The sequence below is a fragment of the Lagenorhynchus albirostris genome, chromosome 16 (assembly GCF_949774975.1).
Source record: "Lagenorhynchus albirostris chromosome 16, mLagAlb1.1, whole genome shotgun sequence".
In the NCBI taxonomy this organism is placed as follows: Eukaryota; Metazoa; Chordata; class Mammalia; order Artiodactyla; family Delphinidae; genus Lagenorhynchus; species Lagenorhynchus albirostris.
Window position 1 is genome coordinate 82249876 of NC_083110.1, and position 288358 is coordinate 82538233.

Sequence of the window (288358 nt, forward strand, 5' to 3'; positions counted from 1 at the left end):
ATTTCAAGTGAGGGCTGCAGGGTGTATGACTTTCTTCTGGTTTTTTAGTGGTGGTGCTCCAGCGATCTTGTGCTCAGCCTGAAGTTACCATCCTCAGCCCGGGTGCAGGCCTCAGTTCCTGCAGAAGAACTCAAAGATATTGTTATGTATATCCCTTGAGGAGGAGCCAGGACCCTGCTTTAATTGTTGGACAACCATTTCTTGACTATTCCTCCCTTGTTTCTGCATTCCCTCCCTTCTCTGATTAACAACTGTTTGAATCTGTACCTTGGAACTCAGGGAAGCTCTAGGAGGCTGAATGATACCTATTTCCTCCAAACAGGAAGTGGGGGACATGGAAAGGATTTGTCCCCGGGAGGGTCCCACAGTCCTGCTCGGTTTCACACTCTGCCATCGTGATCTGTACGCTGCTTGTCCTTCTCTTCCATCTCCTGCTTCTTTTTTAAACTTCAAAGGATGTATGTATCTTTGAAATTGTGGAAAGTTTTCATTCCAAGAGTAAGTCTGACTCTAATAATAATCTTAGTATTCAGTACACAGACAGGATGCCTCCTGTGTCTGGCAACCCATCTGGCTGTGCTGCTTTTGGTGTAGGAATAAGTGCCATGAACCATCCTGTCTCTTCGCATCCAATATCAGATTACACTCCAACACCATCAATTACCTGGAAAATGTCTATGACCATGGATTTATCAAATTCATAAGAGACAGTCTTGAATTACTGTCTTTCAAGAGATTTTTTTGTCAAGAAATGGAAGTAGGATGTAAGATTTTTCTCTGCAGAAATCCTTTTGCTTTTCAATCTGTTCTTAGGTGCCCACTTGAAACTCATACATACACTTCGATTTGCGGGAGAAGAGGAGGTGGCTCTGGGGACAGTTTGACAGGAGAGATGTAATTCACAGCTCGGCTCGCTTGGTGAATTCTGCTGACATATGGGCAAGGTAAGCAATGTGATTAAAAGTCCCACCATCACCACGTTGAGGGCGACTGCAAAGTTTACACGGAAGAGAGCCTTGTGCTGCTTCAGAAATTCAGGGCTGCCTCTCCCATATTTCTGCAGACAAAAGTCCAGAAGAAAATACCTTTCCATTTCTCTTTAAAAAGGAATCTGGGGCTTCTTCCAGCAAGGTGGAGTAGATGAACTTTTCCCTGTGCACCCCACTGAGTCCACCCCCCCACCCCCCACAGATGCTGTGTATGCTATAGACACGGGAAGACTGTGCCCTTGCAGGGAGCGTGGACTGGTGAGCCACCTCGGAGGTCAAGGATGACAGGCTGCCATGTCCAAGTGCCGGCTCCACTTTCAACTCACTTAAGTCCGTCTGTGGAAATCTTCCCGTTGACTTTTTCTGTTATGCATTATTTAAGTGCACTTTTTTGTCTTACTGGTCTAACTAACATTTGTGTACGGTATCTTACATGAACTGGAAATCAATTTTTGCATGAGAAAAAACGAAGGCTAAAAGACATTTCCTACAAAATGTGGACATTTGTTTTTATTAAAGATAGTTGTCGGGGCTTCCCTGGTGGCGCAGTGGTTGAGAGTCCGCCTGCCGATGCAGGGGACACGGGTTCGTGCCCTGGTCCGGGAAGATCCCACATGCCGCGGAGCGGCTGGGCCCGTGAGCCATGGCCGCTGAGCCTGCGCATCCGGAGCCTGTGCTCCGCAACGGGAGAGGCCACAACAGTGAGAGGCCCACGTACTGCAAAAAAAAAAAAAAAAAAAAAAAAAAATAAGATAGTTGTCTCTGGTGCGATATACCACAACTGTATGCAAATTTCTATAAGCATGTGTCAGTAGAATATAGCTTTGCTCAGAATCACAGAGATCCATGATCATATATACATATATATCTATATATATATATATAGTGAAGAACCACTGAACTTCTAGACTTTAATAACTTGTAGAATTTCCCAGTAGGAATTACTTGCAGAGTGTAGTTTAGACCAAGGGCTCCCAACCCCTGGGCCTCGGCCTGTTAGGAACCGGGCCGCACAGCAGGAGGTGAGTAGTGGGAGAGCGAAGTTTCACCTGCCGCTGCCCATCGCTCCCCATCGCTCGTATCACAGCCTGAACCAACCCCCCCACCCCGAGTCCATGGAAAAATTGTCTTCCGCGAAACTGGTCCCTGGTGCCAAAAAGGTTGGGGACCGCTGGGTTAGAGCATCTACATATTATTTACTGAGAAAGGAAGATGAGAAAGAAGCTGCTGTCGTCAGAAAACAGAGGCGCGATGCATTGGGTTAAGAGCATACGCACGAGGCCCAGGTGGCCTTGATTAAAAGTGTCGCTCAGCCCTCGCTGCTCTGCGCCCCTGTTGCCTTTCGGAGAGACGGTGCTCAGGTCTCCGAGACAATGACGTCAGTCCCGGTCTAAAAATGACCTGCTATGGAATATCAAAACCGGAAATCTTTCACTCTGGGTGATAATCTCCCTCCCTTGAGTTTCAAGCAAGGGCCTTGGTTTCCTCAACTGTGACACGAGGGGCAGATATGAGTTACTACTAAGATCTCCCCGTGCTGATGCTTGGAGACCGCGTGTTCCTGCATATGTTTGAAGTATCCTCTCGCTGGTTAAGCAGTATCACTTCTTGGCCCTCTGGGCCTCTACTGTGGCTGTCTTTGGATTGAGTGCTTGTCATTACTATTATTTTTAGGAAGTGATACATGCTTATAAGGAAGTATAAAGAAGAGACATATTTTAAAGAAGAAATGTATTCTAAAGACCTATAATGCCACAACCCAGGGGTAAGCACTGTTGAATTCATCGGCATTTTCTGCTGGGCTTATGCACAGAGATTTACATAATTGGAATTATACTGCATGTGCAGTTTTGTATCCTGATTTTTTTTCAGTTAATATTGTGTAGTAAAATTTTGTACGTGTCGTTGACAATTTTCGAGAAGTATTTTCCTGGCGGTGTAATTATCCGTTGAGTGATCTGGCATGATTTAATTATTCCCTGTGGTTGGACGTAAGACTTGTGCATTTTTTCACTGTTATGGATAATATCAAGATGAGTACCTTTGCCAAGAAGTCTTTGGTGGTCAATTTGACTGTTTCCTGATACTAAGAAAAGTAAAACAGATACTAAGAAAAGGAATCACTGGGTCAAATTTTGTGAGTCAAGAAAGAATGTGGCAGTTACCCCTTAAGTAGCAGAAGCAAAGCTCACCGCACTCTTCCCGGACAGGTAATAACTATTGTCGTTATTTTTAAACTTTTCTAATTTAGTAAGTAACAAATATCTCACTGTTGTGATAAATTGTCTCTCACTAATCACTAGCAAATTTGAATAATTTTTAAGTTGGCTTATCAGGAATCTCCTTGTAAATAATCTACTCATTTCCTTCAACCACTTTTCAATTAAGGAAAACAAAAGACTTTATTGATTTCTCTTCAGTTTTCGTCACTTAGGAAATTAACTGTTTGTTTGTAGAAATTCTCTTCCCTAACTCCTGCTCCCCAGGTTATAAATCATCTCACGTGCTTTTCAAATAATGTTTTAAACATTTATTTCATCCTATCCAGAACATCACCTTCTTGTGATTTCTTTTATTGTTTATCTACTTCAAACAAAAAAAGAAACAGCAAACAAGAAATTTCCACTCATCCAGATATCAGGTGATAATCTCCTAAATTTCCTTCTTTTCTCCTGTCCTCAGCGCTGTGCTTCTGCCTTTAGCTCCACGTGGCTTTTGTTTTGTTATAATCGTGTAGTGTAAGAACCCTACGGCCCCCTTATTTTTTCCAAGGTAAGAAATGTCTTGGTAGATTACACTGACTAATGCATCTCTCCCTGATTAAGCAGCAGCAATTCTCTGATTAAATATTAAGCCCTCAGACTCAGTTGGGTCCATCTGTGAAAAGTCTTTTCTGTTTCTCTGATTTCTCCATTCTTCCAAAGGCATCGCACTGTTGCAGTGCCTTCAGGATTACAGCATCTGAAGACTTTTTCCAAAATGGCCCCAGCTCTTCTCACCTGCCGATTATTCAAACACGTTTCTCTGAATGACCGAGTGTAAGCAACTGTCCGATGGGCGTCTAAGAAAGGAGCGCTGCCCCTGCCCTTCATGGGAATTGCACTTTTACAATCCACCTGCAAGCACAAGGGGGTGGAGCGCTGGAGGCCAGCAGGCTCAAGGGCCACCTAGTCCACCTCCTAAATCCTGCCCCACTCGAGGCCTGTGGCATTGCCGCCTGCCCCCGCCCTGGCCCCTGAGGGCCCCATCCTTGGTGGCTCTGACGGTGACTCAGGGCTGCTGACCCCTCTGGGGCTTCCTCCACCCACAAGGACCTGAGCCCTCCAGAGCCACAGGGAGCGAGTCACTACTGCCCCCGTGAAGATGGTCCAGAGTCTGTGGAACCAAGTTTGAGACAGAGTTTACGGGGCGGGGCCTATCAGGACGCAGGCTCTCGGCGGTGGGGAGATTCTGCTGCTCCTTGGACCACTTAGGAGATGATCCTGAAGTGATGCCTTCCAAGGACCAGACTTACGGTTTCTTCCTTTAGACAGTGCATTGCGTGAGTCTGGATAAGGAAGCTGGGCTGGGAAAATGTCATTTCTGATACAGAAGGTAACAGGAGTGGCTATAAGCCGATGAGGAAATTTGAGGAAATAACCTCGAAGGAGGCTGGAAGTGTGGATTTTCATCAGGAAACCTGGGGACACTTTTTGAAAAAGTCAGCCTTAAAATGTGCATTTCATCTGAGTGCCGTCTTCCAGCAGGAATGCTAACATGATAAAATCCATGACTATTAGAAAGATAGGAAAAACTGTTTGTTAAAAAAATAGGAAAAACTGTTTGTTAAAAAAATAGGAGAAGAGACTATATCCTGCATACATCTTTAACTTAGCTCACAAAAGGAAAATTCAAGGTTGACCAGTGATCATTCAATGAATAAATATTCTTGAAAGTTTAAATGCCAACATTCTGAGAGAAACACAGAAGTAAGTAAGAGTGGTTCTCTGCCCTCACGTGTAAACAACTGAAAATAAAACAAGATTCGATTTTAAACTCTGTGGGGCAAGGACCGGGACTTTCCTTCAGCCCGTGGTGCCCAATTCCTGGCACAGGCTACGTACTTGATAAGCGTCGTTGAAAGAGTGGGAAGCAGCCGTCCCGGCAACCTTCAGAGCTTGCTGTTGACGTGACTCTCCCACCTGTCATCTTGTTGGCGTCTCCAACAGTGTGTGGGGGAGCATTCGCTCTTCCACAGCAGTTACTGAGGCAGGAGCCGACCACAGCTCGGCTCTGCGTTGACCTCTCAGCCCCACCAGTGCCCCTGCCCTCACCGCACACGCGCCAGGAACACTTGTGGTTGCGGGGCCCGCTCTCCTGGCATCCTCACCACGGATGAGGCGCCCCGGATTGTGGGAAGATCTGTTTGCTGATGACACACAGGAAGTGGGTGTCTGGGTTGACACTTGGCTTTGTGGGGCCAGTAAGGACCAGGTGGTCCCCAGGGTCTGGAATTATGGCCACTGTGGATCTTGCCCCATTCGCAGCCGGATCCCAAACACTCGGGGCTGTGTTACAGCAGCAGGGCCAGCACCTGCTCTGAGGAAGAGCTTCCCTCTCAGAATTTTGTAGGATGGGAACAGTGGTCAGACACAGAGTGGTTCTTCCTGAAAGCTCCCCAGCAGCTCGGCCCCCAGAGCAGCCGTCACAGGATGAGTGCTATGGGGGTCAGCTCTCAGTCACCTCCCCCTCACACACAAGCACTTCTTCACGAACACTGGGGTCCAGAGCGGGGGAGCTTGCCATGAGATTAAAGACCAGCCTAGGGCTTCCCTGGTGGTGCAGTGGTTGGGAGTCCGCCTGACGATGCTGGGGACGCAGGTTCGTGCCCCGGTCCGGGAAGGTCCCACATGCCACGGAGCGGCTGGGCCCGTGAGCCATGGTCGCTGAGCCTGTGCGTCCGGAGCAACGGGAGAGGCCACAACAGTGAGAGGCCCGCATACCGCAAAAACAAAACAAAACAAAACAAAAACCAGCCTAGAGCACCAAACCGAGGAATTAACACAGCTTTTCTTTTCATTGAATTTACATTCTTTTTCTTTAATTGAGGTATGGTTGATCTACGATATTATATAAGTTTCATGTGTACAACATAGTGATTCACAATTTTTAGAGGTTATGTTCCATTTACAGTTATTATAAAATGTTAGCTATATTCCCTGCGTTATACAATAGATCCTTGTTGCTTATTTATTTATTTTATTTTTTCTGTATTTTTTTAAATTGAAGTATAGTTGATTTACAATGCTGTGTTAGTTTCAGGTGTACAGCAAAAAGATTCAGTTATACATATACACTTTTTCAAATTCTTTTCTCATATAGGTTATTACAAAATATTGAGTATAGTTCCATGTGCTATACAGTAAATCCTTGTTGTTTATCCGTTTTATTTATAGCTTTTTAAAGAACTTAACCCCGACCCATCAGTGCATTCAGCTGGTGCTCAAACTCAATGGGCACAATAGGTGTTCATCGAATGCCTGGTTTGCTTAATGTTGAGGGAGGATGCTGGCCGGGCTCAGTGCACACGGCCCTTTCCTCTCACAGGAAGTTCTCTCAGGAGCTGGGCCTCTCCCACCTGAGCATGTCTGGCTGCCATGGACAAGGGCCACCCTGCATGTGGGACACAGAAGCTGCGGCCTCTGCTCCTACAGTCCTTTATTCCTTTCTGCCGGTCGACCCAAGTCCTGAATGCACAGCTCCTGATCCATGGTAGGTCTACATCTCAGAGGTTGCACAGCCGGTGAAGCAGACACAGTGAACCCCTCTTGTTTTCACCCTGTAGTTTCCAAGGACACAGTGCCTGGAGACAGCCCTGTGTGAAACTTCTGCTTGATTTGTGGCTTCTACAAATCCCAAGGTCAGTTCCTGATTAAAACAGCAACAACAAAGATGCTCAATTAGGTAGGAATTGATGGTAACAACCTTGACGTGATAACATATCCCTCAGTCCCAAAGCCAAACTGCTTCCTAATAAGAAAACACGATGAGACGCCACATGCACCATCTCCATGCCTGCTGGATGTTGCACAGGAGGTGTCAGCCAGTGCAATCAGACAGGAGGAAAGAATAGAGGGGCAGGAAGAAAACCTCCTGTTTGCAGCTGTGTAAGCATATCCCTAGAAAACCCAGGAGGATCGAGGATAAAGCTAAATTTACTAAAGTAAAACTGAAACCTAGATGTACAAAAGCAAAGCTAATTCAGTGAAGTATCAGGATATAAAATTAACACAATAATAAATAGCTTCTGTGTGTAGAAACAATGATCACATAGAGGGGATGGTGGATTAGAGAACACCATTTAAATAGAATAAAAAGAAAAAAAATACAAAAAATAAACTTAACAAAACTGTGAACTTATATGAGGACATCTTTTAAGTACTTAAAAAAAATAAAACTAGACTTGCCTGAATAGAAAGGCGTCTTCTCTTTTGGGGTGAGACTATTCAAAGTTATGAAGATGCCAGGTCCCTCAGGTTAATGTACAAATTTCCTGCGATACCAATAAAAATACTAATGAGTTTATGTTTTTCTGAAAACAAACAAGTAGATTCTAAATTTCATATGGAAGCTAAAGCAAAAGATCTTTTAAAAAATTAAAAGAAGGACTTCCCTAGTGGCACATTGGTTAAGAATCCACCTGCCGATGCAAGGTACATGGGTTCGAGCCCTGGTCTGGGAAGATCCCACATGCCGCGGAGCAACTAAGCCCATGTGCCACAACTACTGAGCCTGCGCTCTAGAGCTCGCGAGCCACAACTACTGAGCCCATGCGCCATAGCTACTGAAGCCCACATGCCTGGAGCCCATGCTCCGCAACAAGAGAAGCCACTGCAATGAGAAGCCCGCACAGCACGATGAAGAGTAGCCCGCACTGGCCACAGCTAGAGGAAGCCTGCGCGCAACAACGAAGACCCAACGCAGCCATAAATAAATTTGTAAAAAAATTAAAAGAAGGGCTTCCCTGGTGGCGCAGTGGTTGAGAGTCTGCCTGCCAATGCAGGGGACACGGGTTCGTGCCCCGGTCCGGGAGGATCCCACATGCCGCGGAGCGGCTGGGCCCGTGAGCCATGGCCACTGAGCCTGCGCGTCCAGAGCCTGTGCTCCGCAACGAGAGAGGCCACAGTGGTGAGAGGCCCGCGTACCGCAAAAAAAAAAAAAAAAAAATATATATATATATATATGAATAAAATTCCATGTATCTCTGCTGTAATCGTGTGTATATATGTGTGATGTGTGTGCCTATACGTGTATGTATAGATAATCTCCTGTATCTGCCCAGTAAACGGAATCAGCATTCCTTGGAGCCTGGTAGAGGGACAGTGGCACATGAACCCAGGACACCTCATTCTCCCAGAAATTAGGCAGAGCCCGAAGCGAAAGGACTCCATGGCAAAAGGACACAGATGCCGATTTCAAGGGGCTCTGACTGGCCACATCTGAGACCATTTGAGCATCAAAAGAATACTGGTGATAAAGGGTGATAACGCATTGAGAAACCTATCTGTACAGAAGACCACGAGAGAGGAAGAGGCAGAAAGGGATATTTCTCTTCACCAGTGTAACACACGTGTCCCACTCTTTTGCCGCCTGTCGTTCCCTAAGTGAAGGGGCGTGACCCTGGGAGGGAGGTGGCTGGAACCAGGCGTCCATGCAGGCTCAGCATCGCCCACTGAGCGCCCAGCACTGCAGAGTGCGTTTCCAAGGACACTTCCCACCTTGGGGACCGATGACGGAGCAAGCGCCATCATGCGCCTCCTGACAGGAGGCAGGGGGAGGATGACATAGTCGCGTTCTGGGCGAAAATGCTGATTCCGTGGTTAACCACGTGGGATGACCCGACAATCCCAAGTGCCGCTGCTGATCTTCCAAAGAACCAAGGTCCTGAAAAATAAACAAAATACTGGGAAGCAAAGGGAGTTCCGGATTTTTAAATGTCCAAAGACAACTGACCAAATCCAGTGAGTGAAACTGATTGTATCCTGAGGGAGGAAAAAGTCTGACTTTTTTTTTTTTTTTTTTTTTTTTGCGGTACACGGGCCTCTCACTGTTGTGGGCAAGAGTCCTTATTCTTTGGAGACTCATGATGAAGCATTTAGGGGTAAAATGTCACGATGTCTTAAATGCACTTTCAAATAATTTAGAAAAAAGGTAAGTGTGTTCATAGATGTGTATGTGTACGTATGTGTATACATATATAAAGAGAGAGCACAGATATGACAAACTGCTGAAAACTTATGAATTTGAAAAGTACAGGACTGTTTGTTTTACAATTTTTAAACTTTTTGTAGGTTTCAAAATTTAAAACTAAAAGCCAGGTAACAAAGAATAATTCTATGTACACAAAGCTAGGTCATTTCTTTAATCACTAATATGAAAGGTGAGTCAGAGCTGATTCTAGCTGGAAAAGAAGGAATCCCTCAGAAAAGCAAGTATCTCAGGCCACCACCCGACAGGGATTGGAGCTGCCTCTGGCCCTTTGGGACACGGGGGAAGAGTGGGCTCTGGGCACAATGTGGACAACGGCCGCATCCTCCTCCAGTCCTGGGCAGAGTGTCCTGGTCTCTGCCTTCCCATCCCTGGCTGGGTGGTTTGTTTTCAATGCTCAGAGATTCCTCAAAAATACCCCCTTCCCTAAGCTGTATCCCTCTAAATACACGCTTGTAAAATTGTTCGGCAGGAATCTACTCGCCCATGATTCCATTCATGCAACAGCTACATGATGTCCGACGTTTATGTGCTCACTACGAAATATTTTTATAGCAAAATAAAATTCATATTTCAAAAGGAAATAATGCCTTTAATCATTTCTGTACCCAAATTATCTCACACTTGCATTTCCCAGCGTGTGAGGATGTGTGGACACAGGGTGCGCTGGGTCTTGTGTCGAATGAACACACATCCAGGGCTTTGTTCTCCCCGTTGTCAGGAAACCATAGGCCCCGTCTTGCTGCTGCCTGCCATCCAATCCTGCAGTCCAGGTGTGGACAGATCACCCACCACGTGGCACTCTTCTCCTTTCCTTTCCATGCACACACACGTGTGCGTGCACACACACACACACACACACACACACACGCATCCTTGCTCCCCAGGTGCTTTCAACTCTACGTTCCATGTTTAACCCTCATAGCTCAGACCGTACAGTGGGTCCCTACAGCATCCATGCTTCCAGAATGTGAGAGCTCAAAGCATCCCAGCCCAATGGGTCAGTGGTCCCTGCATCCTGGTGGCCCACACAGCTCGCGCTACCTCTACCCTGAGCACCCCTCCACCCAGCCTGGCCTGGCCTCCACTGCTGCCTGTCTGTCCAGGCTGAGCTCAGTAAATGTCGTCCAGGTAATTGAGAAAAACAGAGTGAAATTGTTGGGTTGGGACTCAAGGCAACAGGCATGAGTGGCTGAGAGCCACAGGTCAGCAAGGACAGAAATGACCCTGACCCAGATGGAGAGACCCCATGTGTGATGTTCCAGGGGAGGGCCCACCTTAGAGCCCCGCTGGGCACGTGCTCTGGCCATGGTCTCAGCCCCCAGGGACTCTGTTGGAGGGAAGGGTGTGGCATGTGTCCCTGCAACGCAAAAGGGGCTGCTGTGGCCCCTTGAGGACCGGCACCAGGCTGTCTAGAACACGGGAGGAAAGAGCAGGAACACAGAAGTTTCCACCCAGAACCAGGCGGCTCTGTGGGGTCTGTGGGACAGCCTCGGGGCTGTGCTCCTTCCTGCACGTGACCCCATCTTCAGATCGCTCCCTTCTCAAGCAGATCCCCGGCCCCTCCTCCAGATCTCTGCAGCCCATTCCTTTCCTGACGGCCAAGCGCCCCGAGCACTCCCTTACAGAAGACCCTAGTCACAGGGAGAGTCCTTGCGTCACCTCCACGAAGGCTGCTGAAGCCAGAGGAGCACACGCATCACTGTCACCGGCACTGTCCCTCCAGCCTCACAATGGCACACACGACCCTCCCTGCAGGGTTGCACCTGGGCAGGGCGTGTGGCCTCAGTGAAGGGCCTGGTTATGATGGGGGGAGCTCATCCGGCCCTGGCTGCAGAGTAACTACCCTCCAGTCCACTCAAAACACAAGCTTTTCGGTCCAGGGGTTTCGGGAGACATTCTTTTCCTGCGTTTCTGTATTGAGTCTGACCAAGAGAGTTCTCAATGCCTCTCTCGTAGAAAGAAAAGTCTTTTAGTTAATCAATAGTTTGTCTAACGACTCTGCTGAGACTATCAATAAACTTCTAAAGATGTAGATTTTGTCCTAAGCTCATTATTGGCCCTTCATCCCAAATTTCTATTTCGAGCAGCTGATTCTAAACTCAAGGAACAGCAGGAAGGTCGGCTGACCTTGAGCAGTGCGGGGTCAGGCCCTTGATGACCGAGGACCCAGCAGGACCTGAGAGGCTGGGCCCATGAGGACGAGCGGTTTCTGCACCTGCTGAAGCTCGTCTTCCCAGGAGAACTGGGCCGGCCACACCCAGATGTCACCTCCATGGAAACTCGTCTACACGGCACAACGCCGCCCAAACAAGTGCACGCAAAACCGAAAACGAAAAGAAACATCAAACCAGCCGGTGCACAGAGGACCCGGCGGGCCGAGAGGCTGGATTTCCGCGGGCCTAGGGAGGAGGTGGGCTTTGTTGGGAGGTAGACGTGGGCTGGTCATCCCTCGGCAGCACGAGGCGGGAGCAGGGGCCTGGGGGCCGGACTGTTTCTCTCGTCATGTCACAACCACAGGGTCAGGGCCGTCTCCACTCCGGGCAGGGCTGAGAGGGGTGCTGATGCGGGCCTTGTGCCCAGGAGCCCTCCTCCATCACCTCCTGACCCTAGGTGCTAGCTCTGTGGAGTCTGAAGTCTGGATCTGGAGGAGGAGGGGGCACCCAAAGGCTCAGCTGTGGGGACTGGGATTTGGGGTCCTGGGGGTCACTGCTTTCTCTCCACTCTTCTACATGTTTGAAAAATTCCATCTTAACATTTTTTTTTTTTTTTTTTGCGGTATGCGGGCCTCTCACTGTTGTGGCCCCTCCTGTTGCGGAGCACAGGCTCCGGACGCGCAGGCTCAGCGGCCATGGCTCACGGGCCCAGCCGCTCCGCGGCATGTGGGATCTTCCCGGACCGGGGCACGAACCCGCGTCCCCTGCATCAGCAGGCGGACTCTCAACCACTGCGCCACCAGGGAAGCCCAGCATCTTAACATTTTTTAAAGGCCTTAATTCATCCAGGTCAGCATCTCATCTAGGTCCGTCTGAGTGTTGCTCAGAAACAGGGAAGGGTGAAAGTTGGGACGTGTAAGGACTTCGCCTTTCATTCTTCTGGTGCCGAGTCAGCCCTCGTTCCCTCCTGGGACCTCGCTTTCCCCGTCCTGGTCTCCAGCCGTGCCTCCATCCGCTTCGGGCCATCACTGCTTGCCGAGAGGAGACGTGTTACTCACCATGCGGTCCCAGCCTCGCTGCCTCCTGGGTCCATTTGCTCCCGGGCTGAGCAACCCAGACGCGGCCAGAGCCTGCTGTGAAGGCGGCCCAGCCCTGGCCTGGGCTGCTCGGTCACCAGCGTGATCTTATCCGGCAGCGTCCCTCGCCTCCCTGCCTTTGCTCCCAGACAGCCTCTCTCGGTTTGGTGCCAGGACTGCTGAGAAGGTGACTAATTCATGCAATATGCATAAAGGTAATGAGAGGCTCCACTAAGCTCGGAGCATTCAGCAAGGCCTCTGCGGCGACCTCCTTCACAGCCCGGGGACGCTGCCAGAGGCTGGGAGCAGCACAGAACCACAGAAGGAGGCTTGGAGATGATGGAACCCAAACCCTCCCCTACGGGTGGAGAATTACAGCCCCACAGAGGAGGAGGGATTGGCCGGCTGGTGCTGCTGGATGCCGCCCCCCAGGCCAAGCCCGGACCAGGAGGAGGCGGTGCTTCCGGGGGGGCGGGCGGAGCACAGGCGAGGACACTGCTTCCCCCCAGCCGCGACCCCCCACCTGATCAGAGGCTCTTTAAAAAGCCACCCTGCGCCTGGCCTGCTTTCTCAGCCTGTGGACGAAAGGAACAGTTAAATCCTAAATATTTTCACATAAATTTGTCTTTAGACTTAATACTAAAACCACAAATGATCGTGGAAGTGAACATCATAGCTGAAAGGCTGATTTTTTTTCTGGACATATTTTCATTATTTGATAAGGATATAAATGGATTTTAACTACCTCCCCAGATAGTTCTTTTTAAATGTTTTAATTTTAAGAGCTTCCTGGCTTCATATATTATATGGTACATAGTCAGGTTACATATTCTCTATCCTAACTCTGCCTGAATAATAAGAAAATGGGATTATAATAGTATCTCTCAGGGGCGATTAAATGCAGCAAGACTGACCTCCTCCCCATCTGAGCTGAGCGGGGGGAACATTTGTCCCCATACCTGCCACCTCCCCGACCTCCTCCGCCCCGCTTCCACCGTCCGCCTCCGCAGGCCCAGGGTCCTGGCCACGCCCAGTGCAGTCCAGACCCCAGGGTTCCGTCCCTGAGGTAAGGACGTCTTGGAGGCCTAAGATGTTTTGTGCCTGTGGCATCGGCTGGGCCTCTCTTGTACCAGCCGCCTGCACGTGTGACCCCCTCGCCCTGCAGCCCTCACGAGGTGGGAACCACTATCTGGCGGCAGAACCGAATGGCCTCTTCCGAGAGCTTACAGGGCCAGCCCTAGCTTGCTGGCTGCCCGCCAGCCCTCGCTGACCCTCTGGCTCTATTCCAAACAACACTGGACCTGAGTCAGCCCTGGAGGGACCACGAGGTCGGGTGTGGGCTAGGTCTGTGGCCCTAGGTATGTGCCTTCTGTCTGATCCTCAGAAGGCCTAAGAAAGGACTCCTGAGACCTGGGTGAGTGCGGGAGGGGAGGGGTTAAAAGGATTGATGGGGCTCTGGGCCCAGAGTGGTCATCACAGGAAGGTCTCTCTCCCTGGAGGTCACCTCCCGTACTGACTGTGAGGGGGCCGTGTGGAACGGTGGCTGGACACCCAGGTCCTCGAGACAGCCAGCTGTGCTCCAGCCACCGCCCCAGTGCACACGGCCTCTCTTTGACTCAGTCTGTCCATCTATAAAATGGGGCGATAATCTTGACCAGCTCCTGGGTGCACGTGAGGATCACAGGAGTCTGCAGTGTGAAGCAGAGAAATGCCTGGCAGGGGGTCTGCACCGAGGGCATTGAGGGCCATTGTTGCCTTCGGCCCATAACACCCTGGACCTGGTTGCGCTAGGTCAGCAGGGCCCCGTCTCACCTCTCCCTTGTCTCCACTGTGAGCCCTGGATGCAGAGGCTGGGTCTGCCCCTTGCATCTCCAGACCGTAACAGGCCCTGACACTTGGTAGGGATGCAGCATCTGTTTTGCCAAGTTGCCACGTGGGACCTAGTTGTCCCACCGTCCACAGCTAGAGATAAGGGTGGTGGCAGGATTCAGACAGACGACAACCCCCTGGGCAAGGGGCTCCTCAAGTCGAGAACCCAGGGTTTGCTGAGCTGACCTCACGGAAACTGTCCCGGCTGCCGGAGTTCACAGTCCCCTGAATTGGCGCCAGGAACACTTTACGCTTTACTGCGAGCAGCCTGGAGAGAAGCAGCCCTTCCCTTTGCCTCCCGGGCTATGCTGATGCGTTCACGGCGGACTCACCGGCTTCTTTATGGGCTGTTTCCATTTCTAAAATATGATGTCAGTTGCCAAGTGATAACGCATGTGACAAGAAATATTTATTATGCGCAGGACCGTAACAAACATTTCTTTTATATCCTAAATAAAACCTAAAACTCCTGAGCATTTTGTGGGCCTATTTTATGTCTTCCCATTATGGACCTTGTCCTGTGATTTAGCCAAAATGTAGTGGCCTTGAACGTGAGCTACCGTGGGGCTCCCCCGACCCCAGGCAGCTGTCAGCACTTGGTGCCCAGAGTAGGTTCCATCACCTTTGTCCCGAAGGGAGACCCCTAGGGGGGCGGAAAGCAGGGGGGCATGGCTGAGAGGGATAGCTTTCAAAACACGGGAAGTGGGGCTTCCCTGGTGGCGCAGTGGTTGAGAGTCCGCCTGCCGATGCAGGGGACGCGGGTTCGTGCCCCGGTCTGGGAGGATCCCACACACCGCGGAGCGGCTGGGCCCGTGAGCCATGGCCACTGAGCCTGCGCGTCCGGAGCCTGTGCTCTGCAACGGGAGAGGCCACAGCGGTGAGAGGCCCGCGTACCGCAAAACAAACAAACAAACAAAAAAACCCACGGGAAGTGGCCTCTGATATGCTGATTCCTGCCTTCAGGAGCCATGGTTAGATCAGGATTTCTGTTTTCAGATCTCGGAGGGCAGTGTGTTGTGTAAGAGGTAAGAAAGGTGAAGACAGTATGTTTGCAAATACAGCTGGATTCAGAGAGCATCTCAGCGCTGTCGGTCAGACCTACAAAATGGGGGGTGCTGGTGTGGGCCTCAGACTTGCATATGGAGTGTGGGTATTGGCGGCAAAGTGGTAGAAGTTGGAAGGGGTGGAAGTGTGTGTCATTCCTCGACACACCCGGCCAGAAGGTGATTTATCGTAAGAGGCATATGGGACGCCCACATTCTAAGGTTTCGCTGGCAGAATAGGAGGACGGAAACGGAGAGGTTCACCTCGGACGACGTGGAGATGAATTCCGATGAATCCAGCAGCGCTACCCACCAACGCCACCACCCAGTCCACCCGTGACTGTAGGGAGCGTCTGTCCTCCCCGGGGAACCGTCGTCCTGTCTGTGGTCATAGGGTCCTGGCTGTTATCCCCACGAGGTGGCAATCATCTCCCTAAGACTGGTCCACACAGGACCAAGACAGGGCCCCTGGAGGACGGCTCACGGAAGAGAGTTCAGAGAACAGACACATCCAGGTGGGGCACAGGGGAACCGGAAACACTCATGGTCCCCAGCATCCTGCTGAGACGCTCACTCTAAAACAGCCTCTGAGGGGACGGACTGCCTCAGGACAGGGGATCGCGCGACAGGAGGTGCAGAGAGACGGCGCTGTTTTGGTGCACACCTGTGCTCCAGGCGCTGTCACGGGGCTGTTCACACACACTGCACACGCGTGTACACACGGAGACACGTGCACACACCTCACACACGGGGACACACACTCGCTGAGGCGGGAGCAGCACGGGCTGCTGGGACCTCCGCCGCCGGCCACCGGGCACACGGAGGCCTTGACCCCGGCTCTGCTCTCCAGGGCAGCAAAGCCACAGGGCTATTTCTCCTGATACTGCAATCAGTCCTCTTGAAATGAAAATGTTTCTACGCCTTCTCGCCGCCGCTGGTGCCTCGACCCCCTCTGCCTTCTCTTAGACAATCCCCTCCTGCGAGGGGTGGTGGAGGCAGTGAGGATGGTTCCGGGACCGAGGGACGACACGGAAGCAGGTGGAGAGTGTCCTCTTGCTCTGACCGGTGTCCAGTGAGCCCGCTTCCTGTAGCTCAAAAGGTCATAGCCCAGCAAAAGCAGAGAAACAAGAATCCAGACCAAAGGATAGGAGCCCCCCGTCCACAGAGACGTTGTTTTGGACCATCTGAGCCAGGCCTGCGTGAGCAGTGGATGGCGAGTAGGTGCCCGTCTCACTGATGTGAACCTACCGGTGGAGATACTGCTTTAAAATCCCGCCTCTGGTTCTCGCAGAAAACACACGTTCTCGCGTGGACAAGCCCTGCAAGGGAAGAAGCTGAGCCGCGCGGTGAGCAGAGCACAGAGGCTGTGGGTCCCCGTCTCCTCCCGGCGGGTGGAGGCTGAGACGGTCCTGGAGGGGCTGGTGTTTGGCCCTGGAGGAAAGAGGTTCGGGCGCGGTGGAGGATGTGACACGGGCAGGTGTCCCCCAGGCTGGCAGGCCCGCCGGGCACTGGCACTCCCAGGCCGGGGCACCTGGAGCCCAGGGTCCCCGCGAGAGCAGGTGAAGGGGCACATGTGCTGCTGGCCACCAGGCAGCAGGAGGGTCACCTGGGCTCTTCCCATCAGCTCCGTGGCATTTCTGAAAACAAGGGACCTGCTGATATGTTACTCGATCCTTATTTCCCTTTCCTCCCGACCCCCGATCCACCACAAATTGAAAAGTGACAAAGTTCAGTGTGTCCTCAGAGAACCCGCTGGGTGGCCTGCTGGAGCCCGCGTCTGGGGCATTCCCACCAGGTGCGCGGGGGTCTGCTGACCTGAGTGTCCGGAACTCCCGGAGGATTGACGATATCCGCAAACAGAGTCCACCAAAGGGGTGGGTGGAGGGCTGGCCTGGACAGAAGGTTGGCAGACAGCTGGCTGAGGACTGACCGTGAGGGCACAGCACCGCTGGCATGAGGCTTTACCTGCTGGGGACAGTGTTCCTGGAGAACGTGGAGGAGGGCATTCGGAATAAAGGGGGAATGGGGACGGCAGCCCCCAAGGACATTCTCCATGAGCAGCGGCTGGAACCCGGCCAGGGGGCGCTAGGGTCGCCGGGAGAGTGGTACCTCCTGGGTACTGCATGGGACACCCTCTGCTGTTCTTGGGGCGACAAGGATATCCCAGATCATGCCAGCCTGGGAATAAAGCCAGGATCTTGGGGACGGGGGCAAAATGGAAAAACAGGGACCCCCTGGTTTAGGCCCAACCTGCTAAGCACCCTTGTCGCCCCCCCTCCACTGGGCGACATGGGCCATTTCTAAAGGTGTCGCTCTGGCTTCACAGCGGCTCCTGGGAGGGTCCGTCACCCATGTGTTCGGGTGCGTCCTGATGCCCTGGGCGGGAGGGAGATGGAGTTGGGTTTCGGCTGAGGGCTCGGCTTCTGCACACTCCGTTCTCAGGTTATTCTCTCAGTGTTCACAGCAAAACGCGTGTGCCGGGCTTTGAAGAGAATGAGTCGATAAAGTCATCTGATTACAAGTTTTCTGTGTCGGGGCGAGGTGTTATGGAGCAGGGAAGCAGCTGTTTTCATCTGTGGTTTGCAGGAGGTCACCAGGTTGAAGGCCTCGGGGTGAGGTGACCGGGCTGGGAGTAATTGGTCATTTCAGGACGGTCTCGGCCAGCGCAGCAAATTCACAGCCGCCTGACACAAACTGCATCTGCAAACCCGGAGCCTGTGTGCTGGGTGAGCGGGGAGACTGCACAGCTCATTGGCTTTGCCGTTTCTCTCACACGATAGCAGGGAGATGGGTGGAGCTGAGGAGCTGCCAGCTGGCGTCACCCAGGCCAGGCACACAGTGGATTTAAAGTCACCCCTTCCCTTTCCTGGGGTGAGAGGGCACTGACGTCCCAGCCCCCGGGGCCTGAGCCTATGAGACCGAGGGCAGGGCGGGGACCGGATGAGAATGGTCCCGTGACTGGACCCAAATCAGACGTGAACTGGAATCAGGGTAAGGGCAGAGATGAGACGGGATCTCGGCCAGTGACCGGCGAGGTCTGGCTCCGCCGGGACGGAGGGCTCCATGCTTCTGAAGAACAAGGGGGCGTGAGGCTTGGAAGACCTGGGAGAAAATGGGGCAAATACCAATGGTGCTGATTCAAGTACCGTCCAGGGTAGAGGCTGGGTGAAATGGCCTTGAGGACCACGGGCGCCTGGGGAAGGCCGTCCCCTCACAGGGGTGAACGTGCAGCCCTCGCACCCCTGTGGCTGACGCACCCCCTACAGAAGGTGCTCTCTGCTCCCACCACAACCGCCGCATCCTCCCAAGAACCACGGCGCAGCACGTTCACCGGCCCTGGGGTTTTGGTCCCACTGAGCCCTTGACCCGGGACCTGCCCCCTCCCGTGCCCGCCCAGCCCCATCTCTGCTCCCTGGGAGGCTCCCCCGACTATCTACACTGGGCACATGCCCCTGGACCTCTGTCCCGGCCACGACCCCTTTGTGACCCCACATTCGGGCCAGGTCATTCCCAGAGGGCGGGGTCACATCTCTTCGTTTCCTCATTTCCTGCCTGACACCTCCTAGAAGCTCACCAATATCTGTGGGTCAAATGAATGAATGAGACCAACCAACAATATGACCTTGCTCTCCATGGACACACATGTTGCAGACTTTGAAGAAGCTCCCAGGCCATGTCACTGACTCAGCCTTTGGTGTGTTTGTGCTGCATGCTTCCCAGGAGGGGCCGGGAACTGGGTCTTCCCTGGGCCTCAGGTGCGTGAGACATGCCCTCGCGGGGTCACTGATGCTGGGGCAGGATGTGGCGGGAAGTTCCCGGGGCTGGTCTCGCCCCCCTCCTCTGAGCCTTTGCTGAGCTCTTCCCTCCCCCTCCAGCCTTGCCCCTCCTCACGCTGCCCTGCGGCCTCTCCTGCAGCACCTGCCTAGCTCTGCATTAACCGCTCCATCACGGGCTGAGCCTCCTGCTGGCCTGGGAGCCGCTGCTGGGGTTTCCTTCCCGCAGGGCCTGGTGCGAAGACACACAGTAAAATGTGAACGTCCCTGAGTAAAGCAAGGAATGACCACTTCCGACCACAGGAGCCTGAGTCCTACGTGCCCTGTGGGGGTCGGGGGTCAGGGAGGGTGGTGGTTTAGAGCACAGATTCGAGTCAGACCGACTTCTGTGCAAGCCCTGCCCGCATGGCAGTCTAGGTGCCTTTGGGCAAAGTGCTTACCCTTCCAGACCTGAGAGTCTCCTGTGAACGGAGGATGGTAACAGAACCCACCCCAGAGGCTGCCAAGAGGACCCGTGAGGCCCTTGGCCAGTGCCTGGCACGGAGCAGCGTTCGTGACATCAGCCACCATGATTGGCGTCTCTGTTATCTGCACATCAAGTGTGCCGGTCACTTGGAGCCAGGAGCTTGTCCCGGTTACCGAGTCGCTCTGAACCGCGGCGGCTCCCAGCAAGGGCATGTCCCGATTTGCTCCCAGGCCTGCAGTTTGGGTGAGGCTGGTGTCTGCTCCCCCCAGGGTCAGCTGCTGCCTCTCTGAGGCTGGGAACCACGTGCATGGCCCCCAGCTGGGGCCGTGAGAGGGACACCCGCACCGGGCCTTTCCCAGGGGCCAGGGCTTCCGCACAGCACGGCGGCTCCCCGGAGGAGCTAGGAGAGGCGGCATCCTCTCCCCTCCTGGCCCGGGGAGGCTCGGCACAGAGGCTGTCACTCTCTGCTGGTGCAGGCGGGTGCAGACTCCCACCAGCTCCCACCTTGTTGGGAGCGTCAGGCAAGACGAGCAGGCGGGGTGCGAAGGGGGGCACTCATTTTGGGGAAACACGATTGGCCACAAAACTGCACCAGAGGGAAGTGTGTGGACTAAAAATGTCACGGCCATACCAGCAAACAAAGGATGTTGCTGGTGAGCCCGGAGGGAACTTGGGATAGAGGCAGGATTTGTCACCCACTCCTCCACCTAGCTGTCAGCCCCTGCAGCCAGCGGTGCCCCGAGGGGACTCAGGATGGAAAGCACAGGACGCTGGCCCCAGAGAGCTGAGGTGCACATCAAAGGAAGGATTTCAGTGAGCCCGGACTCCCACACCTTCTCACACACAGAGAAGCGCTCCATTCCTTAACCTGAGATGTGTCTGGTTTTCTTTATTTGACAGTAATCTTTTGAAGTTCTGACTGCCTGGTCTTTGTTGCAAAAACTCCTCTGTATCCTGGCTTCACCCTTACCTCTTCAGAGCAGTCCCTCAGGGCGATCTGAGATGCTGTGTCCCGGGATTAAGTCCTCAGTTTTGTCCACCGAATAAAACATAACTCGCATCTTCTAGGCTGTGCGTTTTGTTCAGTCGACAAGAGGATGCTGCTGGGCCCTGTGCCTGGGAAAAGCACACCCAGGTCCTAGGAGAGGTCAGAGCTCCCTGTTCTCCCACTTCTGCAAAGAGCATGGATCCTCTTCATGGTCATAAAAACAGTTTTAAATGTAATGCAATTTTTAAAGATTGTTTCTTGGGAAATAGAAAGTGGAGGAGGAGAATGATCACACGGCAAAAATCTCTAACGTTCCATTTAAACAACCCTGTTTGCCCCGCATTCCATTCTCCTGAGAGGCTGTCTGAGCCCCTCCCTCCTCTTGCTCATGCCCACCTGCCCTCTTCTCTCCCCACATCATCCCTCTGCCCCCCACCCCCCGGCTCTGCCTTTGGACCTTATAATTGTCTGCAGAGGCGAGCACGGTGGTTTTTCAAAGGCTTTCCCCTAAGCATTCTTTCATAGCAGTGACCCCCTGCAAAATCATCGCTTCGTTATCTCAACAGCTGTTTCATGAATCACCAGGAGGCTTTAACCTAGTTGACACTTCAAATATTTTATGGGGAAAATATAAACAAAGCAAAGTTTACGTATTTGGGGGGAAAAAGACACAGGAACAACTTTCCCTCATTATTGTTGATGAATTGTTTGAAGCATGTCATTCCAATGAAGCAACCAGAAAATGAACAGTAAAGACAGTAAACATTTAGTAAGAAAATAAACACTCAGCAGATCAAGGACAAGAAATCTGTCACAGCTGCCAATAAGGACACAAGTGGGAAGGAATCCACTCGTGTTTGTCATTCTTGCTCGTGTCAGCAGACAGTTCAAAGGTCCATCCTAATATCACTGCTCCAGGCCGGTAGGACCCAGGTCCAGGCCCGCTGCCCGCCTTCCAAGGACCCTCCCTGCGGGGCTGGGGACCCGAGGAGGGAGATCAAAGGGGCTGAGCTCTCCCAGGACGTCTGCCCTGAGCGAGGGGTCCTAAGTTGATGAGGAAGTGAGGGACGTGGCATCACCAAGAAGGACTTGAAAACTGTCAGCTGGAGAGAGGAAGCGGGTCACTGCCGACCCAAGGACCACAGACAGGACCCCACCTGTGGGTGGTGTGTGGCGGGATAGCGGGGGAAGCACGGTCTGGATGACAGGTTCTTGTCTGGGTGACACACGGGAAGAGAAGCAAAGGGAGGGGGTCAGGTTGAAGTGGAGCAGGACCCTAGGGTCCTTCCCCTTCTAATCATCCTCCGCCTACCTTTGGTCTGTGGAAAAACTTTAGCCAAAGAATAAGTTTAATCAGAGAAGTGAGAAAATGCAGAAACAGAGGAAAACAGCCCAACAAGACTAAATAATAACAGGTTAGTCATTAAGCAAAGTCAAGGACCTTTAGTTCCTTTTCATGGGCTATAGATCATATTCTGAGCCGTATCCCATGAGCTGTCTTGTAGATACTGAAACCCTCCACCCACCAACTCCATGATGACCAGGCTGGAGCCATGACATAAGCTGCCACAGTTCTGAGAACTGGCCTCAAGGAAGTGGGAACAAACGACCCTGGAACTGAAGAGTCCCTGTACCTGAAACAATCAAGAGGACGCTGGTCAGACCACCGACGACCTGTTTCAAGATGACTGTCAGAGCTGCCCGGGCTGTTTCTGCATGGAGCCCCCTCCCTCCGCCTGTAAAATTTCTTGCCCCCCCGATGGGAGGGGGCGGGGGAGGGATGGCCGGGGCGGGGGCGGCCTTTGGACGGGAGTCCGCTCTGCAACCCCACCCCCGCCCCGGTTACCGGCACACAAAATAAAGCAAACTTTCCTTTCCACCAACTTGCCTCTTTATTGGCTTTTGAGCGTCGAGCAGCCGGACCCCACTTCCGGGTACAAGGTGACGGGGGACCAGGATCGGAGCCACGTGTCCTGAAGCTCTGGCCTCTGGGGCGTGAAAGGAGGTTTAATGCAATGATCAATGACAGAGAGACCCACCTCTTCTTCCAAAACTCACCTTTGTCCTTTGATTGGCTTCGGTATTAACTGAGTGAGGTGCTCACAGTTTCCTGCTAAATTTTTTTTTAAGAGAAGACACAAATGAGGTTTATGTTTTTTCTCTACTTTTCACCCATTTCTCCCACCTCTACCCCTTGCCCCTGGCAACCACCAATCAGTGGTTAGTTTCCTACTAATTTTTAACAGCTGAGAAGTCAGTACTGAGTTAACCTAATCTATGCTAGTGGCCTTTAAAACGAAAGTGAAATGTGCAAAAATTTAAAGGAACTCACCATTTAAAAGAAATCTTTGTCTACTGTATTTTTACAATGACTTAAATATATACAGAAGTCTAAAACATGTTGACTACTTCTGCAGCCCTGAAAAGGAGCAAGTATTTCAAATACAGTCCATGTACAAAGATAAACCAGCTTTTTTGAAACTTGTGTTTCTCCTTGAGGGCTTGTCTGATTAGACCCTAGCTGCCCTTTCCCCTCCTGCAACATACTGATTGATAAGTGATAGGCGTGAATCTAGATGTAGATATAAAGACAATCATAGAGATGATCTGTCTATCCATCTACAACTTTAAACCATTTAATTTTCTTAGATTCAAAATCACGATTATTATGTGAACTAAAGTGTAAGCTTCCAAATACTTGGGTGAAAAGCAAAAACGTCTAGAAATTTTCCTACAGGCCATCAGGCACTAAGATATGTATAATTTAAGCTTATAGGCAACATTCCTTTAGTGATTAACTTGTAGCAAAAGCAGCAGAATACAAAGGTTAAAGTAAAAGAAACAGATCCAATGTGGAGTCAGCTTTGTTCTTCCCGGTTACAGTTTCAGTTCCAAGAGGAGTCAACATGGCCAGAATCCAAGCGCCTAACTGAGCAGAACCAAGGCGCTGGGTTCTGCCCTTGGGCACCAGGCCCTCCAAACTTACCAAGCTGTGGGCAGTGGGAGTAAGAATTCCCTGCGTGGGTAACTGAGAGGGGGCCCTTCCCCCTCCCCTCCCACTGCAGTTGGCACGGGGAGACAGCCCCACACCCTAGCCGTGGGTTCACCACCTCCTGTGAGAATCACCCAGCCTCACGGGGTCTGTCCCTCCAGTGGCATCGTGTCCACACCATCAGCGGGCTGTCCAGCAATTCATCAAGCCAGCTGCTTCCGGGGGATGAGACCCACGGTCGCACCAGTGAATTTGGTGGGCAGAAGCCCAGTGTTGCATTGTTTCCCTTAAAAATAGTTCCGTGGTCAACAGGACGTTCCGTGGGAAGCCAGGACGATAGACAAGTCCTCCTGCGAGAGCGTGGACTGTAATGATGGCAGAAGCGCTTTGGGCAGGACAGGAATCTACATCTTAGGGATTCATTTCTGCACGAGGAGAAACTGCTACCCCGTTAACAGCCGGAGGATCCACGTGATCTGCCTGGAAGGGGGCTGCAGTGGGGACTCAGAGCCACCTCTTGTGGCAACAGCTACGCCACGGTGACGGCGATGTTGCTAAACTCTCACACACACCCAGCATCGCAGTCTCTCTGCAGGTTGGACCACGGAGCAAGGATCCAGGGGAGGACGCGGCTGACATCCTGCAGGACTGCCCACCTGGCCCACCTGGCGTTGAAAGCTCTTTGTGACGCTCGTGGGGCATCAGTACCCCCAGCTCTGTGGTGACCTCATCATCACCCATCACCCCAGCCGCTGGTGCCGCATGAACCCCAGCCCAGAGCAGCGTGGATTCCTGCCTCGGGCCACCTCCCCCTAGTGCAGCGGATGACGCAGTTTCCAGAACGGTTGCTTGGAACAGCCTCAAGCTCCCCACAGAGAGACTCTACCTCCACTAGTGTTTTTGGGGTCTCTCCTGACCAGGGCTGCGAGGGGCAAACAGCAGCTCATGGCTGGGGCCAGCGGCACGTGAGTTAGATCACTAACCCAGGCTGCACCTTCTAGGTGATGTGCAGGAGGCAGGAGGCAAAGCCGTAGACGGGGAGAGGCAACCGGAGGGGGCCGTGGGTTCTCTTATGCCTCCAGAACGGCTGAGGCCCGGTCTCGGCTGTAGTCGTTCATTTTATTTATTTATTTTTCTTTTGCGGTACGCGGGCCTCTCACTGTTGTGGCCTCTCCCGTTGCGGAGCACAGGCTCTGGACGCGCAGGCTCAGCGGCCATGGCTCACGGGCCCAGCCACTCCGCGGCATGTGGGATCTTCCCGGACCAGGGCACGAACCCGTGTCCCCTGCATCGGCAGGCGGACTCTCAACCACTGCGCCACCAGGGAAGCCCTGTAGTCGTTCATTTTAAACGACGCTGTCATGCACATCTGGCGTTATGCTGCGGGATCAGACGGCAGTTCATGGAGGGTGACCAGGGCTGCAGACGTCTGGTGTTCCGTGGTCAGGTGGCCAACACCTCCCCACACCCCGGGCCAGAAGCAAGCAGCTGGCTTGGCAGATGGTGCAGATGGCAGGAGAGAGCACAGGTTTCGTGCAAAGCCCCAGGGCTCCCCGGAAGCCCTTTACTGCAGCTCCCAAGGGCTGGGGAGCCAGAGCCTCCCCTCCCAGACACCTTTCCTGGTGGTTCTGGGCAGAGTGCAGCTAATGAGACATGGCCACAGGGCGACCTTCCCCCAGAGGGTGGCTGACCAGCAGCTCCCGTCGGCTTCCCGGCAGTCCGCTCAGCTGAGCTGTGCCCTCCCTGGCTGTGTCTGGACCTCTGCGCTGGTGGGGAAGCTTGTCTGAGCCGGGGCAGTGGGTGGGGATGGCCGCTCCTACCTCTGCTCTTCCCATGTCCTTCAGACCTGTCTCTACTCACAGCCCTCGTCACCCCAGTTCCCTTTCTGTTCAGCTCCTCCCTTCACATTACAAGGGGATTTCTATCTCCTGAGGGACCCTGTCTGATCTGTCAGTGGCACATGCAGCTCAGAGTCCATCCCTGCAGCGCTGACGGCCACAGACGCCCAGCCCCACCGGGTGATGGTCTGAATCTCAGAGCCCATCCCTGCAGCGCTGACGGCCGCAGACGCCCAGCCCCACTGGGTGATGGCCTGAATCCGAGCCACAGCTCCGGAACCCACAGAGGTCACTGGCATAGACGGCAACCAGTTAACAATACGGGCATTAAGACCAGGGCGCACCCCAATAAAGAGAGGATCCCTCCTTGCCCACTTCCCTCCTAATATGTGTGGCAAAAAGTGTTCTTTTTTTGGGAACTGACTGATGAGAAAAAGGGTAGGCGTGGAGGAGGGGCCACTGTGAGCTGGGGACAAAGACAGCGCATCCGACAGTGACTCCATAAACCTGAACTCTATGGACAGATGCTCAATAACTTACAGAATGCAATTAATTAGCTGGAGTTCTACCAAGTATGGTTCCACCCGGAACTCGTAATTGAAAAGCAAGATTTCTATTTGAGTAGTGCTTTCACAGCCCTTACGTGCAATCGTAAATATTTGTATGAATCTTTCCAAATAGAGTATCTTTAGCTGAAACACAGTTTTTTTTTTTTTTTTTTTTTTTTACGGTACGCGGGCCTCTCACTGTTGTGGCCTCTCCCGTTGCGGAGCACAGGCTCCGGACGCGCAGGCTCAGCGGCCACGGCTCGCGGGCCCAGCCGCTCCGCGGCATGTGGGATCTTCCCGGACCAGGGCATGAACCCAAGTCCCCTGCATCGGCAGGCGGACTCTCAACAACTGCGCCACCAGGGAAGCCCTGAAACACAGTTTTGTTGCTTAAGATTGTGTTGGAAGTCTAAGCCACAAAAATACACTGGTTTAAAATATTTATTAATTCAAAAAAATTTTTAATTTTTTATACAAAGATGGTGAGAAAAATCTCATGCAAACTCTGGGCATACAAGAAAATAACTTAAATATTAATAGGATGATTTTGTACAAAATAATTCTTTTTTAAGTAGGACCTCCCACAGAAAGCACAGCCCCCTTCTCCAGGCCCGATGTCCCCGGAGGGGGCTGGGGCGATCGCCCTTTGACCTGGAGGTGGTCCACGGTCCATGTGTCCAACGGTCACAGGTGTCACTATGATGATGAACAGCCTATACACTACTACTCAGAAGACTAGACCCGGGGACCCGAGCCGGGACGTCCCAACACCACAGAACTCCTGAAGGATGGAAGGAACTCATGAAGATTTTCAGAAAAGTTTCAGATAATCAGCTCGACTCATGAAAACACCTTGAGATGGTTAGAGATGGTGTCTGTTTCTGTTGAGGTACAAACCTGCAGCAGATTTAGAATCTGTCTATATTACAAGTCATTTGCATAATTAAAGCAATGAAGGGAGCAACATATCATGGCAATTAGAAATGCATCAAACTCGGAAAGTTGTACCAAAGAGAGCTTCAATATGAAACAATAACCCTCTGAGAACGAAGCCCACGGCCCCTGGGGCTCCCGACCTGGCTGCGTGGGCGCCCGTCCGCCCAGCCCCTGCCACGCCCAGCCTGATGGCATCTGCACACACTCATCTCATTTTCCGCAGCCTGAGTCTGTTTTCCTTGTCCCGTTTCTTGAGAATAAGGATGAACTGGTTGAAAAAATGCTCCTGGTCCTTCCGTTTTTGGACAAGTCGAAACCTCTGATCCCGGCCGTACTTCTCAGCAAACTCCTTAAATGTGGTCCTGAAAGACCAAAAGCATCCTGTGACCCCTTCCTGGAGAAGAGCGGGTCCTGGGGCTCTGAGTACCTCCTGCCTGAGCTCAGGGTGGCGAGCTCCCTCTTCCAGACCCGGGAGCAGGACCCTTGGCAGGAGGACGGGCAGAAGAAACAGCGCTGGGCCTCCGACACCACCTGCCTGCTCCCTTCACGGGCTGTTATTCCCCACTTGGCCCGGCAGGGGCCTGAGCCACGTAACTCACACACTTGCCCATCTCTGCATCCAACCGGTCCGTGGGCATGAGCCTGGCCTCACCTGCCTCCTGGGCCTGGTGTCACTCCGAGCTTCTCGCTCCCCGCTCCCGTCCCCGCTCCGGCCGCACAGGTCTTCTGTCCGCTACTCTCACTGTGCTGCAACTTGCCGTGGTCTTTGCCTATGCTGTTCCCTCTGCCTGGCACACCCTTCCCTCGTTTCTTCACTCACCATGTGAAGCCCTCTCCTCATTAGATGTCAGGACCAGCCTGTCTTCCTCAGGGAAACGCGTCCTATCTACGGGTCGGAGAACTGGGTATCATCTCGATGAGCCTCAACTGCAATGTTACTTGCCTCTCCCTGCTCCAGTAGAAGTGTGTCACCTGCTTTGTTTTCTGTGGAGCATCTCGAATGTCTAAGCCCAGTGCCGGCGTCTGCTCAGCACCCAGATACTGACTGAGTCCATGACTGCCAGGCCAGGGAGTCCCCCGTAAGAAACTCAGTGGCGCCAGCCAGGCCAGGCCAGAGCGGGTGGGGCAGCTCAAAGGGCAGAAGGAGTGGACGTGGCTTTGCAGACAAATGGAACCTTTGCCAGCAGCAGCTCCCCATGGCTTCCTCTTCTCCCAGGCCGGAGCTTGAAGCCGGTGGTTGGGGCGGCTCCAGGCGGTGGGGCGGGGGCGGGAGGGGAGAGCGCAGGAGCCGGTTCCTGCAGACGCTTCCGCCTGCCTTCTGCTTGCAGAGAGCTGGGCTGGAGCTGCAGGAGGGGCCCTGGGTGAGCAGAAGCGTGCTCGCCCTGTGCCCGGGGAGGCCCCTTGCTCCTCCTATTTCTCTTTGTGGAGAAATGTATATTTCATTGCGGACATTTAATGGTTGCATTAAATTATTATAACTTAATGGTTCTTTCTTTATACGTGAATAACAAGATTATACTGACATGGCTGTTAGGAGACAAGATGAATAATTAGTAGACCCATCCTCACTGCTGTCACCAAACGATGAGTCTCACTCCTTCCTCACCAAGCACTGCTCTCCTCCCTGCACACCCCGGGATTCCGCATGCCAGACGCTTCCCGAGGAGAGAAAACTCTTCTCTCCGGTTTTCAACTTTCTCCGTTCATTCTTTCCTTCTTTCCTCCCTCCCTCCCTCCCTTCCTTCCATGATTTCACAATTGCCATGAGGTGTGACTAACACACACTTATTTGAGCTTCCATCGCTGACCTTCTTGGGGAAAGTAAGATGCTGAGAGACACAGGGGCTTGTTATTTTGGTCGTGTGTCTAGGGGGAGCCCGAGCGTCTTCAATCAGGGGCTGGGCGGAGCCCCTTCTAGAGAGGCCCTATTCTGGGCACCTCTAAACAGAAGTATCCCTGAAAAGAAAAAAGAAAACTCCGACCCTTTAGCCGGGCCCACGGGGACAGCCTGGCTTACTGCTGACCCTGGTGGACCGTCCAGTGAGCCTGGGGAAGTCCTCTGAGTCACCTGCACTGCGTCTCCCTTTCCCCTGGGGACGTGGCCACCCGCAGTTGAAGGAGGTGGCCGCTGTGGCCAGAGCACCAGTCCGCCAGCCCACGGGGAGGTCCCCGGAGGCTCCTCTCCCCTCTCCAAGACCCCGAGAGCTGGGCAGGGCTGGGATCTGGCCCTGGACTATCCCCACGGCTAGGATCAGAGCCAGGATGACTGGAGGTGGGGCTGAGGGTACTCAGGACGCCTACGCTGAGCCCGCTGGCGACCAGTGGACGCCTGCGAAATGGCGGGAAGAGAATGTAAAGAAGACCTGAAGAGGGTTTTGAAATGTCGCAGAATTAGCTACGTTTGCAATAAAAACTAGTTTTATAATTATAAAAGCAATATATGCCCAGTGTACATTTCTAACAAACGGCAGGCAATCACATCTAACTTCAAAGAAGAGTAGCTTCACTTCTACCGCTGACTTTCCTTCTCTGTGTGCGTAATCGTCTTCGCAATTGCTGAATACATTCTGAACATTTCTCCTTTGCCTTCATAACATATTCATGGGAGGGGGACTAGGTTGGCTCTTGTTAACATTTTACCAATGGATGGACACAGACAGCACCAGTGGTAATGATGGGAGCTCTCCAGGACCTGCCAGGAAGCCCCACACACCATCCTCCCAGTGGCCTGGGTGGTAGGGCGGCTACACCCCCTCAGATCAAGACACCTGAGCTGTGAAGGTCCAGTGCCTGACCCTGCAGCGGGGGCCAAGGATGGGCAGGGCTGCTGTGCACTGAGGCAGGGGCTCTGGATCCAACTCCCCCCTCCCACCCAGGGTCACCAGCTGGGGGGACAGGGCAAAGCCATGGCTAGACCCAGAGTTCTCATAGAAAATCACAATTTACAAGTCGTTAGGCCCACATTTGCTTTCCGAGGTTAGCATTTGGTGATGGGGATGATTCATGTGAATTTTTTTCCCATTCAGAAAGTATCTATCCTTTAAATAGTCGAAGAAGTTTTCTGAGGCCTATGTAACCAACACTAAATTATATTATCCAATTATTGGCCAACGAATTAACCAATTGTTGATCAAAATGTAGATGCCTACATCTGCATGGAAGGCAAACATCAATTAATGTTCATTTAAATACGATTTATGCATTATTATTAAAAATGCATGATGTCAGCCTTATTATTAAAAATCATAATGTGTAAATGTCCATTTAAAAATAATGTCCCAATTTAAAATAAAAATACATCAAAATCAACAATTTTTCGCTCTTAAAAGTTATACTTGTATAATTAAGTAGTTCTTGTGCATTAATTTTTAAATGTCAATTAAAGTTAATTTTAAAGTCGAGTTCAGCTTATGTATTCTTCTAGTTTCTAACATCGTTTTCATATTAGTTTGCTGTATTTCATGGGAATAATGCCTGAGTATCTCAGGTGAGGTTGACAGCCAAGTTCACTCAGGCCCTTTGCTGGTGTGGAACGTCTTCATTTCACACTCTGGACAGCTGCCCAGGCGTGTGGAACCCAGGGGCTGGTGGGGTTCATTTTGCTGTTTCTGTGTATCGTTTGTTTTGCATTTGTACTCCTCCATCATTAGATCAGGGGAATCAGGCCCCATCTCACGAGGGCTGACCTATTGATGAGTTATTTTGGCCTTAGAGTCAGGGCTGCTGACCTGTGGAAAACCACCACGTAAGCTGGACAGAGCTGCTGGGGTGCCTTTGGTTAGCAAGCAGGGCTGGGAGGTTTGCTCACGGCCGGCACAGGGGAGAAGGGCTTACCTCTCCAAAATCACATGTTTGATGTCTATGGAACATAGCTCACATGATTTAACCCAAACTGACTTTAAAAGACCCCTTACAAAATTTGGTAAATTCCCAGCCCCAGAAATCGCCTGGCCTTAACTCACTTTCCATACCTGGGTGAGACTTTAGATTCCTCTAGAAGTTTTTTGAATTCTTCTTTGGCCAGCAGCAATTTGCTTTTCTTTTCCTTGTATTCTTCTTTTATTCTTGTCTTGACAAACTGTTCAAATATCTTAAGACACACACAAAACAGAACTATTACAAGAATGCGTATCGGAAATGAACTCCTGCGCTTCAAACACCACACAAAACACAGCAAGAATCTGAGATAAGCCTGTCTTTTTCACAGTTGCTGGAGCTACAACCCAGAGCCTTTAATCTGGCCTCTCCATGAAAGCAAGTGTCTGGACAATTACACCTGCTCTCCCACGAGGCCAGTGCGCTTCTCCACGTCCAGACACCATCTGGGGGCCAAACGCTGAATCAGCCTGCTTGGAGATCCTGGGTATGAGTGGGCGGCCCTCTCTAGAGGTGTGGCGGGAGCAGTGGACAGTTTGGAAATCCCAGCTCCAGTGCTCCGATATTTCTTGTTTGGGAACCTCTTGAGCACCACTTACCTGCACGCACTGTCTCACCGACTTTCACATCCTGGCCAGCGGTACCATGACACGTGAGAGTCTGTTCTAGTAATCCCTGTGGCAATGTAACTGGCATTTGAGTCTCCAAAATGACTTTGAACTTGTGAAAAGAAAGTCAACCCAGCATCTCTGGTTTCCCACACTCTAGTCTTCAAGAAGACCCACTTGTGAACAAGGGTCTGGTTCCCCAGGGGCTCCTGTGGGCAAGGTGAGCCTCTCCTTGGTGTCATGGAAACACCCAATGAGGAGACCCGACCACCGGGTACTGCACTCCCTCTCCCCAGCTCGACGAGAATGGGCTTTGAAGGCCACCTCCACAGGAAAACCAGACCCTTAGCCCACAGGATATCGATATTGTCTGGTAGGCAAATCCATCCAAGACCCTGGGAAGGTTTCTCAGGGTCTTAGCCCACAGGATATCGATATTGTCTGGTAGGCAAATCCATCCAAGACCCTGGGAAGGTTTCTCTTGGGTACTGGCAGCCGACATGACAAAATGCCAGCAGGGAATCATCCTTTGCAGTAGACCACAGAGTGAGCCTCCCTTGCTTGGATTAAGACCGCTCATTGTTCTAATATCAGAAAATTGTCATTTGTAGACTAAAGCCAAAGGGAGGTGGAGACAGCTGTTTCATTCCCAAAGCTCTCCAAGCCTCGAAAACGTTGAAAGGAGAATAAACTGGAGAAAATTTAGATGTGTGTACGAACGCAGATAAGAAGATCAGCAAAGAGCCCACATCTGATCCTATGAGGCCAATGAATAGCAATTCTGTACCAACCCAATCGGTAGCCACTGCAGATACTGGAATCTGATGAAGAGCTCAGGGAATCTCCCGCCCTCCTGCCCAGGACATGGAACCAGGCGGTGGCGACTTGGCCGAAACCCCATCACTCCCCTGCAGAACGGGTGTCCCGGCTCTGCCTGATGGTTTCAGATTCCATTTCAGTCACGGCCAGCCTTTACAGGAGTATAAATACAAAATGCTACTCGCCTCCTGAAGAATCATCAGCGAAATGAAATATTCAGGAACAGGCCTTAGATGGAGAGCGTGCGTATATATTCAAGTAAGAATATGGTTGGCTTATTTCACCTTCAAGGCAAGCGGTCATGTAAACTCTCCAGTTCTTCTATAATTTAAGCTCATAAAGAAGGTAAATGCAGGGTTATTATGCAAATAAAAGCGTGTGGGTCCATCATTAGTCAGAGTTTTGCTCTATTAATTCTAAATCTGGATAGAAACCCTGGCTGGTGGTGGGGTCAGAGCTGGTGAGAAAGGCCTCCTTCTCTCTCTGCCTGGAATCATTTATCCCTCTAATCAGATTTGCTCTCTCCTCTGCCTTTGCTCTGCTGCTTTATTTATGCCGCTATAATTTAATGTAACAGTTTTTTTCCCCCTCCTCTTTAACAAATTATACCAGTTTTATTCAAAATGGGGCATGACTTTTTAAAAGAGAGACCATTGGCCATTATCTCGTCATGGCGTGTCCCAGTGAAATAAGATGGAACACTCTGTGTTACCATAGAAACAGGTCTGATGAGCGCTCCCAGGACCCCTACTCTCTACTTCGGCTCAGTCACATCTCTGCAGACCCCGTGGAAGGATGGATGCAGTGCACACACCATGAGCCTCGGCTTTTCCCACGAACACTATGTGACAGTAGGTCCCACACAGAGTCCATGTCTGGTGTTGCCGGCCCAATTCATTCATAAATAGGACTGTGTTTTCTGAATGGGGCCCAAATATTGTTTCCTTCATCAGTTCAGCTTCAGCCCCGTGCCTCTTAGAAACCACAACACTGTCGATTTGCTGGGGTGGGGTTTCCCTTACGATGCCGGCATGTAATCTGAGGCCTTTAGCTACGGGGAGCCCTGCTTCCTCCTCCTGGTGGGGCTCTGGGACCACGCTGTGGTATGAACACAGGCCTGCTGTTTCCTCTGCACGATTTCCCAGGGACGTCTGAGGGCCCCCCACCAAACGGCGGGCTCTGGCTGTGAGCTGACCTTCTAGTCTGATCTGTCTGCCCCGAGAGCACCCTGGCAGTCACAGCCCCTCTCGGTCAGCGCCTGTCTTTCTCACCAGGGCTGTGGGAGTCCAGCCGCCCTGCTCCCGTGGGTGAGTCTTGTGCCATGACCACCCCCCAGACACCCGGAGGGCAGGAGACCCTGCCCTGCCCAAGAGCCTGGTCCATTCCAGGCAAACAGCGCCCTGAGCTCCCTGACGTCTGAGAGACGGGGCTTAATAACTGAATCATCAGCTCGGCTTTTCTCGAGGGTGTGGTGGGAAGGGTCTTACTTCTTCACTTCTTCAGTTTCCTTTAAAGAGGCTGATGGCCTCTAAAACCATCCATGGACTAGAGATGGAAGAGCGTTGACCACGACAGTCAGCGACAGAGTCTGCAGCTGTGCTGACCTTTATCTGTTACGGTTTAAAGTGATCTTGCCACCAAAATAAACGGGCTTCTCTCTGGTCACAGCTGGAGAGCTGAACTTTGTGATTTGTAACAGGGCAACAAAAGGGTGAGATATTACCAATGGTTAAAATCACCGAGTTTCCTCGGCTGTGGGGAAAACAGATATAAAAAACCCAAATACAAAGCGAGGCCCCGCCCGCCTGGCCTGCGTGCAGCCCCTTGGTCTACACCTCAGGGAATTTCACGAGTTGAGGACAGAATCGAAAATAAAATTGCACTTTCCAGCCTCCTGGCCCGGGCTTTCCCAGACCCTGCTGTCTGAAATCAGACGGATGCCGCCAGGGCCGCGACATCAGAGGCGAGATGACCCTCGTGGGCTTGTGTCTCCAGTGATGGCGCCTGGTCACCCACTTTCCACATGTATCTGCTCTGCACGCAGAGGGCAGAGGGAGGGAGACGCGTGATTGGGGCGGGAACACAGATGCAGACGCAGAACCTGGATCCTTCTGGAATTTATCTCGGGGCCCTTGTTGGATGTGCTCCAGGAGCCACCAGATCCTGGCAGGGTGTGAAAGCTCAGGCGTCCCCACCGGTCAGCACAGCCCGTCCCTCTGTCTGTCTGCTTAATCCGGGAGACAGTTCTGGCTCCGTGACTTGACTTCTCAACAAGCCAGGGCGGACCCCTGTCACGTGTCCATTTAAAGTGACCTCCGGGCCAGCTATCTCTAATCCATTCTTGCTTTTCTGGGGACCCACTTTCTAGAAAAGTCCATCCTTTACTTTTGCTACTGTTGTTCCCTGGACCCTCTCCTATTTCACTTTTATTATATCAGATCTTAAGTCTTTTTAATACAGTCACCCAGGATGTGGGCAATGTTCCCCAAAGCTGAGTTTTCACCTCTGTGTTTGTCTCATGGGGTCGTGACCAGGCGGCTCGCCAAGAGCAGGCGCCAGGGTAGCCTCCCGCCGCACCCGTAGCTCTTCCCGTTCACAAGCTCACAGGCCAGCAGTGGATTCTCATGGCTTCCCCACTGACACGGCAAAGGTGACAGGCACCTGCTCGTCCGCAGAATCACTTTAACTCTGCGTCCTCGAGTCCGTCACCACCTTACCTGTTTCCGCTCCTCGGAATTTAGCAGGAGATAGCGCGGATCAAACACGATTTTATGTAATTCTTTCTCCCAGGTAGAAAACGCTGACACCTGAAGAAAGATAGTCAATAGAGCTGCTTTTAGCATCTCATGCTGAGCCTGGAGTCACACTGAAATGATCAATGGTGAGACACAGCACTAAGGAACCGGGGTTGAGGGATGTGGCATCGTTTAGAAGTGTTCAACTTGTCAAACTTCTAAGAAAATCAGTATTTAGAGCATTTGAAAATCGAATTTCTAGACTCATGACACTATTTCCTCCCTGGATATCTTCCAGAGCCATGCGTCCTGATCTAAAACCCCAACTACGCCTGTGAAGCTGGGACATTCTGAAATGCCACATTGTGAAAGGACGTATTTGTAAAACTTTTCAGGACACCGCAGGTCGTAACAGAGGACAGTGTTTTAGAAATAATCAGAGTTTGGCACAATTTCAATTGATTTTTAATCAACATTTAAACCTTCTTTAGGTAGGTCACCTTTTTAAACAAACTACCCTATTTTCTAATAGTTTTAGATTTATAGAAAATTTTCGAAACTACTAGAAGCTACCGTCTACCCCATACCCAGTTTCCTATATTGCTGACATCTTAATGTTAGTATGCTACGTGTCTACACTATTATTAACAGGAGTCCACACCTTACTCAGGTTTCTTTAGTTTTTCCCTAATTTTTTTTTCTGTCCCAGGATTCCACGCAGGACACCACATCACTCATGTCTCCTCGGGCTCCTCTGGGCTGTACAGTTTCTCACTCTCCTTGGTTTCGATGACCTTGATCGTTCTGAGGAGTACTGGTCAGGTATTTTGTGACATGTACCTCTGCTGGGATTTGTCTCAGTTTTTCTCTTGGTTCGACCAGGGCTGTGGGTTTGGGGAGGAAGACCCCAGAAAACGTGCCCTTCTTGTCACATCCTATCAGGTCCATACTGTCAATGTAACTTATCGGAGCTGACGTTGACCTTGACTGACCAGCTGAGGTCTTTCCTCTATGAATTTATTCTTTTTCCCCTATCTCATGCTGTCCTCCTTGGAGGGAAGTCACAATGTATAGCCCACACTTAAGGGGTCCGGCTCCACCTCCTGAGATGGGAATATCTGTATAAGCTCCTTGGCATTCTTCTGGATGGGATATTTGTCCATTCTCTCCCATTTACTTATTTTTTCAATCATTTGTTTATATCAATATGACTCATGGATATTTATTTCATACTTTGGGTTATAATCTAACATGATTATCGATCTGCTCCTGGTTTGGCTGTTGTGGTTGGCTCCTGTGTCCCTGGGACGTACCCCATCATTTTTGTTTTCTGGGCCCTTCAAGATGCTCCAGGGTCATCTCATATCGCTCCTACCTTGGCCCTAGAATCAGCATTCTCCAAGAAGCCCTGGTCCCTCTTATTGGAGACCTGGGTGCCGGGTGAGCTCACTGCTGCTGGGATGTTGTTGATCCAGACTCCCTCAGCTGATGGAGCAGTGAAACATTTAAGTCATTCAAAAATAATTTATTCATTTAAAAGCATTAACCAACTATTGACTGTGCCTTAGGCCCCATGCTGGGTGCTGAGGGTTCAGAGAAAATAAATCAAGGCCACTGACATAAGGAGGCCCACGGTCCAGGGTGAGGCAGAAAAGCTATAACTCAGGATCTCCTGGGGGGCATTAGCGTCCTTCCAGAGACATGCCCAGGAGCCAAGGGGACACAGAGAAGGGCCTGGGGAGAAGTTGTCTCGCATAATGACTGTGCTGGAACTGCGCCCATGAAGGGCCTGGGAGGTGTTCAGGAGGAAGTGTCTGTGGAGCGAAGGCCAGGCTCCAGGAACTGTGGGGAATGTGGGGATTACAAGGGTGGAACATGGTTGGGATGAAGGAGGCTGTGAGGGGCTGGGAAGAGGCAGAAGAGACGGGCAGAGCAGATGTGCAGGACACTCCCAGACCTACTTAGGAACTAGGGCCTTGTCTGGAGAGCAACGGGGGAAGAAGAGCCAGAAGTGATGTGTATCTAGGAGCCGGGGCAGGGGAGGGACTCCCAGGACGTGGGGAGGTGAAGCCAATGGGCAGTTTACAAAACCAAGATCCCTTCACGTTCTTACTTTGAGCAGGTTAGAATATTTCTGGTAGAGATATTATTTCAATAGGAATTGTGCTTTGCTTTGTACATCGTAACATAATGATTTTTCAAACTTGACAACTCCTATCTTCAGTAATAAAAAGGAAAGCCCTTTTTAATACTCATGAGCTCTTCTATCAGGCAGGGTGACCCAAACTCCACCCAGGGACTTTTTTCAGTTGACTAAAAACATGGTGAAATTTTGACACGTTACAGGGATTGGGGGTAGGGGCTCTGGAAAAGCATCAGGGCAGAATGATTTCTCTGTTTTTCGAGAGCTGACACTTGACCACGTGAGCATTAGGGTGGATTTGGAGAGAAGGAATGGCCAACTTCAATACAGCCCAATCAGATGGGCATCTATCCACCATGTAGACCTGTAAACCCCTCCAAGGTCCTAGTTTTGTAAGGAAGGCCAACAATTACTAAGAATGGGTGTCACATAACCGATTCCACCAGTCTGTTGAGAAGTTTTGGAGTTCTAGATGTATAATAAACTATATTTTTAAAAAATAATATATTGTCCTTGCCTCCAGAGGAATTTGCAATCTGTATACAAGGCAAGATGAGCCGTCTCCCCAGTGACTGTAATTTGTGATAAAACAGACGTCGTCACATAACCTGACAGCCACACTAACAGATGCTCTTGAAGTTCAGGGGAGGGTGGCAGTTCTGGACAGAGGGGCAGCTGGGCTTGGGACCTGTGACAGAGGCTGGAGCAGAAGGGAAGTCTGGACAGTCGAGTGTGAAACGGGGCCCGTCACTGCCTGCGGGTGGACACAGCCTTGTCTGTGAGACAGACTCTTCCCAAAGAAGGACCCTGATGACTGTCATTCCCTCGACGGTGAGACTCACTCTTGATGGAAGCCCAGCCTCCCTGGACCTGTGTCCCCACGGTCACGTTGTCTGGCAGGTTCATTCCATGGGGCAGGGGCTGAGGCCTCCCCTTTCTTGCTGGAGGCCTGTGGGGAGCCTTTCTCCACTCCCAGGGGTCCCCAAGTTCTCCACGGTGGGCCCTCCACAATAGGTTGGCTTCCTTAAAGCCAGTGGGAGAATCTCTATATATGAGACCCAATCTTACATAACATGGTGTCACACCGACATGGGGGTGGCCCCCCATCCTATTTGGAGTCCTGCCCACTCTCAAGAGAGGGGGTTATTCAAGATGTGTGCCCCGGGGTGGGAGTCTTGGGGCCACCCTAGAACTCTGCCCACACAGCAGGTCCCCAAGACAAATGCATGTTCTTGCCTCTAACTTGGCCTTCGTTTCTCAACAGTGATCTCCATCCCTCGTCTGCCCAACAGTCCTTTGAATCTTTGACATTTTACATGTGATTTGGTCCAGGATCGTGGAATTCTTCAGCCAGTTTTAGACCCTTTCCTGCAGAAGTCCCGTCCTTCCCTGCAGCCTGACCGTGTTGTGTAGTGCTTCCGTCTCCCTTCCTGGGCCGTGTTCTGTGATGTATACATCGTCTCCTGACACTTGGCAACCTATTCCATCTCAGGGTGCTGACACCAGGTGACCCTGTGCTGTGGGCGAAGGTCAGCAGTAACTGTCTTGGTGAGAGTGTGTTTGGACACTGTCCCGGCCCACGCCGCTGGCCTCTGGTTAACACTCATGCACAGCTTTATTTAACTCCCCTCTGGAACATCACCCCCATGGGCTGGGAATCGGGACACATGGGCAGCGCGTCCCTTGAGCTGTACTGGAGGCCAGCCTCATGCAGTCTTGTGCTTCTCCTGCCGGCAGACTCCCCTCTGAGTCATCCTCGGTTGTCTGAATTGTGTTCCCTGCCATTTCTACAACAGAAGACACCAGCGCTGGTGGTCTGAAACACAGGCACAGAGAAGGAGCCGCAGAGTGGACCGGCCAGGGCGCAGTTCCCAAACCTGGACAGATGCCACCATAAAGTGGAAACTGTCAGCAGGCGTCCGCCCCCGGCATTGGCCCGAGGCTGCCGCCTGGCTGGCTGACACGTGGGCATCCCGTGTGGCACTGTCTGCACCTACAGGTGTCACTGCTGGAGGGATGACAGTTCCAGCGAGGCTGGAGATCAAAGGGGAGACACGGGTACCCTCTCTGCGGCCACACACAGCAGGTCCTTCCTGTCACAGCTGTTGTCAAGGTTCTCCCAGGAAAATAACCTTGTTTAAAACCCCAAAGAATCATGCCAGCACAAGTAGCAGAATGACAGCGTCGCCCTTGTCGCCTCGGGGGCCGTCTCCTGCCTGGATGACCACAGTGGCCTCCCGACGGCTCCCCCCCAGCATCATTTTCCCTTGACCCGCAGCCCCCATCTTTCCAAGAGCCCTCAGAGGCCTCTCGGGTCTGGCCCCAGCTGTCCACCCAGCGTCCTGTCCAGCTGAGCGGCCCTGAGCGACCCCCACCAGCGAGGGTCCCACGCCGGGTGGCTGACCCCTCCACCCCCTCCACCTGCGGGGCACGGCAGGGTGACGCCCCCTCGGAAGCCACCATGAGATGACCCTTCCCCGGATGACACCGCCTCCAACCTCAGCCCCACCTTCACGGAAACCTCTCCGAAGGCCAAGGAGCGGGTCCTGCATTGCTCCTGGGGAAAGGGACTCCGTTAAGTAACGTGGTCTGAGAGCGTTGGGTTAAGGCTAAAAAGCGAGATAACGCAAGTCCCGTGGGTGCCACGGGGCCATGGCCGTCCCCTCGGGGTCCTGCCCCCAGGCTGGGCACCCAAAGGAGGCAGGCATGCTTCGTCTCCGAAACCAAAGGCAGTTTTGAGTGCTTGTCAACCCTTGGGTCACAGAAAAGGCCAGGAGCCGAAGGAAGAGAGGAAGGCACCCGTCTGCCTGTCTGTCTGCCTGCACGTGCTGGTTGGACCCTTGGCTGGCATCCTCTCTCCCCTTCCTATTACCTCTGGTCTCTCCTGGTCTCAGGGAAACGGACCAAGGCCTCAGCCGGGAGGTATGAAGGCCTCTCTCACCTGGGAAGGGGAGAAGCAGGTGCGGCAGTTCTGAGGGGGCACGAGGCCACTGGGTGGGACCTGACATGCTGAGCCATGCAGGAGGCCCAGTGGCCCCTGAAGACGGTCCCTGAATCTCCCTCCAGCCTGAGCCCACTGCCCTCTGCTTCCAGGGGCCGGAGACCGTGGCCACAGCCCCTCCGTGCATTTGCCCAAGTTCGCCCTCCTGGCTTCTCTACCTCCAGCCCCCACCTGTGCCCCAACACCACCTCCCTCCGTCGGTGCTCACCTCACCCCTCCCGAGCCCAGACCCCCTCCCTGCCCACTAGCTCTCCCTGCGGGGCCACCCTCCTGAGCGCCCAGACCCTGCCGCCCTGACACTGCGGGTCACGTGTGAGGATGTGCGCAGCATCCTCTGATCCTCTGTTCTGTCCTCCACGCCGCCCGTAGGCTCCGCTGATGACAGATGGCGTGTTGCTTGTAATTAGCACTCACGCCATTACCCTCTTTATCCAATTTCCTGGAAGGCACAGCTGTGTCTTCTATTTCTGGTTCTGGAGCTCCTGACAATTAAAGGTGGCCTGAGGTGGACACAGCACAGGATGAAGTGAGAAGACTGTGCTCCTGGCTCATCCTGGACAGGAGGCGGTGTCATCTCCACAGTCATCTAGAAGCAGCCGCAAGAAGGGAGCCTGGGTGACGGCGGCGCATTGGGGAGGTGATGCCAGGCGTGCAGGACACTGACACGTGGAGGGAGAAGAACCAAGGATGGTGCATAAATGGGCAGGTGGCCCCTGGGGGGCTGCAGGGCGCCGTGTCCCCAGGGAACCATGGAGACTCATGTAGAACACGCTGGAATCTGCCTGCAATTCATCCCACCGAAGGCAGGGGCGTGGGGGTTTACCTCCCACTCCCACCCTCCCTGGTGGAGCGCTGCATGTGGAAGGTTCCCCTGAGCCCAGGTGAGCCAGGTGACCCACAGGTGATCCAGAAGTGAGAAAGGGGCTGCGTACTTCCCCCAGACTCTGGGATGTGTCGATCCCCACCCTCAACTCCTAGTACTCATGGTATTTTGCCGATTTTGGCACTTTTTTTGGTATTTTGATTTGATAAATAAAATTTTGTACTGCTATTCCACCGTATCTCAGCTAATTTTGCTTACTTTTCTTTCACGTTAGGGACAGTTATAACCCCTTTCCAGGCATTAGAGTGGGTGGTCCACAACTCCCCCAAGGTCATCTTCATGATTAGACCGCCATCTACTCACTAATAGAGAGGTGACCACAGTAATATCTGCAGAGCTGAATCGCCAAAGGCCATGAGAGTTAATTCAGGAAAGAAGAACCACAGCATAGAAACCAAGAGAAAACCCAAATCAAAGGTAAAGAAGAATGAGATTCAAAAAATAACAAACAGTAAATATTTATACTTCTTACTATTCAGTGCTGGTGGAGCACGCTGGTCAAACACCGCTGGGAGAATACATTGTAAGAAAACGACTTTTTCCAAAACAATTTGGTAATATAGGTCAAATGTTGACAGCGTGTAGGAAACAATCCTACACACAAAAAAACCAACATCAAGGCATCGATATGGTCACCAGAATATTATTTAAACTAGCAAAACTGGGCAATAAACTAAATAAATGAAAAAAGGGATTTTTGAACTGACAATGAATTGACTACTATACCCTCATCAAAAATGTTTCCAAAGGTTTATAGTAATAGTTTAAAAATGGGTAAAAGGAGAAAACAGTATACAAATGTATAAGTCAGGTTGAACCTTATGAAATTGACTATATTAAAAAACTTTGGTTCAGCCATGTTCAACTACGGTTCAACCTTGGTTATACTGTATAATACAAATGTTTATTTTTGCTATTTCTTTGGTTTTTTTTCTCTTTTGCGGTACGCGGGCCTCTCACTGCTGTGGCCTCTCCCGTTGCGGAGCACAGGCTCTGGACGCGCAGGCTCAGCAGCCATGGCTCACGGGCCCAGCCGCTCCGCAGCATGTGGGATCCTCCCGGACTGGGGCACGAAACCGTGCCCCCCGCATCGGCAGGCGGACTCTCAACCACTGCGCCACCAGGGAAGCCCTATTTTTGCTATTCCTTTAAAATCTGTTTTTGGAAAGAAAGACTGGAAGGAATGTACCCATTGATGATAATAACTGGGGTAGGGCTGTTTATTCTTGCTATTCCTTTAAAATCTGCTTTTAGAAAGAAAGACTGGAAGGAATGTACCCATTGATGATAATAACTGGGGTGGGGCTGTTTATTCTTGCTATTCCTTTAAAATCTGTTTTTGGAAAGAAAGACTGGAAGGAATGTACCCATTGATGATAATAACTGGGGCGGGGCTTCAGGTGATGGTTTTCGTATTTCTATTCTTTGGGTGTTGCCACTCTCCTATGATGAGCATGTGTTCTTCTGAGAGCACGATTCTGTCTTATTAGCTGTATGTGCCTGGTGAGGCTCTGAAGAGCTGCCATCGGAACACGAAGCGCATACACTTCCCAAGGAGCAAAGATTCACCTCGTGGAAGACACCCTGCGGGTGTCCACAACTCCAGAGCTACAGCTCAGGCACCTCACCTCCAGAGCCGTCTCGCCTGTGATGTGTACCTGCACTGCGGGTGACCGAAACCCTCCCTCACATGTCTCGGCCCAAGTGCTGCTACAGCTCCAGGCAACACCACTTCTGCATCTGAGTGAAGGAGCGCCGGCCATCCCCCACCAGGGAGGGGGTCTTCCTGCCACATGGGAGAAGATGCAGCTTCCCTGACGGTGGGAGGACACCTGGTAAAGAACCTCTCCTTCATTTGGACCAACTTTGCACCAGAAACCTCATGGTGGATGCCTCTCAGCGCAGAGAGAGACCACCGTGGCTGGGCTGGCGAGGGCCTGCGGCCTGTGGGTTCCATGTTTCAACACAGACTTGGACGCAAGTCCAGGGGTCTCAGCTGCAGAGCTGGCCGCTGTGCCAGTCAGTCTCCCCAAGGCTGCCCGCTGGCTGGGGGTCACCCGCAGACGGACCCTGGCGGGCCTAAATCAAAGTCCAGGGTTATGGAAGAGTCTTTCTTTCTCGGCGCCTGGGAAAGCCACTTCCAAGGGATACTTTGCAGAAGGAAGACACCTTCAATAAAATGTCTCTAATGCATTTATCTAAATAGACAGGGTTAAATTAATCCTCTGCTACTCAACGAATCCTGCCTCTTTCTAGACCAAAGTTTAAAGAAAGCCCTACTGTGGTTTATACTAGTGAAACAATATAAAAACGAAACCTTCCACTTACATATTTCAAAACCACAAAACCGAAGGCCCCTTCCCCAAGCCATAATCCCCATGGAATGCCCCAAACCATGCCCTTTTTAAACTACTAGAAATCCACACACCTAGTGCCATCATTCTACAAGCACATGAGTTTCTGAGCTGAAGCGCTGAACAAATGCAATTAAAAAATCCTATTCATCACCCAACCTACGAAAAAAGGGACCTTTCTCGGCCTCATTTTTAAGCAACTGGGAATCTGATGGGCTTAGCTGTCAAGTCCTCTTGAGCGTGAGTAACTCATGAAATCTGCCGGCACACTTCATAAAGTCCAGAAGTCATAAATGGGGCTTTCCTGGTGGCGCAGTGGTTGAGAGTCTGCCTGCCGATGCAGGGGACACGGGTTCGTGCCCCGGTGCGGAAAGATCCCACATGCCGCGGAGCGGCTGGGCCCGTGAGCCATGGCCGCTGAGCCTGCGCGTCCGGAGCCTGTGCTCCGCGACGGGAGAGGCCACAACAGTGAGAGGCCCACGTACCGCAAAAAAAAAAACAAAAACAAAAACAACAAAAGTCGTAAATGCTGGCTTTGCTTTACGACATCAGTGTGCATTCGGGTTGGCCTTTTCTCTTCGTGAACAGCATATGGGCTTCTTCTGAAACCCTGGTGAGATAGGGGTCTAGGCTCACCCCAGTCTCTCTCCAGAGAAGACCCAGAGCACTGCAGCTGGTGCCTCCCGTTCCCAGGTGTCTTTGCTGAGGATCACGCATGAGTACCTATGGAATGGGTGGGCGAATGGAAGCAGCCACCTCAACGAGACAAGAACACACTGAAAATCTCCTTAGTGAAACTGCTCAGCTGAGGCCACTGGGACACAGTCAGAGACGCACACCCTTGGGAAGGAGAGGGAGGCGTCTCCGGCGGCCCTAATCTCCCACGTGGCTTAGTCTGATGTTGTGCCGGGAAGATGGGCCTGGTTGGTTCCAAAACAAAGGGGTGGAAAACTTAGACATTGATGAGGGGGACGCTGCATGTATTTCTCAAATGCTCACAAGGCCATCACGTCTCACGGAGGACGGGCCATGCCTCCCAGTTAATTGCACTGGGACAGACTGGCTGGGTCCATTCAGATACTCGGAATTATGAATATTTCTGCGCTGTCCTTGCAATCAGAAGAGGTGTGGCAGCAAAACTCGGGAGTGTCCCTCCCAATGGGTTTGCAGAAGAGAATCGTATTCTCAGTGGCTCTGAGGGCAGAGGAATCTGCTTCATCACATTCACACGAGTGATGCCATAAGCCCTGTCGTGCAGATGCTTTGGGGCCACACGAGTGGGGGAGAAGGAAACAGAAATGGCAGCTGCTCCAGGAGATAAACCCCCTTATCCAGGCTCACGGGCCCACTCCGGGATCAGTGCTGGGCCAGCCCGGGGCACGTGCAGCAAGACCAGAGCTCGGACACGAAGGGAGTCCTGGGAAATCATTGAGCGCCTCCTGGGAGCCAGGCCCTGGGAACCCAACGGCGCATTGGAGAGTCCCCCGTCTCCAGGAGCTGCGAGCCAGCACGGTGACCTGGCGACGTGGGAGGCACACAGAGCAGCCGTGTGGCATCGTGTGTCAGCTGGGCAGCCAGGGGGCGAGGGAGGGAGGGCCTCCCAGGGAAGGGACCCCGTGCCAAGAGTGGAAGGTGGGTGAGGGGGGCTGTGAGACAGCTGAGGGCGGCCACCAGGGATGGTGACCGGTGGTGACACTGGGTACAAGCCTCCAGGACCAGGAGGACACTGACAGCCACAGAATAAGCAACCCCGTCGAGGGGCAGTGACGACATCTAAATGGAGTCAAAGCCCTGTTGGCAGAATCCTCCCGGGGTGGCTGGAGAAGGGAACGCGGGCACTGGACCCATTTCTCCGCTGTAGGAACAGAGGGGCTGGATGGCCAGAGCTCGGAGCCCCGTCCTGTGTTCCTGGCCTCCTCTCCTTAGCCAGGTAGTGACACTGGCTTTGTCTGCACGTCTCTGTTGTTGAAGTGGGAAGGCTGAGAATGGGGCGAGGGCCGAGCAATGGGCGAAGGGAGAGGTTGGCCGGAGCCCTGTTCCAACTGCCACGTGGAGTCTTCGCTGCGTCGGGCAGGGAGCCCACACCACACACACAAACACAAGCATGTGCACTCACAGGCGCACACACACACATACACACCTCTCACGAGAGTCAGTTGTTTCAAGGCTATTTCATCCTGCAGGATTTGTTTAATCAAATCATCTCTATGTCTTGGTAAAAAAAAAAAGGGAAGTTGCATGGGGAGGGAGTCTTTTTTTAAAAATAAAATTTTAGCCAAGTAAATATAGTTTTTAAAATTATGTCTTTTTACAAAAACACGTCCTCCATCTACACCAGGGACCACTCCAGTGTGCGTGTGTGTTCGCGGCCTTCCCATTTTGCACTTCTGGGGTACTCGGCATATAGGTGAATATAGGCTTAATCCACTGCATTGCAGTTTTAAGCTCGCAAGCCTACTTTTCCTTCCAGGTCCTCGTGCCAAGGGCTGTATTTTAGTTTTGAGTGAGTCTCTAGACAGATAGAGCAATGCATGCATTAAAATTCATGGTGCAGAGGAAAAGAGGTCTCCCACGGAAGGCGCCTGGGAGAGTCTCCTTCTTACCCCTAATTCTTAAGCACTGGCACTGCTGAGCTTCCCTGTAGCCCCAGGGCCTCACCCTGCCCAGATGCCAGCGCTACTCGGACCCGCTGCTCTGGGGGAGAGGAGGTCTCCCCAGGCCGCCCCGCCTCAGTTCCCAGCTGCACCTGCTCTGGGAGAGGCCGCGCAGGAAGCAGCCTTGGGTGGGTGCTGACTGCAGAGGGAATTTGCTTTTGAATTCCCAAGGCCCTTTACAGGGTTCATTATAATTATCATTACACGCCGGTTCCTATTACTGCCTTCTGCGTTCGGTCTCATTTTATGAAGAAATCCAACTGGGCTAAACTATTGTATCGGGCTCATTTTATGCCCAAAAGCCAAAACAGGAACTACAGTCACTGGGAGGAGATTCAATTATAAACTGCTTTTTCCTCCTCAATTCAGAATGAGATTCAGACGTCAACTACAATTGAGACAGCCCAGGTGTACGAAACCCGCTGGTTGATGCAGGGGTGTATGAGTCCCTCCCCAGTGAAGGGGAGGGCTCGTCCCTCTGGGGGTGTGGACCCCGGAAGCCAGCAGGGCCCCAGCAGGAAGGCCAGCAACACAGACCAGTCATTTCTCCACATGGCCCCGGGGACCGTCCCTTCCAGGTGACCCACACCTGTTCACCTCTCAGCCACCTCCTTGGACAGGTGGCGACAGCTGCCCCTTCAAAGCCTCCTTCCCCTTTCAGGACAAGAGGCGGGATCCATTTTCCTCTGCTTTGGCCTCACATCACGCGGCCCCTGAACGTCAGGCAGCGTGACTGCGGGCTCGGTGAGGAAGGGGAGGGGTCTTGGGCTGGGGGACAGTAGCTCAGCCACTCCCACTGAGGGGCGCTATCGTGTGACATCCTTACCCCTCTCTCCAGGAGCATGTCTCGGAAGTGGGTCACCCGCTCCTCCAGGGGCAGAAGGATCTGGGGCGGCGGCGTCTTGGCACCCGTGTCTTTTCTCTCCACCTCCTCGGGCCCGGGACTCACGTGGCCTTCCGTCCTTCAGGGCACAAGACACAGAGAGTCAAGCGTGACCTTGGAGACCCAACTGCTTCTCACTGCAAGCTTTCAGAACCCTCTGGTAACCCCATAAGGGGCAAAGGTTCTTTGGACACATTGCAAAGCCTGGAACAGTCAGCCCAGCAAAGCAGAGATTTTGCTCTTGGGATGCAAACAGCTCTGCTGCCTTTGGGGCGGAAAGTTGAGACTGAAGCCCTAACAGGATGGACGCTCTCGGGAGGGAGGCAGCGCTGGGAGCCCGAGGGCCGAGGGCGCCCCGCTGGGCCACCAGGAAGGAGGCTGTGAGTCCCTCACCGTTTCACCGCCAGAGACTGGTCGTCACCCGAGGGAACGGAGCGAGCGGTGGAGCTTCAACCTGGTTCCGCTTTTGTTTTTAGATACTGTTTCATTTCGGATAAATGCATGGAAGACATTTACGGGGAGACTATTCTAGCCACACTCAGGGGACAGAAAACATTGTCCCGACGTCTAACCTGCGAGGGACATTTCAGTGACAGGGGAGACGGGATGCCGCCTGGGCGATCTGCACAGGGACGGGGACAGCTGGGCAACGTGAGCCCACAGCCGGTCAGTCCCCCCCCACAGGGGTGGCCGCAGCCACGGCGCGGACACAAGGGGCAGGGAGGAGGGGGCCCGCCGCGGGCCCAGGGCAGGGGCCAGGCAGGGCGGCGGGGAGGAAGGAGAGAGCCTGCTTTTACGAGGCACCGGCTCGGCCACTTGCATACTTCTATTTAACTGGCCATTTGATGGATCTCTTTATGGTTCTACACCTTCTTCTGAAAGCATCTGGAAACCTCCTTCTAAAGCACCTTGACGTTTGCTGCTGGAAGAAGTCATCTGGCCAAATGCAGACGTGTTACCCCCACTCCTGTCCGTCTCGCTCCCCAACCTGGGAGCGGGGTCTGCCCAGTCCCACCCCCGGTCTCCTCCCAGGCAGCCTGTTCTCAGCCAGGATGCACAGACTGGACCTCCACCGCCTAGACAGCAGCCCTGCTTAGACACCCAGACCCCTCTGAGGGGCCTCCTCCTGGCCTAGCTCTGCACCCCCCCCCCCAGGACCTGGGCCCTTGGGCAGAGACTTCAATAGGCTGGTGCAAACCTGATCCTGAGGCCACCTTTCTGATATGCGCTCAGGTCAAGCGAGGCTGTCAAGCCTGAAGAGCAGCCCGCTGGGAAGCACCGGGACCTCGTGTCTCCTGCATCCGCGACAGCGTCCTAAGTGCTTGGAGGTCCCAAACAGCAGGGCACACACACATCAAAAGCCTGGCGCTTCCCCCCCTCTTGGCAAAACCAGCCTCAACCCGGGAATTGCAGGGTTGAAGGTGCTCACGCCACGCACATCCGGGTTTTCTGATGTAGGTCAAGATCAGGGCTCAGGCCGGGGGGTTTGTTCCCGGGGGACTTGGGCAGAGTGTCTGGAGACATCTGGGGTTGTCACCACTGGGAAGGCGCTCCGGCACATAGGGACAGAGGGCAGTGGTGCACAGGATCTGGGCACATTTGCACTCCCGCATTTCGGGAGAAGGAGACGGCCCGTTCAGCTCACACAGTCACTTAACGACTCAACCAGGGCAGCCCCACCTCCTGACGCCCACCAAATCTGCAGCTTTCCCACCTCTGTCCAGGGTGCTGTGAAAATATGCAGGTCACCAATTTGGGGACATGATGAGAACGTGGTATCCCATGTGCTACGTCTAGCAAGGGTTTTCACGCATCAGGGTTATAACGTGGGTTAATCAAACCTCATACAAAATGTGCAAAGAAGAAAACCTGCTTGCTCAGCCCATTAGGGAATCTTATTTAAAGACCAACTATTGCAGGAGAACTTACATTCTTAGCTTCTTATGCAATTATGCGGAATTTTGAAAAAAGAAAATTACCAGTGGATTTGCCATTGAATCACACTCCAAAGGGTATAATTAGGATTTCTTTGTAATAAATTTTCATTAGTTAAAAATAGAAGTGTGGAAACAAGTCTCGCATTGTTGTAACTTGAAATAAGATTAACAGAAACGTTGTGAGTGTGGCAATGATCACGGATTATAGCTTATTCCACAAAATATTGTGTTCGGAACCACTGGGCACCTTCCAGACTGCAAAGCTATCAGTTCAATTAGAATTAATCAAAAGCAAATGAAAACTTGCTAAATATATTTTCAATATTCTTATGGCTGAAATATTTTGGTACAAAAAGTAAATTCTGGGAGGAGCTTCAAGATGGCGGAAGAATAAGACGCGGAGATCAGCTTCCTCCCAACAGATACACCAGAAATACATCTACACGTGGAACAACTCCTACAGAACACCTACTGAACGCTGGCAGAAGACCTCAGACCTCCCAAAAGGCAAGAAACTCCCCACGTACCTGGGTAGGGCAAAAGAAAAAAGAATAAACAGAGACAAAAGAATAGGGACGGGACCTGCACCAGTGGGAGGGAGCTGTGAAGGAGGAAAGGTTTCCACACACTAGGAAGCCCCTTCGCGGGCGGAGACTGCGGGAGGCGGAGGGGGGAGCTTCGGAGCCGCGGAGGAGAGCACAGCAACAGGGCTGCGGAGGGCAAAGCGGGGAGATTCCCGCACAGAGGATCAGGGCCGACCGGCACTCACCAGCCCGAGAGCTTCTCTGCTCCCCCGCTGGGGTTGGTGGGGGGCTGGGAGCTGAGGCTCGGGCTTCGGTTGGAGCGCAGGGAGAGGACTGGGGTTGGCGGCGTGAACACAACCTGCAGGGGTTAGTGCGCCACGGCTAGCCGGGAGGGAGTGCGGGGAAAAGTTTTCTTGCCTCTTTGTTTCCTGGTGCACGAGGAGAGGGGATTAAGAGCGCTGCTTAAAGGAGCTCCAGAGACGGGCACGAGCCACGGCTAACAGCGCGGACCCCAGAGACGGGCATGAGACGCTAAGGCTGCTGCTGCCACCGAGAAGCCTGTGTGCGAGCACAGGTCACTCTCCACACCCCCCTTCCGGGGAGCCTGTGCAGCCCGCCACTGCCAGTGTCCCGGGATCCAGGGACAACATCCCAGGGAGAACGCACGGCGCGCCTCAGGCTGGTGCAACGTCACACCGGCCTCTGCCGCCGCAGGCTCGCCCCGCATCCGCACCCCTCCCTCCCCCCGGCCTGAGTGAGCCAGAGCCCCCGAAGCAGCGGCTCCTTTAACCCTGTCCTGTCTGAGCGAAGAACAGACGCCCTCCGGCGACCTACACGCAGAGGCGGGGCCAAATCCAAAGCTGAACTCCAGGAGCTGTGAGAACAAAGAAGAGAAAGGGAAATCTCTCCCAGCAGCCTCAGAAGCAGCGGATTAAAGCTCCACAATCAACTTGACGTGCCCTGCACCTGTGGAATACCTGAATAGACAACGAATCATCCCAAATTGAGGAGGTGGACTTTGAGAGCAAGATTTATGATTTTTTCCCCTTTTCCTCTTTTTGTGACTGTGTATGTGTATGCTTCTGTGTGTGATTTTGTCTGTATAGCTTTGCTTTTACCATTTGTCCTAGGGTTCTGTCTGTCCATTTTTTTTCCTTTTTTTTTTAGTATAGTTTTTAGCGCTTGTTTACATTGGTGGATTTGTTTTTTGGTATAGTCGCTCTCTTCTTTCTTTCTTTTTGTATTACTTTTCAATTTTTTTTTAATAATTACGTTTTATTTTTTATTTTAATAACTTTATTTCATTTCATTTTATTTTATCTTTTCCTTTCTTTTTTTCTCCCTTTTATTCTGAGCTGTGTGGATGACAGGCTCTTGGTGCTCCAGCCAGACATCAGGGCTGTGCTTCTGAGGTGGGAGAACCAGGTTCAGGACATTGGTCCACCAGAGACCTCCCAGCTTGTAATAACAAATGGCGAAAATCTCCCAGAGATCTCCATCTCAACGTCAAGACCCAGCTCCACTCAACGACCAGCAAGCTACAGTGCTGGACAACCTATGCCAAACAAAAAGCAAGACAGGAACACAACCCCACCCATGAGCAGAGAGGCTGCCTAAAATCATAATAAGGTCACAGACACCCCTAAACACACCACCAGACATGGACCTGCCCACCAGAAAGACAAGATCTAGCCTCATCCACCAGAACACAGGCACTAGTCCCCTCCACAAGGAAGCCTACACAACCCACTGAACCAACCTAAGCCACTGGGGGCAGACACCAAAGACAATGGGAACTACGAACCTGCAGTCTGCAAAAAGGAGACCCCAAACACAATAAGTCAAGCAAAATGAGAAGACAGAGAAACACACAGCAGATAAAGGAACAAGATAAAAACCCACCAGACCTAACAAATGAAGAGGAAATAGGCAGTCTACCTGAAAAAGAATTCAGAATAATGATAGTAAAGATGATCCAAAATCTTGGAAATAGAATGGAGAAAATACAAGAAACGTTTAACAAGGATCTAGAAGAACTAAAAGGCAAACAAACAACGATGAACAACACAATAAATGAAATTAAAAATTCTCTAGAAGGGATCAATAGCAGAAAAACTGAGGCAGAAGAACGGATAAGTGACCTGGAAGATAAAATAGCGGAAATATAACTACTGCAGAGCACAATAAGGGAAAAAGAATGAAAAGAATCGAGGACAGTCTCAGAGACCTCTGGGACAACATTAAATGTACCAACATTCAAATTATAGGGGTCCCAGAAGAAGAAGAGAAAAAGAAAGGGACTGAGAAAATATTTGAAGAGATTATCGTTGAAAACTTCCCTAATATGGGAAAGGAAATAGTTAATCAATTCCAGGAAGCACAGAGAGTCCCATACAGGATAAATCCAAGGAGAAACATGCCAAGACACATATTAATCAAACTATCAAAAATTAAATACAAAGAAAAAATATTAAAAGCAGTAAGGGAAAAACAGCAAATAACATACAAGGGAATCCCCATAAGGTTAACAGCTTATCTTTCAGCAGAAACTCTGCAAGCCAGAAGGGAGTGGCAGGACATATTTAAAGTGATGAAAAGGAAAAACCTACAACCAAGATTACTCTACCCAGCAAGGATCTCATTCAGATTTGATGGAGAAATTAAAACCTTTACAGACAAGCAAAAGCTAAGAGAATTCAGCACCACCAAACCAACTTTACAACAAATGCTAAAGGAACTTCTCTAGGCAGGAAACACAAGAGAAGGAAAAGACCTACAATAACAAACCCAAAACAATTAAGAAAATGGTAATAGGAACATACATATCGATAATTACCTTAAATGTGAATGGACTAAATGCTCCCACCAAAAGACACAGATTGGCTGAATGGATACAAAAACAAGACCTGTATATATGCTGTCTACAAGAGACCTACTTCAGACCTAGGGACACCCACAGACTGAAAGTGAGGGGATGGAAAAAGATATTCCATGCAAATGGAAATCAAAAGAAAGCTGGAGTAGCAATTCTCATATCAGACAAAACAAAGACTATTACAAGACACCAAGAAGGACACTACATAATGAGCAAGGGATCAATCCAAGAAGAAGATGTAACAATTGTAAATATTTATGCACCCAACATAGGAGCACCTCAATACATAAGGCAAATACTAACAGCCATAAAGGGGAAATCGACAGTAACACAATCATAGTGGGGGATTTTAACACCCAACTTTCACCAATGGACAGATCATTCAAAATGAAAATAAATAAGGAAACACAGCGTTAAATGACGCATTAAACAAGATGGACTTAATTGATATTTAGAGGACATACCATCCAAAAACAACAGAATACACTTTATTCTCAAGTGCTCATGGAACATTCTCCAGGATAGATCATATCCTGGGTCACAAATCAAGCCTTGGTAAATTTAAGAAAATTGAAATCATATCAAGTATCTTTTCTGACCACAACGCTATGAGACTACATATCAATTACAAGAAAAAATCTGTAAACACTACAAACACATGGAGGCTAAACAATACACTACTTAATAACCAAGAGATCACTGAAGAAATCAAAAAATACCTAGAAACAAATGACAATGAAAACACGACTACCCAAAACCTATGGGATGCAGCAAAAGCAGTTCTAAGAGGGAAGTTTATAGCAATACAATCCTACCTTAAGAAACAAGAAACATCTCAAATAAACAACCTAACCTTACACCTAAAGCCATTAGCGAAAGAACAAAAAAAACCCCTAAGTTAGCAGAAGGAAAGAAATCATAAAGATTGAAATAAATGAAAAAGAAATGAAGGAAACAATAGCAAAGATCAATAAAACTAAAAGCTGGTTCTTTGAGAAGATAAACAAAATTGATAAACCACTAGCCAGACTCATCAAGAAAAAAGGGAGAAGACACAGAGCAATAGAATTAGAAATGAAAAAGGAGAAGTAACAACCGACACTGCAGAAATACAAAGGATCACAAGAGATTACTACAAGCAACTATATGCCAATAAAATGGACAACCTGGAAGAAATAGACAAATTCTTAGAAATGCACAACTTCCCAGACTGAACCAGGAAGAAATAGAAAATATGAACAGATCAATCACAAGCACTGAAATTGAAACTGTGATTAAAAATCTTCCAACAAACAAAAGCCCAGGACCAAATGGCTTCACAGGCAAATTCTATCAAACATTTAGAGAAGAGCTAACACCTATTCTTCTCAAACTCTTCCAAAATATAGCAGAGGGAGGAACACTCCCAAACTCATTCTACGAGGCCACCATCACCCTGATACCACAACCACACAAAGATGTCACAAAGAAAGAAAACTACAGGCCAATATCACTGATGAACATAGATGAAAAAATCCTCAACACAATACTAGCAAACAGAATCCAACGGCACATTAAAAGGATCATACACCATGATCAAGTGGGGTTTATCCCAGGAATACAAGGATTCTTCAATATACACAAATCAATCAATGTGATACACCATATTAACAAACTGAAGTAGAAAAACCATATGATCATCTCAATAGATGCAGAGAAATCTTTCGACAAAATTCAGTGCCCATTTATGATTAAAACCCTCCAGAAAGTAGGCATAGAGGGAACTTACCTCAACATAATAAAGGCCATATATGACAAACCCACAGCCAACATCATCCTCAATGGTGAAAAACTGAAACCATTTCCACTAAGGTCAGGAACAAGACAAGGCTGCCCACTCTCACCACTATTATTCAACACAGTTTTGGAAGTTTTAGCCACAGCAATCGGAGAAGAAAAAGAAATAAAAGGAATCCAAACTGGAAAAGAAGAAGTAAAGCTGTCACTGTTTGCAGATGACATGATACTATACACAGAGAATCCTAAAGAAGCTACCAGAAAACTTCTAGAGCTAATCAAAGAATTTGGTAAAGTAGCAGGATACAAAATTAATGCACAGAAGTCTCTAGCATTCCTATACACTAATGATGAAAAATCTGAAAGTGAAAATAAGAAAACACTCCCATTTACCGCTGCAACAAAAAGAATAAAATACCTAGGAATAAACCTACCTAAGGAGACAAAAGACCTGTATGCAGAAAATTATAAGACACTGATGAAAGAAATTAAAGATGATACAAATAGATGGAGAGATATACCATGTTCTTGGATGGGAAGAATCAACATTGTGAAAATGACTATACTACACAAAGCAATCTACAGATTAATTGCAATCCCTATCAAACTACCACTGGCATTTTTCACAGAACTACAACAAACAATTTCACAATTTGTATGGAAACACAAAAGACCCCAAACAGCCAAAGCAATCTTGAGAAAGAAAAACAGAACTGGATGAATCAGGCTCCCTGACCTCAGACTATACTACAAAGCTACAGTAATCAAGACAGTATGACACTGGCACAAAAACAGAAATGTAGATCAATGGAACAGGATAGAAAGCCCAGAGATAAACCCATGCACATATGGTCACCTTATCTTTGATAAAGGAGGCAAGAATATACAATGGAGAAAAGACAGCCTCTTCAAGAAGTGGTGCTGGGAAAACTGGACAGCTACATGTAAAAAAATGAAATTAGAATATTCCCTAACACAATACACAAAAATAATCTCAAAATGGATTAAAGACCTAAATGTAAGGTCAGACACTATCAAACTCTTAGAGGAAAACGTAGGCAGAACACTCTATGACATAAATCCAGCAAGATCCTTTTTGACCCACCTCCTAGAGAAATGGAAATAAAAACAAAAATAAATGGGACCTAATGAAACGTAAAAGCTTTCGCACAGCAAAGGAAACCATAAACAAGAAGAAAAGACAACCCTCAGAATGGGAGAAAATATTTGCAAATGAAGCAACTGACAAAGGATTAATCTCCAAAATTTACAAGCAGCTCATACAGCTCAATATCAAAAAAACAAAGATTCTAGTCCAAAAATGGGCAGAAGACCTAAATAGACCTTTCTCCAAAGAAGATATACAGATTGCCAACAAACATATGAAAGAATGGTCAACATCACTAATCATCAGAGAAATGCAAATCAAAACTACAATGAGCGATCACCTCACACCAGTCAGAATGGCCATCATCTAAAAATCTACAAACAATAAATGCTGGAGAGGGTGTGGAGAAAAGGGAATCCTCTTGCACTGTTGGTGGGAATGTAAATTGATACAGCTACTATGGAGAACAGTATGGAGGTTCCTTAAAAAACTAAAAATAGAACTACCATACGATCCAGCAATCCCACTACTAGGCATATACCCTGAGAAAACCATAATTCAAAAAGAGTCATGTACCACAATGTTCATTGCAGCTCTATTTACAATAGCCATGGAAACAACCTAAGTGTCCATCAGCAGATGAATGGATAATGAAGATGTGGCACATATATATATACAATGGAATATTACTCAGCCATAAAAAGAAATGAAATTGAGTTTTTTGTAGTGAGGTGGATGGACATAGAGTCTGTCATACAGAGCGAAGTAAGTCATAAAGAGAAAAACAAATACCGTATGCTAACACATACGTATGGAATCTAAAAAAAAAATAGGTCATGAAGAACCTAGGGGCAAGATGGGAATAAAAACTCAGACCTACTAGAGAATGGACTTGAGGACACGGGGAGGGGGAAAGGTAAGCTGGGACGAAGTGAGAGAGTGGCATGGACATATATACACTACCAAATGTAAAATGGATAGCTAGTGGGAAGCAGCCACATAGCACAGGGAGATGAAGCTCGGTGCTTTGTGACCACCTAGAGAGGTGGGATAGGGAGGGTGGGAGGGAGGGAGGCGCAACAGGGAGGAGATATGGGGATATATGTGTATGTATAACTGGTTCACTTTGTATACAGCAGAAACTACCACACCATTGTAAAGCAATTATAGTCCAATAAAGATGTTTAAAAAAAAGAGTAAATTCTAATACTTAAAATAAAAGCTAGCTCAATCCAAAACTGTATGGACGGTGAGAGGCAGCATCCCCTGGGGCACAGTTGGGTACCCAAGCCTTGCTGGCTGTGGGGGGCTGGGAACAGCTGCAGTGCTGGGGTCTCTTCACTCTGAGGGGCCTCATGTCCCGTGCACCTTGTCCCCTTCTTGGAGACATCATGGTGGCCACACCCTCCTGGAGCTCTGCCCCCAAACACACCCTGCACTGCCCCTCCCCCAGTCCTCTAACTGCCACTGACCTTATCCAGCTGAACCCCTAGCGACGGGTGTGCATGTGCACACGCGTGTCTGTCCCATGTGGGTGATCTGTGGGGCCAGGGTTTTCGGATTCTGCCCGTGTGCACAGTGCAGCACATTATTCTGTCCAACGCACTAGACCACATGCAGTGCAACTGGATTCTAGACACAGCGAGTACTTTTACGAACAACAAACTTGCATTAGTTTATCTGGGGCTGAGGGGACTCAGGCCTCTGGACCTGGCACATCTGCTACCTGTCCAGAGGCCACCTCTCCGACACACAGACACACCTCCTTCCGCCTCCTGAATCTTTCCACGGAGCCATCCTGGGGTCGGAATGGTCACCCTGGCAAAGAAATTATAGCCACTGACGAGCTGCCTGTTACAGTTCAAAGGAAAGTGTTTTTTTTTTATTGTCCAGTCTATGAGGGGAGGTGGTGAGAGAGAGAGAAGGAAGGAAGGAAGGAAGGGAGGGAGGGAGGGAGGGAGGGAGGGAGGGGAGGGCGAGAGAGGGAAGGGAGAGATTGATACAGAAGACTGCACTGTTGTTTCAGCAGGTGCACACTGGGGAGGTATATTTCTCAGCAAGTTTGAGGCCCCCCAGTTGACTCAAGTATCAATACAGTTGTGGCCCCTTATCCACGAGGGGTATGTTCCTAGACCCCCGGCAGACGCCTGAAACATTGGCTAGTATTGAATCCTAAAGATATAGATATATGTTATGCTTTTTTCCTATCTAGACATACCTATGACAAACTTTAATTTATAAATTAGGCACAGTAAGAGATTAACAACAATAATAAAATAGAACAATGATGACAATATACTGTAATAAAATTATGTGAATGTGGTCTCTCCTTCTCAAAATGTCTTATACAAACTCAATGCCTTTTCCATCTTAACTTGAGCTCATCGTGCACTGTGGCCAGAAGTATTGCAGTGTGAGGTGTAATAGGAAAACTAGCATGAATTCCCTTTTTCCTTCTTCACAATTTCATGGATGGAAGATTCATTCTGACCAGAGATCTTAGCAACTTTATCACACAATTTTTTTTCTTTCCTTATTAAGTCAAGAACTTTCACCTTTTCACTTACAGGAAGCACTTTCTGGCTTCTCTTTGGTAGATCTGAATTGCTATCCGAATTGCCAGCATCACTACTCTTATGCTTTGGGGCAGTTATTAAGAAAAATCAAGGTCACTTGAACACAAGCACTGTGACACTGTGACTGTGGGTCGGACAATCGAGATGGCTACCAAGTGACGACCAGATGGGACAGGCTGGACAGAAGGATGATTCATGTCCCGGGCAGGATGGAGCTGACGGTATGAGATTTCACGTTACTCAGAATGGCATGTGATTTAAAACACATGAGATGTTTATTTCAGGAATCTTCCACTTAATATTTTTGGACCTTGTTTGACCACAGATTAGCAGAAACTGCAGAAAGCAAACACTCAGGTAGGGGGGGACAACTGTATACACACGTGTCATCATCATCCCACCACCCAGATGGGCAGGAGCTCAGAGTACAGAGCGGAATGCATACAGAGACAACTGGGGCAAACTGCACACCTTCATGTCCTCACGTGGGGCATCAACAGTGCCCACCTGGTAGGGTCGTTGTGAGAATTCAATGAAGTAATCCAGGCCACTCCCTCAGGGCAGCCCCTCACTCAGCGGGTGCCTCCCTCCCTCCCTCCCTCCCTCTTTCCCTCTCTTCTTCCCTTTCTTCCTTCCTTCCCTCTCTCCTTCTTCCTTCTGTCCTTCCCTCCTAATACTATGAGAGACTTTGAAGAAATAGAAGGTTTTTGATTTGACCATTGCCTGAACGCAGAACTTGAGATGGGAAGAGAAATAAATGCCGACTCAGGCTGAGATGGGTGACTGCAGCCCTGGTGATTCCATCTTCTGTAAAGACACCGCTGACATCTGAGCATCACCTGGTTCTGGAGGAAAAACCAAATGTGGCTGGTGGGGTTGAAGACGCTTCCCAGGTGGGGACGTCTTGCTGCAAAACCTCGGGCAAATGATGGGAGCGCTCTGGACCTTTTTTTTTTTTTTTTTTTTGGTAAAACAGATAGTTCGGACAGGATGCTCTTTACACGTCTCCAGGCACTGCAGTTCTGTGACGCAAATGCGATCCTGTTCTTCAGTTCTGTTGAAATATTTAAACATCTTGATTCTGCCATCAATTTATTAGCTCTGTCTCCCAATTTTGCAGTTCTTATAAATGTAATAAGCGAGCCTCCTGTCTCTTGGTCCAATCCATGCTTTCCTGCTGGTGATGAGCGGGGACAGGGCGGCCACTGCGCCCAGAGGTCAGGGGGGCCCTGGTCTGCCTCCTGCACAGTCTGTGTCTGCTCCTGCCATGGCCACCGTCTGGGGTCCCTGCTGGTGGCCGGCCCATGGTGACCTCCGAGGCTGTGCAGCCCCGGGTAAGGAGGGCCACTAGTGACTTGGGTTTTGTGCCAACCCACACTTCCTCCCTCCCTGCCCCTAGGCTGCTCCCTCCCTGCTAGGGATGCCTTCCTGCTTAACCCACCAGCTGTCCATAAACAGTGACCGCTGGGGGCCACAAGCCGCCAGCCCCCAGGGCGGGTGAGCTGAGCGGTGTCCTTGCAAGGATGGTCCTATGAGACAACGAAGAATGTACCTGGTCTTTATCCCCGTTCCTGGCGCAGAGCTTCAAAAAGGTGTGAAAACTGCTGAATGAAAGGAGCCCTTTTGGCCACACCTGAGTTGATGCCAGCAAGGCAATGCAGAGTGGGCCTGAGATGCTTTCAAAGGAGGGGTGGCCCACCCTGTGACTAGCGGGTTGGAACTTTCAGCCTCACGCCCCCCACCTGAGGAAGGGCAGGGGGCTGGCGACTGAGTTCATTCACACAGCCAGTGATTGAAGCGCTCATGCCTGCATCGTGACACCGGATGTAAACTCTGCAGAATGGGGCTGGGGATCGTCCAGGCGGGATCGCATATCCGTGTAAAGGGAGGGGCTGGCAGGCGCACACTGCGACTCCACGGGGACGGCAGCTCCTGTGCTCGGGCCCCTCCTGGACCTCACCCCCTGCTCCTATTCCCTTTGGCTGTTCCTGAGCTGTACCCTTTATAACAAAACCGTCACCCTAAGCATAGCGCTCTCCTGAGTTCTGTGAGTCATTCTAGAGAATCATCAAACCTGCAGAGCGGTCACGGGAACCCCTGAATTTACAGCCAAGTGAGCCAGAGGTGGGCACGGCCAGGGGACTCCACTTTCCACTGACATCTAAAGTGGGGGGGGTCTTGTTGGGACTGAGCCCTTGACCTGGGGGTCTGCACTCACTCCAGGGGTTCGGGCCAGAGCAGTGCTGTCAGGAGGAGCGGCAGCTCCGTTTGTATCAACCCTGTGCAGCGGTGTGGCCCTCGTCAGCCAGGGCAGCCGGCACGGCTCCCGGGCGCCACCGTTCCCTCATCGGTGACCCCAGTGACGCCGGCTTGGCTGTAGGGCTCAGCTAATCTCCCTGCCCTGGAAGAGCTCCCGAGGGGCACACTTGTAGGATGGACACAGGCCCCCCACAGCCCCAGGCTCACCTATGTGAGAGAGGGGCAGAGAGTAATAACTAATCAACCTACTAAGTGTGCAGCTAGGTGGGGTATTCAGAGATGTTACCTGACTAGGAAGTTTAACACAAAAAAACCCAGATGCGGGTGGGATAGGGGCCATCATGGGGGCAGGCGGGACCCTGGGGGTCAGGGCTGCCTCCAGAAAAGGGTGCCTGGGAGCACATCCCAGAGAGTGAAGGAGGCCCGTGCACATGTGGAGAAGGGGACCAGGGCTCTGCTGTGCAAAGGCCCTACAGAGCATCTGGAATGTTCCAGAGGCAGCCAAAAGGAGGCCACGTGGCTGGAGCACCTGAGTGCTCACAGGGGCAGTGCTCACAGGTCCCTGGGGTCTCCTGGGCCACGGTGGTGGTGGGGGGACACGGCTTGTTACCCGAGTGAAGTGGGGAGACCCGGAAGGTTAGGCGTGGTGTGTCCTACGGTCCCCGCTGCCCCAACCCCTGACTCGGCCCTCTGCTCCTTGGACTGCTCGGCCAGCGACGCCCCCAGGTGTGAGGTCCAGGGTCGGCTCGGACAGCTGACGTGGGGTCCCTACCGTGGCCTGCGTCTGGAGCACGTGGTTATTCATCCTCAAGACTCCGGGGGGCTGAGGTTCGCCAGCCCACATCTTCCCAAACGTTTCCTGGACATGAAACGATTCCTGAATGCCTGTTTCCTTGGTGTGCTTTTCCAGCTCTTTCATTATTCTAGGCGGCGCACAAGATGCTGCTGCTGCCTGCGGGGAAGGATGGAGTTGACAGGTGCAGCGCGTGCACAGAGACCCCGCGTCCCCTGCAGAGGCTCTCGGGGCTGTTAGTACCGTGCATTCCCCTTGCTGCTTTACAGACGCTCTGACCTGCTGACATCACGAGCTTCACGCAGGTTTGCACGTGAGGCTGCGCCCTTTGGTCCATGCTTGTCACCCAGTTCGTGCATTTGACCTTGGACGTGTCCCCAAGGCTGTATTTTAGGGGCTCTGTTACCAGACTCTGAGCGATGAAAAGTCCAGCTGAGAGGTATTCGTGTCATATTCCCTCAGGCATATTCCCGCAGGCAAAAGAGCCAGGAAGACAGCCCGAGACTCTGACGAAATCTTAACTGACTCTGAAAATGAGCTGAAGTTTTCAAAGCAAACGGTGGATGCCAAAAAGTAGCAGCATATATCAGACAAATTCAGGGAAAGAAAGGCTATTGGACCAAAGAGAGGTCTGAAAAGACGTCTCAGAGATCCAAGAAATTAGAAATAAAAAAGGAAAAAAAACACTTCAGAAATGAAGAATAAACCAGAAGTCGCACAAACTTGAGTAGAATAAATGCCACACAGGTAATGCCTTAAGACTAACAGAAGCTGAGGAGAGGAAAATCAAAAAACAACAAGAAAATACATAAGAAGGATGCAAAACAAAGTGACACAGCAGAAGAAAAGAGAAGAACCAAACAGCATACTTGGAGCTGCCGACGTGGAAACTCAAAGCAATGAAATAGAACGAATACTAAAATGTAATTCAAAAAAATACCTTTATATAGAAAAGATGCACACCTACACTTTGAAAAGGTGCACATCATACCTGGGACAATTACCCAAGAATCACCAAGATAGAGACATACTGTGTCATTTAAAGGCTAAAATTAAAACCTAAGATGGATTGAAACACATCAACTATGTGTCAGTCTAGGGATTCATAATAAATTTGTCATCATTGGAGGATGCTCTTGCTAGAGAGCTGACACGGTATTTTGAAAACCAGTATTAAAGGAAGGAACCGAGCATCTACCCTGCTTTTTCTGTTTGAACTATACCTCAGTGGAACCAAGTGGTTTATGAGGGTATGTTTTTCTTTATAAAAGTAGTTAAGGTAATAAATGCAAACGAAATAATATAATTAAAATATTAGCACGAAAAAGTCCTTCTAGAAATAGAGGATCTGGACAAGTCACCTGCTCACATCACAAAAGACAGACTACCAGACATCACATGCCTCTCGACAGAAGGAACTGAACACTACCATGAAGAATCCTTCCCCAGACAGTAATCAAACTTGAACTGATACAGCCTCCTGGTCTGACTACAGAGTTACAGAACTTACTAGGGCCAGGAGAAGCAGTCAAAGCACACCACGGAGATTCAGTGCTACCAGTGGGTCAAGGTCCAGACTATGGGAAACTCCACAGTTGAGAAGAAATTCTGGTTTCTTTAAACACAAATGAAAAAAAAAAAAAAAAGCTGGGGCAGAAGGAAGGAAACTTACAGATTAAAATAGATTTAGGAGAGAGCCACAGAGGGCTATGTACAAACTTAATTTAGATCTTGATTTGAAAAATAAAATTGTAAAATAAAATAAAACAGTCAAGGAAATCTGAACAATGTCTTGCAGGCTCTTTGATAATAGAAAGGAATTATTATTTGTTGTTTATTTTTTAGGTGTGACGATGGTTGCATTAAAAAAATCCTTATTGTTTAGTTATGTGCTCTGATATATTTACAAATGAAATTTATATGACAGCTGGAGTTTGTTTCAAAATCATCTGAGTTGAGGGGGCAGGAGAACTAAAGATGAACATTGGCCTTGAGATAGTTGCTGAAGCTGGGAAATGTGTACCTGGGGGTTAAATATCCTGTTCCATTTTTTATATTGAAACTTTTCATATTAAAAAGTTAAAAGGGACTTCTCTGGTGGTCTGTTGCCGAGGGCCCGGGCTTGATCCCTGGTCGGGGAACTAAGCACCCACGAGCCATGCAGTGTGGCCAAAAAAAAAAAGTTAAAAATGGGCAAATCAACTCTGATCTCTTCATTGGGCACATTGAGCCATTTCCACTGTGTTGGGCCTTTTCCAGCACCATGTCTGACTGTGGAATAAACTCATAGCCGCTCTCTGTCTCCCCTCCCATCATATGAAGATCTCTTTGCCTTACTAGAAGTCATGTCAGCTGGGCCTTTTGAATTTGCCTGAGCTGCCTCTTCCCCCGGCGCTCATTTCTCCGTGGCCTCTCCCTGCGCTGACAGCAAATCTCTCACCGTCCTCCATCCTCTTCAGGACCAGCCTCCGTCCCCATCACTGGGGCAGCAAACATCCAGCTGAGCACGCTTTCCGGCAGAAGTCGTCGCAAGATTGAACAGAGCTAAACCATTAATTACCACAAATAGAGGCCAAATACGTGGAGATACGACGGAAGACTCTCAGCTGACTGCACAGTCATACCTCCAAGGGGCTGTACAGAATGGGCCAAGATTCTTGATAACCAGTCTTGGGAAGAGGATGGTGGGTCGACGTGAGATGTACTCCCCGCCTGGCGATGTCTCTCTGTGTCCCTGCGATGAGGTGCAACAAACCTCCGGCAGACCATAATCACAAAATAAATAGGGATTAACTCGATCACACAGAAGGATTGCTGAAGACAGACCTGCCATCTGCAAGGAGGCACATCTCCTCCAGTGCCCACTTCCTAGAGTCCTCTGCTCCCTTGAGAAATCTGTCAAAAACCTACTTAATATTTAAGACTCAACTGACACGTCACCTCCCTGATTGCCTGATGTCCCCATGGCCTTGTCGAAGTCCCCGAACTGCTTTATCACGGATACAGCATTGGCTGGGATGCAATAGCTCCGGTGTTGACAGGAATCTCAGAGACCTGACCCCTGGGCCGTCCCTGCCCACGGCAGGAACTCAAATCAGACAGCAGCTACGGCTCCAAACATGCAGAGACCCAGGCTTGTCCACCCGGAGACCCTAAGGAGAAGCCAGGGGTTCATGTTTTATAATCCTTCTGTGGAGACAAAATAAATGCCAGGTAATATTTGTGCTTCAGTCTGAAAGGACAAATTAAAATACCATGACAAATGACTGTGCACACAGTCTTCTCATGGACAGGTATCAATGAGGCGTCCATCCCAGGTAGGATGTGCTAATGACACAGGGCACAGACTCCGTACGGTTTACAAAACCGCAGGTTTCTATAGAAACTAAAATCATGAACTATGTACAGAGACTCATTTACAAGGCAAGTGGATGTTAATAATTCATTTTCCATGCATGTCCAAGGCCACAAAGAGACGCACACTGCCCCATCTTATGAAGAAATCCAGACTCCGGCACCGGCACTGGACTGTAGATCATTCTCTTGTTATCTTGGGACACATCAAAGATGTAATTTCTTTTTTTTTTCCGGTACGCGGGCCTCTCACTGTTGTGGCCTCTCCCGTTGCGGAGCACAGGCTTCAGACGCGCAGGCTCAGTGGCCATGGCTCACGGGCCCAGCCGCTCCGCGGCATGTGGGATCTTCCCGGACCGGGGCACGAACCCGCGTCCCCCGCAACGGCAGGCAGACTCTCAGCCGCTGCGCCACCAGGGAAGCCCCCAAAGATGTAATTTTATAGCAATCTTAATCGGGATGCACACACTTCCTAGCATCACCTTATAGCATTTCAGAGGAGCCATGCTCTTACTTTCTCAATAGCTAATTTGTCTGGGATTCTGGAAATCATGTACACGGAAATGAAAGAGCTGGTCTCACAGGTCATGTGCTGCCCACACTCACGACCATCCTTTGCCTTTGCACCTTGGGTTGCAGCAGCGGCAGCTGTCTATGAACAGAGGGTTCCCTCTCCTCTGTCACAGCTGACTCTCCCTAGGTGTGTGGGCTTGATCTGGGGACAGGCTCAGGGGTGGCGGCTACAAAACCTCCAGACACTAGATTGTTTGGTCTTGTCCTGTCTTTTGGATGGCGGTATCCGTCTTTTGTCCTAGACAGATGCCCCCTGCCCCAGGGGGCCCCCAGGTGGGATGCAGAATTGCAGGTGGATGAATCATAGCCTCACAGCTCTGTGAGGGCACCTCGGTGTCACAGATGGGCGTGGGGGCTGGGGACTACCTCCTCAGGCTGCCCCCAAATCCTTAAAGATGCAGCCTGGTCCAGGGGACACGCTTTCAGTGTGACTTGGTCACCTTGGTTTGTCAAGAGGGGAGTAATGGAGGGCGTATTTGGGGAAAGCAGAAAAGGGCCACAAGGTCACTTCTTGCTAATTCCGCGCTCTCATGTCTCCAGCCGTGGCTGTATGTGACTCCATGGAAGCACCTACTGTAGAAGGTCAGCTTTACCCCTTACATCCAAGGCCATCAGCCGGGCTTCCCCAAAGTTTACGCACTACCACAATAAACAATGTTCCAAACCAAGAGATTTCTTTTAGTCACTTACCGTAAAAGGCTCCTGTACCAAATGGCCTAGAAACATAAACACACTTCCAAAGCCGTGGGGCCGATGATATTGAAAAAGTCAAAAAAGTAACTGCACCCTGTCACACTACAGAAAACCACTAGTTTAGCAGGAATCCCCTGGCTCGGCAGCTGGCAGAAACCGGCACCCCGTGAAGGGGCTGGAAGCCATACGTACCACTGACAGTTTCTTTACTAACGGGTTTTGTAAAGAGTGATCATTTCACTCTGGCTTTTAAACCAAATGACATACTTTTGCTGAATCCTTCAAATAATTCAACTCAATGATTTGAAATAAATTCTAAATTCTTTAAGTAGACAGCACATTTGAAAAGCAGGTCTGAACCAAAAACAACCTACACGTCAGAAACGAGACGAACCCCTGGGCACTGTACAGAACGGGGAGACGCAAACCATCCATTTTCCGGTCCCAGGGGAGACACACCATCGTGCGTCACAAACACATTCCATTAAACAGTAAATAACACGCTATCTGGAACAGCGCTTACCAGGCAGTTGAAGATACTTGGGGAATTTGAAAGCTTGTCATTGTGACATATTTCCCTTCCCAGGGAACTTTAGGAAAAGTTATCATCTGGACCTGAATCATATGCACAACTGATTTAACCCCACCTGTGTAAGAATATTCAAAATGTACATGAACCGGGCCAGGGTGTGGAAAAGACGCAGGGAGCACAGAGCTGCGTCCAGAATGTGCCCTGTGGTTGAGGCCAGGATATGGCCGCTGAAGACTCATAATTTGCAGAAGCATTTAAGTGCTTTCTGATGTGAAAAATTACACTATGTATACGAAAGGGAAGGTCAAAAGGGACTGATTTTGGCAGGTCCTCTGGAGCCTGGCCTCTTACTAGTTAGGCAGCGTCTACTAAATACAAGTGCCCAGAAGCAGCTGGAAGCTTGAGGAGTCCTTGGGCTTACTGACAGCAACCTTCCCCAAAAGGACAAAAGTGCCAAGACGATGCCGGTGTCCATGCACCCGAGTGAAGAGCTCTGAGCGAGGGGCACGCAGGCCCAGGCTGGGAGGCAGCTTTGGAAGAAGCCACGAGGGCAAGGCTTCCCCTAGAGTGGGCGCAGTTTGCAAAGCGGCTCAGAAGTGAATGACCAGGACTCACGGAACATTCCAGACCCTGAGTGCAGATCCCCAACTTCCGCTGAAACCTTTTCCCCCTGGATCTCAGTGGCAGAACAGAGTGACCCAGGGACCGAGGCCTGAACCATGGCGGGAGCCAGGTGCCTGGGCACCTGAGGGCTGAGGGGGCTTGGAATCATATGATGGCCAAAAGCTTCATGCAAACACCCGTGTTGGTTTCAGAGTCAGTGCTGAGTCACGGAAGAAGTCTTTCAGGTGATGAAAACCGAGACTAATGCTTTGACATCATTTCAATGCCAAGTGTTCAGAGTTTGGGGCCAGTCGCACAGGAAAATGAATAAAACTGGGTGATTCAAGCAGACATCCCCACTCCTTTGGAGCTAGCTGAGACCTCCCTCCTGCACGAGTTCAAAACGCATCCAGTAATGGCCAGAGTGCTGCTTCTCTTGTTCCTCAGGAAGCTCATCTTGTTTTTAAAATTATATACATATATCCAAAGATCACAGAGACTGGCTTAGCTGACAACCAGGGTGTGAACATAACAATAAAGAGATGACGCTTGATTTCCTTTCCTGGAGCCCTTGGTCCCCAATGAAGACACTTGGTGTCCATCCCCTGCGGCCCACGCAAGTGTCCTTTGACCCCAAAAGTGACTGTCTAAGCAGAGGATATGGGGGAGCAGAAAAACAGAGGCCTGGGCGATTGGGTGGGAGGTACCTTGCTCCAGCACCGCAGGGAGCCCCCGGTCCCGCCAAACTGCTGCCCCTGGTCTCCTTCACCCGCGGAAGGAGACCCCACCCTCCACCCAGACTGCCTTCCTGTCTTGGGAAGGACACTGCTTGCCCTTCCCTGCATTGTTTCCAGAAAATTCTGTGGTGTCTGCTTGGTACCAGTTAAAATGACAATATACCTGGGCCCTGGTCAGCGAAACAGTTTTGTGAGGGGTGCACAGTGGAAAAAGGCCAAAGGTGTTGAAATAAAAGGAATAATGTACCCACTTAGGACTAATTCTGTAGGCTTGTGTCTCCACAGGCACCCTGACCCCTGGCTGCCAGCCCTGCCTCCACTTCCTCTCTCCCTTCCTCTCCCACCGTCTTTCACCAGGAAGCCACAGGGCAAGGGTGGAAGAGGTGAGAACGTGCACAGGTTCTGAGTCAAGACTGCATCTTCCTCCATCACCGTGAACACTTGTTACTGCAAAAGGACTTCTTCTAAGGCGCATTTTTTTAAAGAGAAAATACGCACAGTGCAAACGTCCTGACAGCTGCTCGGGGATTCCTGCCGCAGGCCTGGGGTGTCCCATGATGGGGGCTGATAAATGGGCACCCGGTACAGGACCGAAGGCACTGCTAGGCTGGGATGAGGGCCATTCCCGCCGGGACACGGGAACCACGTTGGCTCAGGAAGTGGCCTCGTGGGTCCTGTTTTAGATTCGCTTTCCTCCTTCCCTGCCTCGTGCCTCCCACCTCCCCCTTCTGGGAACTTGGACACACAGACCCCGAATTCTACCCCTTTACGTAGAACTCAGTAGGAAAGGGACCACAGACCGGGCCTTCCAGGAGGGGAAAGCGGGAACCACCATTCCCCGCCCCCGGCTTGAAAGGAAGGGGCGAAGTTCCCTCCCTCCTGTGCCGTGGCCACAGGTAAACCGTAACAAGCGAACTTGGATGGAGAACGTATTCTCCTGGGGCCACAGGAAGTCACACGGGCAACATCTCACCAGGGCATCACCCGCTTTGCAGATGAGAAGCCTGATGTGGGAGTGAACTTACTTTGCCCAAAGTCACTAAGCAAGGCAGACACGGAGCTGGACCTCCAGCCCGGGGCTGCCAGACGCACAATGCACCGCCCACCCAGCGCCACCTTCACCTCCGTGCTCTGTCCACTCCTCAGGGCCCCCAGAGCAAGGCTAGGGGTGAACGTGGCCCCGGGGAGGCCAGGGGAGGGGAGAGGACATCCAGTGTAGACCCGGGGCCCCCAGAGCACGTTCTGCTAAGACAGACCTGGGACCTCCCGCCCTCTGTTTAGGGGTTGGACCCATTCTTGGATCAGTCAATAGAGTCACAGTGATCCCTTCTCTTTCTCCACCACCTAATCATCCCTCGAGAAAGATGCGCAGGAAAGCATGGGGCCACCTACCGATTCCTCTTGGTTCTCACGTGTGGGTCTTCCCTGCCGTCTTCGGAACTGGATCCATCGCCGGGCTTGGCTGAAAGAAAGCCAAGGTCGCCTGTTAACACGAAGCCTGTGGCTTTGACAAACCGTTGGGAAGCATCACTTTCGAGCAGACTCATCTTGGAATTAAGAAAACAGACTTCCCTTAAAGATGGACCTCAAATCCTGTAACTACGCTCTCAGGGTGCACCCCTTTCATATTTCAGCAGAAGAGAAATCTGATGTGCTTTGGTGCAGAGAAGTCATCTCTAGCTGCTGGCTGTGTAGAGGCTGCTGGACCTTCCAGAAGGGCTGGCGGAGGAAGGGGCGTCCACCTGGCCCCACCCCTCACAGGACTTAGGCCCTGGACCAGCTCTGCTAGCCACGCTGCCTTCACGTCCTTGTGCTTGGACCACAGACCCGGACTCCCCACTTTGTCTCCTGCAATGAACAACCCGATTTCTCCTGCATGCGGCGTGCCCACCACTGCTGTCTACAAGTCTGCTTTCTTAAAAGCTAAATTGATTTTGAAGTCAGGTCCCCTACTTACACCCTGAAGAGGTTGGCCCTATAAATGTTAGATGAGCTTTCGGAATGAAAAAGTAAAAAGGTGCTTTGGTGTTTCATATCTGTCTCCAAAAGGAAAGAGGAAAAATGAGTATAAAGATGGTTCTAGAGCATCATTGTTTCGGTGCTGACAGGCTGAATGATGTCCAAACACTCCCTGGCATCACAACTGCCTCCTCGCCTGCTTTGTATTCTGTGTCTGTCATCCCCAAGAAACCACCTTCTCGTAACCACGTCCTGTGTGGGCACAGGGGCAAGGTTCTGGGCTCTGCAGTGCGTGACCCATGTCCTCACCCGCTGCCCCCGTCCCCCAGGACTGCTTGAACCCACGTCCTTCCTGAGGACGCTCTGTAATGAGCTCATAATGAATGTGAAGCTTATGGGAAAAAATATGAATTTCCACGACTGCAAAGCCCTCCACACCTTTTCTTTCTATAGAACCTGACGATTCTCCATTCGCGCGGTTTGAAATCCCAGCAATGCCCCCCTGCTCCGGCTCCAACCCCCACCTACTCTCCGGTTTGCTTTCGGTGCATAGCGTGGGGCTGCAGCGAGCTGAGAGGGTTGGGTTCTGGTGGCCTCTTCCCACCGACGGCCCGTCCACAGCGGGTCCTGCCCAGTACAGCATTGTGGGACCAGTGAGCGCTCCCTCGGCGAGAGCCCAAGCCCAGGTGGGCCTTTCAGGGCTCTCCAGTGGGGCTCTCCCCACCTTGGCTCCAGCGACACGTGGGGCTGGATGATGGGGCGTCCTGTGCACCGTAGGGTATTGGCAGCATCCCTGGTCTCTGACCCCCAGACGCCCGGCACCCCTCCCAGTACTGACAACCACAGATGTCTCCAGTAGTTGCCAAGTGTCCCCCAAGGGACAGAGCCTCACCCCACCCCCTGCCCCGATGAGAACCAGTGGTCTAGAGAGAGACTTTTGCAGTGACCGAGCTGACAGCAGGGGACGGGCGTTCTTCTTCACTCCCATGCTCTCTCCCCACGCGCCCATACGTGGCGCCGACAGTCAATCCCCTCTCTGCTGTGCCCCCAGAAGGCACACTTACCTCCCCGGCTCCTGCCCGGCTCTCCACCTCCGTGTCCCACGGGCCCCTCATCTCAGCACATTCCACCTGGATCCACCCTCGCTCCCACTCTCCCGTCTCAGCCTCCAGTCCACCGACACCCCTCCACGTAGGATCTGCGACTCTCCCTTATGATGCCCCTCCTGGCCCCCACTGGCTCTGGCTGGCTTTTGAAGAAGGAGTGGGTTGTGTTTGCTTGTCCTTCAGGCAGATACGCAGAGACATCATCATCAAGACATTTACTAAGGTGTAGACGAGGCAGCCCTTCCCCACACCCCGCACAGGACACACTCGGGAAGACCAAAGGCAAGCCAGGAAAACTGAAGAAATACTGTTTTTACATGAGGTCACACAATTATAAAGATGTTGGTTATTTTCTAGGGTGTTTTTGTTCATTTTGAAGAATTCTATCACGAGTGAAGTTTCCTGATCAAGATTCAAAATTCAGAAGTCATACAGGAAAACACAAATTTACTGCCTTTAAAAATACAAGACCAAAGGAATGTCAGGAAAAATGGTGGAATAGGGGACTCTCGGGTCCGTCCCTCCACCAAAAGAGCTGCTGAACTGGAAAAGTGACTGGAGTCAAGTATTTGAGAACTCTGGAAGCTTCAACATCAACGGGCAGTGCTGGCTGCGGGGAGAGGCTGCTGTCCTTCAGCTGACCTCAGAGACAAGGGAACAGAAACTTCAGTTTGGGGACTGAAAGTGACAAGGAATACACACATAAAAACTAGTTTGGAGGGACTTCCCTGGTGGTCCAGTGGCTGAGACTCTGTACTCCCAATGCAGGGGGTCCGGATTTGATCCCTTATCAGGGAACTAGAGCCCACATGCCGCAACAAAGACCCAGTGCAGCCGAGTAAATAAATAAATATTTTCACAAACTAGTTTGGAAAAGTCACAAATGGGTGGCTCCAACCCTCAACAAGCAGGAATCAGAAACCCTTGAGGAGTAGGAGAACCACGTTGCCAGTGTTGCCACATCGCCACACTCAGAAAGTCCAGATCTCAACCCAAACTACAAAGCATACAAAGAAATAAGAAAGAAAGTATGGTCCATTCACATGAAAAAAAAAGAATTTGACAGCAACCATCTCTGAAAAAGCCCAAGTACCAAAATTCACTCAAAATGGCTGAAAGAGCTAAACTTAAGAGCTAAAACTATGCAAATCTCAGACAAAAACGTAGGGGCTAAAAGCCATGATGCTGGATTCGAAAATGGTCTCTTAGATATGACACCAAAACACTGGCAATAAAAGAAAAAAAATAGATAAACTGGACTTAATAAAAAATTTTAAATTTCTTGCATAAAAGAACACTATCAACAGAGTGAAAAAGCAAACCACAGAATGGGAACCACATTTGCAAATTAAATATCTGATAAGGGATTCATGATATATATAAAACCCCTACAACTCAGCCACAACAACTAAAACAACAACAGCCCAGTTACAAACGGGCAAAGACTTAAATGGACCTTTCTCCAAAGAAGACGCGCAGAAAGCCCACGAAAAGGTGCTCAGCACGGACTCATTAGGGAAATGGAAACCAAAACTGCAATGAGGTACCACTTCACACACTCTGATGGTAATAAAATAATAATAATAAGAATTTTAAAAAGGAAGACAAGTGTTGGCAAATAATATGGAGAAGGACGTGGAACCCGTGGGCACTAATGGTGGGAATGAAAGATGGGGCAGCTGCTGTGGTAAAAGGTTTGACCGCTACTCTAAGAGTTCAACATAGAATTACCACGTGAGCCAGAAATTCTACTCCTAGGTATGCACCAAAAAGAACTGAAAACAAGGATTCAAACAGGTATTTGTACGCCAACGTTCATGGCAGCATTATTCACAACAGCAAAAAAGTGGAAACAACCCGACAGTCCATCAGCAGGTGAACCAATAAACAATGTGTGGTTTACCCTACAATGGAATACTACTCAGCTGTGAAAAGGAATGAAGCATTGACAGGTGCTATAACATGGATGGGCCTTGAAAACGTTATGCTAAGTGAAATGAACCAGACACAAGTGGACAAATACTGCATGATTCCACTGACACGAGGCATATAGAACAGGCTAATCTATAGACATGGGAAGTAGAAGAGAGGTTACCAGGGGAATTATCAATAAACGGTTACAGGGTTTCTGTTTCAGGGGAGGAAAAAGATGGGAAATAATGGTGATGGTTACATAATACTGTGAAGGTATTACTGATAAATGCCTCTGAACTGTGCACTTAAAAATGGTTAAAAAGGCAAACTTCATGATATGCGTGTTTTACCACAGTAAGAAAAAAATTCAAGATCAATTCGTTTTATGGAAAAAGAAATCAAAAGAAAAATATTGGAATCACACTATAGACAAAATATTGATCTCCTTGATTTACAGGACTCTGTATAATTCAATACAGAAGACAAACACACACTTCACAGGAATACAGAACAACACAAATGGCCAATCAACCAGTTGAAAGGTTCAATTTCACTCACAATTAAAGAAATGCCAACTGACACAATGAATGGGTCTAAAAACTTAAGATTGGATGATGTACAGTGCTTATGAGAACAGGCAGAGTCTACTAGTGGGCATGTGAACTGGGTGATCTTTTAGGAGGACGATTTAGCAAAATATCTGTCAAAGTGAAATGCATGTACCTTTTGACCTGGCAATTCCAGTAATATGAATTTATACAAGAAAAGTACTCGTAAAAATGCTCCTAAGATAAATATATGTGTACAAAGGTGTTCATATCAGCATTCTGTGTGTGCATGAACAAACAGATGACCTACAAGTCCACCAACTGGAAAGAGTCATGGGTATCCAGCCGAGAGAGGGGGAGAGAGAGAAAGAGAGAGAAGAGAGATGGGCTGTGGGGGGAGCGGGGCTCAGAACACGGGGAGCCGGAAAGATACCCACAATGGTGAAAAGCAGAAAGTGCAACATGTCAATTCCTCAGCTGTCCTACTAAAAATATATTCAATACATACTCACAGACATCTACCTATTTTCAAAATTTATTGTCTTATGCCTTTAACTGGCAAGGAAAGGCATGTACATTTTTTTAAAAAAGGCACTGAGCGGGCTTTCCTGGTGGCGCAGTGGTTGGGAGTCTGCCTGCCGATGCAGGGGACGCGGGCTCGTGCCCCGGTCCAGGAAGATCCCACATGCCGCGGAGCGGCTGGGCCTGTGAGCCATGGCCGCTGAGCCTGTGCGTCCGGAGCCTGTGCTCCGCAACAGGAGAGGCCACAGCAGTGAGAGGCCCGCGTACGGCAAAAAAAAAAAAAAAAAAAAAAGGCACTGAGCATACAGTGAGGCTGGAGCAGGTGGTCAAAGCTCTTCTGAGTCTGTGAGTCAAATGTCTTCCTTTGGGCAAGTGGAGGTGATGACCCCTATTATGTTCGGTCCCCTCTCTCAGAAGGGAAGGCACAATGTCTGGTTAAACTTGCTGGAGAACTGCAGGAGCGGATTTGTTGGGGGAGGGCATGTTTGCATTCAGAGGAGAACCCTGGTATGCGGCATACACCTGTGCCCCAGGCAGATGCAACTTGGAAGAGTCCAGGGCTGTAGTTGCCCCCGGGGACCTAGGAACAGTGGCGCTCCGGCCTGTGAACTGCGCGAGTCCAAAGTCACTCCTTAATGGCAGGTGCTGGTCACCAAGGCTGGGGTCGCGTCCATCACCTGAGCGGGCTCCGCTCCTCCGCTTCCGGACTCACTAGCTTTTTCCAGGGGAGCCGTACGCCCTTAACACAGATGAGCTTCCACCTTAACACACGTGAGCAAAGCACGTGACCTGAGATCTTCGGGAAGTTCTAGGGGCGTCTGCAAACATCTGGCTGAAAAGACTGACAGCGGGTCAAATAGCCTTGATATTCAAGAAATGCACAGTCTGCTCAGCGGAAGAAGACCTCAAAGTTTCTCCACCCCTGGAAATGCTCACAGCCCACAAGGAGTGCTGGCCCGAGATGGGGCTGTCATAGCAGTGGGATGGCCCCTCCGGCCGAAGTTCGGTCCTTTCACCGGGGTGTCTGCAAACAAGGCAGTCTGGGAACCTAGCAGACAAAATGATGCAGTGCTTCCGTCCTGGTCTCTGCGAGTCATCGACCCCTAGTGGGTCGCCTGCCCAATGAGGCAGCGCTGAGCTGAAACCTTCGTCAGTTCCTGAGACTGTGACCTGGGAACCCTGCCGAGAGAACGTGTGCTCTGCCCACCTGGCACGTTTGGGGAAAATGGCCCCGGGTGGAAGCCTGAGGGGCCAGCACAACGGCTGCCCTCATTCCCGGGCCAGGGGGGCGGGGCAGCTTGAAGCACTAAGTTCTGGGGAAACTGCTTTGAAAGATGCTGTCCCTGTCTCACCTGTTTAGCAGTCCTGGGTCTTGAAGGCACAGACAGGACATAACCCCTTTACCAGCACTAATTCAGGGTGGGATCCAGAAACCTGCATGAGCCCTGGCCCTGCCCGTCCAGCAAGCTGAAGGCGAGTGTTACAGAGCATTGTAAAGACCCCGCGGTGCCCGCACGTCCGGCTCCTCCCTTTGCCCATCACAGGCTGCCTGGTAAGTTCTGTCAATAAGCGATTCTCTGGAGGGATGGCCTGTCTCCACTCACCTCCCTTACTTGTGGCCCTGTTACAGGGGCTGACCAGTGTGGGCACGGATGCTGGTAACGGCGTTAACAAGCCACCTGGGTCATTCATTGTGCAGAGAGGAGGCGTAGGCCAGGCTGCCAGGTGGCATCGGGCTGTGGACGGAACACAGGTCCCAGGTGATGGTCAGAGTTCCTCCCAAACAGCCAGGGCAGATGACTTCTGCAGGGGGAGAGCCCCTCTCACCCACCTGAGTCCTCGCGGATGAACAACAAGGCACCTGTTTGCCACTTTGGAGAACACCCAGCATCTGCGTTTTCAGCAGTCCTGGGTCTTCTGGAGTACCGGGCACCTGGTCCCACTGTGTGGTGGAGATCAGTGCACCGTCCCTGGGCAAACAGTGCTCGGGAACGTGACCCGTTCACAAGTCCTAGCTGGGATTACTCACAGGGACGGTTTCATGTCCTCCTTGGTGAAATGCATGTCATTGTCCATGTACATTTGTCTTGAATATAAACGACTGAAATGTTTACAGAGCAACTGAAGCCAAGTGACTTCCTGCCACGTGGAAGCGCCAGGCTCCCCGCACCTGACTGTCCTGTGTCAGGCGCAGGGAGCAAAACGATTTCCAGAAGCTCCTTTTTATCGTATGCTCGTAAGATGCCCGGCGAGGCCGCCCCTCCTTAGTTAGATCTGGAGTCAGACCCTCCGGGGTGCAAACCCTGGTCCCCCACTGGATAGAAGTGTGACCTTGAGCACGTCAGTTGGTCTCCTTTCTTTAATTCCCTCTTCTGTAAAACAGGTATAAAGATGATGGATTGCAGAATAATGGTCTCCAAAGATGTCCACAACCTGATCCCTGGACCTGTGAATACATTAGGTTGCTTGGCGAGGGGGATGAAGGTTCCTAACCGGTCGACCTTGAGACGGGTGGTGAGCCTAAGCCATCCAGAGGGGCCCAGTGTCATCACAAGGACCCTGAAAAGTGGAAGAGGGAGGCGGACGACTCAGCCAGAGAAAAGGGCTGAAGATGCATTGCTGCTGCTTTGGAGCGGGTGGGCAGGGCCATGGAGCCCAGGAAACCAGGTGGCCTCTTGAAGCCGGAAGAGGCAGGGGAACGAGTTCTCTCCTAGTGCCTCCGGAAAGAATGCAGGTCCAACAACAGCAGTGAGACGTAAGCTGGGCTTCTGAGCTCCAGGACTGGAAGGTAATACATTGGTGTTGGTTTACGCCACTGAGTTTGTGATGATGTGTTACAGCAGCAAAAGGAAGCTGATATAGATGGTGCCCACCTCCTGCGGCTGCGGTGAGCATGAGGAAACAAGCGCCCCTTTTCCCTGCAGGTTCCCTCCCTGCTCCCCCCTCAGCACTTCTCGCCCCCCCCAATGCTCCCCGCCCCCCGCCCCAGCCCCGCTTCCTGTCCTCCTCATCCACTGGGAGGCACCCAAGGGAGACGAAAGGCAGGAGAGAGGGGCTGGGAGACACTCCTCCTAATCTCTGTCCCCGCCTCCTGTCTCCCCCACCCCAGAGGATGGGCCCACAGGCGTTTCATCTGATCACCCTCTGGTACACCCCACCAGACTGCGCCAAACCCTCCCAGCAGAAGGGACGGAACCCGCTGTGGACGGTGCAGGGGACCAGGCAGCAGGTGCCTCAGCCAGACTGCAGGGAGATTTCTACCTCGGACAAGAAAAGAGGTCGCCTGCCATTGCAGTCAACGAAGAATGTTTGTTTGACCGCTGACAAGCCATGAGCCACAGCAGCTGTCCTGATGGTGGGCCCTGAGGGGACTTCAGGATGGAGAAAAGCAGGATACCGGCCCTAGATAGTTGAGATGCATATCTAAGGAATGATTTCAATGAGCCCAGACTCTGGGATCTTCCCACAGAAAAGCACTGGAATCATTCACTTGAGATGTCTGGTTTTTATGATTAGCTGTAATCTTTGATGTTCCATTAAATGTGTGTGTCGTTTTTGTTTTTCCTCAACAAAACCTCCTACATACCCTGGCTCCTTCCCTGGCCTCTTTGGAGCAGATCCTCAGAGCCATCTGAGAGGCTGTCCCCCTGGCTTTCAGTCCTCAGTAGGTCCCCGAATAAAACGTTAACTCACAACTTTCAGTTTTCCTTCAGTCTACACTCCCCATCGCTCAGAAGAGAGGTCTTTGGTGCTGCAGGTAAATACAGTGGAAGAACTGAGCCGCTAAGAGATCTGAGAAACGCTGAAGCTGGCGGAAAAACACACATGGGTGTGGTACCCTCCACGCTGCAGAGCCTGTAGCAGCCCCGAGAGCATCAGGACAGAGAACGGATGCGGGGTGAAGGCGGTACTTCTCGTTTCACGTTAGCTCAACAGGCCCTTATTCCCAACTAGCAGTGTGTCTGCTAGAGACCTAAAAAATCTGGATGTGCTGCAAGATAATTAGGAAATAATTCGGGCCTTCATCTGAACCTCTCAGCAATGAAAACAGAATGGAGAAAAAGGCGACTTTTCCCTTAGTTGCCGAATGATGAACCGCTTAGCACTTTTGGCATTTCTGTATCCTTTTCCCCGTAGTTGTCTGACACTCTTAGCTCTCCCTTCCACAGCTGACATTCCTAGTACACACACACACACACACACACACACACACACACACACACACGCCCCTTCAAACCTACTAGAAGTTAAACGTGGCAGTGATTTTGTCAAATTCATTTATTTCATTTGTCTATTGAAAAATAATCAATATCAACTGGAATGTTTAATGCTTCCATTTCAGGAGAGAAACAGGCTTTAATACTCAAATCTATAATGACTCAGAGTTGAACGAAATGTGAAAAACAAAATTCTACACTGAGAACAATCTCTTCTAGAGCTGGTTCTTATAATAATTAGGGTCAAATCATTGGGTGAATCACGATGGATGACCAGCCAGGGAGAAACGCCCCTTGCTGGTGGCCTGAGGTCACCCACTCTGCCTGCTCTTTGCTAATTAGTCCTCCAGAAATACCTCCTGTCCTCTTTCGCAGCAAAAAGAACAATTGAGGTGAGTGGCTCTCAGGAAATTAGAAGTAATGCATTTAAATGCCAATTCTACTCCTCAAAGGCAAGTTGAGAATTGAGGTCATTTGCGTATCTTTAAGATTCAGGTTAAAATACACTGGTTTAAGGCAGTGTCTTCCTCTTTTTATAAGAGTAAGTAAGGTTACAGCTCATTTTGTAACTGCTTGTAAGTTTATAATCGCACATCGATCTAGATAGAGTAGTTAAGGGGCCGCCATTATCAAGGCGGCACACAAAATGACTTGATATGTTAAATCTATGAGAATCAGGTATTTCCGGTTGTGTCTGTTAGATTTAAGGTTCCATTCTCCACCTTTTTAAGTGTAAAATGAGATTCAGGTCAGCAGAGTGAAGTGGAGCCATGATCTATGATCCAGATAATTCAATTAATTATACAAGGCGGCCATTGGGCCAACACCTAAGCCACTAGAAGCCTCAAGGTTACAAATCGATGGAAACGCCAAGGAGGACCAGGCTCGGCAGCTGGCCGGGCTTTACCTGCCGCCCGTCAGGTGATTTCCTTTCTCTGCTTCTGCACCTTCACCAGGTCAGCCTTCCCAGGCTCTAACCACGTCCAGCCTGGTGCTGTGGGATTGGAATCGATTTTTGCTCAAATGAACTCCTCGCGTTTCTGACATGCCTGTTACTCTTTTAACGCTGTCTTCCACGTACAGTCCCCACAAGCCTCGAAAGGGCAGAAGACTCAGTGGGGGACTCTGCAGACCCCTCTCTGCTCTCGCAGCCCTGACTCGACTGGGTCCAGAGGAGAGAAACAGGCCAACAACTGTATACTGACTGCTAATGAGTGCCTTCCTTTCTCATTCCTTCCAGGCCTTGGGAAAGAAAAAGAAACAGCACCCAATTATCTCCAAGAATGACAGCTGAAGAAAGGAGCAAGGAATCTGCCTGCCTTGTTTGCGTCTACCAAGAAAATAAACATCATGGCTACGACAAACTGCACCCAGGGCTTCCCTGGTGGCGCAGTGGTTGAGAGTCCACCTGCCGATGCAGGGGACGCGGGTTCGTGCCCCGGTCCGGGAAGATCCCACATGCCGCGGAGCGGCTGGTCCCATGAGCCATGGCCGCTGAGCCTGCGTGTCCGGAGCCTGTGCTCCGCAACGGGAGAGGCCACAACAGTGAGAGGCCCACGTACCGCAAAAAACAAAACAAAACAAACTGCACCCGACTGTCCTTGAGGTCTGTAGGTCTCAGGACACCCCCTCCCAGGGTGTGCTGTTCTCTCTTGCCCCAGAGTGAGGGCCTTGGGATATGGGTGTCTGCGAGGGGTTTGGGGTTCAAGCCTCCATTCAGCATGCAAAGCACCCCTTTTAAAAATGGATGCCACTGAATCAAAGGAGGAAACAAAATCACAAACCCAATTCTTACTGTCCCTGAGCACGGCTCAGTGTTACAGACTCAGTTGGATGTGCACCTAGAACGTTCCTTCTTGTCCACAGCAGTTGACCTGAGTTGACTCTTGGCAGCAGGTAGGGTGGCGGGTACGGGGGTTTACTCTTTATCTTAAGTGGGGGGGCCTATTAACTGTGTCAATCTCTCCATCCTAGCAAACTGCTACCAGCTTTGCAAGAGCAACCTTTCCCATGTCTTTCAGCACTGATAAAAATGTTAAAACTTTTATGATACCTTTTCCTAAATTTCCATTCAAATACCTCTGGCTCTCACTAAAAATGGGGGCTGGTCTCTGTCATCTGTGTTAGCCCCACCTGAGGCGGAATCAAAAATATCACTGCAAACCCAATAAAACACCCACAAAAATAAAACAAACGCTTCTTCAAGGGGTCAAGCTCCTATGTCCGGGCCTTTCAGCCAAGCTCTGCGGGTCAATCAGGGAGAACCGCTGATCTCAAGTTTCCCCAGTGAAGCCAGTACCGTTTCAACCCCTGCGCTCAGGGAGTGGGCCTTTCCCAACACAGCAGCTGATTAAAAATGTACGAGATCGAATCGGAAAGGATCCTTTCTGAAAATGTTAAGTGTTCGCCTCTGACTCTTGGGGAAACGAGATTTGCTGGGGCATCATCGGGAACAGTTAGCCTCTGCGAGCATCCGATTCCTCTACAGCTGAGAAGAATCTTCCTCCTCTCCACGTGCACTTCCACTGAAACCAAGCATCCCTTCAAATAAGGAACGGATGGATTTCATACAAAGCTCTGAAGTGGGTGTGTGAGGAGGAAGGGTTACATGCTCCCATTCGTGACATGCGGTCTCAAGGGGCGTCCCTATGACATTTGGAACAAAAATTAAATGCTGGAGAAAAAAAACCAAACAGGAATTAGTACATCAAAATGACCACCATGCGTGAGCTTGAAAGGTGAGACTTTTCTGCATTTTCTAAAATGTTTAACCAGTACACGCTAATTTGATAGTAGAAAACAGATTTTAAAAGCAAAAAAAAAAAAAAAGTTAAATGCAGGCTAATGTCTGTACTGGAAAGGAAGTTTTGAGTGGCTGACAGATGAGAGGGCTTCCCCAGGTTAGTAACTTCATGCGAAAAGAAAGTCATTAGAGAAATGCAAATCAAAACTACAGTGAGGTATGACCTCACACCAGTCAGAATGGGCATCATCAGAAAATCTACAAGCAACAAATGCTGGAGAGGGTGTGGAGAAATGAGAACCCTCTTGCACTGTTGGTGGGAATGTAAATTGATACAGCCACTATGGAGAACAGTATGGAGGTTCCTTAAAAAACTAAAAATAGAACTACCATACGATCCAGCAATCCCACTACTAGGCATATACCCTGAGAAAAACATAATTCAAAAAGACACATGCACCCCAATGTTCATTGCAGCACTATTTACAATAGCCAGGTCATGGAAGCAACCTAAATGTCCATTGACAGACGAATGCATAAAGAAGATGTGGCACATATATACAATGGAATATTACTCAGCCATAAAAAGGAATGAAATTGGGTCATTTGTAGAGATGTAGATGGGCCTAGAGACTGTCATACAGAGTGAAGTAAGTCAGAAAGAGAAAAAAAATATTGTATATTAATGCATTTATGTGAAATCTAGAAAAATGGTACAGATGAACCAGTTTGCAAGGCAGAACTAGAGATGTAGAGAACAAACGTATGGACACCAAGGGGGGGAAAGCGGGGGCAGGGGGTGGGATGAACTGGGAGATTGGGATTGACATATATACACTAACATGTATAAAATAGATAACTAATAAGAACCTGCTGTATACAAAATAAATAAATTAAATTAAATTAAAAAAAAAAAAAGAAAGCCAGAGCCTCCCCCTTGGAAGGATCAGTGTTTCTGCAGAAAGCACCACAGAAACTTAATGACTAAATTCTGAAACAGGGAACACGATTCCTTCAAAATCAACAGCCAGCATAACCGGGAGAACCATGCTTCCCTTTCACGCGCACTGGGAATGTACAGTTCAGACTCTCATAAAACTGGGTTCACAGGGCCCGTCTCTTAGTTACTTGTTGCTGCCTCCAGCTTGCGCTTGTGGGGAGGGTCTTCGATGATCCTGTTGAGGTCCCCGCGGTTTCTCAAGTCCATCGGCTTCTCCCAGACGGACAGCTGCATCGTCGGGTTGAAGAAGAAAACCCGGTCATCGCCCGTCCAGACCACACACCTGTGTGAATCGAGAAACTCCTCTAAGTTTCCCTCGAAGACCCTCGGCATGAGCCCTGCCTCAAAAAGCCCTTCAGGGCTGAAATCCACACATTTGCAAAGGTTATTTACGCAAAGTATGAGTGATAGTAGCAATGTCTGGCTTTCAGGGTGATTTGCAGCTATTTCTCATATGTGATCTCATTTGATTCACAGGTAGACATCGTCCTCACCTTCATTTTACCGGTAAGGACACCAAAGTTCAGAGAAGTGAGCGGCTTAACCGGACCCCAGGAGGTCTGAGCTCTTCCTGTAGGCCAGCTCTCTCCTTTTAGCGGAATTCCCGCTCTGGCCCTGGATCCAGGGACCGAGTAACACGGAGCGTGGTGCCCGGTAAACCTCCCCGACTGGGCGCTGCCCGTGTGGCAGGGTTCACAGGCCCTGGAGGCCCACACAGGCGGGCAGCTCACCCCTGTCCAGCAGAGAACTAGCACATGGGCTGCTTGAATCAGCAGCTCAGCCTCAGCTCAGGCCTGGTGTGTTTTCAGAAGAGCAGGGAATTAAGCTTTGCGTTTTCACGTGTAGGATTCTAAAATCTCCGAAAGGAATAGTATGCAATTTTAAGACCTTTTATCTGTGAAAGGTTATCAGGGAGGAGAAAAGGATTACAAAGGAAAAATAGTGAAGAAAAGAAAAACAGAAGAAAGGAAACGCTTCCTTCCTAAGGAATACGTCTGTAACGTGGGAACGCACACAGGAATCCGGATTTGGCCTCAATGTGTCCCAACAAACAAGGCCAGTTAAGGCCACCAGACCGGCCTCTGGCTGTGTCCTGTGACCAGTCTTGTGATGGTGCAGAGAAATGAGCTCTGTACCTGTTTCTGGTCTGGGCCTTCCAGAAGATTCCTCTTGGGCAAGGCCTCTCCCCCTCCTGGACCTCAGCTTCCCCCAGTGGCCTCTGAGGGCCCTGAAAGCTCCAGGACTCTCCTCAGGCACCTCAGAAGCTGCGGGAAGGGGCAGGACAAGTCCACGTGACCTGAAACCCTCTGATCTTTGATTACTCTGATCTTTGATTACTTTGATAGGGGGAGACCGATCAGGGACACTTCTGGGCGGTGCCAGGGCTCCCAGCAACCAGCTCCGGCCTTACCAGACAGACACACGTGGGTGTCTGCCCTCTCTCTGCATCTGAGCCAGCATAGCCACTCTGCTTCCCAAAGAGAAAATCACTTCTACCCTTGAAACTCCATGCTCAGCCCGGCCGGCCACTTCCCGTAGGCCGGACAGAGGGTTCAGGGGATGAGCCTCATGTTAGGGAAACTCTGTACAGACCAGGTTCCTTCGTAGAAATGACCTTGAGATGGTCTGTCTGATTTACTACCCGGCCAGGCCAGGTTCATGGGAGTGGTGGACCGAATAACGGCCCTGAGGAGGTCCACATCTGACTCCCTAGAACCTCTGAATGCTACCTTACATGGCAAAAGAGACCTCGCAGATGTGATTAAGTTAGTTTCTTGAGATGGGGTGAGTAGCCTGGACTGTGCAGGTGGGTTCAGTGTCATCACACGGTCCTCATAAGAGAAAAGGGGGGGGGTCCGAGTCAGAGAAGGTGTGAGGACAGAAGCAGAAGACAGACAGACAGACAGGCAAACACACACACACACCTGGGGTGGGTGGGTAGAGGGAGAGAGAGATTGGAAGATGCTCCACTGCTGGCCTTGAAGTTAGAGGAAAGGGCTAAGGAATGCCGATGCTTCTAGAAGCTGGGAAGGCCTGGAACAGATCCTTGCCTGGAGCTTCCTGAGGGAGCCAGCCCTGCCCACACCTGGATTCAGCTCCGTGGGGTCCGTGTTGGATTCTGACCTCCAGAGCAATGAGATGACAGATTTGTGGAGATGGAACCTCTGAGTCTATAGTAGACTACCCAGCGCGCTTCACCTCTGGCCCCTCTCCGTCCTGGGTGCCAGCAACCGGGCCTGCCTCCCTCCAGCAGAGACCCAGACCCCAGCACTGTGCCCACAGCATTGGCCCCTGCTGGCCTGGTCAGCCAGGTGGAAGGCCATGCCCCGCCTCTTCGGTGGACACACCCTCCAGCTCTAGACCTGCCCTTGACCTTCAGGTGATCTTGAGAGCCACCCTCACCCTCTGTGGCCTTCGTTCCATCATCTGCATAGGCGGGGGTTGGAATGGAGATTTGTGTTGTTCTGACATGCTCACCGCTGCGGGAAAATTCAGGCAAGACACGAGGGCCCCGCCTTTATTAGACGTTGGGCGGCTCCTGGGCCCACAGGGGCTGGAAGTCGAGGGGCAACGCTGGCAAACTGGACTAGATCCCTGCCTATGGATTGGATCGCCCCCAGCCCCAGCGAGCCCAGGCAGGGGACAGGTAACCTCTCGGGGCCTGGAGGAAGCTGCGTGCCTTTTGCTGCAGAACTCAGCTGGCATAAGACGTTTTTATCGAGTGTAAAGCTGCAGGTAATTATGCTGTGCTGTAGGCTATGTATAGCTCCGCCCTGAGTGAATGTCAAGTAAGAGGCGAGCAGACCAGCAGCAGCACAGGGGTGATGGCAGGTCCCACCCGGGCACCTCCCTCCCTGTTGAGCGCATCAAATCAGGTTTTTCTGGGGCACAAAGGCAGCTGCCCACTCGCCCAATTCAGGCTTCTGAAGCCTTCTTTGGCTGGGCTGTGGCTGGAAAGATTTGCCCCAAGACCAAAGCTCCTGGCAGCCACCAGGCTCCGTTTGTAACAGTCTGGCTTGAATTTTTTTTTTTTTCATGATGTTTGACTTTACTTGGCCCGAGTGAAAACTTCTAGAAGCATCTTTGGCTCCCTTCATCCCTGTCTATACACTTAAAAAATTTAAGAGCTGCTGTGTGGACCCCAGGACCCCTGACCTCATTTGTAGGACAATGAAGTTCTGCAGCTGATACACCTGACAGGTACTGGCTGTCCTGGCAGGAAGTCATCCTGTCCCCACCACCCATACACACACAAACACGCACACACCAGAGATCTGGGCTTCACAGCCCAGCCCCCAGCAGCCTCATGCCCACAGCCGACTGGTCTTTTCCCTCCTCTAAGAGTCGTAGAGGGGAGCTGGGGGCGGGGGCGTGCACGCAGGAGCCCAAGCGCGTGGAGACCTGCTTCCAGGACGGCTCTGTCTCTCTGTGTCTCAACAGCTCAGACAGCGAATTCAGTCTCCTGGGCCTCAGTGGGCGAGGCTCTAGCCCCAGGTGATTTCTTAAATCCCTTCTGACTTGTATTATAGCTTCTGTTCTTGTCTCCTAATTTTCCAGTTCGGTCCAGGGCCCCAGTCATGGTCAAGTCGGTGCCCTCCCCCGGATCAACCTCATGGGCAGGCGCACCCGCCCCCAGCCCCCTGAGCTGGTCTGCCCTGGGCTACGGAGAGTCGTGCTCAGTGGGTCACTGCCTCACCTGGAGACCACGCCCACCCCAGGGCCGCCTCCCCTAACAGCCAGGGGGTGAAAGCATGGGACAAATCCAGGTGTTCATGGCCCAAGGCACCCAAGGTTTGGCCTCCAGCTGAGACCACATCCTCGCTTAGCCCAGCCCCCTCCTGCCCTGCGTCCCCACTGCCCCCTCCCTGGAAATCACTCCTCAGGTAACTGGTAACTCACAGGCACCAGAGCGCTGTCCCAGGTGCTGCTTCTGGGGACCCCGAGTCAGGACAGACCCCAAAGGTGAGGAAGGACTAAGTATTCAGGAAGACCTTCTGAAAGCAAGGCAGCAGGTGGTGTCTGGGACGGGCCACCCTCCCCCACCACCTCCCTCTTCCCTGAAGACCTGCACTCTGGGTTTTCAAAGATGAGACCCGGTCCCACCAAACCCAGCACCGCCATCGCTACAGCAGCTGAAGGACCCAGGGAGTGATGCGCCTGCTGAGAAAGTGCAGTCAACTAGGATCTGCCCACGTGGGAAATGTGACTCCATCCCACAGGGGACAGGGTATTTCAGCGAGAATTACTGAGGAGCCGGCAGCCTCGGACGCAGAGGCAGGGAGGTGGTCATGCGTCCATGGGCGCAGAGAGAGCAGCCCCAGGGCAACCCCCCAAAGGCTGTGAGAGACCAGCCTCAGCACACCCCAGTCCTCCCACTGGCTCTGCAGGGCGTCCTGAGGTCCTGGAGCTGGGGGTCTGCCAGACATGAGAAGGTTCCGGTCGGCAGGGGCAGGGCCTGGGTAATAAGAAGCAGCTGGAAGTAGGTGAGTGAAGGTGTCCCGGCCCCTGGCTGCGGGGAACGGGCCCCGTCCTGTGCTGCTGCGGGGTGAAGAGCAACGGAGTTTCAACTTTCAGCCCCGGCAGATGCTGACAGATGTCACCTCCACCTGATGCTGGGCTGAGGGCAGACGGCTCAGCTGGGCAGGTGTCCTTCCCCGAAGAATCGGATACACTCAGACACAGGGAAACATGGGCTCCAAAAAGTCCCCCTGACGCGAGGCCCCACATGTTCTTTATCAGGTGGACACAGTTCAGCATCTCAGTTTCCTGGGTACCTGCCCCTCTGGCTCCAAGCCTGGCTATTAAGAAAGAAGCTTTCCACTGGGGGATTGACTTGGGCCAATTCTTCCCCGATGCTGGATGGGTCTGTGTTGTACCTTCGCTGCCTCGGGGATGCACTGGCTCTGTAAGTGCCCGGGGCTGCGTCCATGGACGCCCACACCACACCTTCATCGCAGGGAAGAGCCAGTGCCCAGGACCACGGTGTAGGAAACATTCACAACCTCCTACTTTCACCACCCACTGAGCCTCTCCAGCGAGGGAAGAGAGGAGCTAATTAGGGACTTAATAGGGGATTATTACCTGGGAGATAGAGGAGTGGCAACAATTAGCACAGCACATGTTCCTAGCTAGGCTACAAAAAACCCAGTTCCTGTGCCGTAGGGACACGTGTGGGACTGAAGCAAGGAGCTGGTGGCCAGGTAAATAAACGTGATTCCCCAAGAGAAATCTGCTTATCCACTTGCTATGGTTGGTCTCGGCTAGACCAAGCCAGCTGTGACATGCAAAATTAATTTTATGTATCGTTTTATGCACATTTTAAGTAATATGTATACGTTCCTCTGCTCTAATCACCGCTGTAAAATTTCTGGATGGTTGCCACATTCCCTCTTCTCTTTATCTGTCCGCAGATCCCAGAGGACATAATTAGTGCACCAGAGTTAGTTAGGTCCAGTACAAAGCATCCATGCTTAGCAGCCCTATTACAGGAAGATCTGGATTTTAGCGCATGGGATCGGGGACTGCTGGTTTGTCAAACAAAAGGATCCCTGCACTCACTTTCACATTGCAAATCCAGATGTTTACGGGTTCTGCAAGATGGAAGTCATCTTTGCTTCTCTCTCTAAGCGTCCATCTCAGCCCAGTGGGGAGAGGGGTACATGCCTTGCCACCCCCGACAGAGACACACCTAGGTCCCTCTCTGCACCTGTTGCTTGCCTCCAAGCGCCCTGTCCCAGGAGGAGTGTCCCATCTGCAGGACATTCACTGGGTCACATCCCCAGGGTTGAGGTCTCTGAGCTGAAAAGGCAGCACCTCCGTGTCCTTTGCTCTCTGTTCCTTTCCTCCTTCTGCCCACCTTTGTCCCTGGGAAAGGGCTGACCTGGAAGGACTGAGCAGCCCCGGCTTCACGGGGCAGGTTGGGTGAGGCACACTGGGGCCCGCAGACATGAAGATTTGAGGGAGAGTAGAAACCTCGCTCCCACTTTCCCTCCTGGGATACCGTGATTTATGCCCAGACATGTGTATCTGGTCCCCGTCCCTGTTTCTGCGCAGAGCTCCTAAACTCTTCCCAAGGGAGGAGGGAGGAGGGGTCGAGGTGGGAGGAGCGTCTTCTTACTCACATCCCAGGCTCCTTCCTCCATGCCCGAGTTCATGTCAGTGAGGGACTCTGGGAAGGTCCTTAAGGAAGGGGGCTGGTGACCAGGGGACCAAGCCTGTGATTAGAAGGTGGGAAATTTCTGTCCCCTCCCCAACCTCTGGGGAGGGGAGAGGGGCTGGAGGTTGAGTCAGTCACCACCGACCAATGATTTAATCAACCGTGCCTATGGGATGAAGCCCCCATAAAACCCCACAAGGACTGGAGAGCTTCCAGGTTGGGGAACATGTGAGATCTGGGGAGTGTGATGCCTGGAGGGGCCATGGAAGCTCTGAGCCCCTTCCTCATACCTCACCCTGTGCAGCTCATCCATCTGGCTGCTCCCCAGTTGTACCCTTTTATACAACCAACGACCTAGTAAGTAGACGGTCTTCCTGAGCTCTGTGAGTCGCTCTAGCAAATTAACTGAACACAGAAGGAGGTGCTTCGAACCTTGATTTAGAGCCGGTCGGTCAGAAGCACAGGTGACAACCTGGACTTTCACTCGGCATCTGAAGAGGGGGTACAGTCTTGTGGGTCTGAGCCCTGAACGTGGGGTCTGACAGTGTCAGATGGGTTGACCTGTGGGACACCCAGCTGGTGTGCTGCAGAACCGCTCCATGCGGGTGGACCACACAACCTGTGTCCGAAGTGAGGTCAAGGTTCAGGGGGGCCTTGAGAGCACAGGACACACCGGCGTGTTGTTTTTCACCCTCTAAGCCTGGTCTCCAGCTTGGGCACCTCCGGCTGCCGCGCCCACTGACACCAATGTGCGTTTAGTGACCTGATAACCTGCCGGCTGGAGATGAGGGCAGTGACCAGCCACAGGAACGCCTCGCGTGTGCAGGGGAAGCACCCGCGGGTCCTCAGCTCCCAGCTTGGGACACAGGCGTCTGGAAGGGCCCCAAGACCCTGGCAGTGTGGGAGTTGCCTGGAGGAGGGGATCCACCTGTGCCCCTGAAGACCCCACTTGCTTTAACTTCTTTGTGTAGCTCCTGAAAGATGCTGCCTGCCAGCCCTCAGTCATTGACCATGAACTTATGGTCCCATTTTCAAGTGGTGGAGACAGGGGACAGCACAGAAGCGTCAGGCAGCCCTGTGGAGAGAGTGGGCCCCGCAGGAGGCTTGTTCTCACATCAGAACGTCGTCCAGGACCCCAGACCATCTTCACGGAACAAACGCCTTCCGGGCGGCTCCATCTCGACCAAGGCCCAGGGCGTCCAGGAGAATCCGCCTTCAGGAACAGTCAGTGTTTCCTCCTCTGCTGTTACATCAACCAGCCGTTGCCCTCAACCAGGCAGAGAATGTGCCGGGGACCCGCTGCAGAGTCCAGCTTCCTCATCCTGGGGGTCTTTCACTGCAGGGAAGTTTGAGTGCTGGCTTCCCTACCAGCCTAAGAGGGCAAGATGGGGGTCGGCTCGGCGGGAGCGGGCCCGGAGTTTGACCGGCTGGGGACCTCCATGGAGAGGACGCACCGTCAAGGGAAGAACACAGTGACTTCGGACACAGAGGCACTCCGGGCGCTCGGCCGTGAGAGGTGGAGACCCACTCGGGGAGACAGCCGAGCCCTCCCGCGGCCCTGCCCCCTCCTCTGGTCACCACAGCCTCTGACAGCGCCTGGAGACCCGCCGGGATCCCTGGACTCACTGACTCTTACAGACCCAGTCACCTCCCCCAGTCTCCCCAGTGCACTGTCACGTGGACGCCCCACTGTGAATCCCTGCTTACCAGAGAGTTAAAGGCAGCGGGTCCCTGGCACGTTCTCGGTCTGGGCGAGGGCTTCCTCAAGCTTCCTGGCCTGCGATGGCCGGCGGGGACGACAGGTGGAGGAGGCAGTGCTTTGGCCTCCCGCACCTCCAGGAGGTCTCTCTGTCCTTCGTCTCCTGAGGACCTGGCTGACCCCAGGCCCAGGCTGACGACTAGCCCGCTCCCTGGAGGGGGTCGTGGTGGGTGACCCGAGCTCACTGGGTGCAACAGGTGCAGCCCCCAGGGCAGAAGAGCTCTTCCCAGAGGCACATGGCGGTCACGCAGGGCGTGTCCTCACCAAGGCTTGCGTGGGTGCAACACCAAGGTTAAGGGCGCGTCAGACCACGCTGCACACAGCCTCCCCCAGTCGGGAGGGAGGGAGGCTGCAGTAGAAGCCGGTCTGGTGCTGCCCCTACGCCCCCCTGCTCCCTGCGAGGTCCAGGTCCCTCTTCCACTTTCCAGGGGATGCACAGACCCAGCCTCCCAGGTGTGGGGTTTTTACACGCTGGCATCCTTTACCCCGGGCTGCTCAGTGAGGCCGGGCAGCCTCGCTCAGGTGGGACTGAGTCAGGAAGGCAGGGAAATAGGGGAGCAGAGGTGGGAAGGATGCCCAGGTCCGGCCGGCGGGCCTAACTCCCACTCAGAAAGCGCAGCACGGCCTCATCTGAAAGTCCGGACCGCGGCCTGGACACGCCTGCCCTGCGGCACGACTTGCTCGTGCCGTGTGACAGCCTGTAAGTCAGGAGAGGGTGGCTCCCTCCATGGCCGCCACGGGGCTGGAAGCCTGATTAATAATTCAAGGCCAAGGACCCACACAGAGGGGCAGCGGCAGACGAGGACGGTGTGACTCCAGGACCTCAGGAAGCACTTTGGGCTGTAACACAGTACTGTTGCGGAACTGACACCACCGCTTCCACAATCAGAAGCTTCTCGGGCCCAAGGTCATGTCTTCTCCCCAATTATAATCCCCAAGGGCAGCATCACGTACACAGTAACAGGGCCACGTGCCCGCATTGAATTTATTCTCACCCCCAGTACGATTTGTGGCAAAGTGAGCTGGCCTTAGAAACACATGTGAGGAGTCTGGTTACAGAAGACCCCAAACAGCATTCGTGGCGTCATAAAAAATAAATCGTTTAATTTTGTTTTGTCCCCCATTCGGTTCCTGGCACCAGGCTCCTAAAGCCCTTGGCATTAGCTAAGTGACTGAGCGTCTGTTTTTACTCACAAGGAGCCCCTCTGAGCACACTCGAGTCTGCTCCCATGCCCCATGTGGTGACTCTTGGAGGACGGGGCTGGGCCCGGAAGAACCCGCTACGGGTCGAGAGGGTTGGTTTGTGGCCTCACCTCACGCCCTCCAGGAGGGGAGAGGGCGTGCCTAGTAATTAGACGTCCATAAAACCTCCTTCAGGTCAGAGAGGCTGAACGTGGTGACCACGTTGGTGTCCTGGGAGGGTGATGCCCCCAAGAGGGAATGGGGGCCCCGAGACCCCTCCCACACCTTGCCCTGTGCCTCTCTTCCACCTGGCTGTTCCTGTGTTGTGTCCTTATAATAAAACTGCTATCATAAGTAAATCACTCTTCTAAGTTCTGTGAGTCGTTCTAGCAAATTCTCAAACCGAGGGGAGGTCGTGGGAAGCCCTGAGTTCGCAATCAGCTGGACAGAGATGCCGGCAAGCCGGCTGGGTCTGAAGGAGGGGAAGAGGGGTGGGACTGAGCCCTCACTCAGCCTGCGGGGTTTTGGCTAACCCAGGAGTTGGTGTCAGAAACCAACTGAATTAATTGCAGGACACTCTGTAGGCGTGTTAGCACAGGGAGCCCGGACCCGTGAGGCATCCTCACGGTGCCGAGCATTTCAGCTAAAGGCAGAGGGCGGGGGGCCCCCAGGTGCCCGCAACACCGACCATTGACCGACCAGAGGAGCGGGTGCCCCGCCTGTCCAGTTAAGAGCACAGGTTCTCGCAGTGAGCAGGTGACCGGGGCAGGGCTGCAGGGCAGGACAGATGCCAGATGTCACTCAGGACACCATGCAGGGCGAATGCCACAGCCTGGGACCACGGACAGCTGCTGCTTCCGCCCTGATGGTGCATTAAACGATGCCAATGGTTCTACTTCTGTTCTCTAAATTAGCTGTTCCTCCCAACTGTATCCTGCAATCTAATCTTCAGGTTTTAAAGCTAATTTTACTATAATAACCTTTTTTTTCTGCTTCCAAATTACTCCATTATAAAAGGACATTTAAAAAAGCAAAGCCAGCGGCTCCCTCGTGGAGGGCGCCTTGAGTGTGGCGTACTCAAAGACCAGGAATCCTCACAGGGCAGCTGCAGAGAGCCAGACACATCTTTAATTAACAGCTATTCAGTTACGCTCTTCTTGGAGTAGAGGGAAAGGCCTTTGGAGCTCAAGGCATGCTGCCGTCTCTTCAGACACTGCCTTTCACGGATACATATGCAACCACATTACTATTTGAATACATATTTGCAAATATATTCGAGCAGGATAACTTATCACTTAAATGCTATTTTTCGGCAGAAGGTGGCCACTGTGTGGAGAGCTGCCTGCCAGGAGCTGCAAGTTAATTTTTTAAAACAGCATTACCGACGGAGTACGCATTTCTCTCTGGTGACAACAAGCAAATGCTGGATCAGACAGGGCTCCCGGCCTCCGGGCGTCTTACCAGGGGGATCCGGGCACCGGGGTGGAGGCCACGGGTCTTGTGCCTTTGGCCGCTCTGTCTTCGCCCGTCACTAGGATCGATGGAACCTCCTTTCAGCAGAGAGAGAAGGAGAGAACTTTAAAAAAATTAAACAGTCCTCTTCAGCTACAGGCAACCGAGTAAAGAATAACAAGTCTTCTGCAGACAGGCCTGCCCACAGCAGCTATTAGGTAATGACCTGCTCAGCAGAGCCAGCTAATGGCACCCGGCAGCCACATGAGAATTTAGAATTAATGGTACCACTGACCGCGTTGAGTGATTCAGACTAAGGCTTCCCTCTAATTATCCCAAATGGGCTCAGCTGCCTGCTTTTGTAGAAACAGACACGGGCGGTGGTGGCTGGGAGTTTGCTTCCAGATGCCTTAGTGTCTTGGGGGCAGAAACTCCCACTGGATTCGTCTCTGGAGATGGGCTGACCCAGGGGCTGGAGTCACTCTACGGCCAAACACTGCCTTCGGCGGCAGAGAACCTTGGAGCAGTGAGGGTCCCAGGTGTGGCTGGGCTGGGCCGTCCCGTCCCTTGAAGGCAGGGGAAGTGACAAGCCTGTGTCCTTGCAGTGACTCCCCCCACCCCCTCCTTCTAGAGAATCCATGTGAGGGCAGAGTTCAGGGCGTGTTCTACATTGTGCAGGTGACTGTGGTGCATAGCTGGGTTTGAAAATCACTCTGTCTCTGTCTTCAGGTAGAAAATAAAGAATGTTTGAATATGACATCACCCAGAAGAAAATGAAGATCATTCCCTAAAGTTAAAAAAAAAAAAAAAAACAAACTATGGCTGGGACACTTGATCATTGTTCATTATGGTCAGAATCTGGAGAGAAACGGAAGTTGTTTGAGATTAGAAAACATGGGCAATTATGACGCCAACAGAAACACGGATCCAAGATTCAGATGAACTTATTTAGCTGCACTGATGTACGACAGGTATCAGATTTTCTTAAACAAAGGGAAACAGAACCAAACTCCTACAGGTGGAACTGAAGAATTACCATGAAGAATTTTTGTTTTTTTAAAGTCAGTGCCATCTCAATTTTGGAACAGCTATAAGAAAGAAATGAAACCATAATAGCACAATAAATTCTAGTGGGGAGGAAACAGTTTTTTCTTCTACCAGCTGTTTCCATGGTTTTAATCTCAAATTTAGAATAGTATAATAAGGACTGTGTTCTCTTTCACAAAATCAGGTGAGATTAAAAGATACTAGTGCATAATTATTCAACGCAGCAGCCAGGTTCTGAGCTGAGAAAGTCAGGAGCGATTAAAGCTCTAGATTCATTTTAAAAAAATTAAATGTCACCCTAAACTCTGAGGATCTGTTTCTACCATCATCAGCGTCAGTGCTTTTGAGGCGGTGTGGGTGAGGAGACGGTTAGCCATTTGTGGGAATGATTCAAAGTCAAGGATGCCAATGCTGCCACGCCCCATGTGGGCACCGCTGCCAGGCCGGCTGCACAAGGACAGGAGTCCACAGGCTCGTTCCAGGGCCCCCGAGGGCCACACCGGGACCAGCGCTCATGCCCACCGTCCCGACCTCCCTTGAAACAGAATCGTTAGCGAGCAAAGTGCTACGTTATGAGAGCACTGAAACATAAAATTCAAATATAAAGTTAAAAGATCACCAAGGGTCTATAAGGGTAGGAAAACCCCCAAACAAGTCACGTGAACGCCGGCAAAACCACAGGCAACGGGGTGAACCTGCCTCCTGTTCACTCGGGAGTCGAGCCCGCGACATCAGGAGAGAACGGCCAGTGCCGGCAGAGCCAGGCAGAGGATGGATGGGAAGGGCCGGGATGAAGAGCTCATCCGGACCAGGTCTAGCGCGGCCTCTGCGCAAGGACCATGGGGAACCGCGTCAATTAAAGGTTAGACAGGTAAGATCCATGACATGAGGGGTGATCTCTTTCACGCCTGTCCATCCTGGTCTCTTCCTGGGGGCTTCCTGGGGCCCTTCATTCATTGTGACGTACAATTACACTGACTAAATGATTTGTAATTTACGTAATTATCCCTAAGTTCATCAGTTGAGGAACGATCTTTTTGTAGAATTTTGGGGTGGTAGAAAGTCTTTGTTTCCTGTGAGAAAATAGCATAACTGGGAGTATTCAGAAACAGTTGTGTTAGAAATATATGATTATATCAAGACCAGAGTTTACGTTAGTAATCCAAGCAGAAAAACAAGGAGGGATGTTCATTATGAAGCTAACTGAAGACTGAAACCTAACGAGGGGCCTCTGAGTACTAGATTTCCCCCACTAATTATTCAAGTAAATACGGTGGGACGTGATTTCTGATGGGGACTAACATTTCAATTTGGCAAAGCTGGGGTTCTCTTGGTAATTCTCACTAATTACCAAGGTCGTCTTCTTGAGATGCACGCTGGTTATGATTTCCTGTGGGTGATAAAAATGGCTAATCATGGGCTTCCCTGGTGGCGCAGTGGTTGAGAGTCTGCCTGCCGATGCAGGGGACGTGGGTTCGTGCCCCGGTCCGGAGGGATTCCACATGCCGCGGAGTGGCTGTGCCCGTGAGCCATGGCCGCTGAGCCTGCGCGTCCGGAGCCTGTGCTCCGCAACGGGAGAGGCCACAACAGTGAGAGGCCCGCGTACCGCCAAAAAAAAAAAAAAAAAAAAGGCTAATCATGGCATAAAACTCCCCTTCCACACTGAAGTAATAAAAGTGAATTAGAGGCACAGAGCCCAGAGATGAAGAAAGCAGCTAAAACAGAAGAAAGACGATCTGTCTAATAAACATGTAATTCTGACACGGATGTTAATCTCTTATAGAGAAATCCTACATCAGGGAGCAACAGTTTAATTTGCACTAACGTTCGTGATCCATTTATACCATTTAGCATCGGCACTAACGATGGGGAGGAAGGCGTGGCCCACAGGTGAGTGTGTGCCCAGGGACGTCACTAACAGGGAACCGGTAGGACAACCAGCGGGAACGGGGACGTAACAGGCTGAGGCAGAGACACACCTGGTAACAGCAAAGGAAGAGAGAATGTTCACACGACACTGGGGCAGGCCAGAGGCCAGCAGCGTAGCTGACAGATCAGGCCAGAGGCCAAAGTGCCGTTTGTGACTTTCAAAAGCAGCGATAAACGCTGATTTCTTGGGTTAGTCGTGGGAAGAGAAATGCATCCAACGCGTTCAAAGTCTATAAAATGCCGTCTGGTAGACGAGCAAAGGGAAGGACCTGAGACTCTAATGCGTTCAGGAAACACAAACATGTGCTGGTTTTCCTATAACAGTGAAACCAAACGCAGACCGCAGCCTCGCCTGAGGGGCGTCCAACTGCACGGCCTGGCTGCCCGCGTGCCCGTGCCCGTGCCTGCTGAGATGTGAGGGCGGCGGACCCAGAAGGCCAGGGTCACTACTCCTCTGAGCAGTGCTGGCCAGCGAGCTCTGGACCCAGACCAGGAAGGGAAGGCCAGGCTGCTTCTGCCCGGCTCCCGGATGCCCCTTCCCTTCCTCAGGGCTCTGGAGCTGTCCTGCTGGATCCGGCCCTGTTCCACCCAGGGGACCGCAAAACACCACTGCCGAGAGCCAGGTGGGAAAACAGGGACGAAGGCCGTGCGGGCCCCGCAGCCCCCAGCCCGGGGTTTCACATCTTCGCAGCCCACTGACCTTGGCTGGTCTGTCTCCTGCCGGGCTCTTCGTCTCCCCGTGCAGCATCAGGGCCGGCGGGCAGGGCGCCCGGCTGTGCTCTCTGCTTTTATCTGCGGGGCCAAAACAACCGTCGTTAGCATCTGTTTGTCTTGTCAGTTTGTAAAACTGAACAAGGACAGACAGTGGCTTGGAGAATTCAGAGTGGTGGTGCGCACGGTGCATCCCACGGGAAGCTGTGCCGACTGGTGCTGGCCACGCCTCCACTGCGACTCCATGGTGAGGTCGTGGCAACAGCATCTGAGCCTGCACAGCACTGTCCACGGAGCACTTGGCCACGCACGCATCCTGGACCAGGCCACGTGGGTCACAATGGACAGGACTCAGGTCTCCCTGACAAGGGGGCCAATGTGGGCAGCAGAGGCAGGCTTCCGTAGGCTTCAACAGCCAGTGGCCGTGATGGGCCACCCTGAGCCCTGTCCCAACAGGGGCTGGGGGTCCATGCTGGCCAGACTTCCCGTTACCGTTGTTTGCCCATCACTAAAGTGGACTCTGGCCCCCATGGGTGGCCTGCACAGTGCTTTGACTGTGCAGACAGTGACTGTCTGGGAGGAGGGAGGGGAAAGTGGAAACAACCTGACTCCAGATATGAAAACAGACTTAGGCTTCATCTTATTCAAAGACGTTGCGTAGCCTCAGACGTCTGCGGGCAGTGACGGACAGCAAGATTAACCAGGGTGTTAGGAGCAAGGATTAGTAGAAACACCAAGCCACCTAAACACACCAGCCTCACAAATAGATAAATTCACCGAGGAGACCCTGGAAGGGTCTGGAAGGGATTGCTTGACCTGGGGCTCCTGTCTGTGCAACACAGTTGAGCAGGTCCCAGGGTCTCTCCTTCCCAGTGGAAGGGAGGAGAGAACGATAAGCACCGCTCTGTGTGTGTGCGCGTCTGTGTGTTCTCACGAATGTACGTGTGTGTACGTGTCTGTGCCTGTGCGCGTCTGTGTGTTCTCACGAATGTACGTGTGTGTACGTGTGTGCGCGTCTGTGTGTTCTCACGAATGTACGTGTGTGTACATGTGTGCGCGTCTGTGTGTTCTCACGAATGTACGTGTGTGTACGTGTCTGTGTCTGTGCGCGTCTGTGTGTTCTCATGAATGTACGTGTGTGTACGTGTGTGTGTGCATGCTTGGGCTTGGCTCCCACCTGGGGCCCGGCCATGGTGCCACGGTGGGCATCGGTACCTGGCACCCTAGTGGCTGCAGAGCCAGGTCCAGGCTGCAGGGCAGTCGCCCCAGAGCCTGGGTGAGGGAGCAGGCACCCCACTAACAACTGTACCTCAGAGATGCAGCAGTGCCCCGGGGCCAGCTCTGGACCTGGACCAAAAGTCCAGTCCCCACAGAGGTGCTGCGTCTGGACGAGGCGGAAGCACGCGGGAGCCAGCCCTGAGGCCCCGCCTCCACCTGTCACGGACATGGGTGGACGGACAGAGGTTGTTAGGACCGCAGCCAGGCTTGCTGTCACTCTGAAGCGTGGCCTGGCCTGCAGGCTCTCCCCAGGGGCCAGCTGGCTGGTCCTGGCTCTTAAAGGGACCTTAGCTCAGGCTGGTGGCAAACAGACCAAGCGTGGATCCCAGACGTTGCGGCTTCCGGCTGCCCTCACATCTCCAAACCGCGTGCGTCTGGAGCCTGGAACGCACATCCCCTTCACACGGGGGCGGTAAGTGCCGACCACTGGGGTCCCGGGCAGCCGTGACCACCACCCAGAGGCTCGCCTCGGGCCTGGCAACACCACTTACAGGGCCATTTCACCACCAGCCTTGGGGAAGGGACTGTAAAGCAAACCTCAGTCAACAAACCACACCCCAGCCTCGAGGAATGCGGGTGGTTCCACTGAGTCAACAGCAGATTCTCTGATACCCTGTCCCCACTCGTCCTGCAGAGCCCGGCCTGTCACGAGGTCTAGAGCCGGGGACCCCCGTCTGGGCTTCAGCTCAGGCCCTGATCCCACCAGCCACCAACTCCGTGCCAGACGGGAATGGGGGTTTGCCAGGGGGCATCCGCGGGGCAGTCCTGGAACCCAGCCCTTCCCGCCGCTGCAGCTGAGGAACAGGGTGGGAGGCTGGTGCCCAAGGTGGGCAGAGGGGCTTTGCAAGGATGCCTGGGTGTGGGCAGCCTTAGCAAGAGGTCTACACCGGCCAGAAAAGCGCAAGGGCCTGCGCCGGGGTGGGGGCACTGAGGAGAGAGCCACGGAGGGTGGCGTCTGAAGAGGCCACCAGAGCAGCTCTTGTGCGAAAGAGAGGCCGGGGACACAGGGACACTGCCTTGCCCAGGAGACCAAGCCTGCAGAACCTCCCCAGAGCCGCCCGCAGGACCTGGGACGCTCGACCCCTGCTCTGTGAAGGAGGCCAGAGAACAAAAAGGAAGCTGAACTCTCCCTGCTCCCACCTTGCCTCCCGGCAAGGCCCAAAGAAAGGGGAGAAAAGCTTGAATTTGCAACGAAGTGGAGGGTCTGGGTTATGACCCTGGGCTCTACTTTCGAGTTGCTGGACCGAGGCCTGAGCTGTGAGTAGAAATGAGCAGCTTTCCACCGCCTGAGCACACGGTCTGGGCTCCTTCCCAGTCCGCACGGGCCGTGCCCGGAGGGAGGGGCCGTGTGCCGATGCGGGGGCTCCGCACAGAAAACAAAGCCATCGGGCGTCGCTGGAAATGGGAGGATCTTCTCACCTCATGCGAATACTACACGTTGTAAAAACAGTGCGAGGAAACTGACCGCAAGGCCCTGTGTGCTCCTCAGAACGCAGTTCTCAATGAGAGCAGTCTTGCTTACGTGTATGCCCTCATTATTCTGAGAAAGTATATTAATTTTTTTTCCTTTATTGAAAACACTTGATCTTTGTAAAACTTAGCTCTTCAAATCTGGCATTTGGGCTACATGCACGGCGCTGCTCACTGTGACGGCTTCTTTGCAAAGACGGCCCTGATCATCACGCTGAAGCCCCTCGCGGCACACGCGCCCCCCAGAGCGCCTGTGACAGACGTTGGGCCTCGCCCTGCGCGGCTTCCTTAAGAGCCCACCCCCCTCACAGCCGTGGCTCGTGCAGCCTCGCACCTTGGCTCAGCTGGGCCACCCAGATCCCTCTCGTGATAGCCTGGGTCTCCACGTTCGTCCTGGAAGAGCTGATGCTACGTCTCCCCGAGGGCCACTCCGGGGCCCACTCTGACCTGCTGAACCACCCTGTGCTTTGGGCCTCTCCACAAACCCCGATGATGCTGCCATCAGATGCTCCCTTGGGTGTCAAAGAGAACTAGTTTGTGAGGAGAATCAACAAGTCTGAAGACCTGGTGCTGAAATGCTTAGGGGCATGTGTGATGCCCTTCCACCCTGTGAGGGGGGCAGGATGGTCAGATCTTTGGGGGCGGTTGGTCTATTGATCAAGCCCAGCCCTGGGAGGGGAAGGGCTCGCAGATAGTTTGCTTTTCCTCCTGGCAGGGCTGAGCGACAAGGAGGCCCAGGAAGGTCGCATGGAAGCCGGGAAGAAGAAAGGGGGCCTGTGTGAAAACTGCCTGTACAGAATCCAGCACAACCCTGGCTGTTCGCGGGGAGAAGTGGGGGGAAGTGGAGTGAGCGATCAGACAGCACCTTCCCTCAAAATGCTGCAGGAGTTGGCAAGGGTGACGGGAGGGGATACACAACAGCCCTCGGAAGGTGAACAGTCGGCAAAACTTGTCCCGTGGAACAAAGGGGACAGAAAAGTCATGCTCCTCATAGGCGAGACTTAGCCATGGAAACGTCTAGCTCGGCAATCAATCAACCTCGTTTCCCTAAAAGAAGAGCGAGGTGGGCTTGCTGTGTCCTAATCTGAGGTCAGGGGTCCATGTCAGCTTCCCAGCATGTCACCTCTTGGTCATTAGCCCCCATCTAAGCCACCTGTTCCCTTAGAGTCCCGGGGACGTGAAGACTCAAAGTTATCTGGTATCAGGCCTCAGAGCAAAGATGGCTCTTATACAATGGTAATGGGACAATTACTATACACCCAGAACTATACTGAATAAAGCACTAGGATTGTCTTAAACATTTAAAAGTTGCTTTCTTAATTATTAACATAAAGAACCACTGCAGACGAGTCAAAATTGTCTAACTTGTCAAAAAGATATAAAAACATGTCCGCATCTTTTAAGTCAAAAGGTGACTCTGAAATTCAATCTCATTTTAATCCAATAAAGTTTGCCCTCCCTTGGTCTCAGTTTCCTCATCTATAAAATGGACCGATCTCCTAAGTTTCTTCCAATCCTGGGATTCTGAAAGTCAAGAGGACATCTGCAACTGCTTGGGGTATATTCCCCCAAAATAGAAGATATAAGCAGTGAACTTGGAGGGCCAGAATAATCTTCTGGTTTCCTGCTGGGAAGAAGGAAATGGATTAACCCCAAGGAAGAGGGCAGAAGAGACAGTTAACCTTTTCTATCCTGAAAACCAACAGTGGCTTCTGACGAATTTGGAATTAGTAGGGCATCTCCTCTTAGACCAAGGGGACCCCTGATCCACAGATGGTCTGCACCACACGACCCTGATTGTGACCTCCTGGGGGAGCCCGTGAGGCTGGGGGGACAGCAGGATGACTTGAGTTCCCTGGTCATTGCAGACCACTGGCCACGATGGGAAGGTTGACAAAGCCAGTCCACACCACTAAACCCCACGTGCGCACAGGCCTCCGCCTGCAAAGACTGGAAGTGAACAGACGGGTCCCTGCCGGGGAACGTGCTCAGAAACAGAGGTTTCTCCCCAGTGACCCCCCTCCCCCCAGTCCTGGAGAAGCCTGTGTAGGACATGGGGTGCTAGGGGCAATCCTGGAGTGCTGGGGTCCCATTTTCTGTGTCTGCCACGATCTAGTGACCCCACTTCCATACATGAATGTTCTCACCTCCAAGAACCAATAGCGTATCACCCACTTAAAGAAATGCCTTAAGGAGAGTAATGAATGGTATTTTCATCTCGAATACTGTCTCCTGTAAGTGCTGCCTTAAAATAATTTCTGCGATGCTTAAGCAAAGCAGAAACAGTCATCTCATTTCACACCTAAGAAAACTAGACAAGGCCTTCTAGCCTCCACTGTAACTGAATATCATTTTCAGGCAAATGGCATATCATTTGTGAGCCCCCCTACATTTTTCATACATTCCTGTAGACTGCAAACCATCATTTAAAACACTTCTCTTTGGTTCAGGTAGAGCATGTTGCAAAAGTGCGGCATTCAATCTTTTCCAAAAAGCATAAATCCATTTCACAGTCCCAGGCTGAGTTATGTCAGCAACGCCCACCTTTCAAGGCAGCACAGGAATTACAGCTGCTGAAAGGGGGAAAACACCCGCCCATCACTCGACCTCGCCCCGGGGATGCCAGAGAGCACACACCTGGCAGTGCTGCCACCAAAGTGGGTGTCACAAGGGCCACGGCTGGGCTTGTCACGGCGGTTACCCTGAGGACCCGAGCCGGCACGAGGGGCTCAGGAGCCCATCCGCCTGAGAGGCAAGGGTGCACCCCCAACACACACGGGCACATGCTTACGCGCAGACAGTCAGACAGACAGACACACACACATACCCACACACACAGAAAAGACTACTATTTTGATGACTTTCCAGCCATCGCAGCAGTTAAATGCATTACACAGAAATCCACTACTTAGTTAGGTTACTCTCTGGTCCACCCATGTCAGAAAAGAATGGAGAAAAAGCTGACATATGAGTGCAGAAGGTGTGATGACGTTTTCTACAGCTGACATCAAAATAAGTTGTCTGTTATAAGAACTATATAGACTATGCATTGCTTTCAAAACACGGACAGCGTCTTTGAAAATTGTCCTACGGTCTATCATTTCCCCTCTTCTGCCTCCGAGGGTGCTCTGTCACCTCCTCTTGCTTGGGCGCTCACGCCTGCATGCATGTGACGGGTGGAGTGTGCGCTGTGCGCCCGCCTCCAGCAAGCCTCCCGCGGCCACAGCTAACAGCCACCTCCGGGGCTGGCACTGAGCAGCAGGCATGGGACAAACGTCGGCTGGTGGGCAGGTGAAAGGCTGGGGGGCGGGCTCCCAGGACAGGACTCCCCACGATACCCCCTGTATGCTCCCCCCATATCTCCCGTCTCCACTGACGTCTGACCGTTCTAGATCCAGACTACAGTTTCTTTTCGTCTTTAATGACACTTGTGCTCCCAGACTGTAGCCGTCCAGCCCCCAAGCCCCTCTGCCGTAGTCCTTTTCTCTCCAGTAACAGGGCCGGCATGTTGCCATTTTTTACCTAAGTCGCCTCTACCTTCCTGGACAGTTATTAAGTCTCTTCCTTCTCTTTGTCCTGAGGCTTTTTCAAGCTCCCTCACGTCCCTCTCAGAGCTTTAAGAAATCGCGGCTTCCACAGGGGACTGAAGTGACAGGGGAGGGAGGTTCTGACCTAGTGTGGTCAAAATGGCAAAGCCGGACGCCTCCCCGCCAGGCAGGTGCAGACCTCGGCCCATCCCTGGGCCCCTGAGAACTCTGCCTCGCAGCCGAAGTCTCCTCGGGAGGGCCGCCTGAGGAAGCTTCGTCCAGCCTCTGCACCCTGAGGTTACCTGCTTTAATAGGACATTGCATTTAAAACCAGACAATGGCCAGAGCGATGCTCGTAGGAGCTTAGTGGTGAGATTCTCGTGGGCTGGTGCAAGAAACGAGAACGCCCGCTGGCTGAGGTCCTTGCAGTCGTTCTGGACAAGGATGCCATGCTTTGCAGTTTGAACGTCTCTCGTTCCATCAGCTGCGCTTCGACGAATGTAACGATGAGCATCTCACGACTGCTGAGAGCTCCTCAAAAGGCCTGAAGGAAGCCCCTCGGGGCTGAGCGTGATTCCAGGCTCTCACTCGACAGGCAGGGCTCCTCCTGCCTCGGGGACAGGACCCCCAGCTCTTGCGGGCACTGGCTTTAATGTAGAACCTGGTCGTGGACACTCTCCCCCATCCCCCAGACGTGAGGTCTCCCCAGCGCTGGGGCTCCGGGGGAAGCACACGATACGGGGCGGCCTCCCCCCGCCCCACCTACCAGGTGTCCCCAGATCCCTCAGGACCCAGCATCTGCCTCAGTGTAAACGCTGCCAGGTTGACCATCCGGTTTCCACACCTGCTGGCTGTCTCTTTCATCAAGTTAAAGAACAGAACCAACAGACAGGACCCTACTGTACCCCCCAAAGAGCCCCAGATTAGTTGTTTAATGAGGAGACACAGCAACTCCAAGAGAGAAGTGCCAACTCCTTCATTGGACTCCAGCATTTAATAACTCGACATGATCCTTGACGCTGGTTTTGGTCCCTTGGGGACACGCTCCTGTACGGTCCCCACCGAGGAGGGCCTATGATTCTCTCTCGTGGGGACACCAGGCAAACATCTCTCCCTGGGGGACCTGTGTGGGCACCTGGCAACACCTCCCCCTGCCCTCCCTGCGGTGGGAAGGGTGAGCGGGGCCCCGTCACAGAGTGGACAGGTGGGGTCCCCAGGCCACCTGGGTGGGAGCTACACGCGTGAGCAGCCCCAGGGGAGAACCTCTCTGTTTCCTTTCCTGGGTCCTGGTGACAGCCCACGCTGTGCCCTAAGGGCAGGACTGGCTCCAGTTAAAAACACAGAAACATCAAATTGGTATCATTTAAGTTAATATTTAAACTTTCTTCTTCTCTATTCGAGAATGCACTAAGCAGAGGTGTCAAGACTCCTCTGTTTAAAGCGCTGGGATGTGAAGAGCTCAGCCTGTCCCGCCGCACAGGCCACTGGGTCCCCCGGGTTTCCCTGGGTGTCAACCTCACAGCAGCCAGGAGGCCGAGCCAGCCTAGGCCCAGGAACCTGGGAAGTTCAGGCACAGCCCAACCACCAGTAAGACCACCGTGGAGGGCTGGGAGACGGGGGCTTCCAGCAATTTCTTCAAATCCGAGGTCATTAAAGCAAAAGGATCCCAGATTTTTATTTGATTTGGGTTTTGAGGTTAATGGAAAGGTTACTAATTTCTGATCTACAGCAGACGAATAGAACCTGCATTGGCACGTCACAGTGACGGAAAGAGTGCACACACAGCGACGGTTTTGTCACACCGCTGATCAGGGCAGGTCCTTCCACGAGAGGGGGCCCATGTACCCTGATTCCCCAGAAGCCACTTCTGATCTGACCGCAGAGGGGTTTCTGCACCTGGTGACAGCAGTGCTCCAAAAGGCTCACGACAGTTTCTTCATTTTTTGGTCAAAACATGTGGCAGGTGTGGCCCTGCTCTAAGGTGGCATGAGGTACAAGGTGGGTAGAGGGAAAAGAAAGGCACGTGAGGACTTGAGGACACAGGGAGGGGGAAGGGTAAGCTGGGACGAAGTGAGAGAGTGGCATGGACATATACACACTACCAAACGTAAAATAGATAGCTAGCGGGAAGCAGCCGCATAGCACAGGGAGATCAGCTCAGTGCTTTGTGACCACATAGAGGGGTGGGATAGGGAGGGTGGGAGGGAGACGCAAGAGGGAGGGGATATGGGGATATACATATGCATATAGCTGATTCACCTTGTTATACAGCAGAAGCTAACACAACAATGTAAAGCACTTATACTCCAATAAAGACGTTTAAAAAAAAAAAAAGAAAAGAAAGAAAGGCACGTGAAGCCAGGTGAGCTGCAGGCCTCAGGACCAACCACCCCTGCGGCCAGGGGCACCTGGGAGAGGACAGGACAGGTTCCTCTGGAGCTGGCAGGTGAATCTACAGGTGGAGGGAGGGTCCAAAGATGGACAGGGGTTGGGACAAGGGGGCGGGAACAACTTATGGAAACAAGGAATAGGAGGTCCCAGAGCTGAGACCCACATCCGGGACAGGACTCGGACCACAGATGCCAGGGCAAGTGACAGAAGACAGGGCCCAGTGGGGAGATAAGGCCACGCAGGCCAGCGAGAGAGCAGCCATCCCCCTCCCCTCCACCATGTGGATATGACAAGGAGCTGTGAAAGCTAAAAATACGCGGACAATGGCATATGAAATTGTCAATATAAATAATGTTATACATACTGCATTATACATAGTATATTATAGAGTGCTTTATACATGTAACAAAATAATTACATCTTATTTTCACACTGAAGATTTTTTCAAGGCTACTAGCTACTGTTACTATTATTTCATAGAAAAGGAATCTCAAGTGAGGCCTGTAGCAGTCCTAGGAGCCTTTTGACAATGCTAAAATTAAGCGTTAGAGTCTTAGAGTTCAGATATCGTATTTAACACATTAGTTACCTTGGCATAAGTATTCATGGCCTCAGATTTTAAAACATCCTCAAAGTACATTTTTTATATAACCTTTAGTTATATATGGAAGAGAAATGCATGATTAAATATATTCATATTCTAAATTACATCATTAAATTTTATCAAATAGGAACATTTATGTAAAAAAAATCAATATCAAAGCAATTGTTATATAAAAGGGAGATTTGTGAAACCCTTGTTGCTGGAATGGGAATTATGATCACTGAGCATGTTCTATTGTTAGCAATGTCCAGCCCCATGAAGAGGAGGTGTGTGGCTGGGCCCTTGGGTTTGATGTAGCCATTGGAGGGGATTCTCATCCTGGGGAACTTTAGGGCTCAGGACAGGGGGGCACAGACTCCCCTCAACACACTGCCCACCATGGAACTGAAGCAGCTGTCCTGAGTCTGAGGAATCTCCTGGGTCTGTGTGGTTGGGACATACCCTCTGGTTCTCCTGCCGGGGCTGGGCCCTCCCCCAGCAATGGGTCCCTGGCCTGGGAGGAGGGAGCTACAGTGGGGTTCAGTTAGGGACAACACTCTCCCTTCACCTGGTTTGGGAAGCTCAGGGACCAGGGAGTTTGGCACAGCAGCCACTGCCTCCTGGGGTACCAGACTGGTGTTGGGCCCCGCACAGAGACTGGGGTTCGGAATTAGGCAGGCCTGGGAGTCTAAACCCAGCTTAGCTACTTATTTTAGGCCTGAAATATGGGGACAATCTCTCACCTCCTTTGAGTTTCAACTTTTCCAACAGAATAGGAAAAATAATACCTTAGTCAGCTCAGGCTGCTATAACAAAATACCATAGATGAGGCGGCTTAAACAACAGACATTTACTTCTCCAGACTCTTCTGGAGGCTGGAATTCCAAGATCAGGGTGCTGGCACTGTGGGGTTTTGGTGAGAGATCTCTTCCTCTACAGATGCCACATTCTCCAAGAGTTTTCATACAACAGAGAGACAGACTGCTCTGTGTCTCTCTTATAAGGGCACCAATCCCATCATAAGGGCCTCACCCACATGACCTCATCTAAACCTAATGACTTCCCAAAGGTTCCACATCCAAATCCTATCACATTGAGGGTTACAGCTTCAACATATGAATTTGAGGGGGGCGGCAGGAACATTCAGTCCATAGCAGTACCACATGAAGGTTCTGGCTGTGGACAGAGATACTGAGTATACTATAGTGCTGAGCACAACGTCTGCCAAGGCAGGTGCTCATGCAATGGGATCCCAGCAATAATTGGGGCAACATCATCCTAAACTAGCCTCGTCTACTGCACAGGGTCTGCCTGCCATTGAGCAGGCAGAGAGGACCCCAGCCTGGACGGAGACCCAGGAGGGGCCCTGTGAGTCAGGAGCAGAGGGGCTCCCTGCGTCCCTGCTCCCCACATGTGTAAACTCAGCCCCAGGTCCAGTTATCTTCCATGCAAAATACAGCTTGTTCTTCTGGCCAGATCTTCAAAAAAAATTGTAGTAGCAACTATTCTATCATGAAAATTTTAAGGGAAACTTGTCAGCCCTTTGCAAATACTATAGGAAAGACCATTTATTGCACCAAAGCATCATCGCTCATGTTAAGATGTAGCTGCAAATCAGAACACAGAAGTCAAAACCATTCTGGCGGACCCACCACCAGTCCCTACCATCAGGAAGCTGCCACAATCCTCTTAGATAGCCTCAACCACCAGAGGGCAGACAGCAGAAGCAAGAAGAACTACAATCCTGCAGCCTGTGGAAGGAAAACCACATTCACAGAAACATAGACAAAATGAGAAGGCAGAATACTTTGTACCAGATGAAGGAACAAGATAAAATCCCAGAAAAACAACTAAATGAAGTGGAGATAGGCAAGCTTCCAGAAGAAGAATTCAGAATAATGATAGTGAAGATGCTCCAGGACCTCATAAAAAGAATGGAGGCAAAGATCGAGAAGATGCAAGAAATGTTTAACAAAGACCTAGAAGAATTAAAGAACAAACAAACAGAGATGAACAATACAATAACTGAAATGAAAAATACACTAGAAGGAATCAAGCAGAATAACTGAGGCAGAAGAACGGATGAGTGACCTGGAAGACAGAATGGCGGAATTCACTGCCATGGAACAGAATAAAGAAAAAAGAATGAAAGAATGAAAAGAAATGAAGACAGCCTAAGAGACCTCTGGGACAACATTAAACACAACAACATTCACATGATAGGGGTCCCAGAAGGAGAAGAGAAAGGACCCGAGAAAATACTTGAGGAGACTAGAGATGAAAACTTCCTTAACATGGGAAAGGAAACAGCCACCCAAGTCCAGGAAGTACAGAGAGACCCAGGCAGGATAAATCCATGGAGAAACACGCCAAGACACATAGTAATCAAATTCACAAAAATTAAAGACAAAGAAAAATCATTGAAAGCAACAAGGGAAAAAATGACAAATAACATACAAGGGAACTCCCATAAGGTTAACAGCTTATTTCTCAGCAGAAACTCTACAAGCCAGAAGGGAGTGACATGACATATTTAAAGTCATGAAAGGGAAGAACCTACGATCAAGATTACTCTACCCAGCAAGGATCTCATTCAGATTTGATGGAGAAATCAAAAGCTTTACAGACAAGCAAAAGCTAAGAGAATTCAGCACCACCAAACCAGCTCTACAACAAATGCTAAGGGAACTTCTCTAAGTGGGAAACACAAGAGAAGAAAAGGACCTACAAAAACAAGCCCATAACAATTAAGAAAATGGTAATAGGAACATGCATATCGATAATTACCTTAAACATGAATGGATTAAAGGCTCCAATCAAAAGACACAGGCTTGGTGAATGGATACTAAAACAAGACCCATATACATGCTGTCTACAAGAGACCCACTTCAAGCCTAGGGACACATACAGACTGAAAGTGAGGGGATGGAAAAAGATATTCCATGCAAATGGAAATCAAGAGAAAGCTGGAGTAGCAATACTCATATCAGATAAAATAGACTTTAAAATAAAGAATGTTACAAGAGACAAGGAAGGACACTACATAATGACCAAGGGATCAATCCAAGAAGATATAACAATTATAAATATATATGCATCCAACATAGGAGCACCTCAATACATAAGGCAACTGCTAACAGCTATAAAAGAGGAAATCAACAGTAACACAATAATAGTGGGGGACTTTAACACCTCACTTACACCAATGGACAGACCATCCAGACAGAAAATTAATAAGGAAACACAAGCTTTAAATGACACAATAGACTAGATAGATTTAATTGATATTTATAGGACATTCCATCCAAAAACAGCAGCTTACACTTTCTTCTCAAGTGCGCAGGGAACATTCTCCAGATAGATCACATCCTGGGTCACAAATTAAGCCTCAGTAAATTTAAGAAAATTGAAATAATATCAAGCATCTTTTCTGATCACAACACTATGAGATTAGAAATCAATTACAGGGCAAAAAATGTAAAAAACACAAACACATGGAGGCTAAACAATATGTTACTAAATGACCAAGAGATTACTGAAGAAATCAAAGAGGAAATCAGAAAATACCTAGAGACAAATGACATTGAAAACACGATAATCCAAAACCTATGAGATGCAGCAAAAGCAGTTCTAAGAGGGATGTTTATAGCAATACAATCCTACCTCAAGAAACAACAAAAATCTCAAATAAACAATCTAACCTTACACCTAAAGGAACTAGAGAAAGAAGAACAAACAAAATTCAAATTTAGTAGAAGGAAAGAAATCATAAACATCAGCGCAGAAATAAATGAAATAGAAACAAAGAAAACAATAGCAAAGATCAATAAAACTAAAAGCTGGTTCTTTGAGAAGATAAAGAAAATTGATAAACCTTTAGCCAGACTCATCAAGAAAAAGAGGGAGAGGACTCAAATTAATAAAATTAGAAATGAAAAAGGAGAAGTCACAACGGACACTGCAGAAATACAAAGCATCCTAAGAGACTACTCCAAGCAACTCTGTGCCAATAAAATGGACAACCTGGAAGAAATGGACAAATTCTTAGAAAGGTATAACCTTCCAAGACTGAACCAGGAAGAAATAGAAAATATGAACAGACCAATCACAAGTAATGAAATTGAAACTGTGATTAAAAATCTTCCAACAAACAAAAGTCCAGGACCAGATGGCTTCACAGGTGAATTCTATCAAACATTTAGGGAAGAGCTAACACCCATCCTTCTCAAACTCTTCCAAAAACTTGCAGAAGAAGGAACACTCCCAACCTCATTCTATGAGGCCACCATCACCCTGATACCAAAACCAGACAAAGATACTACAAACAAAGGAAACTACAGACCAATATCACTGATGAATATAGATGCAAAAATCCTCAACAAAATACTAGCAAACAGAATCCAACAACACATTAAAAGGATCATGAATTTGTATGGAGACAAAAAAGACCCTGTTTAAAAATTTTTTCTTAGATATAAATCATGATGTGTGATAAATTCATCCTAACCTAACCCACTGGTGTGATTTAAATGAACAGATACTTACAAGGGTGTATGCCCAATGCACAAACGTGTCCTTATGTTTCTTAAAACTCTGCATGGCTAAAGCAAAAGGTGATTTGGAAAGAGCTATGCAGATTCCCTGCATAGTTGATGTGGTGGCCATGGATTTATATAGCCCCCGCTTTAGCATTTGTAGGCTGGTTATTCTCCAAAGAGCTCATACTGAGGCAGCTCTGACTTTCTGCAGACTAATCTATAGGAACCTTCAGCCCTGGCCAAGCTGATTTATTTTCACATTTAGATGTAATAAAATTAATAATGCAGTTCTATGTCAGTTGATGAAATTAACTCAGACTTTTTTGGGGGGGCAGCCAACATCTTTCAGTTATTTTCTTTATTTTCAAAAGGGAAGTCGTTTCAGTCATTTGATACAAATGGCTTTAATTAGTTTAAGGCAAACATAACCTTTAACAAAAATACAGGCTGGGGACTGAAGGTCTGTGCGCTACGGGAGAAGAAACAGTGCAGTGCCCACAAGTTGGTTTGTCACGGCTGCTGTATAATCTGATTTGGTTCGACGTCAGAGTAAACAGCCCGTCACCTGGGAGAATGATTCCTCTGTCGAGGCCATCAGGAAGCCAGCCCACTCCCGCACACAGATGTATTTCTATGACAAGTGCAGGTGCCTGGAATGATGGGGTCGAGGAGATCTACTGCATCCATGTCCTGTCTATTCTGCTCGGTGCCGCCCAAGACAGGGCTTGCACTGGCTGAGAGCACAGGAGAAGTTTTCTAAGGGACTTGCATTTTTAATGACTAGCTTTTCTAAAGGTATTAAAAATTAAAAACAGTCAATCCTACACTTACCATGAAGCACCTGGTAAAAAGAGACCCTTTGTTTTGGAAGTACTCAAATGAAGGTTCTTATCCTAGGTTTACCCTTCCCCAGTTCTGTGGGGCTGGTTACCACCTGGATCAGCTCTTTGTTAACTAGAATCAGAATTATTGGTCCAGAAATCAGCCCTTCTGTTGTAAATCTGACCTTGGACCTCCCATGCCCTTCAGTGGCACCCCTTTCTCCACAGGACAGAATCCAATCCGTTCTTTCCTTGTCCTAGGACTTGTCAATCTTGTTCTCTAGGACTCCTGCTGCTCTGAGCCCCTCCCCAGAATAAGCACAGGGTGCAGTTTCATGTCCCCGCTGTGTCTGCAACGATTTCCTGCAAAAGGGGCTCAGGGCTCATCCTCTCCGACGCTGTCCATGACTTTCCACGTTGAGCAGAGCATCCTTGCTCTGCCCTGTGCTCTGGCCTTTTCTTATCTCTTTACTGAAATTATTGGTCGATGCATCTCTCCTGGAAGATAAACTCCATAAGGTAAGAGCCATGTACCTACTCTGGCTCTGGTGTTCAGCAGGGATCATCTGACCCCTTTGGCCAAAGTCACCTCCCCACTTTGACTATTCCTTCTCTCTGCGTCTGGTTGGGCTGGGATGTTGGCTTTTCCACACTCCCTGTGTCTGTGCCTCTGCACTAGAGTTTTCTGTTTGCTGGAATTTGCTTCCCTCTCTGCCTGACAAAGTTCTTCCCTCCTCCACAATTGTCAGCACCACTGTTCCTTTTTCTGCACTCAGTGCCACTTGGAGTATAGACCTCATGTCCTTCTGTGTTTGAAAATCCGTGATAGATATTTCTATTCCCGCATATCACTTTTAAATGACTGATTTCATAGCTGTGAGCTCCTTGAAAACAGAAGGAGCTCTTTTTTTTAAACATCTTTTTTGGAGTATAATTACTTTACAATCGTGTGTTAGTTTCTGCTTTATAACAAAGTGAATCAGATATACATATACATATATCCCCATATCCCTCCCTCTTTCGTCTCCCTCCCACCCTCCTTATACCTCTCTAGGTGGTCACAAAGCACCAAGCTGATCTCCCTGTGCTATGCGGCTGCTTCCCACTAGCTATCTATTTTACATTTGGTAGTGCATATATGTCCATGCCACTCTCTCACTTCCTCCCAGCTTACCCCTCCCCCTCCCCGTGTCCTCAAGTCCTCTCTCTATGTCTGTGTCTTTATTCCTGTCCTCCCTCTAGGTTCTTCAGAACCTTTTTTTTTTTTATAGATTCCATATATATGTGTCAGCATACGGTATTTGTTTTTCTCTTTCTGACTTACTTCACTCTGTATGACAGACTCTAGGTCCATCCACCTCACTGTAAATAACTCAATTTCCTTTCTTTTTATGGCTGAGTAATAGTCTATTGTACATATATGCCACATTTTCTTTATCCATTCATCTGTCAATGGGCATTTAGGTTGCTTCCATGTCCTGGCTATTGTAAATAGTGCTGCAATGAACATTGTGGTACATGGCTCTTATGGTTTTCTCAGGGTATATGCCCAGTAGTGGTGTTGCTGGGTCATATGGTAGTTCTATTTTTAATTTTTTAAGGAACCTCCATACTGTTCTCCATAGTGGCTGTATCAATTTACATTCCCACCAACAGTGCAGGAGGGTTCCCTTTTCTCCACACCCTCTCCATGCCTTTTCATCTTTAAATCTACTTTAAATCAACTGTGAATGACACAAAGTAGGTGCTTAAGAAGTGTTGAATGGTTGAGTAAATGTGCACACAGATGGATGAATCTACCCTGGAAGAGGTAAGTGTGCTTGTCAACTGCCCTCTCCCCTGCAGAGAGCAACCAAACGAAGAGGAACAAATCAGCAGACAAGCCAGAGACTGGATACGACGCCTGGCAAGAGCCGAGGCAGCGGGTGTGGGGTTTCTGCTCCAGAGCAAAGCCCTCCGCACCAGTCAGCTGAGGAGCCCACTACCAAGGGGTGAGCTCCAGCACACCCACACCAGCCTCAGGTGAGATCTGTCTACAGAGGCTCTGCGGGAACGCAAGAGACCACAGCGGGAGCTCACTTTTCTACTGGCTGATTCTAAAGTGTGGATGGGCAGCCCAGGACTGCCGGACACCTGAGCAAGTCTGCTGTGTGAAAGAATAAGGTCAACTGTAAACACAGGGCAAAGAGTGGCAGTGGATCTCAGATTACAGAGGAGAAGGCAAGACATCCCACCTAGGGTCTATTCACGTTTACATAGTGTCCTTAGAGGGACCAGAGAAGGTACTTTATCCATGAAACAAGAACAAAGTGCTATCAAAAAATAACAATCAGAAAACGTAAATAAGCTCTAGGAAGCTATATATATATATATATATATATATATATATATATATATATATTTATATTTATATATTTATATATACTTATGTTTATATTTCCCAAAGAGAACTTTCTTACTCTATAATGTATATAAATATAATATATGTATATATTTATATTAACATATGTATATTAATATAGATATGGATATATATCATCCAAACAGAAAAATAATAACTAGAGGTTTGAAAGGCACTATCAAGTAAATATCCCCAACTAGAGAGGAATGTGATAAAGATTTTAAAAAGAGAGACATGAACTTGGACTTGGCAATGGGTTCTTAGATATGACACCAAAAGCATGAACAACAAAAGAAAAGAAGTAGATAAATTGCGCTTCACCAAAATTGAAAACTTTTGTGTATCACAGGAGAATATCAAGAAAGTGAAGAGACAACTTGCAGAATGGCAGAAAATATTTCCAAATCAGGTATCTGATAAAGGTGTAGGATCCAAAATATATAAAGAACTCTTGCAACTTAACAAGAAAAAGACAACCCAATTTAAAAATAAGCAACAACTTAACTAGCTATTTCTCCAAAGAAGATACATAAAAGGCCAACAAGCACATGGAGAGATACTCTACATTACTAGTTGCTAGGGAGATGCAAATCCAAACCACAGCTAGAGACCACATCACACCCACTAGAGACCACATCACAGACACTAGAGACCACATCACAGACACTAGAATGATAACAATAAAAAAAGGAAAGTTAAGTGTTGGTCAGGATATGGAGAAATTGGAATCTCTGTACATTACTGGTGGGAATGTAAAATGGTGTAGCTGCTGTGGAAAACAGTTTGGTGGTTCCTCAAAAAGTTAAACATAAATCAACATAAGACCTGGAAATTCCACTCCTAGGTGTGAAATTTTCTCAAAAAATTGAAAACAGGTACTCAACAGATACTTACAGACAAATGTTCATAGCAGCTCTATTCATAATAGCCAAAAGGTGGAAATAACACAGAAGTCTATCAATGGGTGGCTGGATAAACCAAAAGTGGTCTATCCATACAATGGAATATTATTCAGGCATAAACAATAATGAAGTACTGACACCTGCTGCAACATGGTTGAACTTTAAATAGTATGCTACGTGAAAGACGCCAGACACAAAAGGTCACCTTATGTGATTTCATTTACATGGAATATCCAGGTTCGGCAAATCCATAGGACAGGCCATAGCTTGGTAGCTGTGTGGGGCTGAGGGAGGGAGGAGTGGGGAGCACTGACTAACTAATGGATGAGGGGTCTTCTTCTGGGTGATGAAATGGTTTTGGAAGTAGACAGAAGTCGTGGTTGCACATTTTGTGAATGCACCAAACACCACTAAATTGTTCACTTTTAAACTGTTAATTTTAAGTTATGTGAATTTTACTTCATTCAAAAGAAAAAAGAGAAAACGTAAGAAACAAGGAGACATAGAAAATTAATCCAGGAAGTTGAACATCCAATTAATAGAAGGCCCAGAAAGAGAGCAGAGAGTGACGGAGAGGGTTTCTGAAAGCTTCAGATTTAATGGCTACAGAGTTACATCTGTATAGATCAAAGAGACATTTTGGAGCAGCAGTGATAAGGATCAATCTAGAAAGTTCCAGAAAGAAAAATAAAACCTATTTTCCTACAAAAGGATGAGGACAGGTTGCAGGTAGCCGAGCATTAAACGTGGTCGATAGGAAGACCCCTGTCCTTGTGCATCAGGTTTGAGGACAGGCAGAACGGCCTCAGCACAGAAACTTCTAGACCTGGGTCTGCCCCTCTATACTGGGCATTGCACACACCACTGAGATGCCCTCAACATCCTTGTTGCTCATTGGCTGGTTTTTGCCTTTTCTCACCAGTCTCACTGGGATGAAGATAATACTTTTGTTTACCCCACAGGACGGCTGTTAGCCTAATGCAAGGTGATATTTATGCAAGAGTTTTGAAGACCTGGAAGCTGGGGATGAGAGAGGCATCTGGGGAGCCGCCACTGGCTATCTAATCCCCAACCCACACTGCCAGCTGTAGGCCAGTGGCCCTTCACCCCATGAGGGTCCTTTCCCACCCAGCCCACTCCCTCACTCCCTCCAGCACACAGCTCTGGCCCTGTGACCAGAGGCAAGTCCACCAGAGCTGACACGCACAGTGGCTCCAATGGTAACAGAGAAGCATAGGCTGAAAGCTGGACGAAGGACAGAGTCTGGAGATACCAAAGACAGTGACCTCGGTGACGGCAGGGCACCTGGGTCAAGTTCACTGTCACCGCCACCCTGACCCCAGCTCTGGGGCAGGAGGGTCTTTTGGAAGAGGGGGTGATTCACGGAGGATCAGGTATTTACTAGGGCTGCGTGACCTCGGAGTCAGGGTCCACCCTAACCCACAGCTGTCCTGGACCCTCCCGTCATCCAGGACACGACAATGGACGTCCCAGAGGCCCAGCAGGTAGCATCCCACCTGGCGCTCCGCTCTGCTGATGGTCAACCTGGTGGCCTCACTCAGGACTGCCTGGTCCCTCCCTGTGCTCCTTGTAAGGAGGGCAGGTTTGCAGGAGGCAGCCAATCTCTCCAGCACTGTGTCCTTAACACCGAGACGGAAAGCCAGAGGCTGAGGGATGTGCCTCTGTGGCCGGGGTCTCCTTGGTCTTCCTCAGGTCCTCAGTTTCCCAACTTCCCGCCAGCCGCCTCCCTATCCCTCACCCACAAAACGGCCCTAAATGGTGGTGTTTGGGTCACTTGGGGACTCTCACGCAGGCCCATGCTGTGCTCCCCTGTGACATGCTCTGTCCCCTGCTTTGGGGGACTCAAGATGAACAGGTCAAAAGAAGGAAAGGACCACACGGTCTCCCACAGAGGGGGTGTCCCACCAGCCTACATGGTCAGCACGAGCCCCACACCTTCCCAGCCTGCCTCCTGCCTAATGGATGGAAGGGGGTCCATTTGGAGGTGAGTTAAGTGCACGCTCTGCATCCCAGGGTGTTCCTACTCTCCTGAAAGGCAGCCTGTCCTTTGTCCCCAGCACACTCTGTGCTGGGAGACTGCAGACACCTCCATCGCCCGCCTCGGTGCAATTAGAGCCAGGAGCACACAGCTTTCGACAAGAAGATGGAGGGCTTGGCTGTCGTGGCGGCTAATTGGGGGCGTTATTTATGTGTTTTGAATGGTTGTGATGTTCCCTGGCTGTTTCTGATGCAATTCGTTTCATTGACGGCCAGGTTTACAAGTTGAAATAGTGGGAAATCAAAGTACCGCCGGATACAATACAATAAAAATGGGCAGGCTCTGCTGATTTCCATGCAGAACACCTAGAAAATGGGTTTCTAAGTTTTTACAGGGAGATAAAATCTCCCTCTTGCCTACACAATTACTTTATCTACTTTGGAAATATATGGGCAGCAGTCAGGGAGAAATGAGCTTCTGAAATAAGAGGTGAACATAAACGAAAATAACTTTACTGGTAAGGCAGCCGCAACATCTAATTAGTGTGGCAAAAACAGCTAAATTTCTACATTTCACTTACTTCTACATTCAGTAATGGGCACATAATTAACATGAATTCAGGACAATTATTACAGAAAAATTCAAACGATGTCTCACGCAAATGTTTCAGTGGTTTGACTTTGTATTTTTTGCATGTGTAAGTAGGACGGGACTCTTCTTTTTAAATCAATTAAAATTTTTATAGATATACTACTGTGTCTTTGGGATCCAGGTGAATAAAGCACACACTGACCTTTCGAGCAGCTCAAGATACCCATTTCACGGATGCACAACGTTTGTTTTCTCTAGTCTTTTGTTGTAACATGCAGCGCTGTACACACCCACCCGGCACCAGGGAGTTTACTGAAGCCCAGTCCCCTCAGGGGAGTAGCTGGGTCAGAAGCTACACGAACTTGTGATTCTGATAACGTGGCCAAACTGACCGTCTCATCTTTAATTGTAATGAATGACTGAGCCTCCCACCTGGAGGCGAGTCCCTGGCTTCCTGCGTCCTGGCCTCACAATGGGACATTCATGACCTGTGCCAACCTGAGAAATGAAAATGCAGGTCTTAAAAGAGATTCACCTAACTTTCACTCCTCCATTCAACAGATACTTTTTGAGAACTTACTGTGTCCCCGGCACTGTCCTTGGCCTGGAAGAGCACAGAACAGATGAAATTCCCTGCCCCGTGGAACTTACATCCTGATGGCGGCAGACAGTGTATCATTGCGATCGAGGCTGAGCACCTCCCCAAGGCTGACAACGCCGCTGTGCTGTGCCTCCTCTTCTGCGACCTACACACTCGTGCTTCTGCTCTTCTCCCTTTTGGGTTGTGGCTCTATCGTCTTATAGATTGAAGGGCCCTTCTGTCTAGGATAAGAATGGCAAAATACTGCTTTCCTTCTGACTTTCCTTGTGATTAGGGTTTCTACGCCCCCAGTTTTTTAAGGGGTTTAATTTACCATTCTTTTCTTTTAGCGCTTCCGGGTTTTTGTTGGCTGGGGAAAGACCTGCTTCACTCCAAAGTTGGTAATAATTCTCGCGTGATTTTTCTCTGGGAGTTTCACGGTTTCATTCTGCATATGCCATTGTTAGGTCCATCTGGACTTTATTCAGGTGAAGGTGTGAGGTGTGGCTATACCTCTGTAATTCAGCAGGTGGCTTCCCTGTTTCCTCAACACCATCACTGTGACAATCCATTTCACCCCTTGCTTTGAAATGCCTCATCATACACTAATTGCCCGCAGGGACCTGAGTCTATCCCTGGACCTATACGCACATATTTAGATACAGGCAGACCTCGCTTTATTGCACTTTGCTTCACTGTGCTTCGAAGGTGTGGTGTTTTTTTTAACAAATTGAAGGTTTGTGGCAACCTTGCACTGTCAGACGATAATTAGCATTTTTATAACAGAAGTATTTTTAAATTAGGGTATTTCCATTTTTTTTTTTTACATCTTTATTGGAGTATAATTGCTTTACAATGGTGTGTTAGTTTCTGCTTTATAACAAAGTGAATCAGTTATACATATGTTCCCATATCTCTTCCCTCTTGCGTCTCCCTCCCTCCCACCCTCCCTATCCTACCCCTCTAGGTAGTCACAAAGTACGGAGCTGATCTACATTGTTTTTTTAGACATAATACTATTGTACACTTAATAAACTGAAGTATAGTGTAAACATAACTTTTATGTGCACTGGGAAACCAAAACATCTGTGTAACTGACTTTATTGCTGTATTTGCTTTATTGCAATGGCCTGGAACCAAACTTGCAAAATCTCTGAGGTGTGCGTGTACTGTCCATATATTTTTACACACACACACATGCATGCACACATGCTACTTTAAGATGGTAAAATGTGGCTGATGATACACGTTACTAAATCCAGCCCACCAAGGTTTTTACCATTCCGTTTCTCGAGGTCCCTGACAGAGGCAGACAGCCCTGGAAAGCCAGCCCTTCTGGTGTCTGTAGAATTCACCTTCGAGACAATGGCCCAGGCTGTGTTTCAAGGTCAAGTGCTTGAGGCTCGTGCTGACAAGTGCGGGGAACAGAGGTGAAATGGGGATTAGCAAACCCACGTGGGAGCCTGATGCTATGAACACCATGCCCGAATCACAGCCTGTTCGTCCTCACCTGGCAGGTGGGCGTGCCGTCTTCCTTCCATGTGGGTGCACATTTCAGTTCAGAAACAAGTGCTGACTGACAGAAGGGCACCTCACCAAATCCCTCGTGTCAAAGGTTTAGAACATCGTGAGTATAACCAGACCGGCCAACGAAATCAAACTGACATTGAAACAAGGAATGCCCCTAATTTCAAGGTTGATTGGCATTGGGAATCCCTTCCTGAAATGGACCACAAGAAGGCTGACTTATTTCTAGAGGCCCTCCTGGATGGTCTTCCTAGCTCCCCTCCCTGAGGGCTGCCCGGGAGGGGCCCACAGGACCAAGACAAGCCCCGCCTGCCCCTGGGTGCCTGGAGCACCCATCAGCGGTAGGATGTGGTCCCCACACACCAGCCCTCTTTGTGGGCTTGATTCTTCCCCTGGCCTGGGATGCTTCACTGTGGTTCCCCAAGCCTATCCTTTCCTCCTGCTCTATGCACCCTATGAGGGATGCCTGGCTCAAGCATCGCCCCTCTGCAGAGCCCCCCTGCACAGCCAGGGCCGTCAGCTCTGCTTACGCCTCTCTCATCCCTCTGGCAGTGCAGAGGGGGTGAGCACAGCCGCTTGCATCCCAGTCTCAACTGGACTGGGGGTCCTCGAAGAACCATGTCACATGGGTACAGGAAGCCCGTCCCCAGAGCCTGGCCCGGGGCTGGTAGGCAGTGGACACACTAAACCAGGATGAAGGTCAGCCACCCTGACCACTGGCCGTGCCCACATTTTCGTTAGCCCTACGGGGCTGCCAGTTGGTAAAGAGTCCAATGTTCATGAAACTCACATTGTAGGGGACACAATGACAAGGGGAAATTAATAGAGAAATGAAAGTGATAAGATGTTCTGAATACAGTATAAACTAATAACAGACAAAGCCAGCTCACGACCCGTCCCTGGGTGGATGCCAGGGTGTCAGGGCTACAGCCTCTTGACAGCCTGCCCCCCGGACAGCTTCAGTTTGGGGGTAGCCTCTGTCTCCAGCAGCTGTGGGTACGGGGTGCTTTATGTCAGGGAAGAGAGTAACTTCCATGCACTGTAAAGTGCGTCTCCGTCTGTCCCAGCAGATGGAGATCTGACCTCTGCCCTGGAGACGGGGCTTTCATAGGCTCAGCGCCATCTGCACACCTGGTGACAACACCCTCCGGTCGCTGCTCGTCCAAGCCTGGGTGATCACCGTCTTCCTTGAACCCGAGACAGAGGCGCAGGCATGTGGCCTCTGTACAGTCACCTCCCACGTCTGCAGGCGTGCGGGCCCCTCCCAAGAGGAAGACGAGGCAGGACGCTGGAGGCCTGGGTCACGGGGGGCGTTAGTGAGATTGGTGCACCCACGCCTGAGGCTGGAGTAGTCCCTGCAGACGGCCCAGATGTGCCGGGGGCGTCTCCGCTCTCTGGGCTCGGAAGGGCCAGGCTCCACGGTCCTGAAAGTCTGTGAACAGGGCCTGAGCTCCAGCGCAGACTTAGAGACAGGGCAGGAGGGGCCGCGGGGGCAGGAGCCCACCTTCCCACCCCTCGGGGTCACTGCCCAGAGTCTCAGCTTTTCTGCGGCCTGAACGGATTCACTTTGCCTGGCCAGACTGGCTGGGATGCCACCACCAAGCAATTTTTAGAGTAAACATTCTAAAGACAAGCACCGATCACTTCTACTAACGTCACGTAGCTTATTCACCTCTCAGTATAAGTGGGTCAGTTTGTGTTGTTGATACCAGCGATACTGAGAGAAGAGAAAGAACTTTTTAGAGTAGGAGGTACTTAGGAAGGGCCCTAATAGGGAGGCAGAATGAGGGAACTGGGCAACAGGACAGTAAAAGAGTCGGGGCTTCTCCAGGGAAGCAGAAGGGCAATAGGAAGCTGCCGATGGGAGCACAGCCCGGTTGGGAGACCCAGCCACACACGCCTCCCTTTGTGCACACGGCACTTCCCTCCCGCTCCTTCAGCATCGGACACAGCTTTCAGTGGGGACCCAACTCGGTTCCCTCTTCCTAGGCATCACCCAGGGGTTCCCTTCTCCCTCTGTTTTTCTCTGACACTAACCGCAGAACGTTTGTCAAGGATCAAAATGCAAAATGAAGCAGAAAAAGAAAACTACCCATAATCCAGTATCAAGAGACAATAACTAAACCCTAGCGAATATTGTGTTTACATTCTAACCTTTACCGATAAACACACCAACCCAGTTGAGATGATTCAGGGTAGAAGGCTCATGTAGATGCTGGGCCCTCACTAAGAAAAATAACATAAAAGTATATGTATACGTATATATATCACCAAATATTGTATATATGTATCACCAAGTCCAGAAAAATAACATACTATTTACATCAATTCCCTTTTATTTTTCTAAAATTATTTTTGCTCCTACATCTTCAGGCTGAATCCTTGTCAAATGCTGCTTCATATGATCATTTTGTAACATCGTCGCATCGCTCTATAGGAGAACAGAAATGTAATTCCATTGTCCTGTAGTCTCGCCGGTAACAGTCGCCGCACCTAAAGCTGTTTCCACACGTGCAGACATGCTGGGCGGGTGCAGCGTCCCCGCCCAAAGGCGCAAGCATTCAGGTGAATTGTTTTGTGGCATCCCCGTCACTGGGCACACGTTGTGTTATAAAATATAACTGGACCAGAGAGGACTCGCATTTGAGTGGGTGTGGTTGAGAAATGAAGCCTCCTCTCAGCTTCTACGTCATACAGTTTCTATGTCACTGTATTTTGGTCTTCGAGGTACACTGCTAAGTAAAAAGTCAGAAATACATGCACTATACAGCCCCACGCTAGTTTAAAAAAATCCTTCATATTTTTAAGAATACGTGTGAATGCCATAAGGAGTAGGAAATATTTGATTATCGCCCCAAATTGCTAACAGAAGTCTCCTTTATGAGAAGAATAAGGTGGAGAGGAGCAGAAGCTACATCTAAATTGTTTCCATGTCTGAAATAGAATATATTCACAATTTATTGTTTAATTAGAAAAAATGTAAACATTTAAATCATTAAGTTTCTAGTCTACAGAGACACACATCTCAGCTTAAGATTGCCTGGTGACTTATGTTAATCAGTCTCCATCCTAAGTGGTCGTTTGGGGTGAAGAGGCTTCTGATTCCTGATGATGAGAGGTGGGGGGCGGGGGCAAAGGCCACGCGGACGCGCGTCCGTCTGCTTGGTTTGTCGCAACACCGCTGGGAGTGCTACTTCTAAACTCAAGGATCCCTGAGAACAGCCCTTGCAGAGTGTGAATGACTGTGGCAGCTTCTCAAGGAGCAGCGACTGCACCTATGAGCGACGCCTGAGCCCCACCGCCAGCCTCAGAGCTTCGCGCACTCCAGTCCCTGAGAGCGGCCGCGTGGGAGGAGGGTCTGCCTCATGACTTTCAGCATGCTCCACGGTGACGCCCCCGGGGGCCCAGCTCTTCAGACCAGCTCATCTTGGTGAAGGACGGCGTGTTTAGTGAGGTTGATGACTAAGCAGTCCCCAAGACTGCTCTTCTGTCATAAGACACACCATTTCTGGTGGAATACCCAAGTTGGCGCCAGGCACGCATAGATGTTTTCACCTTAAGAAAATGCAGTCTAGGCCTTGTTAGCTCTGCCACGAAAATGTCGCTCTGTGTCAACCCACTCAGGTTGGAGATTAGTCATCCCGTGTAAGAACCAATGACTCAGGGACATGGTCCCTTCCTTTGGGGATCCTGCCATCCCCAGAGTCTCAGAGGAGTTAGAATGAAAGTTAGGTGGGGGACAAGAGTGGAAAAGGCAAGTCCTGTTCTTGGCCACCGTGCCGGGGAACTGGCCTCACCACTCTGCTCAGTCTGCCGGTGTGTGGTCCACGGTGGATGACCTCAACTCAGGGAAGCAGGGAAATGCAGTCCTGAGCCAGCAGCCACGTTCCAGCTACAAGCCTGCACCGGGCAGGGGGAGCAACCTTGAGTGGATGGCTAGTGCCTCAGCACAGCACAGCTGGCATGGAGCGGGGACATTAAGTCACAGACCAAGAAGTGGGCTGATGTCACGGGCTCCACCTCTCAGGTGTCCACAGATCACCAGGCCTCCTGGGTCTCGGCATCGCTGGTAACCCTCATGTAGGTCCCCTTGAGCATCCAAGATGGGGGTCCGGGGCATCAACATCATGCCCGCAACTCACTTGGTGGCTCTAAGTGCTACGGAGGGTCACTGCTGTAGACACTGGCTCACCCAAGGACAAAGTGGATATTTTTGTAGGAGACAATGAATTATAATGTTTGCTTTTTTTTTTTTTTTGCAGTACGCGGGCCTCTCACTGTTGTGGCCTCTCCCGTTGCGGAGCACAGGCTCCGGACGCACAGGATCAGCGGCCATGGCTCACGGGCGCAGCCGCTCCGCGGCATGTGCGATCTTCCCGGACCGGGGCACAAACCCGCGTCCCCTGCATCGGCAGGCGGACTCTCAACCACTGCGCCACCAGGGAAGCCCATAATGTTTGCTCTTAATTACTGTCATTTTAATTGGGTCATTTGGCCTTTGGGTGTGCTGCCACCCAGCGTGAATTCTATTACGTCGTAGAAATAAGTGGAATATTTTGACGAAGTCAGCCGTGGGCATGTAGCTAGGATATCCACCCCTACTGGGCTTCTCTGTTGAATTACATTCACTTCCAATGTCATGGCACCTTCATGAGCTGCCAGTGCTGTTACCAGACCTCCAACAATAAAAGGTGCTTGGGCCGCAGGTGTGCACCACCCTCTGTGTAGTGGGAAGGGTCCCGCTGGGCCCTGGCTGGGAGGGGCTGGGTCAGCCTGCCTGGAGGGGTCTGTTCCCTCCCATCTACGATAAGCTTTCTCTTCTCTGTGGCCTGTGCAAACTGAGCGTATTCCAGGTGGAAGTGAAGGGGGTGGCCAGGGACGGGTTCCAGGAGAGGATGTTGACCGTGAACCAGAGCCACAGAGAAGAGAAAGCTTGTTTTTGGCAGGTTCCGAAAACCCTGCCAAGTGACTTGTCCTCGCCACCTCCACACACACGACTGAGAAATGGGGTGAGAGGGTCAGACCCGTCCCAGGCGCTAGCAAACACCTGTCCAGCCCTTCCCAAAGGGAGGAGTCCTATCAGATGGCAGCAGAGCTCACAGCTGACCATCCCTTTAGCTCTGTGGGTGGAAGGATGGGGTGAACCAAATGCACGTGTCCTCAAGTTGAAGGACTTTGGTGGAACATTCTTCCTCTGGAGGATACAACAAACCAATAAACCTGCAGTGTTTTCAGAGCAGAAGCCTTCAGGGAGAGGCCCCTCTTTTTTTTTTTAATTGGGGTATAGTTGTTTTACAATGCTGTATTAGTTTCTACTGTACAGCGAAGTGAAGTTCCCTGTGCTATACAGCACGTTCTCATTAGTTATCTATTTTATACATATTAGTGTATATATGTCAACCGTAATCTCCCAATTCATCCCCCCCCCCGCCCCGCCCGTGTGGGGTGTATTTTCCATCAGCCCTTCGCAACCGGCCTGCAAGGGGACCAGACCTGTGAGAGCCTGGACGTCAAAGGGTCTCTGCATAGATAAAGCAGCGCAGACGAAGATGCAGCAACACCTGGGGAGTGGGGGGAGACATCTAAGGTGGGGGGTGGTCACGATGTCCTGTGCTATGTCATATGCATCACACACACCCCTAATTTATCCAAACAATGTCACGTTGCCCAGTGTATTAGTGTCCTGGGGTTGCCAAAATAAATTACCACAAACTGGTTTAAACAGAAATTTATTATCTCACAGTCCGGAGGCCAGAAGTCCTAAGTCAAGGTGTCGGCGGGGCTGAGGTCCCTCTGAGGACCTAGGGGAGGGTCCTTCCTGCCCCTTCCGGCTCCTGGCCGCTCCAGGCATCCTTGTCTTATGGCCCCATCACCCCCATCTCTGCCTGTCTTCACATGGCCTTGGTCCCTAGGTTTCCGTGTGTCCTTCCTTTTCATGTAAGGACACCAGTCCTTACATTGGGCTTATGGTCCATCCTAAGTCCAAGATGATCTCAAAATCCTTAACTAACGATATTACAAAGACCCTCTTTCCAAATTAAGTCCCATTCTGAGCTTCCTGGGAGACATGAATTTGTGGGAGGGGATGCTATCCAACCCCGTACACCTTCTGAAATAGATTTCTTCCTAGAAGAGGTTACAAGGATGGCTCCTGCTTCCAAGTCGGTGTAAGTTGAAACCATCAAGGGGTTTGCACAGGAATGAAAACACTGAGATATTCAAAGGTGTAAACGTTACTTGGTCCTTTGAACTAAGAAGGGATCTGGGGAATAATGCCGCCCACCTCCTGGCTTTATCAGTGGGTGGAGGAAGAGGTTGGGGTCAAGGCTGGAGACTCTTGGGCTCCAGGGTCAGGTTCCCGCAAGGCCAGGGCTATATTCGGGATCCAGACTCCGTCTCTGTCTCTGGGACTGACCCCCCAACCCTGCCCCTTTGCTTGTCTTGGGGAGGCTCTGGGAACCCAGCCGAGTCAACTGGCTCATTTTGTTAGCAGACCCATCCTCCCTCAATCCAATCTCATCACACCTGGTTTATTGCCTTTTGTTCCTGATAAGCGATTCCCTTAAAAAGGGAAAGAAAATGTTCATCTTAGTGCTTTATCCTTTCATCCCAAGAGATCTCTTTTGTGGGAAGCTGCATAATTAAGAAGGGAAGGAAGGCCTCCTTGTGCAGCATAAATTAGACACAAATTAGACACATCCTGGCTACTGGCTGCGTCACTTACTTCTAAAATGTGAAGCGATGAAATCTAAACAGGTTTTCAATTTCTCCTAATGTCAAAAACTGGCAATAAAATCAAAAAGTGAGAGAAAACGGGGGAAGGAGAGAGACTCAGGAACACTGTCTGCCCCGAAACGACATCAGTGTGAATTATTCCCACGATGATTTCTCTGTAGAATTGCCTCATTCCTGCCTCTCTCTCACACTGAACTGCTTTCACAGGCTGAAATTTTATTTGGAAAAAAATAAAGACTTCCTCCTAAGGAGCCCAGCTGCAGGGGGCACTGCCTCCTGGGACCGCAGCACCTCACCCCCGACCCAGGGGCCTCCTCGCTGAGGACACCGGCCGTTCAGGCCCAGCATCGCAGGGACTTGACTGTTTCTAACATGCAGTGCCCAAGGGGACCAGAGGCACAGGAGCCCCGGACACAGCGTCTGGCACGTGGCCGATGGCGTAGGGCCCAGGTGACAGCTCTCTTCCCATGCGCCCCACCCCTGAGCCTCTGCGGGGTCTGCAGAGCCCTGGGGATCTCTGCAGGGGCAGAGATGGATGGATGCTGCAGACCCCTGCACCTGCCCTTAAGATTCCCCGGTCTGGAGAACCAGCTGGCAGCCCTGCATTCTAGAACAAAAAAGCACAGACGCACCTAAACAGTGCCTTGGGCACCAACCGGCCTCACAAGAGAGGGGCCTCCCAAGAACGGCTGAGGGGTCCCGCCAGAACAGCTGGGCTGGTGACTGGGGTCCATGACCCAGTGGACTCAGGCGGCAACGAACGGCAGAGGGTCCTCCGGGGGGACACAGGCTGCTGGTTCGGACACGGGCATGTGGATAGAGAACAGTCTCAGGGAGCTCGGACCCTGCCTCCACGGCCCTCTGACGACTGGGATGGACGGGACCTGGCTTCAGGACACGACAAAAGGCAGAGTTGTGGTCCTTTCGTGCGCGTACCGGCATTTGTGGAGGCCAACTGTGAGCCAGGCGGTGGGGCTCGTGGTCCCAGACAGGGACCCGCGTGGCTGAGCTCACGGCCAGTGGGGAGGGCGGCTGTATCCCCAGCGAGTGACTATGATGGGAGCCAGAGAGCCATGAGAAAGTGCTCCCTGCTCCTGGAGCCTGGAGGGAGGGCTGAGATCAACGAGGGGCCGAGGGGAGGCTGGGGCAGCCCCGGGGCACAGACCTCCCGGGAAGCAGCTCGAGGGCTGGGTTCACTGCGCAGAGGATTAGGAAGGTGGGGAGAGAATGGGGTGCATCCAGGCAAGGGGTGGGGCACTGTAGGGTTTGGGACAATCACTTCGCGCCCAGGGAGGCCACGAAGGGCCAGGGAGCAGACGGTCTGCCAGACTCTCCTAACCGCGGAGAGGTCTATGTGGCACCCGTGGCTGGCGCCTTCCTCAGTGCCCGGTCTCAGACCCGATCCAGGAATCTTCCAGGGGTGCTGTGTCCCTGTCTGTGACTCTGGGACTGGGCGCTCCACACACGCTGCCCGTCGGCAGAGCCCAGAGAAAGCTGCATGCTTATTCGTGGGGAGGTTACCCCTCTCTGATCCCAACACCTGGGTCCCCACTTCAACCTCTGCTCCAGGCAGGGTGATGCCAGCTTCCCCGAAGGAAGGAAGGTTCTGTTGGAGACACGGTGTTGTCACCTGTGCTTTCCAAACCAGCTGAAAGCAGCAGAAGTGTTGCGCATGGAGAGGGGGTTGCTGTTGACCGAGGCCGTGCTGCCAGGAGGGTCCCCAGGCACAGTGCCATCTCAGTTCCTCCACCAGAAGCCAGTCACAAAATGCCCCCTTCCACTCAGGCTGGAGCATTCTCTCGCCTCAGTCACATCCATTTTATCCTGTCCTGGCTGCAACCAGTGGGCGAGGAAGAGCTGCATGGGGTTTAAGAACGCGGACTGGCAAAAACTAAAAATGGAGAGAAGGGTCACGCAGATTGGGAACGTGCACCCCAGCCTGGACGCGAGCACCGCCCCTGCAGACGCAGGGCACTCCCGGTGACCACCCTCCGACCCTGACTCAGCAGGCCCAGGGGCAGCCAGCTGTGAAAAACCAAGGTTCCCCAGTGGGTCTCTGGCAGGGTGGCACTGACGTAAGGAAGAAAGAGGGCACCAGTATCAGCTGGGGACAGGCTTGACCTCCGAACGAGAGCCCCCCCAGGCCAGGCAGCTTCAGGGCTGAGGCAGGAGAAGCAGGGCTGGGAGACCCCCAGGGGCCTGAACTGCCCCGCAGGCCGGCCCACCCCTCCCACCTGGCCTGTCCCACCCTGTTCTCTTGGGCACCGTTGGTCTGTTTAGCCTCCATGGACCACAGGGCCAACCTAACAACTTCTCCTGGAGTCTCTGGCCTGGAACGCACCTTTCTGAGCACACCAGCCGACCCAGAGTCTATACCGCACAGCCATCTCCCAACCTGCCTCCACAGCAGTGCCATCTCCCCTGCTGAAGGAGACCACCCGCACCCAAAGCCCACCGAGGACATTCAACCCAGCGGTCCTGGGCCCTCTCCTCAGGAGCCACCACGAAGGCTCTGGCCTTCCAGTGGCACTTGTCTCTCCATGTGGTCACAAGTCATCTCTATGAATTAAATCCCAGACACAATGTTAACCAGCTTCACCCAAGCCCCCAGGACCCTGAGGACTGCAAGAGGACAGGCCTGAACTTCATCAGCCACCACTGGCCGCATCATCTGAGTCACACTGGCTGCAATGTCCGGGAGGGTCAGCAAGCCTGGCCTTCCTCCACCGACCTCTGCTGCGGCCCAGTCCAACACCCCTCCCCCATGAAGGATCCCCAAAGCCAGTGACCCTCCCCCTAAGGGATCCCCTAATCCAGTGCCCCTCCTGCAGGGAGGATCTCCAGATTACTTCAATTGGAAAAGCTCTCTGCCTGAGCTGTGACAGCGCCGTCACCTGAGTCGTCCTGGCTGCCATGCCTGGGAGGGTCCACGGTCCTGGACTTCCCCAGCTTGGCTCCCCCATTCCAGCCATGTCCAGAAGCACCAGGTCGGTAGAGATGACGCGCTCCAGCCTGGGCTCTGAGTGGGCCTCTGTGGAGGTGGTGTCTTAGCAGACAGAGTTTCGTGGTCAGAGTCAAATATAAACAGCACTGATGTCTAGGTGCTGTGTCATCTGTCCCCTGCCTGACCACAGGGAAACACAGTCTGCCTGCAGCAGAACCCCCCTTCTCAGCCCATCCTTAACAGATATGAGAAAATCTGGGAAACCATGAACCATTTACGTACAAACGCAAACTTAGTTCTCGGATAATTTCCAGTGTAACGGTAAGGGGAGTGTTTACCTGCATACTGTAATTGTGATTAAAAATAGCAGTTTTGTTTAAAAATCATTAAGAAATCACTATTACAGCTTAGAGGAATGGAAATTTTTATATGCACATGGCATGATGAATACAATAATTCTATTATCACAAATGCAAATGTTCTAGATAAACGTACTTAGAAAATAAACAATCGCTACCCCTTGTGAGACCTGCCAACCTTCTCTGAACAGTCACTCAAATTCTGTAGGTTCTGACAGCTAAACACCCCTATCTGTCTTCCCCGCATAATGACCGGCACCACAGAAGAGCATTACAATAATCACTATGTTTTATAACTATTTAAATACTTATTAAAATAAGTTATGAAATAAAATATTTTAAATTATCTAAATAAAGTATCGATTTTAAGCTGAGAGAATACTTTATGTTTTTAATATTAATTTTCAGAAATAAATGCTTTATAAATATTGTTGTTTAATATATCAGAATCTTAACGATACGTCAGCCCAAATAGCTATATTTCGGATATATTGTGTACCTACAAATGCAGCATTCATGGATCAGACTGTATGATGAAGATACCATAATTTCACTGGGCTGGTCAGGTCACACCAACAAAAGTGAGAATTTTGAAATCTAGAAAAATACTTTCCCTAGTTTTCAAAAAGGTATTTTTTGTAACAAATATCCAGGAGATAAAGATTAGCAGGAGAAATATAAAAGGCCTGATCTGAAATTTAGTATAACACACTTTCACGCATCCTGACACCCTCTCTGTCTCAGTATAGCCATCATTTCAAGAACGCTGGGAGCTGTTCTTGTGCCCATTTTGCAGATGCAGACACTGATGCTGGAGGGACGCGTTTTCCCCAAGGGCTCCAGCTTTGTAGGGAGTGTCAGCTCACAGGCCGACACCAGCACCTCCTGGTTCCTCGCCAACCCCCAGCCCTGATCCCACCCCAAGCAGAGCTGAGAAGCTGCCGTCCTCGCTTTAGTCCCCGCTCTCACCTGGGCCACCTCTGAAGGGGCCCTCTCTGCAAAGCCCCTCCTGTCAGAGAGACAGCAAAATGGGAAATGCCAAGGGGGAAACAGGAGAAAGAAGATCATTTGGGGAAACTAGGGGGTGTGCATCCAGGCTTTGCCCCTTACCAGTGGTGTGGCTTTGCTGAGCCATTTAAACCTGGCGACTCTTGACACTGCGGACACTAAGAACATGCTTAGCCCTGGGAGCGTTACAGGATGAAGTTCTAGGTCAGGAGGAGCCCGGCAGCTCCGTCCTGGGGCCGCATACTCCTCTCCCTCTCCCTCGGGGTGCCCACCCCCTCGCCAACATCTTAGTATTCCTTCTTCCGGCTTTGCTAACCACCCCATCAGGCCCAGGTTACAAACATATTTTGCTCATTAGCAAAATTAAATCTGCCGTCGATAATTCATTTTCCGAAAATTAACTTGGGAGCGGCAATACCCAGCGCCCTATGTAAACTCAAGCAGGCGCTTCAAGCCTGGGAAACACGAAGCCATTATTTCACGTTCTTCCTGTTTTCTCATTTTCCGCCTGTAAAGATTTACAATTTCCATGAGGAGCTGCCACACACTTTAATGTTTTAATCAAAATAAAATGTCTGGAGACTTTGCGTTCAGTCTCCCCTTCTGACTCAGTCCCACCTGCGGACCTGCTGATGCTTGTTTTCGGACTCTGCCTGCAGCGTATGCATCTGTGCTCTGAGGTCGGCAGCAAAGGGTAGCGCAGCAGGGCAGGGAAGACTGTCCAGGGATGCCGTGTGGCTGGTGCAGTGCGGTCAGGCCCAGTGTGGCCCAGGGCTTGATGCCAGAGGCACTACAGCCCTCCAGCTGCAAGTACAAAAACTAGGACAGCCTGGTGGGGACAAGGGCCATCCTGGGCCCTCAGGCCTGCAGCAGGTAGGACTAAAATTAGACCAGATGCCCCAAATCAGGACAGTGCCTGGGCACCTGAACATGCAGGTACCCACGGCTCTGTCTTACCCCACCATCGCCCCAGGAGGTGACGAAGGGCTTCCTGCTGCAATTCCTTTCCTGGTGTTCTGGACCCAGACTGTGATGGGGCCCTGCCCTTAAACACAGCACTTCTACCAACACTGACATACATCATCCACCACTGCCACTACTGCTACCAGATCCGCCTCCGTCACCATCACCACCACCATCAGCCTCACCATCATCACCACCATCATCACCACTACCATGACCACCATCACCACCACCATCAGCCTCACCATCATCACCACCATCATCACCAGCACCATGACCATCACCACCACCATCAGCCTCACCATCATCACCACTACCATGACCACCATCACCACCACCATCACCACCACCATCATCACCATCATCACCACTACCATGACCACCATCACCACCACCATCACCACCACCATCACCATCATCACCACTACCATGACCACGATCACCACCACCATCACCACCACCATCACCATCATCACCACTACCATGACCACCATCACCACCACCATCAGCCTCACCATCATCACCATCACCACCACCACCATGACCACCATCACCACCACCATCAGCCTCACCATCACCACCATCACCACTACCATGACCACCATCACCACCACCATCATCATCACCATCATCACCACTACCATGACCACCATCACCACCACCACCACCATCAGCCTCACCATCATCACCACTACCATGACCACCATCACCACCACCATCACCACCACCATCACCACCATCACCATCATCACCACTACCATGACCACCATCACCACCACCATCACCACCACCATCATCATCACCATCACCACCATCACCACCACCATCATCATCACCATCACCACCACCATCACCACCACCATCATCATCACCATCACCACCACCATCATCACCATCATCACCACTACCATGACCACCATCACCACCACCATCAGCCTCACCATCATCACCATCATCACCACTACCATGACCACCATCACCACCACCATCAGCCTCACCATCATCACCATCATCACCACCACCATGACCACCATCACCACCACCATCAGCCTCACCATCACCACCATCATCACCACTACCATGACCACCATCACCACCACCATCATCATCACCATCATCACCACTACCATGACCACCATCACCACCACCACCACCATCAGCCTCACCACCATCACCACTACCATGACCACCATCACCACCACCATCAGCCTCACCATCATCACCACCATCATCACCACCATGACCACCATCACCACCATCACCACCATCATCACCACTACCATGACCACCATCACCACCACCATCATCATCACCATCACCACCACCATCATCATCACCATCACCACCACCATTGCAGCTGCCATCACCATCTTCACTATAACTGCTCACACTTTTGGAGCTTTACTTGGTACAAGGCCCTGCATTAATTATCCTCACTTGTAGCATTTAATTAAATTCTTCCCTCTACCCTCTGCACTATAAATATCCACATTTTATAGTAAAGAATCTGAGGAACAGAGAGGTAAAGTAACTTTCCTAAGATCAAACAGCTTTTACATGATAAAGCTTAATTTTGAACCCTAGATCTCTGATTCTAGGACCATGGTGTCTAAGCCCTAAACCATTCATTAGGGCCCCGACACTGTCCAGTGCTAACCAGTTTCAATCTCCTCATCTCTGGGCCAGATGTCTCTTTTCTAGTGCGAGACCATCATTGATGGGAAGGTGAGGTTGCCAGCCCCGACTCCCCCTTGACCTGTGACCTGTGGCCTGGATGCCCATCCAGGTCCCCCTCCGGGGCATCCCTCAACTCTTGCTCGTGTTGCTGTGTCCTGGAACTGAGCTGGAGGTGTCATGGTCCTCTGGACAGTGGCTGGTTTCCCTGCAGGGAGATCAGAATCAGCAGAGCCAGTTCTAAACGCCCACCTCACCTCGTGTATCTTCTCCCTGGAGCCTCCTGAGTCTCCCTGAGCTCTGCCATGCACATTTGACTATCACTCCATGTGGTTCCCAGGGAGCAACTCCTGGCCAGAGACTGAGCACGGAGCCACAGGATCGGGGGTTCCAGGGTGAAAGAAGGGAGTGCACTGGACGCTGACACAGGCCGGCCTCCGCCTGGAAGTCAAGGCACCCAGAGGAGAGAGCCCATCCCCCATCAAGGCCCTGCAGGGGATGGCATCCCGGAAGGAGAGTGTAGATGGGCAGCACAAAAGACAGGTTCCCATGGAGTGTCCCCTTTACATGGCCTAGCACCTCTCCCTCCCTCCCTCCCTCCCTCCCTCTCTCTCTGTCTATCTCCCTGCCCCGTCTGCTCTGCTTATCTATGGACCCATATACATAAGGCTGGGAAGCAGGTACCTCCGCCACAACCTGCCACATCCCATCAGCTAAAGGAGACAGTTTTAGAATGAAATCAGCCAACAGGCAAAGTGATACAGAGAACCACAATAATTGTTTGCATGTGGACAAGTTAAAACCCACTGTTGGAAAAGCTTACGACGTTTTGAGGGTCCATCAATCCAATGTCACCAGGTGTTCTCAGAAAGCTTCTTCCCCTTTCTGCTGAGTGCCTCAGTGAAGTTCTCCTGCACTTTGAAGTTAGTAACTGAAGAGCAGGGGCTATCAAACTGAGGAAACAGCCCCCAAGTCTGGAGGGGTGGGGGGGGCTTCTGGACCATCTTGCATGTTTCAGAGAGCACAACCCTCACCCATGAGGATCCTGGGGCGACAGTGTACAGGTGAAGTGAAAGAGCTCAGCGCACTGGCAAAAATGGTGAACTCTCCGAAAGAGAAATTAAGGAGACAAAATCCCATTTACAATCGCATCAAAAAGAATAAAATGCCTAGGAATCAACCTACCTAAATGAGGTACAAGACCTGTATTCAGAAAACTATGACACTGGTGAAAGCAAGTGAAGATGACACAAACAGATGAAAAGATATACCATGTTCTTGGATTGGAAGAATCAATATTGTTAAAATAATCATACTACCCAAGGCAATCTACAGATTCAGTGCAATCCCTATCATAATACCAATTTTTCACAGAAATAGAACAAATAATTTTAAAATTTGTATGGAAACACAAAAGACCCCAAATAGCCAAAACAATCTTGAGAAAGAACAGAGCTGGAGGAATCATGCGCCCTGACTTCAGACCACACTACAAAGCTACAGTCATCAAAACAGTATGGTACAGCCATAAAAACAGACACATACATCAGTGGAACAGAATAGAGAGCCCAGAAATAAACACTTATGGTCCACTTATCTATAACAAAGGAGGCAAGAATATACAATGGAGAAAAGACAGTCTCTTCAATAAGTGGTGCTGGGAAAACTGGACAGCTGCCTATAAAAGAATGAAATTAGAACATTCTCTAACACCATATACAAAAATAAACTCAAAATGGATTAAAAACCTAAATGTAAGACCAGATACTATAAAACTCCTAGAGGAAAACAGGCAGAACAGTCTATGACATAAATTGCAGCTATATATATATATATATATATATATATATATATATATATATATATATATATGATCTGTCTCCTAAGGCAAAGGAAACAATAGCAAGAATAAACAAATTGGACCTAATTAAACTTAAAAGCTTTTGTACAGCAAAGGAAACCATCGACAAAATGAAAAGACAATCTATGGGATGGGAGAAAATATTTGCAAATGATATGACCGATAAGGGGTTGATATACAAAATATATAAACAGTTCATACAACTCAACATCAAAAAAAAACAAAAACCCAATTAAAAATGGTCAGAAGACCTGCACAGACATTTCTCCAAAGAAGACATACGGATGGCCAACAGGCAGATGAACAGATGTTGATTCAAATCAGAACCATTCATATCCAATTCAAATTGGAAAAGGAACTATGCCTCTGATGCAGTTTATTTTGCAGGCAAAATCCTTTAAAACAAGAATCCATGGTGTGGAGAGGTGCGGCATAATGGGAGACCCGTGGGTGGTAGAAAGTTGCAGGGCCCAGGACTCAGGTGCTAGATTTGATAGAACCTCATAAATGGCCACGAAGGGTTACACCTTGGGGCACAGCGACACCTTCATTCACCTCCCAGACCCATGGAAGGAAAGCCAGGCTGCAGCCCAAGTTCCAGCCAGAGGTGGGAATTTGTAAGAAAGACTTTAAGTGGCTTCTTTCATCCACACAGTGTACGTTAACATTTAGAGCCTCGAACTGCCCTAATGCTGCGCTAACTGCTCAGCCACGGCACAGGAATTGCCCAAGCGGAGGAAGATGACTCTGGGATGTGGACTCAGGCCTGAGGGTGGGCTCTGCCCCAGGAAATGCCAGAGAGCTGGCTACCTGGCCACTCACCCATAGGCACCTCCTGGACACCCAGTGGCTGGCAGCACCCATTTCTCTGATTGAAAGGATTATGCCAGAACTGTAGAGCATCCAAGTCATCAAACAGACAGAAGTGTCCACAGAACTAGTCCTGGGGAAGATCCTCTTGGTGCTACTGCTGAGCGGGTATACAACCACTCATAGATTTTCTTATTTTCTCCAGGTTATGAAGCAACGACAGATGATAAGACACGGTAAGTCTAAGTCTTCGTGCAGACATGTACACAAACACACTGAGGGCCATGCATCCTTTCTGTGGAAGCTGGTGCTGCCTGGGGAAGCACAGGGAGGGGACTCCATGGAGAAACCACTCTGGCCCTCTGGCTGTGTGGCCCCAGGAGAGAGGCACAACCTCTCTGTGCCTCAGCATCTTAATCTGGGGAGAGAATCATAGCAGCACCTACCAGTGCCTTCCCCAAGGGCTTGCAAGGTGAGCAAGATAAATGCTGTTACTACGATTATTATTCTCATGGGATTATTAAAAGTTTCACCAGAGAAGCCTAGATTATTTTAGGGGAGCACTTTAGCATCCTGAGTTGGCTTGGACAGAATTGCATTTCTGGGCTGCAAGCTTACGTTTGTACCCACTGCTAAAATCTCCCAGCTACATTTAATTCTTGGTTTGGCTCTCACTCTAGCAAAACTCAGACACAACACACAAAGGCTTTGAGACACAAGGTGCAGTGAGCCTCGTTACCCTCATCTCTCAGGTGGACAGGAGACTGTCTCATCCCCTGAGTGATGCACTGAGGTGCGGGTAAGGTCAGCCAAGCTGTGTCTGCTTCCCTGTCCTCTCTCTCTGCCTGCTCACACCATCTTAACTCAGCCTCAGAGACCAGGCAAGAAAGCCGTCCCCTCTCCCCATTGCCCTCAGACCCATGGCTCAGTTTATTTTGCAAGGTCTTATAGAAAAGATCTCGAAAATCCTCCTCAACGTCCATATCCATGACCTGATATTGAGTATCCCGAGTGCATGATGGGAAGCTCATCCATCCAGCCAAATGCATGATGGGAACTTTCATTCATTTAGAAATGGCACCTGTAAGATGATAATTATTAGACCTTACCTAATGAACCCATAATTAAATTTAGCATGCAGAAAGGAAGGGAAAATAAAAGAGGCGAGGTTCCAGGTGATTTGACAAATGTGTGTAGATAATTCTTTGAAGGGTCTCCGGGTCCCTCTAATTTGCACATATAGAAGTCTGCTATTCCAAGATTCTTAATTACACCTGAAACTACTAAATTAGGCCTGTTGTTTACTGATGGCTGATAAAACAACTAATTAACTTGTGAATGCTGAGTAACCACAGATGCAAATAAAAGCTCATTTTACAATAAGATGAAAATTGCTAAGGCGTGAGTAGTTAGGACTGTTTAAGAGGATATGGTGCAGGCCCTGGGTGACACATGCTATGACAGGTGACAAAGGTGCCCCTGCGGGGCTGTGTCCCTGGAGCACTCTTTATAGAAAGGTTCCAAATACACCCTCCCCACAGCCCATTGTTAGACCTTCAGCGCTTGTCGGATCTGCAGACTTTAATCACTAATCAGCCCCCAAATGCCCCTTTCCACCCCTGCGAGGCAGGCAGCCCAGAAAACCATTTCCTAATCGGCCTCAATCAGAGGCGGCATCAGCAATGGGGGGTGTGGAGCGGCTGCAGCCCCCTAGAGTCCAGGCGGGGCCCCTCCTGTGGCTGGTGCAGTCCTGACACCCCGGAATGTCTTGCATTTCAGGGTGGGAGAAAGGATCACCCAGACTCTACAGAATCAGCACCTGCATTTCGATCTTCCCTGAGATGCTGGGAGGGCTGGAAATCCAGGACATTTCTACAGAAATTCAAACAGTGAAAACAGATGTAATTGAAGCCATAGCTCATATTATAAAATAATTCTTCACTAGGACCAGCCATTTGTGAACGTCTATAAGGTACTTAAACATGATTCTGTTCTTCAAATTCCTAGTAAACTGTCAGAGAGCAGCTAAGAGCTCAGACTCCGGGAGCCCCGCAGACTCAGTCAGGTTCTGGCTCAGATGGGGCCGCTCTCTGTCTGTCCAGCCAGGCTGTGTCTCAGTCCCTTTCTGCAGATCTAGACAATCCCCAGAGCTGTGTCCAGTGCTGCGGGGGAGGTTCAGTGAACTCCTTTAAGCAAAGCACTTACAAGGGCATGTGGATCAAGGTAAGCCCTGAACAAATGCGGTTGCTGTATCCTGTCTCTGCTTTGTTTGCTCAACAAATGCCTGATTCAAAGAGCGATTGACACATGAACGTGAGAACTTAGGTCAGCAGAAGCTTAGGGCTACTGATGTGCTGAGCTCCAGAGACAAAAACGGGGAAAACCGGACACCTGCCCCGCAAGAGGCTGGGATGCTTAGTGGGAGGACTGTGCATTCCCGGGTCCTGAGAAACCCTCCCAGGTACCGGTCTGTCCTACAGTGGGGATGCTGTGAATCAGTTTAACCCAGCAGAGGTTCCCTGTGTGTCAGAATGGGGACGGACTTTCCATGTAAAACAAACAAAACGAAACAAAACTCAGTGACTCTGTTGACTGAAGAACTGGGCATCTTTTGTGTGAATTCCCAGCTCCTTGCAGATACCCACAGGCTTCCTGGCATCTCCTGCACGTGGCTCTGAGGCCTGCCAAGTGAAGGGTGAGGTTCTGAGGGGCCGGGGCTCACGTCTGAGCCAGGTCGGCTGGTCCTGAGCTCCCACGTGAAGCTGATTCACCAGACCTCAGTCCCTTCCCCTCTTCAGTTAGCCCTCAGTGGGTAACTGTCTGACCATCAGTGTCAAGGGACATTTGGGCAAAGCCGGGCAGGTTATTGGAGTAGCTCTGCTGTCCCGGATGGACCCAGATCACTTCTAAAGTCACCATGTTGTCCTCCACAAAGACACAAGCACGTGCTCGGCAGCCCTGGTGCATTCCGGCCGCACTGAAAATTCAGAGTGGCCAGAGTCCCCTGCTTCCCAGACAGCCCTTGTCCCTTAGAGAAGTATAATACGTCCTGTGCATCCTTCAGACTCTGACCCAGGTGCCACCTCCAGGAGCTGCCCGTCCTCCTCCCGCCAGGCAGAGCCCCGGCCGCGCTCCTGGAGGACCAGACCACTCCTAGACGTATGCGCACGCAGGGGCTGGGTGGTGGACTTCTGGTCTGAGTCGTCCCCACCAGCAACGGGCTGCCTGGACATTTCCTTCTCTCCCAGGTGATCCCTGTGCTGGTCATGGAGCCTGGCACACAGTAGGTGCTCAATAAATACTTGCTGGGGGTTGCATGGCCCTTGGCCCAAGACCAGTCAGCAGCCCATGGTCTCCGACCCTGAGCTGCACAGGGTGTGGTGCTCAGGCCCCTGGGCGGCTTCCTCTCTGCTCTCCGTCCACATCCCCAAATCCCCCGGGAAAGCTTCCCCAGCCGCTCCCCCCCGAGGAGGCTCTGGGGCACAGAGTCCACCTACGGGCAGGCACCCCAAGGCCACGGCCATGGGAGTTAAGGCTCATCTACCTGCATCTCCCATTTATGCCACACTAAGTGATTTAAACCAGAGTTGTCACCACAAAACAGTTATGAAACAACTGGAAGGCAAAATTAAAGTCGATTGTTACCGTAAAGGCTGTGGTTGAAAGACCGCCCTCTGCCGCCCTAGGACCCTCCTGGGGGGTGGGCTGAACCCCAGCCCTGGTGGAGCTCTGCCTGCTCGGCAGGTCCCTGGCACCCAGCACAGAGCAGAGTGCGGGACACACCCACCCACACCCACACCACACACGTGCACAGACAGGCACTGTATAGATTCTGCCATCCTGCCTTTGTAACCTGGACAATGTGCCTGGGTCTCATCCCACGGAGACGCTGGCGAAATAAAAACAACCCAGAACAGACGCCAGCGCTGCCGGTGACGCCTTGCAGCCCTGCCTCCCTCCCAGCTCCCCAGACCCACTGGGCATGTTTTACATCGTGACCCAGAGCACGGACTTCGGCTCTGGACTCACCGCCTCGGAGTTCTTCCATAAGCTACCTGGGCTGCGGCTTCCTCTCCTGTAAAATGGAGATAAGACCAGCACCTTGCCCCGGGCTTGACTTGAGGGTCACAGGAGGTAAGATGTATAAAGAGTGCACATCACGAAGTAAGTGCTTCACAGGTGCTGAATGAATACTTAGTTAAGTAAGTGCTGAATAAATGCTCGGCGCTCTGTAAGCAGGATTTTACAATACTGGCTGATGCCCTGTCTTTCCTAGACTTGATTAACACCCCAGGCACGGACCAAACGGGGGACCGTTCCCTGTCGGCCTGGACTGATCCGAGAATGAACAGAGAGGACACTCTGACTGGCAGCCTCCACTCTGCAGACACCAGAAAACTGACCCCAGAACACGAGTGTGGGTGGGCAGGTCACACGTCAGCAGGTCACCTCAGATGCAGAGCAGCTTCTGTCTCCAAGTAACAGGTGAGGATAGAGATCCTGGTCTCCCAAGGAAAGAAGGAAGTAAATTCAAAAGTGTTTTCCTCTCCATGACTGAGACCCAATGTCCTACCTAATTCTCCGGAACGTTTTCAGCTCAAGGAAAGTGCTGTTTCCAAAGTTCATCAGCCGATTTTAGAGAAAGAACACATTCAGAATTTTCAAACCTATGCCTTTTAGAGACATTTTGAGGAGAATGCGTCTTAAAATTTTATCAAGGAAATCATCTCTTTATTAGCAGCCAATTTCATTGGTAACACCAATTGTATATTTCTATGCATTTAATTTATAAAGATTCCTAAAGGAGATATTTCCTGTGAATTAAAAAATTTAACCACACTTCTTCTTTTATGCTACGCTAGTCTACTTGTATACATACAAACACAGTTTTTATGCTGAGAAACATGCTGTTATGCGTTAGGGAGGAGATTCAGTTCTGAGATGGTAACACCAGTACCTAGAACCGAGGGGCTTTCCTCTCAATGTCAACTTCTACAGAAACCGCCAAGAGATGCCACGAGAAGAACGCCCCCGGGGGGGGGGGGCAGGGAAGGCAGTGGAGAAAGACCCTGCGCAGGAGAAAAGAGCACCATCCCCAGAAACCCACCTCCTCCGAGCAGCAGCAGGCAGCCCGCAAAAGACGGGCTCTTCCAACCAGGTCTCCAAGTGGGAGATTTCCAAAAGGTATATAACAGGCATACAGCATCCGAAAGTAGTACACTCTTAAAATATGCCAAACAGGTTAAAAATTACATGTGCTTTTATTGTTCATTAAAAACAGATTTGAGAACTTCCCTGGTGGCTCAGTGGTTAAGAATCCGCCTGCCAACGCAGGGGGCACGGGTTTGAACCCTGGCCCGGGAAGATCCCACATGCCGCGGAGCAACTAGGCCCGCGCACCACAGCTACTGAGCCTGCGCTCTAGAGCCTGAGTGCCGCAACTACTGAGCCAGCGAGCCACAACTACTGAGCCCGCATGCCACAACAACTGAAGTCCGTGCCTAGAGCCCATGCTCTGCAACAAGAGAAGCCACCGCAATGAGAAGCCGGCGCACCGCAAGGAAGAGTAGCCCCTGCTCGCCGCAACTAGAGAAAGCCCGCGCGCAGCAACGAACACCCAGTGCAGCCAAAAATGAAGAAATAAAATAAAATATTAAAAAAAAAACACACAGATTTGAGCTCTTTGCAAAATGAACTTGGTACCATGTTTTTTACAGCCAGGCAAGTCCCCGGGCTGCCACTAAACACAGACCCCAGGATGCGTCATCCTCAGACAGGAGGCAGCGTGGCCACTGTCTGCTGCACTGACATCGTCCAGGAAGCAGTGGGGGTCCCTCTGCGGATTGCTGGCCCCGTCTCGCACAAGAGCCTGTGCAGCCCCCCACCTACAGTGACCTCAACCTGCGGTGAATGGAGGAGCCCAGCTGCGGCCACAGGGGGATCCCTTCCTCCCGGGTCCTCCCAGGCCCACAAGTCCTAGCCCTCAGGGAACACGGAAACCCACTGAATCCCTCAAAGCCCTGGCAGTAGTCCACATTCTGCAGCAACCCAAACCCGGGCCACCTTCCTCCGTCTGGAGCTCAACTGTGTAATGTGTTACGTGGTAAAAATGAAACAGTCACAGGTCCCAGGCCGCTGAGATGTTGTCTCTCTGCAGGTGCTGGTTTTATCCTGGCAAACACGATGACTCATCCAAAGATGTCCCACCTCTGACAAACACTTCAGAATTACTCACGCAGGGTGTTTTTGTTTGGAGAGCGATGGCTGTATTTGGAACCATGTTCTGCTTACTATTCGTGCGTGAATTCGTGCTGCTCTAACGGCCCATGAGTCTGAAAAATGCGTGGGCTCCTTTACACAAAATTCAGCATTCTGAGAAAGGTGCGTATCTCTATTGGCAGACGGGAGACTCACTGTAATGTCTCCATCTAAATCAGGAGGCACCCACAGGGTGTGTGTGTGGCCAAGGTACTAAGTTTCCTGATGAGAGAGGAGAAAGTTCGAGGTTTTCGGGTGCCTTGCTCAGTGCAGGGGATCTCTGCAAAGTGAAGCTCTGTGAAACAATGAAGATGTGGCCGGGCTGTGTGGGACCGTCCCTCTCAGCAGAGGGCATCACGCACACAGCCACTGGCACGGCCTGTCTCACGTGGGCATTCTCGCCTGGTCCCCTCCTGCCTCCTCTCACGTGTGGGCAGGGTCCTTCCCAATTCAGAGCCTTCTGGGGAGGTCATGAGAGGAGCCCTGGGGTCCCGTCAGGCGGGGGCAGTGGCTATGCCCAGTCTGATCACCTGCCCTCCCTGTCCTGTGTCATTGACCTTGGGGCAGAATTCCATCCTTGGTGACGACCTGTCCCCAGCCCCATCCCTGGGGCCACAGAGCATGCAAGCATAGTTCTTAATTCCCCACGAATCAACTAGGAGGGGCAGGGACCCCAAAAGTTCCCAATCAGCTGTGCGTCTAAGGGAGCAGAGACCAGACCTGATCTGTGCACTTCGTCAGAGCTGCGTGTCACCATTTCCCTCGGTCAAGCACCTCACTGTTAACTAACAGCTCCACATCAGGCCTTGGTGGCCACGGGCCTCAGAGACGCCCCGGTGGACAGCGGGGCAGAGGAGCAGCTGAGCAGCGTCCCACTCGGCACAGGAGACCCGCCGGAGGCCCACCGCCGGGTGCCTGGGGCCATCTCGCCTCTCTGCTCCCCTGGGCTTCGCCCCTGAGGGCTCCCCCATTACTGCAGCTGGGCTTGTGTTCTGCCCCAGGGAGGGTGAAGCGACACCACTGTGATTTATTCAAGTTTTCTTTGAAGACCACCCTTTTCTGTGTCTTCAATTGCTCTCTGTTGACTCTTAGAATATAAACAGATCCCAAAGTCTTTACCCTAAAAACCAATAACTACAAAAATTAAACAAAGTGTGTGTGTGTGCACACTCACACAGGGTCACACGGCACTCCGACACAGAGGCTGACACACACGCACACACTTTGACCCAGGTGGGGTCCCGTAACCGCTTGGTCAGCTTTCTTATTCCAGGGCACTTTCCTGAAACATCAGACTCTGCTCTGAGTCTGTGTCCTGCCCCCTTTAACCCCCGCCCCAGCCAGTGACAAGATAATCAGATAAACTTTGCTCTTACTGCAGTGACTTTACAGACAAAGGGCGCAGGGTCTACCCTGGCTCTGCCCGCATGGCTGCTCTGAGACTAGATGCTGGTGACGGGCGTCCTGGGGAAGCATTGTTGGGACCCATCGGCCTGCAGGTCTGGTTCAGCTCTCGGGTCAGGGTCAGGGTCACCCCCTCATAGTCTGCCCCTCGCTCACCGAGCCCCTCCAACACCCGGCGTTGCCCAAGGGTCCTCCTGGTCACTCTGTCCCAAGTCCCTCCCCGAGATCTCCCAGATAAAACATAAGAAAACACCAATAATCTGTGCAAATAACCAAAAAAAAAAGCAAGTCTGGCAAATTTCAATCTTCATAAATCACTGTTTCTACGCTAATGAGAGCACTGCTGCTTTAGGAATTCTGAATACAGTGAAAAGTAGAAAGTGTTTCTGCTCATTGGAGACAGTCATAATAATTTGGAGATAACATGACAATGACAACATGGTTTATAAGAAGAAGAATAACCCACATCACTCTGCAGTCTGTCTGTCCCTCTGCAGTGTGTCCGTCCCGCACCAAGTCCTGGTCTGGGCACTTTTGCTCATTAATGCCATCAGCATGTCACTGAGGGGAAACCTGCTCGTCCCATTTCACAGGCGGGAACAAGGAGGTGCTGAGGGCACAGCCCTTGTCCAGGATCCAAGCTTGCAGCACTGGGATTCCAACTCGCTCCCCTTGGACGAGCGCGGGCCTCCTTCCGCCTCAGGCATCTTATCAGCTTAGCAGAGGACAAACACTGCGAGGACAGCCAAACTGCTACAGGCTGATGAAGCTTCCTCTGTGACGGACCATGTACCCCAGACACGAACATCCAACAGCGAAGCCCAGAGACAGTGACCTGGCCAAGCTGCTCAGACCGGAAACTACAGCCCGAATCGTCAATAATGATCTAAGAAGATTGGCACCTGATCTAAGAACAAGCACATTCAGAACCGGGGGTGGGGGGTCGGGGAGAACGCAGGCCGTCCTCATTTTCTTAACGAAAGGACTCCAAGGACACCAGCTCAGAGCACTGCCCTTGTGACACTCCCACTTGTTTTTATTCCAGACGAGGATACGCTTCGATTAATTTCAAGACCCAGTTGCCATTTAACGCTGACACCCGAAGCAGCACATCAGAAGGAAGCCCCCAAATCTCACAACCAGTACAGAAGGGTCCCCCCAAAGCACTAGGATATGGGCCCCCTGAGATGCAGATGAAGAAAAGTTCCCAAGTCGCTGCACATCCCTGGATATCACACACCGTCCCTCACATGAGCAGTGCTCTGTGTGTGTAACGGTACCCAAAGTTAGGCTAAAATAAGTGTTCTCGGCTGCATGAATGCAGATTCAAAATTAGTGACTTTGTTTTAAATCATTATAATGAGATGAAATGACTTAAAGGATACACACCTCAGTGTCACAAACCCCCGACTCCACGTACGAATGTCCCTTAAGCACCTAACTTGCCCTGTGTTTCTCCACTCGGCAGAACTCTTGTCAGTCTTAGAAACAGGTGACCACCTTTCAAAGCACAGTGGAGAATCCAGAAAATGATTGGGTTTTCAAGTTTTCCTTCAGAGCCATAAAAATTAAGATTAGAGCCATGGAAATCAGAATTCAGAAGAAGCAGTTTTTCCTGCTCCGCAGCTGAGGACCTGAAGCATGGTCTTATTAAGCAGACAACTAAAGGAAGTGAGAAATAATCAGGGCAACAGTTGGTGTGAAGGAGAGAAAACTACATCCACAAATTCAATTTCAAGGCATTCAAGGTAAATTAGCCACACAGTAAATACACATAATCAAAAATAATAATTATCGTTTATAAGTTTAAAAGCCCAAGCAATGAAAACTGGGTTCATTTTGAACAAAGAGGAATCCTGTTTTTGCCTCAGGGCATATGGACAGAGAAAATGTTGTGTTTCAATGTTTGTGCAAAATTTGGAAGGAACTGAGCTTTCCTGCTTCAAAATAAAAGCACAGAAGCCAACAAAGACTGGAATGTGGGACATTCTTACACCTGCTGGCCTCCGTGTCAGCTCCCAGCTGCGGGAGGTCGCTGCGCCGGGCCAGGTGGGCTCCGGGAGCAGGGGGGACGCGCCTCCCACTCTCTCCCCGCTACTCACGTCCTCCCTCCGGTGTGTCCCCTGCCTCTGGCCTCCTCACCACAGCAAGGCTGGCAGCCCCAGGAGAGAGCCACAGCCCATCAGAGGCCTGCTGTCCAGAACTTGCCATGGCGGTGGCCACGGGTCTCAGGCAGGGAGATTCCCTTTAGTGAGGAGTCACCACCAGGCGTGAGCCGCCAGCACCTGTCCCCGTGGAGGGCTCCCATCTCTGTGCCCGGGCAGGGTGGTCTGGGGAAAGGCCGCCTCCATTTCTCATCCTCCCGGGCTGCACGCAGAGCTGAGAAACTCAGGAGCGGGATGCACTTGGGGGTCAGGAGGTACGGGCGGCCATGGACACAGCCCCCCCACACAGCCCCAGGCTCTGCCCGCTCCCAGGCGGGGCTGTGGATCCCCGGTGTCAGGGCTGGAGCAGAAGGGAGAGCCCACCCATCCCTCACATACACCTGACACAGACCTGAGATGGCAACGCCTCCAAGGAGGAACCGGAGCACATCTGAAACCACAAACACCTGTGCTTTTCACTGAACTGACTCTCCACCGAGCCAAACAACCGGTCCAGCCGAAGCTTCAGAGTCCATCAGGCTGGCTGTCTCTGAATTGGCCATTTGGGACTGAACAGATGAACAGGTTACGGACAGGAGCACACGGCCTAAGAGGCGTGCTGTGATTATTACAGAAAGATTACAGTCATACTCGCTAAAACACTGATCACTTACGAATGTTTTCTTTTTCTCTAAAACCTCCGTTTTATTGTATATTCTTGTGTTTGCATTATTTCATAAGAAGCACATGGAAAGTTAAGGCTACCCTGGCTGCATTCACAGAAGTTCAGACTTACTGAAATATTCCCAATTAATCTATCAACCACAGATATGTAAGCTGAATATAACAACAAGTGCCTGGCAGAGTTATTAGAGGATATTATCAGAGGATTACAGACGCTGATAATGTATGCAACACAATGCCTTGCATATTAATAGATGCTCAATAAACTGGACTATAATAAAATATATTCAGCAATGACAATAGTCTTAATTATTATTTACTGTACTTACTAACAAATTTATATCATTATTAGATAATTCAGAAGTTAACTCAGAACCTGGAAGTACCTCAAGGTCATTGTCCCCTAAATCCAGTTAGTCACCAATAATGCTCTTTATTTCTCATTTTTGAACAGAAAAGGGAAACGCTGCTCATGGTGTCTGTCGAGCATTTTCATCTGGGCACCGGCATCTTTAAAGTCGAATTCAGCAGCAGCCGGGACACACCTGCTGGAGACGCTCACCATGTCTCACTCCCGCTGCCCCGGCAGTTCCCACCTCTGCCCTCATCAACCCAGTCCTCCCTTCGTCCCGACTTTGATCCTCTCCCCCCGGCCCCCCAGTAAGGCCACCGCCTCTCCTGCCCAGCCCCACCTGTCCTTCGCTTTCTCAGTAACATCCCAGGAGTAAGACTCTGGATGATTTCCGTGTACTTCAGAGTAAGGAAACGGTAGCTCTCAGTGACCCTTCGAATCTCTCCTCCCGGTGTAACCTCTGGTCAGAGTCACTCCAAGCCGGCAGGGGCCACGTCCCAGGACAACAAAACTGGGGGTTAGCTCTTCCTTCAGAATTCCACACAGATTTTTTATTTCTCCCCAAATAGATGGATTGGGGAGGAAGCTAAATGCCTTCAATAAAATATCAAGGTCTTTAAGCAGCACGAACGTCAGCAGTCAGCGACGTTCGCGTGTTTTATGCTTCCCGCCCTCACCTGCCGCCAAAGTGCCTACTGACATTCATCCTCCAGCAAGAAGGCTGTTCAGCATCGCTCCCTGCACACGCCTGACACAGAGCAACGGAAAGGCTGTGCGCCGGGAAGCAGAAATGCCGACGACTAATTAGCACAGTCACGAACCTCTGATTCTGGGAGGGGAATGAAAGCCTTAAATCACCCAAGAAATAGAGGGACAGTCTACGTAGAAAAGCGAACGACTAAGAATCAAGGGGTGGATGAGTAGCCTTCTAATTCGAGTACAAGTGTGACCTTGGAAGAACGGGATCCCGTCTGGCTCCCCCCCCACAACCCTTACTGCGTTTAAGAGAACAGAGCCTGCCCCCCACAACTGGCCCCGAAGTTTCTCTGATCTGCAAAGAGGGGAACGCTGGTCACGGATAATCAACAGACTCGGCCCCCAGCCCCCAACACGATGAGCTGACTGTCTACACAGTCCAGCGGGAGCACTTTTTAGAGCTGTGTTCCTACCAGGCGTCAGCAACCTGAGAGCAAACGGCCACCCGGGAGCGGCAGCCTGGGTGAAGCAGCCTGCACTCCCCGTGGGGGCGGGGGGGCCGTCCAGCAGCCTGTGCTCCCTGCAGGTGGCAGTGGGGGGGGCCGTCCAGCAGCCTGGGTGAAGCAGCCTGTGCTCCCTGCAGGTGGGGGGGGTGCCGTCCAGCAGCCTGGGTGAAGCAGCCTGCGCTCCCTGCAGGGGGCGGGGGGGCCGTCCAGCAGCCTGGGCGAAGCAGCTTGCACTCCCCGTGGGGGCGGGGGGGGGGCCGTCCAGCAGCCTGGGTGAAGCAGCCTGCGCTCCCCGCAGGGAGGGGGGCCGTCCATCGCAGGGGCCCAGATGGAGGGAGAGAGTGGAGGAAGGAGCCGCGCTCTGCCTGAGCCGGCGCTGGGGTGTCCTCTGCTCCTGTCCTCGTGCTCCGGTTCTCAGGCCTTCAGACACGGCTGGGATCCGCCTTCCTGCTCTCAGGCCTTTCAACCTCCCACCCGCTCTCCTGGGCCTCAGCTTGCAGCCGGCAGATGGGATGGTGGGACTTCTCAGCATCCGTAATCACAGAGCCACTACTGTACGATAAATCTCACTATAATCCTACAATCTCCTAGAACCCTTAATAATACAACATACGTACGAGCGTCTGCACGTGTCTGCACGTATGCACGAGTGTATGAGATGTACATGTGTATGCATGTATCTGTATGATGCATGTGTATACCTTTAAAGTGAAGAGGGACCTTCACTTTCATGGACAATTTTGAGATTCTAATTGTTAATATGTAAATATGTGTCAAAGGGAAACCTCACTCATGTGTGATGGAGCATTTAATGGCCGATCTTTCCCGACGTCAGGGACCACAAAGGCTGGGCGCTGCTCCTGGGTGGCCTGAGCGGCAGCAGCAGCCTGAGACCATCAGGCCTGCAGGCTCTCAGACCCCCCCCAGACGCGGGAATCAGAACCTGCACATCACCCAGATCCCAAGGGCATGGCAGTGTGAGTCACGCTGGCTCAGAACGTTCCCTTCAGCCTGGAGAAAGCTCTGAACCAGCGCCCAGCGTGTGCCCCTCCATCTGCTGTTGGGCAAGCAGAGCCCTTTTCCCAAAGGACAGGCCATGGGGGCTGCAGGACCCACGCAGCTGGGACACAGTGCAGCTCAGAGCCGAGCTGGGACAGCCCTGCGCTCTCACCAGAGACACAAGTCGTATCTGCAGCCCCCTTTCTGAAATGTAATTCCACGCCTTCACTTGAAGGCAGCCTTTATCAGACATTAAAAAAGAAAAATGAATAGCAGTCCCTAACTTGCTTGCTGATACGGAAACCAAAGATAAGCAGACGGAGGTACGGCCGCCGCAGACATGTACGGGGCACCCAGAATAAAACCGAGAATGAAATGTCACTGTGTGTCTTAGCTCCCCAAGATAAAACCACGTCAAACAAAGAACATGTCCCGTTTGTTATGTTTATTTATTACCTCAAAAGAAATCTTTTCATAGATTTTGACAAGTGGTCAAATAGTGGAAACAACTTTGTTAATGATCAGATATCTTTCCCAAACGTCACGGTCCACAGTTTCTATTTGCAGGGACTGCCAAACGCCTCTGCCATTCAGAGCTCAACTGCTGAGACACAAAGTAATGAGAGGTCAGCGGATCAGCAGAGAGCAGAGGGGTTTTTATGGGATTGGCCTCAAAGCCCTCGACGCCAGGCATGCCGGCGAGAAATTGCTTCCTGTACTGTGGAAATCTAGCCACTTGACTTTCACCCAGGATCCTGCAGAAAGGGGGCTGTGGCTGCTTCCTAATCTGCAGAGACCCTGCACCAGCTCGGCTCAGCACCGAGACCCTTCCAGGGTCCTCACGACCCCCTACAATGCGGGGGGGAGGTCATAAAGTGCCCAGAAAACAGAGGATTGCGATCCCAGCCGGTCGGGCACAGGTCAGGTGGGGTCAGAAAATGCGACCCTGGGGTTGGGGAAAGAGTCCTTCCCCTGGACCACTCTCGCTGCCCATCCCTGTGATGAGAGGTGACCCTGGATCTTAGAATGCCGTCCCAGGAAGCCCAGGAACACCATGTCACCCCTGACTTTAATTCTGTGCAGAGACATGGCCTTGTTTGGGGGACACAGTGACCTGCCATGCCAGTCCTGGGCACAGAAGCTGCTGAGACCAGAGGCAGTGCCCTGGCCATGTGGCCGCCCTGGCTGTGTCCTCCCTCTGGCTGCAGGCGTTTTGTTACCAGCACGGGAGTTAGGGATGTATTTCTCGTGCCCAGTGCTGTCCCCTTCGTTCATTTACTGAGTACATTTAGGGGCTGATTTATTGTGTTTACTATCTACCTCCTCTTGCTACCCTGGAAGCTTCCTGAGAGCAGAGAGTTTGGCCTTTTTCATACACTGACAACCTCAAGCACCCGACACAATCCCTGGCAGCAGTAAGACCTCGGTAAGTGTCTGCTGAATGAATGAATGATGGTCTATTCCTGAGACGAGGTGTGGAGATGTGACAATGACCACCAACGCAGTCCCCACCCGGATGGAGTTGAGTCTCGTGGGAGGACGTGAATCCACTGCTCTCAAGGACTAACGCCCATCCTGATGCCTCGAGGTTACGGGAGGTGCCTGTGCCTCCTGTCCATCCCTCCCGAAGTACAAGCGCCACGGGGATGAAGCGATGAGGGGAGGGGGAGCCGGGGTCCCTCTACCAGGGGGTCCACAGGGTTCAGGGAGGTGAGGGGCAGGCGCAGCCAAGGCCTCAGGCCCCGGGGAGGGGGGGCAGGGGCATCGGGTAATGCGGCTGAAACCTGAGAGGCTCCGGCCGCGTTACTCCAGCGCAGAGGAGACCCTAGCCTCAACTAGGAAAGAAGAGCCGAGCACGGGAGGGAAACGTGAAGAGACCCAGCAGTGAGGGCAGATAAGGTGGGGAGCTGAGCCGAGCTGACAGTGAAGCAGGATGAGGGACCGCGTCCAGGGCGGGCGGGGCAGACACCACGTGAGCCACGGGAACAGGAAGACGCGCTTAGAGGATGCAGAAAGGTGCTCTGACGTGCAGACAGACACTGAAAAACATTCAGTAGATTTGGGAAACAAAGACAAGGAACGCTCCCAAAATGTGGAACAGAAGTCAAAGTGGCAGAAAACATGAGAAGAAAGAAGAAGAGACCAAGGGGAACAATCCAGGACAGCCAGCAGCCCAGCGATAGGGACCCAGAAACAAAGCACGCACACGGAGGGGGGAAATTACGTAGAACAGATCATTTATGTTATACTATATGTCATATGCATTTTATACTATATGTTATACAATATATTATGTTATACTATATGTAGTATATAAGCTGTAACTATAGCATAAAGATATAACATATATATTAACGGCATGTGTGAATACGTGTGTGTGTGTGTGTGTGTGTGTGTGTGTGTATAAATGGAAGAGAATTTCCCAGAGCTAAAGAATATGAAGCTTTGTATTGAAAAAGTTCATAGAATTTTCCATGAAATTAATATTTTTAAAATGTGTATATATCATTAGAAAATCACTACACGTCAAAGAGAAATGTGACACCATTACCACTGTATTATTTCACATAGAAAACACAAGTCACCTACAAAGTAACACCAACTGGAACGCGTCTTTCCCTTTGAGAGTTCAGAATTTAGGAGATATTAGAGGAATGTCTTTAAACTTTCTAGGGAAAAACAATTCAAGCAAATGTTGTCTAATTCGACAACCTATCAGCCAAGTTTGACGGCAAATGAGAATTTTAAGCATCAAAGAGATCAGACGTATTGGGACGTTATTTCAGGATAGCCTCCGGGAGAGGGTGGCCGGGGACGAGGAAAGGAGAAGCTCTAAATTCGAGAGATGGTGGCTCGGAGCCAGCAGAGCAGTGACAGGGAGCTCTAGCGTCCCAGCCCCGAGGGAACTGCCAGGAGGATGTGAATCACAGAGATAGATGCTCTGAGGAAGGAAGGGCCCGGGGGAAAAAGAAGAGGAACAGAATAGAAAGACACAGCGAGCAATTCGAAAAAGATATTGGCAACATGGGAGAGAAGAGAAACAAGGAATGGCAGGACAGCCAGCCAAAGACGTAAGAAAGCCATGGCTTTACCTGGCATGATTTTAAGCAATTATAGGTGCGTCACACATCTGTCTGGCTCTGATGATAACGCGTAGTCCCAGGAGACTCTCTCCGGAACAGCATCTACTTAATTATAACACTGAAAATGTATTTATTTACCTACTTATTTATTAACTTGTAGAACCAGTCTCTGAATGAATCCAGAAAATCTCCATGGTCCCTGTAGAATATACCCTTGACCATGTAAAAGTGTAGCTGACCGAGGTTAGCAATGGGAAGGCGGCAGGGAAATGGGGAGGCTGAAACCCTCATGTTATGCAAAAGAGAGTCACCACGTTAGGGAAGAAACTCGCCATCTTATGGAAGAAGAATTGGAAGTTTAAGTGTTTTATTTGCCTATAATTTATTGAAAGTGTTTAGATTGAAATATCTAAGACAATATAAGCATCATGGTTGGGACGGTGTAAGTGAACTCAACTCTTGAGAGGCAGTGGCAGTAGACAGCGGACTCATTTGCTCACGCCTCCCTGTGTCCAAGCCCCTTGGATGTGCACACACCCCAGCCCTCACCTTGACCATTAGACCTGCATCGCCAATGGGACAGGAGCAAATGTGACACGAGCAGAGACTTGAAAAGTGCCTGCAAGTGCGGTTTGCCCCCTCCTGCTGCTCCTAGCATCCTGCAACCTCCATGTGGAAAATGCGGTCTCAGAGAGGAGGGGCACGTGGCCCATCCCCCTTCCTCCCAGCTGAAACCAACCGACAGGCATGTGGGTGATGCCACCCTGGATAAGCCACCACAGGGCAAAACGGCAGCTGACAGTGATGCACGAGGGACCGGCCGGGCGCAACAGAAGAACCACCCAGCTGAGCGCGGCCCCAAGTGCTGACCCAGGGCATCGTGGGCTAAATCAACAGCAGCTGTCTTCAGCCACTAGGTTTTGGGGTAGTTTATTATGTAGCAGTAGGTGACTGTCACAGAGAGTGGGATGGAAAGAGCCGCCAAAGCAAAAAGCCTAAAAAGCGTGGCATTTACATCAGGACCGGTCGGAAAGCGGATGCCGGACCCTGTTATGCAGCATCGAAACCATCAGCAAGGCCATGGCCTGTGGTCATTTGGAAGATGGAAAATACACTCAGGGACCTGAGTCACTGACCTTGGAAGACGATTTGCAGGCCAAAGGCTGCAAGTGCCAGACAGCCCACTGTCTGCGGGTGACGAGATGTGAGAGGAGGACACAAGTTACAGGAAGAACTGTGCAGTTCGCGAGTGGGACTGAGAGGGGCTATGACCTGCTGAGCTGGGAAAAGCAAACTCTTTCTCATTCCCTCCATGCTGGGGGGTAAGTGATCACTCACCCCCAGCTGGTAAGTGATCTTCAAAGTGAAGTGAAGCCTACGCCAAAGGCCAAATAAAAGAAGTTACTGGAAAACACTTTGGTAATAAGACCTCTGAACGATTTAGGGCGATGCCTGGCGGCTAGATAAAGAGGCTTCCAAGCAGTTTTGCAGGTGCAGTCATACAGAAGCCTAACCCTGTGACTGTTGACAGGTCTATCTTAACCCACGTGGGTGTGGCTTTTGTTGAATCTGACGCATGGAAAACCCACAAAGTTTTTGAGCGTTGTACCAGCAGAAGAACCACCGGCCTGAACCCAGCCCAAATCGCTGACCCACAAAGTCATGAGTTAAATGAGTGGTCATTCTTTTAAGCTGCTACACGGGCTGTTTGGTTAGTCACCAAAAGCTCACTTTTCCATTATGCAGCCGGAGATGACCAACAAAATTCTTCATCTCTCATATGACATCAATAGCCGTTGTCTAAAGTTGAGAAATCAAGAAATAAAAATATCAACAGTCTAGTTACAGTGGAAAAGTTAACTGACAAAAATACAAAACTGAAAAGTAGCGGCCATAGAAAGAAGCTGCCTCTGGGGTGGGGCAGGAGGTGGGTGAGGTCCTGCGGCAGGAGACCCTCACTCTCCGTCTTGGTCTTCTGTCCCCATGTGCCCAGAGGCATAAGTAAAAATACACGTGCAAAACCTATGGCCTTAGAGCCACAGATGAGAAGTGCTGGATGCGTCATGCCATGTGGCGGGCACATGCCCACGAGAAAGGGAGATGTGGATTCAAATCGGGCAGCCCCAGGGACTGAACTGTGTAAAGTGGGAGGGGTGGTTTCGGGGTACCCGAGGGAGGCAGCCTGCAAAGGTTATTTAAGGTGTGATGGGTAGAGGATACGAGTGTGATGTCACCAAGATTTACAAAAAGGGGGCTGGAGGTACAATTAAAGTTTGCCTGGAGAGCAGCCAGCAGCCAGCTCGCTCCCGACGCTGTGTCCCCTACCAGCCCAGCCGGGACCTCAGTGTCAGGTGTCCCAGTGTGGTGGGACATCCTTGATGGGTTCTGGTCAAGATGACTGGCTGGGGAGGGCTTCCTCCAGCTCATGGCCACTGAAATCATGGAGCAATCTGAATTTTCTTTCCCTCTGGACAGAGTCATCTGTGTGGCCACAACAGCGCCATAGACTAAAGGGCCCAGGTGCCCCCAGCCCGGCTCAGCTGCTGCCTAGACTACTGACGTCCTTCCCCTTATGGGTTGGGGGAACCACGAAAGACCTGGTGCATTTCCGATCTCACGAGCTCAACTGGGGCCAGGTGTCTTCCTAGCCAGGATACGGTGGCTTTGGGGCAGCAGCCCGGGAGCAGCAGAAGCTGAGGAGATCACGGGAAGAAGCAGGTCCTGCAGGGGACCCAGGAGAGAGAAGCCCCATTCAGGGCTGTTGTGGTGACGCCTGGAAAAAGCCATGTTCCAGCCCCAGAGACAGAGATACACTGGTGACATCGCTGTCAGCCATGCCCAGACCCTAGGCGGGCTCGCTGGAAATGAGCCTGACTCAGTCCCATCCTCCCCACTGGAGAAATCAGGACTCCCTGGTGACAGATCTGCACTGATGAAAGGCCAGCAGGGCCCCACGCTTTCTCGAAAGGGCCTCATTGGTATTTCTGCCACTGGCGTGAGAAGCAGGGCACCGTGACCCACAACACACTGGAAGGAGTGTTGGTGAAACATAGTAACAGAGGCAAGTGAAAGGAGGCTACAGGAGCGATATTAACCACAGCATTTAATCCATGGGGCAGTGCTGCCAGCTTAACCTCTTCGGAATTCTGAGTTCGATCAATTGTTTTTGGAAGTAACAGCCGACATCACAGCTTGTTAACAGGTTTAAAATAATAAATTACAGAAACACTGTGAGAGGTTTGCGTCGGCTTTAGCTTCCTAGCTGCCCGCAGCAGTTTCCCTTGTAAAGCCAGCCCATCCCCTTCCTCCCAAGGCGTCCTCCTGCATCTGCATCCTCTCCCCACAAAGGCGCAGCTCTCCTAGTGCGGCAACAGCAGGTGCGTGAAGTGAGCAGCGCGTGACCCTCCCAGAAAACCACGCGCGGTTCTCCGTGGTCCAGACCAGAGGTGGGGCCGCCCAAAGCTGCCAGAGTGATTTGTTCTGGTTAACAGTTAGGACCGAGTCCTCCCACAGGGCTGGCCCAAGGTCTGCACTGGTGCCGGGGATACGGCGGCGCTGCGCGCGTTTAGGAACTGTGCGTGGGCTGCTGTAATCTGTGCGTTGGGGATGATAGTACTTGACTAGAAGCCTGGCCTGGGCGGCAGAGGTCTCTATGGGGGGCAGACGTGCGGGCGGAGGGCCTCCGACAGTCAGTATCCCCCATGAAGACCGAGCACCTCCAGGCTCTGAGGTCTTCGCCCCCAGGGTCACTGCTGGGGGGCGATGCTGGGACCGACGTGCAGCATGTTCATCCCGGTCACGGTGCTGTTGGCCACCTGGGTGCTGGGCTGGGCCGGGGCAGCAGGGAGGGTCACACTTCATCCGGGCCCTCAAAGGTCCACAGTTTGGTGACAATGGACAATCAGGGACGGGCACAGCGCTGAGCACAGCGCACGTAACCCACGAGGCTTTCTGGGGCGACACCAGCTGAGCGTTCAAGGCTGAGCAAGTGTCGGCCGGGACCACTGTGGAGAGCAGCCTGGGGGTTCCGAGAGATGCAGAGAACGCTGGGCCTGGAGAGAAGAGCCAGCATGGTGGGCAGGCTGGAGGGGGAGCAGAGGCCGGGGTGGGGACAGATCTGCATGCCAGGCCAGGACCTGATGCTGGAGCCTGGGGAGCGGCGGGGGTGCAGGGTGGAGCCCACATGGCTGGGGCGGCCCTCGGGCTGCAATGTACGCCTGGCCGTGGATAGAGTGGGCAAGCCGGCCGGAAGAAGCCAAGGGGCTTTGCCAGTGGCAGAAAGGATGGTGGAGCAAAGGGAAAGCGGGGGGCCATGAAACTCCCCTCCACACCCTCATCTGCCTTCATGCATCAGCTGGTATCCCGAGTTATACTCTCCAAGGACAGAGTCACCAGTACTCGGTGCTCAAACATAAACGCAGACCCCTCCCCTGACATCCTTGGCACCCAGCACTCAGGAGCCTGGGCTCAAAGCATTCCCAAGTTCACGCATGTGCAGAGACGCAGACACGTGAGTTCACTGAACACTGCACGTGGATGAAGCACACCACCATCTCAGGTAGAGATGGAAACATGAATTATGCATGTGCACAGCCATGAGAGCACACACCCAGCACCCCCTTCCACACACACCACACACACCACACACCACACACACCACACCACACACCACACACACCACACACACCACACACCACACACACCACACACCACACACCACACACACCACACACACCACACACCACACACACCACACACACCACACACCACACACACCACACACACCACACACCACACACACCACACACCACACACACCACACACACCACACACACCACACACCACACACCACACACCACACACACCACACACACCACACACACACCACACACCACACACACCACACACCACACACACCACACACACCACACACCACACACACCACACACCACACACACCACACACCACACACACCACACACCACACACACCACACACACCACACACCACACACACCACACACACCACACACACCACACACACCACACACCACACACACCACACACACCACACACCACACACACCACACACACCACACACACCACACACACCACTCACCACACACCACACACACCACACACACCACACACACCACACAGCAACTGGCATGCTTTCACTAGAAGGGGCACCTAGTGCCACGACTCAAACCTGCCCTATGCTGGGCTGGGCAAAGTGTCTATGTGCGTAATTTATTCCAATTAATTACTAGAAATTATTATGTATTTGAGTATATGCGTTAGCTGTTCTTGTGCACGGTCATCACACTTTGAGACGTGTGTACACAGATCTGTGTGTCCACAGGGCACGTGTTTATCCCCTGCTCCCTCCAGGGGTCCCTCCCTTAAATAACCTTACACACCCATAGCCCTGACGGACGAGCCCCATGGGGCATGGAAACAAGACAGGGTTTCTGAGGCAGAGGAATTTACAACTCGATAAGAAGCACAAGGTAGGACAAGATGGGACAAAAGCGACGAGAAGAAGCACGAGTGAGTAAAGCTCCTCCCGGACGAGAGCACATCAAGGAGATTTTAGGACAGATCCTCTTGGACTTTTCTCCCCACGTCCATCCTGGACAGACCCTCAAGCCTTGTCCGTGCACTGTTTCCCAAACGGCTCCCACATCTGCCCCTTAAAGCTCCCGCTCTCCACCGCCCACCAGCACCAGCAACGGTCACCTGGCCTCCAGCCTCGGCCTAAATCACACCCACACACACCATCTCACACCCTGGGACACACAAGCACACACACGTTTGCCCACAACTGTAAATCTGTGTGAGTCACTGAGCAAACTGGAGGAAACATTATGGATTCTGGAGAGAAACGCCAGGTCCTCTGATCCCTATATAATCTCTGAAATGAGTAAGAAAGACCAACACAGTTCCTGGTTCTGGCTCACACGTGGAATGAGCGGGAGGTTTCCCTGAAGGGTTACTGATGCGGAGGCTATGGGGACGCATCCCCCAGCCACATCCTCACCCTCGGAGTGGGAGCCACGACCCTGAGCATGTAGGGGCCCAGCTTCCTCCACAGCTCCATGGGGCCTGCCCTCCCTCAAGAGACAGGAACATTCCAGAATGGCTGACGGAGGGAGCAGACCTGCAGACACAGGGGTTTAGAGCCGGGGGACAGGCGGCTGCCAGGAGGTGCTGGAATCCATCCCTTCAGCAGGCGGTGCTGTCAGCCGCGTCTGGGCAGCGCTGGGCAGGAAGGGGGCTCCCTGTGGACGGACGCCCGGCCTCTGTCTGGCTGGAACCTCACCCAGCCCGCCTCTGCTCTGCCCTACTGAGAAGGATGTGGCCCCTCTTGTGTGTTCTCTGGGGAACAACGGGGGCTACTGCCTGTGCCGACCACAGCCAGAAGCCTCACCGCCAACGTCCAGTCCGGGGCACCGGGGAGGGCAGGGCCTTACACACACAGGAGGGAAAGGCTCCTTGGATTAAAAAAAAAAGGGAAATAAACAGCAGCTGTGGTAAACTCAGCCCCTCCCGCAGGCAAAGCCTGTGCGTTTCCGGATGTCACTCCTTCTCTAAGTCAATGAAGGATCTTCAGAAGGCTTTAGCCGGGACTGTTAGCTACGAGCAAAGCTAGACTATAGGTCACCTCCCCATGTTATCTCTACAGAAAAGGGACATAGGGAACCGCTCCCATAAATGTGCATAAAAATGCTAAAATAAGTTTATGTGCCGTTGGGAAAACCATAAAGTCAATTTCAAGTCACAGGTTCACCAGTTACTTCAATGTGCCTGAGGATGTGTGCTGACCAGATGTGCGTGCACCTCTGGTCCGGACACACACTCTGGTTACGGGTCCCCTCAGCAGCGCTCCTGGTCTCGCCTGTAACAGGTAATGACGCATTCCAAAAGAAGGGCCCCGGGAGGCCCTGCCGGTCACAGCGCCCCCTGTCTTCACTGCACAGGAGCAGACGCTGCCAGAGAGGTCAGCATCCTCCTCCCGCTGACGGGATCCGGGCGCTGCCCAGGCCTGACATCCCACTGCCTTTGAGTCCTCTCCCCCATCCCCCATCCCTCCACCCAGCTGACCCACAAACTCTCCTGAATCTCCACCCCTCCATCCCAGCGCCCAGGGGACCCTCCCCCGAGGACGAGGGGCCGGAACCTCAGGTGGCCAGGCCAACACAGCGGGGCAGCTAGCATCCCCCCTCTCAGGGCCCGAGCGCCCCTTGCTAAAGGACCTCGGCCTCAGAGGTAACAACGGCTACGATCATGCAGATCTGCAAAGCTACCAGGAAAGGGCTGGAAACGACCTGAAAACGTATTTAAATAGAAAAATCACTGAAATGAATGGGCTTGACAGACCACGCCTGCTCTCCCTCCAGGACGGATGTTTAACCCCTGGGACCTGAAGCGGTTTTCACACGTCACCTTATTCCAGAAGGACGCACTGCAACTCCCCGCGGAGCTGCACACGGCGGGGGGGAGGGGAGCGAGATGGGGTGTGTGTATATTTGTTTTTCTACTACAGCTTTGTTGAGATATAATTCACATACCATACAATTCACCCTCTGAAAGCGTCCGAGACACTGGTTTTCGCTAGATTCACAGAATGGCAACCATCACCACAAACGATTTCAGAACATTTTGCCACCGCCCCCACCCCCCCAAGTAAAGAAACCCCGGGCCGCTAGCACTCGCTCTCCTTTTCCACACAGGTCTCCCTCCCACCCTCACCCTAGGCGACCACTAATCTCCCTCTGTCCCTACGGACTTGCCTGTTCTGCACATTTCATATAAATGGAATCGTACGATTCTGCACATTTCATATAAATGGAATCGTACGATGCGGTTTTTGTGACCGGCTTCTTTCATTTAACGTAATGTTTTCAAAGTTCATCCACGTTGTAGCCTGTGTCAGCGCATCATTTCTTTTTATTGCTAATATTCCATTGTTGGATCAACTACATTTAATTTCCCCATTCATCAGCTGATGAACACCTGGGTTGTCCCACTTTGGGGCTGTTATGAATAACGCCGCTGTGAACGTTTGTGTACGGTTTTGTGCGGACATACGTTTTCGTCTCTCTTGAGTATATACCTAGAAGCGGAACTGCTGAGTCTTAACGGTTATTCTATGTTTAGCCACTTAAGGAATTGCCCGGCTGTTTTCCAGAAGTGGCTGCACCATTTTGCATTCCCACCAGCAGCGTATGAGGGTTCCAGCTTCTCCACATTTTCACCAACACCTGTCCATCTTTTTACTTCAGCCATGAAGTGAGTATGAAGTGGCGTCTCACTGTGGGTTTGATTTGCATTTCTTGACGACTAATGATGTTGAGCGTCTTTTCACGTGTTTATTGGCCATTTGTATGTCTTCTTTGGAGAAACATCTATCAGATCCTTTGCTTATGTATTAATTGGGTTATTTATCTTGCATATATCCTTTTATAAGTCCAAATGAATCTTTAACAAATGTCATAACTCTATGACATGTGGCAAATGACAGCTACATACACATAATTAACGCAAATCGGATGGCTTGGGTAGTACACACAGGCTCCTCTCTGTTAGACCAGGGCCTCTTATCAACATCTACACAGCCTCTCCAGGAACAAGGGCACAGTCTCGGTGACCACAAAACTACTACCAAAGGATGCCCAAAGTAGATCTGCACAGTTGTCCCTGCCACCTTAGCGAATGCAACGTCCCAATTAAAAAACAGAATAACAAAGGGAAGACGGCCCGCTCGGGAAAGCCATCCTCCAGGCTCACAGAGCATGTAAACGTCAGTGCCACTGACAGCGGGCTCCGCGGGCTCCAGGGCATCGTTTTAAAGCCCAGCGTCTGGGAGTCCCAGACAAGAGGGGTCCTTTCCAGCACAAGAAGCACGTTCTGTTCTTTTGGTCACTATCACAGTTTCAGTTCTTTCTTGGAAAGCCTCAGATGTGCGTGTTTTCCTTCCCCGTGTGTAAACTAGCAAACTACATACATATATCTGCTGTCAGAACCTGGGGCTCATGAGTCCTTGCCGGCTCTCCTGGCGCGTCCTGACCTTGGACCCCGCCCGCGCGCGCACACCGGTGGCTGCTTCAGGGGACAGTTAGTGGAAGCCGAGTCTCCTTCCTTTCAAATCTTTGCAGGACAACAAGAGCAGCTGGGGACCTGGGAGCAGACAGTCCTGTACGGCGCTCATGGAATAATTCAGACACTGCTCTCCTCCCCTGAGAGAGCTCTGCTCACAGAAGTCAGCTCACACCTGCCCGAACGCCCAGACTGGACCCCGTGCACAAGCACTGCCCCTGGGCCTGTGGTTTAACCACGTGCTTGACCACGAGGGCTGCCAGCTGACCTGACCAGAGTGGAGAGCAGGAAGCTTTCCCAGGCTGGGCGTAGTGGAGAGGGCGACGTGGGGTCTGGACCATTTTGTCAGCTCTTTTCTAGACGATCAGGAACTGTTCCTCTGTCCTGAAGCGATGGGCTCCCCTTCGCCTCATCTCCTGGGAGCCAGACCTCACTGGCTCTGAGGTTCCACCTGCCCAGGCTTCCCTGCACCCCTCACCCCTTGGGACCAGTGGGACGTAAACACCTGGCACCTGGCCGGTCCAGGCTCCTCTCCAGCCCACGCCTGAGTGCACAGCGATAGGTGATCCTGGGCGACTTCCCAGCCCCAGTCAAGGTAAGCCCCCAGATGTGGGTCATTTGTGAGCACCGTGGGTCTTCTCGGGCTCCGTGCCTTTAACTCTCTTTTATGTTGAACGGCCCAGAGCATGGCTGTTTTCTCCCCAGCAGAAAGCAAATGAGAGGTAGCCGATGCCTCCTTCTGTGGCTAGAGGTGCGATCGTGAGTACCCACGTCTCCCCAGTGAGGCTGAGCAGCTGTGGGCAGGGAAACACAATAACACCTTTAGGAGGACATGTACCGGATGATGACTGTTTCTTTCTTCAGTCGGTAGGACTGTATTTACACAGCGGAGAACAGGAAAAAACATGTTCTCTACATGCTGTATAAACAAGGAGGGGGCTAGTCTACAAAGCGATTTAATTGTAACAATTCAGCCTAACTTGACCGATGGAAGTCACTGCCTGTCCTCTAGTGGCCGAGCCTCCCATCTGGGAAATATCCTCAGAGCTGGTTTAAGTGCTGAGCAGGGAGAGAGCCAGCCCCGTGGCCCGGCCCCGTGGACGTTCAGCGTGGAGATGAAGCACACTCTTGTGAACAGCTTGGCCGTCAGTTAAGTGACAGGTGAGACAAGGACAGCACAGGAGTTTGAAGGCTGGAAGGGTTTTGGTGGACCGAAGGGGTCAAGGCAGTCACCACGGACAAGGTCAGCTCTCAACTGGACTTCCAATGAGAGGCCAGGATGTGAACAGAGCAAGAGGAAAGACCATGCAAGCGGGGCCAGATGGGAGCCCAGCAGTGAGCATGTAGGTGGTGGTTCTCCCATCTTATCCAGACTCCTTTCTGAGGGTCCTCCCAGGAGCATCCTTTTCATATCCCTTTTCTCATGAAGGTGGGCCTTCAGCCCATCCCTGGATGGGCCCAACCTGCGCTGAGACAAGGTGCCAGGGGGAGCCTGGGACCCCAGCACGAAGCGGGGGCTCCGTGCCGCTCCCCCACCATCAGTCCCCCCAAGTGGAAAAACGTCCTGTGCATCCGAGCCTGAGAAGTCTCCTCCCAAGAACCTGGGAGCTCCGGAGACACACGGATGGCGAACTGAATCCTGGACGTCGGTCATAACCTAGGTTCGAGCACAGCCATTCTTAAATACATCAGGGAAGAGGAGGCGAGTGGTGGAAGCCAGCGCTGCCCAGAGCCTGCTTCAAAGCAGCGCCCTCCCCTCTCCACTCCCTGCAGTGGCGACAGGTACAGCTGTTAGCTGAGCTCCTGAGGAAATGAGGAGCTCGTATGTTGTTAGCTAAGTAAGCTCGCTCTCTTAACTATCGGCGTCTATAAACTGCAAACCACCAACAGGATATTTCAACAGGGCGTAGCTTCCTTAGCTAAAGTTCCCTAAGCGCTCACTTCTTTCTCGCATGACCCAGCATCACAGGCAGGGCGGACACTGACCCTGTGCTGGTGTCCTCGCCCTTCCTTAGCTGCTCTCCACAGCTGGAGCTGCCGGAGGACCAGGCGCCCTGAGGACGCTTCCAGCAGCTCCCCGTGGGCTCCAGAAGTTTAAGCACCCAGGGGCAAAATGCCAGCTGCCTCCCTGACTTGGGCCAGTGAATAAACACAGACCCCGCACTCCCACGAGGCAGCGTCCTCTGTGTGTGTGGCCCAAAGCAGCTGGGCCCGAAGATGCTCCCAGGTGCTTCCTGGACCACGGCCTCCAGTGAGCGCACATCCGGCACCTCATCCCCTCCCGCATCCTCAACTAGATGCCACGGATACTGTTTCCAACGGCGCTGTTATCACAGATCAAATGAGACAGCCCAGCCCAGGAGGGGGTGGCTGCTCTCGTTACCGGGAACTCGCCAAGACCAGGCTCTGACCTGTGGCTGTAGCAACGGGACCTCATGCGGCCACCAAGGATGCGCTCTTAAAAGATGCTCTCCATTAAAGCGACAACCGTCAGGGTTCCTTCCTCCTTCCTCCGTCTGCAGACCAACCTATCTTCTCAGTCTTTCTAGGGTCTCTTCTAAAAATGCCCACCCACTGGGAGAGCTCAGGCCCGTTCCAGGGATCAGACCACATGCATCACGTGTGTGAGTGTGGCCTGGCCACCCTCTCTGCCTGGGCTGGTCACAGAGCTGAATTTGGTCCATGTCCCTATAGCGCCAACAGCCCAGCCAAAGTCTCAGTCATCAGGTCATGGGTTCTAGCTCAATGGCTCAATGGCTCAAGGTGAACTGTGGCTAGCGGGAGGGATCGATGGTAGGAGGGGTTGATGGTGATGCCTATGAAAGAAGGCAAGGCCCTCAGGAAACGGGGCTGAGTCCCAGGTTCGCTCTGCCCTTCTTGCCTTTGGAACTTAGGTAAGGAGGTCTTTAATCACCTCCCATTCTGTCCCCCAGTTTGAAGAATGGGATCAGCTGCATGGGATCCGTGCAAACTTTCAGGGTGAACATTTGGGGTTTCAGGACACACCCGTCTTCAAGGATGTCGCACCTGGGTGTTGGCCGTCCTTTGAAGTCCTTCACAGAGTAGCCTGGTTTTCTGCTGGGCTTCCTGATTGGACGTCCCGATCAACGCCAAGATGGACAGCGACGTCAGCAGCCAGGCTCTGCGGCCGTGAGCACCACCGAGGAGCCCTGGCGTGTGGACGGCTGCCCCGATTCCCACCTTGTCTGTGAGGACTCACTGGGCTGGGTGGGGGCGCTGAACCAACATCTTCAAGCAGGCCCACCCCCTCCTCTCTGTCTGCAAGAACACAGGGAGCAGACTGCCCCTTCCGCAGAGGCAAAGGGGAGACCGTTTTGCCCCAAGCACTGACCTTGGCCCTGAACTCATGGTGAATAAGACACAGAGGCCCCTGTCATCCTGGATCTCACACATCCGGGGATGGGGGAGGGCAGCAGAGGGAAACAAGCCAGGAACAGACACTGAGGTAATTCCAGACAATGAGAAATGCTATCAGGGAAGTAAACAGGTGATGAGAGGGAGCTGATTCCCAAGGGTCCTTAGGATGAGAAAGCAGGGGTGCTTCTCAGCGGGGCCTGAACGGTGAAGGAGGGCCTCTAAGGCAGGGCAGTGGCCAGTGCAAAGGCCCCGAGGCAGCCAGGCTGGGTGTGCTTGACGCTCACTGGGAGAAGGGAGAGCGGCCAGCAGCGGCGGCAAGAGCACGGGCTGGGGCCACAAAAGGTGGCTTCCAGAGACTCTGGGGAGAAGTCTGGGATTTGTTCGAAGCTCCACAGGAGACAGTCGGTGGGAGTCTTAAGCAGGCGCAGGCTCGGCCTGCTGTACGTTTCTGAGAAGGGAACTCTGGCTCCTGTAGGAAACAGTGGCTGATAAGGGTGAGCGGAAGCAGAGAGATTTTGTGCGGCCACTCAGTCAACAGACGGTATCGGTCTGGACAAGGAAGTTGGACTTGGGCTGCAGATTAGGAGGGAAGACAGCGCTGACGGGTGGATGTGAGGTTACCAGGCAGGAGGAACCAAGGATGACCCTGGGGTGCTGGCTGCAGACACTGGACAGACTGGGGTGCTACTTACGAATGAGAGAGTGCTAGTGGAAGAGGGGGCTTTCCCAGAAGCCTCCAGGAGAAACCAGGTGTTTTGCATTGTTTCATAAGCAGGGCCATGGGTAGGAAATCAATACTGCTTTTATAGAAAAGTGCAGCTTGAGGTATCCATCAGAAACTGCATGTGTCCAGTGGGAAACTAGCTCTATCAACCTAGCACTCAAGGGAGAAACAGGGACTGAGATGAAGTTGGGATTAGTTACTACCCAGGATAAGAACACTTGGGATGCCAGAGAAGGAGGGTCCTGCACACCCCAGACTCCACAGATCTGTGCAAAGACCCCCCCAACCCCAAACCTGGAAGGACTATCAGAAGGGGAGGAAAGTGCTTCGAAAAGGAAAGAGGGGGCAATTGTTCCTGACATTTCAGGAAACAGTCCAGATGCCACCAGTAGCGGAATGGATGACGCACTGCGTGGATTCAGACCGACCAGCCAATGCTATGCCGCAGTGAACGTGACGGCATCACAGCTACAAGGCCGCCCCTCGGTGGGGACTTTACAAAGAAACAATACATCGTTTTGAGCAAAAAAGGCAATCACGGAAGAATGCACGGACTATGATGACGTTTATGTAAAATTCAAAAAGCGCCTAAACTATGAAATCCATTGTTTAGAAATAATGCTTATATGTAAACAGATTTCTCAAAAGCAGCACAGCAACGACTGGCACCTGTTTGGGAGAGTAATTGTTGCTGGGGAGGGCTGAGGCTCCCAGGAGCGCTAGGGGTACAGAAACATCCATTTCTTGGGCTCAGTGGGAGGTACTTGGGGGTCTACTGTATCAGTGTTCTTTTTTTTTTTTTTTTTTGCGGTACGCGGGCCTCTCACTGTTGTGGCCTCTCCCGTTGCGGAGCAACAGGCTCCGGACGCGCAGCCTCAGTGGCCATGGCTCACGGGCCCAGCCGCTCTGCGGCATGTGGGATCCTCCCGGACCGGGGCACGAACCCGTGTCCCCTGCATCGTCAGGCGGACTCTCAACCACTGCGCCACCAGGGAAGCCCGTATCAGTGTTCTTTATACTTGGCATAGACATAGACATGCTTTTCTGTGCGTGCTGGGTTGCCAATTTTTCTTTTCAAAGAAAGAGTGAATTGGAGCTAACAGTGCAGACGAAGAATACAGCTCAAGTGATGGCAGCTCCTCAGGGAGGTTGCAGCAGACAGGTCACAGGAGGACTTTTGTAGAGGGACAACCTTAAACAAGCTGACTTGCTGAGAGGAAGGGCTCACAGCTGGATCTCCATTTAGACACTCTGCACCCGGCACGGCCCAAACGCGTTACCACCTGCTTGACTCTATCTCGCATGCATAGTACGAGTTCACTTGTGGGTAGCAAACTATACGAAGTCCTTTTTTGTTTGTTTAAATCCAATAATTTTTCTACTAAAAGCAGCTCATTCTCTCATTAGAAACACATATGTCTTTCTCGCAGAAGCCAGCTGAGTCTCAGGCACTCTGGGGTATAAGTAATTACATTGCAGCAGTATTTTTGTCTCTACGAATCTCCAAAATGTTAATACGTATTATGACATTTTTTATTATACTGGAGGAGGAAACAATTCCTGGATAAGAAGAGACAAGGCTGCATCCCCCAACGGCGGGGTTACTGTGGCTTCAGAGCCCATTTCAGCATCCTTGGCTCCGCGAATGGGATGAGTGGACAGCCCCACAGAGGCTGCGTGGAGAGTGGCTTGGGGACTTTCCTGCCTTGTTATGTAGCCTGGCGGGTACGTTCCTCATTGAAAAAAGGATCGTCACTTCCCAGCTGTTCTATGGCAGGACAAAATGTTAAATTTAGACCATTAAATTGTTCTGGAAGCAAAAGAACAGGTGGTAAATGGCTTCCAAGGCAGATGGTACTTTTTAATAGTTGTATTTGCTAGTCACTTGCTGTACTGGAGGCCACAGCTCTCACTCATATTTTATCCTTTTCCCTTCGATGCTTATGAAATGGTGGGCTAAGTTTTGAAAATAGCTACCATCATTCTTAAAAAAGAATCACTTCGCTTATTTCATCAAAGAGGGGCAGACGCTGGAGTTGCCTGGTGCTTGTATCCTCCCGAATGTGGGCTCCCACTTCCCACTTCCTTGTAACATCGAGGGGGCAGGTGAGGGGGTGCAGGTCCGGAGGGCTCCAGCCTGCAGAGGGCCAGGAAAGTAGTCCCATTCCCCAGGGCAAATCCTTCCGCACGTCTTCCATTCCCCCCAGATAAACTCCACCTTCTTCTTAAAAACTAAGAAATAGATAGGATACAAGACATGCTTTCCCCCCGAAAGTGTTCCTTCTATAACCTGAAATTCCAAGGCTTCAAGGAATAGATGGGAATGAGGCAAAGTGGATTAGCTGAGATCTGCTGGGAGGAAACGAAGAGAGCACCCCACCCCCGCCCCTGTCTGCTCATCCTTCAACCGCTGGCTCCCAGCCCACGTGTGAATGCCCTCCGACGAGACCTCTAACAGTAAACCGTCTGCTCTGCCCACGCTCCCCTCTGCCGTGCCCCTGATTCAGGAGCAAGCATGAGAGAAACAGCGTTAGGGATTACGTGGATAAGTGGAATCAGCTGGAGTCATCCTTTGGACCTGAGGTTCGGGAAACCGCCCGGAGCCGCTGCAGGCTGGGCAGGGACAGGGCGACAGGGCCCTCCAGCGGGTGACTCACAGGCTGGGAAGGGGCAGGCGAGTGAACAGACTGCCACGAGCACGAGGCCAATGGGAAGCCCCGGTGTGCACGGGCTCCTGCGGAAGAGCAGCAGCAAGGACTAACTTGGCTGCACACGCTGGCGACACTCGGGAAGAGAAAACCCACTTTCCCATTGAGTTTGGAACTGGTCAAGGGGTTTGTATGTATGTATGTATTTATTTACTCGCCTTTCCTCAGGTTTATTTTTTATTTTATTTTTTTTTACAGCAGGTTCTCATTAGTTATCCATTTTATACATATTAATGTATATATGTCAATCCCAAACTCCCAATTCATCCCACCACCCACCCCACCGTGGCTTTCCCCTTTGGTGTCCATATGTTTGTTCTCTACATCTGTGTCTCTATTTCTGCCCTGCAAACTGGTTCATCTGTACCATTTTCCTAGGTTCCACATATATGCGTTAGTATATGATATTTGTTTTCCTCCTTCTGACTTACTTCACTCTGTATGATAGTCTCTAGGCCCATCCATGTCTCTACAAATGACCCAATTTCGTTTCTTTTTATGGCTGAGTAATATTCCATTGCATATATGTGCCACATCTTCTTTATCCATTCATCTGTCGATGGACACATAGGTTGCTTCCATGTCCTGGCTATTGTAAATAGAGCTGCAATGAACATTGGGGTGCATGTGTCTTTTTGAATTACGGTTTTCTCTGGGTATATGCCCAGTAGTGGGATTGCTGGGTCATACGGTAATTCTAGTTTTAGTTTTCTAAGGAACCTCCATACTGTTCTCCATAGTGGCTGTATCAATTTACATTCCCACCAACAGTGCAAGAGGGCTCCCTTTTCTCCACACCCTCTCCAGCATTTGTTGTTTGTAGATTTTCTGATGATGCCCATTCTAACTGATGTGAGGCAATACCTCACTGTAGTTTTGATTTGCATTTCTCTAATAGTTAGTGACGTTCAGCAGCTTTTCATGTGCTTCTTGGCCATCTGTATGTCTTCTTTGGAGAAATGTCTATTTAGGTCTTTTGGATTGGGTTGCTTGTTTTTTTAATATTGAGCTGCATGAGCTCTTTATATATTTTGGAGATTAATCCTTTGTCTGTTGATTCATTTGCAAATATTTTCTCCCATTCTGAGGGTTGTCTTTTCATCTTGTTTGTAGTTTCCTTTCCTTTGCAAAAGGTTTTAAGTTTCATTAGGTCCTATTAGTTTATTTTTGTTTTTATTTCCATTACTCTAGGAGGTGGATCAGAAAAGATCTTGCTGTGATTCATGTCAAAGAGTGTTCTTCCTATGTTTTCCTCTAAGAGTTTGATAGTGTCCGGTCTTACATTTAGGTCTCGAATCCATTTTGAGTTTATTTTTGTGTATGTTGTTATGGAGTGTTCTAATTTCATTCTTTTACATGTAGCTGTCCAGTTTTCCCAGCACCATTTATTGAAGAGACTGTCTTTTGTCCATTGTATATCCTTGCCTCCTTTGTCATACATTAGCTGACCATAGGTGCGTGGGTTTATCTCTGGGCTTTCTATCCTGTTCCATTGATCTGTGTTTCTGTTTTTGTGCCAGCACCATACTGTCTTGATTACTGTAGCTTTGTAGTATAGTCTGAAGACAGGGAGTCTGATTCCTCCAGCTCTGTTTTCTTCCCTCAAAAGTACTTTGGCTCTTCAGGGTCTTTTGTGTCTCCATACAAATTTTAAGATTTTTTGTTCTAGTTCTGTAAAAAATACCACTGGTAATTTGATAGGGATTGTGTTGAATCTGTCGATTGCTTTGTGTAGTATAGTCATTTTCACAATATTGATTCTTCCAATCCAAGAACATGGTATATCTCTCCATCTGTTGGTATCATCTTTAATTTCTTTCATCAGTGTCTTATAGTTTTCTGCATAAAGGTCTTTTGTCTCCCTAGGTAGGTTTATTCCTAGGTATTTTATTCTTTTTGTTGAAATGGTAAATGGGAGTGTTTCCTTAATTTCTCTTTCAGATTTTTCATCATTACTGTATAGGAATGCAAGAGATTTCTGTGCATTAATTTTGTATCCTGCAGCTTTACCAAATTCATTGATTAGCTCTAGTAGTTTTCTGGTGGCATCTTTAGGATTCTCTATGTACAGTATCATGTCATCTGCAAACAGTGACAGTTATACTTCTTCTTTTCAAATTTGTATTCCTTTTATTTCTTTTTCTTCTCTGATTGCCGTGGCTAGGACTTCCAAAACTATGTTGAATAACAGTGGTGAGAGTGGACATCCTTGTCTTGTTCCTGATCTTAGAGGAAATGCTTTCAGTTGTTCACCATTGAAATGATGTTTGCTGTGGGTTTGTCATATATGGCCTTTATTATGTTGAGGTAGGTGCCCTCTATGCCCACTTTCTGGAGAGTTTTGATCACAAATGGGTGTTGAATTTTGTCAAAAGATTTTTCTGCATCTATTGAGATGATCATATGGTTTTTATTCTTCAATTTGTTAATATGGTGTATCACATTGATTGATTTGCGTATATTGAAGAATCCTTGCATCCCTGGGATAAATCCCACTTGATCATAGTGTATAATCTTTTTTTTTTTTTTTTTGCGGTACACGGGCCTTTCCCATTGCGGAGCACAGGCTCCAGACGTGCAGGCTCAGCAGCCATGGCTCACGGGCCCAACCGCACCACGGCATGTGGGATCCTCCCAGGCTGGGGCACTAACCCGTGTCCCCTGCATCAGCAGGCAGACTCTCAACCACTGCGCCACTGGGGAAGCCCCAGTGTGCAATCCTTGTAGTGTGTTGTTGGATTCTGTGTGCTAATATTTTGTTGAGGATTTTTGCATCTATATTCAACAGTGTTATGGGTCTGTAATTTTCTTTTTTTGTAGAGTCCTTGTCTGGTTTTGGTATCAGAGTGATGGTGGCCTCATAGAATGAGTTTGGGAGTGTTCCTTCCTCTGCAATTGTTTTGAAAGCATTTGAGGAGAATCGGTGTTAGCTCTTCTCTAAATGTTTGAGAGAATTCACCTGTGAAACCATCTGGTCCTGGACTTTTGTTTGTAGGAAGATTTTTAATCACAGTTTCAATTTCATTACTTGTGATTGGTCTGTTCATATTTTCTATTTCTTCCTGGTTCAGTCCTGGAAGGTTATACCTTTCTAAGGATTTGTCCGTTTCTTCCAGGTTGTCCATTTTATTGGCACAGAGTTGCTTGGAGTAGTCTCTTAGGATGCTTTGTATTTCTGTGGTGTCCTTGTAACTTCTCCTTTTTCATTTCTAATTTTATTAATTTGAGTCCTCTCCCTCTTTTTCTTGATGAGTCTGGCTAGTGGTTTATCAATTTTGTTTATCTTCTCAAAGAACCAGCTTTTACCTTTACTGATCTTTGCTATCGATTTCTTTGTTTCTATTTCATTTATCTCTGTTCTGATCTTTATGATTTCTTTCCTTCTACTAACTTTGGATTTTGTTTGTTCTTCTTTCTCTAGTTCCTTTAGGTGTAAGGTTAGCTTGTTTATTTGAGATGTTTGTTGTTTCTTGAGGTAGGATTGTATTGCTATAAGCTTCCCTCTTAGAACTGCTTTTGCTGCATCTCATAGGTTTTGGATTATCATGTTTTCAATGTCATTTGTCTCTAGGTATTTTCTGATTTCCTCTTTGATTTCTTCAGTGATCTCTTGGTCATTTAGTAACGTATTGTTTAGCCTCCATGTGTTTGTGGTTTTTAGCTTTTTGGCCCTGTAAATGATTTCTAATCTCATAGCGTTGTGGTCAGAAAAGATGCTTGATACTATTTCAATTTTCTTAAATATACTGAGGCTTGATTTGTGACCCAAGATGTGATGTATCTGCGCACTTGAGAAGAAAGTGTAATCTGCTGTTTTTGGATGGAATGTCCTATAAATATCAGTTAAATTCTACCTAGTCTATTGTGTCATTTAAAGCTTGTGTTTCCTTATTAATTTTCTGTCTGGATGGTCTGTCCATTGGTGTAAGTGAGGTATTAAAGTCCCTCACTATTATTGTGTTACTGTTGATTTCCTCTTTTATAGCTGTTAGAAGTTGCCTTATGTATTGAGGTGCTCCTATGTTGGGTGTGTATATATTTATAATTGTTGTATCTTCTTCTTGGATTGATCCCTTGGTCATTATGTAGTGTCCTTCCTTGTCTCTTGTAACATTCTTTATTTTAAAGTCTATTTTATCTGATATGAGTATTGCTACTCCAGCTTTCTCTTGATTTCCATTTGCATGGAATATCCTTTTCCATCCCCTCACTTTCAGTCTGTATGTGTCCCTAGGCTTGAAGTGGGTCTCTTGTAGACAGCATGTATATGGGTCTTGTTTTAGTATCCATTCACCAAGCCTGTGTCTTTTGATTGGAGCCTTTAATCCATTCATGTTTAAGGTAATTATCGATATGCATGTTCCTATTACCATTTTCTTAATTGTTATGGGCTTGTTTTTGTAGGTCCTTTTCTTCTCTTGTGTTTCCCACTTAGAGAAGTTCCCTTAGCATTTGTTGTAGAGCTGGTTTGGTGGTGCTGAATTCTCTTAGCTTTTGCTTGTCTGTAAAGCTTTTGATTTCTCCATCAAATCTGAATGAGATCCTTGCTGGGTAGAGTAATCTTGATCGTAGGTTCTTCCCTTTCATGACTTTAAATATGTCATGTCACTCCCTTCTGGCTTGTAGAGTTTCTGCTGAGAAATAAGCTGTTAACCTTATGGGAGTTCCCTTGTATGTTATTTGTTATTTTTCCCTTGTTGCGTTCAATAATTTTTCTTTGTCTTTAATTTTTGTCACTTTGATTACTATGTGTCTCGGCATGTTTCTCCTTTGGTTTATCCTGCCTGGGACTCTCTGTGCTTTCTGTACTTGGGTGGCTATCTCCTTTCCCATGTAAGGGAAGTTTTTGACTATAATTTCTTCAAATATTTTCTCGGGTCCTTTCTCTCTCTCTTCTCCTTCTGGGAACCCTATCATGTGAATTTTGTTGTGTTTAATGTTGTCCCAGAAGTCTCTTAGGCTGTCTTCATTTCTTGTCATTCTTTTTTCTTTATTCTGTTCTGTGCCAGTGAATTCCACCATTCTGTCTTCCTGGTCACTTATCCGTTCTTCTGCCTCAGTTATTCGGCTATTGATTCCTTCTCGTGTATTTTTTTTAAACATCTTTATTGGAGTATAATTGCTTTACAATGGTGTGTTAGTTTCTGCTTTATAACAAAGTGAATCAGTTATACATACACATATGTCCCCATATCTCTTCCCTCTTGTATCTCCCTCCCTCCCACTCTCCCTGTCCCACCTTTCCAGGAGGTCACAAAGCACCGAGCTGATCTCCCTGTGCTATGCGGCTGCTTCCCACTAGCTATCTATTTTATGTTTGGTAGTGTATATGTGTCCATGCCACTCTCTCACTTCGTCACAGCTTACCCTTCCCCCTCCCCATGACCTCAAGACCATATTCTAGTAGGTCTGTGTCTTTATTCCCGCCTTGCTCCTAGGTTCTTCATGACCATTTTTTTTTTTTTTAGATTCCATATATATGTGTTAGCATACAGTATTTGTTTTTCTCTTTCTGACTTACTTCAGTCTGTATGACAGACTCTAGGTCCATCCACCTCACTACAAATAACTTAGTTTTGTTTCTTTTTATGGCTGAGTAATATTCCATTGTATATATATGCCACATCTTCTTTATCCATTCATCTGTTGATGTAAACTTAGGTTGCTTCCATATCCCCACTATTGTAAACAGAGCTGCAATGAACATTTTGGTACATGACTCTTTTGGAATTATGGTTTTCTTCGGGTATATGCCCAGCAGTGGGATTGCTGGGTCGTATGGTAGCTCTATTTTTATTTTTTTAAGGAACCTCCATACTGTTCTCCACAGTGGCTGTATCAATTTACATTCCTACCAACAGTGCAAGAGCGTTCCCTTTTCTCCACACCCACTCCAGCATTTATTGTTTGTAGATTTTTTGATGATGGCCATTCTGACCATTGTGAGATGATATCTCATTGTAGTTTTGATTTGCATTTCTCTAATGATTAATGATGTTGAGCCTTCTTTCACGTGTTTGTTGGCAATCTGTATATCTTCTTTGGAGAAATGTCTATTTAGGTCTTCTGCCCATTTTTGGATGGGGTTGTTTGTTTTTTTGATATTGAGCTGTATGAGCTGCTTGTAAATTTTGGAGATTAATCCTTTGTCAGTTGCTTCATTTCCAAGTATTTTCTCCCATTCTGAGGGTCCTCTTTTTGTCTTGTTTGTGGTTTTCTTTGCTGTGCAAATACACATTCTTTTCAAGTGCACATGGAACATTCTCCAGGATAGATCATATCTTGGGTCACAAATCAAGCCTTGGGAAATTTAAGAAAATTGAAATCGTATCAATTATCTTTTCTGACCACAACGCTATGAGACTAGATATTAATTACAGGAAAAAAATCTGTACAAAATACAAACACACGGAGACTAAACTATACACTACTTAATAACCAAGAGATCACTGAAGAAATCAAAGAGGAAATCAAAAAATACCTAGAAACAAATGACAATGAAAATACAACAACCCAAAACCTATGGGATGTAGCAAAAGCAGTTCTAAGAAGGGAGTTTATAGCAATACAATCCTACTTTAAGAAACAAGAAACATCTCGAATAAACAACCTAACCTTACACCTAAAGCCATTAGAGAAAGAAGAATGAAAAAACCCCAAACTTAGCAGAAGGAAAGAAATCAGAAAGATCAGATCAGAAATAAATGAAAAAGAAATGAAGGAAATGATAGCAAAGATCAATAAAACTAAAAGCTGTTTCTTTGAGAAGATAAAGAAAATTGATAAACCATTAGCCAGACTCATCAAGAAAAAAAGGGAGAAGAATAAATCAACAGAATTAGAAATGAAAAAGGAGAAGTAACAACTGACACTGCAGAAATACAAAGGATCGTGAGAGATTACTACAAGCAACTCTATGCCAATAAAATGGACAACCTGGAAGAAATGGACAAATTCGTAGAAATGCACAACCTTCCGAGACTGAACCAGGAAGAAATAGAAAATATGAACAGACCAGTCACAAGCACTGAAATTGAAACTGTGATTAAAAATATTCCAACAAACAAAAGTCCAGGACCAGATGGCTTCACATGAGAATTCTATCAAATATTTAGAGAAGAGCTAACACCTATCCTTCTCAAACTCTTCCATAATATAGCAGAGGAAGGAACACTCCCAACCTCATTCTATGAGGCCACCATTACCCTGATACCAAAACCACACAAAGATGTCACAAAGCAAGAAAACTACAGGCCAATATCACTGATGAACATAGATGAAAAAATCCTCAACACAATACTAGTAAGCAGAATCCAACAGCACATTAAAAGGATCATACACCATGATCAAGGGGGTTTATCCCAGGAATGCAAGGATTCTTCAATATATGCAAATCAATCAATGTGATACACCATATTAACAAATTGAAGGGGAAAAACCATATGATCATCTCAATAGATGCAGAGAAATCTTTCAACAAAATTCAACACCCATTTATGATAAAAACCCTCCAGAAAGTAGGCATAGATGGAACTTACCTCAACATAATAAAGGCCATATATGACAAACCCACAGCCAACATCGTCCTCAATGGTGAAAAACTGAAACAATTTCCACTGAGATAAGGAAGAAGACAAGGTTGCCCACTCTCACCATTATTATTCAACATAGTTTTGGAAGTTTTAGCCACAGCAATCAGAGAAGAAAAAGAAATAAAAGGAATCTAAATCAGAAAAGAAGAAGTAAAGCTGTTACTATTTGTAGATGACATGATACTATACATATAGAATCCCAAAGATGCTACCAGAAAACTGCTAATCAATGAATCTGGTAAAGCAGCAGGATACAAAATTAATGCAGAAAAATCTCTTGCATTCCTATACAGTAATGATGAAAAATCTGAAAGAGAAATTAAGGAAACACTCCCATTTACCATTACAGCAAAAAGAATAAAATACCTAGGACTAAACCTACCTAAGGAGACAAAAGACCTTTATGCAGAGAACTATAAGACACTGATGAAAAAAATTAAAGATGATACCAACAGATGGAGAGATATACCATGTTCTTGGATTGGAAGAACCAACATTGTGAAAATGACTATACTACCCCAAGCAATCGACAGATTCAATGCAATCCCTATCAAATTACCAATGGCATTTTCCACAGATCTAGAACAAACTATTTCACAATTTGTATGGAAACACAAAGACCCCAAATAGCCAAAGCAATCTTGAGAAAGAAAAACAGAGCTGGATGAATCAGGCTCCCAGACTTCAGACTATACTACAAAGCTACAGTAATCAAGACAGTATGGTACTGGCACAAAAACAGAAATATTGATCAATGGAACAGGATAGAAAGCCCAGAGATAAACCCACACACATATGGTCACCTTATCTTTGATAAGGGAGGCAAGAATATACAGTGGAGAAAAGACAGCCTCTTCAATAAGTGGTGCTGGGAGAACTGGACAGCTATATGGAAAAGAATAAAATTAGAACACTACCTATCACCATACACAAAAATAAACTCAAAATGGATTAAATACCTAAATGTAAGGCCAGACACTATCAAACTCTTAGAGGAAAACATAGGCAGAATACTCTATGACATAAATCACAGAAAGATCCTTTTTGACCCATCTCCTAGAGAAATGGAAATAAAAACAAAAATAAACAAATGGGACCTTCTAGTGTATTTTTCATTTCAGTTATTGTATTGTTCACCTCTGTTTATTTGTTCTTTAATTCTTCTGGGTCTCTTTTAAACATTTCTTGCATCTTCTCGATCTTTACCTCCATTCTTTTTCCGAGGTCTTGGATCATTGTTACTGTCATTATTCTGAATTCTTTTTTCTGGAAGGTTGCCTATCTCTACTTCATTTAGTTGTTTTTCTGGGGTTTTATCTTGTTCCTTTATCTGGTACATAGCCCTCTGCCTTTACATCTTGTCTATCTTTCTGTGAATGTGGTTTTTGTTCAACAGGCTGCAGGATTGTAGTTCTTCTGATGTCTGCCCTCTGATGGATGAGGCTATCTAAGAGGCTTGTGCAAGTTTCCTGATGGGAGGGACTGGTGGTGGGTAGAGCTGGCTGTTGCTCTGGTGGGCAGAGCTCAGTAAAACTTTAATCTGCTTGTCTGCTGATGGGTGGGGCTGGGTTCCCTCCCTGTTGGTTGTTTGGCCTGAGGCGACCCAACACTAGAACTTACCCGGGCTCTTTGGTGGAGCTAATGTCGGACTCTGGGAGGGCTCACGCCAAGGAGTACTCCCCAGAATTTGTGCTGCCAGTTTCCTTGTCCTCACGGTGAGACACAGCCACCCCCCGCCTCTGCAGGAGACCCTCCAACACTAGCAGGTAGGTCTGGGTTCGTGTCCCAGTCCGGGAAGATCCCACATGCCGCGGAGCAACTAGGCCCGTGAGCCACAACTACTGAGCCTGTGTGTCTGGAGCCTGTGCTCCGCAACAAGAGAGACCGTGATAGTGAGAGGCCCGTGCACCGCAATGAAGAGTGGCCCCTGATTGCCACAACTAGAGAAAGCCCTCGCACAGAAACGAAGACTCAACACAGCAAAAATTAATTAATTAATTAATAAACTCCTACCCCCAACATCTTCAAAAAAAAAGAAAACCACAGTTTTACTCCTTTAAAACAAAAAAAAAAAAAAAGAGGAGAGCCAGGGCAACACTTCTAGGTGGGTAGGTGGTCCTCCCTGCCAGAGAACCACTTACAGGGGCAGCCCTGGCAGTACCATATCCAACACTGGGATTGGCCAAAGAGCTCAGGGACCACCCACTGGGCTGGGGTCACTCGTCCAGACCCGCAGCCCCAGTTTCAACCCCTGTAGTTTCAGATCAAAGGGACCAACGCCAGCAAGACAAAGGCCATTTCAGAAGCACCTGTTAAGTAGGGCCCCTTCAGCTTCTGACTGTCCACTTCGGCAGTTTTGTACAAGATAGATCACATGGAGGTTGTCTTTTTCTAACTGAATGCACATTATGGCAGATTTGATTATAGAGCCTTATAAAATGCCAACATGGAAAGACGCCTAATGATTATGTCACTTTATAAATCATATAAGAGACATGAAGAGTGAAGCCGCCCCTGGGGTACACAGGGCTTGGTTTTGGGTTCTTTCTAAGATTAATTTGCTCAGAAAATAGTAAGTCATCCTTAATAAATGCCAGCGGACTGATGGATTTTAAAACCAGAATCTTGACACAGCTGTAAATTATGTTCCACACAGGAGATTATCCATGTGCTTTATTTATTCTCCCCGTCACACCCTAACTGCATGTTCACTAACACGCTGAAATAGAAATAAGATTTTGTTCTTGAGAATACAACATTTTATTACCAATGAATTTATCAGGTCAACATAGAAACACAGAAGCCAAGGTCCAGTGTTGAGAAGACCACATCAGATTTACTAGAAACACGACCAGAAAACCAAAAGCACTCACCAAACTGGAAAGTAATGAAACCAGGTTAATCTATTTCTACCATGAAAAAAAGATTATGTATCTCACAATCTAAAGATGCTTCTATCACTGATAACCTAGCAATTAATGATATAGTGCTAATATACAATTCTAGGGTTAACTCTAGTATAGAATTAATATTATAATTCCACAGAATTTCTATCCAAGTCTTACTGTATCATGTGAAAAACTAAAACTCAAGTAATAGTGCTGACTCCCAAGACTCCAGTACTTACTAAAGGTTATTCCAAGTCAACGCTGTTTTTGTGACATTTAAGGACGGACCCAAACATGCACTCACCAGGACAGCTGGGACACGTGGCGTGCTGGTGACAGTTAGCAGATGTGCGCGTACAGCTGAGAACATGTTTGGACAACAGAGTTGCAACCAATCCAGGACCAGGCCTTCCGCATCTCATCCTGCATCTCAGTATCGCTCACAACACCAGAATGCCTGCCAGCCCCGGCTCCGCCCCACGGACTTAGAATAGTACACCCGCTGAACGGGTGAGCTCCAAACCTTGGTGGCTACCCTGTCTCTTCCTCAGCCACGGGCTTCGGTGGACCTCTGCACCAGTCCCACCGTGGTGGGGAGGACCCCACTCCATGTGTTCAGAGCAGGCCCAGCTGGCCAGCCCAGGAGGGATGGCTCAGTGAGGGCCCCATGCGAGTCTGAGTTTTGTACTTTTTTGTGTTTCATTAACTCCGATGCTTGACTGTTTTCCATCATGTTGCCTTTGCTTTTATCCAAGCCCCACACACGAAAATTAGAAATTTGTCGGTCATGTGCATCACTCCCCATGAAGAGTTAGTAAAGGAATGTCTCATTTCTTCAAACAGAAACTTTACACTTTGCTTTACGGCAGAAAATGCCCGGGTTGACTAACATGACCTTGGTCAAGGGAACTGAGGTCCATTTGCGTGATGTGAGGATGAGCCCTCCCCGACGCCCCCAGCACGCAGGGAACCATGAATCTGGGGGACGGGAGGTCCCTGCCTTGGTTTCCATGCTGTGGACTCCGAAGCAGCCCGAGGCTCTAAGAGACCAGGCTGTGTACTTACCAGAGAAGGGTGTGGTCCGCAGGGGTATTTTGATGGGCGCCAGGGTCAGGAAGTGGCAAGGCTGCACGCTGGAGGGGGACGGGCCCCCAAGCCCGTCGGGGTCCACGGAGACCATGGTGGCGGTGGCAGTGGTGATGGCAAAGGTGGGGCCGCTGCCGACAGGCTTAAGGCTGTTGTGATGACCACCTGCAGAGGGGGGACAGGGAGGTAAGCACAGGATGCCCGGTGTCCCCTGGAGACGATGCCATTTCATCATACGAGCAGCCAGAAAACAAGGCCATGGTAACCCCCTTTCTTGGAAGCCTGTGCCCTGGGCCACTGTCCCTGAAATAAGTGTGATGAGCTCTTTACCCACCCGAATGTCACCTGTGCACGGAGCTGTGTGTCCTCATAAGGCTCACAGTCACCAGGGGACACTCCTGCCTTAAAGAGAAGCACGTTGCTGCAGCTCACAATACGATGCTCAGTAAACAAAGCTGATTATACAGTCATTTCCGTTTCTTCACTATACGTCATTCGGTCAACAAATTTCATTGGGTCAGTTAGATGCCAAGCATGTTCTAGCTCTTAGGGACAGAGTCACACGTCTCTCACTTTAAATCGAAAGGGCACGCTCACTCCCAGATCCTTGAATTTCTTCTTATTTCTGTTTTTCTGTATTTTCCAAACATCCTATGATGGGCATTTACAGATTTTTAAAATGTAATTTAATTTTTTTATAGAGCAGGTTTAGGGTTACAGAAAAACGGAGCAGAAAGTACAGAGAATTCCCACATATTTCCCCACACCCGGTTTCCCCTCTTATCGCCCTTTTGGGTTGGGTGCTACATGTGTTACCATTAATGGATAAACCAGCACTGATACATTATTATCACCCAAAGTCCATAGTTTACATTAGGGGTCACTGTTTATGTTGTACATTCTATGAGTTTTGCCAAATGCAAAACTAAAAATCCCGTGTGCTCTGCCTGTTCATCTCCACAAGCTAGAAATGACTGAGCTCAGTGAGGAAGGTATGTCGAAAGCTGAGACAGGCTGAAAGTGGGGCCTCTTGGACCCTTAGCCAAGTCGTCAATGCAAAGGGAAAGTGCTTGAAGGAAATTAAAAGTGCTACTCCAGTGAATACACAAATGATAAGAAAGAGAAACAGCCTTATTGCTGATGTGGAGAAAATGTGAGTGGTCTGGATAGAAGATCAAACCAGCCACATCATTCCCTTAGGCCAAAGCCTCATCCAGAGCCAGTCCCCAGCTCTCTTCAATTCTATGAAGGCTGAGGGACGTTAGGAAGCTGCAGAAGAAAAGTCTGAAGTTAGCAGAGGTCGGTTCATGAGGCTTAAGGAAAGAAGCCATCTCATAACACAAAAGTGCAAGGGGAAGCTGCAAGTGCTGATGTAGAAGCTGCAGCAAGTTATCCACAAGATCTAGCTCAGATCATTAGTGATTTTCAGTGTGGATTAAACAACCTCCTATTGGAAGAAGATGGCATCTAGGACTCTCATAGCTGGAGAGGAGAAGTCAATGCCTGGCTTCAAAGCTTCAAAGGACAGGCTGACTCTCTTGTTTGAGGCTAACGCAGCTGGTGACTTTAAGTTGAAGCCAATGTTCATTTACCATCTGAAAATCCCAGGGCCCTTAAGAATTATGCTAAATCTACTGTGTCTGTGTGCTATAAATGGAACAACAAAGCCTGGATGACAGCACATCAGTTTACAACATAGTTTACTGAACATTCTAAGCCCACTGTTGAAATCTACTTCTCAGAAAAAAAGATTCCTTTCAGAATATGATCGCTCCTTGACAATGCACCTGGTCACCCAGGAGCTCTAATGGAGATGGAGAGGAGATTAATGTTGTTTTCGTGGTAACACAACATCCATTCTACAGCCCATGGATCAAGGAGTTATTCTGACTTTCAAGACTTGTTATTTAAGAAACACATCTCATAAGGCTATAGCTGCCAATAGATAGTGATTCCTCTGGTGGATCTAAGCAAAGTAAATTGAAAGCCTTCTGGAAAGGACTCATCCTTCAAAATGCCATTAAGAGTACTTGTGATTGGTGAGAAGGGATCAAAACATCAACCTTAGCAGGAGTTTGGAAGAAGACGGTTCCAACCCTCATGGGTGACTTTGAGGGGTTCAGACTTCAGTGGAAGAAGTTACTGTAGATGTGGTGGAAACAGCAAGAGAACTAGAGTTCGAAGTGGAGCCAAAGATGTGAGTGAATTGCTGCAATTTCACAATAAAATTTTAATGGATGAGGAAGGAGTTGCTTAGGGATGAGCAAAGAAAGTGGTTCCTTGAGATAGAATCTGCTCCTGGTGAAGATGCTATAAAGATTATTGAAATGAAGACAAAGGATTAAGAAGATTACATACACTTAGTTGAGAAAGCAGTGAAAGGGTTTGGGAGGACTGACTCCAATTTCGAAAGAAGTTCTACTGTGGGTAAAATGCTATCCAATGGCATTGCCTGCTACCGAGAAATCATGCTTGAAAGGAAGTCAACTGATGCGGCAGATTCTCTGCTGTCTTTACTTTAAGAAATCGCTGCAGCCTCCCCAGCCTTCAGCGACCACCACCCTGACCAGTCAGCAGCCTTCAACGTCGAGGCAACGCCCTCCAGCAAAAAGATTACGACCCGCTGAAGTCTCAGATTGTGCGGGCATTTTTAGTAATAAGGTATTTTTAATTAAGGTATGCACATTGTTTTACACATTATGCTATTGTACAGTAAATAGACTGTATTAAGTGCAAACACAATGTTTACATGCACTTGGAAACCAAAAAAATTGCTTTATTGCCATATTCCTTTTACTGCAGTGGTCTGGAACCAAACCAGCAGCATCTCAGTGGTGTGCCTGTATGTACTCAAAGTTCCTTTGTGTCTTTTCATGGCAAGATAGCTCATTTCTTTTTATTACCGAGTAATATTTCATTGTCTGGATGAACCACAGTTTACCCATTCACCTATGGAAGGACATATTGGTTGCTTCCAAGTATTTACGATTATGAATAAAATTGCTATAAACATTTGTGTGCATGTCTTTGTTTGTACATGAGTTCTCAACTCATTTGGGTAAATACCAAGGAGTGTGACCGCTGGGTCATATGGTAAAACTAACTTCTGCTTTGTAAGAAACTTCCAGACCGTCTCTCAAAGTGTCTGCACCGTTTTGCATCCCCACCAGCCATGAAGGAGTTCCTGTCAGTCCACATCCTCAACAGCACTTGGTGTCAACGTCCTGGATTTTAGACATTCCAGCAGGTGTGTCGTGGTGTCTCGTTGTCACAGACAGATTTAAAGTCAGCAAAAATACCACACTATTCAATATATATTGTCTTAATTAACAATAAAAGCACATTCTAGAAAAGGTATAAAATGGAGTAAATAAGCATCTAAAAATGTCCCTATGGTCCCCCAGCTGAACACTGTTGATCTTCTGTCATGCAGCTAACCAGAAGCCTCCAGAGGCATGGTCTGGCTGTACCGGTGACGGACCACCAGTACACTGCACACACTGCCCTCCCACTTCTCCTGTCATTAAATGGCCTTCCCAAGTCCAGTTATTAATCAGAGACTAGTATTCCAGGCAGTGGAACCGCCACACAAATCTGCCATGCTCCCTTAACCAGCCCCCATCATAATAGGTGTTGCCTATTATAAATAAACATGACATAAACAACTGTGTGCAAAAGGTTAATTTCTGCATTTATTGCCCATTCCAGGATGCTTGTTCAGGGCCAAACAGGGTGAGCATTTTGAGTGTGCATGTGTCAGTTTAATGAGGCAGTTCTGTGAAAGTCCACACACTATGGAGCTGTACACAAATATTTCTTTGTAAATTCAGCTTCCCTCCTTCAAGATTCCTTTATTTACATTATTTTACCACAGGTGTTTCCACTGCAATTTAACCACTTGTTGGCCCTGTTCAGAGACAGCTCCGCTGGTGTGACACAGGGCTTCAAAGAACTGCGATTCTCAAAGCCAAGTTCAATGACCCCAGTGATAGGCTACCTGATGAATTTGTTGACTGAACTTGATCTTTTGTTCAAAACGAAGATGACCCTTCAGCAAAGAATGAGAAAGTAACAACAGTGACTTAAAAGAAACAGTGCCACGGCAAGAGCATTTTACAGATCGAAGTGTGGGAACAGTTTTATCATCGCATGACTTTGCTGTCAGAAATGATAAGTCAACCAAAAAGGAAAAAAGAATAAGTAAACCTTATCTACCTCTTTAAAAAAAGACGCTGGAAAGACAGTTTTTAACCTGCTTCGAATCCATCTGGGTCCATATAAAAACGCACCACTCACCAGTTAGTTCACAAAATCGACTGCATAATAACAGTGGAGATAAAAAGTTAATAACCAACGTCGACAAAATTACTGTCGTAGTTGGTGGATGAGATGAGATGGAAAGAAGGGGTCTTATCACTGCCAAGCTCCCACCAGCTTCAGGCCTTGCGCAGGTGCGTTGTGTGTTGATATTAGACCCAGGCACCTGGTGTGGGAACAAGATCTGGCTCCCAACCTCCAGGACACAGAGAGCACAGATGAGCTCAACCCTGGCCGGCAGGTGGGAGAGGTAACTTGCAGACTGGGAGGGGGAGCTCAGGAACCTCCTCTGACCAATGGTAACCCCTGATCCCCATCTGGAGCGCCGTGTGGGCGGGAGCTGCTGGCGACTTCCTGCTTCCCACTCCATCCCCCCGCCCCCAGCTCAGGCATTTACGGAGCATCTCCACCTGCCAGATGGCACACAGCTCGGCCAGGAAGACGCTACCACAGGAAACACTGCTGCAAACAGATAATCACCCGCCAGGAGGCAGGCGGGGCCGAAGGGGCCCCGGGACCCAGCTGCTCCCAGAGAGATGCCTCTTGAGCTGAGTCCTGGAAGATGAGGCAGGCACTCAATAAACTGTGTCGACTGATAAGTAATTATCATAACTTGCTTTCCCCAAAGGACAGCATTGAATCCCTTAGTTGAGTAAATAAACTGAGATAAGAGGCCAAAGAAACCTGCTAAGCCAGCTAAGAGATAAGCCAGCAATGCAATCCCATCAGCATCACTAATAAAAATCAATGTTTTAGGCAAAACAGTAATTAACCCTGTGCTTCTCTGCAGGCAGGCAGCTGGGGGGGAGGGGGCGCAGCCATCCGCCCTGTGCTGCCCCTTCCGTCACGGCCACCTCCCTCCAGATCCCTCTCTGATGGCCTGACCCGCAAAGGCACTTTGTTTCCACTTTTCGTCTGAGTGACCCCAGGACAGCTGGACGAAGGAGAACTTCTGCGGTCCCTGTCTGTCGCCGGAGAGCAGGACTCAGTGACTGACTCAAGGCCAGGCGTGTCTGCCCAAATCCCTCTGCAGGGCTGGCACTGGGGCCCCACCTGGCTGAACGCGTGCCCCCTCCCCGCTAGACTCCTGGGCGGGCGGGAGCACCTGGAGGACTTTCTCCTTTGTGCCACCAGAGGCCACCCTGCTGTCCGCGCAGGGGCCTTCGGTCACTGACACACTGATAGACTCACAGGAGAGGGTGGGCAGGCTCTGCGCGGCCACCTGTGCTCACAGGCACCCTGACCACTGACCTCTCCCGGTACCTGCCTCCAAAACTGGAACCCAGCCAGCAGCTGGATTTGCTTTTCCCAGGATTCAACAGAAAAAAAAGGAAGAGAAAGGCTGGTGGCCCTGGGACGGCGGGACAGGCAGGGGCTCTAACCATCCGGCCTCAGGCTGAGATGCTAACTGGCGACTGTGCAAGTTCAGGGGTGTCCGCTCAGGCTGGACAGTCTGGTCTGTTCCTGCTCCCTTGGGTTTTCTCTTCCTCTTAGGCCTGCACTGGAACAGAGCTGCTCTCAGCCCCAGGTTCTCTGTCGCTGGCCGCATTCCCCAGAGGCAGAAGGGAAGGGCAGTGCTGGAGACAACATCGACCTCATCCCTACTGGAGGAATACTTGGTGTGGAAGGCACCAGAGGAGCCCCAGAATTATAACCACTAGTGGGCTGCAGAGTAGATAAGATGCTAGACATTTAGCTTCCAAATCTTTACAAAAGAGCAGGACGGAGGCCTCGCCTGTAGCGTCTGACGCTGAGGACACCACGCAGAGAGGAAGACCTTTATCTTGGGATGCAGAGTGTATGGAGGAAACACCAGGATGGCAGCAGGTCTTCCGATGAAGAGGAACCTCACCTCATACACAGGAGATGCTGTGCTGTCCTCTCAGCCACGTCCTCAAAACAGCAAACAGTCATCGGCTAATTTCGTTTATTACGTCCGTTTAGCATATGATTCAGCTCTGGTGGAATCCTTCAGGCGGTGTGTCTGCCAACTGGTAATTATTTCTGCAAACAGGACCGGTCAGGGGGTGACTTCAGGCAGTGGTCCATATGTGGAGGCTTCGCCAGGAGGAGGGTCTGGGGTCTCTGGCAGCATGTGAGGCTTTGACAACAGGCAGAGGGGAGGGAGGGGGGACAGAGTCAAGAGCACAGGCTCTTCCTTCCTCCCCTGTGCTCTGAGGGCGTCGTGTCCCTGTGCCCTGACCCCCAGCTCTGTCAGTGCTTACCCGGCTCCTTTTAGGAAGAACAGTGACGGGCCTTGGTGTCCAAGTTAAAGCCGGCGCCAAGCTCCCGCACACGTGTTTGATTTTGCTTTGCCTTTCTTGGTGTTTGCCATTGCGGCAGTTTTCTGAAGGAGACATCCGGCTCCTGGTGCTGGTAAAGTTTTCCACGTTCCGAGGAAGCACACCCGTAAGCTGGGCTGGATGGCCACCCAAGCTCCAAGGCCGCTCTCACCTTGCCCAGCAAAGCATCTGTTTCGTGATCGGCTCTGGCGGGTTGTGAGCTGCGCAAGACACGCACCACATTTGTCTTTTCTGCCACCCCGGCACCTAGGCAGCACCCCGGTGCTGACGGAGTGTGTGTCTGCCAAGAATAGCCACGGGTAGCGGGTGGGCGACCCTGGCAACCTGCACTCGCAGCTCACTGACATCGCCCTGCCCCTTCTCCCAGACTGTGCCCTCCCTCGGAGCCCTTGTAACCTGCAAGCTGGATGGGCGGGCTCTCCTCTCCTCCCCTCCTGACAGAACCGCCAGCCCCTCATACCACGGAGCAAGTACAAACGCCTTCCCAGGCGACACCTCTCATCTCCCCCAAACCCCCCTGTTACATGCTGACCCACAAGTAACAGAGTCTCATCCCTTGCTGCCTCCTGCCCCCGAGGGAGGGCTCTGACAATGCCCTTTGACCCAAGAGCCCCCTTTCTGTGTCCCCTTTTGACACAATCACCTATGTGTGCATCTGCCTCCCCCAGGGGACCCAGAGAGCTACAGCGCTCAGCGGGTGGCCTACCTCAACTGCGATGTGAGCCTGGGCATGAGGGGGTGAGCGGTTGCCTGGAAACCTCTCTTCTCCATCTTTTCAGGAAATAGGAAAATGATGTCAGGATGTGTCCCTAAGGAAGAGTCAGCAGTGAGAGGGATACGTATGCACAGTTTGCTGTGAGGAATGCACCAGGAGAAGTAAAACTCTGTTTGAATCTCCCGTTTCCCACTGTTTGGATGCTAGAACAGCAGTGTGTTGGTTTGGCGTGTCATACAAAGTGACAGCCCTCTGAAGCTTCGCCCCTCATTTCCCCTGCTGGGCTGTGACTACACCTACCTCATGGTCCTGCACCTAGAAGCACTGGAAAGGGAAGACTGGGAAACAGCATTTCTAGAAGGACCTACGTCTTCACTTTCTAAAGCATCGTTCAGTTCCTAAAATGATGCTCAGCACAGAGTCCAACCTGTGGACCGACGGAGCATCGCAGCACCACCTCTCAGGGCGACGCCTGCTCGCGGGAGATGCACCAGCGTGGCCAGAGCTGACACTGGATCATCAATCGGAACCCGTCGCCTCCCTGCCCCCCAACAGGAACTAACGTAAATCTTTAAGTCTCGGGGTCTGGAGATGAAGAAAGGAAGCTACACGGAGAGAAAACCAAAAACCAGATGGAACCGGCTGGGACCAAGACGGTGATGAATCTGACCTCCCACAGACCCGGGGTCTCGTGCTAGGCCGATTTTACTACATTAGCGACTAAATGACACACCCAGCGGAATGATGCCACGACTGGAAGTCAGGGACTGAAAAAGGATACAAAGGGGTGGCAGCCTGCTCCCTGGGAGAGCCCTGCCCTTCCCCGGAGACTAATGCATGGGCCTCCCCATCTTCGGCCTCACCCCTCCTCCCTTTGTCTTGACTCTAAAATCAAACCCCTCCCCACGCGGGCAAGAAGTCGACCTGTGAACCAAGTTCCCGCTTCTGCATTCTTTGGCCACACGGATCCGAAGGGGCAAAGAACCTTTTCCCTCCAAGGCAATTGGTCCAGCCGGGCTGGGGGTTATCCACACAACTTAATTCGGTAACACAAGCCCGGCTCCCAAATGCACGTGTTCATTTCTGCTAAACCCATCTGGGCTGCCTCCCCTCATTTCTGACATGTGGGAGAGGACTTTCCCGTACAAATCCCCCTCATCTGCCCACAGAGCCTCCTCTTGGTTCTTCTGGATCTGCAGGCATGTCTGGCACAGAACTGCTCTGCAAAGGGTGGATTTCGGTCTGATTGTCTCACTTGAAACCTCATCAGGAACCAGCCCTTCCCAAGGAGGCACTGCCGCTGTTTGACTCATTTTACTCCAGCTTTCTGTCCGCACATCCGTACACACTTCCAGCTATGCCCCAGCACTGGGACACCCCAGTGACCCCTGATACATCTAGTCTGTGGGCACCGACCCTGAAGACCCCTTGGCGGTGCTCGGAGCCCCCACCCCAGGACTGGCGATCCCTCCAGGTCACCGACCATAGGATGAAAGGTGCTCCCGGCCCTGAAGCTGGCGCTGAATCCCAGCCAGGATCCGTCCGGCCCCTTCCCCTCTCAGCCGGGTCCCCTCCCACAGAGCAGAGAAGCACATGGCATGGCTTTGATGTGTGTCTCTGTCAGCGTCACTGATGGCACAAGCGCCAACGGTGTGCTGGACCCACTTGGTCACCGTGAACCAGCACCCACCTCCACGGGACAGAAGTCCATGCACCGCAGCAGAGTCACCCCTCGGGAGGGTCACGCGTGGACCAGCCCTCCCCCGCCCCACCCCTCATGGCAGACGGTGACAGGCAAGAACATATGAGTTACCTAATGCTAAGAGGGGGGAAAATTCACTCAGCTTCGTGCATCAGCTTAGAAATCCTAATTTACTGTTATGTTTATGATTTCATGTAACTTGGTACACAATAATTTGAATATTCACTTTATTAAAACTAGAGATTAATTACACTGCCCCGAAGAACAAACTGTCACTGATACTGGGTAATGGAACCGTCCTGATGCCGTCATGAGCCGAGTCAGTGAAGAAGACGGGAAGACAGCAGCGCAGGAACCATCTTCATGAGGAAACAACGGACCGGCTGACACTGACATCTAAGGAGCCCCGGCAGCATAGCCTCCCGCTCTCGGCCCACACCTGCTCTGGAATCCCAGGTCCACTGCAGAAGGAGTGGGGTGTGCAGCTCAGGGGCCTGGGGTGGGAACGGGCTGTGACACGGCCATGCACTCTGGCCAAGCGGACCCAAGGGCTGGACCCCAGGGCGGGCTCAGCAGAGCAACTGCCCCTCCCACAGACACACTTTCCACCAGAACACCCAGACGACACACTCATGAACTCCTTGAGGGCAGGACTGTGCTCATGGGACACATCCAGGTACCGGGTATAGAGCAGGGGCTTAACAAATCCACGGCAACCGAGTGGCTCCCAGACAACATTCGTCTCCTGAAGGATTCATCTCGTAAGTGGTTTCGTGGGTTCAGTGGGTCCAAGCAGATTCTCCAACCTCTGAGTTTACTCTTAGCAGGGTCACCCTCGGGGGTCCGGCCACAACTGTCCCATGGAGGGTCCCAGGGTGCACGTGGCTGTCCCCAAAAAGAGTGTCATCTTCCATGGAACGCAGTGGCATTGGCAAAAACGTAACCTTCTGCCTTGAAATAAACGCGTTTCCCCGTGAAAGCTGCAGCAGATGGATTCTATCCGTCACAGGCAGCCCGAGGTTTTGTTGACCTTCAAAGAGGACACAATCCCGTCTGTCTGCACAACAACGCAAGTGTGGGAGGGGCTTCTGCGAGGCGTTTACCAACACCGTGCTGTTCAGCACCAGGCAGCTCTCTTCCATCCACTTCATTCTGCTCAATGCACACAATTTACGCTCACCTCTTACCTGTCTCGTAACATCCCAGGCAGTAATAAAGCACAGGAAGTGATGCTCAGCTCGCGTCTTTCTCTTCAGAGACGCATTTAGACAGCGACGCGATCAACCAGCGGACGATGTTTAGGAATCTTCCTGCTTGACGGTGTCTCTCCTCATTATGAAATTAAGATGATTGACAGCCTCGTAATGGGGACACCAAACCCGCCTTTCCCTTCAGCACCTGCCCAGGGTGGATTCCGCCCCGAGCCCCACTCGGGTAACGGCGTGCGGCCCATCACAGGACTCGTGGGGGCGGCGAAAGGGGCTTTAATGGGTCACGTCCACACTGACATCTCCACTCCTCAAAACCCAAACACACTCCCAGGAAACAGCCACTGGATCAGGGCTCCACACATAACCCCAGGGAAGATGCCCGGTGTTTGAGAATAGGAATGTCTAAGACAGGAATTTTCAGAAAAATGTTCTCATCATATGTAGCTGCTGCTAAAATGTGCTGCACTGAATCCACGTTTCAGCAAATAGGGGGCATCTGTGCCCGTCCTTGTGGAACTGATGCCCTAAGTGAGATGAGTATTTGAGTTTGCAGAATCAAGGCATCCATCGGTGGGGATGGGTTGGGGGGGTGACATCCCTGCTGACACAGGAACAAGAGGGAACAGAACTCTCCCCTCACACGCAGACCCGGCCCAGGGAGCCTGGGGCAGGCTCAGAACTGCCAGTGCCGGCAGCCCACGTGGATCTGGTTCAACACTGCCCTCCCGGAAACCGGCCCAGCCTCACCGCAGAACGAGTGTCCCCCAGGGCAGGTGAGGACACTGTTACCTGCTCCACAGAGGCCTGTGAGGGTTTGGTGAGGTCATCCCCGTGCACAACAAGGTCCTTATAAAGTGTCTGCAAGTAACTCATGTTCAAAGAAAAACTCGTCATTTTTCTTACAATTTTAAGGCATTCTACACATGTGTTGACTTTACAAAGGGACAGAGGAAGGGAAGGGGGAAGAAAGAAGAAAGGAAGGCAGCAGTCGGCAGGCAGGCAGGAGAGTAACTGTTTGCTGCAATATATTTACCTGTAACTGTCATTCCTGCCAATAACTTCCAGGGATCCTGTCACACCTAGGTTTCTTATGGCCTAAAGCATCCCAGGAAAGGCCAAAGAAAAGTCATACCATCAGAGCTGAGAGCAAAGTGAAGGGTCCCTGGGAGAAGTGACACTGGTGAGACAGACTTATGCTGCACGTTTACTGTGCCCAACACAAAGAGAAGACTGTGTCCACGTTAGCCTGGAATCCATGGAAATTCCAAGCAAAGAAGGTAGAAAATCAAGACGGACCTGGAGGAACGCCAGCCATCCAGCGTCCCCGAGAGGATGGCCACGCTTCCACAGATCCACCCCGACCGTGACAGGGAAACAGCCCGAAGGCATAAAACATGCATGCGTTCACGGCTGCAGCGTGTCTCAGGTGGCCGTGACACCCAAGCAAACGCATCCAAACCCACTTCCAGCCCCTCCTCCGCCTTCCATCGTCCCGGTGAAGCCACTCTCTCAGGCGGTGTTTCCTCTTCCCACTGGGAATTCCTTGGTGAGAGAGTCTCCCTTTGTAATGGAGCCGAGCAGAGCCAGCTGCATCCTTAATACTAAGCTACCCGTGACATCGGTGCCTCTGGGAAGATACACACGCACCTGTTTCCTTCGTGTGGAAACAGCCACATGTTTACCTGCGTAGCCTTGGAGAGCCACCTGTGGCAGGCTCAGGACGGGCAGCAGTGGGACTTGTCACCAGAGGCTCTGAGGCCAGAGGCACCCCGAGTCAGGGCTCCTGGGCCCTGTCTTTGCGCATCCCTCCAGCATACAGAAAAGGTTCGTCATCCACGGAATCCTGTAGCCCTGCCCCTCCTTTTGTGTCTCAACATTGATATCTTGGCCTTCAGCGTCCATCACAAGGTTTCAGTTATAAAGTTGCCATGGTCCTCTGAGGACTCCTTTTCGCTCATCTGTCAAAGTCCATATGCCTCTTAGGATGTCAAGGGCAACGATCTACCACCAAGAGCCACTAGCCTTCTTCTTTCTATTGCAAATGGTAAAACCCCATTCTCTGCAACCCACATTGCATCCAATCTTCCTTTTCCTGAATCAACGGACATTTGTGAGTGTCCGTCACGTGCACGGTCTCGCAGTAACGCCTCTGACCAGTGCCCTGCACTGCCTGCATGGCATGAGGAAATCTACAAGTAGGTTTGTCTCTCTATCACAGGGAATGGATGCAAATAGGCTAATTAGTTCAGAAGAGATTCAAGGTTCATTTCCAATGCAAAAAATCCACTCTACTGAGGATAATACTGCCTGAAATGAATACTTATTTTCCTTAAAGATTGAATAATATGTTGTTTATATAAACGGCATTTGAGTTGATGCCAGAGGAAAAAGGAAACTGCAAGTAAGACTCAAGACCACCAGGTCATCATCACGAGAAAAAACGCAAGCCTTGATTATTGGGAAACACTCATATTTCTGTTCTTTCCAAAGGCAGATAGATCTGCCTTAAGTTGACGAGGCTTCAGCTCCAGGGTCTTCATTCATACAAACTCCACCAAGCCTCCAGCCCTAACTCCGACCAGGGATTTTGTATTCTTTTCCTTAAAGAGGACAGAGAGTTTCATAAATGTCATGGTCCAAAACACCTGGTCTGCCCCTGCTTACCAACTTCAAAACCTAAAGGTAAACACTGCTGGATACAAATGCAAAACCATTCTTCCACAAAGGCACCGAGAAAGATTTTACCCAAATCTTCATCTCCGAACCCTCACGTGATAGCTGGAGACTGAGACCTTAAGCTTTCAAGCTTCTCAGAATTCTAACTGAAGCCACATTTACATGCATTCAAGAAATACAGTGATGACACAGATGGCCATGACATGCAGGGAGTTTTAGGAACATACATTATTTTTTGTGATTCCTGATGCCGTTTTTTTTTTAAGATTGTCGTGTTGGTGATATTTGGAAGCAGAAGGGAACTGATTCTTCATTACAGAAACCAGGGACAGTAGCCCCAAGGGTCACACCTGAAAGACTAGGTCTCCCTATCTGAAAACTTCCCACTAAGAGTATTTTAGTCTAGTAATACAAGTTAGGCAGTAAAATAGTAACACAATAAGCTGGGCTGTAAGACCTAGGGCAGCAGAAGTTTTCATCGGTTTTGTTTACTGCAGTAACCACCAGCACACATGCCAGCGCGTGGTCCACGGTAGGGCTCAATCCGTATCTGTGGTATTGATTATTGATTTAATATTTGCCATGTGCTTGTCAGAGACAAGACACTCTACCAGGCACTGGAGGTTCAGTAGTAAATTAGACAGACAAGGCTACTGCCCTGTTGAGAACACATATTCTTACCTGAATGACATGGACACTGAATGCTTAAAGGAAGAAAATCACGGTAGGGGAAGCGGAATATTTAATTTTCACCAAAACATTATTTCTCACCATTTATTTCTTATAGGCCTTGAACCTAAATTTTGACTGAAATAAAGTGGTGATCATCTGTAACTCAAGAGAAATCTAAGAACCTATCTAGCTAGCTCTTTTCCTGGCTATCAGACCACAGGGCATGTAATCTGAGAAAAAATGTATACTCTGATGAATATTTCTTATTACACAATTCTAGAGATAAGTGGGTACGGGCCACTGAGCTGACCAGTCTTTTCAGTCATATCTAAATTACTATAACAAAACGTAACCACTGGCGAACTAGGAATGGAATGAGCTTTCCTAAGCTCGAGGAAAGGTAGTTAATGAAATCTACAATCCATGTCATTGACAGAGGGAAGGGTTAGCAGCATCCCTTGGAAACGGGAACTGCAGAGTCCCTACCGTCACTCCTGCATTAGATGCCGCACCGGAAGTCCTAGACAGCAAAGGCAAAAGCGGAATTTTGAAAGTGCAATTAAAGAGCTCGAGAGTAGAAGGAAAGAAACAAATCCTTTTCCTGTTCATCAACTCTTCTGTGGTTCTGCAAGGCAGCGTTGCATCCTTTAAAGCAAGTGAAAGACTCTGACAATTTAGATTAAGACGCCTATAAGAAGTCTCAGAAAGCATTATCAAAAAAGGATGCCAAAGTGCCTACAAAATATTTTCAGACAGTGAAAATCTGGAAATCGTTTTCTCTGGCTACTGATGTTAAGGAAACTCTGCCTCATCTGCTGGATTCTGAAACATTCATTCAAGACAACATTTACTAATTTATGCTATTATTGAGAAATATATACTAAAATAGTAAATCACAGTAGGATGCAAAACTGTGTTACAATAGCGTATCATGTGCGGCAAAGCACCGATACACTAGCGATGTTTGTAAATATTTAGTGGAGTTGAAGCGGAGCAGGACCCTAGGGTCCTTCCCCCCCACCCCGACCCTACGTCCTCAGCCTGCCTTTTGTCTGTGGAAGAAATTTAGCCAAAGAATAAGTTTAATCAGAGAAGTGAGAAAATGCAGAAACAGAGGAAAACGATCAAAGGAGACCAAATCATAATAGTTTAGTCATTAAGTATAGTCAAGGACCTTTAGTTCCTCCTCAAGGGCTATAGATCATATTCTGAGCCATATCCTGGGAGCTGTCTTGCAGATACGGAAACCCCCGCCAGGTGGAGGAAGTTAACTCCGTGATGACCAGGCTGGAGCCATGACATAAGCTGCCACGATTCCGAGAACTGGCCTCAAGAAAATGGGAACAAACCTACCCTGGAACTGAAGATTCCCTGTACCTAAAACAATCAAGATGATGCTGGTCTGGAACTGAAGATTCCCTGTACCTAAAACGATCAAGATGATGCTGGTCAGACCACCGATGCCCAATTTCAAGATGACTGCCAGAGCTGACTGTATTGCTTCTGCACGTAGCCCCCTTCCTCTGTCTGTAAAAGCTCTTACCCACTGGCTGTCACGGGGCGAATCGGCCTTTGGACGGGCATCCCCCTGCCCCGGTTGCCAGCACCCGAAATAGTTTGCTCAGGAGCTGGAGGGAGGCACGAGTACACCAGCTGGGTGGAGGACAGGCACTAAATGGGCCACCACAAGGCTGAAGTGCCCTTGCGGGTTTCCTGTTGTCTCTAAGAGTCAAACACATCTGCATCTTCTCCTGAAATATCTGTTTTTCCATGATAGGAAGGTAGAGTGTCTCCCCCAACTTTCTAAGTAAAATTGAGGACCTGAAAGCTGTATCTGTTTATCCTTTTCCTCCAGAAATCGCGAGGCATCGGGTCACCCCCCCACCCCCAGTCTGAGGGCTGAGGCAGAGGGACAGCGGGAGCATCATGGTTTGACTTCCTAGTGAGTGGGGCTGATCCCCGACTAGGAGTGAGTAGTCTATTTACACTTTACACTCCACACCCACACCAGCACCTGGACGTACGATCTCAGGTGAAGTCAGACCGGACCGTTCAGGAGGGGCGCTCTGCGGGGACACCATTGCGCTGCCACCTGCGCTGGACCCCAAGGCCCCACAGGGTAGTTCTAAGGAGGAAACGAGAGACCTCTGCCCAGCGTTCTTCCAGACGTCTAACGCTGCGGCTGTAAGATGGAGAACTCCTCCTTACCCAGATATGAGGAGTGGCTAAAAGAAATCAAGCTTTGCCTCAGCGGGGCTGTTTCTTTGTGGAAACAGCAACTCCAAGATGGACACAACTCCATTACAGTGCTGTCAGAGTCACACGGCTGACGAGAGGCTCAAACAGCACCGAATATTCTCATTTTCAATGGCACGAAGAAGAAAGAAGTATTTTCATGTATTTTATGGCATTCTGTATTATACTGTATAAGTAAATTCTGTATAACCTAAGTAACGCATGCTCATTAAAAAGGAAAAATAAAAGATATTACATCCAGCATTCAGAAATTTCCATTATGAACACTTTCGGATGTTTCCTTCCGTCTTTTATCAGCATGTGTGTGAACTGTGTGTGCACAATGCTCTCAAAACTGGTACCATCCTGTTCATTCGTGTTGTAACCTGCTTCTAAAAATTTACTAAAACAAAAGCATTCTTTTGTCTAAATAATCTTCCGAACGTGATGCTACTAATGGTTGAAGACTGTTCATTTTTACTGCTATATTGTAACTCACTTAACCAGTTATTTAGTCATGGACATTTGAGATTTTATTTTTCCTTTTTGGTATAAATTACGAGGTGCTGAATCACTGTGCATACATATTTGTTCTTCCTTTAACTTGCCATAGAAGGAGAACCACTGAGTGAAATTATATTAATTTTCTCAGAGGATCTGAAAGCCAACTTCCATGACACAGTACACACTACATTTAATACCATGTACGAATGGGCGTACATTCTATTGCCCCATTGTGAACACCAAGGAGCACCAAGGCTTTTTGAAAGTCTGTGCTAATTTAATAGGGGAGTATTATATTCGGTGGTTTAAATTTGCATTACCTGAATTACTTGTGAGTAAACCATATATTGCATAATGACCATTATAATCATTCTGTGAGTCATCTGTTTCTGTCTGTCTTTTATTATGGTATTAGAATATTGTCCTATATAACAATCTCTTAAAACTCATTGCATTAATCTATATGTAGATTAGTATATCAGTACCACATTTTTAAAAAATGAGGTAACTTTAGAATAATAAGTTGGGGACTTCCCTGGTGGTGCAGTGGTTAAGAATCCACCTGCCAATGCAGGGGACATGGGTTCAAGCCCTGGTCCAGGAAGATCCCACATGCCTCAGAGCAACTAACAACTACTGAGCCCTCATGCCACAACTACTGAAGCCCGTGCATCTCGAGCACGTGCTCTGCAACAAAGAGAAGCCACCACAATGAGAAGCCTGCACACCACAACGAAGAGCGGTCCCTGCTCGCCGCAACTAGAGAAAGCCCATGCGCAGCAACGAAGACCCAACGCAGCCAAAAATAAATAAATAAATAAAATAGAATAATAAGTTAAGTCCTTCATAGATTTTTTAAAGTATATATTTGTTCATCTCATGTGTATTTCCATGATCAACAATTTTAAATGATCTTCTCATGTTCTAAAAAGTAATATAATTAGCATATTATATCCATAAATTAATTTGAGAAGAATTGATATGATCACAATGTTCCATTTTCCTATCCAAGCTCACAGTGAGTCTCTCCAAAGTCAGCAAATTCTTTGTTTTCTTTTTTAGGTTTCATTCATAGTGAAGGCTCTGATCTGTATACCTGTGTTGACAGTGTGCCCAGGAACTTTATGCATTGCCCATGCTGTGTGAACAGAGGCTCATCCCTGCTGCTATATTTAAATAACTATTAATAGGTAGGGACTGTGTTGTCTTTTGTATGTTTATATTTTATCAATCCATTTTGATGAACCGGCTGTTTAATTCTGAGAGTTTTTAAGTTGAATTTTGTGAGTTTTCAAAATACAAAAAAGTATATAAACCCCAAGTGGTGTTTCTGTTTCATTTCTTACTGCACTGGCTGGAACTTCCAGAAAACAGCCAAAGTAAAGAAAAAATAGTGACTGATTCTCATGCGAACGGCAGTGATGCCTGCCACGTGACGTGGCAGTTTTTAGAGAAATATTATGTATCATGTTAAGGAATTACAGCTCAGTTTTTACTTTCCTGATTTTTTAATGGCTGTTTACTTTTATCACACGATACACCTTCCTGTAGTCTAATGAAATGAACACATGGCCACGATGTTGTCAATGCCTTTCTTATTGTGACACAATTTCTACAATCATGAAATGCACTCCACTTAACCTTGGCAGATATTAACGTCACTATACAGTTAAACGTTCAATAATACTTTTAGGATTTGTACAGCTAACTTTACAACTGAGATCTGCCCATAAAATATATTTGCTTCTTCTTTTCTCTTATTTTTGAAAAACATGGGTAAAATGGGTAACCAACCTCATAATCTATATTAATGCCTCACCGTTTTCTATGTTCTGAAAAAAACTGTATCAGGAGAAGATTCTCCTTGGAGTTTGAGAGATTTTACCCATACAATCCATGGAGTGTCAGGGTGTAGAGGGGACTCAGGCTAAGAGAAAATGTGAGGATAAGGTCCCCACGCACCTGCCCAGGTAGAAGAGGGAGGAGACCTGTGGGCGTGTAGATGGGCTGCTCCATCGTGATTCAAGTTGAAAAGCTGCCAGAAATCAGTTATTCTAATTGTTAAAAAGCTGCTGATATCAAGCAGAGATGTCTCCATTGAATGCGTTTCTTTTTTTCTGATCACGGGAGGGGAGATTTTCATCAATTTAATTCATTTCCGTTTTTGAAACTATAACTGTTTGCCTTTACTTTTTATCATTTGCTTCCTCCGATTTTCCTTAGTTTTCGCTAAGGAAACGTTTCTAATGCCTTGATTTAAGCTGATTTATTCTGTGCCTGTGCTCTCATAGTTCACACATCACTTCTGGCTCCACATTTGCCTTGTAGTGCTGTTGGCTACATATTATGACTTCTAATACGGGCACATCATGTTTGGTTACTTTATAGAAGGTTTATTTTGTAATATTGATTTCTGTCTCGTTCATTTATTTTGGGGGCAGCCTTTTAACTTCAAGACTGCTGGGCATCTCTTTACAGCTTATTTTAAGGTTTCAGTTTTGTTGCACTGTGGCAAGTATATGAAATCTATAAAATCACTCTTTGCAATTTCTTGAAGTGTCCTTCATGATATTACTTTTTACTTTTTTCTTTAATTTTTATTATGAAAGTTTTCAACAGTAATATAATAGAGAATTATATAATGAATCCCACGTCCCATCACCCACCCTCCACGATTATCAGCTCATGACTGGGCTTGTTTCATCTTCACACCTGCACTCCTAGCACCCACACCTGGATTACTGATAAAACATAACAGATTTTACTTCAGCTGTACATGTTTCTGCCGGCATCTCTAAAATATACAGGTTCTTTTTAAAAGCATGAGCGTAGAACTCTAACAACACTTACAAATTAACAAAATTAATAATTTCTTGGGCTTCCCTGGTGGCGCAGTGGTTAAGAATCCACCTGCCAATGCAGGGGACATGGGTTCAAGCCCTGGTCTGGGAAGATCCCACATGCCGCGGAGCAACGAAGCCCGTGTGCCACAACTACTGAGCCTGCACTCTAGAGCCCGCGAGCCACAACTACTGAAGTCCGTGTGCCCTAGAGCCCATGATCCTCAACAAGAGAAGCCACTGCAATGAGAAGCCCACGCACCACAACAAAGAGTAGCCCCCACTCGCTGCAACTAGAGAAAGCCCAAGTGCAGCAACGAAGACCCAAGGCAGCCAAAAATAAAGATAAATAAATAAAATACATAAATTTAAACAATCATTTCTTTAAACTGTTAAACACTTAGTCAACTGTTCCAGTTTCTCCTGTTGTCTCACAATTTTCTGTATGCCTTGTTCAAACAAGGGTCAATAAACGCCACACATTTTACTGGGTATGTCTCTTTAAGTCTCTCTTTTTCTAAAAGTTGGGTGCATTCAGGTGTAATTTATCTACAGTGGAATTCATTCTCTTAGTGTACAGTTCTCTGAATTTCTGCAAAGGCAGTCATGTAACCACCACCACAATCAGATAACTGTCCACAACCCCAAAACCTGCCCTCTGCCCCTCTGTGGTCAGTACCCTCCTCCCACCAATCCCTGGAAACCACTGATCTATTTTGGTCTTATAGTTTTTCTTTTCCTATAACGTCATGAAAAGGGAATCATCGGGCTTCCCTGGTGGTGCAGTGGTTGAGAGTCCGCCTGCCGATGCAGGGGACACGGGTTCGTGCCCCGGTCTGGGAAGATCCCACATGCCGCGGAGCGGCTGGGCCCGTGAGCCATGGCCGCTGAACCTGCGCATCCGGAGCCTGTGCTCCGCAACGGGAGAGGCCGCAAAGTGAGAGTCCCGCGTATCGCAAAAAAAAAAAAAGGAATCATCTATGATACAAACGTTTGACTCTGGGTTCTTCCGCTCAGCACGATCTATTAGGATTAAATCATGTCGCCGCGTGTGTTAGAAGTCCATTCCTGGTGGTTTCTGTTGTGGTCCATAGTTTGGATGTGCCTGAGTGTGTCAATCCATGCAATAGTGAATGGCTATTTGGACTGTTCCCAGGTTTTGTTACTCATAAAGCCATTATAAACATCTGTGTACAGGCTTTCGTGTGGAAACATCTCTTTATTACTCTTGGGTAAATACCTAGGAGTGAGATTTCTGGGTATAGAATAGATAGCCCTTCCAGTACGTGTGTAGGGACTCTTCATTCCGGATTTTATTTGCGTTTCCCTAATGATAGATAACATTGAGCCTATTTTCATGTGCTCATTTGACATTATATACCTCTGTTGGTGATGTGTCTGATCACATATTTTGCTGGGTTACTTGTTTTCTTATTATTGTTTTATGAGAGTTCCTTGTATATTATGGATATCAATTCTCTGTTAGATCTATGCTTTGCAAATATTTTCTCCCAGTAAGTGGCTTTTCTTTTCATTTTATTAAAAGTCATTTCAAAGAGCAACAGTATATAATTTTGATGAAATCCAATTATCAATGCATTTTATTCTATGGTTCATCTTTTGATGTCATATCTAAAAACATTTTGCCTAAATCAAGGTCAGAAAATTTTCTTTTATGTTTCCTTTGAGAAGTTCTAGGACTTTGGTTTTAAAATCAGATTTATAAGCTATTTTGAGGTAATTTTTATATACGATACAAGGTATTTATCAAGGTTTGTTTATTTTAAAGATGAATGTTCAACCGTTCCAAAACCATTATTGTAAAGGCAAGTTTTTCTCTACTCAATGCTTTGGCACTTTTGTAAAAAAATCAGTTGACCATGTATGCGTGTGTCTATTTCTGAAGGGTCTATGATTGTGTTCTACTGATCTCTGTTCCTCCGATTTTGCCAGTTCCACGAAGCCTTCATTCTTGTAGCTTTATCATAAGCATTCACATCTGTTCCATAGGAGATCTCCACATTTGCTGTTCATTTTCAACACTGTCGTGGCCATTCTACTTCCTTTGGCTTCCCATATCAGTTATAGAATTAGCTTGTTAATTTCTGTGAAACTGGGATTTTGTTTGGGATTACACAGAATTTATAGATTAATTTGGAGAGCACTGACATCTTAACAGTACTGAGTCTTCCAGCCCATTAATACAAAATATCACTCCATATATTAGTCTTTGATTTCTCCACTCAATGTTTTGTAGTTTTCAGGATTCATATTTTGTTAGATTAATCCACAAATATTTTCTGGGTTTAGTGCTTTAGTGAGACTGCTATTTATTTTAATGTCTAGTTATTTATTACTGGTCATACAGGGATACTATTGAATTTTCACACTGACCTTGCATCCTGCAGCCTTGCTAAATTCACTTATTGGTACTAGCAGCTTCTGGTAGACTCTTTGAGATGGTCAATACGGCAACAATTTTGTCTGCACATAGAGACAGCTTTATTTCTTCCTTTCCAATCTGTATGCTTTTCATGCTTTTTTTTTTCCTTTTCTTTTTGCCTTATTGCATTGGTTAGGTCTTCAAGTATAATTTTGCAAAGAAGTGGTGGAAGCACAAACCCTTGCCTGGTTCTCTATCTTAGAGAGAAAACATCAGGTGTTCACTCTTACATACAACGTTAGATATGGTTCTTTCATAGATGTCCTTTGTCAGTGTAATATTGAAGTATGGCCCCTGAATATCCAGTTTGCTGAAGTCTGGGGGTTGTTATCACAAAAGAATGTTGTATTATTGTCAAATTCTTTTTCCGCATCTATTGACATGATCATGTGATTTTTATCTTTCATTCTATTAATATGCTATATCACATTTATGGATTTGGATATGCTGAACCAACCTTGCATCATAGGGATAAATCCCCCTTGATCATGGTGTATGGTCCCTTTAATGTGCTGTTGAATTTGGTTTGCTAATAGTTTTTGAAAATTTATTTTTTAATGTAGGCATTTTAGTGCTATAAGTTTCCATCTGAACACTGTTGGAGCTATGCTCTGTGATAATATTTTTAATATTGATTTTCAGTTTTATTCAATTCAAAATATTTTGCAATTCTCTTTGCCACTTCCTTTTTGGCCCATGGGTCATTCGGGAGTATTTTTTTAAATTTCCAGATGTTTGGCAATTTTTCTGGGTATTTTTCTGTTATTGATTTCTAATTTAGTTATACTGTGGCCAGAGAACAAATTGTGTATATTTTCATTTAAAATTTGTTGACTTTTGTGGCTTAGAATAAGGTCTGTATTGCTGAATGTTCCATATATACAAAAAAAATGTATTATATTATTGTTAGGTATTCTATAAATGTCAATTTAATGAAGTTACTGGATAGTATTGTGTAAATTCTGTAAATCCTTATTGATATTCTTCCTTCTTGCTCTATTAATTACTGGGAGATGAGTGTTGAAATTTCCAAACATAATTATGGACTTGTCCATTTCTTTCTTAAGTTTGATTAGTTTTTGTTCACGTATGTTGAAGTTCTTTTGCTAGATGCACACACATTTAGAACTGTTATGCCTTCTTGGTATGTATTTAGTTATGAATTTTTAGTTATGGAGTGTCCCTTCCTATTCCTGCAATACTTCTTGTTCTGAATTCTAATTTACCTAATATTAATACAGTACTCCAGTTTTCTTCTGATTTGCATGCTGTATCTTTTCCACGTTTTTACTTTCATCTGCTCTAGGTTTTTATATTAAAAATGAGTTTCTTGTGGACATAATATATATAAGGATGAAAATCTTTCCTTTTAATTATAAAGTTTATACCTTTGTATTTCTTTATTTCTTTACTTTGGCTTAGTTCTATTTTTATTGAAGTATAGTTAATTTACAATGTTGTAGTAGTTTCAAGCGTACAGCAAAGTGATTCAACTATACAGATATGTATATATTCTCTTTCAGGTTCTTTTCCATTATAGGTTATTACAAGATATTGAGTATAGTTCTCTGGGCTATACAGTAGATCCTTGTTGTTTATTTTATATACAGTAGTGTGTATATGTTAATCCCAAACTCCTAATTTACCTCTCCCCCCATCCCCACTATCCCCTTTGGTAACCATACGTTTGTTTTCTAAGTCTGTGTGTCTATTTCTGTTTTCTAAATAAGTTCATTTGTATCTTTTTTTAGATTCCAAATATTAGTGAAATCATATATTATTTGTCTTTCTCCATCTGACTTACTTAATTTGATAATCTCTAGGCCCATCCACATTGCTGTAAATGTCATTATTTCTTTCTTTTTTATGACTAACATTCCATTGTATATATGTACCACATCTTCTTTATCCATTCTTCTGTCCATAGACTTTCAGGTTGCTTCCATGTCTTAGCTATTGTAAATAGTGCTGCTATGAACATTGGGGTGCATGTATCTTTTTGAATTAGAGTTTTTTCCAGACATATGCCCAAGTGTGGGATTGCAAGGTCATAGAGCAACTTTATTTGCAGTTTTTTTAAGGACCCTCCACACTGTTCTCCATAGTGGCTGTACCAATTTACATCTCCACCACCAGTGTAGGAGGGTTCCTTTTGCTCCACACCCTCTCCAGAATTTATTATTTGTAGACATTTTAATGATGGCCATTCTGACTGGTGTGAGCTGATACCTCATTGTAGTTTTGATATACATTTCTCTAATCATTAGTGATATTGAGCATCTTTTCATACGCCTGTTGGCCATCTGTATGTCTTCTTTGGAGAAATGTCTATTTAGATCTTTTGCCCATTTTTTTATTGGGTTGTTTGTTTTTTTGATATTAAGCTGTATGAGCTGTTTTTATATTTTGAAAATTAATCTGTTGGTAGCATCGTTAGCAAATATTTTCTCCTAGTCTGTAAGTTGTCTTTTGTTTTGTTTATCGTTTCCTTTGCTATGCAAGAGCTTTTAAGCTTAATTAGGTCCCATTTGTTTAATTTTGTTTTTATTTCCATTACTCTAGGAGATGGATCCAAAAATATATTTCTGCAAATTATGTCAAAGAGTGTTCTGCCTATGTTTTCCTCTAGGAGTTTTATAGTATCCAGTCTTACATTTACGTCTTTAATCCATTTTGAATTTATTTTTGAAAATGGTGTTAGAGAATGTTCTAATTTCATTCTTTTACATGTAGCTGCCTGGTTTTCCCAGCACCACTTATTGAAGAAACTGTCTTTTCTCCATTGTATATTCTTGCATCCTTTGTCATAGATTAATTGACCATAAGTGTGTGGGGTTATCTCTGGGCTCTCTACCCTGTTCCATTGATCTATGTGTTTGTTTTTGTGCCAGTGCCATATTGCTTTGATTACTGTAGCTTTTTATCAATAGTATAATTTAAAGTAAGGGAGTGTGACTCCTCTAGCTCCATTCTTCTTTCTCAAGATTGTTTTGGCTATTCAGGGTCTTTGTGTTTCCATACAAATTTAAAATTTTTTTGTTCTAGTTCTGTGAAAAATGCCACTGGTAATTTGATAGGGATTGTACTGAATCTGTAGATTTCCTTGGGAAGTATGGTCATTTTAACAATATTGATTCTTCTAATCCAAGAACATGGTATAGCTTTCCATCTGTTTGTGTCATCTTCAATTTCTTTCATCAGCATCTTACAGTTTTTGGAGTACAGGTCTTTTTCCTCCTTAGGTAGGTTTATTTCTAAGTATTTTATTCTTTTTGATGCGAAGGTGAATGGGATTGTTTCCTTAATTTCTCTTTCTGATATTTTATTGTTAGTATATAGAAATACAACAGATTTCTGTATATGAATTTTGTATCCAACAACTTTACCAAATTTGTTGATGAGCTCTAGTAGTTTTCTGGTAGCATCTTTAGGATTTTCTATGTATCTGCAAACAATGACAGTGCTACTTCTTCTTTTTCCAATTTGAATTCCTTTTATTTCTTTTTCTTCTCTGATTGCTGTGGCTAGGACTTCCAAAACTATGCTGAATAAAAATGGCAAGAGTGGGCATCCTTGTCTTGTTCCTGATCTTATAGGAAATGATTTCAGCTTTCCACAATTGAGTATAATGTTACCTGTGGGTTTGTAATATATAGCCTTTATTATGTTGAGGTATGTTCCCTCTATGCCGACTTTCTGAAGAATTTTTATCATAAATGGATGTTGAATTTTATCAAAAGCTTTTTCTGCATCTACTGAGACAATCGTATGGTTTTTATTCTTTAATTTGTTAATGTGGTGTATCACATTGATTGATTTGCAGATATTGAAAAATCCTTGCATCCCTGGGATAAATCCCACTTGATCATGGTGTATGATCCTTTAACACATTATTGACCAAGGGATTTTTGCAGAAACTAATGCCTGTGGCAATAATACGTCTACAGTGAATAATGTTAATGTATTGTTTGAGTTAGTGGGCTAGTATTTTGTTGAGGATTTTTGCATCTATGTTCATCAGTGATATTGGCCTGTAATATTCTTTTTTTGTGATATCTTTGTCTGGTTTTGGTGTCAGGATGATGGTGGCCTCATAGAATGAGTTCAGAAATATTCCTTCCTTTGCAATTTTTTTTGAATAGTTTCAGAAGGACAGGTGTTAACTCTTCTCTAAATGTTTAGTAGAATTCACCTGTGAAGTTAACTGGTCCTGGACTTCTGTTTTTTGGGAGTTTTTAAATTACTGATTCGATTTTGGTACTGGTAATTGATCTGTTCACATTTTCTATTCCTTCCTCATTCACTCTTGGGAGATTCTACCTTTCTTAAGAATTTGTCCATTTCTCCCAGGTTGTCCATTGTATTGGCGTATAGTTGCTCATAGTAGTCTCTTATGATCCTTTGTATTTCTGCAGTGTCAGTTGTAACTTCTCCTTTTTCATTTCTGAGTTTATTGATTTGGGCCCTCACCCTTTTTTTCTTGATGAGTCTGGCTAAAGGTTTATCAATTTTGTTTATCTTTTCAAAGAACAAGCTTTTAGTTTCACTGATATTTTCTATTGCTTTTTAAGTCTCTGTTTCATTTATTTCAGCTCTGATTTATGATTTATTTAAGGTTTATCATAAATCTTTACGATTTATTTTCTTTTATTAGTTTCGGGTTTTGTTTGTTCTTCTTTCTCTAGTTGCTTTAGGCATAAGGTTAGGTTGTTTATTTGATATTTTTCTTATTTCCTGACATAAGCTTGTATTGTTATAAGCTTCCCTTGTAGAATTGCTTTTGCTGTATCCCATAGGTTTTGGTTCATCATGTTTTCATTTTTGTTTGTTTCTAGGTGTTTTTTGATTTCCTCTCTCTTTTTTTCAGTAGCATATTGTTTAGCCTCCACGTGTTTGCATTTTTTTGCAGTTTTTTTCTCTTGTAGTTGATTTCTAGCCTCATAGCATTGTGGTCAGAAAAGATGCTTGATATGATTTCAGTTTTCTTAAATTTACCAAGCCTTGATTTGTGACCCAGTATGTGATCTATCCTGGAGAATGTTCCATGTGAACTTGAAAAGAAGGTTTATTCTGCTGCTTTCAGATGGAATGCTTTATAAATATAAACTAAGTATATCTGGTCTAATGTGTCATTTTAAGGCCTGTGTTTCCTTATTAACTTTCTGTCTGGATGATCTGTCCATTGATGAAAGTGGGGTGTTAAAGTCCCCCCCCCATTATTGTGTTACTGTTGATTTCTCCTTTTATGTCTGTTAACATTTACCTTATATATTTAGGTGTTCCTATGTTGGGTGCATGTATATTTAAAATTGTTATATCTTCTTCTTGGATTGATCCTTTGATCATTATGTAGTGTCCTTCTTTGTCTCCTGCTACAGTTTTTATTTTACAATCAATTTTGTCTGAAAAAGTATTGCTGCTCCAGCTTTCTTTTGATTTTCATTTGTGTGGAGAACCTTTTTCCATCCTCTCACTTTCGGTCTGTATGTGACTACACCTTTTTATTTAAATATACCACATTGTAGTTATTATTTTTTTAATTATTTACTTCTTCTGTGCTTTGATCTTTTGTTCTCTTTTTCTGACTGAATTTGGGTTGAGTATTTGTTATGATTCCAATTTTATTGTTTATTGTTATTCTATTGTTTTATTAGTTATAACTCTTTTTAATTCTTAAGTGGTTGCTATATGCTTTATAATATGTATTTTAATTAATTAGAGTTCACCTTCAAATAACATCATACCACTTAATGTATGATGAGAGCTTTGCAGTTATAGCCTTCCAATTCCTTACTCCCATCTTTTGTGATTGTTGACATCGTTTTGATTTCACATATGCTATATGCACATACTACATCACTCACCATTACTTATCCTTATACAGTTAATTATCTTTTGGAGCAATTAAAAACAAGGCAAAATATATATTTTACCTTAATGTACTCTTTATTTCTTTGTACAGATGCAAGTTTCTCTCTGCTATTATATTAGTTCTGCTTGATAAGCTTCTTCATAATTTCTTGAACTGCAGGTCTACCGACAATTAATTCTTTTCAGTTTTAGTTTGGGAAAAATCTTCATTTCGCCTTAGTTTTTGATAATTGTTTTTGCTTTGTATAAAGTTCTTGACTGAGAGATTTTTAGTTCAGTCTTTTAAAGATGTCACTTTGTTGCTTTGGGGTTTGTATAGATTCTTACAATACAACTCCTGCAATTTAAAATTTTTACTATCTGTGTAACGTGTCTTTTTTTCCTTGTTTGTCTTCAAGATTTTCTCTTAACCTTGGAAACAGAAGTTTGAATATGTTTTGCCTCATTTTCAGTCTTGGGGTTTTCTAAGTCTCTTAGATCCATGTTTTGATAACTTTTATTAATTGTTTATTACCTTTGGTCACTGTGACTTCAAATGTTTTTTTCCCCCCTCATTTTCTCTCCTCCTGAAACTTCAATTATATGTATGTTAAACCACTTGATATTATCTCATAGCTCTGAAAGTATGCTCCATTTTTTCACTGTTTTCTCTTTGTGTTACAATTTTAGTAGTTTCTGTTGACCTATCTTTAAGTTCATTCATACTTTCCTTGGCTGTATCACATCTACTCATGAGTCCACCAAAGTAATTCTTCATTTCTGATACCATGTTTTATTTTTTCTAGTATTTCAGTTTGGCTTTCTTATCTTTTCCATATCTCTGATAAAATTCTCTATCTTTTCATGCATGTGGCCCGCCTTTTCCATTAGACTCATTAATATATTAATCATTGTTATTTCAAAGTCCCTGTCTGAGAGTTCCAAAATATGTCATCTTAGGATCTGGTTCTGTTGCTTACTTTATCTCTTGACAATGGTTTATCATTTTTTGCTTTGTTTGTGTGTCTTGTAACTTTTTTATTCAATGCCAGACATCATGATTAGAACGACAGAGAATGAGGTACTTAGGATTTACTCCTGGAAATGGGCACACCCCTTCTTCTGTCAAGCTGAATGAGATGTGTCAATGTATTCAGGTGTTGACCTGGATTTGAATTTTGTTGCCACAGTTTCCTACTATGCCCCAGAGGCTTCAAAATCCTTTAACGATGTCTTTTTCTTAGAGTAAGTTCTAGGGTGTCTGATAGTCTTAATATTTGTGTCCCCCTAACTTTCGGCCATCCCCAAATTCCTGCATCACAGAAGAGGGTCACTCACCATACCCGGTCCCTGCACCAGTGGTAGGTGGCTGTTGCTTTTACTCATATTTCTAAGGCTGGCTGTGGGGCAGGATGTCTTGTCCCGTGTCAGTCTTAAATACCCTTGTTTTCTGGGCTTCCAGCATGAGAGTTTCCTAGTGTTTCAGCTTCTTTTAACTATATGAGGGATTTTGAAATAATTTCTGGGCTTCCAGCATGAGAGTTTCCTAGTGTTTCAGCTTCTTTTAACTACAGGAGGGATTTTGAAATAATTTGTATCCTCAGATTTCTCAATTCTCCTCTTCCCAATTTTACCAACATAATTTGACGTTACGTATTCAGATTATAATTATTCTTTTCAGCTTCAGTTTGGGGGAAAAAAGTTGCTTAGAAATTTTCAGTCATTCCTGTAACCAAATTAATGAACATTTACATATATTCTATGTTATTGACAAAAATTGTTGACGATTATAGATAGTTTGAAACCTGACTTCCCCATTCTTAGCTCTTGCTTTCAATTAATTTCTCAATTAGTGGGGGAAACTGAAGAGAAAAAAAAATTATGATATAAGTTTTTCCCAAATTTTTCATAGTCTATAAAAGAATTCTAAAGTGATAGTATTGTCATAATTTGAAAATTAAGGGAAACATAAAGCTTAAATCTGTTTCTTTAAAAATCTTACTGGTAATTGCTTGAGAAAATAGGATCAGTATGAACATATTCCAAATCACCATATAAAACAAAAATGAACAAAATCAAACAAAACATACATGGCACAGCAAAAGAATAAAAACGGACTAAAAGAAATAACAAAACACTACAAAAAAACAGGATATAGGGCTTCCCTGGTGGCACAGTGGTTGAGAGTCTGCCTGCCGATGCAGAGGACACAGGCTCGTGCCCTGGTCCAGGAAGATCCCACAGGCCGCAGAGCGGCTGGGCCCGTGAGCCATGGCTGCTGAGCCTGCACATCCGGAGCCTGTGCTCCACAATGGGAGAGGCCACAACAGTGAGAGGCCCATGTACCACAAAAAAAACAAAAACAAAAACAAAAATAAACAACAAAAAAAACAGGATATAATAATATGACAGAAGAAACATAAAAATAGGAATTCAAATATAGGTACACCAAACTCCATTTTTAAAGGCAAAAGAAGAGACTGTGCCTTTAAATGACTGACCTAAGCTTAAAACAAAAGACAAGGTAAACACTGATAAGCAAGATAAAATAGAAATGTAGAGGGACAGCAACATTAACTTGAGACAAAGTAGAACTTGAGGTGAGAACATTAGACGTGAAGAAAGTCTATCCGTCGGTTGTTTGAAGTCTTTTCCTTGCTTATGCGTATGGATGCCTTTCTTGTTGGGCATATATTACTTTGATCACAAACATTTTTCCTCCTAATTCTCTAAAGTTTTCCGCATCAGGTGATCACATCTAGTGCTGTACATTGATCTGAAGCTGTGCCCACTTCGGTGTTCCTGGAAGGAGTGGCTCTCCCATTTGTAAACTCCACCAGGATACAGTGAGCAAGGTATATGTCATGGCCACATTTAATATGTCTGTCACATTGTGTTTGTTTTTCGAGGAGATCACATCAACATCGATGTGTTGTTTGCTCTCTATCTCACTGTCACCTTCTCATGATTACCATCCCTTTGTTCACTGCCACAGCTACACATGCTTGAGAATCCGTCTATGTTGTCTGCCATCATCCAGTTCAAACCGTCTTGCCACGTGATCTCATGCCTCCGCCAGCTCACTTTCGATTTTTCTTTTACCGCTTTTCTATAAAGCTCTTTTGTTCATATTAAGGTAAACTGAAAGGTGATTTATGCAAAATGCTTACAAGCTCCTGTACAAAAGCTGTTTCCCAGATTTTTCTTTCTTCTGCATCTTTTGAGTAAACAAATCTTTCATGAAGCAGAACAGTTTCTGTTGTCCCACCTCATCTTCCACTTTCCCTCCCTCTCTCTCTAGTCATCTTTGAATGGCACAGCCAGGATTTTTTTTCCAACAAGATATTGGTAGAATCAGGCTCTTTGATCTTCAGCCAAAAGGCAATGTGATATAGACAACTTTTAGACAAATCTCCGGTTTCCAGCAAACTATAATGCCATGTGTCCTTACCGGACAGAAGCTGAGTAAGTTATTCTCCTGCCTGATACTCTGAATCTAAGCACTTGTATTTCTGAATAGCTTGAAGGACTCTGAAGTTCTTATTTTTAGAAGTGAAGCACAGGGATGCTTTGGAAAGCACGATTTCCACGCTGGCCCTACTCCCACCTCTACTTGTGATAAACCTCATATCCTTAGAAGCAATGCAAGCCCATTTCTCCCTGGGATGAAGAGGGACTTAGCACTGCATGGGAGAAGGGAGATGTTGAGACTGGAGACAAAGTGATGGGGTCTCATCCTAAGTGCAGAGACTCCTGAAGAGGAGGGGGTGCCTGTGTCCTCATGCGTCCTCGCCTTTCCTGCATCAGCCTCTGAGGACTGGGAATGAATGAGTCCCAGCTTATTTCTCAGTTCAACCCATTCACACTGTAATTAGGGATAATTCCTTAAAAAGCCACTAAGTTATTCACTGGAGACTTTAGTTTCCAGTACAGTTGTAACTTTGCATATTTTTGGACGCTTGCATTTATTTTTCGGGGAGAAGACTCGGCCCTTTCTTTGTCTGCTCTGCTTCCTGAGGACAAATTTACACTTTCCTAAAGAAACCATGGCTCCCAAGCTGAAAAATGATGGAACATCCCAGGATACTCTGGACAGCGCCCAGGACTGACTACACAGGTCCCGTGGGATGATGGGATTCATCTTGCACGAAGTGGCCCTGAGCTGGGCCATCACTGCCGCATCCCACCACCACTGCCGCACCCCACCCCCACTGCCGCACCCCACCACCACTGCCGCATCCCACCCCCACGGCCGCACCCCACCCCCACTGCCGCATCCCACCCCCACGGCCGCACCCCACCACCACTGCCGCACCCCACCCCCACGGCCGCATCCCACCACCACGGCCCCATCCCACCACCACGGCCCCATCCCACCACCACTGCCCCATCCCACCACCACGGCCCCATCCCACCACCACTGCCACACCCCACCCCCACGGCCGCACCCCACCACCACCGCCGCACCCCACCCCCACTCTCCTCCTTGGTTTAGGCTGCTTGACTGCTTGTCATCACCTGATGAAACATCTGTCATGAGTCTGTGACTTTACATGTCCTACTCCTCCATTCCCTCTCCTGCCCTGGTCAGGTTCTGCTGATCTTTGTGGTGTGTTTCAGGTACACCATCCCCTGGAGACCTTCCCTGATGACCCTCCTGAGACCCTCCTTGGACGCCTGCAGAGAGCCCCTAGGAAGGCAGTGCTGGGTAATCATCTACAGAGTGCACTTCCCCAGGAGAGCATGTGCTGCGAGGGCGCCTAGCAGAGCCCATGTCTGCACCACCTGCAGGAGCTCCTCTGACGAATGCAGGTGGGAACACGACTGACCTTCACGCTTCTAAGTGGCCAACAGGCTTTCTTCAGGTCTGAGTATAACAGCAAATCATTACCTCTATCGTTAACATAAGTGAGTCTAGTATATATCAAAAATAAAGTCCTTCAAAACATTTATTAAATTTTAGATGACTTACCCAAATTCGTTCAAGTTGTGCTAATATTCTATGAGACGTTGCTGCAGTGCAGTTACTTCTTAACCAACCATAGATCAGGAGGGAAGCAATATTAACATGAGCCTCAGAGGTCACCCACCTGACATCTCTGCCCATCACACCTTCTAACTCAGTTCAACAGACCACATGCTTACTGAAACAAAACCACTTTCTAGTGTCACATCATTGGAGCTCATGCTACGTAATGCCATTGTCAAGAATGATTATTACACAAATGTACTATCTATCCAAGAAAGGAAAATGTAATGAGCCTGTTTAAAATGAGGCGAGTCTGTCAGAATGGACATCATCAAAAAATCTACAAACAATAAATGCTGGAGAGAGTGTGGAGAAAAGGGAACCCTCTTGCACTGTCGGTGGGAAGGTAAATTGATACAGCCACTATGGAGAACAGTATGGAGGGTCCTTAAAAAACTAAAAATGGAACTACCATATGACCCAGCAATCCCACTACTGGGCATATACCCTGAGAAAACCATAATTCAAAAAGAGTCCTGTACCAAAATGTTCATTGCAGCTCTATTTACAATAGCCAGGACATGGAAGCAACCTAAGTGTCCATTAACAGATGAATGGATAAAGAAGATGTGGCACATATATACAATGGAATATTACTCAACCATAAAAAGAGACGAAATTGAGTTATTTGTAGTGAGGTGGATGGACCTACAGTCTGTCATACAGAGTGAAGTAAGTCAGAGAGAGAAAAACAAATACCATATGCTAACACATATATATGGAATCTAAAAAAAAATAAAAATGGTTCTGATGAACCTAGGGGCAGGATAGGAATAAAGATGCAGACGTAGAGAATGGACTTGAGGACAAGGGAAGGGGGAAGTGTAAGCTGGGACGAAATGAGAGAGAAGCATTGACATATATACACTAACAAACGTAAGGTAGATAGCTAGTGGGAAGCAGCCGCATAGCACAGGGAGATCAGCTTGGTGCTTTGCGACCACCTACAGGGGTGGGATAGGGAGCGTGGGAGGGAGGGAGGCGCAACAGGGAAGAGATATGGGAGCATATGTATATGTATAACTGATTCACTTTGTTATACAACAGCAATTAACACAACATTGTAAAGCACTTATACTCCAATAAAGATGTTAAAAAAATCTAAAAAAAATATTAAATTAAATTAAAAAATAAAATGAGGTGAGTCTGACTCACTCTCCTGGTTCTCCTGGAGTTCTAATAGTGCTTCATTGATTAACTGAAAGGGGATCAATAAAATATATCTAAGATTCTAAGGCCATTTGCTTCTGAATATAACAATTTACAAATGGATCAACTTAAAATATCAATCATATCATATATTCATACATTATATATTAATATAGTGTGTATAAATATTTATATTTATAAATGCATAACTTTATATAATGTAAACCAATATAATATTTCAATTTATCAATATATAGCAAGATATGACTTAATAGCAATTATAACAATAACTTTTAACAACATATCTGAAAATTTACATGTAAAATGTTTTAATGAGGCTATATTTCTCATTAATTACATTAAAATTGAAACAATGTACCTTAACTTTTAACTGACTGGGAGCTACCCTACCTTCCACCTTTACTTGCTCCCCCTTCCAGGTTCTCGGTTAACTGGTTAGTAACATATAAACAACAAACATGTAAACAACACCCTAAATGTGTTCTTTGGACTAACAGTCACTTAACACGTTTCTAGAATAGTAATTTCTAAGAATCTGAAATGTATCAAAAAATCAAAATTTTCATGAAGCAGTTCAGAAACGCCATCTCAGAACAAATGCATATACGACTGTTAGTAAAATACCTCTGGGCACAGATACATTATTCTCCAAAAGATAAGTAAAGCATGTTGTATTCTTATGGTTCATGAGTCCAAAAAAAAAAAAATCCAAGGAAGAATAAAAGCAGAAATTTGATAAATGTTAGATGGGGTGGACAGTTATTCTATGATCGACCATGTTAGTAAGAAATATTGTTTTATTTTGTCCTTTAAAAAGGCTTAGTCAAAAAGTCAAAAGGTGGGGCTTCCCTGGTGGCGCAGTGGTTGAGACTCCGCCTGCCGATGCAAGGGACACGGGTTCGTGCCCCGGTCTGGGAAGATCCCACATGCCGCGGAGCGGCTGGGCCCGTGAGCCATGGCCGCTGAGCCTGCGCGTCCGGAGTCTGTGCTCCGCAACGGGAGAGGCCACAACAGTGAGAGGCCCGCGTACCGCAAAAAAAAAAAGAAAAAAAAAAAGTCAAAAGGTAAAATTAACATGAATATGCTTTAAGTATGAAATAGGTGTCACACAATGGCAAGTCAAAATGTCCATATGATATAAAAGCTATGATAATTTGCCATAAGCTTCTTCGACAAAATTGGTAGTTAGCGTGTTCACAGTATGAGTTTTCTAAGAGGACAGAGGTATAATACAAATGTCTACATGCTATTCAAGAGTGAGCGGACAGGAGGAAAGGTCACTCAAAGCTTTTGTTGGAACAGTTAAACTAATTTCACTGTTTTTTAAACTAAATGTGCTGATTATTTTGGTGACAGCATTGCCAGTGCATTAGGAAAGTAAAATATTATCCTTTCATATACTGAAAAAGACGTCCAAAGCCCTGGAATACCATATATTACATGCTATCTGATCATCCTTTGTCATCGTTCAATTAAAAAGGATATGTGATCATCTTCGTGTAAAATGTTTATAAGTGTATGTATGTATGACGCTTATTCAGATTTTAACAACTCAGTAATAGATGATTACAAGGGCAGAAGGCAAGTTTCAGTCAAGAATCATTAAGGCCTATGAAAAAACACAAAGAGTTGAGTGTTCTTCCTGACTTATTACTAAACAGGACACAGCAAATTATAATACATAAGGTAGAAAGAGAGAGAAGAAAATAAATACGTCTCCTAAACCAGCACTGAACTATCCACAGATACACGTCCTTATTACTAAATTTTAGCGCTACATATTGGGACAATCTTGGTAGGTAGGAAATTACAAGGAAGATAATATAATTCTGAAGTCATAAAACATTCCGTAATGGAAGGTGTTGCAAGATAATTTGCGCATGAGAAACATCTGCTTCTCTAATATCATATGTTAAGGCGATTTTAAAAATCAATTAAAAAATTCATAAGATGATTTTATTCTCTTGTTACTATATAGGTTTATTATACCATCTTTCAACCAGGGGTTATTTCATGGGAGTCTGTTCCAGGACAACTGTTCTTTTAGGTCACTAGACTCCAAAGAGAGAACAAAACCCATCTTCCCAACAGCACACATTTACAGACCATCGCCAATATCACCCCATATTCGTGAAGGCAAAACGTATAAAAATCTTACATGTGCCCGTGTCCTGCGGACCAGGGAGCTATGCACCTCACCCCACATAAGGAACATTTTTTAAATGAGTTGCCTGATCAATTAGGGCTCCTACTAAGAGCTATCAGCAGAAGATTTGGTCCAATTCTAAAAACAGAGCACCAAAAATATGATTCTGTACGAATCCCCTCAGCCATCTCTTCGCCTTAAAGCAGATTCCATCCTCCAAAAACACAGCGAATAATCTACCCCAAACTCAATTTCATTATGAAAAGGAATCACACCCGTGAAAAAAGAAATTATATTTTACTGAAAGAACTGTTTCATTAAAGTGACCAACATAGTTTTCATACCCAAAGCTAATTTGTAGCTACAGCAGAAGCAAACAAACAAAAAACAACCACACATTTTTACAGCTATTTGGGCACCAACCTGGGATAGGCTGAGGTGTTAACACCACTGTGGGAAGAGGCCTAGAGGCAGGAGCGGGCCTGGACAGAGACACGGCTACTTGATTTGCCAACAGTTGAGGCTTCTCAGGCCCATGGAACAATCTTGACTCCTCAGGATATATCCATGTTGAGTCCAGAGCAAAGGAATTATTAAAAAAGATCTGTCCAAAGAGAGAGCAAGCATAACACTTAAGGCCATGCACAGAACAAACGCTGAAGACTGTAAAATACTTGTCTTACGTTGAACATTGGAGATTCTATGCATGGAGATTCTATAAGGCCACTATCTTAAAACCTGAAGAGCCACAGGGCTCTGATACCAGTCACCTTCTCATTAAGTCTCCTGGGCTGGTCTTCAGCTATTGACTTGGTTAGTTCATCCCAGCCGCCAGTTAACAGATATAGAATCACCCCAGTGAGATAAGCAGTGTGTTGTAGAACAAGTCACTGTACTGCTTTCTATTGGTTTTCAGGTAAACAAAGTGTAGCCAGTATATTTGAATTCAAAAGGCAAGAAAAACCATCCGAAAGATGAACACTCAAAGCAATAATACCAAGGAAAACTTACTTTTAAAATGTACACTTGAGTTATATAAGGTTGAAGGCTAGATTCTGAACAATAGTTATGGATTTAAAAACTGAAAAATTCAAAAAGTAGTACTTCTGATTCAGAAGTAGGAATTTTATATTATCCTATGGAAACCAAATATTTTAAGCTAAAACAAAATCCCCCACCACCACCATCTACTGGTGCTTTTGAACAGACCAATCTTATTCTGAAAAGACTTCTCTCCAGACCGAGCTGGTTGATCTATTGCAGTTAGAAACTAAAAATACACAGTGATTTCTGTTACAGCATTACCCGACAACTTAAAAATTAACAGCCCATTTATCCAATCAGGCTAGCTGCATTTTTACCTTACAATTAGGTATCCTTTTGTCTATCCAACTTTTCCCAATGGGAAGTGGAAGAGAAGATGGGCAGACATGTGGAAAAATGGGCACCAATTCCACAGTGGAAGAGGGGGACAGTCCAATCGATGGAGAATGACCACCAAACAGCCACTGAAACCCAAGAAAAGAGAAGGGTGTGCTCATTAGCCTACATCAATCAACTCTCCTTTGTACCAAAAGATGCTGGGATAGCTGCTTTAAAAGGGAATTTTAAAATGCATGCATTTGATTATGAGAAAAATCTCCTTTTTCCCAGTCCAAAAAACCCCCACAAACATTCAAAATTCTAAAAATTTGTAAAAATTTTTCATATCTGAATCATCACAATGCATTTACAACACTGCTTTCTGTAATATTAAGAAAAAACTTCTAAGCACAAAACCATGAGAACATGGTAAGAAATGGATTTCTGCCCTGAGAATATGAAAAACCACAAGGGAAAGGTGAAATGCTGGGTATTCCTTTTATAATTCTTGAATTCTTTTTATAAGCAAGCAGAGAGCTATATTTTATGATATTCTTTTCCATATATCATTTTATATTAATATTTATCATTTTTAAAACAGGCACAAGTAATATTTTTAAAATAAGAGGTTAGGATTCAAAGTTTCCCAAGGTTCGCAAATGCAAATAGATTCCAAGGCAAAGAAAACATAAATGAGCTTATCACATAACTGAAGACCCCAATGCACAGAATAAAATAGCAAACGTTGAAAGGGGGCAGACAATTTAGGAGACAGTCTCTCTAATTAAATTAACTGAATCCTTATCAGTGGAGAATAAGATCATTGTTCAATGGTACGGAATACTTCAATACGCATTTGTTCTAAAATCATAAAAGCATTTTTGAATTTCCTGTTATGTGAAAATGTTCTTCTGGTTTAAATAGTTATTTAACAGAAAATATGGTAGCACAAAATATTTTAAAGATTAATACTAAGTTTTGGGGAGATTTTTCGTTTTAAATTTACACAAGAAAAAAAAAAGCATTTTCTATACGGAAAAAAAATAAAAGGTAGTTCCTTGACACCATATACCTCTAGTGGTAGCACTCGCATATGACAACCCCTTCAAAATATCAAAAAAGCTACCAACGCTTATTCAAAAAAAACCCCAACGTGAACTGCATCACACATCAAAATACCATATCCAGTACCACATATGTGATGTATCATTACATGTAAAGACCAGTTTAGGAGAGTTAACATCTTTTAGAAAAGCTCACAATATAATATTGGAATTAAATTAATTATGTGGTGTATTCTAACATCCACTCATTTGAATATGCTAATTAGGACAGTCATTGGAATAAAATACATGTTATTCTCTGATTTAAATGCATCTGCCTAGTTAGATAGCAAACAATGGATCTTGCCAAAACCAGCTTCCCTTGCTCTGTTACACCATTAATCAAAGGCACAGTCACTTTTCCTTTTTAATTCCAGGTTTTAAACGCCAAACTCTTCTAAAGTGCAATATGACACTAGGTAATTTGGTCGACTCAGGCAGACCTAGGGTGGGAGTGGAAATCACCAGTAGCATTTCTCAGTACTAAAGGCAGGATTTCCCTGCAGGCTTCCATTGGTTTGAATTTTCTTAAGCATTGTCCTGAGTCTATTTTCAAATGAAAAAAACAAAAACAAAAAAAAACTAGATCAGAATCAGAAACAGCTCTTGATTCCCAGCTTGCTTTCCAAGCCTGTCAGAGACTGTAAAAGTATTAACTTCTATTCGGTAAGTCGGCCACAGTTGGCAGCTGCAACGCCGGGCTCCGGAGGCGATACTTAAGCACCGCGCTCTGGACAACGACCCCGGCCCGGGCGAAAGTTGTGGCCAAGGCGGTCCCAACTCTGGGCTTGGGGTGCGGGTCTCCAAACTGCTCGTCTGAGAAACCGGGAAGACATACTGCAAAAACTGCCGAGAGGCAGAACGAGACGTCGAAGCATGAACTTTGTTGCCGATGCATGGCTGCCAGGCTGCGCCGTGATGGGCTGGGGAGCCGAGGACCACCGCGGGAGGAAAGAGCGCAAGCCACAGGGCCGGAGCCGCCGGAGCGGGGCGAGGGCCGCGCCCAGGGGCCAGGGGGGAAGCCGGCGACCCCGAACCCGGGGCCAGGGGCCGGGGGCCGGGGGACACATTACCTGCCCGTTGAGCAAGGGGTAGTGGTGCACAGCTGCGGCGGCGGCGTGGTCTGGCGCAGAGGGCAGCGGCAGCAACGGCAGCCAGCCGGGCAGCCCCGGGAGCAGCGGGGCGGCAGAGGGCTGGGCCGAGGCAAGCAGCCCTGGCGGGGGCGCGACCCCGGCTCCCAGCCGGAGCAGCCCGGCCGAGCCGGGGACCATCCAAACCCAGGGCGGCGGCGGCGGCGGGTCTGCGTTCATCGGCCAGAGGAGAGGCTGCCGCCGCCGAGGCTGCTGCGGCTGCTGCAGCTGCCGCCGCCGCCGCTGGAGCCCGGCGCCCACCAGCATCCTACATCCCCGCGCGGGCGGCGGCTGCGGGCGCGGCGGGGGCGGCGGGCGCCAGAGGCACGGGCCGGCGGCGGCGCGGGCTCCGGTGCGAACTCACTTGGTTCCGCTGCGCGGCCGCACGCTCCGCCCCTGCCCCGCGCCGGGAGCCCCTCCTCCTCCTCCTCTGCTAGCGCTGCCGCCCGCGCCGCCGCCGCCCCCCAGGCCCGGCCCCGGCTCGCAGCGTCCCCTGGTTCCGCGCTCCGGCCAGCACTCACCCCGGGACCCCCGCGGCGGCGGCGGGGGTGGGGGCGGGGAGCAGGCGGAGGCGCGGGGCTCCCGCGGATTGCGCCCGGAGCTCAGGTTCGGCCGCTGGAGGCCGCCGGCTGTCGCGGACGGAGCGCACGCCGGGGAAGGCGCACCCGGCCAGGCCGGGAGGCGGGGTCCACCAGCAGCAGCGAGGCCAAAGTGGCGGCGCCTGAGCCAGGCACGTCCAGCCGCCGGGCGGTGCTGGGGCCGCCGACGGGGACGGCGCGCGGGCCGCTCTCTGCCTGGCGTAACCTGGGTCGAGGGCGGAGGGTGCCCAGGGGATGCTGCCTGCAGCCCCCGACGCCCAGCGGGCACCGATTGCCACTGGGGACAGGTAGATTTCTCTCCCTGGAAAATCTGCCAAACACTTTCCTAAGACCCCAGCGGGTCCTCTGCCCCGGCGGCCCCTACCCCACGCCCTACTAGTTCAGGCGCCACACACTCCAGGCGGGTCGCCTCTGGGCCTCTGCACGGGACAAACGGTTGACGCTGGGATTGCCCACTGTGAACTGGTCCTGGACTCTACCGGGCCCAGAATTGTACTCCTCCTTTACCCACCGCACGCGGCCTCTTCAGTGCAACCTGGGCTGCCTGAGGCCAAGGACCACCCCTCCTGCGAGAACCCTCGCTCGGACCGCACAGCAGAGGCTGGTTCCGCGCGGGTCACACGCAGTCGCCGCCAGGCGGCGCGCGCCCCGGCTGACCTCCCTCCTGCCGCAGACCCTGGTCCCGAGCGGTATCTCCTTGTGATGCCGGGGCTCTGAGACCCCGCCCAGCTGTGGGCTGTTCGTCGCCGAGCTGGTTGGAGACTTCCACGTGCTAATAAACTGCTTAGGTCGCTACGCCGGAGAAACCCCACCAGTCAACAGCGCAAGCACGGTGTTTCTTAGGAGCATTTGGTGAAGGGCCTTCCTGCCGCCTAAAGCAGAAGGAAGGTATTATGAGGCATGCTTTTAAGAGCTTGTATGAAAAGCCCACCCTGACCTGGGCAGGAGAGCATGCACCCACCCAGGTACACCACAGACACACCTGGGACTCTCCAAACACGGGCTCTCCTCACCTCTGGACTGATCCGTCGACCTCTCTCCTGAGATAAACTAAAGCACCAGAGTGCTTTCAGTTTGCTTCTAGGGTTGTTTCCTCATTCTTCTAATTTGCTTATTTCCTCCTGGCCTGGCATGATTTCTTTTAGATCCTGGCATATGCTAATTTACATAGCTGGCATCTCCGTGTTTTCCTCCAGGCAAACCATTTTTCAATTAGCAAGTTTATCTCTCTCTTTGATGCAAAAGTCCTGGCAAGATTTTGTTTTTTCTCACCTACAGTCAGAAAGCTCTGCAGATTAGAAGACTGTTACTATTCAGCTTAAGCCCTTAATTCATGCGCATATATTTGTATGTGCACACACTCGTGAAATGTGTCTTGATCTTGGTGGCCACAGCCAGACTAAGGAATTGGGGCAGGTGGCTTTGGGCAGGCTAAGGTGAACCCTTAAAGGGTCCTGTTTGCATGGGAGTTATTCATCCCTCCTCCATTGCTTGGAGGCTGGCAGTGCCTGGCTTGCATGCTGCCCTCAGCGAAAGCAAGTGCAGTGTGCGCAGAACCCACACTCCCAGGAAACAGGATTTAGCCATGAGCTGGGGGTGCTTCAGCAGGTGCTCTGGGGGAGTCTCACCCGTTCCCACACAGCCCAGTCCTTGAAGTGGTTCTGTTAAAGTATGCTTCTGTGAACTGGTTGTATTTATTCCCTCCCTGGGCTTTCCAGTGCCCTGAGCACAGGATGCCTTGGGCAGCTGGTCGCTCCGAACAAGAGCTGGGAAATTACAAGTATGTTCATTCAAAGAACCTCAAAGTAGCCCAAACTCCTTTGCTGCTTCCTGCCATGGGCTTGACTGTATTCATTTATTACAGCGTTTTGAACCCCTTTCCCTACCATGCTGTGCTCTGAATTCTGGGAACACAGCAGAGGACAACAGAGGTGCAGAGCGATTTTCACTAATTAGTTAATGGATATGACAGGGGAACCAGGAGATGGACTTATCCCCTATTTCTGGCTCTTGTTTTAATCACATTCATCTCAAGGTTTTCCTCACACACCCCACTCAACCCAGGAACAACCAGACACCCCCGTGGATAGGAGAAGCCCCCTTTCCTATGGGTACTGTCTTTCCAATGGGTATTTAAGAAGACTCTTTTAAAGCAGGAAGACTTGTTCTCCATGAGGACCAGAAATCAGGGGATCTCCCATCTGTGCACAGAGGCTCCATGCCAGGTAGACCTGTGCCACTAGTGGACAGGTGCGCTTACCTATCAGTGCCCCCAGGGCGTTAGCACCCCATAAACTCAGGCCCTTTATCTCCCTGTAACAATCAGTGACAAATTCTCCTTGGAATGGGTTTTATACACAATCTAGTCTCAAGTTCTCCTAACCAATAAAAACAACCTTAAGTCCGTCTGTATCATTCAGGCAAAACCAGCAGAAATTTCCAGCTAATCTGTGACAGACTGAAGAAAGACGAGATCCGCAGCACGAGAAAAGTGCGAATTATCCTCATATGCTAATGAGTTCTGAATTGTTTATCACCTTTTTGGAAAAAAGAATGTTGGGTGTTAGGGAGAGATGGATGAAGTAAGATTTTGCAGCTTGTAGAAGGATTTTTTTCAAGTTTTTTTTTTTTTTTACTCTTTTTCTAAGTAAAATATAAGAGAAACTCCCACCTCAAAAGAAAGAGAGAGAGAAGCATGAAGATGCCTTCTCCAGGCCTGCCGAGTTAAGATAATTCCCAGAGCAATGGGGCAGGCGGGAGTGGGGACATGTGGGGTGGAGAACTGAGATGTTGCCTCAGCAGCGGCCCTGTCCTGCCCACCAGCTCACACTGCCAGGACATCTTTCCAAAACCAACGCTGATCCGACTGGGTCCCTCCCTGCTGAAGACTCGCCAACTGTGCTATGATGAGGCCCTGGATGAAAGCCACGAAAGCGAACCACCGCCTCGGGAGACTGGCATCTTCAGGAGGAGGAATTGGTGATTTGATACCTGACTCGGTGTGGGCTGACACGGAGCGGGCGTAAGAGTGATTTTTCCAAAGTTCTGCCAAACTCGGGAGTCTGCAGCTGAGCATCCCTTCCCAGATATGAGGGGCCTTTGGGGATGGGCAGCAGAGAGGAGAGGTTGCTCCAGACAGGACGACTTGGAAGTCTCCGAGGGACACCTGGAAAGATCCGTCCGTGTCGCGGTTGCCTGGAGTCAGGAGCAAAGTCTTCGATGAAGACATGGAACTGGAATTAGCACAAGGATGGAGAGGGGTAGCCTTCCGCGGTGGTGGCTGAGATCAGAGATGTGGATGGGGTCACCCCAGGCGAGCACAGAGCGGGAGAGGAGAGGCCGTCGGGGGGGTCCCCGTCATGGGGAGTGAAGCTCTCTAGGAAACACGGAGGGGAACCGAGGCAGGTGGTAGCACGAAACCACCCTGGACGGGCAGGAGTGTGCTCGTTTGTTAAAGGGTATTATTATTGTTTTTATTATAAATGTGGTATTGCAGAATATCTGGAAAATATAGAAAAGCATCATGAATCAAACCCACTCAGGGAAAAGGAATATGAACCTTTTGTTGACCTCCCCTCCATAGTATTTTTTTCTTCTCATCTCTCTCTATATAGCATGATAATGTATATTGTATATATATTACATATAGTAATATACGTTAGCATATATTATAGCATCTTATCGTATTACATTTTATATTAAATTGCATTTTATAATAATTCATTTTAAACCTTATTTTTCACTCAGCATCATAGCATGAGCGGGTTCCCCACATTGTTGAAAATACCTAGAGGAACCCCGTTATCAACAGCAAAGCAGAAAGCTCACGGAGGACATGTAGGAGTGGAGGTGAGTCTGCCCTGAGTGGGAATCAGTAGCCCACGTGGGACAGCAGCGCACCCTACTCAGCAGCCGGTCCATTTTGTAGCTATAAAGAACTACCCATCTACCCACCTAACTTCCCACCATCCATCGATCTAAGTCATAGGTAAAATGTCGCAAACACTGGAGTGCATAGATGCCGTGTGGGACACAGTGAAGACCTTGAAAACCAGACACCCCGGGCAGTTATTGAGGGATGCTCAGACAGCGCAGAGGCCTCCCTCCCTGCGTCCAGACCCGCCGCCCTCCGTGGAGCACTTCCCAAGGTCCACCCTGATCTCGGGTCGGCTCAGTAGAGGCCCTGGATGGCAGGAACCGCGTGCTCTCCCCTCTCCTCTCCACAACAGCTGAGTGTCCAGTGACTAGAACAGAATACTCTTCATGCTGGATTGAAACCCCAGCCTGGGATCATTACTGAGCCCCCAGTGGGTGCAAAGACAGGCCAGCTGTCTGACCACGTCCCATCCAACAGACGATAACCCAGCCAGGGCTTTGCAGGTTGTGTCCTGCATAAGGGTGCCCGGCCAGGAGAGGGACTGGGGTCCAGCCAGGCACAGGAATGTGTCCCCCCAGAAAGACAGCTTCCTGGGACCCACACCAAGACAGCCTGGGCTCTGGAGAATGATGGTGAGGAAGACAGATGTCCCCCATGAAGCTTAGAGTCTGGGAGATGGTGACAACCCCAAAGAGGTGACAACAAAGAGCAGTGGCCCTGCTTATCCTAGGTGCCCCGGGTCCAGAGAGCCAATGGTGGGAGAGGACCTGGCCCAGCATCCCCTCTGAGGTCACCCCACCTCCAGCTCATTCTTTCTGCTCCTGGCCCCTTCCTGTGCCCTTTCCTTTCCCAGGGCTCTCTGGTGATCCCAGCTGCTGGGGGAGGGGACGGAGGCCTTTAATCTTATCAGAACATGATTTACGGGCACTTAGACAAGGAGGGACAGGAAGACCTTTGATGCCATGCGTTCGCACAAGCCACAGGATTCATCGCCTTATTCTCGGCACACACATCTCGTGGCATGATCTGTGGGGTCTGGAGACATGAAATCGTGTGCGTTTTCTCTACAGAGCCTGACCAGACAGCTGGAAAGCCGTCATGATGTGTGCTAAGTAGGGCTTTGCCAGTCAGACAACCCCCGAACTTCCTACGTGGACACAAACATTTGTGCTCGTGTATAGTTTTATTTTATTTTGTCAAAGCATGCTGATCTCACACCAGGTGAAGCCGGTGTGTTAACCCTGCTCCAATCTGTCCCACATGAAGCGCTCGTTCCCTGGATTTCTCAACTGGAGCGGAGAAGGGGCGGGAGCCCCCACCCTCCGTGTCCCTGGCGGGGCACACTGGCTGTCACCCTGCTTAATTATACGGTGGCCAGGCCACACGCTAGCACGTAAGAGGGGCCACAACTGGGAGACTTGTTACAACAGCCCCGCTAGTTGGAAATACTTCAGGAGGAGAAGCAGCTTGGTCTGAAGTGGGAAAGAATGTAGATTATCAAGTGCGTTTTTAACGTAGTCTTACTGTTAGGAGGCGAAACCGGGAGCACGAGGTAACGGGAGGTCGGGGAAGCCCCACTGTGGCGGACTCGAGCAGGTGAGCTGCTTCAGCAGTTAGCGCCCCGAGAGGATCCCTCTGCCTTCTCAGGCTCATCGGCCTCCTCTGTCCGAGGCTACACTTTGCAGTTCCAACCAGGTTCAAATTAGCACCAACTCCAAAGTACAGGGCCTGAATGCATGACATAGTCCAGAACACGTTTCTTTAGAGGCACCAGAAGAACGAGATTCCTGGGGAGAGGATGGCCCTCACCGTTCCCAGTAGCAGAGCTGACCGGAACGCCGAGGACCACGGCACCCCTCCCCTGCCTGCCAAGCCACCAGGATGCCAGGCCTGCCACGTGGGCTCGCTGGGCAGGGTGGCCGTCCACGTCTGGATCCAGCCCGTCGTGTGAGCCGTGTGCCGGCGCTCAGAGCGCTGAGGAGGGCAGGAGTGGGGTCCTTCAGCAGACCAGTCACCAGCGGTCGGTTGTGCTCAGGCCAGGGTGACACGTCGTCCATCCTTGACCTCACACGTGTTCACACGCTTCCCTTCATGTTGGCAGGGCACAGCCGGGCAGCTGTTCTCTACAAGTCTTCGATTTCACCAGCAGCTGCTTTCCTGAGCCCAGGGACCATCATCCTTCAAATCCAAATTCTCTAACCTCAGCGGTGAGTTATGTCTCAGCAGAAGGAAAGGTGGAGATGCCTAAAGTGCTCTCTGCACTGCTGACTGTCTTAATAGTTTTCACCTTGATAAAATATTCTTAGGATAAGGAAAAAATACAATTTCACAGAAGATAGTCTGTGTTTTTTCTTCCCTGAACTGTTCACTTAAATAATTCTGTGCATTCACCACATTCTGCCACTTAACCTTTTCTCCAACTCATTAATAAATGTATTGAAATAGACTTGCTTTGGGACCAATCTCGGGGGCATCCAACTTCTGACCTTTTTCTGTGTTCAGAACTCTACACAGGGCAGAAGTTTTGATTATTTAAGGAGCTAAGTAGTAAAATAGAGGTGCATACATGAAACCGGGGGCCAGGAGTGAGGTTTTCGTAGGGACGCCGGTGGAAGGACAGCTGGGCCATCTCGCTGCTCAACAACCTGTTCTATGAGCTTCCCAGAGCAACCAGGAGATCAGACAAGGCAGGATGACTCAACAAAGTGGCAGCCTTTGCCCTGCACACAAGCCATTCCACAGGATGTCTGTAAGTGGTTGTGGGGGGCAGAGACCCCACGGCCCAGCCTCCAAGCCCTATCAGGCAGTTCAGGGCCCTCCTGCCCCCGGCACCTGCTGGCCGAGTCCCTGACATCCCTGGGCCTCAGCTGTCCACACGTGAGACAGAGTTGGATCAAGCCAGTGTTAACACGCAACGTGGGATCTCTGAGCTCAGTCTGCGATCCATGTGTCCTGAGTGGCTGCCTGCTTCTGGACAAGTCCTGCCACCTTTGCAGGCTCAGTTTCCCCCAACAGAAGCTAGAGGTAAGTCACATCAACTTAGCAGGGATCCGATGGAGGCAAAGCCAGGGAGACCATCTGGGGATGTTTGCCAGCCGATCCACTGAGTAGGATGTCGCTGAGGCTCATGAAGGGTCAATAAAGTACACGTGTGCCCTTCTGCCCTCGTGTCTCTGTCCAGCAGCATGTATACCGCTCCTAAGCCGCTTTGTCGGGGCTGTGTCCCCACTGCCTGGAACACAGTAGCTCAAGGAGAGATAAGGTGTCTCAGTCCATCAGCTGCTACAACAGAATATCATAGACTCGGCTTGTAAAACAAACCTTTGCTTTCCATAGTTCTGGAGGCTGGTGCCGTCAGATTCCGTGTCTGGTGAGGAACTGCCTTCTGGCCCACAGATGTGGCTGTCTTCTCGCTGTGTCCTCACATGGCCGAGGGCAGGAGGAAAGCAAGCTCTCTTGGGATTCTTATAAGGACACGAATCCCGTCATAGGGGCTCTCCTCTTCCATGAGCTCATCACCCGATCACCTCCCAGAGGCCCTACTTCCAAACAGCAGTACATGAGGGGCTAGGCTTTCAACCGTGATTTTAGGGAGGCACACAAATGTCGATAATAAGAGCACGTGTGTGCGAAAGTTTCTGAACTCCATCCCGAAATAAAACAACATGTGCAAAAGCCCAAAGAGCTCGTGCTGTTGAGGGCCATTCCTACCATGAGACGGTGATCGTACAGCAGACTTTCTGCGCTCCCAACCGGCAAAACTGACTCAGGGCCTCTCCCACCCCTGGTCACCCGAACTCTGGGAGTCCAGCTCACTGCCTGGGGTCCATTGGCTAGGTACCGGGCCAGCCAGACATGGCCACCCTCTTAGGGATACCATCCTCAGCACAGAGAACAAGGCAAAGGTCCTACAGTACAAGACAATACGACACAATACGACATAGAGGAGAAAACAGCCTTGAAGGAGGGAAGCGGGTAAATCATCCCAGACCCCAGACCTCTTCATTTCAAGGTGAGAGCTCCTTTCGCTCGACCAGACACAGATTTGTGCATTCCAGAACCAAGCCCAGGCCGGGCCCCCAGACCCTTCTGGACGCTGCCGCGGCCTCTGCTTTGTGGGAGAGGAGACACCCACGATGCTGGATGCTGGGCTCCAGGAGCCCGGGGAGCTGTGCGCTCCTTACCAAGTCCCCGCTGCTGCCCCGGGTGCCTGAGGCCCCTCCAGCAGCCCAGTCAAGACCAGTGTCCTGGTTCCTGGGCAGCTAGTCCAGAGCTCTACCTTCTATCAACAAGACCAGGACGAATTACAGATGGACAGACTTGTCTGGGGAGGAAAGAGGGCACCCTTGGGGCCGTCGCCCCGAAAGGCCCAGCCCGGCGGGACCCAGACCCGCCCAGAGCCTGGCAAGGCCCCGGGAGCCCAGCCCAGCTGTGTGGTTCTAACCAGTGGCGCCTGCCCTCCCCCAGCCTCTCCTCTCCACCCTCTCTTTCTCTGAGCAGGGTGACTGTTTGAGTCTGTGAAGGTTAAATGTTCACCTGAAGTGACAGCCATGCTGCATCACCACGCTGCCGGGAGGCTGAGTGGGCCTCTGCCCCGGAGCTGCTGTGCTTCTGCCCGAGACCGTCTGCGCGAATGCAGAAGCCAGCGCTGAGGAGCAAGTCGTGTCCGTGCCCCTCGGCCGGAAGCAGCCCTCAGCCCAGCGCAGCAGTGTCACCTTTTCTGATTTTAATATACAATTGGGTAGCGCGTGGGTGTGGGCACTGCACAGGGGTTCGCTCAGGGAGCCTCTGACCTTCACCGGGACCTGCCTGGGCATGGTGGGCCGGGGGTACAGGTCAGCTCAGTGACCGGGGCTGAGCCGAGGAGCGGGTCTGAGCCCCAGGGTGGCCGGCTCTCCCAAAGGCCCACTGCCTCTCGGATGGTCAGAGCCCCTCACCTCCCCGAGTTTTCCCCTTTCCTCTTCCCGCACAGCCCTCAGAGGCTCCCTGCGGCCCCTGCTCCAGTCGCACTCCTCCAGTAGCCGCTGAGAAGCTGCCTGCAGGCGCCTGGCCCCCACGACCTGTCCCAGGGCCATCCGTCACCCCCTCATCCTCCTACTTCAGGTGGAGCAGCTGCAGGTGCCCCAGGACAGTGACAGTGACTCCCCAGGGCGTGGGGAGGAAGAAGGGCACTCGCTGGGGTTCCCGAGTCATCTGGACACTCCCTGCCCTGAGCACAGGAATCTCTAGACTGTAAGCCGCGTGCACTGTGTTCTTGGAACCAGGAAGACAACAGACCAGCACTCATCCGTACACTTGTCAAATGAAATGTGTCTTGGACAGAGTTTCTAGTATGAAACATTTTTTTAAAAGTATGATTAAAACTTAAAAAAAAAAAGAGAGACAGGGCTGAATTGGGAAAAAAAGAAAAGGTAGAGAGATTCCTAGAAGCTAAAAATGACAAGAGAACCCAAAATGGAAATATGATTAAGCTGAATCCGTCATGTGACCTGGACATTTGCTGCCCCCAGTAACCAAGTGCCCCTGCTTTCTTGTGCTGCCGCTGTGGGGAACAGGCTGCCTGCGAGACTCCCAGGCGGGTCTGGGTCTGGCCGGGCTGGGCCTTTCGGGGTGACGGCCCCGAGGGCGCCCTCTTTCCTCCCCAAACAAGTCTGTCCATCTGTAATTTGTCCTGGTCTTGTTGATAGCAGGAAGAGCACTGGACTAGCTGTCCAGGAACCACACAGCCACCAGGAAGACTGTCCTGCAAACGGAGATAGTCAGAAACTTGCTCTTTGCGCATCGGATTCCAGCTGGTGGGTGGAGAATGCCTCCTTGGATAATTTATAACTACGGACTGTCCCACATGAAAAAAAAAAAAACATATTTGAAGTGGTCCCTGATGGGAGGTGGCCCCAGGCACCTGGCAGTAAGGAATACAAACCCTCTCGAGGAAGGCATAGTAAATGCAGTCCCCAGAGACATGTCACAGGAGACGATCAAAGGGACATCACAAAGCAAGAAGCACAGGAGGAAAGAGGCGATGGAGGTTTGTGGGAAAAGATTAAAACAGAAGCATCAGACCCCAAAAGATGAAGAGTGTTAGAATGTTAAGACATGGAATATAAAATAGGTGTGCTTGACATCTTCAAATAACATTTAAATATTTTAGTGAGCTCTTCCAAAATAGTTTAAAATAATGCACTAAAGTTGCCTCTAAAAAATAAGAGATAATAAAAGACAGGCAGGTGAATTTGTAAATTGATTTAATAAACCTTTTAGAAATGAAAAACAGTGTTTGAAGTTTAAAACACAGCATGTGGATTAAAAAGCAGATCAGACACAGCTGAAGAGGTAAATGAACGAGAGGAGGAAGGAATCTCCCAGAAAACACCGCAGTGAGAAAGCACCAGATGACGTGAACGTGATGAGAGGAAACATGGAGGACAAAGGGAAAGGGCTAATGTGTGTCCAGTAAGAGTTCCCAGAAGCGAGGAAAGAGAAAAGGAAGAGAGGAGAGACACGATATTCAGAGACGATGGCCAAATATTTTCCAGAGTGAACAGAACTCACAAGTCCCCGGTGTCTGGAAGCGTGACAGACCCCAGCTCATCCCCGTGTGCTCTGAGGCAGACTTGAGAGTGTGGTCACCGCAAAGGAAGCCCAGGGACAAGCTCTGAGTGGCTCATTGGAAGCCAGGGATCGTGGCCAGCAGCACCGACGGGGCAGTTTCTGGAGTCACGATGCAGGAAGTAACACGCACAGTATTAAACCACAGAGGCGAGGGACGCGGGCTGGTCCGAGCACACAGGTCCCCAGGGCCACACACTGCGAGTCACAACAGCATTGCCATCTTTTTCTCCTGTTGGGAAACAAGAAATTAGCCAGCAATGGTGCCCTTGGCAATAAATAACAAAGAGAAGATTCCTGGACCTGAACAGGAAGAGATGGTGTCTCCCAACGACCAAGCATCTTCACGTAACTGATTGGAGAATAAAGCTGCGTCTCTGTCCATTGTTCTAAGTCTTCGTGGATAAATCATGATACCTCAGATGGACCCATGGGTTTCTAATATATATTTAATTTAAATTAGTTTTATAGATCGCACCCCACATAAAATACTTGCCCAGGGCCCCACAAACACTAGGGACAGCCCTGGCTACAAACAGTAGCCGAAAGAAAGTTGGTTTAGGTACACTGATATCGAAGTATACTCTAAAATAAGGAACATTATTAGAGATTGAAGAGAAGCGGCATATAATGACATAAGAAGATAATTCCGTTCTAAATGTGTATGTACCTAATAACATAACCTCAAAATATAAAAAATAATTATCAGCAGAATTTTTTAAGTAGACAAAATGAGTAAACACACCGGGAAGTTTTAACACATCCCTCTTAGTAACCAACAGACCAGCTTGACAAATACAGAAATCAGCAAGTGTGTAGAAAAAATTTTAAAGGTGATAAAAAAATTCACCTTTTTTGATAAATATGGAACACGGTACCCAACATCCGTGGAATGCAAAAACAAGGTCAAAATAAGAACTTGTGAAAACTGATAAAAACGGGGAGTGCTTACTTCAAGGGCCTCTCGCTAAAGGGAGTTACAGTGAGCTTCTAGAGAAAGAAGGGAAATGATGCCAGGAGGAAGGTCAGGGGCGCCCCAAGCAAGACTGAGCAGAGTAAGTATTACAGTAAAGGTGCGGGCAGGACATACACCTGCACCAACGCAACCATACTTGGTGGGGGTAAAAATTAACTTAGAACTACCTCACTGCACAGAAGTAGCATGGAAATCTGGGGTGAAGTAAAGATATTTATTAAATTTTAACTTTAAGTTAGAAATGCATGCTAGAATTTCTAGAGCAAATACTGAAAGAATAAAAATAGAGTTTGGCAAGTTTTGAAAAATCAGTATATAAAAGTTATTTGCATTTTCATCATAAATGCAAGTGGAGCATATAATTTAAAATTATGTAGTATTTAAAATAGTAACAAAAGTGGTGAGGTTCCTAACAGTAATCTAACAACAAAAAATGTATAGTTTCTCTATGGCTGAAATTGTATAACTTTCTTGAGATATTTATTTAAAAAAAAAACCTTTAAAAGTGGATAGACCATATATATGGATAGGAAGACTCAATATTTTAAACCTGTCAATTCTTCCCAAAGTGATGTATAATTTTAATGCAAACAAAATAATCAGGGGCTTCCCTGGTGGCACAGTGGTTGAGAGTCCGCCTGCCGATGCAGGGGACACGGGTTCGTGCCCCGGTCCGGGAAGATCCCACATGCCGCGGAGTGGCTGGGCCCGTGAGCCATGGCCGCTGAGCCTGCGCGTCCGGAGCCTGTGCTCCACAATGGGAGAGGCCACAGCAGTGAGAGGCCTGCGTACTGCAAAAAAAAAAAAAAAAAAAAAAATCAAAGGTGAGGATACATACATACTTTATATATACCTGATATGCTAATTCTAAAATAGATATACAAGTGTAAAAAGCAAGAATAGCCAAGGCGTGACAAACTGTTCAATAGGGAAAACTGTTCAAAAGTCTTTTCAACAAATGGTGTTGAAACTACTGGATAAAAGTATGAAACACAACACAAGAAAACAAGTATTGGGCCCCTACCTTATACTCCATAAAACTTGATGCAAGATGTATCATAGAACTAAAAGTAAAATCCAAAAGTATTAAGCCTTTTTAGAAGAAAACATGTTTGAAAATCTTCCCAACCTCAGAGCTGACAAGAATATAAGAGGATGCAGAAAGCATGAAATATAAAAGAAACAATGGATAAATTAGTTTCCATCAAAATTTAAAACTTTTCCTCTTCAAAAGACACCACCAGGAACATGAAAGCACAACCCACAAACTGGTAGAAAAAAATTCATAACACATATATCTGACAAAGGAATCCAGAATATATAAAGAATATCCATTATATATAAAGAACTTCCACACATCAACAACAAAGAAATAACAATCCAGTAAGAAAAGACCTGACTAGTCATTTCACAAAATCAGGTATACAAATGACTGATGCTAGTTAAATATTAATATGCTCATGAAAATTGGCGGAATGTCATTAATTACCAGGGAAAATGCAAATTAACACCCAATGGAGATATCATGTCACACCTCCCCAGGATGGCTAAAATCAACAAAGAAACCAACAAACAAAACTGACCAATTGACCGTACGAAACACCATGAGGCTGTGAAGTAACCAGAACTCATGCGTTACAGAGAAGAATTTTACTGGTCGTTTCCACTTTGGGAGTCCATTTGCCATGTGACCAACAATCTCACTCTGAGCTACGTACCTGAGATACATGAAGACATAGGTCTGCCATAGACTCGTCCAAATTGTCTTAGCAGACTTAGTCATAACTGTCCCAAATTGGAAACACCCCAAATGTCCATCAATAGGAAAATGGAAAAACAACTTGTGGCTTTTTCAGATAATGGATTACCACTCATCAATAAAATACTATGTTATTGATACCTACAAGATTGATTAATACCAAAAAGGATACACGGAATGAAAGAAACCAGACATAAGAGAATACAAACTTAATATGTCCATATTTTACAAAATCCAAGAACAGGAAAAATTATGTATAGTGACAGAAATTAGGACAGAGGTTGTTATGGGGGTAGAGATTGACTTGAAGGGGACCCAGAGGAACCTTCTGGGATGATGGGGGAGTCCTGTATCTTGAGTGGATGGGGTTACATGGGTGTGAACATTTATCAAAACTCATCAAATTTTACGCTCAAGATCTATGTGTTTCACTCTATGTAAGTTTGTCTCATAAGAACATAAGTATTATAAATGACTCCTAGGGAGGGCAAGTTCTATTATATGGAAACGCTTGTTTTATGCTTTTAAAAATTAAACTTTCTATTTGAGATAATTGTCGATTCACATGCCATTGTAAGGAATAATACAGAGATCATGTGTACTTTCACCTGGCTTCCTCCAATGATAACATTTTGCAAAACTATAGAATGTCATCACAACCAGGACACTGACAGAGATACAGTCAAGAAACAGGACATTTCCACCATCCCAAGGACCCCCGCGGTCGCCCGGTTACAGCCACATCCACTTCAGTGCTATGTTGGCTCTTCCTCAGCTCCCGGCAAACACTAATCTATTCTCCGTTCCTATAATTTTGTCATTTCGGGCATGTTATGTAAGTGGAATCACGTGGCATGTGTAGCCTTTGTGGTTGTTCTTTGTCACTCAGTGTAATTCTCTGGAAGTCTGTGCAGGTTGATGTATGTGTCAGGAGCTTGTTCTTTACAGGTAAATAGTATTTCACGGTGTGGATGCATCACAATTTCTTTAGCCATTTATGCACGGAAGGCCATCTGGACTGTTTTCATGTTTGCCTATTATGAATAAAGCATCCATAAACATTCCTACATGGGCTTTTGTATAAACACGTTCGCATTTCCCTGGGATAGATATCCAGCAATGCAATTTCTGGGTCATATGATAGTTTAGCTTTTTAAGACACTGTCAAGTTGTTCTCCAGAGTACCTTCCCCATTTTACATTCCTGTACGAGAAATCCAGTTTCTCCTCAACCTCACCAGCACTTGGTGCTCTCACTTTAAAATAAAATTGTCCATCCTGTTAGGTGTGTAGTTGATGGTTTAAGTTTGCATTTCCCTAATCGGTGATACTTTTGAATTTCTTTCATGTCCTGATTTTCCATCTGTATATCCTCTTTGGTCAAATATCTCCTCATATCTTTGCCCATTTTCTAATGGGATTGTTTGGGTTTTTTTAACATTGAGTTATGAGTGTTCTGTGGATGGTTTGCATAACAATCCTTTGCTGGACAGGTGATTAGCAAATATTTTCTCTCAGTCTTTATTGTGTCTTTTTATCCTCCAAACAAGGTCTTTCATAGAGCAAAATATTTTAATTTTGTTAAGTCCATTTTATTATTTTTTTCCCTTTTGTGGGTCATAGTTGTAGTGTCAAGTGTAGAAACTCTGTGTCTAGCCCTAGACATAAAATATTTGTCCCTCTGCTTTTTTTTCTTTCTAAAAGATTCATGGTTAATATTTTACATTAAGTTCATGATTCGCTTTGAGTTAACGGTTGAAGAAGGCGTGAGATCTAGGTAAAGGTTCATGTTTATTTGTTTGTTTTGCTTTTACATTATTTCAACTGCTCCTGCACCATTTGTTGAAAAGAATATCTTTCCTTCCTTGAGTCGCTTTTGCACCTCTGTCAAAAATCAGTTAGGCAGGCAGAGAGAAGCTGAATGTCCATCAGCTGATGAATGGATAAACAAAACGTGGCACATCCATACAGTGGAACCTTCCCCATAAAAAGGAAAGGAGTACCAACACCTGCTACAACATGGATGAACCTTGAAAACAGAGTATGCTAAGTGAAGGAAGCCAGTCGCAAGAGATCACATATGATATGATTCAACCTTTATGAATGGTCCGGAAGAGACAAGTCTTTAGGGACAGAAGATAGACTGGTGGTTGCCTAAGGCTGGAGGAGATGTAAGGATTGGGGCGGGATATCTACATGGTCTGGGGGAGGTCTCTTCTCAGGTGATGAAGATGTTCTAAAATCAATTGAAGTGATAGTTGTACCTATCTGTGAATATACAAAAAGCACCGAAATATACGCTCTAAATGGGTGATGTATTGTGTATCTCAATGAAGCTGTTACAAATGTTTTTAAAAAAACCTGGGATGGGGGCTGTCCTGGCCATTGTAGGATGGTTAGTAACTTTAGCCTCTCCCCAGGGAGTACCGGTAGCAACCTTCCAAGTCATAGTTATCAAAAAATGTCCCCAGACATTGCCGTTGAGGGGAAACATCCCTCCACCCAACACTGAGAACCAATGTCACGGAATAAGAAATAGCAAAAGAAAGGAGAGCCTTGAAGCCATGTCCATAGACCTATCATCAAGATGACCACAGCAGAACCATCCTGTGGAGACTCTGGAACAGGTCCAGTAGTTATCACATACACCTACACATCAACACTTATGTGACCTGGAGCAACGTGGACCACTTGGTAACCGTCTCTTAAAACTTGGCTTCCTCCCTCCCTGACTGAAGTCCCATCTTTCTATGTCCACCCCGTGAGACACCAAGTGGAGGTTAGCAAACAGGACCCTAAATCTTCCCGTTGCTAATTTTAATGACAAGGTGGGCATGACCTTTGCACTATGACCTAAGTCTGCACCATCCCAGTGGTTGTCCATGTTTTCCTGGTTTCATTTTAACCAGGACGACTCAGGCTGCGGTGCTTCCATTTGCCGTGGTGAAGACCTTCCCCTGGCTGATGAAGCATCCTGCCCTAAAGGCGGGTCCAGCTTTGGTCCTCTTATTCTTCTGCTGTGTTGATACACAGAACGTCTCCACTCTCAGGGAACATCCGGCAGCATTCCTCCTGAAGAGGAAGGGGCCTCTCTTAAATGACATCCCAAAAGGGGAACTCCTTATTCAGATACATTAAGGAAAAACATAAAGCCACAAGCAGCCACCAAAGATATCACACCCGTTATTCATTCGAACTTGACCTTCCGTAGGGAAAAGCATTAACAAGTCATATTTAGCAATTGATGAGTTGCACTGCAAGAATGATTCCACTTTTACTATCAACTGGCAAGATGGTTTTAAATAACATCACTCATGCTGTTGTGGACGTCCCCTGGGAGCCTGCTTCATGACGGGCCTATGAATAAAAGATGCCAAAGCAGGCAGTCTTCGCTGGGCTCGACAGAAGCTGCAGGGGGGGGCGGTGGTAGGAGGTGAGATGGGACCTCACACTGGAAGCCTGAGCACCTTCCTAACACCAGGAACGAAGCAGCCATCCACCTGTTCAACCTCAGCGGTGTGTCTGTTGCCCTGAAGACCCCCAGAGCAGCCCCTCACTATGGAAGGAAGCTTCTTTCACATCCAAGTCCTCCTGATGGAAAGGATGGTGTGTCCCCCAGGTTCCTCCTGGTGGGCTGAGCCCAGGGAGCAGAGGGGAGCTGCAGGACAGAACTCCCTAAGAAGGATGATGAAATTCTCAGGGAGGGTCAATGGAGAAACATGTTGTGTGGTCACACAGGTACAAACCTTCCTTGGAAGTCACGGAGAGGAAGAATAGGCTTGAAACCATGTGCTCCACTGAGATTTCTGGAGCCAGAGTTTCCTCTTCTGCTCTCCTTCTAAAGGCTTCTTCCCTGGGACAAGCCTTTCTCCCTAGAAGCAGACACTGTTGTGAGAGTGAAGCCAGGAACCTACACCAAAGACACACAGAGGGCAAGTCTCAACGAAGGAGGGCGATCGGCCCAGAGGTCAGAGGAGGGCAGTGTAGCCCTTACAGGGAGAAACCAGGGGAGCCTGGGCGGCCACTGGGGTACCCCAAAGGGTGATATCTCCATCCCGCCGACCTGGACAGGGCTCTCCTCTCCTGGAATGCGTTGTCCCATCTATGTTAACCCTCCCCTCTCTCCAAGTCCACCTCAAAGTCACTTCTGTGTGGGCCTGGCACATCTAAGCAGGACTAGTCACCGCCTTTTCCACGATCACATAGTGTTGGCACAAGTGGCCATGAAACACTTGTAGTGTTGGTCATCTCTTCCCAAACTGGAAGACCTTCAAGTCCCCAGGACCCAGTGCAGAGCTCGACATACAGCAAACATTCCACCAATACGTTGCAGATTAATGGGAGGACGAGAGAGCGTATGAATGAAAGGATTTTATGCCGTCAACATCACCTATGGAATAGGTGACTAGTGACGCAATCAGCTTGTTAAATGCACACCCCGCCACCTGAAAACATTGTTATATATAAACAAACAAACAAGAAGATGCACAGTCTCTAAAAAATAAATAAATACCTTCAACAAACAAGTAATATAAAATGGCACTGTTCCTCTTTTAATCTGTCAGTCTATACACAAAACCCTTTCTAGCAAACATAAGCTGGCTTTGTTGCAACAATAATATCAAGTATCCAGACAGGCAATTTCAAAACCAAAAGGTATCCCCTGGGCTGCTCTGGGTATCAGGTGGGAAGGCGCAAAGGATGGGAGACCCACCCACCCAGCTGCACCGCCAGCACCAAGCAAAACCCACACTCCCTCCGCTGATCGGGAAGGAATCTTATTTCATGCCAAGGACAGACTTTTTCTGAGGCGTTAATTGCCATCAGCCCACACACTATTTCATCATTTCTCACAGATCGCCAGGGAAGGGTTGCTGTGTGAAACCTCAACATCAGAGGACATTTGGTAAGCCGATCGCTAGAAGTTATTTAGAATATTTGGGGGGGGGCAGGTGGTGGGAGGCAGACACTGAAAAATGGTATGTGTACCTATTTTCCACATCGTCCTTACAGCTACTTCTGTCCACCCAGGGACCAGCTCCGCCTTGGCAGAACGCACACGTTTCAGTACTTCCAAAGCAACTTGCTTCACCCCTCATTTACGCTTCAGTTTATGAACTTGTTTTTTTCTCTTTTCTTCCTATATCTTTCCATAGGGAAGGTGCCTGGTCCAATGCCTTCATTTACCTCCACTTATGTTCTTTTGATTTTTAATTTTAATTTTTAAAAACTATGGTAAAATACACAAAACATAACCCTTATCATCTCAAACATTTTAAAGTGTACAGTTCGGAGGCATTCAGTGTACTCACATTGTTGTGAAACCATCACCAACGTTCCTCTCTAGAACTTTTTTCATCCTGCAGAACTGAAACTCTCTGCCCTTTAAACGACAAATCCCATTTCCCCTCCCCCCACCCCAGCCTCTGGAAACAACCATCTGCTTTCTGTCTCTGACTCTGAGAACGCTAGGACCCTCACAGAAGTGGAATCCTACAGCATGTGTCCTTTTGCGACTGGCTTCTTCTGCTTACATAGCGTTTGAAAGGTCAGTCTGTGTTGTGCATGTGTCAGACTTTCTGCACTTTTTACGGCTGAATGATGTTCCATTGTGTGTATAGATTACATTTCGTTTATCCATCATCCATGGTCAACACTTGAATTGCTTCCACTTTTGGGTAACTGTGAATAATGTTGCTATGAACGTAAATGTACAAATATCTCTTTGAGACCCCGCGTTCAGTTCTTTTGGGGACATACCCAGAAGTGGAATTGCTGGATGATACAGTAGTTCTACTTTTAATTTTTGGAGGAACCATCATATTGTTTTCCATCGTGGCTGCACCATTTTATTCCCACCAACAGGGCACAAGGGTTCCAATTGCGTCACATCTTTACCAACACTTCCTATTTTCTGTTTTATTTTGTTTGGCTTTTAAATAGCCGGCCTAGTGGGTATGAAATGGGAACTCGATGTGGTTAGATGTGTGTTTCCCTAATGCTTAGTGATGTTCTGCATCTCTTCATGTGCTTATTGGACATTTGCATATCTTCTGTGGAGAAATGATCTTTCATGTCCTCTGTCCATTGTCTGATGAGGTTGTTTGTTTTGTGCTGTTGAATGTAGGAGTTCCTTACACATTCTGGATATTAACCCCTTATCAGACACATGACTTGCGAATATTTTCTCCTCTTCTGTGGGCCGCCCTTTCACCCTGCTGATTCTGCCCTTTGTCACACGGAAGATTTCGTTTTGATGTAGGCCAGTTTACCTATTTTTCTTATGTTGCAGCCTCCCTTCCTTTTCGCAACCTCTTAGCTCTCTTTGCTGTCATCCTCTCCTTCATCCTCAGTGAGCTGGTGATCTCCAGGAAACCTTGGGCTTTCTGGACAACACGTGCTTTGGAGTCTGACCATCAGGGTTAAAATCCTAGTTCAAATGCTTTCTGAGTGGCATGTAACACCTGCAACTCTGTCTTCTCTGGGAAACAGGACAGACACCCTAACATTCACCTTAGAACATTGTAATGACAGTGCCAAGCCAGGGTGAATGTTCCCTCTCAGCAGAGTTCTTTGCATCCTGTTTCCAGGAGCACATGGGTTGGGTCTTTACGGTCACAGAGGCCCCATAGACATGTTGTGTTCAGTAACCATTGGGTAAACAGGGAATCCTGTGCCCTGCCCCCATTTCACATTCTGTACTGATGCCTTACGATCCCCTTTCTTTTATTCTCTGGCCCCACTCCATTTATACATAGGCCAGGTGATTTTCTCTATAAGTGCATCTGATAGAAATACTTCACAGTTAAGATAATCCTAAGAAATAAAATCGCAGGTACTTTTCTACCAACAGTTTAGATTAGGTTCATATAACTAGTAGCAAAAACAAACATCTATCTGCTTTGTCCACCTATTTTGTTTAAGCATTAACGTTTGGGGTTTTCTTTCTTACGTGTAGAAGTGCTGAGGGCAGCCATCCAGGGCCAGGGCTCTGCTCCCAGATAACTTTGGGAATGAGCCCTCTGGGTATGTCCCAGATGGTCCCACATAGAGCTCCAGCTAAAGGATAAGCAGAATGAGAAAGGGCAGAAGAAAAGTCAACAGGTGCATGCCAGCTGGTCTTTAAGGAAGGTTCCAAAGAATGTCATATCCACTGAGAGCCTATGGTGCACTATTTAGTCACATTGCCATACCTATTGGCAAAGGATTCTGGGAAATTCAACGTTTGGACTTGAGGGGAAGGTGTCTCAGCTGAAAACTTTAATTACTCTGCAGGAAGGAAAAAGGGTAGATAACAACCAGCAATCTTAGCCACGGAGAACATCCTATGGGACTTTACACTTTGCAAAAAATACAAATCTACAGTGAGCTATGTCCATGGTTTCAGAGCAGACTCGCGTGGACAGTCACACACAGAGGATGAACTACAGGACACAGGAATATCCCTTTGGGAGATACCACACTCTACACTTCATGGTTAATTGCCTAAGTCTGCATCCTGACTCATCAGCTGCGTGACCTTCAGCAATGTCCTTGAGCTCTCTGGGCCTGGCACGTTGCAGGCATCCACATTCAATGTGCACAACACACTGCCACTGGGGTCATATTTTTGTCTTATACACCAAGTGAAACAGAGACTAAGAAGACCACCTCGCTGGTCATGCACATGTGCTGAGAGGCGAACAGCTTGCTTTGTGCTGGTGGGGGCCAGTAGAAGCGGCCTCCTGAAGCTCCAACACCCAGTGCTTTTGTTGGTTGATTGTCTCAAGATAAAAAAGAATGAAACAAACAAGTAATTTGCAGCAACGTGGATGGACCCAGAGATTATCACACTAAGTGAAGTAAGTCAGAAAGAGAAAGACAAATACCATATGATATCACTTATATGTAAAATCTAAAATATGACACAAATGAACTTATTTACTAGTTGGAAGCAGACTTACAGATACAGAGAACAAACTTATGGTTACCATAGGGGAAAAGGGGTGGCAGAGGGATAATTAGGAGTATGGGATTAACAGATACACACCACTATATACAAAATAGATAAACAACATGGATTTACTGTGCAGTACAGGGAACTATATTCAATATCTTTTAATAACCTATCATGGCAAATAATCTGAAATATAATGTATAAAATATATATTCAACTGAATCATTTTGCTGTACACTTGAACCTAACCCAACATCGTAAATTAACTATACTTCACTTTTTTAAAAAGCCTCCTTTCCACTCACACCTTTTTGAAAGTGAACTTTTATTTGATGATGTCTCTGTCCTGTAAGCACCAGCGGGTCCTCCACAGAGGTTCCCAATTGATGGTTGCCGCCATCAATTCATCCACTTAGGGACCAGGGATGGCTAATTAGTCACACGGCCAATCTACCGTTCTCTCGATGTGGTTGATTCTCCTAGAACTTTGGGAAATATATGGCGTTTCTCCAGTTAAAGTTCTTGGATAGGTGAATTTGCTATAGGAAAACACTGTTTTGGTTTTGCTTCATTAGTTTCTTTTTTTCTAACTTAAATTTTAATGAAATATATTTTATATGCAATAAATACATCCATTTTAAATATCTTCACAAATGCAAACACCAATGTGACCACCACCACAATCAAGATCTAGGACATGCCCATCACCCCCCAAATTTTCCTTGAATTCCATCTTAAAAGCCCACCCCAGGCTCTAGGCAAACACTGACCTGCTTAGTGTTCTATTCGTAAGATTTGCATGTCCCAAAATTTCACATAAAAGCAGTTTTGCAATATTCACATATTTTTATGATTCTTTTGCTCAGCACAATGTTCTGGGATTCATGAATATTTTTATGAGGATGATCGATACATCCCTTTTTATTGCTACTCAGTGCTCCACTATGAAAATATACCCAGATTCTGTTATCAATTCACTTGTGGATGGGCTTTTTGGTTGTTTCCAGTTCGGGGTTTAATGAGTAAAACTGCTCTAAACCTTTGTGTACGGTCGTTGTACGGATGTATGTTTTCATTTCTCTTCAGTAAATATACGAGTGGATTTCCAGGGTTATGTATACGTTTCTGGAATTTCTGGAAAGTGTATGTTTAACTTTATAATGAACTGCCAAACTTTTCCAAAACGGTTGTACCTTATTTAATCTCCAGAAGTACAGAAAGTTTTAGCTGCTTCATATTTTCCCCTAAAATTATTACTTGTACATTTTATCCATGCCAGTCCTTCCCCACTGGAGCTTTATTTTGCCTTTTGGTGATTACTAATGATATCGAGCATCTTTTCACGGGCTTATTTGTCATTCATGCGTATTTCTTTGTCAAACGTCCCCTAAAATATTTTGCTGAGGTTTTAATATAAAATTTGAAATCAATTCCACTGATATTTCACTTACATAGAATAAAATGCACTCATTTAAAGTGTATAGTTCAATATGTATAACTTAATACTTTCTCTGTCGAAGTGTCTGTGCAAATCTTCGGCCCATTTTTTATTGGAGTGTTTATCTTCCTCTTATTGAGTTGTATGAGTTTTTTATGTTTGGGATACGGGCCTAAGATTCAGCGATTTTTCTTGGATAAATGCTTCTCAGATTGTTGCAAGTCTATGGTTAATTTACAAGGTCCTGAAAAAAATTGATGTTGATGTTTCTTTAGTGTTCGTACTGCCTGCACGGAGTAGTGGATTTCCAGAGGTCCTACCCATTTTGGAAGTGTTTTCTGAAAAGACTGTTCTCCAATGAATTACCCGGACATTATATTCTGTTCATTTGCTCTGTTGATCTACACTCATGCAAACTGGACATTTTCTTGATTAAGAGAAAGTCTCGGAATAAGTGTGATCACATGACAATTAAAAATAACCAGAAGAGCCAAAACAATTTCAAAAAGGAACAAAATCAGAGAACTTATAAATGAATTTAGCAAGGTCAGTGTATACAAGGTCAATAGTTTATTTTAGATGCCCTCGAGCAGAGTGAGGAAATTCCCTTCTATTCACAGTTCGTTGTGAATTTATTTCTTGTTCCTCAGGGATGGATGTTGAGTTCTGTCAAATGCGTTTTCTACATACATTAAGGTCACTTTTTTATTATTCTTATAATATGGTAAATTAAACTGATTGATTTTTAATGTAAAATCTCTCTTGCATTCTGAGAATCATCACCATTTGATAATAATGTATTTTTCTTTCATATATTGCTTGATTTGAATTGCTAATATTTAGCTCAGCATTTTTACATCTATATTCATGAGGAATATAGTTTACTTTTCTTATAATTTTTTTTCATAAATGACTTGGGAAGTGTCCCCCCTCCTTCATTTTCTGAGGGAGCCTAGGCAATATTGGTATTGCATCTTTTCTAGACATGAGAAAATTCACCATTAATGCCATCTGGGTTTGCAGTTTCCTCTGTGAGTAGGTTTTAAATATAAATTCAATTACATTACCAGTTAAGATATATTTATTTTGTATCATTCGTGGTACATTATTGCTTTTCAAGGAATTTGCCAATTTCATTTATCTTTTCATGTTTATTGAAATATAGTTGTTCTTACTAACCACTTATTATTCTATCAACGTCTGTAGGATCTATAGTGAAATCACCTCTTTCACTCCTGGTATAAATAACTTGTATTTTTTCTGTTTCTTAAAATAAGTCTAAGTAGAGAGACATCAATTTTATTGATACTTTAAACTGTCACTTTCCATTTATTTCCTCTCCTTTTTGTCCATTTTAAAAATTCCATTTATTTTTTTCTCTTATCTTTATTATTTCCTTTCTTCTGCATACTCTGGGTTTATAGAATACCTCTTTCTCCCAGCTTCTTAGTGTAGCTTTTGATTAAATTTAAAATTTCTTCTTCTCTGATATAAGAATTTAAATCTATATGTCAGCTTTATCTGTATCCCACAAATTTTAAGACACTGTTTTTTACATTAATCTTAAAATATTTTCATATTTTCGAGATTTTTTTGGATTTCTAGTTTATTCAGAGAAGATAACCCTTGTGACTTCAATCTTTTTAAATTTATTTTGATTTGTTTTGGCCCTGCATACATTCTATCTTGGTGATGTTTCATGTGTACTTGAAAAGAAACGTGTGTTTTACTATTGTTGGGTGCAGTCTTCAATGAACACAATATTTATCTGGCTGAAAGCATTGTTCAAGTCTTCTATGTCCTTACTGATTTTATGTCTACTTGTTCCTAGATAACTGAGAGAGGAGCTGAGAAATATCTAACTATAGTTATTGATTTCTCTATTTCTCCATTGAATTCAGTATTTATTCTTTGTTGAGACTTTGTTATTGGGTGCATGCACATTTAGGACTACTGTGTCTTCTTGATGAACTGATCCATTTATCACTGTAAATGTTTGTTATTTATCTCCTGTGATAGACCCTCTTTCTGAAAACTTTGACTAGTAATCATAGAGCCACTCTGTAAATTATAAAGCCACTTAATGATTCACTATCACTAATATTAATGTGGCAGAATTTGTCATCGTTCTATTTTTTAAGTGCTTCTCCCTTTTTACGTTTAAAGGACGTTGCATGAACACAGCATGTAACTGTGCTGCATCTTTTCCAGTCTAATGCTTTCTGCCTTCTCATTTTAATTTAGACCATTTATACTCAGTGTACTTATTGATACGGTTAGGTTTAAGGCCACCATTTTGTTATTTCTTTTCTATTTGTCCCATCTGTTCCTCTTTAACTTTTTTTCACTTTGCTATTTTTCACCATTCTTTTGGGTTGATTGAGAAAATTTGGTATTTATTTTTTCTCTCCCACCAGCTTATTAGCAAAACCTCCTGGTTTGTTTTTTACTAGGAGCTGTAGGAAATATGCATAATTAAAATGACAACCAGCCTTTACTGATCTACAAATTCTCATTTAATGTAAGAAACTTAGATCAGTATATTTCAGTTTTCACTTTTACTTTCATGTTATCTTCATTCATTTCACTCCATTACATGTTATGAACTCTACCACATATTGTTGTTTTCCCTTATGTCTTTGATGAATGATCTGGTGCTAAATAAGGCCACCCTCCTTTGATTGGTCAAACGCCTTCCAGCTCTGTATGGGGTGTGAGAATTGTTCATTTTACAGCCATGCAGGAGTTAGTGTTTCACTAATTTTATAGAGTTCCACATTGTGCCTGTGCACCTTGATATTCACCCAATATACGGTGGGGATCCCATGAAAATTTCTGGAGCTCCTTTTCTGTATAGCTCCTTCCTCTCTGGTAAACTGCTCTGTGAATTCCAGCCACAGCAGCCTTGTTAAACGCTGTGTCCTCAGCTCAGCTAGATCGTCATGCACCACTTAGGTTCCACTCCTTGTGCCCTAGTCTGGAAGATGCTTCCAGGGAGAAAGGGAGGGCAGCATAGGGCTCTCTAATCTGTTTACCTCCTCTCAGGACGGCAATCTCAGGCTGCCAGTTAATGACAGACTCCAAAATGTTGTTTTATATACTTTGGTAAGTTTTCTAGATAATGGAGTGAAGATGAGTCTATATAAGCTAATCTATCATGGATGGAAGTGGAATAGGAACCATATTATATCATTTTATACTTTTCTTCACCACATTCTAGTTTTATTTAAATGCATTTATATTTACAATAATCTATTATTATTTCTAACCATTATATATATATTGTTTTTAAAATCGTACTCTACTTATTTTGCATGCTGTCTTTCACAAAGCTTTATTCATATAACTTGCCTTTATTTTTAAATTTTCCCTGAAACCTGGTCTTGGCATCTATAGCCCTCACCGCCTCTTGTCAGCCTGTCATTCTATGGAAGTCCTTAAGGAAAAAGACAAGGTAAGTTATGTCTTAACTACGTAAGACGTGTAACAGACACACACCGTATCTACTCACAGCTTCTAAAATATCCATTTTCAGTGAATACAGGTGTTCTAACGGTTGCTCGTTACAGACAGTCAACACATATCTCACATTGTGCTAAAACTTCTTCATACAAGTGCTTCTTTTAAAATTATCGTTTACTTGTTCTCTGTCTTTAAAATAAACTTATACTGATGGAAAATAGTTGTAAGCATTCAGACACACAAAGAAGAAAATGAAATTCAACCCTAATCTCACAATAACCTAGAGATAATTACTGTTTATTTGGGGGGTGTTATTTCTTCTTTTTACTCCAAGTGTATTATGGGAAGATGTTGGTTGTCTACCCAACCGCCATTATTCCTCTGTTCACAATCTTTGCTGGCAGAATTCTTGACCTTGTTCAGATGTTAGGTGGCAACGTGCCCAGGAAACCTGGCTCCTTCCCACCATAAGAAAGTGAGTGTTAGATTTGTCTTGTCCATTCCACTAACCAGAAATAAATTTTGGCATGGACATATTGAACCATGGTCAATAAAATGCAAGCTTGTAAGGGCTGGTCTAATGGGACTTGGTTAAAAGAGGAGAGTTAAAGGAAGAAAATATATTTTATATTTTACAGATATGTAAAATATATATGAGAGAGAGAGAGATGGCTGTGTGAGTTTGTGTCACTGGCAGTCATCTTGTGGGCAGCAAGAGGGACCAACCTGAGGATGGGACCATGATAGTAAGACTGACAGTTTGGAAAGATGCAAGTGCCAAGTGCTTAAAAGTGTAACATCCTAATTCTAGGGCATCTACGTCCAAATGTCTTGTTATAGAGGATACTAAACTTCTTATTGTATAAGACACTCTAAGTCACACAATGTTACTTGCATCTGACGGCATACACCCTGATACACAAATTTTATGGGACTATGATAACAGTCATTGTGTAATTTTGTAACGTGAGTTTTATTTATACCGTCATTATCTTTCCAAGTCACTAAACATTTCTTACCAACATGATTTTAAACAGCCTCTGAATGACCCACGTTACGAGCGTTCCATGTTCCTATGTTGAATATTTAGGGCTTCCCAAGTTTTCTGACGTGCACAGAACTGCATGACTGTCTTTTGTGTATAAATCTTTGTCTTTAGATTGTAGAAGACCAAAAGGTACTCACCCTGTTAAAATTCCTGGTACGTATTACTAGGTCATGGTGTAGGAGTGTGGTCGTTCATCTCATGTTCTCACAGAGTGTTACCATTTTGAAATCCTTAGAATCTGGCTGGCAACAGGGAATCTCTTTTTGTAGTTTTAATTTACATATATTGGATTCCTGCTGAGGTTGAATCATTTTTTAAAAGATGTTTATTTGCTAGTGTCCATATGTATGTACTGTGAATTACTGGCCCTTGCTCATTTTTCCATGGGACAAATGTCTTTCCCTTATCTGAACTCTGCCTGAGAAGGTTACCCCATGTTTTATTCCCCTCCTCATACTTCGAGGCCTAAATCAAATATCTTCACCTAGGAAGCATTTTATTACCTCTGTGGCATTTCTGATCCCACACCTCACTCTCCTCCCATAGCTCGTTGCATGTCTGGATTACACCACTGCATACTCTTTCTTATGCTTTTCTTGAAGACAGAAATGTTATTTCATCTGCTCACACACAACTGGCCCTCAATAAATGCTGCCTGGATGAAGAAATGAAGGAATGAGTTTGTGCCGCTGCCCTGCTGGTGCTGAGCTCCTGTAGGGGCAGGGATACCTGTTTCTTCATCCTGGGAGATGCTGAGGAAACTGGCCATCGTTCTAGTGTGGCAGGTTTGAGGAAAAATGGGGAGACTGGCCTTAGGCAAGGAGGGAGGCAGAAACAAGGACCACAAGAATCTCAAAGAGGGTAGCTGGAAAGCTGACAGTGGCTGCTTTTCAAGTTCTGCCGGAAGACATCCTGGGAGTCAGGACTGCATCACCTGCCCCAGCAAAGCACAGTCAGGTGAGCTTGGAGGGGAGGAGGCGATGGGACACATTGGTGACACTCTGTCATCCCGCTGGTCTTCCTGGTCCTGCAGACGCTGTATCTGGGGCAGGCACTGCAGCCCAGGGTCCACAGAACCCCATTCCTGGGGTTGCCAGATAACGTGTTTGAAAGGAACCAGGGCACAGGTTCTCCCTGAGAATTCAGCCACCCCAAAGCTTCACCTCAGGGCCTCCCCTCTTCTCCTGATGAATTTCCTGAGGAGTCACATGCTCTGGGGTGCTGACTCTACAGGAATTTCGCCTTTGTGCCCCTGTGTCCATGAAAAATGTTCATTTGCTCTTTCTCTCCCTCCTCTATTTTGATTATGGAAAAGCAAGATTACTGTGATATTTTTCTTAATTCTGAGAAGTACTTTTAAATGTCAAGCAAATGAAAGGAAGAGTGAACATCGGATGACACAAGGTGCAGTATATTTCACATAATGGGAGGTTTCACTCAAGGTCAATAGTCTATGTAGATTTTCCTCATTAAAATAGAGTCATTTTTATGTTTTCCTTTAGCACTGAATAGTTAAAAGAAAGCTGTTTTAAATTGCTGGCTTGTCTCATTTTCAAGAGTTATTGATGTCATACAGAGTGAAGTAAGTCAGAAAGAGAAAAACAAATATCGTATATTAACGCATATATGTGGAATCTAGAAAAATGGTACAGGTGAACCGGTTTGCAGGGCAGAAATAGAGACACAGATGTAGAGAACAAACATATGGACACCAAGAGGGGAAAGTGGCAGAGGGATGGGGTGGTGGTGGGATGAATTGGGAGATTGGGGTTGACTTATATACACTAATATGTATAAAATAGATAACTAATAAGAACCTGCTGTATAAAAAGTAAATAATTTTTTCAAAAAAGTAATTGAGATCCTGAAATAACAGGATGAAATCTTTTTAAAAAAGGTTTACAGAAATGAACTTTTTCTATAGCTCAAATAATAGGAAGTCAGTGTCTATTTTGTTTCAGATTTTTGTTTAATTTAATTCCACCAATCCCGTTCTTCTTTGGTTCATCACTGCCCAAATGCATCATTTTACCTTTTTAGTATTGATTATTATATCACCATGCTGTAAAAGCTTGTCAAATCATGCAGCTGCATTTATGGTGAGATTAGACACTCCGTTTCAGAAAGAAAATCCAGGCTCTGCCTTCCCTGTATTCGTGACTGTGATTCACTCTGTCCCTGGAAGTACAGTTGGCTCCCAGGAAGGTGTCCGTCTCACTTCGTGAAAGGAGGCACGTCCATCCTTGGGCTGTTCTTTCCCCATAAAGTACTTGGTGTGATCATTCAAACCACAGAAAGGAAAAGAGGAGTTCTCTGATCACCACAAGGGAATCTACAGCAAAACTATATGGCAGGCAGTCCCTGTCCCCTTCTGCAATAAGCAGGGTCCTCCAACCTCCATCCTAGGCAGGTGGATGACTCAGGTGCCCTCACAGGCAGGTCTTTCCCATCCCAGCTCCTCTGGCCTCGATCAGCACCTGGCTCCCTTGGGAGAGACACCCTGGGCCTGGTTTGCAGCTGTCATTCCCGAAGTGTATCAGTTATCTTCTGCCACAGGACCCGCTGTGTAACAAAGGACCCCCACACTCAACGGTGTAAAACAATAAACATTTATTTAGCTCATGAATCCATGGGTGGGGCAACTGGCCAGATTCACATGTCTGGACTTTGGATGGCTGCCACTGGGTCTATAATGGTCTATCAAAGACCCCTGAGGGACCTGGCTCCCATCTGAGTCTCATCCTCCAGCAGCAGCTGGAACATGGCAAAGGCAGAGGGAAAGGCCGGGAAGCCCAGCTCTCTGGGCTCTGCTGGCAACATGTTGGCTGACAGTCTGTTACAGGATCAGCCAGGGAGGCGCCATCAGGGAGGATGATGGAAAATCCGTCACAGCAGGCTCCTCTTCTGGTGGGGTCGGGCTTAGGAAAGAGCCCACCTCTGCACGTGGTCCTCGCAGCACTGCTGGCTTCTGTGGACCTGAGTAGCTGCTGGACTCTGGGGAGAAGGGCCCGTGTGTTCATTCTCTGAAAACTTCGGTGTCCCCAAGGGACACAGCTTCTGTCAATGTGGAGAAAAGTTCTTTTAGGATCCAATAGCTGCTCACTTTGCACTCTGGCTCTTTGGTTACTGGCTTTGTGATCCTAAGTTACGTACAGAAGATCTGTGGCTCCTTCACCCCATCTCCAAAATGGCAGATAGAAGTCCTACTTTTCAGGATCTCTGTGAGAAACAGAGATTTTATATATATGTGTGTTGGGGGGTGTGTGTCTGTGTGGATAGAGACATATACATATACAGATATATTTGACAGAGAGCAAATGAAATATCAAGGACATGTTATTTTAACTTTCAAAATCACAGTGTCCTCAAGTCACATGGAATGAACAGTTTCCTAGATTTGGGGTTGTCTTTGTGTTTTTGCTGTGCCACTGCTGTTTAATAGTGTGGGGTACAGAGAGGTTCAAGGAGAACTACCTGCTCAGAGGAATGACACGCATGTCTGACCGTCAGCCTCAGCATGAAAGCTCACTCACCTCAAACCGGGAACTTCTGAAGGAACATCACCAGGGCCCCACCGGGCGTCGGGATGAGATGACAGAGGCCCCGCTTGCAAAGCTGGGGTGTTCTCGTGTTCAAGGGGGCCTGGGCTGGGTGACTCAGGTGCCAGCTCAATCAAACAAGGCAGTAGGTTCTCACCAGTGTCTACTTTATACTAACACCGCATTGTAAAGCAACTCTACCCCGACACAACTAAAACAGGAGAAGTGTCAATAAGAACAAATAATTATATGGCATTAAAAAAACAATCGAGGCAGTAGTTTTGTTCACATCACACGCTGGCAGCCGGCACAGAGCTAAGTGGAGAAAAATCTGTTAAGAAGTATTTGCTGAACAATCCAACGTGTTTATTCAATAACAGACATTCATCAGACACCACTGGGCCAGCATCGTAGAGGTTAGGGTCTTAGAGGGCGGGGATCGACAGGCGGCTTTGAGGAGCTCACGGACGATGCACCTGACAGCAAAGAGCAGCCTCCCCGCCATGTCTCTGCCTCTTCTTTCCTTACCCCTCCCTCATCTCCTCCTTCCCTCCTTCCCTCCCTCCCTCCCTCCTTCCCTCTGACAACCCCTTTCCAAGCCCTGCAGGCCAGGCTCTGGCTGACCTGTTCTCAGTTCAGGAATCACAGGGACGGTAAAGACAACCACACAGGCAACAGCTGCTGATGCAACTGGAAAAAAAAAAAAAAGCCTTTCTTTTCTTTTCCTTTCTTTAAAGTCAGTTACAACTTATAAAGCAGATGTCACATGACAGAAATTTTCCTGACCACTGTAGCTGGTTGGAATGCACAAGTATCTAAAAATGAAACTGCTCTCGTTGAAAAGCACAGGTGCAGTGGTAAATAGGAGGAATTGCCGGTGCAGAGGTAAGCCTGCTGGGCTGGCTGGCTTTTTATGTGATCACGTGCTTTGCATCAAGGCAGACAAAGTTCATGGCAAAACCTGTCTTCCTGCAGCTCTTGCCCACAAGCCTCTAGGATTCCACAGCAGGAGAGCAAAAGCACAGGGACCTTCAGAAGATCAGCCCACCTGCAGACTGGGAGCCCCAGGGCGCCCATGGTCCTGAGCTGCCGGGGCAAAGAGGAACAGGTGATTGATGTCTTAGGAAGTCTTCACCGTGTGCACCTGCACAGAGGCTCACCTGTAGCTCCCCCACCTGAGCGACCCTGCTCTTGGACACAGGCCTGGGGCTGGGTGCCTGTGGTCAGGGCTTCGTCATCAACAAAGAGCCCCTCAGGGACACTCTGGTGGTGCTGGGATGGTCAGGAGAAGGCATCTTGGTCCAGGCTGGCCACTCTGACCACCCTGGATAGAGTCCTTCCACTGGGGACTCTGGCAAAGACCCACCAGGCCTCCGGTAAATGACGTTCAGTTACTTTAAGGTCAACTTGGTCCCAGTCATAACAAGGCAACATAAGCTTCCCAGGCAGAGCTCTCTGGCACTGTCGGCCTCCTCTTGCCAAGCTGCCAGGTGTTTCCAAGAAAACCAAGTGGCAGCTGGAAGTAGGGCCTGCGGGTGCTGACCTGCCTGAAGTGCATCAACTGGTTGCCTCCCTCCCTGGCTGCGGCTCCTTCTCCAAGAGCAAGTGAGGCCTCTGGAGGGAGCTGGAGGTGGGGCCAGAGCTGCCCCTGCCCTGCTGCAGTCTGGCCTCATCCACAGGCTTGGCTCTAACAGCCGCTGCTCGGGTGCCCTGCCGGGGTCCAGGGATTCCCCCACACACAGGGCTCTGCAGGTGGTGTGTGCAGAAGATCAAACTCCCCTCCATTGTCCAGAGTGCGCTCACTCTAGGAAAATTCTTACCAGTAATCCCTCCACACGACTTCCAAGGTGGCTCGTGGGGGGCTGGGGGCTGAGCCCAAAGCCTTCTACCTACCTCGGCCTCCTGGCATGGCCACCCACCCAGACCTTCATTCTGGCCATCCCTAAGCGGTCGGGCTTTCTGGTCAACCCCTGAGGAGCTGCTCTCGTCCGGTTCTCCCCAGCCTGCAGCAGCCCCTCTCTTCCTTCTGACTCTCGAACCTCAGGCCCCTTGGCCTTGCTGCTCTCCGAGGAAGCAGAGCTTAGACTTCTGGACGAGCAGACAAAGGAGGCTCACCCTCACCCTCACCCTCCTCTGAGGCAGCGTCTTCACAGCGTGTCTGCGGCCTGTTGCGTCTGATTCTCCTACCTGCGCACTCGTTATGACGCATATTCCTGGGCCCCACCCAGGCTTTGGAAGGCAAAATCTCTATTTTAACACCCTGGCTAATTGCCGTGCATGTTACAAGCTGAACGTAAGTGCTCTAAGTTCTTATTTTCTCTTCAAAACATCCCTTGCCCCCTGCCCCTGGCCCAACTGGATGGGGAAGAATGCACTTAGGACACAGAGCAGTGGGGACTTTCAGCCTGTAGTGGCCAGGAGAGGCCTTTGACTTGCTTTAATTGTTGGCACCCTGTAGCCTTGGGTCAGACACGTACAAACATAGTGGCATCAAGCCAGGCCCCTCATCTGGTGGTGGCTTTGCAGAGGGGAAATCAGTCTAACTTTAAGTTACGCAGTTCACCTTTGAGGGAAACCTTTCTGCACAGTCTTTATTACCCAGGGGTCAATCGCACTCCAGGGGTTGCTGTTTGGTATAATATTTATCCACAGACCCTGGGCTATTGTTTGGTCAAAGCCCATTTCTCCCCAGAACCCTCTGATTGTCTTCCAGCTACTGCGACCCGCGGAATTATGATGCATTTACACGCCTCGTCATTGATGTAACCAGCATACCCGGAGGTTAAAAGGTAGCTGGGATAACAGAGCGACATCTTGGAGACGTTTCTCCTGCTCTGCGCTGCACTGCTGGATACGTCACGTGGCTGCTGTGAGCATTTCTCTACGGGGGCAAGATTTTTTATTGTCCATAAATCCTGAAGAGCCAAACTGCAATTGTCCTTGTTGGAAGGAAATAATCTCTTGATGAAATCCTGTAGTCTCTGAAGATGCTACTTATTCCCAGAAGTGGAAGAGCGAGCTGTGGGCAGGATGGGGATCGTCTGGGAGGGCTGCCTCTCTCCTAGGGGGTGGCTCTCTTAAGCTCCCCTGCACCACACAGGAGTCAGGTGGAAGTGGGGAAACCCTGGGAGGCTCACAGACTGAGTGATGGGCAGGGAGGGGCTTCATCTCTGTCTCTTGTGTTCCTGCGGAGGTGGAAGGGCAGAGCCTCCAGGCACTGGGTGGCTGGAAACCCTGCCAGGACAGGCTTCGTTTCTGGCGAGGCAGCAGCCCTTTGGTGAGGCCGATGGGCTCTGGGATAGAGCTCGCAGCTGCTGACTAGCCACCAGCCCCGTCTCTGTCCCAGGTGAACACGCAGCAGACCAGGGATCTTCCACTGATGCCTGACTTGGCCCTGCCTTTTGAGGCCCTTCCTAATCCAAACTCTTCTTTCTTTCTCTCAGAACCTGATGAGAAGAGCCGAGGGCTAATTAATGGGTTGGAACTGCGTTATCAATGGGCAGACATTCTGCTTTATAAGTGTGTGTTAGACAGATGTCATTGCTGAATGTTCAGGGCATGTTATCCTCCTTTCCTCCCCCTCCACCATCCTGTCCCCATCTTCTAAGGACGAAAACATCTTCAAAACCAGAATTTCTTTCTGTTGTTATTTTAACTGATTTCGGTCCTTTTTCTGTGACTGAGGCATATTATTGAGAATGGACCACGTGGAGCTCTGTGGCTTTTTCAGGTCGCCTGGGGGTAGCAGGAGGATTGGTACCTCTATCAGCCCCTGAGATGTGGCTCCCCTCTCTACCTGAGACCTGAGCCACGGGTGTGTTTTCACCATAATTTCCAGATACTTAAAAGAGTGTCCTGAAGAACAAAGGCTGATTAGAAGCTGGGCCACTGGATCTCAAACAATAACAGCTATAACACATACGGTGCACAATGGTGCCGGACACTGTTCTGAGTCCTCTACATACATAACGCCTTCTAGCCTCACAGAAGACCTATGAGGCAACTGCTTCCATTATTGGCATCCCCATTTGAGGAACCTGAGGCACAGAGAGGCCAGGTAATTTGTATAAGGTCACACAGCTAGGAAGGGACAGACATGGGATTTAAAAAGAGCCTCAGAGTCTGTTTTTACCCTACCTTCTACAGTCTCCAAACACATCATGAAAACTGCATGAGGTCAAGACGGCAGGTCCGGGCTTGCGTGTGGCTCACAATTGGTGTAGCAAAGAGCAAAGCAAGTCTGCTTGGTGCCCTGTGAGTTTACCCAACCAAGGACATCAAAAGCCATTCCTGCACACTGCAGGAAACACAGCAGCAAACACAGCAGCAAGTTTAATCTAGCCTCCTGGAGACCAGCTTTCTAAAGAAATAATAATCTTGCTGAACAGACAGGAAGTTTGGCATCAGATGAGAATGGTCCAGTTCAAGACCATTTCCCTGTCCCATCAGTGCAGACCTCCCCAGAGGACAAAGCTGCTCCTTGGGACCTGCAGGCTTCTGGCCATGACGAGCTGGAGTCCATGCGCAGCGCCCTGGAGGAGTGGCTAGAGGGCGCCCTGGAGTAGGGTGAGGGGCAGAGGAGCGCTGGTGCGGGGAGAGCGGGCAGGGTCTGGAAGGGGAGAGGGTGCAAGAGCCGATCCCTCCAGCCCAGGAGCACAGCCAGGGCAGGCTCAGCCGCGGCCAGCTTGTCTCTGGAGCTAGCCTGACCTGGAGACTCTCAAGCCTGCATCTCCTTGGTGCCCAGCCCTGACCTCACCTGTGGGGCCCGAAATAAGCACGTTGGCTGTTCTGGGGGCTCAACAGAGGCGTCACGGGCTTACCTTCACTTCTGACCATCACCGTGATTTTAAACTGTAATACTATCATTGGCGTCGATCTGCTCCTGAATACGAGAGAACAAACAAAAACCTCCTGTAAGAAACAACGGAAGAGTTACATGACTGCTGCTCTTGTCTTTTCTTTCTTTCTTGGCTACTTTGTCGGAGGTGGGACGTATCAATGCACCAAATACCGAGTCCTCCATTTCTGACACAACCTGCCAGCTTCTGGGGGATAAATCAAGTGGTGAGAGACTTGGACTCAAGAACGTTCAAACAATCTGTTTATGTATAATTTTGCTTTCAGAATTAATAATTTCACATAAAATTCTCCCACATAAGGAAGCAGCCCAGGGTAACGTGGTCCTTTCTGAAGCAGGTGATGTCTCAAGCTCCCTTTGCTCCTGGCCCCCGATTAGATTCACTTTGTCTGACATCTGGGCAGATGTTTGGGAGGGAAAGGTTAAGATGCTTCTGATATTTTCCAGGAGAAATTAATAGGAAGTCCATTTGCATTTATATGTCTTGTTATGACTGATGGTATCAATTAGGAGTTCTGAGAAACCACCAGGAGTGAGTGTGAGTGTGTGTGTGTGTGTGTGCGTGTGTGTGTGTATGGATGCAGCTAGAAATGTAGATACAGACACAGAGAGAAATATAAATGTAGATGATGTAGTTAGAGATGATGTAGGTAGAGGTGTTAGAGATTTTTCAGAAATTAAAGCATTGTGGGGCTGGCGAGACCTAAATCTATATGATAGGCTGGGGACTCAGGCAGGAGTGATGCTGCAGGCTTGATGCAGAATTCCTTCTCGAGGAAACCTCCACTTTTTCTCTAACGCCTTCACCTGATTGGAGGAGGCACACACACACTATGGAAGATGACCTGCTTTACTTAAAGTCAACGAGGGAAGTGTTAACCAGGGTCCACAGAATGCCTGGCCAAGTTGACAACGGAGTCTGACAATCACCCTACTCAGGTGTTTACGGTCCAATGTGAGAATAGATGCAGCCCTGTTTTCTTCTCTGCAGAGTTAGAAACAGGTTAAAGGTGTCCCCGCAGACGCTGGATCCATCCGGAGGGAGCGTGGAGCAGGGGTGCTGCACATTCAGGCAGGGCCCCAGGTTCTCTATTTTCATAGCCAGACAAGGGGGGTCCACCAGACCCCCATTAGGCAGACAACAGAAGTCATTCCCTTCGAGTGACCCTGGGACCCACACAGGCAGGGATCCCCGTGTCTGGCGGGGGGGCAGATCTGAGCCACAGGTGTGCCTGACCCGGGAGGGCTCAGCCCTCACAGCACAGCCCCTCCCGTCTCTCGGCACAGAGCCAGCCTCGGGACCATGGCCAGGGCTGCCGTCACCTCCCAGACACTCCTGCCTCCAGCCAAGTCAGCCAGGCCCTGTTCTGAACTTCACGGCCTCTTCTCAAGGGCAGGGGTTTCCCTAGCCTAGTGGAAAGAACCTAAGAGGCAGCGGAGAAGACCCAGGCCTGTGTCCCAGCCCCACTGGACAGGCACCTGGCTGTCATTCCAATTCTCTTAACATCACTGTCCTGTTTGAATTCAGAATCAGTAGTCCTAGCCAGCCTTCCCGGCAGGTGAGGACAAGTAGGTGTGTGAATCAACTGGAAATTCTACCCCCAGCAGTGTACAGCACCCCAAGATGGGCTGCTTCCCCACCCCGCCCTCCTTCACACCACCTCCCAGCCGGGGGCTACGGACGCAGCCCCACCCGCTCCCACCTCTGCCAAGAGTCGCAAATGTGCAGGCGGTGGGAGCATGGAGGGTGCGCAGGGCGGCGCTGCACAGCAGCTCCTTCTGACGCAGCTCCTGTGGCTTTGTCCGCGCAGCACCCATGGCCCGCGGCCGAGGCCTTCAGGCTCACCTGTGGCTGGGGAACATCAGCCCATCCCTCAGCTGCAGGAGTCCCCACGGCAGAAGGGGCTCCGAGGTTTGGCTGTCAGTGTTCCCACACTTCAGAACAGCCATGGCCAAGGTCTAGTCTGGTGGCCCCCACCCACCTTCTACCCTCGTTTCTCGATGAATTTCATTCCTGACTCACTGTTGCTCCCTCCCGTTACCCCATCTTAACCTGTGGTCGTTTCAATTTCCACCTAAGTGACCCACTCAACACACAGGTTTCCTGGGCTTCTTTAGTCCAGAACCTTCTCTCCTGTCCCACTGTGGCTGCTCTTTTCGACGTTCACATGCTTGGCCCCGTCAACGCCAGGAACCGCAGCTCACTTACAATCACGACGCCCAGGGTGCTCGTCCCTGAATGCCACCTTCTTTGCAGCCAGCTCCTCTGACACCCGGTACCAGCTGCCCACAGCGCACGCTAATACTCCAGGGCCCCTTGCTCCTCCGCCTGTGTCCTCACCTCCCTCCCGTCAGGCTGACTCCAGCTACACCACCACTGCAGTCACTCCTCTGCAGGTGCCCTCCCTCCTAGGCCCTCCTTTCGGCCAAGCCACCAACTGGATTGAACCCAGCCCATGCCTGCTGCTTGCTGCCCCTCTTCCTGAATGTGGTGGAGGGGACACCATGCTGGGTGGAATGTCCTCACCTCAGATCCAGGATCCAGCCCTCACGTGAGCTGACCACTACCCAATGACCATTCTGCACTCACTGTCTCCCTCTCCTTCGAAGCTCAGGCTGCAGCCTCCGTGCATTTGGTTCCTCTCCTGCCCTCAAACCCATGTCCACTCCATCAGCACACACTCTCTGTGCTCCTGGCAGATGTGTCCGGGTCCCAGATCACTGGCTCCCGCTGCCGCTCTCACCTCGCTCCTGCATCACCACAGCTTCCTTCCACCCCTCCTTTGCTCTCCTGTCTGTGCTCACAGTAGAGGGCCTTCCTGTTGGTCAGGACACGTCCCAGCACTGCTCAGTCAGAGCCCTCCCATGGTGCCCATCTTCTCAGAATGAAGCCAAGGTGTTTCTGTTGGCTGCCCAGACCCTGTTCAGCCTGCTCCGTCCCTCCCTCTCTTACTCTACCATGCCCCCTTCCACATGGCCTCCTCCCTACCCCTCTGGGTTGCCAGGCACCCACTTACCTTGGCCATGACCTTGCTGTGCACAGGTATGCCTGTGGCTCACCCCTCCTCCACACCTGCTTTGTTTTCCCCATAGCATTTACCATTGGATGTATCACAGCCTCTGTGTACTTTCTGCCTATTGTCTCTATGCACTGAGATGAAAGCTGCAAGTTCTAGTTGTTGTTGTTGGAAAATTTTTGTCTCAAAACATTATGCATTTATCACTGCTCAAGAGCGTATAGGTTAGCATATGGTCTCGTGACCTGGGCCAGTCTTCTGGTTGGATTCCTTCACGCCCCTCATGGAAGACAGGGGGCTTTAATGTTTTTCCTTCCTGGCTGTACCTGCAGCACCTTGGACAGCGCTGGGCACCAAGAAGGGGCCTGGTGAGTTCTTGTTAATCAAGGAAGCCTGGCTCGGATCTCTAACTGCAGGGTGGGCTTTCTTGTCGCTGCAGCCCAGTTTTGCGTCCTCTCTAAATTTGGGGCAGCAGCTTCCTTTTGCCATCTCATCACTAATGACACAAATCTAAGTGATCTGCAGCGCTAGGGACCCACTGCTCTTCTGTGCTTGGCAGAAGGTAATGATCATGGTCACTACACCAGTTTGGGGCTGAAAGTCACAGGGCGACTCAAGAAGCATCTAGATGATAATTTAGAACCTCCTCACCTAACATTTGGACACATTTTTATAACAGGGAATATCTGAAGAGATTTTTCACTTTCTGAGTTTAAAGAGAAATTTGCGGTTATTTTCAATGTCACCTTATTAAAATAGAAGCTGAAAATGCTTTGAACCAATGCCAAACACAGTGAGCTTCTCATTTACTCAGGCCTTTTTTTCCAGCGTGTGCCAATAGTTTCTCTTCTCCCCTTTGCCATGTTAGGGGATAATCGTCCTCCTTCCAAACTTGTTTATCTCAGTCCACAGCAGCTTACAGCTCAGTGTCAGGGAGACAACCCTGCCCTTGGAAGTGTTTCAGCACAGAATGGAGGATGACAGCCAGCAAATACCCTACATGTGCCTTTCCCCACCCCATCCCAACCTCTCTGTAGGAATGAGAGGTGAGGTCCCACGCCAGGGAGGGGCAAGTTGTGATTCACAAACATGATTTCCACCCTGAACTCAAGCTCCCACCTGAGGGCCCATCACCAGAATTCTCTTCTCCATCCCCATTCAGACTCGTTTAGGTTTTCTCTGGGACCATGGACCAGCCATTTCTTCATTCTAGGTTTTAGAATTATCACCCCAAAGTGGCTAGCTCAAAACTGGGATTTTGGGGTTAGCAGAGGCAAACTATTATATGTAGAACAGATAAACAACAAGGTCCTACTGTATAGCCCAAGGAGCTATATTTAACATCCTGTGATAAACCATAATGGAAAGGAATATAAAAAAGAATGTATATATGTGTATAACTGGACCACTTTGTTGTAAGCAGACATTAACACAACATTATAAATCAACTATACTTCAATAAAAAAGAAAGGGAAAAATAAATAAAATTGGGTTTATATTTTTTAAAATGGAAAATGCGTTGTGCCATTGAGTCCCAGTGTTTGATAACCTTCCCTCTCTAAACTGTTGTTGAACTGTTTTCATAACACCAAGATTTTGATGAGTGGGAATTTGATAAAGGTCAACACAGAGGAGACATCCCAGGGTACAAAGATCCCAGGAACACTGACCAACCAGATCCTAAAGGCCAGAAACCAGCCCCACAAATCCTGTGCTGTTAAATTTACTGGGCACCATTAAAATTGTAAACCAGGGGTGGGTTAACACGACATAGTTTTTATGTTCCTTCAGTGGGGAGGCTTTCTAAAAACATACAAGTTCAACCGAAATGCAAGACTAACATCTCCCACTAGCGAAAACGCTGTTCTTACGGGCTCGTATTTCTGTGTTCATAACATCGGTTGTCTGCGCCCTGACTTGTTACCGATTCTCATCCAACTTGAAGCTCCGAGGGAGGGATGCAGGCCCCCACTGAGCACCACGTGGGCCTCAGTTCTCCTGGCGCTGCCCTTGCTGTCGGTTTGATGCTAGACCCAGAACAAATGGTGATTATCACGGATGACAGCACTCTGGAGATGTTGTCACACACATGCTTTTAGAGGAATCACAGTGTGCTCACATCTACATAAGGGGATGCCCCGGAATTACCCTGACTCACACAGGCAGCTCATTGTAACCACAAGGTTTAGCGTGGAATCCTGATGCCTCTTGAGGCCAATCTGATCGTTCCAGATTCGGGTTTCCAGATGACTATCACAGGTTCAGGAGATGGAATGTATTTTATTTTGTAAAGAGATATTGGGTAAACAGAGCCTTTCCTTTTACTAATTGTGTGTCAAGCATCCGGAAATCAGTCAAGCATTCCCATCATGTCTCTATCATTTTGTAAAGAGAGTCTCTGATTCTTGATATCCGGCTCTACTCAGGCAGGCCCGCTGCTTACGAGTGAACGTTTAGGTGAAGAAATATGAGGGAATATCCTGGCAAAAGAATCTGACAAAATCATTAGTTATTGCATAGAGATGTAAGGGGATAGGGCCAGAAATGTGCTCACTTGAAACTGTATTTTAACAACAGAGAAAAGAACAGGAAAGATAGCCTTTTCTACAGAAGCTTTAAAAATCAATTACAGCAGATTTTCGGGGGGAAATGTGTCTACTCAGCATAGCTGTTTTCTTTCTCCACATTAACAAGAAATATTCAGCTGATTGTCTGGCTCTGCAGCTCACGATCAAACACGCCCCGGCTCTGAGGGATGTCTTGTTTGCCCCAAAAGGGAGAGGGCGGTGGGCTATTCCTCCCCCACTTACATTTGGAGTTCAATATTCCATTCTCTGGATCACAGGCTCTGTCTCCCAGGCTATCCCTTAGTCTCAACAGCATACAATGTTTGAGTGCCATGGATGTGGGCAGGGAAAGGCCCAGAGGAGAATGTGCTACGCCATCTCTGTGCCCCTTGTTAGCATGGCTTCCTCTCTTGTCATCGCTTATTTGTGGCCGTGAGGAAAGAATAAAGACTGTGGCCCTTTGGAGCAGAGCACCTCATTCGCCCGGCCTTGCCATCCCCGCGCACCCAACGTCAGGTGCGCTGTGTTCCTGACCGAAGCCGGGTTGTGCCCAGCGAAGACCAGGCTCCCCAACGTAAAGGGAGCAAAACATTTGGTAAACCTTCATAGGTGCCACAAGGGGGCTCCACACCTGAGGGCTCTCTTCATGCTTTGTATTCTCCTTTCCAGAAACTATGATTCCAAGTCTCATAACAGAGCCGTTTCAGTCAGTTCCCACTGAGTGGAAAACTTCAGACAAGTAAAATGAGAGGCGCCCTCCTTAACTTCAGAAGCATGACTGTCTGAGTCACCTGCATAAGCACCCCTCAGTTTTTAACTCTCTCTTAACTAAAGAGATTCGCGGGAGCGAAAGGGCAGCCCACGGGGCAGCTGGCCAAGGTGGCCTGTCCCCGTTTCTCTCCGAGCAATTTGTCGCGTCTCAGCGGTTTTCCCTCTCGAAGGCGGTCGATTATGTCTTCACATGGTCTGCAGGCTGACTGGATTTTCTTCTGAAGCTGAGAAGGAAAAGCACTTGGTGAAATTTCTGAGAGCAGATAATGTCCCTTCCGTTAAGTCGTGATTGCAGTATCGGTGCTCAGAAAATGTGTCAACATATCACAGTGACAGCAGCGCTACGACATTGCTGAAAAATAGTCCATGGCTCCTCTGAAGGTTATGGTGGAAAAGATTTCAGGCTTAGGTGCCCTGAGCAGTGCTGTGCTTTCATGCCCTCCCACTGCCACGGGTACCCTGGATGCAGCAGCCCACTCCCATCACACTGAGTCTGAAGGCGTGTGTGTGTGTGTGTGTGTGTGTGTGTGTGTGCACGCAAGTATGTTGTATCCCTGTGAATGTATGTTTATGTCTGTGGGTCTGTGTGTGCACGTGTGTCCTTATATGCATGCATGCATGTGTACCTGCATATGTGTGTGTGCACGTGTCTGTGTATACATGTGTGCATGCGTTTTTGTGTCTCTGTGAGCAGTGTGTATGTGATGACAAGGGATGTGCCTTGTTCAACATGGATCTCAAACACTGACCCACAGTGAGTTGAAAAGTGAGTAAATGAGTGAATATGTGGATGAGAGAACAGTTAATAGAGTCACACAAGACCCTGCACCAAAGACTGACCCCACATCTCATCCTTTCATCAGGCGTGAGAGACACCTCTCCCCACTGCAACTTCAGCTCTCCCAGCCCGTCTGATACCCTGGAATGCGAGCCACCACCCCGACACCCTTAGGAGTCCCACTTAGAAAGCCCCACATCTGAGCTGACTACATTTTGAATCAAAAGCAGATATCTGTTCATGAAAGCGAGGCCATCTTCCAGTCTCCCTCATGGCTGGAGAGAAAGTAACAAGCAGAATTGCTCAAGAACAACGAGAGACATTAAAAGATTAAACCAAAAACTACTTTGGCCGAAGTGTCTGCTTGATTAAAACTGAATTCTAGCACCGGTAAAATATGTGTATCCCATTTAAAACAAACCCAACATAAAATACTCCTAATTCACACAAACAGTGAATTAGTAAGCAGTCGTTTGTATCATGCAATTTTTCTTGTCTTTGCAAAACTTTCATTCATTCATTTGTTTAACAAACATTCCTGAACACACACTGGGGTTGAAACAATAAATAAGACAGGCGCAATGCCTGTCCTTAAGGAGCTCTTGCCAGAGAGGGAGAGGCAGACATGCAAATAAGCAGTGGTAATAGTGTGTGACAAAGCGCCCCATGAGAGCTCAACAGTAAGCATGGCTTTGGATTCAAAGTAAGAGCAGGATCCCAAAGGATCAGGGGAAGATCAGCGTGACGGGTGTCAAGGGAAAGAGCATGTCACGGGGGCAGAGATGATAGGTGGTATTCGGAAGAGGGAGCTGTAAGTGTCCAAGGCAGGTGTATTTGTCAGCATACGTAAGGTTAGGCCATAGTAACAAACATCTCCCATAGCTCAGGAGTTTGCAAGCAAAGTTGAATTCCTTGCTCATGCAAAGTCTGATGTGGTTCTGGGAACTCTCCAGGGCAACTTTCATTCAAGTGGAGACTCAGCAATCAGAGATGAAGGCCAGACCCAGAAGCTGCACCACCTGGACGCTCCATCTGTTAGCGCGTCTCACGTTGAAGATTAAAAACTTGGCCTCGTGGTGATGCGTAACAATTCTGCCCCCAACTAGTCGTGCAGCCCACCTAACTTTGAGCAGTCATGGAAGGATGCTCCTTGCGTTTATTGGGAAGGAGAAAAGGACTGGGCATGGGTGAAGAGCAGGAATGCCTATCCCAGCAAGAAACACAGAGGCAAAGACCACCCTAGAGAGCCCAGGACCTATGAGTAAGTAGTGCTGCTGTCTAGAGGATTTGTGGTGGAGAGATGTGACCGTTTGTGAGGCTGAGGACTCTGCACTTCCTAGGGGTTCTGGCTTGCCATGCCAAGGACCCCTGCCCCATTATTGGTACAGGACCATCCTAAACTGTCTCACGGTGCACAATAAGACCTAGCGAGTGCTCAGGTCTGGAGGCAGGACGGGAATTACCTCTTGCCGAAATTAAGGTTCATCGGCATTTGAGAGGAAAAAACATGCTAACTTATGTAGAAAATATTCCGGCTTCTTCCATCTCAACTTTATGTGTTCAATAATATTCAGACAAGAAGTGGTTCATGGACATTTGGTTCAGCTTCAAAGATGTTCCTGTAGGTAAGAAACGGAATGCTTGAAGGAGGTTCTGCTGTCCAAAGGCAATTACTCGTTAAGAGAGAGATTTCAGAGGTCACTGCGTTCCATAACCCCACCTCCAAGCTCCCACAGATGAAGTTGGGAGGAGCTTGGCTCCTGAGCACTGCCTCGGCTCTAAACTGAGACACCCCACAGCCAAGGGGTCCCTCGGGAACAACCACTTTGGATACAGAGCCGTGGTTACTGTTGAGCCCCGACTTGCCAGGGGAGGCAGAGCTGTCCTGTCTGCAGGACCCTAGCAGCGTTGGGGGTGAAGTGGGGGTGCCGTCCATTGGGGAGCACGGCAGCTATGTCTGGGGCCCCAAAGGGAATGGCATCACAGCGTCCTAGACGCAAGATCAACTGCACCCTTGATGTTCACTGGCTCTGGTACCATCGTACAGGGAATCCCCTGCATTGCTAATTCCCAGATTGTGAGTGCCCTGGGGCAGTGGTCTTGAGAGTTTTAAAGGCAATGCTTATTCTCAATTTTTTGCCACAAGAATCAACTGAGTATCTTTCAAACTGAGGATTTAATGGGTGAAGATTTGTACCAGGCATATTTTAAGCCCTTTGACAGAGGCTGTGGCTTACACCTCACTCTTACAGGGAAGGGAGGTTCATTCCTGTATTCACTCATTCAAAATATTTTTGAGCCCCTGGACTCCGATCCAGACAGGAAGACATCGTGGAACATTCCACACTTTGCACCTCCAGTGTCCAATTTGTCTAGTGGGGTCCCAGCCGACCTCTGTCCCCAGCGTGAGGACAGGTGTTGGCTTTTCTCCACCCGTTCACTTTGCCTCTCCTGCCTCACCGAGTTCCCCAGCCCTGGATCCTCTCCTCTCTTGGGGCCCAAGTTTTCAGTCCCTTTTCTTCTCCAACCACATCTCAGGACACTACACATGGTCTCTCCCAGCCAGAGCTTTCCCACAGGGTGTTTCTCAAATCCATCCACCTTCTGCCATCTATTCCCTTTTGATATGTCTTTCCCCGAATGACCTCACCTACATGCCACTGAATCCCCAAAATAGAGATGGTCCTGACATCTCCCCAGAACTCCAGGCTCTCTGAAGTCCAGCTGCACAGCTGACACCTCCAGATAATGTCCAGAGCACATTATTTTTTTCCCAGACCCCTAAGCATCTGTTTCCTCCTGAATTCTTACTTAGCTCGAGATGCCACAGCTTCCCAAATGCCCACTAGACATTTCGGCACCGTCTTCTCTACACATGCGCCCACCTCTAGTGCATCTAATTGGTCTCTGGATCCTGCCCTGTCCATCAAAATCTCTTCCATCCTCTCCATCTCGCTGCCTGTAAGTCCAAGTCAGAGACAACAGGCAAATCCTCCCAGGTCTCCCCTCTGTGGGCTTCTCTCTGCATATCATCTTCCACATGACTTCTAGACTAGAGTCACTTCTATCAAACCAACACCTGGGGTCACGTCCCAGCTTAACAGTGTCTAATGCCTTCCTGGTAGCTTTGACATTGCCTGTGCATCCGTCCCGTGTCCCAACTCCCCTCCTGGGTCCTTCCCGGTCCTCCCCACCACGTGCTCTGTACTGAACAGCTGTGAGTTTCTCTCTTCTGCCAGCCACGTGCCCCTCCTCCATCATCCACCAGTCTGATTCCTTCCTCAAGATCTAGGTCAGATATACCTTTCTGGTGATGTCTGTCTGATCACCCCAAACAGGGGCTGCCAACGCCCCTGATGTGTCTCACAATAGCAGAACGTGCATGGCAGACGCTCCTTCTTCCTGTTGCTGTGACCAGCATCATTACTAGATGTGTTTAGTCGAGAGACATTGGTTGGCACCTGTTATGTGCCAGACACTGTGCCACATGCAGGGACCCGAAGGTGAGTCAGACGTGGCCCCGCTCGTGAGAACTGACTGCAGGAACATGTTCTAACAGCACGGGTCCTCCAATCTCACTTTTCTAGACGCCGAGTCTGTGAGCCGGAATCTGCTTTCTGAACACACTTAACCATAGAACACGGTTTGTAACAGTCCCCAGGTGTCCCTCCCTCTCTGGACAACAGCCACTGGGGCAGCTCACCACCAGCGCCACCGCGCCCTGCGTGTCTTCCTAGGGGAAGTCAGGGGCCTCGTGGTGACTGTCGCCGCTTCCCTCCCTCCCCCACCCCGTGCATGGGGTTCCTGGGACTTTTCCTTTTGGGCTCTGCAGAAGTCGGGGGAGAAACGTTTTCTTTACAAAGTTGACATGAATTTTTTTTTTTTTTTTGCTGTACGTAGGCCTCTCACTGCTGTGGCGTCTCCCATTGCGGAGCACAGGCTCCGGACGCGCAGCGGCCATGGCTCACGGGCCCAGCCACTCCGCGGCATGTGGGAACTTCGAGGACTGTGGCACGAACCCGTGTCCCCTGCATCGGCAGGCGGACTCTCAACCACTGCGCCACCAGGGAAGCCCATAGAATGATAATTTTTTTCTAAAGTAAGCTGTCTCATTTACTATAACATTTCTCCTCCCCCTGAGCAGTTAGCTGTGCACTGTGCTATGTACCTTAAAACAGGACTTTGAGAGAATTTGTCACTTAGGACGGCTGTGTGTGTATTGAGGGGAGAGGCTGACGTCATGAGAGCACCCCTCATGACATCTGCGATGACAGGGTTCTAGAGTTCTCTCTTTGGTGTGAAGTGGGAGGGCTGCAGTGTAATTAGGCCACCGTCAAGCACTTAGCAACCTTGAGAAAAAGCAAAGTGTCCAGTTAAGTAGGCAAATTAGGTCTTCTGCTTTGCCAGGTAATTGTAATATTTGAAAAATAAAAACAAAAACCCTTTTTATAAAAACAGCATGAACTAGAGGCAGAAACATGGAGCTTGAGCGTTTGGAATTAGAGTGAGTGGTGTCCAAACTAGCTGCTTCACTTAACAGAGTGACTTAATTGAGTGAGCCCCAACTTCGTCATTTAAAAATTGTCATAGGCAAAACTATAATTTGAAAAGATACATGCACCCCTATATTCATAGCAGCACTATTCACAGCAGCCAGGACATGGAAATAACCTAATTGTCCATTGACAGAGGAATGAACAAAGAAGATGTGCTACATATATACAATGGAATACTACTCAGCCATAAAAAAGAATGAAATAATGCCATCTGCAGCAACATGGATAGACCTAGAGCTGATCATACTAAGTAAAGTAAGTCAGACAGAGAAAGACAAATATCATACAATATCACTTATATGCGGAATCTAAAATATGACACAAATAAACTTATCTACAAAGCAGAAACAGACTCACAGACATAGAGAGCAGACTGTGGTTGCCAAGGGGGAGGGGGTGGGGAAGGGAAGGATTGGGAGTTAGGGATTAGCAGATGCAAACTATTATATATAGAATGGATAAACAACAAGGTCCTACTGTAGAGCACAGGGAACTATATTCGGTATCCTGGGATAAACCATAATGGAAAAGAATATGAAAATATATACATACATATGTACAGCATATGTGTTAATTTCTGCTGTACAGCAGAGTGATTCAATTATACATATATACATATATGTGTATAACTGTGTATGTATATATATGTATAACTGAATCATTTTGCTGTACAGCAGAAATTAACACAACATTATAAATCAACTACACATCAGTAAAAAAAAATGTCATAGGATTGAAGATAGATCTCCTATCTTCTCTCTTAGGTGTTTAATCATCAAGAACAGAAATCTGGGGCTTCCTTGGTGGCGCAGTGGTTGAGAGTCCGCCTGCCGATGCGGGGAACACGGGTTCGTGCCCCGGTCCAGGAGGATCCCACGTGCCACGGAGCGGCTGTGCCCGTGAGCCGTGGCCGCTGAGCCTGCGCGTCCGGAGCCTGTGCTCCACAACAGGAGAGGCCACAACAGTGAGAGGCCCGCGTACCGCAGGGGGAAAAAAAAAAAAAAGAACAGAAATGTGAAGTTGAGGAAGGAAACTCTCTGTCCAGGGTGCTGCCCGGCCTTTCCCTCCCAGCCACGCCCTTCCGTGCAGCCTGCTGGGTGTGAGCACGCACACCCCGCTTCCCTGGTCCTTCCCTTTGCAGACACTGCAGGGGCAGCACAATCTTACCGCGGCAGCAGAGTTTCCAAGCCTACTTTTATCCCTCCCTTTGACAGAGGTGTGTTTCTTTTTCTTTAATAGTATTCAAGATCACTAATTTTGAATAAATGGTATCCTGTATAGAAAAAGTGACAAGTGTGAGCGATGGGCCCAGTGAGCAGGTGTTCCTGTCTGGGACTCAGGTGAGGTGGGTACCTCCTCACGTGCGGCCCCTCCCCCTGGTCCTCGTTCACCTGTGTGCTGTCACCCCAGCTCACATCTGTATAGACTCACTCCTATTATGTTTGGCCCCTGACTTTCTATCACATTCTCTAAGTGATGTAAAGAGAGCTACTGATTTTGGGTGATGACATTGTATCCCTTCCCTTTGCTAAACTTATTTCGTTTATTATAAATGCAAAGGTAAAACAGCTGGTAAATATCGAATGTGCTAGGGAAAGACCAATAAAATGTGTCTCTCCCCACACAGCCAGTTAGGGTCCTGGGAATACTCACACAGCTTTCAGTATCAGTCATGGCTTATGTCTGCATATATAAGAGCACACACGCAAACAAACATGCCAGATTGTTCTACAAAAAAAAAAAAAAATCAATGGTCAGGTCCATCAAGGGTCCATCATGATCGGGGGCTGTTTTCTGAGTTTCCAGTCACCTTCCAAGTCTCCTGGTACCTTCACACAGACCACAGCACTCTCCTTGTCCACTTAGGCTAATATATTTTCAGCCCAATTTCTATTTCTTGAATTCCAGTAAAATATTTTAACCATTACTCTATTAGGACCTTTATATATTTGTGTATTTTTTGTGACATTCTATTGATACATAAACTTTTTATTAAATATATTAGCACTCAGAATACTGCACACATCATAAAAGTATGGTGTGATGAATCTTCACAAGACCGACAATCTGTGTAACTTCAGCCAGGTCAAAAACAGTCATCACCACATTTACAGAAGCCCCCGTCCAACCCGGAGTCCACTTCCTATCCCCACACTCTCCCACCCCAGGGGAACTCAAATTCTCCCTGTGACAGCAGGGTCCGCCTGCTTAGTTTGGGGCTCTGTACCACTAGAATCACACACTGCGTGTGTGTGTGTGTGTGTGTGTGTTTGTGTGTGTGTGTGTGTGTGTGTTTGTGTGTGTGTTTGTGTGTGTGTGTGTGTGTTTGTCTTACCATCAGAATTAGGTTTGTGATATTTGCCCACGCTACCCACGCAGCTGCTAATTTGTCTGTTTTACTTGCCATACAGTATTCTGTTGTAATCCTTGCGACCACGGATGGGCATCTGGGTTGCCTTCAGTTCGGAGCTGTGGCCAATAATGCTGTCGTGAATACTACAACCCATACACTTTGTTAAACACGTGTATGCGTTTCTGTTGGACTCTTTTCTGGAACTGGAATTGCTCAGGTATATGGGGTTTTCAGCGTAGTAGGACCACCACACAGATTTCTAGAAGAGTCGTTCCAATTCACATTCCTCCCAGAAGCATCCAAGGGTTCCAGTTGCTCTAGGTTTCCTCAAACCCTCTACTGTCTTAATTTTAACAATTAAATTTCTATTGAGTGTGCAGTGGTACAATATTGTTTCTTAAGTTTATTGAAGTACAATTTACACATTATAAAATACACTTATTCTAACTGAATAGTTGAATGAGTTTTGACAAATATACATTTCCATCACCTTTAAAAGGCCCAGATGCTCCTTCTGGTAGTTTCCCATCCCCGTGCTGAGTCAGACCCTGACCCATCTCTGTCTCTATCAGGCCCTCACCCACCTCTGTCTCTGTAGCTTGTCTCGCTGTTCTAGAATTCCGTGTTAATATAAGTGCAGTTATGAAATATGGACTTTCTGTGTCTGGCTTCTTTTCACTGAAAATCATGTTTTGAGATTCACGCATGTTGTCATGTGAATCAGCATGTTATGCACTTTTATTGCTGAATATTATTCCATTGTATTATGAATATTCTGAAAACTGTTTAACCATTTTGTCCTTTTGGAAACATGGAGACCATTTCTGCTTTTATACTATTTGAGCCAGGCTGACATGGACATTAATGAACAAATCTCATTTGAGCTCAAGAGTTCTTTTCTCTCAGATAAATTCCCAGGAGTGGGATTGCTGGGCCAAATGGTGAGTGTTTACTTAACTTCATAAGAAATTACCAAGCTATTTTCCAAGCAGGCTGTAGAGTTTTTACTCTTCCAACCTCGGAAGTATAGATTTCCACTTCTTCCATGTTTTTACTTTACTTGGTATTGTCATTAAAAACATTTTAATTAGCCTTTTTAGTAGATGGATAATGGTAGTTCACTGTGGGTTTTGTTTTTAGTGGACCTTTTTAAAGAGCAGTTTTAGATTCATAGCAAAAATTGAATGGAAAGTGTTTCTTGTGCTTTAAATTCTCATTTCTGATGACTGATGGTGTTATGTGACCTCTATGTGTTGACTGGTCATCCAAATACCTTCTTTTGAGGAGTACCTACATCCGCCTATTTTTAATAAGCTTACTATGGACTGAATATTTGTTTCTCCCCAAAGTTTGTATGTTGAAGTCTAAATCCCCGATGTGACAGTGTTTGGAGGGGAGGCCTCAGGGACATGATGGGGTCATGAGTGGGGGTGGGGGGCGGCCTTGTGAGGGACTTAGTGCCTTTATAAGGGGAGGATGGAACAAGAACTCTCTCTCTCCAGCTTGTGAGGTGAAGATGGGAGGATGCCACCTGTAAACCAGGAAGACCAGACCTGCTGACACCTGATTTCTGTCTTCCAGACTCCAGACCTGTGAGGAACGAATGTTTGTTCGTTAAGCCGCCCAGTCTGTGGCATTGTTACGGCTGCCTGAGCTGGCTAAGACATTGGTCTTCTCTTACACCTTTTTTACGTGCTGAACACAAGTTTGTTCCCAGTTACATGTATTGTAAATCTCCTCTCCCAGTCCATGGCTTATTTTTTCTTGTTTTCATGGTATTATTGGACCAAGGGTAGAACTTTTTTATTTTAATGAAGATCAACTTATCAATTCCTTTCACTTATGATTAAGAATGATCCAAGGCTCTCTGCTCTATTTTCTTCTAGGGGTTTTATATTTTTAACCTTTTACACTTTGGTCTACTCTGTTTCAAGCTAAATTTTGTGTTTGCAATGAGGTAGGAGTCAGTTATTTATCTGTTATTTGCTTGATTTTATGCTCTTTTGGAGCAGGTCTAGAGTAGTTATTTTTAAGGTACGACTCTTCTCAGTCTCTAATGAGACCAGTAAGCGTTCAGTGCAGCCTCTTGGTCCTCACTTATTGGAGGCTGGATGCCCCTGTGAGCTCAGGACCTGCTCACACGCTGCCCTCAGCCGCTGGACTTTGGCCAGGCTCACAGAATCTAACCCTGTGAGCCCTCAGTCTAGTGGTCAGTCAAGGACTCAAGGGGACCCCAGAGTGCATTTCTAGAGCTCTTTCTCTGAGAAACTCCCTCATGTGAGGACTTTGCCCTGTGAGTTCCAGCCACCTCGGCCTCCAGCATCCCTTTCCAAACTCTTGTTTATTGTTCATTGAATTCTGTTTTTTTCCATGTATGCTACCTTCTCATCCTGGAGCTCCAATTGTAGAAATTTGAGAACTTTACAGCATGCCTAATTTTGCTCTTCAACTCTGTATTTTCACTGAACCTTTCTCTCTGTGCTTCAGTTTGGATGTGCCCTGTTGACTTGGCTTCCATATACATCCTTTTGCCCTTTGAAATCTGCAGTTGAGATCTGCAGTTACACTCACCCAACAAATTCTTTATTTTAGTTAATATTTTTTCAGTCCTAGAATCTCTATTTAATTCACCTTTATAAATTCCCACTCTTTGGTGGTAGCATTGTCCAATCTCTCTCTCTCTCTCTCTCTCTCTCTCTCTCTCTCTCTCTCTCTCTCTCTCTTTTTGCATTGGAGTTAAAATTGGTATGAAGCTGTATTTTCCAAAATGTGTTTTCCACAAACTGGCCCCAAGAGATGCCTTGAAGGAGAAAAAAAAGGTCTGTGGATGTCTGAATCTAGGAGGTACTTTATAGGATCTCCCTCTTAGGAATCCAAAATGCCTATTAGCTATGGAAGGTTTTTCCACAGAGAAAACTATGCATTTATTTTTTAACACAGAGTTTCCAAAACTTCAGCACCCAGCATCTGTGGTCCTTCCTCCTGGACTGCGATATCAGGCCCTCCTGGGGAAAACACACCAAGGTTGTCTAGGATTGAAGAGTGAGCTGCGTCAAGGGGAAACCCCAGCACGGGAGTGTGGCTGCCTGGGGGTCCACATCCTCAGCAAGTCCTCCTAACTGTGCGTCTAAGCTGGTGGCAGGTAACCAAAGAGGCCCTCACATCCCTCTCATCTGGATGTCTGTGGGTATCTTTACAGCCGTCCACACCCCCTCCAGCCCCGTCACTGGCACCCCTTTCACTGCAACCCCTGGGCGATTGAGGGGGCCTCCCAGTGGGGGCTGGTGAACAGAGGAAGTCCAGGCGGATCTCGGATAGCAGCACTGATGTCCCCCGTTTATCATCCTCCCCTTGCAATGGCCTCGCCCTCCCACGGTGTGGGGACTGGGCTCTAACTCTGTTTCCATTTACGCTCGTGCTCTGCTCCGGTGGTTCTATCCTCCGGCTCCCCATCAGCGTGACCCAGGCAGCCACTGACCTGCGTTTCCACCAAGCGCCGTGGAACCCTCATCTCAGGCTCCTATTTTGCTCCTCAACAAACATGCAGTAAGATTCCTAAGAAACTTCAGAGTCGCAAATGTCCATGCACAGCAAGGCCTTCCATGGCCATGTGGGAGCTGGCCTGAGCCGAGGTGGACTGGATGCAGGGGTCGTCCAGGTTCGGGAAGGCCCCCTGGCCCCGTGGAACTTCCACAGCCTCTGCGACCAGTGAGGCTGCGACGCTCCAGGGCCCGCCCTCCTGGAGGGGATGTGTGGCCAGAGGCCTGGGGAGACAGGAGGCCTCTCCCGCCCCACCACCTGCTGCCCTCCGCCACCCCTCCCTCCTCCCCTCCTGTGTGCCCTCTGCCCAGCACTCTCCACACACCCCCAGCCCTCCCTCTGGACCCCTCCACCTCCTCTGTCAAGTCCCCGCTCTAGTGTCACCTCCACGAACAGGTCTGTCTCAGCTGCACTTGGAATCCCCTGGGGGCCCTAAAATGCCGCTGCCCGAGGCCCTTCCCCGAGATTCTGATGCAATTGTTCCAGGTGTGACTGAGCATCAGGATTTCCCAGCTTCCCAGGTGATGCTACTGGGTTGCCAAGGTCGAGAGCCACTGTCCCCCGGGAAATCTTCCTCGCTGCACCCTCTGTCCCCAGTAAGGGCTGGGGCCTCAAAGTCCTGTGTGTGCCTCTGGGATGGCCTTGATCAATCAGCCTTAAGGATGGAATCTTACCCAAGTGTGGGTCAGCCCCTCCCCAGCCCAGCCCAGCCCAGCCCAGGACCTGCACAAAATGTATGGGGATGGGAGAGGGGGTAGGGGGTACAGGAGTGAAAATAGTGGGGGGGCTTGGGCTTTTTGGGTCTTGGGCTGGGTTGTCTCCATTATACAACGTTTAGAATCCAAACCTCTTAAACCTTTTAAGGTTGAAAGAAACGTGAGTGTATACGTTTATCTTTCTTTACTATTTTAAATATTACTCACATATTGCAAAAGAGTTAGAGCTTGTGTGTGTGTGTGTGTGTGTGTGTGTGTGTGTGTGTGTGTGTGTGAGACGCTCTGCACAGTGAACTTTCCTCATCTTCCTGTCTTGAAAACTGTCCCCTGACACTCAGGTAGCAAGCACCCCCCAGTTTCCAAAAAGGTGACCTTCTGACTCAAAGGGTGTTTTCCTGGAGTGAGAGGCAGCCTGCACAATGAGGGCAGCTTACAGGGTCTTGAGGTGAAAAGAAATGTCTTTTTTTTAGCCTCTGACAAGCATTTCCCCAAACCATAATAAATGGAGAAAAATGTTTCATCACAAAATAATTTTTAAATATACTAAGCTAGTTGCTAAATATGATTCCTGTAATTATTGGCATGGTCTTATTTGATATTATTAAAGCTGAATATTTTAAATGAGATTTTCTATCCCCTGAGCAGCCCCAAAATACAGAGGTTTTTAAATAATTGAATTCCTCTCCATTTTGATTAAACCCTTAACCAAGATCACCGTATATGAACGGCAAAACAAAATTCCTTTTAAAACTATAGGTAACTTCAAAATTTCCGCCGATGACCTGACTTTAAACGCAATTTATTTACTTAAAAATGTAGATGGAGAGATGCGACCACAGTTGTGTAAGTGTCCGGGCGGCGCACCCACCCCTCACCATCATCTCTCGCCAGCTCTCCTGGATCTTGGGCTCCAGCCCACCGGCCTCCTGCAGCCCCTTTGCACGTGCTGTTCTGTCTGCATTTCTGCTCCCCACAAAGCATCCTTCCTACCGTCCCCTGCTCATCACGGGGCCCTCATCCCACAGAGAGAACTTCCCGAGCCCAGCCCTCCCCCAGCCTCGCTCAGCCCCTGCCCCGTACCGCAAACCTCCCCTCTGAGCACTTACAGCACTGAGCCTCAGGATGGCAGCTGCTCTGGGCAGTGGAGGCGCCCCACACCCAGGAGCGGGGGTTCCTGAACAGTGGGCAGGGCCCCTCTGCAGACCCAAAGGCTCCGTCCATGGGTGGTCTACAGAGGGAGAGCTGGGCAGGCGGGGAGAACCCTGAGGCTGGGGAGAGAAAGGGTGTCAGGAAGGCAGGTGCCCTGCAGCTGGCATTCAGGTGGGAGAAGCGGGAGGGGCTGCTGAGGGGTGGACACTCCCTGCAGGCCTGGGCACCGTGTGAAGAGCACTCTCTGCTCTGGCCCTGTCAGGGTGGTGAGGGGCAGGGTCTGAGATCCAGACATTTGAACTTGAACCCGGGCTCTGCCCTTGCCTATCCATGTGACCTCTGTGCCTGAGTGTGCCCTCCACACAGTGGACACGATGGAAACTTCCTGGCTTAGAAGTAATACATGTAATCCCCCCACTTGGTTCTGCTGGGTCACTGTTGGGCACTGCACCAGGGAACAGGGGGTGGTCATAACTGTCCCAGCAGGGTGTCCAGCAGAGGAGGGGTCACAGGGCCACCCTCATCTCCATCTAGGTCTTCACCTCCCACCCCACCCCGTCCACATACCCTATCTCTTACCTATCTGCCTCCCCTCTGACCTGTCCGGAGGCCGTCAGCCTGCCCACAGCCATAACTCTCCCCATCCCTGCACTGAGTGGACCCTGGCCGTCAGCCCCCAGATCCCCCTTTGCCCACTCCACACCCTCACTAGTGCTTCCCTGCGCTGGAAACCAGCTCCACGAGGACTTTCTCCCTGTGGTCTGGGTGCCACACGTGACAGGCAATGTCACCAGGGACCCTCCAGGAGCAGCTGGCTCCATGATCACCTGAGCAGCTCCCCGCATGCACAGCTGGGCCACCACGTTACCGTGAACTTGGAGAAGCCGTCCAACCAGCACCCACCTTCAAGAGCTGGCTCTCAGTAACCCAATAGCCTGATATCGGTCCATTTTCTCTACGGACTTTCTGGAAGCAGATAATGCTATCACCAGCGCCAACTCCTTTTACACTCTCCAAAGTGAATGACTATTGGTAAAGGCAAAAACAAAAACAAAAACAAATTAAGTCTCTTTTACTGCTGTATTAGTTTTCTGTCGCTGCTGCAGCAGATCACCCCAGACATGGGGGCTTAACTAGCACAGACGCACCTCCCACAGTCCGTAGGTCAGCTGTCCAGCATGGGCCTGGCTGGGCTGAAATCCAGGCTCCAGGGGAGAATCTGTCCCCTCGTCGTTCCACCTTCCAGAGGTACCTGTGTCCCTGGGTTGTGGCCCTCCTCCATCTCCAAAGCTAGCACTGTCACGTCTCCTGACCCTGCTCTGGGATCACGTCCACCTCCCGCTTTTAAGAACGCTTGTGATGACATTGGGCCCATCTGGATGATCCAGGATGATCTCCCTGTTTCAAGGTCTGCTGATTAGTAGCCTTACTTCCCCTTTGCCAGGTAAGCTAGCATATTCGCGGGTTCCTGGGATTTGGACAGGAACATCTTTGGGCGTATGTGTGGAGGACATATTAGTCTGCCTATCACAACTCTTAACTGCTGAAAAGAAGTGACAAAATAATATGTCTATATGACAGTAGAATGCTTAATATTTCTTTTGCAACCTTTCTAAATAAAAGAAAATAAATAGAAATAGTTAGACAATCATTTTTAAGAATTTTTTTTACTACACGTGAAAAGAAAAGGATAAAAAAAAAAAACTCCATCTAAGACAGGACGAAGTCATCTGTCCAGATCTTTGGAGTCAGTAAGTAGCTCTTTGTTTACTTAGAGTCTAAGAGACTTTAAACAGCCATAAACATTTAATAGGGAATGACCCATTATAGTTCCTGGTCTTAAGCTAATCAATGAAGTGGATCAGACTGTTTCCAAAAGTCTCTGTTCTCAATCGTGTTCTTACCAGTATTACAACGAAATGTCATCCCCAAATTCCAGGAGTGAGGAAGAGTGTGTGTGGGGTTGAGGTGGGGGCAGTCAGGGAGACAGAATGACCAACCATCCTGGTTTGCTGGGACTGAGGGTTTCCTGGGATGGTCCCAGGAACACTGGGACAATTGCTCACCCTGGCTCAGATGTGAGATGCCTACACAAAGCAGAGAACTAGGTGCCAGGAAGCAGAAGGGCATGCTCTCAACTCCTACAAAGTGGGAACATGAGTTTACCAAATGCTAACTACTCATCCCACCTCCTAGGGGCCTCACAATAACCCACGAGCGGGGAAACTGAGCTCAGACTCACACATCTGTAACATGGCAAAGCTTAGGGCTCAACCCCAGGCCTGTCTGGCCCCAAAGTCCACACCTTAATCTCCACACCCAGTGGCTCACGTCAAAAACTGTCGGGTACTGATCTCCCGTTCTACCCTCAAACCTCCAGTGAAGTGGCTGTTAACATGGCTGTTGACAGGGCTTCCCTGGTGGCGCAGTGGTTGAGAGTCCGCCTGCCGATGCAGGAGATGCGGGTTCGTGCCCCGGTCCGGGAGGATCCCACATGCCGCAGAGCGGCTGGGCCCGTGGGCCATGGCTGCTGGGCCTGCGCGTCCGGAGCCTGTGCTCCGCAACACGAGAGGCCACAGCAATGAGAGGCCCGCGTAACGCAAAAAAAAAAAACCAAAAACATGGCTGTTGGCAACCTGCTTCCTACCAGAAATTATTTGCGTCCTACATTTTTTTTTCCAGATTCAGAGCTGGAGTCTGCAATTACACAGCTCTGCAGACTTGGAGTTGAGCCACCAGAAACTCGGGTGCTGGGGAACTTCATCCGGGTCTGCCTCAAATTCTAAGACATTCGCTACAGACATTGTATACCTGAGGCTCCAACGGTATCCTGCTGAAAGATAAGCAAGTTTAGTAAAAGGTGTATCGGATTTAAGGGGAAAGAGTCAGATGTAAATAATCACAAAGGGGAAAGAAAGGCGCATACATTGAAAGTTTAGAATAATGTATAACTATCCAAAGATTTTGAAAAATTCATTTTATCTGTGTAATAATCTCCAAGGTAAAAGGGGCGAAGGATAACAGCCTCCAGTTGAATTACTGCCTTATGTTGTTCACAACCAGCTGCTTTCAGGATCCATCCAGCCCGCATGCTTTTATATTCTGTGAAATTCTTCTTCTTTGTAAACTTGCGTGGCAGGAAGACTCCTGTCCTACCTCACAGACCACATGGAACAGGTGATCAGAGATGTTTAATTGGTGAGCCTTTGGCTGGGGAACTTCATTATCTCCCTAACTGTGGGACTATCAGTAAGACGTTCAAACTCCTGCTAGAAGTAAGAAGTGAAATATCTCTCAGTGGAAGGTCCTGCCTAACAGCTGTGCTTCAGCGGCTAGTTTCTGGGCCAGGTGCTCTGACGGGGGACCTCGCCCAGCGGGGGACCTCACCCAGCGGGGGACCCGGCGTCCTGAGCAGCGGTGGGCAGCTCAGCTTCTCCCCAGCTGTGGCTGCAACACAGCCTATGGTATTAACCTCATCCCAGCAGCTCTCGGGTATTTCTCTTTCCTTCTGCTGACAGTTTAAAAAGCCCAGGTGTATATACACAGACACATATACACACCTGGACACACACAGTGTGTTCTCAAAGACACAAGTCCCGGCAAAACAGATGAATTCGTGTCAAATATGATTTTTGACCCATACATAAAAATAAAGCCTTGTCTTATACTTGTCTTTTTCTTTCAAATTATAAAAAGCGTGTGGCTCTCTTTGCTATGAGTATATTAAAACTTTTTTTTTAAAAAAAAGATCCTATTTTACTAGACTCGCAGAATTCTTAAAAGATTCTTGCCAAGGGATTTTAGATTTACAGATTAATTTAATCTACTGTGTGTGTTCTTCCTGGCATGATACAGCTTATTTACGAGTAAAAAGAAAGCCAGAAACGTGTCCTTCGTTCCTACCAAAAATGACTGGTTTCATCATTGATTTGTATCAGAGGTCCCCTTTCACTCTGCACATCTGTGGAGCAGACAGAACTTGTGACCTGGGAAAAGTTGTCAAAATCTGTTTTTAAACAGTCGAGCACCTAGCCAGAGTGCTGGGAGAGGCCCCCTGCGGGCAGACCCCGTCCGTGGCCCCTGTACCTCAGTCACCCCTTCATCCGCCTGCCCATTTCCGAATCTCTGACACAAGCCCTGAGAACAAACACGGGGGTGTGCCGTGTCCCTCTTTAGCTATTTATTTTTACGCCAGCTTCTGTCGACCGTCCTCAGCGGCAGTGAGCCCAGTCCTGGGCGGGCTCCCACTCTGCTGTCTGCCTTTTGTTGATGGAAAGAGCTCCCTGGGGTCAGTGCGGCGACACCCTGTTTCTGGGGCTTCCAACTCCCTCTTCACCTACTTGGTCCCAAGCTCCTCTCATTCCTCCATCAGCTGCCTCTCCCTCCAGGCCTGAGAAAAGGGACCTAAGGCAGTCAGGAGCAAAGACACTCCCCGTGCACCTCCCCCAGCTCATCCCACGGGCCCTCGTCTTCTCAGCCTCCCCTGCACCATCCCTCTTCATCCACTCTGGCCCCCAAAGATGCCGACATCTGTGCCCATCAAAATCAGTGCCGTCCAACCCCCTGAGCTCTGACATTTTCAGCAGCTAGAAACCAGGACCACCACTAACTGAAACAGCATCGCTGTGTGATTGCGGAAAGGGTCCCTTTCTCAACGCACATGAATGGTGTGTGCTCTGACGTGGCACCGCGACATCACAGGGAGGTCATGGGATGCTCCCCAGGGTCATACACTTTAAAATGATGCTCCTGTACGGGCTTCTCTGCTTAAGCCGCGGCGTCGTAATAGTCTAGCACTAACAGAGCCAGCTGCGTCCATGAAAAAGGTTTGGACTACGTTATACGACATCCACGTTGCCCTATTTCTCACGTGGTTCACACACGAGTTTTCTCAGTAGTTAAAGTGCTTTCTAGAATTAGTTTGGCAGGTTGTCTGATGAATCTGGTCAGGGTGTTGGAGATTCTTCCAGAAGCTACGAGGCCCCATACAATTGCAGTTTTCTGTGGTTTTGGCAAGCCCCTAACTCCTATCTCCCAAATACTGGCATAAGACGGAGGGCTCGTTTTTGAGAAGGTAGATCTAGCGGGTGTAGACATCCAGTACGTGCTTACTGAACTGGGTGTGAGTCCACTTCTCCATCACCACCAGGGTCCTGTGGCTCTTCTCAGACTCCCAGGGGCTTAGAGACAGACAATGTTCCTGGTCTTTGATTTACAGTCACTCAGCAGCCCCACACATGCCGTGTGCTATGGGCGTAGGTGCACGGCACATGGACACACCATGGTTTGCCAAAAATATTTTCCTTGTTGAAAACTGAGTACAGGCAATGACGCAGCAGAGCCAGGCCACCTGCTCTCCCTCCCCATGTCCCCAAGGTCTCCAGGTGCAGAGCTAGCAGACTGGGATCAATTAGAAATTGTGATTGAAGCTGAATGTAATTAATTATTTAATTTAAGTGATTCAGGTTTTAATTATACTAAAATTGCCTCATACACCCAGGGCATTTGGAAGGATCCCCAATACAGGTAAGAATCAGCCCCTGCACGCACCTGATTCTCCTTTGCATTACACCTCTTACTGCATTCGAACGTGGACCACTCAGCTGCACTTAGGAACAAACACGTGACCTGCGTGCACGGCCCCTCACTCCCTGGCTTCTGAGGGAACGTGGGTGCTGGAGTCCGAAGCTCTTCAGCCGTCAGTGAGTGGAATTACGTGAGACAGAGTCAGTCTGATTGCACTGTCCTTGGTACAGAGACGGCAGAGGCAGCACCCTTTCCATTTGTGCATCTGAGGCTTCAGTTGCTGTAGGTAACCTGCCATTGTGTCCTCTTCAAGCCAAAGCGTAATCCGAGCTCCAAGCGGTCAGTTGTGTGTCCTACACTTACATGGGCTGCTCTGGGGAAGAGCCGTTGATTAGTTGATGTTAATTCCCATGAGATTAATTTCTGGCACATATTTGGAAGTTTCTGGAAAATAGGACATTTGTTCTGTCCTATTTTTAAGAACCAAAAAATTGGTTCTTATTCCTCAGAGGGATCTCAGACATGGTCACATGAATTGGGCCATTGCACAGCCTGGATTTGCTCCAGTGTCATTGGAGAGCAAGTGTCACCAGGAACGAGTGTCCCCCAGGCTCTCCGAGGGTCTCCATGGCTTCGTCACCCACTGCGTGCAATATCAGACCTTCCTCATGGACCGGGCCCTCTGCGGCATCCTCCCCTCCACATCAGCACTGCCAACTGCCGGGTAACATCGCTGAGCCATTACTGGTTACAGCAGTCACCTCTCTGGCCACTGGCCTCTCAGGACTGCATTCTGACATAGCAGGGTCAGTACTAGCCAAGGGGAGAGCAGAGAGGCACCGTGCCCGGAACATGTGCCCACACAAGGGAACTCTGGATGTGGGTCCCAGTGCCCAGCCCTGGGCTGCCTCTTGTCCCCGGAGGTAGCTCAGATAGGCAGCACTCTCTCCGTCTCAGCACACAGAATGCTGACCTTGGTTCCCCCCCACCCCAGCTGGTGCACTCACCCCATCATCCTGCCTGCAGCTTTCCGAAGCATGTGAGACCCGTCGAAGAGCCAGCCTGGCCTCATAACTTCATCTTGGTCCCTTTTAATCCGCTCCTTTCTACCCGCCTGGACTTTGGACCACCTGCTTGTCCTTGGCTCTTCTGGCCTCAACCCCCAGAATCTGTGCTCCAGGGACGATGGTTTGCAGAAGGTGCCCTCCGGGCTCTCAGGAGCACAGGGCCTGTCACCTGGGCTCCGGGGTTAGTAAGTGACTAAACACCCATTTCCCGGCAATGGCAATGCCATGGCTGCCTCCCCGGTGTGGGAATGGAAGCAGGTGATAGATGCTAATACTCTGAAAAATCCGAGAGTCTTAGTGTTTTGCATTCTGTATCAAATTCCCTACCATCCCCAAAGTACCTTCAAGAGTGTTGTACCAGTAGATGGAAAATCGAATTGCTCGTATGCTAAAATATCAGAATGCTCAGCTGTAAAAACTCGGAGCTTAGTCTGATGCCCAAGTGCCCACACTCACAGATGCGAGCCTTTAATTTCTCTTAAAGCTACAGAGACATCTATTAGCCAACTGAAGCGTTAACTAGGTGTCCAAAACAGAGGAACTGGGAGTCTGTCGTCCAGCTCATGTTTCCGAATTCCTAACATTAGTCAGAGCTTCCTAGGTTAAAAAAAAAATTGCTCAAAAACAATGTCAATGCAACGTATTTCTATTCGGGTTTTGTTCTCTCCAGCGGGATGCTTAGCTGTGCAGGGGGGTTAATGGGCATCATCTCAATCGTGTTTGCTGATTCAGCCTTATGGGAAAGCGACCTTCATAAATAATAATTACCAACTTTGGTGATCTTCTTGCATTCTAATAAATTACATGAAACAAGTGACAGGATGCATCGATTTGTACTTCAAGCTGTATCTTAGAACATCGGCCCCCGCTAGCGCTACCCTCAGGCTCCTGAGCTCAGCCCCGTGTCTGTGACACATCTAATTCATGGAGCTCCTTTCACGACGCGAAATGAGGCCATTAACGGCGTGACTCACATCTTGCAGACCACTTTCTACAACGTGCAGAAGCATGAATATTGCTGCCCAAAGGTTTGAGACAATGGCACTGACAGGCATGCACACCCTTTAAAGTGATCGGAAGATATGTCAGACTTTTTAAATCTCAGGATACTCGCTGAGAAATGAGTTTTGCAGCCTCACAAATAATAGCTCTCACGGAAAATTGTCCGTTCTTTGTCTGAGTTCATTTTCGGGAAGCTGAGATCCCAGACCCGATGGAGTTTCTCTCCTCAATAAAGCAATATGCCAGCAAATTATAGACAATAAGTCTGATTGAATGGGCATTATTCATAAGCACACTGAGTGATAAAAAAGGAAATGTTCGGAAGCTGATGGTGCTAACTGTCGGCTTGGGTGTCGTGCCTCGGACGGCCTGCTGAGCTAGTACCCCGGAAGCCGGCGGCATGGCACTGGGGGATCCATGCCGTGGGGACCCCGGCGCGACGGCTCTTGCCTCTCAGGGCCCTGCCCAGGTCAGATCTGCAAGCTCGATGGATCTATCACTGGAGCATCTCTGTGGATTCCGTTTTGATTCCTTTCAAACACTGCCACACATTTGAGAACTCAGCCAGGCAAAGCACAGATGTGCCTTTGTCACTGGGTCGTCTCCATTTTGAGGGTCTAAAGTGGGGTGTCTGTGAACCTCTGCTGTGCCCTTGCGTGTGCGTCCCACCTGCTCTGCCACCCGCGTGAGCTGTCAGACTCCGCTATCTGGCCTATTCCCTTTGGGCGCACGTGAAACCAAGGCTGAGTCTGGGGCCGTCATGGGGGCATCAAAGCCTGTCCCGCCACGAGGGCAGCGCCGAGCCCCTGGCACCGTGGTGTCCGTCTCTGCCTTGTAACCAGTCTGTGAGGAGCTGCTTTGTCACCCCCCAAGAGTCACAGCTGCAGGGACAGCCCGTCTTTTCCCTCCGAGGGGATGTCCCCCTGCATCCACCCCGTGCCCCGGCTCTGAGCACCGTGCTCTTCCTGACACAGGGCTCACCGGGCTCTGAGGAGTCGTCAGGAACCAGCTGGAGAACGGAGACCAGCCCAAGCCCGGTGCGTCACAGCTTGTTTAGCCAAAAGCCCCCCTTTATGCCACTGCTTTCTGCAGAATGGGGGCCGCGTGCACGGGAGCAGCGTGGGAGCTACGACGGAGGCCTGAGGGGAGAGATGAGAGCGATGGGAACAGCAGGGGAAAGCTCTGGGTGTTCGACTTTTTTCACAATGAGCCTTCAATGCTCTGAAATTGGAGATTTAGTAACTGAACGTTGCACGTGGAAGTGATTTTAGTGTGTGAAAGACAGAAGTGAAGAGCTGACCCCCTTAGGACGTTAGGCTGTGTCCCCTCGGCTGCCCCCTTCCTGCTGGGAGCTGACTGTGGAGCATCTGGTGTCTGTGTGTGGTGGCCCGGAGGCCCCGAGCTCACGGGGCATGTCTGTAGGTCCTCGGGGTATTTCTAACCCAGTTCTCTTGGCTTCTGAAGCCAGAGTGGCCCTTTCTGTGAAACACAGACACACACTTGCAGTAGCTCTTGGTGTGGCGTGAACCCAGGTCATAGCTCCTCCCCACGGTCCGCGGGCCGCCCCTGCTCATCGGGCCTGGACCTCCCCGACCCTCTCCTTCCCGGCCCTCCTCAGGTTCTGTCTCAAGATGGGCTGTGCGGGCCCTGACCTCCCGGCCTGGACCCTCCCTCTCCCTACGTCCGGACGCTCGGCTCTCCCTACGCCTGCAAACTTCCCATCTCACCCACCACCCACCTTTAAAATCTCAGCTCAGCCATTACTTCCTTCCGGAAGTCCTCCCTCCTCCACCTCTGTACCAGCCTGGCGAGTGTCCCCCCATGGAGTACCGACCCCCTGTCCCAGCCCGCTCTCCTCGCTGTTTTAACCCTGTCTGCGAGCTTGTTTCCTGAGGCTGCTGCAACACACGACCACAGGCTGAGCGGCTGAACACAATACAGATTGACCATTTCACAGCTCTGAGCACCAGAAGCCCAAGGGCAGTCCACGGCAGGGCTGAGCTCTTTCTGGAGGCTTTATTTTTTCCCCTTTTCCAGCTTCCAGAGGCCCCTGCATTCCTTGGCTCGTGGACCCATTCTCCACTTTCAAAGCCAGCTGTGCAGCCTCTCCAAAGCCCTCTCTGACCTCGCACGGCATCGCCTTCTCTGACCGCCCCTCCTGCCTCCCTCCTATAAGGACCCTTGTGATGACGATGGGCCCTGCAGGTGCTCCTGGAGAATCTCTCCGACTCAAGATCTTTAACCGAATCACATCTGCGAAGCCCCCTTCTCTGTGTAAAGGGACATTTTCACAGGTTCCAGGGATCTGGATGTGGACATCTTTGTCGGGGGCAGGGGGCATTAGTCAGCCTACCACAGTGCACCTCATCACCTTGTAAGCTCTGAAGACCAAGAACTGTGTTATCTCGCATCCACTCTGTTGTGACCCTGGCGTGTGGCACAGGGCCTGGCTGGGGAGGTGCAAAAACATATGTTGAATTAAGTAAGTTAATGGGTGGGTGGATGGTTGGGTGGATGATTGGGTGGGAGGGTAGATAGATGGGTGGGTAGATAGATGAGTGGATGAACTTCCATGAGATCCAGAGCTCACCCAGGAGCCTCAAAACCAGCCTTAGTACAAAACAGCTCAGCAGGGACCCATTTTGGTTTGGAGCGGCTCAGTCCAGGCACCTGTTATTTTCGGGCCATAATCTAAGTGGGCCTGAAATGCTGGCTCCACACCCCCAACTCTCAGCCTTACCCCAGAGAAGTCCCCGTTCTCCATGACCCAATACACTTATGGAGTTAATGCCAGTTTACGTGGATTTATATGACCATCCTTCTGGAAGCTGAGCTGGGCAGGGTCCAAGCCAAGGACACCCATCACAGCAAGTGGCAGAAAACCCACTGCTGGACAGACAAAAGCATATGTCACTGCAGATGTTCCCTAACACGCACACTAAGCTGTGTGACAGCCATTTAACCTGAAAGAACCCCAAGAGCTTGTACCTAATGCAAGTTTAAATCTCAAACTAGGCTAGTCTAATTCAGTTACTACTATCTAATATTTTTAACATGAAAAGAGGTAACGTTAAAAGGAATGAAGGAAGAAGTTCAGACCCTGGTATTCCGGAACAGGCAATCTGCTACTCATTCAGTGAGACTCAGTGCACAGAAAGCAGTCTGGTTCTCAAAGTGCTCCCAGCGAAGGTCACAGCAAACCACCACTGCACATACCCCAAACTCAGGGTTCCACATGCAAAGATGTTTTGGAGGAAGGAAATCACAACACAGATTCATCAGATAGTCCACTTTGCCGGCACCAGTGCTATAAAATTCCCCCTCCTGGCTGTCTTGACAAAAGCCAAGCAGTTGGGTCTGATGAGAGCCTAACTTGCCTTGCGCCTCGGCATGCAGCTGAGGTCCAGGGAGGCTCAGCCCCTGTTCCCACGGGAAGGAAGCCAGCAGCCTCAGGGCTATGCCTTTGACACATGTCCCAAGTCATATACAAATTGAACTAATAAATTCCAGGGTGAGATTTTTGAAAGCAGGAGTTTGCCTCTCTGCATCTGAATCACTTAACAATTGTTTGTGACCCAGAATATAACTGACAAATTTCCCCCCAAGAAGTTAAAATTAACTTGAGTTCTGTGTCTGTTGACCTTCTTCTCTTCAAGCTCTCAGTCCTTTAGATGGGTCCTGTCATCTGGCCATATTACCCAGGGGAGGTCTGTTCTCATGAATGTCTAGTGCCCTAAAGACAATATCTGGGTATAAATCCTCCATTCCCGTGAATTCGCACAGTCTGTATCCTGCCACTACAGCGGTCACGGTTAAAATGTAGACAACATTCTAATAATATGAAAGAGACTACAGAGAGGTCTACCGAGAGAGAGATGCTTCCAAAATGAGCTTGAGCTAATTTATTAGAGCTGCTTATCTTTGTCTTCCACAAGTAACACAACAAACCAACAGCACAGAGAGATCACCTGCACAGCCCAGGGAGGGGCTGGAGGGACAATTTGTCACAACCTAAGTCACCAACGCAGTGACCTCATCTTAAATTAACGTTCACATTTGAGAGAAGTCATGTTATCTTAATGATGTTGCTCATTTTTCCTGGAAGATAGCTTGGGGAAGGCTGTCCTGAGAGACCTTAGGGATGGCATCCTGGGACGCTCTGACTATTGAACTGCCTGCTGGGATGTGGCAGGTCGGGAGACAAGCATGCCTGCGAGATTTTTCATAGCCAGCGTTTAAAGGACACCAGCTTGGGTCTAAGCTATGTGTGACCTTGGATGTGGTATCTTAGCCTCTACTAGGGGGAAGGAAGTCAGCCAGCCATGGAAGCAGAAATGCCATTTTCAGAGAATGCCCTGGTTAGTGAGCCCCTGAGCTTTCTGGGGCTTGAACGTCCTTGCAAGGCCCTGGGCAAGAATCTGTCCTTACAACCGCTTGACCGCAAGTCTAACTTTTGTAGGATGTGTGCTCACCAAATCCCTGATCTTTTGTGTCTGCATGTATCCTTGCTACATATTTGTAAATCTTTTGCTTTCTTGGATGCGTTTGCCATGGAAATTTTTTTTTAAAGTTTATCAGGTGTGTTGCACAAGTAGAAAAGACTTAGCACTATAGTGTACTTTTTTTTTTTTTCATTTTTGCAACTCTGGTCCATGCCCTGGGGTGCTAAGGTCAGAGTCAAGGAGGTGGGTGGAACTCTCAGAGTTGGATGGTGAAGATGGACTTGCTGTGTTGACTCCCATTTTGTGTTTAGATTTTGAATGACTGTGTTTAAAATCTGTGAAAGTGAACCAGGAGATGCAGCTGAAATTAAGAACATAAAGATGCAGTTACAGTTTCCACATATGAAACATTCAATAATATTGTGCAGAATGTCATATATGGTGGATTAAATGAAAATATTTCTGCTGAGCTCGTGGTAAGGGTCAGGGTAAATGCCAGCTCACCTTTCCCAGCACCCACTCTCCTCATTCTCCACCCATCTCTTGCTTATTTGCTTGCACTGCTTTTTCTAGGAAAGCGTTAATCCTAAAGTTCCAGGTGAGTTCTAAGTTCACAAGAGTCTTAAGGACAGAGCTAAACAGCTTATCACAGCCCTAAGCCCACCCCTCCACATGCAGCTCTGAATTTCTAACTCAGTGACCCCCCCTTGCTTGAAGGAGGGTGCATTCTGTTAGGGCTCGTGTAGCAAGCAAGGAGTAATGGGCATAAGGGCTCACTCCCTAAACGTTTCTCACGCATCATGTCATGTAATCCTTACAGTAACCTAAAAGCTAAACTCTGTTATACCCCCACTTTACAGGTGAGGAACCTAGAGGCAGAGAGGACAGAAGTAACTTGCCCCAGGATATCCTGCTAACACAGGGTGAACCTGAGCTCTACTGTGCATACTCTCAACCACCAGGATATGGTGCTGCCCTCACGAAACGAGTGGCACCCAGTCCCCACTTCCTGCTGTGTCCCTCCTGGTCCGCGACAGGAAGCTGGCACCCCAGGCACCTGCTCCTGGGTGGGCGTGGCTGCCCATGGATAGTGGGTCGTCTCCAAGCCATGGCGTGGTGACTGCTGAGGCCAGCTTAAGCATATGGCTCAGTGGGAAGCTAAGGTCCAGCTGGTTCTTGAAGCTTCATCAGGAAGAGCAGGATGGCTCCTTGAGGGTCCGCATAAGACCAGGGTCCACAGGCTGGTGCCCGCGTTGGTACCATGACTTCCTCGCTACCCGCTGCCATCTCTACCCGCTGCCATCTTCACCCCTAAAGATTCCTCACACAGGTGACCACGTGCACACTACACCTTTGACTGCGTATCTTGCCTAAACCCCAAACCAAGAGAAGGAAGTAGTGTGTCCTTCACTCAGAAAGGCACATGTAAGTCTCAAACACTTCCCACTTCCTCTCTCAGGCAGGACCATCCTGACGTCATGTCTGACGCTCCGCCTCTCTGGTAAGCTGACTTTTCTGTTCCTTCTTGGATGTCCAGCACACGCACCACTGCACTGTCTGTTGCATTTGCAAGAAGAATGCAAGCAAATGATTAAAAAGTCATCACAGAGGATTTGTTTGCTTAATTATTAATCTTTCAGTACAACAGGCTTGCAGGTGAAATGGGACCAGAGAGGCAAGAAGCATGCCATCCAGCCAGCGCTAATATTCCTTCAGCAAAGCCCTTGGAGAGCCACCCAGATCTGGCCTCCAAACACTACTTCCCTAATTTCAAGGCCTAAATTGATGGTAAATTGATGAAGTGTAGCTGAAAGAAAAACTCCAATTCCCAATGCAAACATTAACTCTGTTACAGAGTGAAGTTTTCTTCCGTTTCTCAGGCTGCATTGGAGGGCCATCTGCGTAAAAGGCTGCATTGCCTGCGGACTGAGAATTCAGCCAATGCAGACAACGGTCTGAAAACTCTCTCAAGAAAGATGAGGTTTCCGTGGGGAAAGGGTCTACCAAGACCAGACAGTGATCCAGGCACTGAGCACAGGTGTTTTCTGGGGAGGGGACCACCTGCCGTGGGAAAGCCAAGCAGCAGAGCGTGTGAACCCAGCATCAGACAGGGGTCCTCAGGTTGATGAGATGCAGAAGCAATGAGGACAGCAAGCTGAAGGGTAAGGAGGACGAAATGATTCCCAAGAAGCACCCACTCCTCCCAGCCCTCGGGGCACACTGAGTTATGGCTCATGGGTCCTCCCGGCACCGGGAGCCATTCAAATGCAGAGGATACCCTGAGCCCTGGAACTAAGAGGAAATTCTTGGTGTGTGCTGGGGGGCGGGTAGCAATGGTTATTGGTCGGGTCGGGCTTTGTCTCCACTTCAGACCCCATCCTGAGAGCTGAGCTGGATCAGACCTGGACTCTGCCCTTGAGAGCAGCCACCAGGCTGAGAACAGGGCAAAGGTGGGACAAGTCCCCCAGGTCATCTGCCAAAGGCGGAGTGGACGCGTGCACAGGGCAGTGCAGAGGAGAACCCGTGGGTGCCAGGGGATGTGGGGGACAGCGAGCTAATCATCACTCACCGCAAGGTGAGGACAAGACTGACGTGAAACCCACCACGTAAAACACAAAGGGTTCCAGCAGCTCAGGTGACAAACCCAGGTCATGCGCCACGGGAGTGAGTCTTGGTACCACGGAGCCTGTAATGGTTAATTTTATGTGTCCACTTGGCTGGGCCATAGGGTGCCCTGTATTTGGTCAAACATTATTCTAGGTGTTTGTGCAGGAGATGAACATTTGAATCCGTAGATAGAGTAAAGCAGATTCTCCTCCCCAGTGGGGGTGGGCCTCATCCAATCAGTCGACGGCCTGAATAGAACAAAAAATCTGACCCCCTCTGAGTAAGAGAATTCTTCCTGCTTGACTCCTTTCAGACTGGGACCTTGGTTTTTTCCTGCCTCCAGGTTCAAACTGAAACCTCGGCTCCCCTGGGCCTCCAGCTCATCAGCTTGTCCTGCAGATGTTGGGACTCGCTGGCCTCCGTAATTCCCTGCGCCAGTTCCTTGTGTATACATCCTGTCGGTTCTGTTTCTCAGGAGAGCCCTGACTAATACCCTGGGGACATTTGTATTCAACCCGCATCAACAGCATATCCATGTGGTCCTTGAAAGATGGCCCAGTGATGATTTAAATGCTTTACTCTGTGTTACTAGGAAGAGGTAATAAATGATTGATTTTTCCTAAAAATAGGGCTTAAAAAACGAAGGAAGCTATCTTCTTGTAGCAAAGCTAGCATGATATGGCAATGGGACAGCACCAAGAGGCACCAGGGAGGCTCGGGGTAAGTGTAGGCTGC

The 288358-nt window shown here is 48.7% G+C and overlaps 1 protein-coding gene across 1 annotated transcript; it reads right to left on the reverse strand.

Moving 5' to 3' along the window:
• Positions 1 to 27126: 27126 nt before the first annotated feature.
• On the reverse strand, positions 27127 to 217699 carry TCERG1L (transcription elongation regulator 1 like). Its single transcript, XM_060126594.1, has 12 exons — positions 217376 to 217699; positions 215199 to 215345; positions 214261 to 214441; positions 178004 to 178189; positions 95453 to 95544; positions 91786 to 91874; positions 81355 to 81509; positions 68610 to 68679; positions 46821 to 46956; positions 34942 to 35031; positions 30893 to 31011; positions 27127 to 27283 (listed from the first exon to the last, which is right to left on the reverse strand). Exons 1-12 carry the CDS (start codon positions 217697 to 217699, stop codon positions 27127 to 27129), a joined length of 1746 nt encoding a protein of 581 aa, XP_059982577.1.
• Positions 217700 to 288358: the final 70659 nt, after the last annotated feature.

Bases quoted from the DNA above. Each gene is read 5' to 3' on its own strand.
- TCERG1L (XM_060126594.1), bottom strand. From the start codon at position 217,699: ATGCTGGTGGGCGCCGGGCTCCAGCGGCGGCGGCGGCAGCTGCAGCAG. The intron at 91,875-95,452 runs GTCAGTGGGCTG...CTCTGCTGAAAG, and splicing joins CAGGAGACAGACCAGCCAAG to GAGGTTCCATCGATCCTAGT. The intron at 27,284-30,892 runs GTATGGAAAGTG...TTGGTCTTTCAG, and splicing joins GAATCTAAAGTCTCACCCAG to GACCACATTTAAGGAGTTTG.